The following is a 288,358-nucleotide window of genomic DNA, read 5'->3' on the forward strand; positions in this document are numbered from 1 at the left end:
ATAGCCACTGCCCTATCCATTGCTATATAGAGGGGGGCCTCAAACCTACCACCATGCACTTACTGGACGGGCACCTTAACCACTATGCTACAGCCACTGCTCTATCCATTGCTATATAGAGGGGGGGCCTCAAACCTACCACCATGCACTTACTGGACGGGCACCTTAACCACTATGCTACAGCCGCTGCCCTATCCATTGCTATATAGAGGGGGGGCCTCAAACCTACCACCATGCACTTACTGGACGGGCACCTTAACCACTATGCTATAGCCACTGCCCTATCCATTGCTATATAGAAGGGGCCCTCAAACCTACCACCATGCACTTACTGGACGGGCACCTTAACCACTATGCTACAGCCACTGCCCTATCCATTGCAATATAGAGGGGGGCCTCAAACCTACCACCATGCACTTACTGGATGGGCACCTTAACCACTATGCTACAGCCACTGCCCTATCCATTGCTATATAGAAGGGGCCCTCAAACCTGCCACCATGCACTTACTGGACGGGCACCTTAACCACTATGCTACAGCCACTGCCCTATCCATTGCTATATAGAGGGGGGGCCTCAAACCTACCACCATGTACTTACTGGACGGGCACCTTAACCACTATGCTATAGCCACTGCCCTATCCATTGCTATATAGAAGGGGCCCTCAAACCTACCACCATGCACTTACTGGACGGGCACCTTAACCACTATGCTACAGCCACTGCCCTATCCATTGCTATATAGAGGGGGGGCCTCAAACCTACCACCATGCACTTACTGGACGGGCACCTTAACCACTATGCTATAGCCACTGCCCTATCCATTGCTATATAGAAAGGGCCCTCAAACCTACCACCATGCACTTACTGGACGGGCACCTTAACCACTATGCTATAGCCACTGCCCTATCCATTGCTATATAGAAGGGGCCCTCAAACCTACCACCATGCACTTACTGGACGGGCACGTTAACCACTATGCTACAGCCACTGCCCTATCCATTGCTATATAGAGGGGGGGCCTCAAACCTACCACCATGCACTTACTGGATGGGCACCTTAACCACTATGCTACAGCCACTGCCCTATCCATTGCTATATAGAGGGGGGCCTCAAACCTACCACCATGCACTTACTGGACGGGCACCTTAACCACTATGCTATAGCCACTGCCCTATCCATTGCTATATAGAAGGGGCCCTCAAACCTACCACCATGCACTTACTGGACGGGCACCTTAACCACTATGCTACAGCCACAGCCCTATCCATTGCTATATAGAGGGGGGGCCTCAAACCTACCACCATGCACTTACTGGACGGGCACCTTAACCACTATGCTATAGCCACTGCCCTATCCATTGCTATATAGAAGGGGCCCTCAAACCTACCACCATGCACTTACTGGACGGGCACCTTAACCACTATGCTACAGCCACTGCCCTATCCATTGCTATATAGAGGGGGGCCTCAAACCTACCACCATGCACTTACTGGACGGGCACCTTAACCACTATGCTATAGCCACTGCCCTATCCATTGCTATATAGAAGGGGCCCTCAAACCTACCACCATGCACTTACTGGACGGGCACCTTAACCACTATGCTATAGCCACTGCCCTATCCATTGCTATATAGAAGGGGCCCTCAAACCTACCACCATGCACTTACTGGACGGGCACCTTAACCACTATGCTACAGCCACTGCCCTATCCATTGCTATATAGAGGGGGGGCCTCAAACCTACCACCATGCACTTACTGGACGGGCACCTTAACCACTATGCTATAGCCACTGCCCTATCCATTGCTATATAGAAGGGGCCCTCAAACCTACCACCATGCACTTACTGGACGGGCACCTTAACCACTATGCTACAGCCACTGCCCTATCCATTGCTATATAGAGGGGGGACCTCAAACCTACCACCATGCACTTACTGGACGGGCACCTTAACCACTATGCTATAGCCACTGCCCTATCCATTGCTATATAGAAGGGGCCCTCAAACCTACCACCATGCACTTACTGGACGGGCACCTTAACCACTATGCTACAGCCACTGCCCTATCCATTGCTATATAGAGGGGGGGCCTCAAACCTACCACCATGCACTTACTGGATGGGCACCTTAACCACTATGCTACAGCCACTGCCCTATCCATTGCTATATAGAGGGGGGGCCTCAAACCTACCACCATGCACTTACTGAACGGGCACCTTAACCACTATGCTATAGCCACTGCCCTATCCATTGCTATATAGAAGGGGCCCTCAAACCTACCACCATGCACTTACTGGACAGTCACCTTAACCACTATGCTACAGCCACTGCCCTATCCATTGCTATATAGAAGGGGGGCCTCAAACCTACCACCATGCACTTACTGGATGGGCACCTTAACCACTATGCTATAGCCACTGCCCTATCCATTGCTATATAGAAGGGGCCCTAAAACCTACCACCATGCACTTACTAGACGGGAACCTTAACCACTATGCTACAGCCACTGCCCTATCCATTGCTATATAGAGGGGGGGCCTCAAACCTACCACCATGCACTTACTGGACGGGCACCTTAACCACTATGCTATAGCCACTGCCCTATCCATTGCTATATAGAAGGGGCCCTCAAACCTACCACCATGCACTTACTGGACGGGCACCTTAACCACTATGCTATAGCCACTGCCCTATCCATTGCTATATAGAAGGGGCCCTCAAACCTACCACCATGCACTTACTGGACGGGCACCTTAACCACTATGCTACAGCCACTGCCCTATCCATTGCTATATAGAGAGGGGGCCTCAAACCTACCACCATGCACTTACTGGACGGGCACCTTAACCACTATGCTATAGCCACTGCCCTATCCATTGCTATATAGAGGGGGGGCCTCAAACCTACCACCATGCACTTACTGGACGGGCACCTTAACCACTATGCTATAGCCACTGCCCTATCCATTGCTATATAGAAGGGGCCCTCAAACCTACCACCATGTACTTACTGGACGGGCACCTTAACCACTATGCTACAGCCACTGCCCTATCCATTGCTATATAGAGGGGGGGCCTCAAACCTACCACCATGCACTTACTGGACGGGCACCTTAACCACTATGCTACAGCCGCTGCCCTATCCATTGCTATATAGAGGGGGGGTCTCAAACCTACCACCATGCACTTACTGGACGGGCACCTTAACCACTATGCTATAGCCACTGCCCTATCCATTGCTATATAGAAGGGGCCCTCAAACCTACCACCATGCACTTACTGGACGGGCACCTTAACCACTATGCTACAGCCACTGCCCTATCCATTGCTATATAGAGGGGGGCCTCAAACCTACCACCATGCACTTACTGGATGGGCACCTTAACCACTATGCTACAGCCACTGCCCTATCCATTGCTATATAGAGGGGGGGCCTCAAACCTACCACCAAGCACTTACTGGACGGGCACCTTAACCACTATGCTATAGCCACTGCCCTATCCATTGCTATATAGAAGGGGCCCTCAAACCTACCACCATGCACTTACTGGACGGTCACCTTAACCACTATGCTACAGCTACTGCCCTATCCATTGCTATATAGAGGGGGGCCTCAAACCTACCACCATGCACTTACTGGATGGGCACCTTAACCACTATGCTACAGCCACTGCCCTATCCATTGCTATATAGAGGGGGGGCCTCAAACCTACCACCAAGCACTTACTGGACGGGCACCTTAACCACTATGCTATAGCCACTGCCCTATCCATTGCTATATAGAAGGGGCCCTCAAACCTACCACCATGCACTTACTGGACGGGCACCTTAACCACTATGCTACAGCCACTGCCCTATCCATTGCTATATAGAGGGGGGGCCTCAAACCTACCACCATGTACTTACTGGACGGGAACCTTAACCACTATGCTATAGCCACTGCCCTATCCATTGCTATATAGAAGGGGCCCTCAAACCTACCACCATGCACTTACTGGACGGGCACCTTAACCACTATGCTACAGCCACTGCCCTATCCATTGCTTTATAGAGGGGGGGCCTCAAACCTACTACCATGCACTTACTGGACGGGCACCTTAACCACTATGCTATAGCCACTGCCCTATCTATTGCTATATAGAAGGGGCCCTCAAACCTACCACCATGCACTTACTGGACGGGCACCTTAACCACTATGCTACAGCCACTGCCCTATCCATTGCTATATAGAGGGGGGGCCTCAAACCTACCACCATGCACTTACTGGACGGGCACCTTAACCACTATGCTATAGCCACTGCCCTATCCATTGCTATATAGAAGGGGCCCTCAAACCTACCACCATGCACTTACTGGACGGGCACCTTAACCACTATGCTACAGCCACTGCCCTATCCATTGCTATATAGAGGGGGGCCTCAAACCTACCACCATGCACTTACTGGATGGTCACCTTAACCACTATGCTATAGCCACTGCCCTATCCATTGCTATATAGAAGGGGCCCTCAAACCTACCACCATGCACTTACTGGACGGGCACCTTAACCACTATGCTACAGCCACTGCCCTATCCATTGCTATATAGAGGGGGGGCCTCAAACCTACCACCATGCACTTACTGGATGGGCACCTTAACCACTATGCTACAGCCACTGCCCTATCCATTGCTATATAGAGGGGGGGCCTCAAACCTACCACCATGCACTTACTGGACGGGCACCTTAACCACTATGCTATAGCCACTGCCCTATCCATTGCTATATAGAAGGGGCCCTCAAACCTACCACCATGCACTTACTGGACGGGCACCTTAACCACTATGCTACAGCCACTGCCCTATTCATTGCTATATAGAGGGGGGGCCTCAAACCTACCACCATGCACTTACTGGACGGGCACCTTAACCACTATGCTATAGCCACTGCCCTATCCATTGCTATATAGAAGGGGCCCTCAAACCTACCACCATGCACTTACTGGACGGGCACCTTAACCACTATGCTACAGCCACTGCCCTATCCATTGCTATATAGAGGGGGGCCTCAAACCTACCACCATGCACTTACTGGACGGGCACCTTAACCACTATGCTATAGCCACTGCCCTATCCATTGCTATATAGAAGGGGCCCTCAAACCTACCACCATGCACTTACTGGACGGGCACCTTAACCACTATGCTACAGCCACTGCCCTATCCATTGCTATATAGAGGGGGGGCCTCAAACCTACCACCATGCACTTACTGGACGGGCACCTTAACCACTATGCTATAGCCACTGCCCTATCCATTGCTATATAGAAGGGGCCCTCAAACCTACCACCATGCACTTACTGGACAGGCACCTTAACCACTATGCTACAGCCACTGCCCTATCCATTTCTATATAGAAGGGGGGCCTCAAACCTACCACCATGCACTTACTGGACGGGCACCTTAACCACTATGCTATAGCCACTGCCCTATCCATTGCTATATAGAAGGGGCCCTCAAACCTACCACCATGCACTTACTGGACGGGCACCTTAACCACTATGCTATAGCCACTGCCCTATCCATTGCTATATAGAAGGGGCCCTCAAACCTACCACCATGCACTTACTGGACGGGCACCTTAACCACTATGCTACAGCCACTGCCCTATCCATTGCTATATAGAGGGGGGGCCTCAAACCTACCACCATGCACTTACTGGACGGGCACCTTAACCACTATGCTATAGCCACTGCCCTATCCATTGCTATATAGAGGGGGGCCCTCAAACCTACCACCATGCACTTACTGGACGGGAACCTTAACCACTATGCTACAGCCACTGCCCTATCCATTGCTATATAGAGGGGGGGCCTCAAACCTACCACCATGCACTTACTGGACGGGCACCTTAACCACTATGCTACAGCCGCTGCCCTATCCATTGCTATATAGAAGGGGCCCTCAAACCTACCACCATGCACTTACTGGACGCGCACCTTAACCACTATGCTATAGCCACTGCCCTATCCATTGCTATATAGAAGGGGCCCTCAAACCTACCACCATGCACTTACTGGACGGGCACCTTAACCACTATGCTACAGCCACTGCCTTATCCATTGCTATATAGAGAGGGGGCCTCAAACCTACCACCATGCACTTACTGGACGGGCACCTTAACCACTATGCTATAGCCACTGCCCTATCCATTGCTATATAGAGGGGGGGCCTCAAACCTACCACCATGCACTTACTGGACGGGCACCTTAACCACTATGCTACAGCCACTGCTCTATCCATTGCTATATAGAGGGGGGGCCTCAAACCTACCACCATGCACTTACTGGACGGGCACCTTAACCACTATGCTATAGCCACTGCCCTATCCATTGCTATATAGAAGGGGCCCTCAAACCTACCACCATGCACTTACTGGACGGGCACCTTAACCACTATGCTACAGCCACTGCCCTATCCATTGCTATATAGAGGGGGGGCCTCAAACCTACCACCATGCACTTACTGGACGGGCACCTTAACCACTATGCTATAGCCACTGCCCTATCCATTGCTATATAGAAGGGGCCCTCAAACCTACCACCATGCACTTACAGGACGGGCACCTTAACCACTATGCTACAGCCACTGCCCTATCCATTGCTATATAGAGGGGGGCCTCAAACCTACCACCATGCACTTACTGGATGGGCACCTTAACCACTATGCTACAGCCACTGCCCTATCCATTGCTATATAGAGGGGGGGCCTCAAACCTACCACCAAGCACTTACTGGACGGGCACCTTAACCATTATGCTATAGCCACTGCCCTATCCATTGCTATATAGAAGGGGCCCTCAAACCTACCACCATGCACTTACTGGATGGGCACCTTAACCACTATGCTACAGCCACTGCCCTATCCATTGCTATATAGAGGGGGGGCCTCAAACCTACCACCATGTACTTACTGGACGGGCACCTTAACCACTATGCTATAGCCACTGCCCTATCCATTGCTATATAGAAGGGGCCCTCAAACCTACCACCATGCACTTACTGGACGGGCACCTTAACCACTATGCTACAGCCACTGCCCTATCCATTGCTATATAGAGGGGGGGCCTCAAACCTACCACCATGCACTTACTGGACGGGCACCTTAACCACTATGCTATAGCCACTGCCCTATCCATTGCTATATAGAAAGAGCCCTCAAACCTACCACCATGCACTTACTGGACGGGCACCTTAACCACTATGCTATAGCCACTGCCCTATCCATTGCTATATAGAAGGGGCCCTCAAACCTACCACCATGCACTTACTGGACGGGCACCTTAACCACTATGCTACAGCCACTGCCCTATCCATTGCTATATAGAGGGGGGGCCTCAAACCTACCACCATGCACTTACTGGATGGGCACCTTAACCACTATGCTACAGCCACTGCCCAATCCATTGCTATATAGAGGGGGGCCTCAAACCTACCACCATGCACTTACTGGACGGGCACCTTAACCACTATGCTATAGCCACTGCTCTATCCATTGCTATATAGAAGGGGCCCTCAAACCTACCACCATGCACTTACTGGACGGGCACCTTAACCACTATGCTACAGCCACTGCCCTATCCATTGCTATATAGAGGGGGGGCCTCAAACCTACCACCATGCACTTACTGGACGGGCACCTTAACCACTATGCTATAGCCACTGCCCTATCCATTGCTATATAGAAGGGGCCCTCAAACCTACCACCATGCACTTACTAGACGGGAACCTTAACCACTATGCTACAGCCACTGCCCTATCCATTGCTATATAGAGGGGGGGCCTCAAACCTACCACCATGCACTTACTGGACGGGCACCTTAACCACTATGCTATAGCCACTGCCCTATCCATTGCTATATAGAAGGGGCCCTCAAACCTACCACCATGCACTTACTGGACGGGCACCTTAACCACTATGCTATAGCCACTGCCCTATCCATTGCTATATAGAAGGGGCCCTCAAACCTACCACCATGCACTTACTGGACGGGCACCTTAACCACTATGCTACAGCCACTGCCCTATCCATTGCTATATAGAGAGGGGGCCTCAAACCTACCACCATGCACTTACTGGACGGGCACCTTAACCACTATGCTATAGCCACTGCCCTATCCATTGCTATATAGAGGGGGGGCCTCAAACCTACCACCATGCACTTACTGGACGGGCACCTTAACCACTATGCTATAGCCACTGCCCTATCCATTGCTATATAGAAGGGGCCCTCAAACCTACCACCATGCACTTACTGGACGGGCACCTTAACCACTATGCTACAGCCACTGCCCTATCCATTGCTATATAGAGAGGGGGCCTCAAACCTACCACCATGCACTTACTGGACGGGCACCTTAACCACTATGCTATAGCCACTGCCCTATCCATTGCTATATAGAGGGGGGGCCTCAAACCTACCACCATGCACTTACTGGACGGGCACCTTAACCACTATGCTACAGCCACTGCTCTATCCATTGCTATATAGAGGGGGGGCCTCAAACCTACCACCATGCACTTACTGGACGGGCACCTTAACCACTATGCTACAGCCGCTGCCCTATCCATTGCTATATAGAGGGGGGGCCTCAAACCTACCACCATGCACTTACTGGACGGGCACCTTAACCACTATGCTATAGCCACTGCCCTATCCATTGCTATATAGAAGGGGCCCTCAAACCTACCACCATGCACTTACTGGACAGGCACCTTAACCACTATGCTACAGCCACTGCCCTATCCATTGCTATATAGAGGGGGGCCTCAAACCTACCACCATGCACTTACTGGATGGGCACCTTAACCACTATGCTACAGCCACTGCCCTATTCATTGCTATATAGAGGGGGGGCCTCAAACCTACCACCAAGCACTTACTGGACGGGCACCTTAACCACTATGCTATAGCCACTGCCCTATCCATTGCTATATAGAAGGGGCCCTCAAACCTACCACCATGCACTTACTGGACGGTCACCTTAACCACTATGCTACAGCTACTGCCCTATCCATTGCTATATAGAGGGGGGCCTCAAACCTACCACCATGCACTTACTGGATGGGCACCTTAACCACTATGCTACAGCCACTGCCCTATCCATTGCTATATAGAGGGGGGGCCTCAAACCTACCACCAAGCACTTACTGGACGGGCACCTTAACCACTATGCTATAGCCACTTCCCTATCCATTGCTATATAGAAGGGGCCCTCAAACCTACCACCATGCACTTACTGGACGGGCACCTTAACCACTATGCTACAGCCACTGCCCTATCCATTGCTATATAGAGGGGGGGCCTCAAACCTACCACCATGTACTTACTGGACGGGCACCTTAACCACTATGCTATAGCCACTGCCCTATCCATTGCTATATAGAAGGGGCCCTCAAACCTACCACCATGCACTTACTGGACGGGCACCTTAACCACTATGCTACAGCCACTGCCCTATCCATTGCTTTATAGAGGGGGGGCCTCAAACCTACCACCATGCACTTACTGGACGGGCACCTTAACCACTATGCTATAGCCACTGCCCTATCCATTGCTATATAGAAGGGGCCCTCAAACCTACCACCATGCACTTACTGGACGGGCACCTTAACCACTATGCTACAGCCACTGCCCTATCCATTGCTATATAGAGGGGGGGCCTCAAACCTACCACCAAGCACTTACTGGACGGGCACCTTAACCACTATGCTACAGCCACTGCCCTATCCATTGCTATATAGAGGGGGGGCCTCAAACCTACCACCATGCACTTACTGGATGGGCACCTTAACCACTATGCTACAGCCACTGCCCTATCCATTGCTATATAGAGGGGGGGCCTCAAACCTACCACCATGCACTTACTGGACGGGCATCTTAACCACTATGCTATAGCCACTGCCCTATCCATTGCTATATAGAAGGGGCCCTCAAACCTACCACCATGCACTTACTGGACGGGCACCTTAACCACTATGCTACAGCCACTGCCCTATCCATTGCTATATAGAGGGGGGGCCTCAAACCTACCACCATGCACTTACTGGACGGGCACCTTAACCACTATGCTATAGCCACTGCCCTATCCATTGCTATATAGAAGGGGCCCTCAAACCTACCACCATGCACTTACTGGACGGGCACCTTAACCACTATGCTACAGCCACTGCCCTATCCATTGCTATATAGAGGGGGGCCTCAAACCTACCACCATGCACTTACTGGACGGGCACCTTAACCACTATGCTATAGCCACTGCCCTATCCATTGCTATATAGAAGGGGCCCTCAAACCTACCACCATGCACTTACTGGACGGGCACCTTAACCACTATGCTACAGCCACTGCCCTATCCATTGCTATATAGAGGGGGGGCCTCAAACCTACCACCATGCACTTACTGGACGGGCACCTTAACCACTATGCTATAGCCACTGCCCTATCCATTGCTATATAGAAGGGGCCCTCAAACCTACCACCATGCACTTACTGGACAGGCACCTTAACCACTATGCTACAGCCACTGCCCTATCCATTTCTATATAGAAGGGGGGCCTCAAACCTACCACCATGCACTTACTGGACGGGCACCTTAACCACTATGCTATAGCCACTGCCCTATCCATTGCTATATAGAAGGGGCCCTCAAACCTACCACCATGCACTTACTGGACGGGCACCTTAACCACTATGCTATAGCCACTGCCCTATCCATTGCTATATAGAAGGGGCCCTCAAACCTACCACCATGCACTTACTGGACGGGCACCTTAACCACTATGCTACAGCCACTGCCCTATCCATTGCTATATAGAGGGGGGGCCTCAAACCTACCACCATGCACTTACTGGACGGGCACCTTAACCACTATGCTATAGCCACTGCCCTATCCATTGCTATATAGAGGGGGGCCCTCAAACCTACCACCATGCACTTACTGGACGGGAACCTTAACCACTATGCTACAGCCACTGCCCTATCCATTGCTATATAGAGGGGGGGCCTCAAACCTACCACCATGCACTTACTGGACGGGCACCTTAACCACTATGCTACAGCCGCTGCCCTATCCATTGCTATATAGAAGGGGCCCTCAAACCTACCACCATGCACTTACTGGACGCGCACCTTAACCACTATGCTATAGCCACTGCCCTATCCATTGCTATATAGAAGGGGCCCTCAAACCTACCACCATGCACTTACTGGACGGGCACCTTAACCACTATGCTACAGCCACTGCCTTATCCATTGCTATATAGAGAGGGGGCCTCAAACCTACCACCATGCACTTACTGGACGGGCACCTTAACCACTATGCTATAGCCACTGCCCTATCCATTGCTATATAGAGGGGGGGCCTCAAACCTACCACCATGCACTTACTGGACGGGCACCTTAACCACTATGCTACAGCCACTGCTCTATCCATTGCTATATAGAGGGGGGGCCTCAAACCTACCACCATACACTTACTGGACGGGCACCTTAACCACTATGCTATAGCCACTGCCCTATCCATTGCTATATAGAAGGGGCCCTCAAACCTACCACCATGCACTTACTGGACGGGCACCTTAACCACTATGCTACAGCCACTGCCCTATCCATTGCTATATAGAGGGGGGGCCTCAAACCTACCACCATGCACTTACTGGACGGGCACCTTAACCACTATGCTATAGCCACTGCCCTATCCATTGCTATATAGAAGGGGCCCTCAAACCTACCACCATGCACTTACTGGACGGGCACCTTAACCACTATGCTACAGCCACTGCCCTATCCATTGCTATATAGAGGGGGGCCTCAAACCTACCACCATGCACTTACTGGATGGGCACCTTAACCACTATGCTACAGCCACTGCCCTATCCATTGCTATATAGAGGGGGGGCCTCAAACCTACCACCAAGCACTTACTGGACGGGCACCTTAACCATTATGCTATAGCCACTGCCCTATCCATTGCTATATAGAAGGGGCCCTCAAACCTACCACCATGCACTTACTGGACGGGCACCTTAACCACTATGCTACAGCCACTGCCCTATCCATTGCTATATAGAGGGGGGGCCTCAAACCTACCACCATGCACTTACTGGACGGGCACCTTAACCACTATGCTATAGCCACTGCCCTATCCATTGCTATATAGAAGGGGCCCTCAAACCTACCACCATGCACTTACTAGACGGGAACCTTAACCACTATGCTACAGCCACTGCCCTATCCATTGCTATATAGAGGGGGGGCCTCAAACCTACCACCATGCACTTACTGGACGGGCACCTTAACCACTATGCTATAGCCACTGCCCTATCCATTGCTATATAGAAGGGGCCCTCAAACCTACCACCATGCACTTACTGGACGGGCACCTTAACCACTATGCTATAGCCACTGCCCTATCCATTGCTATATAGAAGGGGACCTCAAACCTACCACCATGCACTTACTGGACGGGCACCTTAACCACTATGCTACAGCCACTGCCCTATCCATTGCTATATAGAGAGGGGGCCTCAAACCTACCACCATGCACTTACTGGACGGGCACCTTAACCACTATGCTATAGCCACTGCCCTATCCATTGCTATATAGAGGGGGGGCCTCAAACCTACCACCATGCACTTACTGGACGGGCACCTTAACCACTATGCTATAGCCACTGCCCTATCCATTGCTATATAGAAGGGGCCCTCAAACCTACCACCATGCACTTACTGGACGGGCACCTTAACCACTATGCTATAGCCACTGCCCTATCCATTGCTATATAGAAGGGGCCCTCAAACCTACCACCATGCACTTACTGGACGGGCACCTTAACCACTATGCTACAGCCACTGCCCTATCCATTGCTATATAGAGAGGGGGCCTCAAACCTACCACCATGCACTTACTGGACGGGCACCTTAACCACTATGCTATAGCCACTGCCCTATCCATTGCTTTATAGAGGGGGGGCCTCAAACCTACCACCATGCACTTACTGGACGGGCACCTTAACCACTATGCTACAGCCACTGCTCTATCCATTGCTATATAGAGGGGGGGCCTCAAACCTACCACCATGCACTTACTGGACGGGCACCTTAACCACTATGCTACAGCCGCTGCCCTATCCATTGCTATATAGAGGGGGGGCCTCAAACCTACCACCATGCACTTACTGGACGGGCACCTTAACCACTATGCTATAGCCACTGCCCTATCCATTGCTATATAGAAGGGGCCCTCAAACCTACCACCATGCACTTACTGGACAGGCACCTTAACCACTATGCTACAGCCACTGCCCTATCCATTGCTATATAGAGGGGGGCCTCAAACCTACCACCATGCACTTACTGGATGGGCACCTTAACCACTATGCTACAGCCACTGCCCTATTCATTGCTATATAGAGGGGGGGCCTCAAACCTACCACCAAGCACTTACTGGACGGGCACCTTAACCACTATGCTATAGCCACTTCCCTATCCATTGCTATATAGAAGGGGCCCTCAAACCTACCACCATGCACTTACTGGACGGGCACCTTAACCACTATGCTACAGCCACTGCCCTATCCATTGCTATATAGAGGGGGGGCCTCAAACCTACCACCATGTACTTACTGGACGGGCACCTTAACCACTATGCTATAGCCACTGCCCTATCCATTGCTATATAGAAGGGGCCCTCAAACCTACCACCATGCACTTACTGGACGGGCACCTTAACCACTATGCTACAGCCACTGCCCTATCCATTGCTTTATAGAGGGGGGGCCTCAAACCTACCACCATGCACTTACTGGACGGGCACCTTAACCACTATGCTATAGCCACTGCCCTATCCATTGCTATATAGAAGGGGCCCTCAAACCTACCACCATGCACTTACTGGACGGGCACCTTAACCACTATGCTACTGCCACTGCCCTATCCATTGCTATATAGAGGGGGGGCCTCAAACCTACCACCAAGCACTTACTGGACGGGCACCTTAACCACTATGCTACAGCCACTGCCCTATCCATTGCTATATAGAGGGGGGGCCTCAAACCTACCACCATGCACTTACTGGATGGGCACCTTAACCACTATGCTACAGCCACTGCCCTATCCATTGCTATATAGAGGGGGGGCCTCAAACCTACCACCATGCACTTACTGGACGGGCATCTTAACCACTATGCTATAGCCACTGCCCTATCCATTGCTATATAGAGGGGGGGCCTCAAACCTACCACCATGCACTTACTGGATGGGCACCTTAACCACTATGCTACAGCCACTGCCCTATCCATTGCTATATAGAGGGGGGCCTCAAACCTACCACCATGCACTTACTGGACGGGCACCTTAACCACTATGCTATAGCCACTGCCCTATCCATTGCTATATAGAAGGGGCCCTCAAACCTACCACCATGCACTTACTGGACGGGCACCTTAACCACTATGCTACAGCCACTGCCCTATCCATTGCTATATAGAGGGGGGGCCTCAAACCTACCACCATGCACTTACTGGACGGGCACCTTAACCACTATGCTATAGCCACTGCCCTATCCATTGCTATATAGAAGGGGCCCTCAGACCTACCACCATGCACTTACTGGACGGGCACCTTAACCACTATGCTACAGCCACTGCCCTATCCATTGCTATATAGAGGGGGCCTCAAACCTACCACCATGCACTTACTGGACGGGCACCTTAACCACTATGCTATAGCCACTGCCCTATCCATTGCTATATAGAAGGGGCCCTCAAACCTACCACCATGCACTTACTGGACGGGCACCTTAACCACTATGCTATAGCCACTGCCCTATCCATTGCTATATAGAGGGGGGGCCTCAAACCTACCACCATGCACTTACTGGACGGGCACCTTAACCACTATGCTATAGCCACTGCCCTATCCATTGCTATATAGAAGGGGCCCTCAAACCTACCACCATGCACTTACTGGACGGGCACCTTAACCACTATGCTACAGCCACTGCCCTATCCATTGCTATATAGAGGGGGGGCCTCAAACCTACCACCATGCACTTACTGGATGGGCACCTTAACCACTATGCTACAGCCACTGCCCTATCCATTGCTATATAGAGGGGGGGCCTCAAACCTACCACCATGCACTTACTGGACGGGCACCTTAACCACTATGCTATAGCCACTGCCCTATCCATTGCTATATAGAAGGGGCCCTCAAACCTACCACCATGCACTTACTGGACGGGCACCTTAACCACTATGCTATAGCCACTGCCCTATCCATTGCTATATAGAAGGGGCCCTCAAACCTACCACCATGCACTTACTGGACGGGCACCTTAACCACTATGCTACAGCCACTGCCCTATCCATTGCTATATAGAGGGGGGGCCTCAAACCTACCACCATGCACTTACTGGACGGTCACCTTAACCACTATGCTATAGCCACTGCCCTATCCATTGCTATATAGAAGGGGCCCTCAAACCTACCACCATGCACTTACTGGACGGGCACCTTAACCACTATGCTACAGCCACTGCCCTATCCATTGCTATATAGAGGGGGGGCCTCAAACCTACCACCATGCACTTACTGGACGGTCATCTTAACCACTATGCTATAGCCACTGCCCTATCCATTGCTATATAGAAGGGGCCCTCAAACCTACCACCATGCACTTACTGGACGGGCACCTTAACCACTATGCTACAGCCACTGCCCTATCCATTGCTATATAGAGGGGGGGCCTCAAACCTACCACCATGCACTTACTGGACGGGCACCTTAACCACTATGCTATAGCCACTGCCCTATCCATTGCTATATAGAAGGGGCCCTCAAACCTACCACCATGCACTTACTGGACGGGCACCTTAACCACTATGCTACAGCCACTGCCCTATCCATTGCTATATAAAGGGGGGGCCTCAAACCTACCACCATGCACTTACTGGACGGGCACCTTAACCACTATGCTATAGCCACTGCCCTATCCATTGCTATATAGAAGGGGCCCTCAAACCTACTACTATGCACTTACTGGACGGGCACCTTAACCACTATGCTACAGCCACTGCCCTATCCATTGCTATATAGAAGGGGCCCTCAAACCTACCACCATGCACTTACTGGACGGGCACCTTAACCACTATGCTACAGCCACTGCCCTATCCATTGCTATATAGAGGGGGGCCTCAAACCTACCACCATGCACTTACTGGATGGGCACCTTAACCACTATGCTACAGCCACTGCCCTATCCATTGCTATATAGAGGGGGGGCCTCAAACCTACCACCAAGCACTTACTGGACGGGCACCTTAACCACTATGCTATAGCCACTGCCCTATCCATTGCTATATAGAAGGGGCCCTCAAACCTACCACCATGCACTTACTGGATGGGCACCTTAACCACTATGCTACAGCTACTGCCCTATCCATTGCTATATAGAGGGGGGGCCTCAAACCTACCACCATGTACTTACTGGACGGGCACCTTAACCACTATGCTATAGCCACTGCCCTATCCATTGCTATATAGAAAGGGCCCTCAAACCTACCACCATGCACTTACTGGACGAGCACCTTAACCACTATGCTATAGCCACTGCCCTATCCATTGCTATATAGAAGGGGCCCTCAAACCTACCACCATGCACTTACTGGACGGGCACCTTAACCACTATGCTACAGCCACTGCCCTATCCATTGCTATATAGAGGGGGGGCCTCAAACCTACCACCATGCACTTACTGGATGGGCACCTTAACCACTATGCTACAGCCACTGCCCTATCCATTGCTATATAGAGGGGGGCCTCAAACCTACCACCATGCACTTACTGGACGGGCACCTTAACCACTATGCTATAGCCACTGCCCTATCCATTGCTATATAGAAGGGGCCCTCAAACCTACCACCATGCACTTACTGGACGGGCACCTTAACCACTATGCTACAGCCACTGCCCTATCCATTGCTATATAGAGGGGGGGCCTCAAACCTACCACCATGCACTTACTGGACGGGCACCTTAACCACTATGCTATAGCCACTGCCCTATCCATTGCTATATAGAAGGGGCCCTCAAACCTACCACCATGCACTTACTGGACGGGCACCTTAACCACTATGCTATAGCCACTGCCCTATCCATTGCTATATAGAGGGGGGGCCTCAAACCTACCACCATGCACTTACTGGACGGGCACCTTAACCACTATGCTATAGCCACTGCCCTATCCATTGCTATATAGAGGGGGGGCCTCAAACCTACCACCATGCACTTACTGGATGGGCACCTTAACCACTATGCTACAGCCACTGCCCTATCCATTGCTATATAGAGGGGGGCCTCAAACCTACCACCATGCACTTACTGGATGGGCACCTTAACCACTATGCTACAGCCACTGCCCTATCCATTGCTATATAGAAGGGGCCCTCAAACCTACCACCATGCACTTACTGGACGGGCACCTTAACCACTATGCTACAGCCACTGCCCTATCCATTGCTATATAGAGGGGGGGCCTCAAACCTACCACCATGCACTTACTGGACGGGCACCTTAACCACTATGCTATAGCCACTGCCCTATCCATTGCTATATAGAAGGGGCCCTCAAACCTACCACCATGCACTTACTGGACGGGCACCTTAACCACTATGCTATAGCCACTGCCCTATCCATTGCTATATAGAGGGGGGGCCTCAAACCTACCACCATGCACTTACTGGACGGGCACCTTAACCACTATGCTATAGCCACTGCCCTATCCATTGCTATATAGAAGGGGCCCTCAAACCTACCACCATGCACTTACTGGACGGGCACCTTAACCACTATGCTACAGCCACTGCCCTATCCATTGCTATATAGAGGGGGGGCCTCAAACCTACCACCATGCACTTACTGGATGGGCACCTTAACCACTATGCTACAGCCACTGCCCTATCCATTGCTATATAGAGGGGGGGCCTCAAACCTACCACCATGCACTTACTGGACGGGCACCTTAACCACTATGCTATAGCCACTGCCCTATCCATTGCTATATAGAAGGGGCCCTCAAACCTACCACCATGCACTTACTGGACGGGCACCTGAACCACTATGCTACAGCCACTGCCCTATCCATTGCTATATAGAGGGGGGGCCTCAAACCTACCACCATGCACTTACTGGACGGGCACCTTAACCACTATGCTATAGCCACTGCCCTATCCATTGCTATATAGAAGGGGCCCTCAAACCTACTACCATGCACTTACTGGACGGGCACCTAAACCACTATGCTACAGCCACTGCCCTATCCATTGCTATATAGAAGGGTCCCTCAAACCTACCACCATGCACTTACTGGACGGGCACCTTAACCACTATGCTACAGCCACTGCCCTATCCATTGCTATATAGAGGGGGGCCTCAAACCTACCACCATGCACTTACTGGACGGGCACCTTAACCACTATGCTATAGCCACTGCCCTATCCATTGCTATATAGAAGGGGCCCTCAAACCTACCACCATGCACTTACTGGACCGGCACCTTAACCACTATGCTATAGCCACTGCCCTATTCATTGCTATATAGAAGGGGCCCTCAAACCTACCACCATGCACTTACTGGACGGGCACCTTAACCACTATGCTACAGCCACTGCCCTATCCATTGCTATATAGAGGGGGGGCCTCAAACCTACCACCATGCACTTACTGGACGGGCACCTTAACCACTATGCTATAGCCACTGCCCTATCCATTGCTATATAGAAGGGGCCCTCAAACCTACCACCATGCACTTACTGGACGGGCACCTTAACCACTATGCTACAGCCACTGCCCTATCCATTGCTATATAGAGGGGGGGCCTCAAACCTACCACCATGTACTTACTGGACGGGCACCTTAACCACTATGCTATAGCCACTGCCCTATCCATTGCTATATAGAAGGGGCCCTCAAACCTACCACCATGCACTTATTGGACGGGCACCTTAACCACAATGCTACAGCCACTGCCCTATCCATTGCTATATAGAGGGGGGGCCTCAAACCTACCACCATGCACTTACTGGATGGGCACCTTAACCACTATGCTACAGCCACTGCCCTATCCATTGCTATATAGAGGGGGGGCCTCAAACCTACCACCATGCACTTACTGGATGGGCACCTTAACCACTATGCTATAGCCACTGCCCTATCCATTGCTATATAGAAGGGGCCCTCAAACCTACCACCATGCACTTACTGGACGGGCACCTTAACCACTATGCTACAGCCACTGCCCTATCCATTGCTATATAGAGGGGGGGCCTCAAACCTACCACCATGCACTTACTGGACGGGCACCTTAACCACTATGCTATAGCCACTGCCCTATCCATTGCTATATAGAAGGGGCCCTCAAACCTACCACCATGCACTTACTGGACGGGCACCTTAACCACTATGCTACAGCCACTGCCCTATCCATTGCTATATAGAGGGGGGGCCTCAAACCTACCACCATGCATTTACTGGACGGGCACCTTAACCACTATGCTATAGCCACTGCCCTATCCATTGCTATATAGAAGGGGCCCTCAAACCTACCACCATGCACTTACTGGACGGGCACCTTAACCACTATGCTATAGCCACTGCCCTTTCCATTGCTATATAGAAGGGGCCCTCAAACCTACCACCATGCACTTACTGGACGGGCACCTTAACCACTATGCTACAGCCACTGCCCTATCCATTGCTATGTAGAGGGGGGGCCTCAAACCTACCACCATGCACTTACTGGACGGTCACCTTAACCACTATGCTATAGCCACTGCCCTATCCATTGCTATATAGAAGGGGCCCTCAAACCTACCACCATGCACTTACTGGACGGGCACCTTAACCACTATGCTACAGCCACTGCCCTATCCATTGCTATATAGAGGGGGGGCCTCAAACCTACCACCATGCACTTACTGGACGGGCACCTTAACCACTATGCTATAGCCACTGCCCTATCCATTGCTATATAGAAGGGGCCCTCAAACCTACCACCATGCACTTACTGGACGGGCACCTTAACCACTATGCTACAGCCACTGCCCTATCCATTGCTATATAGAGGGGGGGCCTCAAACCTACCACCATGTACTTACTGGACGGGCACCTTAACCACTATGCTATAGCCACTGCCCTATCCATTGCTATATAGAAGGGGCCCTCAAACCTACCACCATGCACTTATTGGACGGGCACCTTAACCACAATGCTACAGCCACTGCCCTATCCATTGCTATATAGAGGGGGGGCCTCAAACCTACCACCATGCACTTACTGGATGGGCACCTTAACCACTATGCTACAGCCACTGCCCTATCCATTGCTATATAGAGGGGGGGCCTCAAACCTACCACCATGCACTTACTGGATGGGCACCTTAACCACTATGCTATAGCCACTGCCCTATCCATTGCTATATAGAAGGGGCCCTCAAACCTACCACCATGCACTTACTGGACGGGCACCTTAACCACTATGCTACAGCCACTGCCCTATCCATTGCTATATAGAGGGGGGGCCTCAAACCTACCACCATGCACTTACTGGACGGGCACCTTAACCACTATGCTATAGCCACTGCCCTATCCATTGCTATATAGAAGGGGCCCTCAAACCTACCACCATGCACTTACTGGACGGGCACCTTAACCACTATGCTACAGCCACTGCCCTATCCATTGCTATATAGAGGGGGGGCCTCAAACCTACCACCATGCATTTACTGGACGGGCACCTTAACCACTATGCTATAGCCACTGCCCTATCCATTGCTATATAGAAGGGGCCCTCAAACCTACCACCATGCACTTACTGGACGGGCACCTTAACCACTATGCTATAGCCACTGCCCTTTCCATTGCTATATAGAAGGGGCCCTCAAACCTACCACCATGCACTTACTGGACGGGCACCTTAACCACTATGCTACAGCCACTGCCCTATCCATTGCTATGTAGAGGGGGGGCCTCAAACCTACCACCATGCACTTACTGGACGGTCACCTTAACCACTATGCTATAGCCACTGCCCTATCCATTGCTATATAGAAGGGGCCCTCAAACCTACCACCATGCACTTACTGGACGGGCACCTTAACCACTATGCTACAGCCACTGCCCTATCCATTGCTATATAGAGGGGGGGCCTCAAACCTACCACCATGCACTTACTGGACGGTCACCTTAACCACTATGCTATAGCCACTGCCCTATCCATTGCTATATAGAAGGGGCCCTCAAACCTACCACCATGCACTTACTGGACGGGCACCTTAACCACTATGCTACAGCCACTGCCCTATCCATTGCTATATAGAGGGGGGGCCTCAAACCTACCACCATGCACTTACTGGACGGGCACCTTAACCACTATGCTATAGCCACTGCCCTATCCATTGCTATATAGAAGGGGCCCTCAAACCTACCACCATGCACTTACTGGACGGGCACCTTAACCACTATGCTACAGCCACTGCCCTATCCATTGCTATATAGAGGGGGGGCCTCAAACCTACCACCATGCACTTACTGGATGGGCACCTTAACCACTATGCTACAGCTACTGCCCTATCCATTGCTATATAGAGGGGGGGCCTCAAACCTACCACCATGTACTTACTGGACGGGCACCTTAACCACTATGCTATAGCCACTGCCCTATCCATTGCTATATAGAAAGGGCCCTCAAACCTACCACCATGCACTTACTGGACGAGCACCTTAACCACTATGCTATAGCCACTGCCCTATCCATTGCTATATAGAAGGGGCCCTCAAACCTACCACCATGCACTTACTGGACGGGCACCTTAACCACTATGCTACAGCCACTGCCCTATCCATTGCTATATAGAGGGGGGGCCTCAAACCTACCACCATGCACTTACTGGATGGGCACCTTAACCACTATGCTACAGCCACTGCCCTATCCATTGCTATATAGAGGGGGGCCTCAAACCTACCACCATGCACTTACTGGACGGTCACCTTAACCACTATGCTATAGCCACTGCCCTATCCATTGCTATATAGAAGGGGCCCTCAAACCTACCACCATGCACTTACTGGACGGGCACCTTAACCACTATGCTACAGCCACTGCCCTATCCATTGCTATATAGAGGGGGGGCCTCAAACCTACCACCATGCACTTACTGGACGGGCACCTTAACCACTATGCTATAGCCACTGCCCTATCCATTGCTATATAGAAGGGGCCCTCAAACCTACCACCATGCACTTACTGGACGGGCACCTTAACCACTATGCTATAGCCACTGCCCTATCCATTGCTATATAGAGGGGGGGCCTCAAACCTACCACCATGCACTTACTGGACGGGCACCTTAACCACTATGCTATAGCCACTGCCCTATCCATTGCTATATAGAAGGGGCCCTCAAACCTACCACCATGCACTTACTGGACGGGCACCTTAACCACTATGCTACAGCCACTGCCCTATCCATTGCTATATAGAGGGGGGGCCTCAAACCTACCACCATGCACTTACTGGATGGGCACCTTAACCACTATGCTACAGCCACTGCCCTATCCATTGCTATATAGAGGGGGGGCCTCAAACCTACCACCATGCACTTACTGGACGGGCACCTTAACCACTATGCTATAGCCACTGCCCTATCCATTGCTATATAGAAGGGGCCCTCAAACCTACCACCATGCACTTACTGGACGGGCACCTGAACCACTATGCTACAGCCACTGCCCTATCCATTGCTATATAGAGGGGGGGCCTCAAACCTACCACCATGCACTTACTGGACGGGCACCTTAACCACTATGCTATAGCCACTGCCCTATCCATTGCTATATAGAAGGGGCCCTCAAACCTACTACCATGCACTTACTGGACGGGCACCTAAACCACTATGCTACAGCCACTGCCCTATCCATTGCTATATAGAAGGGTCCCTCAAACCTACCACCATGCACTTACTGGACGGGCACCTTAACCACTATGCTACAGCCACTGCCCTATCCATTGCTATATAGAGGGGGGGCCTCAAACCTACCACCATGCACTTACTGGACGGGCACCTTAACCACTATGCTATAGCCACTGCCCTATCCATTGCTATATAGAAGGGGCCCTCAAACCTACCACCATGCACTTACTGGACCGGCACCTTAACCACTATGCTATAGCCACTGCCCTATTCATTGCTATATAGAAGGGGCCCTCAAACCTACCACCATGCACTTACTGGACGGGCACCTTAACCACTATGCTACAGCCACTGCCCTATCCATTGCTATATAGAGGGGGGGCCTCAAACCTACCACCATGCACTTACTGGACGGGCACCTTAACCACTATGCTATAGCCACTGCCCTATCCATTGCTATATAGAAGGGGCCCTCAAACCTACCACCATGCACTTACTGGACGGGCACCTTAACCACTATGCTACAGCCACTGCCCTATCCATTGCTATATAGAGGGGGGGCCTCAAACCTACCACCATGTACTTACTGGACGGGCACCTTAACCACTATGCTATAGCCACTGCCCTATCCATTGCTATATAGAAGGGGCCCTCAAACCTACCACCATGCACTTATTGGACGGGCACCTTAACCACAATGCTACAGCCACTGCCCTATCCATTGCTATATAGAGGGGGGGCCTCAAACCTACCACCATGCACTTACTGGATGGGCACCTTAACCACTATGCTACAGCCACTGCCCTATCCATTGCTATATAGAGGGGGGGCCACAAACCTACCACCATGCACTTACTGGATGGGCACCTTAACCACTATGCTATAGCCACTGCCCTATCCATTGCTATATAGAAGGGGCCCTCAAACCTACCACCATGCACTTACTGGACGGGCACCTTAACCACTATGCTACAGCCACTGCCCTATCCATTGCTATATAGAGGGGGGGCCTCAAACCTACCACCATGCACTTACTGGACGGGCACCTTAACCACTATGCTATAGCCACTGCCCTATCCATTGCTATATAGAAGGGGCCCTCAAACCTACCACCATGCACTTACTGGACGGGCACCTTAACCACTATGCTACAGCCACTGCCCTATCCATTGCTATATAGAGGGGGGGCCTCAAACCTACCACCATGCATTTACTGGACGGGCACCTTAACCACTATGCTATAGCCACTGCCCTATCCATTGCTATATAGAAGGGGCCCTCAAACCTACCACCATGCACTTACTGGACGGGCACCTTAACCACTATGCTATAGCCACTGCCCTTTCCATTGCTATATAGAAGGGGCCCTCAAACCTACCACCATGCACTTACTGGACGGGCACCTTAACCACTATGCTACAGCCACTGCCCTATCCATTGCTATGTAGAGGGGGGCCTCAAACCTACCACCATGCACTTACTGGACGGTCACCTTAACCACAATGCTATAGCCACTGCCCTATCCATTGCTATATAGAAGGGGCCCTCAAACCTACCACCATGCACTTACTGGACGGGCACCTTAACCACTATGCTACAGCCACTGCCCTATCCATTGCTATATAGAGGGGGGGCCTCAAACCTACCACCATGCACTTACTGGACGGTCACCTTAACCACTATGCTATAGCCACTGCCCTATCCATTGCTATATAGAAGGGGCCCTCAAACCTACCACCATGCACTTACTGGACGGGCACCTTAACCACTATGCTACAGCCACTGCCCTATCCATTGCTATATAGAGGGGGGGCCTCAAACCTACCACCATGCACTTACTGGACGGGCACCTTAACCACTATGCTATAGCCACTGCCCTATCCATTGCTATATAGAAGGGGCCCTCAAACCTACCACCATGCACTTACTGGACGGGCACCTTAACCACTATGCTACAGCCACTGCCCTATCCATTGCTATATAGAGGGGGGGCCTCAAACCTACCACCATGCACTTACTGGATGGGCACCTTAACCACTATGCTACAGCTACTGCCCTATCCATTGCTATATAGAGGGGGGGCCTCAAACCTACCACCATGTACTTACTGGACGGGCACCTTAACCACTATGCTATAGCCACTGCCCTATCCATTGCTATATAGAAAGGGCCCTCAAACCTACCACCATGCACTTACTGGACGAGCACCTTAACCACTATGCTATAGCCACTGCCCTATCCATTGCTATATAGAAGGGGCCCTCAAACCTACCACCATGCACTTACTGGACGGGCACCTTAACCACTATGCTACAGCCACTGCCCTATCCATTGCTATATAGAGGGGGGGCCTCAAACCTACCACCATGCACTTACTGGATGGGCACCTTAACCACTATGCTACAGCCACTGCCCTATCCATTGCTATATAGAGGGGGGCCTCAAACCTACCACCATGCACTTACTGGACGGGCACCTTAACCACTATGCTATAGCCACTGCCCTATCCATTGCTATATAGAAGGGGCCCTCAAACCTACCACCATGCACTTACTGGACGGGCACCTTAACCACTATGCTACAGCCACTGCCCTATCCATTGCTATATAGAGGGGGGGCCTCAAACCTACCACCATGCACTTACTGGACGGGCACCTTAACCACTATGCTATAGCCACTGCCCTATCCATTGCTATATAGAAGGGGCCCTCAAACCTACCACCATGCACTTACTGGACGGGCACCTTAACCACTATGCTATAGCCACTGCCCTATCCATTGCTATATAGAGGGGGGGCCTCAAACCTACCACCATGCACTTACTGGACGGGCACCTTAACCACTATGCTATAGCCACTGCCCTATCCATTGCTATATAGAAGGGGCCCTCAAACCTACCACCATGCACTTACTGGACGGGCACCTTAACCACTATGCTACAGCCACTGCCCTATCCATTGCTATATAGAGGGGGGGCCTCAAACCTACCACCATGCACTTACTGGATGGGCACCTTAACCACTATGCTACAGCCACTGCCCTATCCATTGCTATATAGAGGGGGGGCCTCAAACCTACCACCATGCACTTACTGGACGGGCACCTTAACCACTATGCTATAGCCACTGCCCTATCCATTGCTATATAGAAGGGGCCCTCAAACCTACCACCATGCACTTACTGGACGGGCACCTGAACCACTATGCTACAGCCACTGCCCTATCCATTGCTATATAGAGGGGGGGCCTCAAACCTACCACCATGCACTTACTGGACGGGCACCTTAACCACTATGCTATAGCCACTGCCCTATCCATTGCTATATAGAAGGGGCCCTCAAACCTACTACCATGCACTTACTGGACGGGCACCTAAACCACTATGCTACAGCCACTGCCCTATCCATTGCTATATAGAAGGGTCCCTCAAACCTACCACCATGCACTTACTGGACGGGCACCTTAACCACTATGCTACAGCCACTGCCCTATCCATTGCTATATAGAGGGGGGGCCTCAAACCTACCACCATGCACTTACTGGACGGGCACCTTAACCACTATGCTATAGCCACTGCCCTATCCATTGCTATATAGAAGGGGCCCTCAAACCTACCACCATGCACTTACTGGACCGGCACCTTAACCACTATGCTATAGCCACTGCCCTATTCATTGCTATATAGAAGGGGCCCTCAAACCTACCACCATGCACTTACTGGACGGGCACCTTAACCACTATGCTACAGCCACTGCCCTATCCATTGCTATATAGAGGGGGGGCCTCAAACCTACCACCATGCACTTACTGGACGGGCACCTTAACCACTATGCTATAGCCACTGCCCTATCCATTGCTATATAGAAGGGGCCCTCAAACCTACCACCATGCACTTACTGGACGGGCACCTTAACCACTATGCTACAGCCACTGCCCTATCCATTGCTATATAGAGGGGGGGCCTCAAACCTACCACCATGTACTTACTGGACGGGCACCTTAACCACTATGCTATAGCCACTGCCCTATCCATTGCTATATAGAAGGGGCCCTCAAACCTACCACCATGCACTTATTGGACGGGCACCTTAACCACAATGCTACAGCCACTGCCCTATCCATTGCTATATAGAGGGGGGGCCTCAAACCTACCACCATGCACTTACTGGATGGGCACCTTAACCACTATGCTACAGCCACTGCCCTATCCATTGCTATATAGAGGGGGGGCCTCAAACCTACCACCATGCACTTACTGGATGGGCACCTTAACCACTATGCTATAGCCACTGCCCTATCCATTGCTATATAGAAGGGGCCCTCAAACCTACCACCATGCACTTACTGGACGGGCACCTTAACCACTATGCTACAGCCACTGCCCTATCCATTGCTATATAGAGGGGGGGCCTCAAACCTACCACCATGCACTTACTGGACGGGCACCTTAACCACTATGCTATAGCCACTGCCCTATCCATTGCTATATAGAAGGGGCCCTCAAACCTACCACCATGCACTTACTGGACGGGCACCTTAACCACTATGCTACAGCCACTGCCCTATCCATTGCTATATAGAGGGGGGGCCTCAAACCTACCACCATGCATTTACTGGACGGGCACCTTAACCACTATGCTATAGCCACTGCCCTATCCATTGCTATATAGAAGGGGCCCTCAAACCTACCACCATGCACTTACTGGACGGGCACCTTAACCACTATGCTATAGCCACTGCCCTTTCCATTGCTATATAGAAGGGGCCCTCAAACCTACCACCATGCACTTACTGGACGGGCACCTTAACCACTATGCTACAGCCACTGCCCTATCCATTGCTATGTAGAGGGGGGGCCTCAAACCTACCACCATGCACTTACTGGACGGTCACCTTAACCACTATGCTATAGCCACTGCCCTATCCATTGCTATATAGAAGGGGCCCTCAAACCTACCACCATGCACTTACTGGACGGGCACCTTAACCACTATGCTACAGCCACTGCCCTATCCTTGCTATATAGAGGGGGGGCCTCAAACCTACCACCATGCACTTACTGGACGGTCACCTTAACCACTATGCTATAGCCACTGCCCTATCCATTGCTATATAGAAGGGGCCCTCAAACCTACCACCATGCACTTACTGGACGGGCACCTTAACCACTATGCTACAGCCACTGCCCTATCCATTGCTATATAGAGGGGGGGCCTCAAACCTACCACCATGCACTTACTGGACGGGCACCTTAACCACTATGCTATAGCCACTGCCCTATCCATTGCTATATAGAAGGGGCCCTCAAACCTACCACCATGCACTTACTGGACGGGCACCTTAACCACTATGCTACAGCCACTGCCCTATCCATTGCTATATAGAGGGGGGGCCTCAAACCTACCACCATGCACTTACTGGACGGGCACCTTAACCACTATGCTATAGCCACTGCCCTATCCATTGCTATTTAGAAGGGGCCCTCAAACCTACTACTATGCACTTACTGGACGGGCACCTTAACCACTATGCTACAGCCACTGCCCTATCCATTGCTATATAGAAGGGGCCCTCAAACCTACCACCATGCACTTACTGGACGGGCACCTTAACCACTATGCTACAGCCACTGCCCTATCCATTGATATATATAGGGGGGGCCTCAAACCTACCACCATGCACTTACTGGACGGGCACCTTAACTACTATGCTATAGCCACTGCCCTATCCATTGCTATATAGAAGGGGCCCTCAAACCTACCACCATGCACTTACTGGACGGGCACCTTAACCACTATGCTACAGCCACTGCCCTATCCATTGCTATATAGAGGGGGGGCCTCAAACCTACCACCATGCGCTTACTGGACGGGCACCTTAACCACTATGCTATAGCCACTGCCCTATCCATTGCTATATAGAAGGGGCCCTCAAACCTACCACCATGCACTTACTGGATGGGCACCTTAACCACTATGCTACAGCCACTGCCCTATCCATTGCTATATAGAGGGGGGGCCTCAAACCTACCACCATGCACTTACTGAACGGGCACCTTAACCACTATGCTATAGCCACTGCCCTATCCATTGCTATATAGAAGGGGCCCTCAAACCTACCACCATGCACTTACTGGACGGGCACCTTAACCACTATGCTACAGCCACTGCCCTATCCATTGCTATATAGAGGGGGGGCCTCAAACCTACCACCATGCACTTACTGGACGGGCACCTTAACCACTATGCTATAGCCACTGCCCTTTCCATTGCTATATAGAAGGGGCCCTCAAACCTACCACCATGCACTTACTGGACGGGCACCTTAACCACTATGCTACAGCCACTGCCATATCCATTGCTATATAGAGGGGGGCCTCAAACCTACCACCATGCACTTACTGGACGGGCACCTTAACCACTATGCTACAGCCACTGCCCTATCCATTGCTATATAGAGGGAGGGCCTCAAACCTACCACCATGCACTTACTGGATGGGCACCTTAACCACTATGCTATAGCCACTGCCCTATCCATTGCTATATAAAAGGGGCCCTCAAACCTACCACCATGCACTTACTGGACGGGCACCTTAACCACTATGCTACAGCCACTGCCCTATCCATTGCTATATAGAGGGGGGGCCTCAAACCTACCACCATGCACTTACTGGACGGGCACCTTAACCACTATGCTATAGCCACTGCCCTATCCATTGCTATATAGAAGGGGCCCTCAAACCTACCACCATGCACGTACTGGACGGGCACCTTAACCACTATGCTACAGCCACTGCCCTATCCATTGCTATATAGAGGGGGAGCCTCAAACCTACCACCATGCACTTACTGGACGGGCACCTTAACCACTATGTTATAGCCACTGCCCTATCCATTGCTATATAGAAGGGGCCCTCAAACCTACCACCATGCACTTACTGGACGGGCACCTTAACCACTATGCTACAGCCACTGCCCTATCCATTGCTATATAGAGGGGGAGCCTCAAACCTACCACCATGCACTTACTGGACGGGCACCTTAACCACTATGCTACAGCCACTGCCCTATCCATTGCTATATAGAAGGGGCCCTCAAACCTACCACCATGCACTTACTGGACGGGCACCTTAACCACTATGCTACAGCCACAGCCCTATCCATTGCTATATAGAGGGGGGGCCTCAAACCTACCACCATGCACTTACTGGACGGGCACCTTAACCACTATGCTATAGCCACTGCCCTATCCATTGCTATATAGAAGGGGCCCTCAAACCTACCACCATGCACTTACTGGACGGGCACCTTAACCACTATGCTACAGCCACTGCCCTATCCATTGCTATATAGAGGGGGGGCCTCAAACCTACCACCATGCACTTACTGGACGGGCACCTTAACCACTATGCTATAGCCACTGCCCTATCCATTGCTATTTAGAAGGGGCCCTCAAACCTACTACTATGCACTTACTGGACGGGCACCTTAACCACTATGCTACAGCCACTGCCCTATCCATTGCTATATAGAAGGGGCCCTCAAACCTACCACCATGCACTTACTGGACGGGCACCTTAACCACTATGCTACAGCCACTGCCCTATCCATTGATATATATAGGGGGGGCCTCAAACCTACCACCATGCACTTACTGGACGGGCACCTTAACTACTATGCTATAGCCACTGCCCTATCCATTGCTATATAGAAGGGGCCCTCAAACCTACCACCATGCACTTACTGGACGGGCACCTTAACCACTATGCTACAGCCACTGCCCTATCCATTGCTATATAGAGGGGGGGCCTCAAACCTACCACCATGCGCTTACTGGACGGGCACCTTAACCACTATGCTATAGCCACTGCCCTATCCATTGCTATATAGAAGGGGCCCTCAAACCTACCACCATGCACTTACTGGACGGGCACCTTAACCACTATGCTACAGCCACTGCCCTATCCATTGCTATATAGAGGGGGGGCCTCAAACCTACCACCATGCACTTACTGAACGGGCACCTTAACCACTATGCTATAGCCACTGCCCTATCCATTGCTATATAGAAGGGGCCCTCAAACCTACCACCATGCACTTACTGGACGGGCACCTTAACCACTATGCTACAGCCACTGCCCTATCCATTGCTATATAGAGGGGGGGCCTCAAACCTACCACCATGCACTTACTGGACGGGCACCTTAACCACTATGCTATAGCCACTGCCCTTTCCATTGCTATATAGAAGGGGCCCTCAAACCTACCACCATGCACTTACTGGACGGGCACCTTAACCACTATGCTACAGCCACTGCCATATCCATTGCTATATAGAGGGGGGCCTCAAACCTACCACCATGCACTTACTGGACGGGCACCTTAACCACTATGCTACAGCCACTGCCCTATCCATTGCTATATAGAGGGAGGGCCTCAAACCTACCACCATGCACTTACTGGATGGGCACCTTAACCACTATGCTATAGCCACTGCCCTATCCATTGCTATATAGAAGGGGCCCTCAAACCTACCACCATGCACTTACTGGACGGGCACCTTAACCACTATGCTACAGCCACTGCCCTATCCATTGATATATAGAGGGGGGGCCTCAAACCTGCCACCATGCACTTACTGGACGTGCACCTTAACCACTATGCTACAGCCACTGCCCTATCCATTGCTATATATAGGGGGGGCCTCAAACCTACCACCATGCACTTACTGGACGGGCACCTTAACCACTATGCTATAGCCACTGCCCTATCCATTGCTATATAGAAGGGGCCCTCAAACCTACCACCATGCACTTACTGGACGGGCACCTTAACCACTATGCTACAGCCACTGCCCTATCCATTGCTATATAGAGGGGGGGCCTCAAACCTACCACCATGCACTTACTGGACGGGCACCTTAACCACTATGCTATAGCCACTGCCCTATCCATTGCTATATAGAAGGGGCCCTCAAACCTACCACCATGCACGTACTGGACGGGCACCTTAACCACTATGCTACAGCCACTGCCCTATCCATTGCTATATAGAGGGGGAGCCTCAAACCTACCACCATGCACTTACTGGACGGGCACCTTAACCACTATGTTATAGCCACTGCCCTATCCATTGCTATATAGAAGGGGCCCTCAAACCTACCACCATTCACTTACTGGACGGGCACCTTAACCACTATGCTACAGCCACTGCCCTATCCATTGCTATATAGAGGGGGAGCCTCAAACCTACCACCATGCACTTACTGGACGGGCACCTTAACCACTATGCTACAGCCACTGCCCTATCCATTGCTATATAGAAGGGGCCCTCAAACCTACCACCATGCACTTACTGGACGGGCACCTTAACCACTATGCTACAGCCACAGCCCTATCCATTGCTATATAGAGGGGGGGCCTCAAACCTACCACCATGCACTTACTGGACGGGCACCTTAACCACTATGCTATAGCCACTGCCCTATCCATTGCTATATAGAAGGGGCCCTCAAACCTACCACCATGCACTTACTGGACGGGCACCTTAACCACTATGCTATAGCCACTGCCCTATCCATTGCTATATAGAGGGGGGCCTCAAACCTACCACCATGCACTTACTGGATGGGCACCTTAACCACTATGCTACAGCCACTGCCCTATCCATTGCTATATAGAAGGGGCCCTCAAACCTACCACCATGCACTTACTGGACGGGCACCTTAACCACTATGCTACAGCCACTGCCCTATCCATTGCTATATAGAGGGGGGGCCTCAAACCTACCACCATGCACTTACTGGACGGGCACCTTAACCACTATGCTATAGCCACTGCCCTATCCATTGCTATATAGAAGGGGCCCTCAAACCTACCACCATGCACTTACTGGACGGGCACCTTAACCACTATGCTACAGCCACTGCCCTATCCATTGCTATATAGAGGGGGGGCCTCAAACCTACCACCATGTACTTACTGGACGGGCACCTTAACCACTATGCTATAGCCACTGCCCTATCCATTGCTATATAGAAGGGGCCCTCAAACCTACCACCATGCACTTACTGGACGGGCACCTTAACCACTATGCTACAGCCACTGCCCTATCCATTGCTATATAGAGGGGGGGCCTCAAACCTACCACCATGCACTTACTGGAGGGGCACCTTAACCACTATGCTACAGCCACTGCCCTATCCATTGCTATATAGAGGGGGGGCCTCAAACCTACCACCATGCACTTACTGGATGGGCACCTTAACCACTATGCTATAGCCACTGCCCTATCCATTGCTATATAGAAGGGGCCCTCAAACCTACCACCATGCACTTACTGGACGGGCACCTTAACCACTATGCTACAGCCACTGCCCTATCCATTGCTATATAGAGGGGGGGCCTCAAACCTACCACCATGCACTTACTGGACGGGCACCTTAACCACTATGCTATAGCCACTGCCCTATCCATTGCTATATAGAAGGGGCCCTCAAACCTACCACCATGCACTTACTGGACGGGCACCTTAACCACTATGCTACAGCCACTGCCCTATCCATTGCTATATAGAGGGGGGCCTCAAACCTACCACCATGCATTTACTGGACGGGCACCTTAACCACTATGCTATAGCCACTGCCCTATCCATTGCTATATAGAAGGGGCCCTCAAACCTACCACCATGCACTTACTGGACGGGCACCTTAACCACTATGCTATAGCCACTGCCCTATCCATTGCTATATAGAAGGGGCCCTCAAACCTACCACCATGCACTTACTGGACGGGCACCTTAATAACTATGCTACAGCCACTGCCCTATCCATTGCTATATAGAGGGGGAGCCTCAAACCTACCACCATGCACTTACTGGACGGGCACCTTAACCACTATGTTATAGCCACTGCCCTATCCATTGCTATATAGAAGGGGCCCTCAAACCTACCACCATTCACTTACTGGACGGGCACCTTAACCACTATGCTACAGCCACTGCCCTATCCATTGCTATATAGAGGGGGAGCCTCAAACCTACCACCATGCACTTACTGGACGGGCACCTTAACCACTATGCTACAGCCACTGCCCTATCCATTGCTATATAGAAGGGGCCCTCAAACCTACCACCATGCACTTACTGGACGGGCACCTTAACCACTATGCTACAGCCACAGCCCTATCCATTGCTATATAGAGGGGGGGCCTCAAACCTACCACCATGCACTTACTGGACGGGCACCTTAACCACTATGCTATAGCCACTGCCCTATCCATTGCTATATAGAAGGGGCCCTCAAACCTACCACCATGCACTTACTGGACGGGCACCTTAACCACTACGCTATAGCCACTGCCCTATCCATTGCTATATAGAGGGGGGCCTCAAACCTACCACCATGCACTTACTGGATGGGCACCTTAACCACTATGCTACAGCCACTGCCCTATCCATTGCTATATAGAAGGGGCCCTCAAACCTACCACCATGCACTTACTGGACGGGCACCTTAACCACTATGCTACAGCCACTGCCCTATCCATTGCTATATAGAGGGGGGGCCTCAAACCTACCACCATGCACTTACTGGACGGGCACCTTAACCACTATGCTATAGCCACTGCCCTATCCATTGCTATATAGAAGGGGCCCTCAAACCTACCACCATGCACTTACTGGACGGGCACCTTAACCACTATGCTACAGCCACTGCCCTATCCATTGCTATATAGAGGGGGGGCCTCAAACCTACCACCATGTACTTACTGGACGGGCACCTTAACCACTATGCTATAGCCACTGCCCTATCCATTGCTATATAGAAGGGGCCCTCAAACCTACCACCATGCACTTACTGGACGGGCACCTTAACCACTATGCTACAGCCACTGCCCTATCCATTGCTATATAGAGGGGGGGCCTCAAACCTACCACCATGCACTTACTGGAGGGGCACCTTAACCACTATGCTACAGCCACTGCCCTATCCATTGCTATATAGAGGGGGGGCCTCAAACCTACCACCATGCACTTACTGGATGGGCACCTTAACCACTATGCTATAGCCACTGCCCTATCCATTGCTATATAGAAGGGGCCCTCAAACCTACCACCATGCACTTACTGGACGGGCACCTTAACCACTATGCTACAGCCACTGCCCTATCCATTGCTATATAGAGGGGGGGCCTCAAACCTACCACCATGCACTTACTGGACGGGCACCTTAACCACTATGCTATAGCCACTGCCCTATCCATTGCTATATAGAAGGGGCCCTCAAACCTACCACCATGCACTTACTGGACGGGCACCTTAACCACTATGCTACAGCCACTGCCCTATCCATTGCTATATAGAGGGGGGGCCTCAAACCTACCACCATGCATTTACTGGACGGGCACCTTAACCACTATGCTATAGCCACTGCCCTATCCATTGCTATATAGAAGGGGCCCTCAAACCTACCACCATGCACTTACTGGACGGGCACCTTAACCACTATGCTATAGCCACTGCCCTATCCATTGCTATATAGAAGGGGCCCTCAAACCTACCACCATGCACTTACTGGACGGGCACCTTAATAACTATGCTACAGCCACTGCCCTATCCATTGCTATATAGAGGGGGGGCCTCAAACCTACCACCATGCACTTACTGGACGGTCACCTTAACCACTATGCTATAGCCACTGCCCTATCCATTGCTATATAGAAGGGGCCCTCAAACCTACCACCATGCACTTACTGGACGGGCACCTTAACCACTATGCTACAGCCACTGCCCTATCCATTGCTATATAGAGGGGGGGCCTCAAACCTACCACCATGCACTTACTGGACGGTCACCTTAACCACTATGCTATAGCCACTGCCCTATCCATTGCTATATAGAAGGGGCCCTCAAACCTACCACCATGCACTTACTGGACGGGCACCTTAACCACTATGCTACAGCCACTGCCCTATCCATTGCTATATAGAGGGGGGGCCTCAAACCTACCACCATGCACTTACTGGACGGGCACCTTAACCACTATGCTATAGCCACTGCCCTATCCATTGCTATATAGAAGGGGCCCTCAAACCTACCACCATGCACTTACTGGACGGGCACCTTAACCACTATGCTACAGCCACTGCCCTATCCATTGCTATATAAAGGGGGGGCCTCAAACCTACCACCATGCACTTACTGGACGGGCACCTTAACCACTATGCTATAGCCACTGCCCTATCCATTGCTATATAGAAGGGGCCCTCAAACCTACTACTATGCACTTACTGGACGGGCACCTTAACCACTATGCTACAGCCACTGCCCTATCCATTGCTATATAGAAGGGGCCCTCAAACCTACCACCATGCACTTACTGGACGGGCACCTTAACCACTATGCTACAGCCACTGCCCTATCCATTGCTATATAGAGGGGGGCCTCAAACCTACCACCATGCACTTACTGGATGGGCACCTTAACCACTATGCTACAGCCACTGCCCTATCCATTGCTATATAGAGGGGGGGCCTCAAACCTACCACCATGCACTTACTGGACGGGCACCTTAACCACTATGCTATAGCCACTGCCCTATCCATTGCTATATAGAAGGGGCCCTCAAACCTACCACCATGCACTTACTGGATGGGCACCTTAACCACTATGCTACAGCTACTGCCCTATCCATTGCTATATAGAGGGGGGCCTCAAACCTACCACCATGTACTTACTGTACGGGCACCTTAACCACTATGCTATAGCCACTGCCCTATCCATTGCTATATAGAAAGGGCCCTCAAACCTACCACCATGCACTTACTGGACGAGCACCTTAACCACTATGCTATAGCCACTGCCCTATCCATTGCTATATAGAAGGGGCCCTCAAACCTACCACCATGCACTTACTGGACGGGCACCTTAACCACTATGCTACAGCCACTGCCCTATCCATTGCTATATAGAGGGGGGGCCTCAAACCTACCACCATGCACTTACTGGACGGTCACCTTAACCACTATGCTATAGCCACTGCCCTATCCATTGCTATATAGAAGGGGCCCTCAAACCTACCACCATGCACTTACTGGACAGGCACCTTAACCACTATGCTACAGCCACTGCCCTATCCATTGCTATATAAAGGGGGGGCCTCAAACCTACCACCATGCACTTACTGGACGGGCACCTTAACCACTATGCTATAGCCACTGCCCTATCCATTGCTATATAGAAGGGGCCCTCAAACCTACTACTATGCACTTACTGGACGGGCACCTTAACCACTATGCTACAGCCACTGCCCTATCCATTGCTATATAGAAGGGGCCCTCAAACCTACCACCATGCACTTACTGGACGGGCACCTTAACCACTATGCTACAGCCACTGCCCTATCCATTGATATATAGAGGGGGGGCCTCAAACCTACCACCATGCACTTACTGGACGGGCACCTTAACCACTATGCTATAGCCACTGCCCTATCCATTGCTATATAGAAGGGGCCCTCAAACCTACCACCATGCACTTACTGGACGGGCACCTTAACCACTATGCTACAGCCACTGCCCTATCCATTGCTATATAGAGGGGGGGGCTCAAACCTACCACCATGCACTTACTGGACGGGCACCTTAACCACTATGCTATAGCCACTGCCCTATCCATTGCTATATAGAAGGGGCCCTCAAACCTACCACCATGCACTTACTGGACGGGCACCTTAACCACTATGCTACAGCCACTGCCCTATCCATTGCTATATAGAGGGGGGGCCTCAAACCTACCACCATGCACTTACTGGACGGGCACCTTAACCACTATGCTATAGCCACTGCCCTATCCATTGCTATATAGAAGGGGCCCTCAAACCTACCACCATGCACTTACTGGATGGGCACCTTAACCACTATGCTACAGCCACTGCCCTATGCATTGCTATATAGAGGGGGGGCCTCAAACCTACCACCATGCACTTACTGGATGGGCACCTTAACCACTATGCTACAGCCACTGCCCTATCCATTGCTATATAGAGGGGGGGCCTCAAACCTACCACCATGCACTTACTGGACGGGCACCTTAACCACTATGCTATAGCCACTGCCCTATCTATTGCTATATAGAAGGGGCCCTCAAACCTACCACCATGCACTTACTGGACGGGCACCTTAACCACTATGCTACAGCCGCTGCCCTATCCATTGCAATATAGAAGGGGCCCTCAAACCTACCACCATGCACTTACTGGACGGGCACCTTAACCACTATGCTATAGCCACTGCCCTAACCATTGCTATATAGAAGGGGCCCTCAAACCTACCACCATGCACTTACTGGACGGGCACCTTAACCACTATGCTACAGCCACTGCCCTATCCATTGCTATATAGAGGGGGGGCCTCAAACCTACCACCATGAACTTACTGGACGGGCACCTTAACCACTATGCTATAGCCACTGCCCTATCCATTGCTATATAGAAGGGGCCCTCAAACCTACCACCATGCACTTACTGGACGGGCACCTTAACCACTATGCTATAGCCACTGCCCTATCCATTGCTATATAGAAGGGGCCCTCAAACCTATCACCATGCACTTACTGGACGGGCACCTTAACCACTATGCTACAGCCACAGCCCTATCCATTGCTATATAGAGGGGGGGCCTCAAACCTACCACCATGCACTTACTGGACGGGCACCTTAACCACTATGCTATAGCCACTGCCCTATCCATTGCTATATAGAAGGGGCCCTCAAACCTACTACCATGCACTTACTGGATGGGCACCTTAACAACTATGCTACAGCCACTGTCCTATCCATTGCTATATAGAAGGGGCCCTCAAACCTACCACCATGCACTTACTGGACGGGCACCTTAACCACTATGCTACAGCCACTGCCCTATCCATTGCTATATAGAGGGGGGGCCTCAAACCTACCACCATGCACTTACTGGACGGGCACCTTAACCACTATGCTATAGCCACTGCCCTATCCATTGCTATATAGAAGGGGCCCTCAAACCTACCACCATGCACTTACTGGACGGGCACCTTAACCACTATGCTACAGCCACTGCCCTATCCATTGCTATATAGAGGGGGGGCCTCAAACCTACCACCATGCACTTACTGGATGGGCACCTTAACCACTATGCTATAGCCACTGCCCTATCCATTGCTATATAGAAGGGGCCCTCAAACCTACCACCATGCACTTACTGGACGGGCACCTTAACCACTATGCTACAGCCACTGCCCTATCCATTGCTATATAGAGGGGGGGCCTCAAACCTACCACCATGCACTTACTGGACGGGCACCTTAACCACTATGCTACAGCCACTGCCCTATCCATTGCTATATAGAAGGGGCCCTCAAACCTACCACCATGCACTTACTGGACGGGCACCTTAACCACTATGCTACAGCCACTGCCCTATCCATTGCTATATAGAGGGGGGGCATCAAACCTACCACCATGCACTTACTGGATGGGCACCTTAACCACTATGCTACAGCCACTGCCCTATCCATTGCTATATAGAGGGGGGGCCTCAAACCTACCACCATGCACTTACTGGACGGGCACCTTAACCACTATGCTATAGCCACTGCCCTATCCATTGCTATATAGAAGGGGCCCTCAAACCTACCACCATGCACTTACTGGACGGGCACCTTAACCACTATGCTACAGCCTCTGCCCTATCCATTGCTATATAGAGGGGGGGCCTCAAACCTACCACCATGCACTTACTGGACGGGCACCTTAACCACTATGCTATTGCCACTGCCCTATCCATTGCTATATAGAAGGGGCCCTCAAACCTACCACCATGCACTTACTGGACGGGCACCTTAACAACTATGCTATAGCCACTGCCCTATCCATTGCTATATAGAAGGGGCCCTCAAACCTACCACCATGCACTTACTGGATGGGCACCTTAACCACTATGCTACAGCCACTGCCCTATCCATTGCTATATAGAGGGGGGGCCTCAAACCTACCACCATGCACTTACTGGACGGGCACCTTAACCACTATGCTATAGCCACTGCCCTATCCATTGCTATATAGAGGGGGGCCTCAAACCTACCACCATGCACTTACTGGACGGCACCTTAACCACTATGCTATAGCCACTGCCCTATCCATTGCTATATAGAGGGGGGGCCTCAAACCTACCACCATGCACTTACTGGACGGGCACCTTAACCACTATGCTATAGCCACTGCCCTATCCATTGCTATATAGAGGGGGGGCCTCAAACCTACCACCATGCACTTACTGGACGGCACCTTAACCACTATGCTACAGCCGCTGCCCTATCCATTGCTATATAGAAGGGGCCCTCAAACCTACCACCATGCACTTACTGGACGGGCACCTTAACCACTATGCTATAGCCACTGCCCTATCCATTGCTATATAGAAGGGGCCCTCAAACCTACCACCATGCACTTACTGGACGGGCACCTTAACCACTATGCTACAGCCACTGCCCTATCCATTGCTATAGAGAGGGGGGGCCTCAAACCTACCACCATGCACTTACTGGACGGGCACCTTAACCACTATGCTATAGCCAATGCCCTATCCATTGCTATATAGAAGGGGCCCTCAAACCTACCACCATGCACTTACTGGACGGGCACCTTAACCACTATGCTACAGCCACTGCCCTATCCATTGCTATATAGAGGGGGGGCCTCAAACCTACCACCATGCACTTACTGGACGGGCACCTTAACCACTATGCTATAGCCACTGCCCTATCCATTGCTATATAGAAGGGGCCCTCAAACCTACCACCATGCACTTACTGGACGGGCACCTTAACCACTATGCTACAGCCACTGCCCTATCCATTGCTATATAGAGGGGGGGCCTCAAACCTACCACCATGCACTTACTGGATGGGCACCTTAACCACTATGCTACAGCCACTGCCCTATCCATTGCTATATGGAGGGGGGGTTCTCAAACCTACCACCATGCACTTACTGGACGGGCACCTTAACAACTATGCTATAGCCACTGCCCTATCCATTGCTATATAGAAGGGGCCCTCAAACCTACCACCATGCACTTACTGGATGGGCACCTTAACCACTATGCTACAGCCACTGCCCTATCCATTGCTATATAGAGGGGGGGCCTCAAACCTACCACCATGCACTTACTGGACGGGCACCTTAACCACTATGCTATAGCCACTGCCCTATCCATTGCTATATAGAGGGGGGCCTCAAACCTACCACCATGCACTTACTGGACGGCACCTTAACCACTATGCTATAGCCACTGCCCTATCCATTGCTATATAGAGGGGGGGCCTCAAACCTACCACCATGCACTTACTGGACGGGCACCTTAACCACTATGCTATAGCCACTGCCCTATCCATTGCTATATAGAGGGGGGGCCTCAAACCTACCACCATGCACTTACTGGACGGCACCTTAACCACTATGCTACAGCCGCTGCCCTATCCATTGCTATATAGAAGGGGCCCTCAAACCTACCACCATGCACTTACTGGACGGGCACCTTAACCACTATGCTATAGCCACTGCCCTATCCATTGCTATATAGAAGGGGCCCTCAAACCTACCACCATGCACTTACTGGACGGGCACCTTAACCACTATGCTACAGCCACTGCCCTATCCATTGCTATAGAGAGGGGGGGCCTCAAACCTACCACCATGCACTTACTGGACGGGCACCTTAACCACTATGCTATAGCCAATGCCCTATCCATTGCTATATAGAAGGGGCCCTCAAACCTACCACCATGCACTTACTGGACGGGCACCTTAACCACTATGCTACAGCCACTGCCCTATCCATTGCTATATAGAGGGGGGGCCTCAAACCTACCACCATGCACTTACTGGACGGGCACCTTAACCACTATGCTATAGCCACTGCCCTATCCATTGCTATATAGAAGGGGCCCTCAAACCTACCACCATGCACTTACTGGACGGGCACCTTAACCACTATGCTACAGCCACTGCCCTATCCATTGCTATATAGAGGGGGGGCCTCAAACCTACCACCATGCACTTACTGGATGGGCACCTTAACCACTATGCTACAGCCACTGCCCTATCCATTGCTATATGGAGGGGGGGTTCTCAAACCTACCACCATGCACTTACTGGACGGGCACCTTAACCACTATGCTACAGCCACTGCCCTATCCATTGCTATATAGAGGGGGGGCCTCAAACCTACCACCATGCACTTACTGGACGGGCACCTTAACCACTATGCTATAGCCACTGCCCTATCCATTGCTATATAGAAGGGGCCTTCAAACCTACTACCATGCACTTACTGGACGGGCAACTTAACCACTATGCTACAGCCACTGCCCTATCCATTGCTATATAGAAGGGGCCCTCAAACCTACCACCATGCACTTACTGGACGGGCACCTTAACCACTATGCTACAGCCACTGCCCTATCCATTGCTATATAGAGGGGGGGCCTCAAACCTACCACCATGCACTTACTGGACGGGCACCTTAACCACTATGCTATAGCCACTGCCCTATCCATTGCTATATAGAAGGGGCCCTCAAACCTACCACCATGCACTTACTGGACGGGCACCTTAACCACTATGCTACAGCCACTGCCCTATCCATTGCTATATAGAGGGGGGGCCTCAAACCTACCACCATGCACTTACTGGACGGACACCTTAACCACTATGCTATAGCCACTGCCCTATCCATTGCTATATAGAAGGGGCCCTCAAACCTACCACCATGCACTTACTGGACGGGCACCTTAACCACTATGCTACAGCCACTGCCCTATCCATTGCTATATAGAGGGGGGGCCCTCAAACCTACCACCATGCACTTACTGGACGGGCACCTTAACCACTATGCTATAGCCACTGCCCTATCCATTGCTATATAGAAGGGGCCCTCAAACCTACCACCATGCACTTACTGGACGGGCACCTTATCCACTATGCTATAGCCACTGCCCTATCCATTGCTATATAGAAGGGGCCCTCAAACCTACCACCATGCACTTACTGGACGGGCACCTTAACCACTATGCTATAGCCACTGCCCTATCCATTGCTATATAGAGGGGGGGCCTCAAACCTACCACCATGCACTTACTGGACGGGCACCTTAACCACTATGCTACAGCCACTGCCCTATCCATTGCTATATAGAGGGGGGGCCTCAAACCTACCACCATGCACTTACTGGACGGGCACCTTAACCACTATGCTATAGCCACTGCCCTATCCATTGCTATATAGAAGGGGCCCTCAAACCTACCACCATGCACTTACTGGACGGGCACCTTAACCACTATGCTACAGCCACTGCCCTATCCATTGCTATATAGAGGGGGGGCCTCAAACCTACCACCATGCACTTACTGGACGGACACCTTAACCACTATGCTATAGCCACTGCCCTATCCATTGCTATATAGAAGGGGCCCTCAAACCTACCACCATGCACTTACTGGACGGGCACCTTAACCACTATGCTACAGCCACTGCCCTATCCATTGCTATATAGAGGGGGGGCCTCAAACCTACCACCATGCACTTACTGGATGGGCACCTTAACCACTATGCTACAGCCACTGCCCTATCCATTGCTATATAGAGGGGGGGCCTCAAACCTACCACCATGCACTTACTGGACGGGCACCTTAACCACTATGCTACAGCCACTGCCCTATCCATTGCTATATAGAAGGGGCCCTCAAACCTACCACCATGCACTTACTGGACGAGCACCTTAACCACTATGCTACAGCCACTGCCCTATCCACTGCTATATAGAGGGGGGGCCTCAAACCTACCACTATGCACTTACTGGATGGGCACCTTAACCACTATGCTATAGCCACTGCCCTATCCATTGCTATATAGAAAGGGCCCTCAAACCTACCACCATGCACTTACTGGACGGGCACCTTAACCACTATGCTATAGCCACTGCCCTATCCATTGCTATATAGAAGGGGCCCTCAAACCTACCACCATGCACTTACTGGACAGGCACCTTAACCACTATGCTACAGCCACTGCCCTATCCATTGCTATATAGAAGGGGCCCTAAAACCTACCACCATGCACTTACTGGACGGGCACCTTAACCACTATGCTACAGCCACTGCCCTATCCATTGCTATATAGAGGGGGGGCCTCAAACCTACCACCATGCACTTACTGGACGGACACCTTAACCACTATGCTATAGCCACTGCCCTATCCATTGCTATATAGAAGGGGCCCTGAAACCTACCACCATGCACTTACTGGACGGGCACCTTAACCACTATGCTACAGCCACTGCCCTATCCATTGCTATAGAGAGGGGGGGCCTCAAACCTACCACCATGCACTTACTGGACGGGCACCTTAACCACTATGCTACAGCCACTGCCCTATCCATTGCTATATAGAAGGGGCCCTCAAACCTACCACCATGCACTTACTGGACGGGCGCCTTAACCACTATGCTACAGCCACTGCCCTATCCATTGCTATATAGAGGGGGGGCCTCAAACCTACCACCATGCACTTACTGGACGGGCACCTTAACCACTATGCTATAGCCACTTCCCTATCCATTGCTATATAGAAAGGGCCCTCAAACCTACCACCATGCACTTACTGGACGGGCACCTTAACCACTATGCTACAGCCACTGCCCTATCCATTGCTATATAGAGGGGGGGCCTCAAACCTACCACCATGCACTTACTGGATGGGCACCTTAACCACTATGCTACAGCCACTGCCCTATCCATTGCTATATGGAGGGGGGGTTCTCAAACCTACCACCATGCACTTACTGGACGGGCACCTTAACCACTATGCTACAGCCACTGCCCTATCCATTGCTATATAGAGGGGGGGCCTCAAACCTACCACCATGCACTTACTGGACGGGCACCTTAACCACTATGCTATAGCCACTGCCCTATCCATTGCTATATAGAAGGGGCCTTCAAACCTACTACCATGCACTTACTGGACGGGCACCTTAACCACTATGCTACAGCCACTGCCCTATCCATTGCTATATAGAAGGGGCCCTCAAACCTACCACCATGCACTTACTGGACGGGCACCTTAACCACTATGCTACAGCCACTGCCCTATCCATTGCTATATAGAGGGGGGGCCTCAAACCTACCACCATGCACTTACTGGACGGGCACCTTAAACACTATGCTATAGCCACTGCCCTATCCATTGCTATATAGAAGGGGCCCTCAAACCTACCACCATGCACTTACTGGACGGGCACCCTAACCACTATGCTACAGCCACTGCCCTATCCATTGCTATATAGAGGGGGGGCCTCAAACCTACCACCATGCACTTACTGGACGGGCACCTTAACCACTATGCTTTAGCCACTGCCCTATCCATTGCTATATAGAAGGGGCCCTCAAACCTACCACCATGCACTTACTGGACGGGCACCTTAACCACTATGCTATAGCCACTGCCCTATCCATTGCTATATAGAAGGGGCCCTCAAACCTACCACCATGCACTTACTGGACGGGCACCTTAACCACTATGCTATAGCCACTGCCCTATCCATTGCTATATAGAGGGGGGGCCTCAAACCTACCACCATGCACTTACTGGACGGGCACCTTAACCACTGTCATGGAAATTTTGTATTGTTGGTCGAACTTTAAATGTGTCATGTATTTGTGTTATTCATATGTCTCTCGTGTGGCTTAATTAAAGCTCTGAAGGCTGCAATTGGGCCATGCGCATGTACAATGTATGTATTACAGTACTCAGCTTGGTAATGGATGAGATGGCAGATCTGCGCTTATAGACCGGCGTGTATACCACCACGGCATTCCATGCGAATGCTGCTGTCAGTAGACCGTGGGCCTGTATCCACATATCAGCAGCATGGTACCACGTGGGCTTCATAACGCAATGCGCAAGCGGTGTGAACTCCACGTGTAGGCTTATGCATATCTTACAACCCATTACCAACTTGAAACTGTATCTGGGATGGATGTGTTTTAATAAAGATCGTATCGGGCCCATCCAGGTACAGACTGATATTTTTAGGGAGTGCTTGTGCAGAGAATTTTACATACCAATAGAAGCTAGTAGGACAGGAAATATGACCTCAGATGGCTCATAGGGGGGAAGGGGAGGAAGTCTGCTGACCTCAGAAGGTTCATGGGGGAGGACCAGTGATAGATAATAGCAAAGGCTATGCTCCAATTGGAATGTACATCCTCTGTATAAGCAATCCCCATTGTATTGTTCGGTGGGAGGGATTGACTTTATTCATGTGGGGGGCATGTGTGTATTCTTAATAAAACAGAGAGCTGAGCCTAAAATCGGCCCTTATGTGGATTGCAACCAGCCTTAGAGTGTCGTGTGATCATTCCAGGGTAACGGAGCTCCATCACCCACAAATTCAACAGAACCAAAGTATTTGGATGGGCAGGAATCGTGTAGTTTGGCTGCAGTCGTGGTAAGCGAGATTCGCACAGCTTTATGGGGGATTTCTGCGCATCCAACTGCGAGTACTCACGGTAAGGAGAAATTCGTTAAAGCGAATTTCCAAGACAGTTTGGCGAGCCTGGTGGATACTAACGCGTATTCTTGCGTAGCTAACCTAGAACGAGGGGGGAATGGCCATCATGAACTAGCAAAAAGTATGCCGGCACATTTCAGGTCTCTCTGCCATTAAGAGGATCGCTTTTTGCGTGTTCGTGTGGCTGATTTCGCTCTCTGTTAGCTAACAAGAAATACCGCTTAACAAGGACCTCGTTTTTTGTCCTAAACTCTTGATTTGTGGGTGAAAAGACGAGGGTTTGTCTCTGCTGAGAGCAGCAGGGGGGGTGGGTTTTGGTTGGCTGGATTTGGTCAAGTTTAAAAATCTTCCAACCAAAAATTAAACGGGTATATGTTTTAGTGGGTAAAAGTTGTTGCATAGTGTTAGGTAAGTATTTGTGGGCTGTAGGTACTGTGGTGATTGCTTTACCCCCCTCCACGTGAGGTAATTATTACAGTGCTGAAAGGCTTAGGTTAATTGTTAACTGTTGTAAGATCTCTGTGTGTATGTGATCTGTACAATGTTTTGTGGTATTACTGCTCCCAGCAAGCATGCAGCAGGGGGTCCTTTCTGTTACATGTGCATGTTAGTGTGATATGTTGGTGTTTTATGTCCGTTCTGTGATTGTGCCCAAATTGTGTTGTATGTGTGCTTCATATTGTTGTGTAATTGTCCAGTGTATGTTCTGTCCAAACGTCTGTTTTATGTAAGAGGCAATTTTGAGGCTAGAGGCTGCCGTGTGCTTCCCTGTGGGGGGCCATTCTAGCGTTACCATGTGCTTCCCTGTGGGGGGTCATTCTAGTATCTGCCATGTGCTCCTCTGTGGGGGGTCATTCTAGTATCTGCCATGTGCTCCTCTGTGGGGGGTCATTTTCTTGACTAAACCACATGGACTCCTTTTGTTTGGTGGCCATTTTGTTGGCTACCAAATGTGCAGCAATCTCTATGCAATGTGCATGAAGTTTCCTATATGCATTTGACCCATATTGTGTTTTTAATCCAAATTTTTTACAGTTTCATTTGTTTGCTTTTAGCTTTAAATTTGCGTATTGCCAGCCAATTTAAAGTGTATTAAGCGAGTTTTCCCTTCACGTGTTCCACATTTAATGAGCGCGGTGAAGTCTGGGTTTTTGCACATAGATTTCTTGTATAGTGATTATGTTTTTCTTGTGTTTTTCCTGTTAAAAGTAGTTCCTTATTGTAAAGCGGGTTTGTTTTAAGCTGCTGTGTCGCGTGTTTCACGTCCAGCAGACTTTTTGTGTAAACGGTTCTAGGTGGTTGCAGTAAAGATTGCGTGTATAACGTGGATCGTTTAGCGGTGCTGATAGGAGTGATTTTTGCGTCAGCAACAAGGTTACTTTTGGCGCAGTTTTTCGGTTTACCTCGGTGTAATTGTTTTACTGTGAAACGTCCCGTGTTTTTCATAAGGATCCACTTTGTCCTTTTTAACAGTTTTTCAGGTTGAAAAGAGTTTTTTTTTTCTGTGTGTATTAGGAAAGTTTTTTTCTTTACACAAATTTCCTAAAGGTCAGTTAGCAGGTTTCTGCCCAACCAGTGACCCCTAAGTAACATCCAAGAACCCCTCTTTTTGTTTTGACTTGTGTTAGCTACTGTGTGCAGGGAGAGAAAAGCCACTTTCATCATTGTGCGGTGTGGCCTGCCAAACACAGTGGGTGATGAGAACCACATAAATTACGCTGTGCGAGTGGGCGGTCCAGGGAAATCCTGGTCACCACAAACACTTCGGGTGGTCAGGATCACACAAATTGCGCTGTGGGAGTGGGAGGTGTGCTCTCAGTCTGACCGCCACTTGATGCGCTTCGGGTGATCGATAAGTATCACATAAATTACGCTGTGCTGGGAAAGTGGTGGAATCAGGCCTCTCGGTAGGATCCCACCGAGTGCTCCAGGGGGTAAACAGGTACCCGGACGCGGGATATATACCAGTGACTAGTCACGATGGGCAGTAGTCAGTCCATGAAGAGAGAGGGGGAACCAGCCCTCTTCAGGGTAAGGACAGCTGCACAACTGATGAAGGTGAGTTTGGGGGGGAAGTCTACAGAACCCCTCAAAAGGTGGAATAAATGGTCGAAGGGTACCAGATGGGAAATTCCCCGGGAAGGTACATTTGACGCATGGAGGTGGGAAAAATTCATCTCTGAATTTGGATCACGGATGCAGGCGTCAGAACTAGAGATCGCACAGCTATGGCTTCACAGGTCAATCCGATTAGGGAAGCAAGGCATACATAAACTGGTGTCTGTCCGGAAGAACCAGGTGATGTATACCTGGCCTCCAGAGGGAATAAAACAGGAGGATCCAGTGTCAGAGGTGGAAGAAGCTCTTTCAGGGCTGACTCTACTAAGGCAGGCAGGATCAGGGTCTGCTGGGGTCCCCCAACAACCAACAGTGGCTGAGATAAGTATAACTGCACCTGTCTCTTCTGTTAGTGACGTCACTCTTGACATACCTTCTGTGTCTTCTGTCTCTATGCCTCAGCCTCTGCCTCTACCTCTCCCTTCTCCCTGCTTCACCCCAGCTCCTTCTGTTTCCAACTATGAAGCCTACTCAACAACCGATTTGCAGACTATCTGTGAATCAAGGGGAATAGACACCCGGTTAAAAAACAGGGCGGATTGCATCAAAGCGCTACGAACCACTGATCAGACCCCTGCCCCCCAGCTATACCCTGATCTGAGGGACCTCAAACCTGAAGGTGCAGTAAGCGAGGTGGTTAATCTAAGCCCACCGATGATGCTGGGTCAGCCCTTGCACTCTTCCCGGACCGAGGCCTATCCAGTCAGGGTGCAGCAATTTGAAGGTCCTCCCAATGCACGGGGGGAACGGACTTTAGGGGAACGGGTAGTTTGGCATGTCCCCTTCACCCCGGCAGAGATCCGCACTATTCTGGCTGAGCTCCCGGACTATCGAGTCAATCCGAGAGGATTTGCTCGAATGTTTGGACAAAACCAGTTCAGCTATGGTATGAACGGGTCAGATTGTGCACAGATCCTAAGGGCAAAGGTGGGCATGGAAGTGGCCAGTACAGTGATTGCAGGGTGCTCTATAACCACGCATGAGGAGATGACTTCAGGGGGCAAAGAGTTCTGTACACAGCTAAAGGCAAAGCTTCCAGAAATGTATGGTGCTACCTCTACTACGGACATGATGAAGCTCACCCAGGGTCCTAATGAGGAAAGCGCCTGCTTCTGGCACCGTCTCAAGCAAACGGCACTGGATGCAGATCTGGAAGTTGGACCTGATGCTCCAACTGAAGGGGTAAAGGTGACCGCGACGCACATTCTGTTGCGGGCCAAATTTTTGGAAGGCATCAATATTAAAATTCGGGAAAGGCTGGTTCTGGCCCGACCCGAATATAATGAGATGTCTATCCCTGCTATCCTTTCCACTCTTGCGGCAATAGAGAGGGAAATGGATAGAAGAAAACAAGACAAGGCCAAAGTTCTTATGTCCCAGACCCCACACGAAAAACCAAGGGATCTGGGTCACAGGAAGGATAGGCCCCCACCCAGGTGCTTCCAGTGCCACCAAACGGGGCACATGAGGAGGAGCTGTCCCCAATTACCTAAAGGTCGGTGGCAGTTCATTCCTGATGAGTCCTCCGCCCCTATGACCACCATGGTAAGTAACTCCTATGAATTCTCATAGGAAGTTGACAAATCGGTGTCGGCCCAGATCCATCTTTTTCTAGAGGAATTAAAATATCCCCTCCCTTGCCTCACTGACACCGGTGCAGCAAGAACGGTCCTGCGAAAACAGGACATCCAAGGCAAGGTACCCCTCTCAGGGGAAAACCCTCCTAACCCCTACTAACCTCACTATCAAACGATGCACTATTCTTAACCCAGCTTCTCTTCTTCCTGTGTCGGAAGATGAGAAGGGGGGGGAGGACAGCAATGACAGTGCTGAATTTTGCAACACGACTAACAATACTAACACCTCTTCTGCTAACATGTCTTCTTTGTCCACTACTAATCTCTCTTCCAAAGGACACGACTGCATTTCTTTGGTGGAACTGGAGTCAGCGGCGACACACCCCGTATCACCCCGAGAGTAGCGGTAAGGTTGAACGTCTTCCGATACCCAAAAACCTTGGCCTGAGTGTCTCCCCATTGCCCTCTATTCCATCCGGAATGCCCCTCGGCAACCACATGGGCTGTCACCCTACGAGGTGTTGTTTGGGGGACCTCCCAAAACAGGGTTGTACTTTCCTCAACAGTTGTTGTCTTTGCATTCACAGCTTACAGGTTATGTGCAATCTCTGCAACGGGAGCTGCAGAAGATACACCATCGGGTTCGCGAATCGCTCCCCGATCCAAATACAATAACAGGTGTTCTTTCTATTGAGCCAGGTGATTGGGTCGTCCTAAAGAAACATCAAAGAACCGGACTCGAGCCACGGTTCACCGGACCATACCAAGTCCAGCTGACGACACCTACCTCACTCAAGCTCGAGGGACGAGACAACTGGGTGCACGCAAGCCACTGCAAGAAGCTTCTCAGCTACACCAGAGAATGAGGGGTGTCATTTTCCTTTTTCTTTTTGTTTGTATGTCTTACATGTGTGTGAACGGAGGAAAAGATGGCAGATACCCCAACCTTTTATTTAAAATGCACCTACGTTTAGCCAGAACCGCCAACAAAACCAACTGTTGGGTATGCTCTAAGCCCCCACCCAGTCATCACATGTCCGCAATGGCCGCTGTTCATGCCCTATATGACATCTGCGTCGGCATGAAAAAGCAAGGGACCCCTGGTCAGCCCCCACGTAGACATTTATCGGTAGAACTTAATGACACATTTTTAGCAGGTAACATCAGTTTCAGCACCAATATTAGCTCTAGCTCCTGTAGGGCCCTCGTCAGTCCATTATGGGTAACTGGGCAGCTAGGCAGCCCTCAGGTGTGCTTTAACATCAGCTTTGGCACAGGTAACAAGTTTGTTGGGACTACCACCTGCGAGGGAGGTATAACTGTCAATCTGACTAACCAGACTTCCTTTCTGAGTAACCACACTGACCGACCAGACCACGTGTGTTGGAAGGACGGATGTGATGTGCAGACTGAGGGAGCAATCCCCCAGTCTGTGCAACTGTTGCTCAGTGCCAGAGGCCGAACGAGGAACTCCTCCTGCTCTGCTCTGACAGGTCCATACTATTTTCTGTGTGGTTCGGCAGCCTATAGAACATTTCCCCAGAACGCGAAAGATTCGTGTGCCCTCATAAAGCTAGTCCCCGCATCCTATGTAGTGATGGACCATGAAGAGTTGATGGTCCACAAGAAGGTAAGGATGGCAGGGAGAGTTCGCAGGGAACTGTTCTCTGAGGGCGACCAGGCATGGGCTTGGTTCCCCTCATGGACAGGATGGGGAATAGAACTTATGAAGCGCCTGAACAATTTTTCTGTCATCGTGGATAGTATGTTTAACGAGACCGTAGAGGCTGTCAGAGAAATTGCCCAAGAACAACGGCAGATGGGAATTTTAGTGCTTCAGGAGAAGATGGCCCTTGATTACCTTTTAGCCGCCAAAGGGGGGTTCTGTGAGTTCATCGGAGAGGATTGTTGTACTTGGATAGAAGACACCGATGACAAGGTCCAGGCCCATATGGACAAAGTTAGTGAACTACAGGGAAAAGCTAGAGCTATAGCTAGTGAGGGTTGGAATCCGTTCAAGGGTTTGGGAGGATTGGGAGATTTCCTGTTCTCCATCGGATCTTGGTTGAAGGAAGATGCTTCTCTTTTTCATCTGCCTTTTATATGCCGCGGTGAGATGTTCCTGTTGCCTCATCGACCGTGTAAACCAAGCTCGGGCAGACGACCACATCTCCATGCCCGCTCCTGGGATCCCACTCCAACCACTGATCGGAGGAAGACCTCACCAACCATCCACCTTCTCTACAGATTACGTCCTGGCTTCCCTCTAATTTATCTCTCTGAAGACCACATTCTCCAAGACCTTCAAGCAAGCTTCAAGCCTCATCATGGTTTGTGTCTGCGATTTGGAAAACTGTCTGGGTCGAGACCAGCCTTGTGTGGCCCCGTCTGCAGGGGCAATTTGAGAATCTGTTGCTGGATCTCCCCAGACCACCGTGGGATCACAAGCTTTATTCATACCACAAGTCTGTTTGTGGATTTTGCAAGAGCCTTCCTGTAGTGAAGGTTCCAAAGCTCTTGAGGATCATCGCTTCAATCAAGCCTGTTTGCGTCGAGTCTGCGTCGGGTCTTGTTGTTTCAGGTACCCCGTGGAGCTTTATTCTCAGGGACAACTACAGGAACTCTTTGAAGTTTGAGACTACACCCATCAAGCTGAAGAAGATCAAGAAGGGACACGAGGAGAATATGATAAAACAGGAGGGAATGTCATGGAAATTTTGTATTGTTGGTCGAACTTTAAATGTGTCATGTATTTGTGTTATTCATATGTCTCTCGTGTGGCTTAATTAAAGCTCTGAAGGCTGCAATTGGGCCATGCGCATGTACAATGTATGTATTACAGTACTCAGCTTGGTAATGGATGAGATGGCAGATCTGCGCTTATAGACCGGCGTGTATACCACCACGGCATTCCATGCGAATGCTGCTGTCAGTAGACCGTGGGCCTGTATCCACATATCAGCAGCATGGTACCACGTGGGCTTCATAACGCAATGCGCAAGCGGTGTGAACTCCACGTGTAGGCTTATGCATATCTTACAACCCATTACCAACTTGAAACTGTATCTGGGATGGATGTGTTTTAATAAAGATCGTATCGGGCCCATCCAGGTACAGACTGATATTTTTAGGGAGTGCTTGTGCAGAGAATTTTACATACCAATAGAAGCTAGTAGGACAGGAAATATGACCTCAGATGGCTCATAGGGGGGAAGGGGAGGAAGTCTGCTGACCTCAGAAGGTTCATGGGGGAGGACCAGTGATAGATAATAGCAAAGGCTATGCTCCAATTGGAATGTACATCCTCTGTATAAGCAATCCCCATTGTATTGTTCGGTGGGAGGGATTGACTTTATTCATGTGGGGGGCATGTGTGTATTCTTAATAAAACAGAGAGCTGAGCCTAAAATCGGCCCTTATGTGGATTGCAACCAGCCTTAGAGTGTCGTGTGATCATTCCAGGGTAACGGAGCTCCATCACCCACAAATTCAACAGAACCAAAGTATTTGGATGGGCAGGAATCGTGTAGTTTGGCTGCAGTCGTGGTAAGCGAGATTCGCACAGCTTTATGGGGGATTTCTGCGCATCCAACTGCGAGTACTCACGGTAAGGAGAAATTCGTTAAAGCGAATTTCCAAGACACCACTATGCTACAGCCACTGCCCTATCCATTGCTATATAGAGGGGGGGCATCAAACCTACCACCATGCACTTACTGGACGGGCACCTTAACCACTATGCTATAGCCACTGCCCTATCCATTGCTATATAGAAGGGGCCCTCAAACCTACCACCATGCACTTACTGGACGGGCACCTTAACCACTATGCTACAGCCACTGCCCTATCCATTGCTATATAGAGGGGGGGCCTCAAACCTACCACCATGCACTTACTGGACGGACACCTTAACCACTATGCTATAGCCACTGCCCTATCCATTGCTATATAGAAGGGGCCCTCAAACCTACCACCATGCACTTACTGGACGGGCACCTTAACCACTATGCTACAGCCACTGCCCTATCCATTGCTATATAGAGGGGGGGCCTCAAACCTACCACCATGCACTTACTGGATGGGCACCTTAACCACTATGCTACAGCCACTGCCCTATCCATTGCTATATAGAGGGGGGGCCTCAAACCTACCACCATGCACTTACTGGACGGGCACCTTAACCACTATGCTATAGCCAGTGCCCTATCCATTGCTATATAGAAGGGGCCCTCAAACCTACCACCATGCACTTACTGGACAGGCACCTTAACCACTATGCTACAGCCACTGCCCTATCCATTGCTATATAGAGGGGGGGCCTCAAACCTACCACCATGCGCTTACTGGACGGGCACCTTAACCACTATGCTATAGCCACTGCCCTATCCATTGCTATATAGAAGGGGCCCTCAAACCTACCACCATGCACTTACTGGACGGGCACCTTAACCACTATGCTACAGCCACTGCCCTATCCATTGCTATATAGAGGGGGGGCCTCAAACCTACCACCATGCAATTACTGAACGGGCACCTTAACCACTATGCTATAGCCACTGCCCTATCCATTGCTATATGGAAGGGGCCCTCAAACCTACCACCATGCACTTACTGGACGGGCACCTTAACCACTATGCTACAGCCACTGCCCTATCCATTGCTATATAGAGGGGGGGCCTCAAACCTACCACCATGCACTTACTGGACGGGCACCTTAACCACTATGCTATAGCCACTGCCCTATCCATTGCTATATAGAAGGGGCCCTCAAACCTACCACCATGCACTTACTGGACGGGCACCTTAACCACTATGCTACAGCCACTGCCCTATCCATTGCTATATAGAAGGGGCCCTCAAACCTACCACCATGCACTTACTGGACGGGCACCTTAACCACTATGCTACAGCCACTGCCCTATCCATTGCTATATAGAGGGGGGGCCTCAAACCTACCACCATGCACTTACTGGATGGGCACCTTAACCACTATGCTACAGCCACTGTCCTATCCATTGCTATATAGAGGGGGGCCTCAAACCTACCACCATGCACTTACTGGATGGGCACCTTAACCACTATGCTATAGCCACTGCCCTATCCATTGCTATATAGAAGGGGCCCTCAAACCTACCACCATGCACTTACTGGACGGGCACCTTAACCACTATGCTACAGCCACTGCCCTATCCATTGCTATATAGAGGGGGGGGCCTCAAACCTACCACCATGCGCTTACTGGACGGGCACCTTAACCACTATGCTATAGCCACTGCCCTATCCATTGCTATATAGAAGGGGCCCTCAAACCTACCACCATGCACTTACTGGACGGGCACCTTAACCACTATGCTACAGCCACTGCCCTATCCATTGCTATATAGAGGGGGGGCCTCAAACCTACCACCATGCACTTACTGAACGGGCACCTTAACCACTATGCTATAGCCACTGCCCTATCCATTGCTATATAGAAGGGGCCCTCAAACCTACCACCATGCACTTACTGGACGGGCACCTTAACCACTATGCTACAGCCACTGCCCTATCCATTGCTATATAGAGGGGGGGCCTCAAACCTACCACCATGCACTTACTGGACGGGCACCTTAACCACTATGCTACAGCCACTGCCCTATCCATTGCTATATAGAGGGGGGGCCTCAAACCTACCACCATGCACTTACTGGACGGGCACCTTAACCACTATGCTATAGCCACTGCCCTATCCATTGCTATATAGAAGGGGCCCTCAAACCTACCACCATGCACTTACTGGACGGGCACCTTAACCACTATGCTACAGCCACTGCCCTATCCATTGCTATATAGAGGGGGGGCCTCAAACCTACCACCATGCGCTTACTGGACAGGCACCTTAACCACTATGCTATAGCCACTGCCCTATCCATTGCTATATAGAAGGGGCCCTCAAACCTACCACCATGCACTTACTGGACGGGCACCTTAACCACTATGCTACAGCCACTGCCCTATCCATTTCTATATAGAGGGGGGGCCTCAAACCTACCACCATGCCCTTACTGAACGGGCACCTTAACCACTATGCTATAGCCACTGCCCTATCCATTGCTATATAGAAGGGGCCCTCAAACCTACCACCATGCACTTACTGGACGGGCACCTTAACCACTATGCTACAGCCACTGCCCTATCCATTGCTATATAGAGGGGGGGCCTCAAACCTACCACCATGCACTTACTGGACGGGCACCTTAACCACTATGCTACAGCCACTGCCCTATCCATTGCTATATAGAGGGGGGGCCTCAAACCTACCACCATGCACTTACTGGACGGGCACCTTAACCACTATGCTATAGCCACTGCCCTATCCATTGCTATATAGAAGGGGCCCTCAAACCTACCACCATGCACTTACTGGACGGGCACCTTAACCACTATGCTACAGCCACTGCCCTATCCATTGCTATATAGAGGGGGGGCCTCAAACCTACCACCATGCGCTTACTGGACAGGCACCTTAACCACTATGCTATAGCCACTGCCCTATCCATTGCTATATAGAAGGGGCCCTCAAACCTACCACCATGCACTTACTGGACGGGCACCTTAACCACTATGCTACAGCCACTGCCCTATCCATTTCTATATAGAGGGGGGGCCTCAAACCTACCACCATGCCCTTACTGAACGGGCACCTTAACCACTATGCTATAGCCACTGCCCTATCCATTGCTATATGGAAGGGGCCCTCAAACCTACCACCATGCACTTACTGGACGGGCACCTTAACCACTATGCTACAGCCACTGCCCTATCCATTGCTATATAGAGGGGGGGCCTCAAACCTACCACCATGCACTTACTGGACGGGCACCTTAACCACTATGCTATAGCCACTGCCCTTTCCATTGCTATATAGAAGGGGCCCTCAAACCTACCACCATGCACTTACTGGACGGGCACCTTAACCACTATGCTACAGCCACTGCCCTATCCATTGCTATATAGAGGGGGGGCCTCAAACCTACCACCATGCACTTACTGGACGGGCACCTTAACCACTATGCTATAGCCACTGCCCTATCCATTGCTATATAGAAGGGGCCCTCAAACCTACCACCATGCACTTACTGGACGGGCACCTTAACCACTATGCTATAGCCACTGCCCTTTCCATTGCTATATAGAAGGGGCCTTCAAACCTACCACCATGCACTTACTGGACGGGCACCTTAACCACTATGCTACAGCCACTGCCCTATCCATTGCTATATAGAGGGGGGGCCTCAAACCTACCACCATGCACTTACTGGACGGGCACCTTAACCACTATGCTATAGCCACTGCCCTATCCATTGCTATATAGAAGGGGCCCTCAAACCTACCACCATGCACTTACTGGACGGGCACCTTAACCACTATGCTACAGCCACTGCCCTATCCATTGCTATATAGAGGGGGGGCCTCAAACCTACCACCATGCACTTACTGGATGGGCACCTTAACCACTATGCTACAGCCACTGCCCTATCCATTGCTATATAGAGGGGGGGCCTCAAACCTACCACCATGCACTTACTGGACGGGCACCTTAACCACTATGCTATAGCCACTGCCCTATCTATTGCTATATAGAAGGGGCCCTCAAACCTACCACCATGCACTTACTGGACGGGCACCTTAACCACTATGCTACAGCCGCTGCCCTATCCATTGCAATATAGAAGGGGCCCTCAAACCTACCACCATGCACTTACTGGACGGGCACCTTAACCACTATGCTATAGCCACTGCCCTAACCATTGCTATATAGAAGGGGCCCTCAAACCTACCACCATGCACTTACTGGACGGGCACCTTAACCACTATGCTACAGCCACTGCCCTATCCATTGCTATATAGAGGGGGGGCCTCAAACCTACCACCATGAACTTACTGGACGGGCACCTTAACCACTATGCTATAGCCACTGCCCTATCCATTGCTATATAGAAGGGGCCCTCAAACCTACCACCATGCACTTACTGGACGGGCACCTTAACCACTATGCTATAGCCACTGCCCTATCCATTGCTATATAGAAGGGGCCCTCAAACCTATCACCATGCACTTACTGGACGGGCACCTTAACCACTATGCTACAGCCACAGCCCTATCCATTGCTATATAGAGGGGGGGCCTCAAACCTACCACCATGCACTTACTGGACGGGCACCTTAACCACTATGCTATAGCCACTGCCCTATCCATTGCTATATAGAAGGGGCCCTCAAACCTACTACCATGCACTTACTGGATGGGCACCTTAACAACTATGCTACAGCCACTGCCCTATCCATTGCTATATAGAAGGGGCCCTCAAACCTACCACCATGCACTTACTGGACGGGCACCTTAACCACTATGCTACAGCCACTGCCCTATCCATTGCTATATAGAGGGGGGGCCTCAAACCTACCACCATGCACTTACTGGACGGGCACCTTAACCACTATGCTATAGCCACTGCCCTATCCATTGCTATATAGAAGGGGCCCTCAAACCTACCACCATGCACTTACTGGACGGGCACCTTAACCACTATGCTACAGCCACTGCCCTATCCATTGCTATATAGAGGGGGGGCCTCAAACCTACCACCATGCACTTACTGGATGGGCACCTTAACCACTATGCTATAGCCACTGCCCTATCCATTGCTATATAGAAGGGGCCCTCAAACCTACCACCATGCACTTACTGGACGGGCACCTTAACCACTATGCTACAGCCACTGCCCTATCCATTGCTATATAGAGGGGGGGCCTCAAACCTACCACCATGCACTTACTGGACGGGCACCTTAACCACTATGCTACAGCCACTGCCCTATCCATTGCTATATAGAAGGGGCCCTCAAACCTACCACCATGCACTTACTGGACGGGCACCTTAACCACTATGCTACAGCCACTGCCCTATCCATTGCTATATAGAGGGGGGGCATCAAACCTACCACCATGCACTTACTGGATGGGCACCTTAACCACTATGCTACAGCCACTGCCCTATCCATTGCTATATAGAGGGGGGGCCTCAAACCTACCACCATGCACTTACTGGACGGGCACCTTAACCACTATGCTATAGCCACTGCCCTATCCATTGCTATATAGAAGGGGCCCTCAAACCTACCACCATGCACTTACTGGACGGGCACCTTAACCACTATGCTACAGCCTCTGCCCTATCCATTGCTATATAGAGGGGGGGCCTCAAACCTACCACCATGCACTTACTGGACGGGCACCTTAACCACTATGCTATTGCCACTGCCCTATCCATTGCTATATAGAAGGGGCCCTCAAACCTACCACCATGCACTTACTGGACGGGCACCTTAACAACTATGCTATAGCCACTGCCCTATCCATTGCTATATAGAAGGGGCCCTCAAACCTACCACCATGCACTTACTGGATGGGCACCTTAACCACTATGCTACAGCCACTGCCCTATCCATTGCTATATAGAGGGGGGGCCTCAAACCTACCACCATGCACTTACTGGACGGGCACCTTAACCACTATGCTATAGCCACTGCCCTATCCATTGCTATATAGAGGGGGGCCTCAAACCTACCACCATGCACTTACTGGACGGCACCTTAACCACTATGCTATAGCCACTGCCCTATCCATTGCTATATAGAGGGGGGGCCTCAAACCTACCACCATGCACTTACTGGACGGGCACCTTAACCACTATGCTATAGCCACTGCCCTATCCATTGCTATATAGAGGGGGGGCCTCAAACCTACCACCATGCACTTACTGGACGGCACCTTAACCACTATGCTACAGCCGCTGCCCTATCCATTGCTATATAGAAGGGGCCCTCAAACCTACCACCATGCACTTACTGGACGGGCACCTTAACCACTATGCTATAGCCACTGCCCTATCCATTGCTATATAGAAGGGGCCCTCAAACCTACCACCATGCACTTACTGGACGGGCACCTTAACCACTATGCTATAGCCACTGCCCTATCCATTGCTATATAGAGGGGGGCCTCAAACCTACCACCATGCACTTACTGGACGGGCACCTTAACCACTATGCTACAGCCACTGCTCTATCCATTGCTATATAGAGGGGGGGCCTCAAACCTACCACCATGCACTTACTGGACGGGCACCTTAACCACTATGCTATAGCCACTGCCCTATCCATTGCTATATAGAAGGGGCCCTCAAACCTACCACCATGCACTTACTGGACGGGCACCTTAACCACTATGCTACAGCCACTGCCCTATCCATTGCTATATAGAGGGGGGGCCTCAAACCTACCACCATGCACTTACTGGACGGGCACCTTAACCACTATGCTATAGCCACTGCCCTATCCATTGCTATATAGAAGGGGCCCTCAAACCTACCACCAAGCACTTACTGGACGGGCACCTTAACCACTATGCTATAGCCACTGCCCTATCCATTGCTATATAGAAGGGGCCCTCAAACCTACCACCATGCACTTACTGGACGAGCACCTTAACCACTATGCTACAGCCACTGCCCTATCCACTGCTATATAGAGGGGGGGCCTCAAACCTACCACTATGCACTTACTGGATGGGCACCTTAACCACTATGCTATAGTCACTGCCCTATCCATTGCTATATAGAAAGGGCCCTCAAACCTACCACCATGCACTTACTGGACGGGCACCTTAACCACTATGCTATAGCCACTGCCCTATCCATTGCTATATAGAAGGGGCCCTCAAACCTACCACCATGCACTTACTGGACAGGCACCTTAACCACTATGCTACAGCCACTGCCCTATCCATTGCTATATAGAAGGGGCCCTCAAACCTACCACCATGCACTTACTGGACGGGCACCTTAACCACTATGCTACAGCCACTGCCCTATCCATTGCTATATAGAGGGGGGGCCTCAAACCTACCACCATGCACTTACTGGACGGACACCTTAACCACTATGCTATAGCCACTGCCCTATCCATTGCTATATAGAAGGGGCCCTCAAACCTACCACCATGCACTTACTGGACGGGCACCTTAACCACTATGCTACAGCCACTGCCCTATCCATTGCTATAGAGAGGGGGGGCCTCAAACCTACCACCATGCACTTACTGGACGGGCACCTTAACCACTATGCTATAGCCAATGCCCTATCCATTGCTATATAGAAGGGGCCCTCAAACCTACCACCATGCACTTACTGGACGGGCACCTTAACCACTATGCTACAGCCACTGCCCTATCCATTGCTATATAGAGGGGGGGCCTCAAACCTACCACCATGCACTTACTGGACGGGCACCTTAACCACTTTGCTATAGCCACTGCCCTATCCATTGCTATATAGAAGGGGCCCTCAAACCTACCACCATGCACTTACTGGACGGGCACCTTAACCACTATGCTACAGCCACTGCCCTATCCATTGCTATATAGAGGGGGGGCCTCAAACCTACCACCATGCACTTACTGGATGGGCACCTTAACCACTATGCTACAGCCACTGCCCTATCCATTGCTATATGGAGGGGGGGTTCTCAAACCTACCACCATGCACTTACTGGACGGGCACCTTAACCACTATGCTACAGCCACTGCCCTATCCATTGCTATATAGAGGGGGGGCCTCAAACCTACCACCATGCACTTACTGGACGGGCACCTTAACCACTATGCTATAGCCACTGCCCTATCCATTGCTATATAGAAGGGGCCTTCAAACCTACTACCATGCACTTACTGGACGGGCACCTTAACCACTATGCTACAGCCACTGCCCTATCCATTGCTATATAGAAGGGGCCCTCAAACCTACCACCATGCACTTACTGGATGGGCACCTTAACCACTATGCTACAGCCACTGCCCTATCCATTGCTATATAGAGGGGGGGCCTCAAACCTACCACCATGCACTTACTGGACGGGCACCTTAACCACTATGCTATAGCCACTGCCCTATCCATTGCTATATAGAAGGGGCCCTCAAACCTACCACCATGCACTTACTGGACGGGCACCTTAACCACTATGCTACAGCCACTGCCCTATCCATTGCTATATAGAGGGGGGGCCTCAAACCTACCACCATGCACTTACTGGACGGACACCTTAACCACTATGCTATAGCCACTGCCCTATCCATTGCTATATAGAAGGGGCCCTCAAACCTACCACCATGCACTTACTGGACGGGCACCTTAACCACTATGCTACAGCCACTGCCCTATCCATTGCTATATAGAGGGGGGGCCTCAAACCTACCACCATGCACTTACTGGACGGGCACCTTAACCACTATGCTATAGCCACTGCCCTATCCATTGCTATATAGAAGGGGCCCTCAAACCTACCACCATGCACTTACTGGACGGGCACCTTATCCACTATGCTATAGCCACTGCCCTATCCATTGCTATATAGAAGGGGCCCTCAAACCTACCACCATGCACTTACTGGACGGGCACCTTAACCACTATGCTATAGCCACTGCCCTATCCATTGCTATATAGAGGGGGGGCCTCAAACCTACCACCATGCACTTACTGGACGGGCACCTTAACCACTATGCTACAGCCACTGCCCTATCCATTGCTATATAGAGGGGGGGCCTCAAACCTACCACCATGCACTTACTGGACGGGCACCTTAACCACTATGCTATAGCCACTGCCCTATCCATTGCTATATAGAAGGGGCCCTCAAACCTACCACCATGCACTTACTGGACGGGCACCTTAACCACTATGCTACAGCCACTGCCCTATCCATTGCTATATAGAGGGGGGGCCTCAAACCTACCACCATGCACTTACTGGACGGTCACCTTAACCACTATGCTATAGCCACTGCCCTATCCATTGCTATATAGAAGGGGCCCTCAAACCTACCACCATGCACTTACTGGACGGGCACCTTAACCACTATGCTACAGCCACTGCCCTATCCATTGCTATATAGAGGGGGGGCCTCAAACCTACCACCATGCACTTACTGGATGGGCACCTTAACCACTATGCTACAGCCGCTGCCCTATCCATTGCAATATAGAAGGGGCCCTCAAACCTACCACCATGCACTTACTGGACGGGCACCTTAACCACTATGCTATAGCCACTGCCCTATCCATTGCTATATAGAAGGGGCCCTCAAACCTACCACCATGCACTTACTGGACGGGCACCTTAACCACTATGCTACAGCCACTGCCCTATCCATTGCTATATAGAGGGGGGGCCTCAAACCTACCACCATGAACTTACTGGACGGGCACCTTAACCACTATGCTATAGCCACTGCCCTATCCATTGCTATATAGAAGGGGCCCTCAAACCTACCACCATGCACTTACTGGATGGGCACCTTAACCACTATGCTATAGCCACTGCCCTATCCATTGCTATATAGAAGGGGCCCTCAAACCTACCACCATGCACTTACTGGACGGGCACCTTAACCACTATGCTACAGCCACAGCCCTATCCATTGCTACATAGAGGGGGGGCCTCAAACCTACCACCATGCACTTACTGGACGGGCACCTTAACCACTATGCTATAGCCACTGCCCTATCCATTGCTATATAGAAGGGGCCCTCAAACCTACTACCATGCACTTACTGGATGGGCACCTTAACAACTATGCTACAGCCACTGCCCTATCCATTGCTATATAGAAGGGGCCCTCAAACCTACCACCATGCACTTACTGGACGGGCACCTTAACCACTATGCTACAGCCACTGCCCTATCCATTGCTATATAGAGGGGGGCCTCAAACCTACCACCATGCACTTACTGGACGGGCACCTTAACCACTATGCTATAGCCACTGCCCTATCCATTGCTATATAGAAGGGGCCCTCAAACCTACCACCATGCACTTACTGGACGGGCACCTTAACCACTATGCTACAGCCACTGCCCTATCCATTGCTATATAGAGGGGGGGCATCAAACCTACCACCATGCACTTACTGGATGGGCACCTTAACCACTATGCTACAGCCACTGCCCTATCCATTGCTATATAGAGGGGGGCCTCAAACCTACCACCATGCACTTACTGGACGGGCACCTTAACCACTATGCTATAGCCACTGCCCTATCCATTGCTATATAGAAGGGGCCCTCAAACCTACCACCATGCACTTACTGGACGGGCACCTTAACCACTATGCTACAGCCTCTGCCCTATCCATTGCTATATAGAGGGGGGGCCTCAAACCTACCACCATGCACTTACTGGACGGGCACCTTAACCACTATGCTATTGCCACTGCCCTATCCATTGCTATATAGAAGGGGCCCTCAAACCTACCACCATGCACTTACTGGACGGGCACCTTAACCACTATGCTACAGCCACTGCCCTATCCATTGCTATATAGAGGGGAGGCCTCAAACCTACCACCATGCACTTACTGGACGGGCACCTTAACCACTATGCTATAGCCACTGCCCTATCCATTGCTATATAGAAGGGGCCCTCAAACCTACCACCATGCACTTACTGGACGGGCACCTTAACCACTATGCTACAGCCTCTGCCCTATCCATTGCTATATAGAGGGGGGGCCTCAAACCTACCACCATGCACTTACTGGACGGGCACCTTAACCACTATGCTATAGCCACTGCCCTATCCATTGCTATATAGAAGGGGCCCTCAAACCTACCACCATGCACTTACTGGACGGGCACCTTAACCACTATGCTATAGCCACTGCCCTATCCATTGCTATATAGAAGGGGCCCTCAAACCTACCACCATGCACTTACTGGACGGGCACCTTAACCACTATGCTACAGCCACAGCCCTATCCATTGCTATATAGAGGGGGGGCCTCAAACCTACCACCATGCACTTACTGGACGGGCACTTTAACCACTATGCTATAGCCACTGCCCTATCCATTGCTATATAGAAGGGGCCCTCAAACCTACTACCATGCACTTACTGGATGGGCACCTTAACAACTATGCTACAGCCACTGCCCTATCCATTGCTATATAGAAGGGGCCCTCAAACCTACCACCATGCACTTACTGGACGGGCACCTTAACCACTATGCTACAGCCACTGCCCTATCCATTGCTATATAGAGGGGGGCCTCAAACCTACCACCATGCACTTACTGGACGGGCACCTTAACTACTATGCTATAGCCACTGCCCTATCCATTGCTATATAGAAGGGGCCCTCAAACCTACCACCATGCACTTACTGGACGGGCACCTTAACCACTATGCTACAGCCACTGCCCTATCCATTGCTATATAGAGGGGGGGCCTCAAACCTACCACCATGCACTTACTGGATGGGCACCTTAACCACTATGCTATAGCCACTGCCCTATCCATTGCTATATAGAAGGGGCCCTCAAACCTACCACCATGCACTTACTGGACGGGCACCTTAACCACTATGCTACAGCCACTGCCCTATCCATTGCTATATAGAGGGGGGGCCTCAAACCTACCACCATGCACTTACTGGACGGGCACCTTAACCACTATGCTACAGCCACTGCCCTATCCATTGCTATATAGAAGGGGCCCTCAAACCTACCACCATGCACTTACTGGACGGGCACCTTAACCACTATGCTACAGCCACTGCCCTATCCATTGCTATATAGAGGGGGGGCATCAAACCTACCACCATGCACTTACTGGATGGGCACCTTAACCACTATGCTACAGCCACTGCCCTATCCATTGCTATATAGAGGGGGGCCTCAAACCTACCACCATGCACTTACTGGACGGGCACCTTAACCACTATGCTATAGCCACTGCCCTATCCATTGCTATATAGAAAGGCCCCTCAAACCTACCACCATGCACTTACTGGACGGGCACCTTAACCACTATGCTACAGCCACTGCCCTATCCATTGCTATATAGAGGGGGGGCCTCAAACCTACCACCATGCACTTACTGGACGGGCACCTTAACCACTATGCTACAGCCACTGCCCTATCCATTGCTATATAGAAGGGGCCCTCAAACCTACCACCATGCACTTACTGGACGGGCACCTTAACCACTATGCTACAGCCACTGCCCTATCCATTGCTATATAGAGGGGAGGCCTCAAACCTACCACCATGCACTTACTGGACGGGCACCTTAACCACTATGCTATAGCCACTGCCCTATCCATTGCTATATAGAAGGGGCCCTCAAACCTACCACCATGCACTTACTGGACGGGCACCTTAACCACTATGCTACAGCCACTGCCCTATCCATTGCTATATAGAGGGGGGGCCTCAAACCTACCACCATGCACTTACTGGACGGGCACCTTAACCACTATGCTATAGCCACTGCCCTATCCATTGCTATATAGAAGGGGCCCTCAAACCTACCACCATGCACTTACTGGACGGGCACCTTAACCACTATGCTACAGCCACTGCCCTATCCATTGCTATATAGAGAGGGGGCCTCAAACCTACCACCATGCACTTACTGGACGGGCACCTTAACCACTATGCTATAGCCACTGCCCTATCCATTGCTATATAGAAGGGGCCCTCAAACCTACCACCATGCACTTACTGGACGGGTACCTTAACCACTATGCTACAGCCACTGCCCTATCCATTGCTATATAGAGGGGGGGCCTCAAACCTACCACCATGCAGTTACTGGATGGGCACCTTAACCACTATGCTACAGCCACTGCCCTATCCATTGCTATATAGAAGGGGCCCTCAAACCTACCACCATGCACTTACTGGACGGGCACCTTAACCACTATACTACAGCCACTGCCCTATCCATTGCTATATAGAGGGGGGGCCTCAAACCTACCACCATGCACTTACTGAACGGGCACCTTAACCACTATGCTACAGCCACTGCCCTATCCATTGCTATATAGAGGGGGGGCCTCAAACCTACCACCATGCACTTACCGGACGGGCACCTTAACCACTATGCTACAGCCACTGCCCTATCCATTGCTATATAGAGGGGGGGCCTCAAACCTACCACCATGCACTTACTGGACGGGCACCTTAACCACTATGCTACAGCCACTGCCCTATCCATTGCTATATAGAGGGGGGGCCTCAAACCTACCACCATGCACTTACTGGACGGGCACCTTAACCACTATGCTATAGCCACTGCCCTATCCATTGCTATATAGAAGGGGCCCTCAAACCTACCACCATGCACTTCCTGGACGGGCACCTTAACCACTATGCTACAGCCACTGCCCTATCCATTGCTATATAGAGGGGGGGCCTCAAACCTACCACCATGCACTTACTGGACGGACACCTTAACCACTATGCTATAGCCACTGCCCTATCCATTGCTATATAGAAGGGGCCCTCAAACCTACCACCATGCACTTACTGGACGGGCACCTTAACCACTATGCTACAGCCACTGCCCTATCCATTGCTATATAGAGGGGGGGCCTCAAACCTACCACCATGCACTTACTGGATGGGCACCTTAACCACTATGCTACAGCCACTGCCCTATCCATTGCTATATAGAGGGGGGCCTCAAACCTACCAAAATGCACTTACTGGACGGGCACCTTAACCACTATGCTATAGCCACTGCCCTATCCATTGCTATATAGAAGGGGCCCTCAAACCTACCACCATGCACTTACTGGACGGGCACCTTAACCACTATGCTACAGCCACTGCCCTATCCATTGCTATATAGAGGGGGGCCTCAAACCTACCACCATGCGCTTACTGGACGGGCACCTTAACCACTATGCTATAGCCACTGCCCTATCCATTGCTATATAGAAGGGGCCCTCAAACCTACCACCATGCACTTACTGGACGGGCACCTTAACCACTATGCTACAGCCACTGCCCTATCCATTGCTATATAGAGGGGGGGCCTCAAACCTACCACCATGCACTTACTGAACGGGCACCTTAACCACTATGCTATAGCCACTGCCCTATCCATTGCTATATGGAAGGGGCCCTCAAACTTACCACCATACACTTACTGGACGGGCACCTTAACCACTATGCTACAGCCACTGCCCTATCCATTGCTATATAGAGGGGGGGCCTCAAACCTACCACCATGCACTTACTGGACGGGCACCTTAACCACTATGCTATAGCCACTGCCCTTTCCATTGCTATATAGAAGGGGCCCTCAAACCTACCACCATGCACTTACTGGACGGGCACCTTAACCACTATGCTACAGCCACTGCCCTATCCATTGCTATATAGAGGGGGGGCCTCAAACCTACCACCATGCACTTACTGAACGGGCACCTTAAACACTATGCTATAGCCACTGCCCTATCCATTGCTATATGGAAAGGGCCCTCAAACTTACCACCATACACTTACTGGACGGGCACCTTAACCACTATGCTACAGCCACTGCCCTATCCATTGCTATATAGAGGGGGGGCCTCAAACCTACCACCATGCACTTACTGGTCACCTTAACCACTATGCTATAGCCACTGCCCTTTCCATTGCTATATAGAAGGGGCCCTCAAACCTACCACCATGCACTTACTGGACGGGCACCTTAACCACTATGCTACAGCCACTGCCCTATCCATTGCTATATAGAGGGGGGGCCTCAAACCTACCACCATGCACTTACTGGACGGGCACCTTAACCACTATGCTATAGCCACTGCCCTATCCATTGCTATATAGAAGGGGCCCTCAAACCTACCACCATGCACTTACTGGACGGGCACCTTAACCACTATGCTATAGCCACTGCCCTATCCATTGCTATATAGAAGGGGCCCTCAAACCTACCACCATGCACTTACTGGACGGGCACCTTAACCACTATGCTACAGCCACTGCCCTATCCATTGCTATATAGAGGGGGGGCCTCAAACCTACCACCATGCACTTACTGGACGGGCACCTTAACCACTATGCTACAGCCACTGCCCTATCCATTGCTATTTAGAGGGGGGCCTCAAACCTACCACCATGCACTTACTGGACGGGCACCTTAACCACTATGCTATAGCCACTGCCCTATCCATTGCTATATAGAAGGGGCCCTCAAACCTACCACCATGCACTTACTGGATGGGCACCTTAACCACTATGCTACAGCCACTGCCCTATCCATTGCTATATAGAGGGGGGGCCTCAAACCTACCACCATGCACTTACTGGACGGGCACCTTAACCACTATGCTATAGCCACTGCCCTATCCATTGCTATATAGAAAGGCCCCTCAAACCTACCACCATGCACTTACTGGACGGGCACCTTAACCACTATGCTATAGCCTCTGCCCTATCCATTGCTATATAGAAGGGGCCCTCAAACCTACCACCATGCACTTACTGGACGGGCACCTTAACCACTATGCTACAGCCACTGCCCTATCCATTGCTATATAGAGGGGGGGCCTCAAACCTACCACCATGCACTTACTGGACGGTCACCTTAACCACTATGCTATAGCCACTGCCCTATCCATTGCTATATAGAAGGGGCCCTCAAACCTACCACCATGCACTTACTGGACGGGCACCTTAACCACTATGCTACAGCCACTGCCCTATCCATTGCTATATAGAGGGGGGGCCTCAAACCTACCACCATGCACTTACTGGACGGGCACCTTAACCACTATGCTATAGCCACTGCCCTATCCATTGCTATATAGAAGGGGCCCTCAAACCTACCACCATGCACTTACTGGACGGGCACCTTAACCACTATGCTACAGCCACTGCCCTATCCATTGCTATATAGAGGGGGGGCCTCAAACCTACCACCATGCACTTACTGGACGGGCACCTTAACCACTATGCTATAGCCACTGCCCTATCCATTGCTATATAGAAAGGCCCCTCAAACCTACCACCATGCACTTACTGGACGGGCACCTTAACCACTATGCTACAGCCACTGCCCTATCCATTGCTATATAGAGGGGGGGCCTCAAACCTACCACCATGCAGTTACTGGATGGGCACCTTAACCACTATGCTACAGCCACTGCCCTATCCATTGCTATATAGAGGGGGGGCCTCAAACCTACCACCATGCACTTACTGGACGGGCACCTTAACCATTATGCTATAGCCACTGCCCTATCCATTGCTATATAGAAGGGGGCCCTCAAACCTACCACCATGCACTTACTGGACGGGCACCTTAACCACTATGCTACAGCCACTGCCCTATCCATTGCTATATAGAGGGGGGGCCTCAAACCTACCACCATGCACTTACTGGACGGGCACCTTAACCACTATGCTACAGCCACTGCCCTATCCATTGCTATATAGAGGGGGGGCCTCAAACCTACCACCATGCACTTACTGGACGGGCACCTTAACCACTATGCTATAGCCACTGCCCTATCCATTGCTATATAGAAGGGGCCCTCAAACCTACTACCATGCACTTACTGGATGGGCACCTTAACCACTATGCTACAGCCACTGCCCTATCCATTGCTATATAGAAGGGGCCCTCAAACCTACCACCATGCACTTACTGGACGGGCACCTTAACCACTATGCTACAGCCACTGCCCTATCCATTGCTATATAGAGGGGGGGCCTCAAACCTACCACCATGCACTTACTGGACGGGCACCTTAACCACTATGCTATAGCCACTGCCCTATCCATTGCTATATAGAAGGGGCCCTCAAACCTACCACCATGCACTTACTGGATGGGCACCTTAACCACTATGCTACAGCCACTGCCCTATCCATTGCTATATAGAGGGGGGGCCTCAAACCTACCACCATGCACTTACTGGACGGGCACCTTAACCACTATGCTATAGCCACTGCCCTATCCATTGCTATATAGAAGGGGCCCTCAAACCTACCACCATGCACTTACTGGACGGGCACCTTAACCACTATGCTACAGCCACTGCCCTATCCATTGCTATATAGAGGGGGGGGCCTCAAACCTACCACCATGCACTTACTGGACGGGCACCTTAACCACTATGCTATAGCCACTGCCCTATCCATTGCTATATAGAGGGGGGGCCTCAAACCTACCACCATGCACTTACTGGATGGGCACCTTAACCACTATGCTACAGCCACTGCCCTATCCATTGCTATATAGAGGGGGGGCCTCAAACCTACCACCATGCACTTACTGGACGGGCACCTTAACCACTATGCTATAGCCACTGCCCTATCCATTGCTATATAGAAGGGGCCCTCAAAACCTACCACCATGCACTTACTGGACAGGCACCTTAACCACTATGCTACAGCCACTGCCCTATCCATTGCTATATAGAGGGGGGGCCTCAAACCTACCACCATGCACTTACTGGACGGGCACCTTAACCACTATGCTATAGCCACTGCCCTATCCATTGCTATATAGAAGGGGCCCTCAAACCTACCACCATGCACTTACTGGATGGGCACCTTAACCACTATGCTACAGCCACTGCCCCTATCCATTGCTATATAGAGGGGGGGCCTCAAACCTACCACCATGCACTTACTGGACGGGCACCTTAACCACTATGCTATAGCCACTGCCCTATCCATTGCTATATAGAAAGGCCCCTCAAACCTACCACCATGCACTTACTGGACGGGCACCTTAACCACTATGCTACAGCCACTGCCCTATCCATTGCTATATAGAGGGGGGCCTCAAACCTACCACCATGCACTTACTGGACGGGCACCTTAACCACTATGCTATAGCCACTGCCCTATCCATTGCTATATAGAAAGGCCCCTCAAACCTACCACCATGCACTTACTGGACGGGTACCTTAACCACTATGCTACAGCCACTGCCCTATCCATTGCTATATAGAGGGGGGGCCTCAAACCTACCACCATGCACTTACTGGACGGGCACCTTAACCACTATGCTATAGCCACTGCCCTATCCATTGCTATATAGAAAGGCCCCTCAAACCTACCACCATGCACTTACTGGACGGGCACCTTAACCACTATGCTACAGCCACTGCCCTATCCATTGCTATATAGAGGGGGGGCCTCAAACCTACCACCATGCACTTACTGGACGGGCACCTTAACCACTATGCTATAGCCACTGCCCTATCCATTGCTATATAGAAAGGCCCCTCAAACCTACCACCATGCACTTACTGGACGGGCACCTTAACCACTATGCTACAGCCACTGCCCTATCCATTGCTATATAGAGGGGGGGCCTCAAACCTACCACCATGCAGTTACTGGATGGGCACCTTAACCACTATGCTACAGCCACTGCCCTATCCATTGCTATATAGAGGGGGGGCCTCAAACCTACCACCATGCACTTACTGGACGGGCACCTTAACCATTATGCTATAGCCACTGCCCTATCCATTGCTATATAGAAGGGGCCCTCAAACCTACCACCATGCACTTACTGGACGGGCACCTTAACCACTATGCTACAGCCACTGCCCTATCCATTGCTATATAGAAGGGGCCCTCAAACCTACCACCATGCACTTACTGGACGGGCACCTTAACCACTATGCTACAGCCACTGCCCTATCCATTGCTATATAGAGGGGGGGCCTCAAACCTACCACCATGCACTTACTGGACGGGCACCTTAACCACTATGCTATAGCCACTGCCCTATCCATTGCTATATAGAAGGGGCCCTCAAACCTACCACCATGCACTTACTGGATGGGCACCTTAACCACTATGCTACAGCCACTGCCCTATCCATTGCTATATAGAGGGGGGGCCTCAAACCTACCACCATGCACTTACTGGACGGGCACCTTAACCACTATGCTATAGCCACTGCCCTATCCATTGCTATATAGAAGGGGCCCTCAAACCTACCACCATGCACTTACTGGACGGGCACCTTAACCACTATGCTACAGCCACTGCCCTATCCATTGCTATATAGAGGGGGGGCCTCAAACCTACCACCATGCACTTACTGGACGGGCACCTTAACCACTATGCTATAGCCACTGCCCTATCCATTGCTATATTGAAGGGGCCCTCAAAGCTACCACCATGCACTTACTGGACGGGCACCTTAACCACTATGCTACAGCCACTGCCCTATCCATTGCTATATAGAGGGGGGGCCTCAAACCTACCACCATGCACTTACTGGACGGTCACCTTAACCACTATGCTATAGCCACTGCCCTATCCATTGCTATATAGAAGGGGCCCTCAAACCTACCACCATGCACTTACTGGACGGGCACCTTAACCACTATGCTACAGCCACTGCCCTATCCATTGCTATATAGAGGGGGGGCCTCAAACCTACCACCATGCACTTACTGGATGGGCACCTTAACCACTATGCTACAGCCGCTGCCCTATCCATTGCAATATAGAAGGGGCCCTCAAACCTACCACCATGCACTTACTGGACGGGCACCTTAACCACTATGCTATAGCCACTGCCCTATCCATTGCTATATAGAAGGGGCCCTCAAACCTACCACCATGCACTTACTGGACGGGCACCTTAACCACTATGCTACAGCCACTGCCCTATCCATTGCTATATAGAGGGGGGGCCTCAAACCTACCACCATGAACTTACTGGACGGGCACCTTAACCACTATGCTATAGCCACTGCCCTATCCATTGCTATATAGAAGGGGCCCTCAAACCTACCACCATGCACTTACTGGATGGGCACCTTAACCACTATGCTATAGCCACTGCCCTATCCATTGCTATATAGAAGGGGCCCTCAAACCTACCACCATGCACTTACTGGACGGGCACCTTAACCACTATGCTACAGCCACAGCCCTATCCATTGCTACATAGAGGGGGGGCCTCAAACCTACCACCATGCACTTACTGGACGGGCACCTTAACCACTATGCTATAGCCACTGCCCTATCCATTGCTATATAGAAGGGGCCCTCAAACCTACTACCATGCACTTACTGGATGGGCACCTTAACAACTATGCTACAGCCACTGCCCTATCCATTGCTATATAGAAGGGGCCCTCAAACCTACCACCATGCACTTACTGGACGGGCACCTTAACCACTATGCTACAGCCACTGCCCTATCCATTGCTATATAGAGGGGGGCCTCAAACCTACCACCATGCACTTACTGGACGGGCACCTTAACCACTATGCTATAGCCACTGCCCTATCCATTGCTATATAGAAGGGGCCCTCAAACCTACCACCATGCACTTACTGGACGGGCACCTTAACCACTATGCTACAGCCACTGCCCTATCCATTGCTATATAGAGGGGGGGCATCAAACCTACCACCATGCACTTACTGGATGGGCACCTTAACCACTATGCTACAGCCACTGCCCTATCCATTGCTATATAGAGGGGGGCCTCAAACCTACCACCATGCACTTACTGGACGGGCACCTTAACCACTATGCTATAGCCACTGCCCTATCCATTGCTATATAGAAGGGGCCCTCAAACCTACCACCATGCACTTACTGGACGGGCACCTTAACCACTATGCTACAGCCTCTGCCCTATCCATTGCTATATAGAGGGGGGGCCTCAAACCTACCACCATGCACTTACTGGACGGGCACCTTAACCACTATGCTATTGCCACTGCCCTATCCATTGCTATATAGAAGGGGCCCTCAAACCTACCACCATGCACTTACTGGACGGGCACCTTAACCACTATGCTACAGCCACTGCCCTATCCATTGCTATATAGAGGGGAGGCCTCAAACCTACCACCATGCACTTACTGGACGGGCACCTTAACCACTATGCTATAGCCACTGCCCTATCCATTGCTATATAGAAGGGGCCCTCAAACCTACCACCATGCACTTACTGGACGGGCACCTTAACCACTATGCTACAGCCTCTGCCCTATCCATTGCTATATAGAGGGGGGGCCTCAAACCTACCACCATGCACTTACTGGACGGGCACCTTAACCACTATGCTATAGCCACTGCCCTATCCATTGCTATATAGAAGGGGCCCTCAAACCTACCACCATGCACTTACTGGACGGGCACCTTAACCACTATGCTATAGCCACTGCCCTATCCATTGCTATATAGAAGGGGCCCTCAAACCTACCACCATGCACTTACTGGACGGGCACCTTAACCACTATGCTACAGCCACAGCCCTATCCATTGCTATATAGAGGGGGGGCCTCAAACCTACCACCATGCACTTACTGGACGGGCACTTTAACCACTATGCTATAGCCACTGCCCTATCCATTGCTATATAGAAGGGGCCCTCAAACCTACTACCATGCACTTACTGGATGGGCACCTTAACAACTATGCTACAGCCACTGCCCTATCCATTGCTATATAGAAGGGGCCCTCAAACCTACCACCATGCACTTACTGGACGGGCACCTTAACCACTATGCTACAGCCACTGCCCTATCCATTGCTATATAGAGGGGGGCCTCAAACCTACCACCATGCACTTACTGGACGGGCACCTTAACTACTATGCTATAGCCACTGCCCTATCCATTGCTATATAGAAGGGGCCCTCAAACCTACCACCATGCACTTACTGGACGGGCACCTTAACCACTATGCTACAGCCACTGCCCTATCCATTGCTATATAGAGGGGGGGCCTCAAACCTACCACCATGCACTTACTGGATGGGCACCTTAACCACTATGCTATAGCCACTGCCCTATCCATTGCTATATAGAAGGGGCCCTCAAACCTACCACCATGCACTTACTGGACGGGCACCTTAACCACTATGCTACAGCCACTGCCCTATCCATTGCTATATAGAGGGGGGGCCTCAAACCTACCACCATGCACTTACTGGACGGGCACCTTAACCACTATGCTACAGCCACTGCCCTATCCATTGCTATATAGAAGGGGCCCTCAAACCTACCACCATGCACTTACTGGACGGGCACCTTAACCACTATGCTACAGCCACTGCCCTATCCATTGCTATATAGAGGGGGGGCATCAAACCTACCACCATGCACTTACTGGATGGGCACCTTAACCACTATGCTACAGCCACTGCCCTATCCATTGCTATATAGAGGGGGGCCTCAAACCTACCACCATGCACTTACTGGACGGGCACCTTAACCACTATGCTATAGCCACTGCCCTATCCATTGCTATATAGAAAGGCCCCTCAAACCTACCACCATGCACTTACTGGACGGGCACCTTAACCACTATGCTACAGCCACTGCCCTATCCATTGCTATATAGAGGGGGGGCCTCAAACCTACCACCATGCACTTACTGGACGGGCACCTTAACCACTATGCTACAGCCACTGCCCTATCCATTGCTATATAGAAGGGGCCCTCAAACCTACCACCATGCACTTACTGGACGGGCACCTTAACCACTATGCTACAGCCACTGCCCTATCCATTGCTATATAGAGGGGAGGCCTCAAACCTACCACCATGCACTTACTGGACGGGCACCTTAACCACTATGCTATAGCCACTGCCCTATCCATTGCTATATAGAAGGGGCCCTCAAACCTACCACCATGCACTTACTGGACGGGCACCTTAACCACTATGCTACAGCCACTGCCCTATCCATTGCTATATAGAGGGGGGGCCTCAAACCTACCACCATGCACTTACTGGACGGGCACCTTAACCACTATGCTATAGCCACTGCCCTATCCATTGCTATATAGAAGGGGCCCTCAAACCTACCACCATGCACTTACTGGACGGGCACCTTAACCACTATGCTACAGCCACTGCCCTATCCATTGCTATATAGAGAGGGGGCCTCAAACCTACCACCATGCACTTACTGGACGGGCACCTTAACCACTATGCTATAGCCACTGCCCTATCCATTGCTATATAGAAGGGGCCCTCAAACCTACCACCATGCACTTACTGGACGGGTACCTTAACCACTATGCTACAGCCACTGCCCTATCCATTGCTATATAGAGGGGGGGCCTCAAACCTACCACCATGCAGTTACTGGATGGGCACCTTAACCACTATGCTACAGCCACTGCCCTATCCATTGCTATATAGAAGGGGCCCTCAAACCTACCACCATGCACTTACTGGACGGGCACCTTAACCACTATACTACAGCCACTGCCCTATCCATTGCTATATAGAGGGGGGGCCTCAAACCTACCACCATGCACTTACTGAACGGGCACCTTAACCACTATGCTACAGCCACTGCCCTATCCATTGCTATATAGAGGGGGGGCCTCAAACCTACCACCATGCACTTACCGGACGGGCACCTTAACCACTATGCTACAGCCACTGCCCTATCCATTGCTATATAGAGGGGGGGCCTCAAACCTACCACCATGCACTTACTGGACGGGCACCTTAACCACTATGCTACAGCCACTGCCCTATCCATTGCTATATAGAGGGGGGGCCTCAAACCTACCACCATGCACTTACTGGACGGGCACCTTAACCACTATGCTATAGCCACTGCCCTATCCATTGCTATATAGAAGGGGCCCTCAAACCTACCACCATGCACTTCCTGGACGGGCACCTTAACCACTATGCTACAGCCACTGCCCTATCCATTGCTATATAGAGGGGGGGCCTCAAACCTACCACCATGCACTTACTGGACGGACACCTTAACCACTATGCTATAGCCACTGCCCTATCCATTGCTATATAGAAGGGGCCCTCAAACCTACCACCATGCACTTACTGGACGGGCACCTTAACCACTATGCTACAGCCACTGCCCTATCCATTGCTATATAGAGGGGGGGCCTCAAACCTACCACCATGCACTTACTGGATGGGCACCTTAACCACTATGCTACAGCCACTGCCCTATCCATTGCTATATAGAGGGGGGCCTCAAACCTACCAAAATGCACTTACTGGACGGGCACCTTAACCACTATGCTATAGCCACTGCCCTATCCATTGCTATATAGAAGGGGCCCTCAAACCTACCACCATGCACTTACTGGACGGGCACCTTAACCACTATGCTACAGCCACTGCCCTATCCATTGCTATATAGAGGGGGGCCTCAAACCTACCACCATGCGCTTACTGGACGGGCACCTTAACCACTATGCTATAGCCACTGCCCTATCCATTGCTATATAGAAGGGGCCCTCAAACCTACCACCATGCACTTACTGGACGGGCACCTTAACCACTATGCTACAGCCACTGCCCTATCCATTGCTATATAGAGGGGGGGCCTCAAACCTACCACCATGCACTTACTGAACGGGCACCTTAACCACTATGCTATAGCCACTGCCCTATCCATTGCTATATGGAAGGGGCCCTCAAACTTACCACCATACACTTACTGGACGGGCACCTTAACCACTATGCTACAGCCACTGCCCTATCCATTGCTATATAGAGGGGGGGCCTCAAACCTACCACCATGCACTTACTGGACGGGCACCTTAACCACTATGCTATAGCCACTGCCCTTTCCATTGCTATATAGAAGGGGCCCTCAAACCTACCACCATGCACTTACTGGACGGGCACCTTAACCACTATGCTACAGCCACTGCCCTATCCATTGCTATATAGAGGGGGGGCCTCAAACCTACCACCATGCACTTACTGAACGGGCACCTTAAACACTATGCTATAGCCACTGCCCTATCCATTGCTATATGGAAAGGGCCCTCAAACTTACCACCATACACTTACTGGACGGGCACCTTAACCACTATGCTACAGCCACTGCCCTATCCATTGCTATATAGAGGGGGGGCCTCAAACCTACCACCATGCACTTACTGGTCACCTTAACCACTATGCTATAGCCACTGCCCTTTCCATTGCTATATAGAAGGGGCCCTCAAACCTACCACCATGCACTTACTGGACGGGCACCTTAACCACTATGCTACAGCCACTGCCCTATCCATTGCTATATAGAGGGGGGGCCTCAAACCTACCACCATGCACTTACTGGACGGGCACCTTAACCACTATGCTATAGCCACTGCCCTATCCATTGCTATATAGAAGGGGCCCTCAAACCTACCACCATGCACTTACTGGACGGGCACCTTAACCACTATGCTATAGCCACTGCCCTATCCATTGCTATATAGAAGGGGCCCTCAAACCTACCACCATGCACTTACTGGACGGGCACCTTAACCACTATGCTACAGCCACTGCCCTATCCATTGCTATATAGAGGGGGGGCCTCAAACCTACCACCATGCACTTACTGGACGGGCACCTTAACCACTATGCTACAGCCACTGCCCTATCCATTGCTATTTAGAGGGGGGGCCTCAAACCTACCACCATGCACTTACTGGACGGGCACCTTAACCACTATGCTATAGCCACTGCCCTATCCATTGCTATATAGAAGGGGCCCTCAAACCTACCACCATGCACTTACTGGATGGGCACCTTAACCACTATGCTACAGCCACTGCCCTATCCATTGCTATATAGAGGGGGGGCCTCAAACCTACCACCATGCACTTACTGGACGGGCACCTTAACCACTATGCTATAGCCACTGCCCTATCCATTGCTATATAGAAAGGCCCCTCAAACCTACCACCATGCACTTACTGGACGGGCACCTTAACCACTATGCTATAGCCTCTGCCCTATCCATTGCTATATAGAAGGGGCCCTCAAACCTACCACCATGCACTTACTGGACGGGCACCTTAACCACTATGCTACAGCCACTGCCCTATCCATTGCTATATAGAGGGGGGGCCTCAAACCTACCACCATGCACTTACTGGACGGTCACCTTAACCACTATGCTATAGCCACTGCCCTATCCATTGCTATATAGAAGGGGCCCTCAAACCTACCACCATGCACTTACTGGACGGGCACCTTAACCACTATGCTACAGCCACTGCCCTATCCATTGCTATATAGAGGGGGGGCCTCAAACCTACCACCATGCACTTACTGGACGGGCACCTTAACCACTATGCTATAGCCACTGCCCTATCCATTGCTATATAGAAGGGGCCCTCAAACCTACCACCATGCACTTACTGGACGGGCACCTTAACCACTATGCTACAGCCACTGCCCTATCCATTGCTATATAGAGGGGGGGCCTCAAACCTACCACCATGCACTTACTGGACGGGCACCTTAACCACTATGCTATAGCCACTGCCCTATCCATTGCTATATAGAAAGGCCCCTCAAACCTACCACCATGCACTTACTGGACGGGCACCTTAACCACTATGCTACAGCCACTGCCCTATCCATTGCTATATAGAGGGGGGGCCTCAAACCTACCACCATGCAGTTACTGGATGGGCACCTTAACCACTATGCTACAGCCACTGCCCTATCCATTGCTATATAGAGGGGGGGCCTCAAACCTACCACCATGCACTTACTGGACGGGCACCTTAACCATTATGCTATAGCCACTGCCCTATCCATTGCTATATAGAAGGGGCCCTCAAACCTACCACCATGCACTTACTGGACGGGCACCTTAACCACTATGCTACAGCCACTGCCCTATCCATTGCTATATAGAGGGGGGGCCTCAAACCTACCACCATGCACTTACTGGACGGGCACCTTAACCACTATGCTACAGCCACTGCCCTATCCATTGCTATATAGAGGGGGGGCCTCAAACCTACCACCATGCACTTACTGGACGGGCACCTTAACCACTATGCTATAGCCACTGCCCTATCCATTGCTATATAGAAGGGGCCCTCAAACCTACTACCATGCACTTACTGGACGGGCACCTTAACCACTATGCTACAGCCACTGCCCTATCCATTGCTATATAGAAGGGGCCCTCAAACCTACCACCATGCACTTACTGGACGGGCACCTTAACCACTATGCTACAGCCACTGCCCTATCCATTGCTATATAGAGGGGGGGCCTCAAACCTACCACCATGCACTTACTGGACGGGCACCTTAACCACTATGCTATAGCCACTGCCCTATCCATTGCTATATAGAAGGGGCCCTCAAACCTACCACCATGCACTTACTGGATGGGCACCTTAACCACTATGCTACAGCCACTGCCCTATCCATTGCTATATAGAGGGGGGGCCTCAAACCTACCACCATGCACTTACTGGACGGGCACCTTAACCACTATGCTATAGCCACTGCCCTATCCATTGCTATATAGAAGGGGCCCTCAAACCTACCACCATGCACTTACTGGACGGGCACCTTAACCACTATGCTACAGCCACTGCCCTATCCATTGCTATATAGAGGGGGGGCCTCAAACCTACCACCATGCACTTACTGGACGGGCACCTTAACCACTATGCTATAGCCACTGCCCTATCCATTGCTATATAGAGGGGGGGCCTCAAACCTACCACCATGCACTTACTGGATGGGCACCTTAACCACTATGCTACAGCCACTGCCCTATCCATTGCTATATAGAGGGGGGGCCTCAAACCTACCACCATGCACTTACTGGACGGGCACCTTAACCACTATGCTATAGCCACTGCCCTATCCATTGCTATATAGAAGGGGCCCTCAAACCTACCACCATGCACTTACTGGACAGGCACCTTAACCACTATGCTACAGCCACTGCCCTATCCATTGCTATATAGAGGGGGGGCCTCAAACCTACCACCATGCACTTACTGGACGGGCACCTTAACCACTATGCTATAGCCACTGCCCTATCCATTGCTATATAGAAGGGGCCCTCAAACCTACCACCATGCACTTACTGGATGGGCACCTTAACCACTATGCTACAGCCACTGCCCTATCCATTGCTATATAGAGGGGGGGCCTCAAACCTACCACCATGCACTTACTGGACGGGCACCTTAACCACTATGCTATAGCCACTGCCCTATCCATTGCTATATAGAAAGGCCCCTCAAACCTACCACCATGCACTTACTGGACGGGCACCTTAACCACTATGCTACAGCCACTGCCCTATCCATTGCTATATAGAGGGGGGGCCTCAAACCTACCACCATGCACTTACTGGACGGGCACCTTAACCACTATGCTATAGCCACTGCCCTATCCATTGCTATATAGAAAGGCCCCTCAAACCTACCACCATGCACTTACTGGACGGGCACCTTAACCACTATGCTACAGCCACTGCCCTATCCATTGCTATATAGAGGGAGGGCCTCAAACCTACCACCATGCACTTACTGGACGGGCACCTTAACCACTATGCTATAGCCACTGCCCTATCCATTGCTATATAGAAAGGCCCCTCAAACCTACCACCATGCACTTACTGGACGGGCACCTTAACCACTATGCTACAGCCACTGCCCTATCCATTGCTATATAGAGGGGGGGCCTCAAACCTACCACCATGCACTTACTGGACGGGCACCTTAACCACTATGCTATAGCCACTGCCCTATCCATTGCTATATAGAAAGGCCCCTCAAACCTACCACCATGCACTTACTGGACGGGCACCTTAACCACTATGCTACAGCCACTGCCCTATCCATTGCTATATAGAAGGGGGGCCTCAAACCTACCACCATGCAGTTACTGGATGGGCACCTTAACCACTATGCTACAGCCACTGCCCTATCCATTGCTATATAGAGGGGGGCCTCAAACCTACCACCATGCACTTACTGGACGGGCACCTTAACCATTATGCTATAGCCACTGCCCTATCCATTGCTATATAGAAGGGGCCCTCAAACCTACCACCATGCACTTACTGGACGGGCACCTTAACCACTATGCTACAGCCACTGCCCTATCCATTGCTATATAGAAGGGGCCCTCAAACCTACCACCATGCACTTACTGGACGGGCACCTTAACCACTATGCTACAGCCACTGCCCTATCCATTGCTATATAGAGGGGGGGCCTCAAACCTACCACCATGCACTTACTGGACGGGCACCTTAACCACTATGCTATAGCCACTGCCCTATCCATTGCTATATAGAAGGGGCCCTCAAACCTACCACCATGCACTTACTGGATGGGCACCTTAACCACTATGCTACAGCCACTGCCCTATCCATTGCTATATAGAGGGGGGCCTCAAACCTACCACCATGCACTTACTGGACGGGCACCTTAACCACTATGCTATAGCCACTGCCCTATCCATTGCTATATAGAAGGGGCCCTCAAACCTACCACCATGCACTTACTGGACGGGCACCTTAACCACTATGCTACAGCCACTGCCCTATCCATTGCTATATAGAGGGGGGGCCTCAAACCTACCACCATGCACTTACTGGACGGGCACCTTAACCACTATGCTATAGCCACTGCCCTATCCATTGCTATATTGAAGGGGCCCTCAAAGCTACCACCATGCACTTACTGGACGGGCACCTTAACCACTATGCTACAGCCACTGCCCTATCCATTGCTATATAGAGGGGGGGCCTCAAACCTACCACCATGCACTTACTGGATGGGCACCTTAACCACTATGCTACAGCCACTGCCCTATCCATTGCTATATAGAGGGGGGGCCTCAAACCTACCACCATGCACTTACTGGACGGGCACCTTAACCACTATGCTATAGCCACTGCCCTATCCATTGCTATATAGAAGGGGCCCTCAAACCTACCACCATGCACTTACTGGACAGGCACCTTAAAAAATATGCTACAGCCACTGCCCTATCCATTGCTATATAGAGGGGGGGCCTCAAACCTACCACCATGCACTTACTGGACGGGCACCTTAACCACTATGCTATAGCCACTGCCCTATCCATTGCTATATAGAAGGGGCCCTCAAACCTACCACCATGCACTTACTGGATGGGCACCTTAACCACTATGCTACAGCCACTGCCCTATCCATTGCTATATAGAGGGGGGGCCTCAAACCTACCACCATGCACTTACTGGACGGGCACCTTAACCACTATGCTATAGCCACTGCCCTATCCATTGCTATATAGAAAGGCCCCTCAAACCTACCACCATGCACTTACTGGACGGGCACCTTAACCACTATGCTACAGCCACTGCCCTATCCATTGCTATATAGAGGGGGGGCCTCAAACCTACCACCATGCACTTACTGGACGGGCACCTTAACCACTATGCTATAGCCACTGCCCTATCCATTGCTATATAGAAGGGGCCCTCAAACCTACCACCATGCACTTACTGGACGGGCACCTTAACCACTATGCTACAGCCACTGCCCTATCCATTGCTATATAGAGGGGGGGCCTCAAACCTACCACCATGCACTTACTGGACGGGCACCTTAACCACTATGCTATAGCCACTGCCCTATCCATTGCTATATAGAAGGGGCCCTCAAACCTACCACCATGCACTTACTGGACGGGCACCTTAACCACTATGCTACAGCCACTGCCCTATCCATTGCTATATAGAGAGGGGGCCTCAAACCTACCACCATGCACTTACTGGACGGGCACCTTAACCACTATGCTATAGCCACTGCCCTATCCATTGCTATATAGAAGGGGCCCTCAAACCTACCACCATGCACTTACTGGACGGGTACCTTAACCACTATGCTACAGCCACTGCCCTATCCATTGCTATATAGAGGGGGGGCCTCAAACCTACCACCATGCAGTTACTGGATGGGCACCTTAACCACTATGCTACAGCCACTGCCCTATCCATTGCTATATAGAAGGGGCCCTCAAACCTACCACCATGCACTTACTGGACGGGCACCTTAACCACTATACTACAGCCACTGCCCTATCCATTGCTATATAGAGGGGGGGCCTCAAACCTACCACCATGCACTTACTGAACGGGCACCTTAACCACTATGCTACAGCCACTGCCCTATCCATTGCTATATAGAGGGGGGGCCTCAAACCTACCACCATGCACTTACCGGACGGGCACCTTAACCACTATGCTACAGCCACTGCCCTATCCATTGCTATATAGAGGGGGGGCCTCAAACCTACCACCATGCACTTACTGGACGGGCACCTTAACCACTATGCTACAGCCACTGCCCTATCCATTGCTATATAGAGGGGGGGCCTCAAACCTACCACCATGCACTTACTGGACGGGCACCTTAACCACTATGCTATAGCCACTGCCCTATCCATTGCTATATAGAAGGGGCCCTCAAACCTACCACCATGCACTTCCTGGACGGGCACCTTAACCACTATGCTACAGCCACTGCCCTATCCATTGCTATATAGAGGGGGGGCCTCAAACCTACCACCATGCACTTACTGGACGGACACCTTAACCACTATGCTATAGCCACTGCCCTATCCATTGCTATATAGAAGGGGCCCTCAAACCTACCACCATGCACTTACTGGACGGGCACCTTAACCACTATGCTACAGCCACTGCCCTATCCATTGCTATATAGAGGGGGGGCCTCAAACCTACCACCATGCACTTACTGGATGGGCACCTTAACCACTATGCTACAGCCACTGCCCTATCCATTGCTATATAGAGGGGGGCCTCAAACCTACCACCATGCACTTACTGGACGGGCACCTTAACCACTATGCTATAGCCACTGCCCTATCCATTGCTATATAGAAGGGGCCCTCAAACCTACCACCATGCACTTACTGGACGGGCACCTTAACCACTATGCTACAGCCACTGCCCTATCCATTGCTATATAGAGGGGGGCCTCAAACCTACCACCATGCGCTTACTGGACGGGCACCTTAACCACTATGCTATAGCCACTGCCCTATCCATTGCTATATAGAAGGGGCCCTCAAACCTACCACCATGCACTTACTGGACGGGCACCTTAACCACTATGCTACAGCCACTGCCCTATCCATTGCTATATAGAAGGGGGGCCTCAAACCTACCACCATGCACTTACTGAACGGGCACCTTAACCACTATGCTATAGCCACTGCCCTATCCATTGCTATATGGAAGGGGCCCTCAAACTTACCACCATACACTTACTGGACGGGCACCTTAACCACTATGCTACAGCCACTGCCCTATCCATTGCTATATAGAGGGGGGGCCTCAAACCTACCACCATGTACTTACTGGACGGGCACCTTAACCACTATGCTATAGCCACTGCCCTTTCCATTGCTATATAGAAGGGGCCCTCAAACCTACCACCATGCACTTACTGGACGGGCACCTTAACCACTATGCTACAGCCACTGCCCTATCCATTGCTATATAGAGGGGGGGCCTCAAACCTACCACCATGCACTTACTGAACGGGCACCTTAAACACTATGCTATAGCCACTGCCCTATCCATTGCTATATGGAAGGGGCCCCTCAAACTTACCACCATACACTTACTGGACGGGCCACCTTAACCACTATGCTACAGCCACTGCCCTATCCATTGCTATATAGAGGGGGGGCCTCAAACCTACCACCATGCACTTACTGGACGGGCACCTTAACCACTATGCTATAGCCACTGCCCTTTCCATTGCTATATAGAAGGGGCCCTCAAACCTACCACCATGCACTTACTGGACGGGCACCTTAACCACTATGCTACAGCCACTGCCCTATCCATTGCTATATAGAGGGGGGGCCTCAAACCTACCACCATGCACTTACTGGACGGGCACCTTAACCACTATGCTATAGCCACTGCCCTATCCATTGCTATATAGAAGGGGCCCTCAAACCTACCACCATGCACTTACTGGATGGGCACCTTAACCACTATGCTATAGCCACTGCCCTATCCATTGCTATATAGAAGGGGCCCTCAAACCTACCACCATGCACTTACTGGACGGGCACCTTAACCACTATGCTACAGCCACTGCCCTATCCATTGCTATATAGAGGGGGGGCCTCAAACCTACCACCATGCACTTACTGGACGGGCACCTTAACCACTATGCTACAGCCACTGCCCTATCCATTGCTATTTAGAGGGGGGGCCTCAAACCTACCACCATGCACTTACTGGACGGGCACCTTAACCACTATGCTATAGCCACTGCCCTATCCATTGCTATATAGAAGAGGCCCTCAAACCTACCACCATGCACTTACTGGATGGGCACCTTAACCACTATGCTACAGCCACTGCCCTATCCATTGCTATATAGAGGGGGGGCCTCAAACCTACCACCATGCACTTACTGGACGGGCACCTTAACCACTATGCTATAGCCACTGCCCTATCCATTGCTATATAGAAAGGCCCCTCAAACCTACCACCATGCACTTACTGGACGGGCACCTTAACCACTATGCTATAGCCTCTGCCCTATCCATTGCTATATAGAAGGGGCCCTCAAACCTACCACCATGCACTTACTGGACGGGCACCTTAACCACTATGCTACAGCCACTGCCCTATCCATTGCTATATAGAGGGGGGGCCTCAAACCTACCACCATGCACTTACTGGACGGTCACCTTAACCACTATGCTATAGCCACTGCCCTATCCATTGCTATATAGAAGGGGCCCTCAAACCTACCACCATGCACTTACTGGACGGGCACCTTAACCACTATGCTACAGCCACTGCCCTATCCATTGCTATATAGAGGGGGGGCCTCAAACCTACCACCATGCACTTACTGGACGGGCACCTTAACCACTATGCTATAGCCACTGCCCTATCCATTGCTATATAGAAGGGGCCCTCAAACCTACCACCATGCACTTACTGGACGGGCACCTTAACCACTATGCTACAGCCACTGCCCTATCCATTGCTATATAGAGGGGGGGCCTCAAACCTACCACCATGCACTTACTGGACGGGCACCTTAACCACTATGCTATAGCCACTGCCCTATCCATTGCTATATAGAAAGGCCCCTCAAACCTACCACCATGCACTTACTGGACGGGCACCTTAACCACTATGCTACAGCCACTGCCCTATCCATTGCTATATAGAGGGGGGGCCTCAAACCTACCACCATGCACTTACTGGATGGGCACCTTAACCACTATGCTACAGCCACTGCCCTATCCATTGCTATATAGAGGGGGGGCCTCAAACCTACCACCATGCACTTACTGGACGGGCACCTTAACCATTATGCTATAGCCACTGCCCTATCCATTGCTATATAGAAGGGACCCTCAAACCTACCACCATGCACTTACTGGACGGGCACCTTAACCACTATGCTACAGCCACTGCCCTATCCATTGCTATATAGAGGGGGGGCCTCAAACCTACCACCATGCACTTACTGGACGGGCACCTTAACCACTATGCTATAGCCACTGCCCTATCCATTGCTATATAGAAGGGGCCCTCAAACCTACTACCATGCACTTACTGGACGGGCACCTTAACCACTATGCTACAGCCACTGCCCTATCCATTGCTATATAGAAGGGGCCCTCAAACCTACCACCATGCACTTACTGGACGGGCACCTTAACCACTATGCTACAGCCACTGCCCTATCCATTGCTATATAGAGGGGGGGCCTCAAACCTACCACCATGCACTTACTGGACGGGCACCTTAACCACTATGCTATAGCCACTGCCCTATCCATTGCTATATAGAAGGGGCCCTCAAACCTACCACCATGCACTTACTGGATGGGCACCTTAACCACTATGCTACAGCCACTGCCCTATCCATTGCTATATAGAGGGGGGGCCTCAAACCTACCACCATGCACTTACTGGACGGGCACCTTAACCACTATGCTATAGCCACTGCCCTATCCATTGCTATATAGAAGGGGCCCTCAAACCTACCACCATGCACTTACTGGACGGGCACCTTAACCACTATGCTACAGCCACTGCCCTATCCATTGCTATATAGAGGGGGGGCCTCAAACCTACCACCATGCACTTACTGGACGGGCACCTTAACCACTATGCTATAGCCACTGCCCTATCCATTGCTATATAGAAGGGGCCCTCAAACCTACCACCATGCACTTACTGGACAGGCACCTTAACCACTATGCTACAGCCACTGCCCTATCCATTGCTATATAGAGGGGGGGCCTCAAACCTACCACCATGCACTTACTGGACGGGCACCTTAACCACTATGCTATAGCCACTGCCCTATCCATTGCTATATAGAAGGGGCCCTCAAACCTACCACCATGCACTTACTGGATGGGCACCTTAACCACTATGCTACAGCCACTGCCCTATCCATTGCTATATAGAGGGGGGGCCTCAAACCTACCACCATGCACTTACTGGACGGGCACCTTAACCACTATGCTATAGCCACTGCCCTATCCATTGCTATATAGAAAGGCCCCTCAAACCTACCACCATGCACTTACTGGACGGGCACCTTAACCACTATGCTACAGCCACTGCCCTATCCATTGCTATATAGAGGGGGGGCCTCAAACCTACCACCATGCACTTACTGGACGGGCACCTTAACCACTATGCTATAGCCACTGCCCTATCCATTGCTATATAGAAGGGGCCCTCAAACCTACCACCATGCACTTACTGGACGGGCACCTTAACCACTATGCTACAGCCACTGCCCTATCCATTGCTATATAGAGGGGGGGCCTCAAACCTACCACCATGCACTTACTGGACGGGCACCTTAACCACTATGCTATAGCCACTGCCCTATCCATTGCTATATAGAAGGGGCCCTCAAACCTACCACCATGCACTTACTGGACGGGTACCTTAACCACTATGCTACAGCCACTGCCCTATCCATTGCTATATAGAGGGGGGGCCTCAAACCTACCACCATGCAGTTACTGGATGGGCACCTTAACCACTATGCTACAGCCACTGCCCTATCCATTGCTATATAGAAGGGGCCCTCAAACCTACCACCATGCACTTACTGGACGGGCACCTTAACCACTATACTACAGCCACTGCCCTATCCATTGCTATATAGAGGGGGGCCTCAAACCTACCACCATGCACTTACTGAACGGGCACCTTAACCACTATGCTACAGCCACTGCCCTATCCATTGCTATATAGAGGGGGGGCCTCAAACCTACCACCATGCACTTACCGGACGGGCACCTTAACCACTATGCTACAGCCACTGCCCTATCCATTGCTATATAGAGGGGGGGCCTCAAACCTACCACCATGCACTTACTGGACGGGCACCTTAACCACTATGCTACAGCCACTGCCCTATCCATTGCTATATAGAGGGGGGGCCTCAAACCTACCACCATGCACTTACTGGACGGGCACCTTAACCACTATGCTATAGCCACTGCCCTATCCATTGCTATATAGAAGGGGCCCTCAAACCTACCACCATGCACTTACTGGACGGGCACCTTAACCACTATGCTACAGCCACTGCCCTATCCATTGCTATATAGAGGGGGGCCTCAAACCTACCACCATGCACTTACTGGACGGACACCTTAACCACTATGCTATAGCCACTGCCCTATCCATTGCTATATAGAAGGGGCCCTCAAACCTACCACCATGCACTTACTGGACGGGCACCTTAACCACTATGCTACAGCCACTGCCCTATCCATTGCTATATAGAGGGGGGGCCTCAAACCTACCACCATGCACTTACTGGATGGGCACCTTAACCACTATGCTACAGCCACTGCCCTATCCATTGCTATATAGAGGGGGGCCTCAAACCTACCACCATGCACTTAGTGGACGGGCACCTTAACCACTATGCTATAGCCACTGCCCTATCCATTGCTATATAGAAGGGGCCCTCAAACCTACCACCATGCACTTACTGGACGGGCACCTTAACCACTATGCTACAGCCACTGCCCTATCCATTGCTATATAGAGGGGGGCCTCAAACCTACCACCATGCGCTTACTGGACGGGCACCTTAACCACTATGCTATAGCCACTGCCCTATCCATTGCTATATAGAAGGGGCCCTCAAACCTACCACCATGCACTTACTGGACGGGCACCTTAACCACTATGCTACAGCCACTGCCCTATCCATTGCTATATAGAGGGGGGGCCTCAAACCTACCACCATGCACTTACTGAACGGGCACCTTAACCACTATGCTATAGCCACTGCCCTATCCATTGCTATATGGAAGGGGCCCTCAAACTTACCACCATACACTTACTGGACGGGCACCTTAACCACTATGCTACAGCCACTGCCCTATCCATTGCTATATAGAGGGGGGGCCTCAAACCTACCACCATGCACTTACTGGACGGGCACCTTAACCACTATGCTATAGCCACTGCCCTTTCCATTGCTATATAGAAGGGGCCCTCAAACCTACCACCATGCACTTACTGGACGGGCACCTTAACCACTATGCTACAGCCACTGCCCTATCCATTGCTATATAGAGGGGGGGCCTCAAACCTACCACCATGCACTTACTGAACGGGCACCTTAAACACTATGCTATAGCCACTGCCCTATCCATTGCTATATGGAAGGGGCCCTCAAACTTACCACCATACACTTACTGGACGGGCACCTTAACCACTATGCTACAGCCACTGCCCTATCCATTGCTATATAGAGGGGGGGCCTCAAACCTACCACCATGCACTTACTGGACGGGCACCTTAACCACTATGCTATAGCCACTGCCCTTTCCATTGCTATATAGAAGGGGCCCTCAAACCTACCACCATGCACTTACTGGACGGGCACCTTAACCACTATGCTACAGCCACTGCCCTATCCATTGCTATATAGAGGGGGGGCCTCAAACCTACCACCATGCACTTACTGGACGGGCACCTTAACCACTATGCTATAGCCACTGCCCTATCCATTGCTATATAGAAGGGGCCCTCAAACCTACCACCATGCACTTACTGGACGGGCACCTTAACCACTATGCTATAGCCACTGCCCTATCCATTGCTATATAGAAGGGGCCCTCAAACCTACCACCATGCACTTACTGGACGGGCACCTTAACCACTATGCTACAGCCACTGCCCTATCCATTGCTATATAGAGGGGGGGCCTCAAACCTACCACCATGCACTTACTGGACGGGCACCTTAACCACTATGCTACAGCCACTGCCCTATCCATTGATATATAGAGGGGGGGCCTCAAACCTACCACCATGCACTTACTGGACGGGCACCTTAACCACTATGCTATAGCCACTGCCCTATCCATTGCTATATAGAAGGGGCCCTCAAACCTACCACCATGCACTTACTGGACGGGCACCTTAACCACTATGCTACAGCCACTGCCCTATCCATTGCTATATAGAGGGGGGGCGTCAAACCTACCACCATGCACTTACTGGACGGACACCTTAACCACTATGCTATAGCCACTGCCCTATCCATTGCTATATAGAAGGGGCCCTCAAACCTACCACCATGCACTTACTGGACGGGCACCTTAACCACTATGCTACAGCCACTGCCCTATCCATTGCTATATAGAGGGGGGGCCTCAAACCTACCACCATGCACTTACTGGATGGGCCCCTTAACCACTATGCTACAGCCACTGCCCTATCCATTGCTATATAGAGGGGGGGCCTCAAACCTACCACCATGCACTTACTGGACGGGCACCTTAACCACTATGCTATAGCCACTGCCCTATCCATTGCTATATAGAAGGGGCCCTCAAACCTACCACCATGCACTTACTGGACGGGCACCTTAACCACTATGCTACAGCCACTGCCCTATCCATTGCTATATAGAGGGGGGGCCTCAAACCTACCACCATGCGCTTACTGGACGGGCACCTTAACCACTATGCTATAGCCACTGCCCTATCCATTGCTATATAGAAGGGGCCCTCAAACCTACCACCATGCACTTACTGGACGGGCACCTTAACCACTATGCTACAGCCATTGCCCTATCCATTGCTATACAGAGGGGGGGCCTCAAACCTACCACCATGCACTTACTGAACGGGCACCTTAACCACTATGCTATAGCCACTGCCCTATCCATTGCTATATGGAAAGGGCCCTCAAACCTACCACCATACACTTACAGGACGGGCACCTTAACCACTATGCTACAGCCACTGCCCTATCCATTGCTATATAGAGGGGGGGCCTCAAACCTACCACCATGCACTTACTGGACGGGCACCTTAACCACTATGCTATAGCCACTGCCCTTTCCATTGCTATATAGAAGGGGCCCTCAAACCTACCACCATGCACTTACTGGACGGGCACCTTAACCACTATGCTACAGCCACTGCCCTATCCATTGCTATATAGAGGGGGGGCCTCAAACCTACCACCATGCACTTACTGGACGGGCACCTTAACCACTATGCTATAGCCACTGCCCTATCCATTGCTATATAGAAGGGGCCCTCAAACCTACTACCATGCACTTACTGGACGGGCACCTTAACCACTATGCTACAGCCACTGCCCTATCCATTGCTATATAGAAGGGGCCCTCAAACCTACCACCATGCACTTACTGGACGGGCACCTTAACCACTATGCTATAGCCACTGCCCTATCCATTGCTATATAGAAGGGGCCCTCAAACCTACCACCATGCACTTACTGGACGGGCACCTTAACCACTATGCTACAGCCACTGCCCTATCCATTGCTATATAGAGGGGGGGCCTCAAACCTACCACCATGCACTTACTGGACGGGCACCTTAACCACTATGCTATAGCCACTGCCCTATCCATTGCTATATAGAAGGGGCCCTCAAACCTACCACCATGCACTTACTGGACGGGTACCTTAACCACTATGCTACAGCCACTGCCCTATCCATTGCTATATAGAGGGGGGGCCTCAAACCTACCACCATGCAGTTACTGGATGGGCACCTTAACCACTATGCTACAGCCACTGCCCTATCCATTGCTATATAGAAGGGGCCCTCAAACCTACCACCATGCACTTACTGGACGGGCACCTTAACCACTATACTACAGCCACTGCCCTATCCATTGCTATATAGAGGGGGGGCCTCAAACCTACCACCATGCACTTACTGAACGGGCACCTTAACCACTATGCTACAGCCACTGCCCTATCCATTGCTATATAGAGGGGGGGCCTCAAACCTACCACCATGCACTTACCGGACGGGCACCTTAACCACTATGCTACAGCCACTGCCCTATCCATTGCTATATAGAGGGGGGGCCTCAAACCTACCACCATGCACTTACTGGACGGGCACCTTAACCACTATGCTACAGCCACTGCCCTATCCATTGCTATATAGAGGGGGGGCCTCAAACCTACCACCATGCACTTACTGGACGGGCACCTTAACCACTATGCTATAGCCACTGCCCTATCCATTGCTATATAGAAGGGGCCCTCAAACCTACCACCATGCACTTACTGGACGGGCACCTTAACCACTATGCTACAGCCACTGCCCTATCCATTGCTATATAGAGGGGGGCCTCAAACCTACCACCATGCACTTACTGGACGGACACCTTAACCACTATGCTATAGCCACTGCCCTATCCATTGCTATATAGAAGGGGCCCTCAAACCTACCACCATGCACTTACTGGACGGGCACCTTAACCACTATGCTACAGCCACTGCCCTATCCATTGCTATATAGAGGGGGGGCCTCAAACCTACCACCATGCACTTACTGGATGGGCACCTTAACCACTATGCTACAGCCACTGCCCTATCCATTGCTATATAGAGGGGGGCCTCAAACCTACCACCATGCACTTAGTGGACGGGCACCTTAACCACTATGCTATAGCCACTGCCCTATCCATTGCTATATAGAAGGGGCCCTCAAACCTACCACCATGCACTTACTGGACGGGCACCTTAACCACTATGCTACAGCCACTGCCCTATCCATTGCTATATAGAGGGGGGCCTCAAACCTACCACCATGCGCTTACTGGACGGGCACCTTAACCACTATGCTATAGCCACTGCCCTATCCATTGCTATATAGAAGGGGCCCTCAAACCTACCACCATGCACTTACTGGACGGGCACCTTAACCACTATGCTACAGCCACTGCCCTATCCATTGCTATATAGAGGGGGGGCCTCAAACCTACCACCATGCACTTACTGAACGGGCACCTTAACCACTATGCTATAGCCACTGCCCTATCCATTGCTATATGGAAGGGGCCCTCAAACTTACCACCATACACTTACTGGACGGGCACCTTAACCACTATGCTACAGCCACTGCCCTATCCATTGCTATATAGAGGGGGGGCCTCAAACCTACCACCATGCACTTACTGGACGGGCACCTTAACCACTATGCTATAGCCACTGCCCTTTCCATTGCTATATAGAAGGGGCCCTCAAACCTACCACCATGCACTTACTGGACGGGCACCTTAACCACTATGCTACAGCCACTGCCCTATCCATTGCTATATAGAGGGGGGGCCTCAAACCTACCACCATGCACTTACTGAACGGGCACCTTAAACACTATGCTATAGCCACTGCCCTATCCATTGCTATATGGAAGGGGCCCTCAAACTTACCACCATACACTTACTGGACGGGCACCTTAACCACTATGCTACAGCCACTGCCCTATCCATTGCTATATAGAGGGGGGGCCTCAAACCTACCACCATGCACTTACTGGACGGGCACCTTAACCACTATGCTATAGCCACTGCCCTTTCCATTGCTATATAGAAGGGGCCCTCAAACCTACCACCATGCACTTACTGGACGGGCACCTTAACCACTATGCTACAGCCACTGCCCTATCCATTGCTATATAGAGGGGGGGCCTCAAACCTACCACCATGCACTTACTGGACGGGCACCTTAACCACTATGCTATAGCCACTGCCCTATCCATTGCTATATAGAAGGGGCCCTCAAACCTACCACCATGCACTTACTGGACGGGCACCTTAACCACTATGCTATAGCCACTGCCCTATCCATTGCTATATAGAAGGGGCCCTCAAACCTACCACCATGCACTTACTGGACGGGCACCTTAACCACTATGCTACAGCCACTGCCCTATCCATTGCTATATAGAGGGGGGGCCTCAAACCTACCACCATGCACTTACTGGACGGGCACCTTAACCACTATGCTACAGCCACTGCCCTATCCATTGATATATAGAGGGGGGGCCTCAAACCTACCACCATGCACTTACTGGACGGGCACCTTAACCACTATGCTATAGCCACTGCCCTATCCATTGCTATATAGAAGGGGCCCTCAAACCTACCACCATGCACTTACTGGACGGGCACCTTAACCACTATGCTACAGCCACTGCCCTATCCATTGCTATATAGAGGGGGGGCCTCAAACCTACCACCATGCACTTACTGGACGGACACCTTAACCACTATGCTATAGCCACTGCCCTATCCATTGCTATATAGAAGGGGCCCTCAAACCTACCACCATGCACTTACTGGACGGGCACCTTAACCACTATGCTACAGCCACTGCCCTATCCATTGCTATATAGAGGGGGGGCCTCAAACCTACCACCATGCACTTACTGGATGGGCCCCTTAACCACTATGCTACAGCCACTGCCCTATCCATTGCTATATAGAGGGGGGGCCTCAAACCTACCACCATGCACTTACTGGACGGGCACCTTAACCACTATGCTATAGCCACTGCCCTATCCATTGCTATATAGAAGGGGCCCTCAAACCTACCACCATGCACTTACTGGACGGGCACCTTAACCACTATGCTACAGCCACTGCCCTATCCATTGCTATATAGAGGGGGGGCCTCAAACCTACCACCATGCGCTTACTGGACGGGCACCTTAACCACTATGCTATAGCCACTGCCCTATCCATTGCTATATAGAAGGGGCCCTCAAACCTACCACCATGCACTTACTGGACGGGCACCTTAACCACTATGCTACAGCCATTGCCCTATCCATTGCTATACAGAGGGGGGGCCTCAAACCTACCACCATGCACTTACTGAACGGGCACCTTAACCACTATGCTATAGCCACTGCCCTATCCATTGCTATATGGAAAGGGCCCTCAAACCTACCACCATACACTTACTGGACGGGCACCTTAACCACTATGCTACAGCCACTGCCCTATCCATTGCTATATAGAGGGGGGGCCTCAAACCTACCACCATGCACTTACTGGACGGGCACCTTAACCACTATGCTATAGCCACTGCCCTTTCCATTGCTATATAGAAGGGGCCCTCAAACCTACCACCATGCACTTACTGGACGGGCACCTTAACCACTATGCTACAGCCACTGCCCTATCCATTGCTATATAGAGGGGGGGCCTCAAACCTACCACCATGCACTTACTGGACGGGCACCTTAACCACTATGCTATAGCCACTGCCCTATCCATTGCTATATAGAAGGGGCCCTCAAACCTACTACCATGCACTTACTGGACGGGCACCTTAACCACTATGCTACAGCCACTGCCCTATCCATTGCTATATAGAAGGGGCCCTCAAACCTACCACCATGCACTTACTGGACGGGCACCTTAACCACTATGCTACAGCCACTGCCCTATCCATTGCTATATAGAGGTGGGGCCTCAAACCTACCACCATGCACTTACTGGACGGGCACCTTAACCACTATGCTATAGCCACTGCCCTATCCATTGCTATATAGAAGGGGCCCTCAAACCTACCACCATGCACTTACTGGACGGGCACCTTAACCACTATGCTACAGCCACTGCCCTATCCATTGCTATATAGAGGGGGGGCCTCAAACCTACCACCATGCACTTACTGAACGGGCACCTTAACCACTATGCTATAGCCACTGCCCTATCCATTGCTATATAGAAGGGGCCCTCAAACCTACCACCATGCACTTACTGGACGGGCACCTTAACCACTATGCTACAGCCACTGCCCTATCCATTGCTATAGAGAAGGGGGTCTCAAACCTACCACCATGCACTTACTGGACGGGCACCTTAACCACTATGCTATAGCCACTGCCCTATCCATTGCTATATTGAAGGGGCCCTCAAACCTACCACCATGCACTTACTGGACGGGCACCTTAACCACTATGCTACAGCCACTGCCCTATCCATTGCTATATAGAGGGGGGGCCTCAACCCTACCACCATGCACTTACTGGACGGGCACCTTAACCACTATGCTACAGCCACTGCCCTATCCATTGCGATTTAGAGGGGGGGCCTCAAACCTACCACCATGCACTTACTGGACGGGCACCTTAACCACTATGCTATAGCCACTGCCCTATCCATTGCTATATAGAAGGGGCCCTCAAACCTACCACCATGCACTTACTGGATGGGCACCTTAACCACTATGCTACAGCCACTGCCCTATCCATTGCTATATAGAGGGGGGGCCTCAAACCTACCACCATGCACTTACTGGACGGGCACCTTAACCACTATGCTATAGCCACTGCCCTATCCATTGCTATATAGAAAGGCCCCTCAAACCTACCACCATGCACTTACTGGACGGGCACCTTAACCACTATGCTATAGCCTCTGCCCTATCCATTGCTATATAGAAGGGGCCCTCAAATCTACCACCATGCACTTACTGGACGGGCACCTTAACCACTATGCTACAGCCACTGCCCTATCCATTGCTATATAGAGGGGGGGCCTCAAACCTACCACCATGCACTTACTGGATGGGCACCTTAACCACTATGCTACAGCCACTGCCCTATCCATTGCTATATAGAGGGGGGGCCTCAAACCTACCACCATGCACTTACTGGACGGGCACCTTAACCACTATGCTATAGCCACTGCCCTATCCATTGCTATATAGAAGGGGCCCTCAAACCTACCACCATGCACTTACTGGACGGGCACCTTAACCACTATGCTACAGCCACTGCCCTATCCATTGCTATATAGAGGGGGGGCCTCAAACCTACCACCATGCGCTTACTGGACGGGCACCTTAACCACTATGCTATAGCCACTGCCCTATCCATTGCTATATAGAAGGGGCCCTCAAACCTACCACCATGCACTTACTGGACGGGCACCTTAACCACTATGCTACAGCCATTGCCCTATCCATTGCTATATAGAGGGAGGGCCTCAAACCTACCACCATGCACTTACTGAACGGGCACCTTAACCACTATGCTATAGCCACTGCCCTATCCATTGCTATATGGAAAGGGCCCTCAAACCTACCACCATACACTTACTGGACGGGCACCTTAACCACTATGCTACAGCCACTGCCCTATCCATTGCTATATAGAGGGGGGGCCTCAAACCTACCACCATGCACTTACTGGACGGGCACCTTAACCACTATGCTATAGCCACTGCCCTTTCCATTGCTATATAGAAGGGGCCCTCAAACCTACCACCATGCACTTACTGGACGGGCACCTTAACCACTATGCTACAGCCACTGCCCTATCCATTGCTATATAGAGGGGGGGCCTCAAACCTACCACCATGCACTTACTGGACGGGCACCTTAACCACTATGCTATAGCCACTGCCCTATCCATTGCTATATAGAAGGGGCCCTCAAACCTACTACCATGCACTTACTGGACGGGCACCTTAACCACTATGCTACAGCCACTGCCCTATCCATTGCTATATAGAAGGGGCCCTCAAACCTACCACCATGCACTTACTGGACGGGCACCTTAACCACTATGCTACAGCCACTGCCCTATCCATTGCTATATAGAGGTGGGGCCTCAAACCTACCACCATGCACTTACTGGACGGGCACCTTAACCACTATGCTATAGCCACTGCCCTATCCATTGCTATATAGAAGGGGCCCTCAAACCTACCACCATGCACTTACTGGACGGGCACCTTAACCACTATGCTACAGCCACTGCCCTATCCATTGCTATATAGAGGGGGGGCCTCAAACCTACCACCATGCACTTACTGAACGGGCACCTTAACCACTATGCTATAGCCACTGCCCTATCCATTGCTATATAGAAGGGGCCCTCAAACCTACCACCATGCACTTACTGGACGGGCACCTTAACCACTATGCTACAGCCACTGCCCTATCCATTGCTATAGAGAAGGGGGGCCTCAAACCTACCACCATGCACTTACTGGACGGGCACCTTAACCACTATGCTATAGCCACTGCCCTATCCATTGCTATATTGAAGGGGCCCTCAAACCTACCACCATGCACTTACTGGACGGGCACCTTAACCACTATGCTACAGCCACTGCCCTATCCATTGCTATATAGAGGGGGGGCCTCAACCCTACCACCATGCACTTACTGGACGGGCACCTTAACCACTATGCTACAGCCACTGCCCTATCCATTGCTATTTAGAGGGGGGGCCTCAAACCTACCACCATGCACTTACTGGACGGGCACCTTAACCACTATGCTATAGCCACTGCCCTATCCATTGCTATATAGAAGGGGCCCTCAAACCTACCACCATGCACTTACTGGATGGGCACCTTAACCACTATGCTACAGCCACTGCCCTATCCATTGCTATATAGAGGGGGGGCCTCAAACCTACCACCATGCACTTACTGGACGGGCACCTTAACCACTATGCTATAGCCACTGCCCTATCCATTGCTATATAGAAAGGCCCCTCAAACCTACCACCATGCACTTACTGGACGGGCACCTTAACCACTATGCTATAGCCTCTGCCCTATCCATTGCTATATAGAAGGGGCCCTCAAACCTACCACCATGCACTTACTGGACGGGCACCTTAACCACTATGCTACAGCCACTGCCCTATCCATTGCTATTTAGAGGGGGGGCCTCAAACCTACCACCATGCACTTACTGGACGGTCACCTTAACCACTATGCTATAGCCACTGCCCTATCCATTGCTATATAGAAGGGGCCCTCAAACCTACCACCATGCACTTACTGGACGGGCACCTTAACCACTATGCTACAGCCACTGCCCTATCCATTGCTATATAGAGGGGGGGCCTCAAACCTACCACCATGCACTTACTGGACGGGCACCTTAACCACTATGCTATAGCCACTGCCCTATCCATTGCTATATAGAAGGGGCCCTCAAACCTACCACCATGCACTTACTGGACGGGCACCTTAACCACTATGCTACAGCCACTGCCCTATCCATTGCTATATAGAGGGGGGGCCTCAAACCTACCACCATGCACTTACTGGACGGGCACCTTAACCACTATGCTATAGCCACTGCCCTATCCATTGCTATATAGAAGGGGCCCTCAAACCTACCACCATGCACTTACTGGACGGGCACCTTAACCACTATGCTACAGCCACTGCCCTATCCATTGCTATATAGAGGGGGGGCCTCAAACCTACCACCATGCACTTACTGGACGGGCACCTTAACCACTATGCTACAGCCACTGCCCTATCCATTGCTATTTAGAGGGGGGGCCTCAAACCTACCACCATGCACTTACTGGACGGGCACCTTAACCACTATGCTATAGCCACTGCCCTATCCATTGCTATATAGAAGGGGCCCTCAAACCTACCACCATGCACTTACTGGATGGGCACCTTAACCACTATGCTACAGCCACTGCCCTATCCATTGCTATATAGAGGGGGGGCCTCAAACCTACCACCATGCACTTACTGGACGGGCACCTTAACCACTATGCTATAGCCACTGCCCTATCCATTGCTATATAGAAAGGCCCCTCAAACCTACCACCATGCACTTACTGGACGGGCACCTTAACCACTATGCTATAGCCTCTGCCCTATCCATTGCTATATAGAAGGGGCCCTCAAACCTACCACCATGCACTTACTGGACGGGCACCTTAACCACTATGCTACAGCCACTGCCCTATCCATTGCTATATAGAGGGGGGGCCTCAAACCTACCACCATGCACTTACTGGACGGTCACCTTAACCACTATGCTATAGCCACTGCCCTATCCATTGCTATATAGAAGGGGCCCTCAAACCTACCACCATGCACTTACTGGACGGGCACCTTAACCACTATGCTACAGCCACTGCCCTATCCATTGCTATATAGAGGGGGGCCTCAAACCTACCACCATGCACTTACTGGACGGGCACCTTAACCACTATGCTATAGCCACTGCCCTATCCATTGCTATATAGAAGGGGCCCTCAAACCTACCACCATGCACTTACTGGACGGGCACCTTAACCACTATGCTACAGCCACTGCCCTATCCATTGCTATATAGAGGGGGGGCCTCAAACCTACCACCATGCACTTACTGGACGGGCACCTTAACCACTATGCTATAGCCACTGCCCTATCCATTGCTATATAGAAAGGCCCCTCAAACCTACCACCATGCACTTACTGGACGGGCACCTTAACCACTATGCTACAGCCACTGCCCTATCCATTGCTATATAGAGGGGGGGCCTCAAACCTACCACCATGCAGTTACTGGATGGGCACCTTAACCACTATGCTACAGCCACTGCCCTATCCATTGCTATATAGAGGGGGGGCCTCAAACCTACCACCATGCACTTACTGGACGGGCACCTTAACCATTATGCTATAGCCACTGCCCTATCCATTGCTATATAGAAGGGGCCCTCAAACCTACCACCATGCACTTACTGGACGGGCACCTTAACCACTATGCTACAGCCACTGCCCTATCCATTGCTATATAGAGGGGGGGCCTCAAACCTACCACCATGCACTTACTGGACGGGCACCTTAACCACTATGCTACAGCCACTGCCCTATCCATTGCTATATAGAGGGGGGGCCTCAAACCTACCACCATGCACTTACTGGACGGGCACCTTAACCACTATGCTATAGCCACTGCCCTATCCATTGCTATATAGAAGGGGCCCTCAAACCTACTACCATGCACTTACTGGACGGGCACCTTAACCACTATGCTACAGCCACTGCCCTATCCATTGCTATATAGAAGGGGCCCTCAAACCTACCACCATGCACTTACTGGACGGGCACCTTAACCACTATGCTACAGCCACTGCCCTATCCATTGCTATATAGAGGGGGGGCCTCAAACCTACCACCATGCACTTACTGGACGGGCACCTTAACCACTATGCTATAGCCACTGCCCTATCCATTGCTATATAGAAGGGGCCCTCAAACCTACCACCATGCACTTACTGGATGGGCACCTTAACCACTATGCTACAGCCACTGCCCTATCCATTGCTATATAGAGGGGGGGCCTCAAACCTACCACCATGCACTTACTGGACGGGCACCTTAACCACTATGCTATAGCCACTGCCCTATCCATTGCTATATAGAAGGGGCCCTCAAACCTACCACCATGCACTTACTGGACGGGCACCTTAACCACTATGCTACAGCCACTGCCCTATCCATTGCTATATAGAGGGGGGGCCTCAAACCTACCACCATGCACTTACTGGACGGGCACCTTAACCACTATGCTATAGCCACTGCCCTATCCATTGCTATATTGAAGGGGCCCTCAAAGCTACCACCATGCACTTACTGGACGGGCACCTTAACCACTATGCTACAGCCACTGCCCTATCCATTGCTATATAGAGGGGGGGCCTCAAACCTACCACCATGCACTTACTGGATGGGCACCTTAACCACTATGCTACAGCCACTGCCCTATCCATTGCTATATAGAGGGGGGGCCTCAAACCTACCACCATGCACTTACTGGACGGGCACCTTAACCACTATGCTATAGCCACTGCCCTATCCATTGCTATATAGAAGGGGCCCTCAAACCTACCACCATGCACTTACTGGACAGGCACCTTAACCACTATGCTACAGCCACTGCCCTATCCATTGCTATATAGAGGGGGGGCCTCAAACCTACCACCATGCACTTACTGGACGGGCACCTTAACCACTATGCTATAGCCACTGCCCTATCCATTGCTATATATAAGGGGCCCTCAAACCTACCACCATGCACTTACTGGATGGGCACCTTAACCACTATGCTACAGCCACTGCCCTATCCATTGCTATATAGAGGGGGGGCCTCAAACCTACCACCATGCACTTACTGGACGGGCACCTTAACCACTATGCTATAGCCACTGCCCTATCCATTGCTATATAGAAAGGCCGCTCAAACCTACCACCATGCACTTACTGGACGGGCACCTTAACCACTATGCTACAGCCACTGCCCTATCCATTGCTATATAGAGGGGGGGCCTCAAACCTACCACCATGCACTTACTGGACGGGCACCTTAACCACTATGCTATAGCCACTGCCCTATCCATTGCTATATAGAAGGGGCCCTCAAACCTACCACCATGCACTTACTGGACGGGCACCTTAACCACTATGCTACAGCCACTGCCCTATCCATTGCTATATAGAGGGGGGGCCTCAAACCTACCACCATGCACTTACTGGACGGGCACCTTAACCACTATGCTATAGCCACTGCCCTATCCATTGCTATATAGAAGGGGCCCTCAAACCTACCACCATGCACTTACTGGACGGGCACCTTAACCACTATGCTACAGCCACTGCCCTATCCATTGCTATATAGAGAGGGGGCCTCAAACCTACCACCATGCACTTACTGGACGGGCACCTTAACCACTATGCTATAGCCACTGCCCTATCCATTGCTATATAGAAGGGGCCCTCAAACCTACCACCATGCACTTACTGGACGGGTACCTTAACCACTATGCTACAGCCACTGCCCTATCCATTGCTATATAGAGGGGGGGCCTCAAACCTACCACCATGCAGTTACTGGATGGGCACCTTAACCACTATGCTACAGCCACTGCCCTATCCATTGCTATATAGAGGGGGGGCCTCAAACCTACCACCATGCACTTACTGGACGGGCACCTTAACCACTATGCTATAGCCACTGCCCTATCCATTGCTATATAGAAGGGGCCCTCAAACCTACCACCATGCACTTACTGGACGGGCACCTTAACCACTATGCTATAGCCACTGCCCTATCCATTGCTATATAGAGGGGGGGCCTCAAACCTACCACCATGCACTTACTGGACGGGCACCTTAACCACTATGCTACAGCCACTGCCCTATCCATTGCTATATAGAGGGGGGGCCTCAAACCTACCACCATGCACTTACTGGACGGGCACCTTAACCACTATGCTACAGCCACTGCCCTATCCATTGCTATATAGAGGGGGGGCCTCAAACCTACCACCATGCACTTACTGGACGGGCACCTTAACCACTATGCTACAGCCACTGCCCTATCCATTGCTATATAGAGGGGGGCCTCAAACCTACCACCATGCACTTACTGGACGGGCACCTTAACCACTATGCTATAGCCACTGCCCTATCCATTGCTATATAGAAGGGGCCCTCAAACCTACCACCATGCACTTACTGGACGGGCACCTTAACCACTATGCTACAGCCACTGCCCTATCCATTGCTATATAGAGGGGGGGCCTCAAACCTACCACCATGCACTTACTGGACGGGCACCTTAACCACTATGCTATAGCCACTGCCCTATCCATTGCTATATAGAAGGGGCCCTCAAACCTACCACCATGCACTTACTGGACGGGCACCTTAACCACTATGCTACAGCCACTGCCCTATCCATTGTTATATAGAGGGGGGGCCTCAAACCTACCACCATGCACTTACTGGATGGGCACCTTAACCACTATGCTATAGCCACTGCCCTATCCATTGCTATATAGAGGGGGGGCCTCAAAGCTACCACCATGCACTTACTGGACGGGCACCTTAACCACTATGCTATAGCCACTGCCCTATCCATTGCTATATAGAAGGGGCCCTCAAACCTACCACCATGCAATTACTGGACGGGCACCTTAACCACTATGCTACAGCCACTGCCCTATCCATTGCTATATAGAGGGGGGGCCTCAAACCTACCACCATGCACTTACTGGACGGGCACCTTAACCACTATGCTATAGCCACTGCCCTATCCATTGCTATATAGAAGGGGCCCTCAAACCTACCACCATGCACTTACTGGATGGGCACCTTAACCACTATGCTACAGCCACTGCCCTATCCATTGCTATATAGAGGGGGGGCCTCAAACCTACCACCATGCACTTACTGGACGGGCACCTTAACCACTATGCTATAGCCACTGCCCTATCCATTGCTATATAGAAAGGCCCCTCAAACCTACCACCATGCACTTACTGGACGGGCACCTTAACCACTATACTATAGCCTCTGCCCTATCCATTGCTAAATAGAAGGGGCCCTCAAACCTACCACCATGCACTTACTGGACGGGCACCTTAACCACTATGCTACAGCCACTGCCCTATCCATTGCTATATAGAGGGGGGGCCTCAAACCTACCACCATGCACTGACTGGACGGGCACCTTAACCACTATGCTATAGCCACTGCCCTATCCATTGCTATATAGAAGGGGCCCTCAAACCTACCACCATGCACTTACTGGACGGGCACCTTAACCACTATGCTACAGCCACTGCCCTATCCATTGCTATATAGAGGGGGGGCCTCAAACCTACCACCATGCACTTACTGGACGGGCACCTTAACCACTATGCTATAGCCACTGCCCTATCCATTGCTATATAGAAGGGGCCCTCAAACCTACCACCATGCACTTACTGGACGGGCACCTTAACCACTATGCTACAGCCACTGCCCTATCCATTGCTATATAGAGGGGGGGCCTCAAACCTACCACCATGCACTTACTGGACGGGCACCTTAACCAATATGGTAAAGCCACTGCCCTATCCATTGTTATATAGAGGGGGGGCCTCAAACCTACCACCATGCACTTACTGGATGGGCACCTTAACCACTATGCTATAGCCACTGCCCTATCCATTGCTATATAGAGGGGGTCCTCAAAGCTACCACCATGCACTTACTGGACGGGCACCTTAACCACTATGCTATAGCCACTGCCCTATCCATTGCTATATAGAAGGGGCCCTCAAACCTACCACCATGCAATTACTGGACGGGCACCTTAACCACTATGCTACAGCCACTGCCCTATCCATTGCTATATAGAGGGGGGGCCTCAAACCTACCACCATGCACTTACTGGACGGGCACCTTAACCACTATGCTATAGCCACTGCCCTATCCATTGCTATATAGAAGGGGACCTCAAACCTACCACCATGCACTTACTGGATGGGCACCTTAACCACTATGCTACAGCCACTGCCCTAACCATTGCTATATAGAGGGGGGGCCTCAAACCTACCACCATGCACTTACTGGACGGGCACCTTAACCACTATGCTATAGCCACTGCCCTATCCATTGCTATATAGAAAGGCCCCTCAAACCTACCACCATGCACTTACTGGACGGGCACCTTAACCACTATGCTATAGCCTCTGCCCTATCCATTGCTATATAGAAGGGGCCCTCAAACCTACCACCATGCACTTACTGGACGGGCACCTTAACCACTATGCTATAGCCACTGCCCTATCCATTGCTATATAGAAGGGGCCCTCAAACCTACCACCATGCACTTACTGGATGGGAACCTGAACCACTATGCTACAGCCACTGCCCTATCCATTGCTATATAGAGGGGGGGCCTCAAACCTACCACCATGCAGTTACTGGATGGGCACCTTAACCACTATGCTACAGCCACTGCCCTATCCATTGCTATATAGAGGGGGGGCCTCAAACCTACCACCATGCACTTACTGGACGGGCACCTTAACCACTATGCTATAGCCACTGCCCTATCCATTGCTATATATAAATGGCCCTCAAACCTACCACCATGCACTTACTGGACGGGCACCTTAACCACTATGCTACAGCCACTGCCCTATCCATTGCTATATAGAGGGGGGGCCTCAAACCTACCACCATGCACTTACTGGACGGGCACCTTAACCACTATGCTACAGCCACTGCCCTATCCATTGCTATATAGAGGGGGGGCCTCAAACCTACCACCATGCACTTACTGGACGGGCACCTTAACCACTATGCTATAGCCACTGCCCTATCCATTGCTATATAGAAGGGGCCCTCAAACCTTTTACCATGCACTTACTGGACGGGCACCTTAACCACTATGCTACAGCCACTGCCCTATCCATTGCTATATAGAAGGGGCCCTCAAACCTACCACCATGCACTTACTGGACGGGCACCTTAACCACTATGCTACAGCCACTGCCCTATCCATTGCTATATAGAAGGGGCCCTCAAACCTACCACCATGCACTTACTGGACGGGCACCTTAACCACTATGCTACAGCCACTGCCCTATCCATTGCTATATAGAGGGGGGGCCACAAACCTACCACCATGCACTTACTGGACGGGCACCTTAACCACTATGCTATAGCCACTGCCCTATCCATTGCTATATAGAAGGGGCCCTCAAACCTACCACCATGCACTTACTGGACGGGCACCTTAACCACTATGCTACAGCCACTGCCCTATCCATTGCTATATAGAGGGGGGGCCTCAAACCTACCACCATGCACTTACTGGACGGGCACCTTAACCACTATGCTATAGCCACTGCCCTATCCATTGCTATATTGAAGGGGCCCTCAAACCTACCACCATGCACTTACTGGACGGGCACCTTAACCACTATGCTACAGCCACTGCCCTATCCATTGCTATATAGAGGGGGGGCCTCAAACCTACCACCATGCACTTACTGGATGGGCACCTTAACCACTATGCTACAGCCACTGCCCTATCCATTGCTATATAGAGGGGGGGCCTCAAACCTACCACCATGCACTTACTGGACGGGCACCTTAACCACTATGCTATAGCCACTGCCCTATCCATTGCTATATAGAAGGGGCCCTCAAACCTACCACCATGCACTTACTGGACGGGCACCTTAACCACTATGCTACAGCCACTGCCCTATCCATTGCTATATAGAGGGGGGGCCTCAAACCTACCACCATGCACTTACTGGACGGGCACCTTTACCACTATGCTATAGCCACTGCCCTATCCATTGCTATATAGAAGGGGCCCTCAAACCTACCACCATGCAATTACTGGACGGGCACCTTAACCACTATGCTACAGCCACTGCCCTATCCATTGCTATTTAGAGGGGGGGCCTCAAACCTACCACCATGCACTTACTGGACGGGCACCTTAACCACTATGCTATAGCCACTGCCCTATCCATTGCTATATAGAAGGGGCCCTCAAACCTACCACCATGCACTTACTGGATGGGCACCTTAACCACTATGCTACAGCCACTGCCCTATCCATTGCTATATAGAGGGGGGGCCTCAAACCTACCACCATGCACTTACTGGACGGGCACCTTAACCACTATGCTATAGCCACTGCCCTATCCATTGCTATATAGAAAGGCCTCTCAAACCTACCACCATGCACTTACTGGACGGGCACCTTAACCACTATGCTATAGCCTCTGCCCTATCCATTGCTATATAGAAGGGGCCCTCAAACCTACCACCATGCACTTACTGGACGGGCACCTTAACCACTATGCTACAGCCACTGCCCTATCCATTGCTATATAGAGGGGGGGCCTCAAACCTACCACCATGCACTTACTGGACGGGCACCTTAACCACTATGCTATAGCCACTGCCCTATCCATTGCTATATAGAAGGGGCCCTCAAACCTACCACCATGCACTTACTGGACGGGCACCTTAACCACTATGCTACAGCCACTGCCCTATCCATTGCTATATAGAGGGGGGGCCTCAAACCTACCACCATGCACTTACTGGACGGGCACCTTAACCACTATGCTATAGCCACTGCCCTATCCATTGCTATATAGAAGGGGCCCTCAAACCTACCACCATGCACTTACTGGACGGGCACCTTAACCACTATGCTACAGCCACTGCCCTATCCATTGCTATATAGAGGGGGGGCCTCAAACCTACCACCATGCACTTACTGGACGGGCACCTTAACCACTATGCTATAGCCACTGCCCTATCCATTGCTATATAGAAAGGCCCCTCAAACCTACCACCATGCACTTACTGGACGGGCACCTTAACCACTATGCTACAGCCACTGCCCTATCCATTGCTATATAGAGGGGGGGCCTCAAACCTACCACCATGCAGTTACTGGATGGGCACCTTAACCACTATGCTACAGCCACTGCCCTATCCATTGCTATATAGAGGGGGGGCCTCAAACCTACCACCATGCACTTACTGGACGGGCACCTTAACCATTATGCTATAGCCACTGCCCTATCCATTGCTATATAGAAGGGGCCCTCAAACCTACCACCATGCACTTACTGGACGGGCACCTTAACCACTATGCTACAGCCACTGCCCTATCCATTGCTATATAGAGGGGGGGCCTCAAACCTACCACCATGCACTTACTGGACGGGCACCTTAACCACTATGCTACAGCCACTGCCCTATCCATTGCTATATAGAGGGGGGGCCTCAAACCTACCACCATGCACTTACTGGACGGGCACCTTAACCACTATGCTATAGCCACTGCCCTATCCATTGCTATATAGAAGGGGCCCTCAAACCTACTACCATGCACTTACTGGACGGGCACCTTAACCACTATGCTACAGCCACTGCCCTATCCATTGCTATATAGAAGGGGCCCTCAAACCTACCACCATGCACTTACTGGACGGGCACCTTAACCACTATGCTACAGCCACTGCCCTATCCATTGCTATATAGAGGGGGGGCCTCAAACCTACCACCATGCACTTACTGGACGGGCACCTTAACCACTATGCTATAGCCACTGCCCTATCCATTGCTATATAGAAGGGGCCCTCAAACCTACCACCATGCACTTACTGGATGGGCACCTTAACCACTATGCTACAGCCACTGCCCTATCCATTGCTATATAGAGGGGGGGCCTCAAACCTACCACCATGCACTTACTGGACGGGCACCTTAACCACTATGCTATAGCCACTGCCCTATCCATTGCTATATAGAAGGGGCCCTCAAACCTACCACCATGCACTTACTGGACGGGCACCTTAACCACTATGCTACAGCCACTGCCCTATCCATTGCTATATAGAGGGGGGGCCTCAAACCTACCACCATGCACTTACTGGACGGGCACCTTAACCACTATGCTATAGCCACTGCCCTATCCATTGCTATATTGAAGGGGCCCTCAAAGCTACCACCATGCACTTACTGGACGGGCACCTTAACCACTATGCTACAGCCACTGCCCTATCCATTGCTATATAGAGGGGGGGCCTCAAACCTACCACCATGCACTTACTGGATGGGCACCTTAACCACTATGCTACAGCCACTGCCCTATCCATTGCTATATAGAGGGGGGGCCTCAAACCTACCACCATGCACTTACTGGACGGGCACCTTAACCACTATGCTATAGCCACTGCCCTATCCATTGCTATATAGAAGGGGCCCTCAAACCTACCACCATGCACTTACTGGACAGGCACCTTAACCACTATGCTACAGCCACTGCCCTATCCATTGCTATATAGAGGGGGGGTGTCAAACCTACCACCATGCACTTACTGGACGGGCACCTTAACCACTATGCTATAGCCACTGCCCTATCCATTGCTATATAGAAGGGGCCCTCAAACCTACCACCATGCACTTACTGGATGGGCACCTTAACCACTATGCTACAGCCACTGCCCTATCCATTGCTATATAGAGGGGGGGCCTCAAACCTACCACCATGCACTTACTGGACGGGCACCTTAACCACTATGCTATAGCCACTGCCCTATCCATTGCTATATAGAAAGGCCCCTCAAACCTACCACCATGCACTTACTGGACGGGCACCTTAACCACTATGCTACAGCCACTGCCCTATCCATTGCTATATAGAGGGGGGGCCTCAAACCTACCACCATGCACTTACTGGACGGGCACCTTAACCACTATGCTATAGCCACTGCCCTATCCATTGCTATATAGAAGGGGCCCTCAAACCTACCACCATGCACTTACTGGACGGGCACCTTAACCACTATGCTACAGCCACTGCCCTATCCATTGCTATATAGAGGGGGGGCCTCAAACCTACCACCATGCACTTACTGGACGGGCACCTTAACCACTATGCTATAGCCACTGCCCTATCCATTGCTATATAGAAGGGGCCCTCAAACCTACCACCATGCACTTACTGGACGGGCACCTTAACCACTATGCTACAGCCACTGCCCTATCCATTGCTATATAGAGAGGGGGCCTCAAACCTACCACCATGCACTTACTGGACGGGCACCTTAACCACTATGCTATAGCCACTGCCCTATCCATTGCTATATAGAAGGGGCCCTCAAACCTACCACCATGCACTTACTGGACGGGTACCTTAACCACTATGCTACAGCCACTGCCCTATCCATTGCTATATAGAGGGGGGGCCTCAAACCTACCACCATGCAGTTACTGGATGGGCACCTTAACCACTATGCTACAGCCACTGCCCTATCCATTGCTATATAGAGGGGGGGCCTCAAACCTACCACCATGCACTTACTGGACGGGCACCTTAACCACTATGCTATAGCCACTGCCCTATCCATTGCTATATAGAAGGGGCCCTCAAACCTACCACCATGCACTTACTGGACGGGCACCTTAACCACTATGCTATAGCCACTGCCCTATCCATTGCTATATAGAGGGGGGGCCTCAAACCTACCACCATGCACTTACTGGACGGGCACCTTAACCACTATGCTACAGCCACTGCCCTATCCATTGCTATATAGAGGGGGGGCCTCAAACCTACCACCATGCACTTACTGGACGGGCACCTTAACCACTATGCTACAGCCACTGCCCTATCCATTGCTATATAGAGGGGGGGCCTCAAACCTACCACCATGCACTTACTGGACGGGCACCTTAACCACTATGCTACAGCCACTGCCCTATCCATTGCTATATAGAGGGGGGCCTCAAACCTACCACCATGCACTTACTGGACGGGCACCTTAACCACTATGCTATAGCCACTGCCCTATCCATTGCTATATAGAAGGGGCCCTCAAACCTACCACCATGCACTTACTGGACGGGCACCTTAACCACTATGCTACAGCCACTGCCCTATCCATTGCTATATAGAGGGGGGGCCTCAAACCTACCACCATGCACTTACTGGACGGGCACCTTAACCACTATGCTATAGCCACTGCCCTATCCATTGCTATATAGAAGGGGCCCTCAAACCTACCACCATGCACTTACTGGACGGGCACCTTAACCACTATGCTACAGCCACTGCCCTATCCATTGTTATATAGAGGGGGGGCCTCAAACCTACCACCATGCACTTACTGGATGGGCACCTTAACCACTATGCTATAGCCACTGCCCTATCCATTGCTATATAGAGGGGGGGCCTCAAAGCTACCACCATGCACTTACTGGACGGGCACCTTAACCACTATGCTATAGCCACTGCCCTATCCATTGCTATATAGAAGGGGCCCTCAAACCTACCACCATGCAATTACTGGACGGGCACCTTAACCACTATGCTACAGCCACTGCCCTATCCATTGCTATATAGAGGGGGGGCCTCAAACCTACCACCATGCACTTACTGGACGGGCACCTTAACCACTATGCTATAGCCACTGCCCTATCCATTGCTATATAGAAGGGGCCCTCAAACCTACCACCATGCACTTACTGGATGGGCACCTTAACCACTATGCTACAGCCACTGCCCTATCCATTGCTATATAGAGGGGGGGCCTCAAACCTACCACCATGCACTTACTGGACGGGCACCTTAACCACTATGCTATAGCCACTGCCCTATCCATTGCTATATAGAAAGGCCCCTCAAACCTACCACCATGCACTTACTGGACGGGCACCTTAACCACTATACTATAGCCTCTGCCCTATCCATTGCTAAATAGAAGGGGCCCTCAAACCTACCACCATGCACTTACTGGACGGGCACCTTAACCACTATGCTACAGCCACTGCCCTATCCATTGCTATATAGAGGGGGGGCCTCAAACCTACCACCATGCACTGACTGGACGGGCACCTTAACCACTATGCTATAGCCACTGCCCTATCCATTGCTATATAGAAGGGGCCCTCAAACCTACCACCATGCACTTACTGGACGGGCACCTTAACCACTATGCTACAGCCACTGCCCTATCCATTGCTATATAGAGGGGGGGCCTCAAACCTACCACCATGCACTTACTGGACGGGCACCTTAACCACTATGCTATAGCCACTGCCCTATCCATTGCTATATAGAAGGGGCCCTCAAACCTACCACCATGCACTTACTGGACGGGCACCTTAACCACTATGCTACAGCCACTGCCCTATCCATTGCTATATAGAGGGGGGGCCTCAAACCTACCACCATGCACTTACTGGACGGGCACCTTAACCAATATGGTAAAGCCACTGCCCTATCCATTGTTATATAGAGGGGGGGCCTCAAACCTACCACCATGCACTTACTGGATGGGCACCTTAACCACTATGCTATAGCCACTGCCCTATCCATTGCTATATAGAGGGGGTCCTCAAAGCTACCACCATGCACTTACTGGACGGGCACCTTAACCACTATGCTATAGCCACTGCCCTATCCATTGCTATATAGAAGGGGCCCTCAAACCTACCACCATGCAATTACTGGACGGGCACCTTAACCACTATGCTACAGCCACTGCCCTATCCATTGCTATATAGAGGGGGGGCCTCAAACCTACCACCATGCACTTACTGGACGGGCACCTTAACCACTATGCTATAGCCACTGCCCTATCCATTGCTATATAGAAGGGGACCTCAAACCTACCACCATGCACTTACTGGATGGGCACCTTAACCACTATGCTACAGCCACTGCCCTAACCATTGCTATATAGAGGGGGGGCCTCAAACCTACCACCATGCACTTACTGGACGGGCACCTTAACCACTATGCTATAGCCACTGCCCTATCCATTGCTATATAGAAAGGCCCCTCAAACCTACCACCATGCACTTACTGGACGGGCACCTTAACCACTATGCTATAGCCTCTGCCCTATCCATTGCTATATAGAAGGGGCCCTCAAACCTACCACCATGCACTTACTGGACGGGCACCTTAACCACTATGCTATAGCCACTGCCCTATCCATTGCTATATAGAAGGGGCCCTCAAACCTACCACCATGCACTTACTGGACCGGCACCTTAACCACTATGCTACAGCCACTGCCCTATCCATTGCTATATAGAGGGGGGGCCTCAAACCTACCACCATGCACTTACTGGACGGGCACGTTAACCACTATGCTATAGCCACTGCCCTATCCATTGCTATATTGAAGGGGCCCTCAAACCTACCACCATGCACTTACTGGACGGGCACCTTAACCACTATGCTACAGCCACTGCCCTATCCATTGCTATATAGAGGGGGGCCTCAAACCTACCACCATGCACTTACTGGATGGGCACCTTAACCACTATGCTACAGCCACTGCCCTATCCATTGCTATATAGAGGGGGGCCTCAAACCTACCACCATGCACTTACTGGACGGGCACCTTAACCACTATGCTATAGCCACTGCCCTATCCATTGCTATATAGAAGGGGCCCTCAAACCTACCACCATGCACTTACTGGACGGGCACCTTAACCACTATGCTACAGCCACTGCCCTATCCATTGCTATATAGAGGGGGAGCCTCAAACCTACCACCATGCACTTACTAGACGGGCACCTTAACCACTATGTTATAGCCACTGCCCTATCCATTGCTATATAGAAGGGGCCCTCAAACCTACTACCATGCACTTACTGGACGGGCACCTTACCCACTATGCTACAGCCACTGCCCTATCCATTGCTATATAGAGGGGGAGCCTCAAACCTACCACCATGCACTTACTAGACGGGCACCTTAACCACTATGTTATAGCCACTGCCCTATCCATTGCTATATAGAAGGGGCCCTCAAACCTACTACCATGCACTTACTGGACGGGCACCTTACCCACTATGCTACAGCCACTGCCCTATCCATTGCTATATAGAAGGGGCCCTCAAACCTTCCACCATGCACTTACTGGACGGGCACCTTAACCACTATGCTACAGCCACTGCCCTATCCATTGCTATATAGAGGGGGGGCCTCAAACCTACCACCATGCACTTACTGGACGGGCACCTTAACCACTATGCTATAGGCACTGCCCTATCCATTGCTATATAGAAGGGGCCCTCAAACCTACCACCATGCACTTACTGGACGGGCACCTTAACCACTATGCTATAGCCACTGCCCTATCCATTGCTATATAGAGGGGGGGCCTCAAACCTACCACCATGCACTTACTGGACGGGCACCTTAACCACTATGCTACAGCCACTGCCCTATCCATTGCTATATAGAGGGGGGGCCTCAAACCTACCACCATGCACTTATTGGACGGGCACCTTAACCACTATGCTATAGCCACTGCCCTATCCATTGCTATATAGAAGGGGCCCTCAAACCTACCACCATGCACTTACTGGACGGGCACCTTAACCACTATGCTACAGCCACTGCCCTATCCATTGCTATATAGAGGGGGGGCCTCAAACCTACCACCATGCACTTACTGGACGGGCACCTTAACCACTATGCTATAGCCACTGCCCTATCCATTGCTATATAGAAGGGGCCCTCAAACCTGCCACCATGCACTTACTGGACGGGCACCTTAACCACTATGCTACAGCCACTGCCCTATCCATTGCTATATAGAGGGGGAGCCTCAAACCTACCACCATGCACTTACTGGACGGGCACCTTAACCACTATGTTATAGCCACTGCCCTATCCATTGCTATATAGAAGGGGGCCTCAAATCTACCACCATGCACTTACTGGACGGGCACCTTAACCACTATGCTATAGCCACTGCCCTATCCATTGCTATATAGAAGGGGCCCTCAAACCTACCACCATGCACTTACTGGACGGGCACCTTAACCACTATGCTACAGCCACTGCCCTATCCATTGCTATATAGAGGGGGAGCCTCAAACCTACCACCATGCACTTACTAGACGGGCACCTTAACCACTATGTTATAGCCACTGCCCTATCCATTGCTATATAGAAGGGGCCCTCAAACCTACTACCATGCACTTACTGGACGGGCACCTTAACCACTATGCTACAGCCACTGCCCTATCCATTGCTATATAGAAGGGGCCCTCAAACCTTCCACCATGCACTTACTGGACGGGCACCTTAACCACTATGCTACAGCCACTGCCCTATCCATTGCTATATAGAGGGGGGGCCTCAAACCTACCACCATGCACTTACTGGACGGGCACCTTAACCACTATGCTATAGCCACTGCCCTATCCATTGCTATATAGAAGGGGCCCTCAAACCTACTACCATGCACTTACTGGACGGGCACCTTAACCACTATGCTACAGCCACTGCCCTATCCATTGCTATTTAGAAGGGGCCCTCAAACCTACCACCATGCACTTACTGGACGGACACCTTAACCACTATGCTACAGCCACTGCCCTATCCATTGCTATATAGAGGGGGGGCCTCAAACCTACCACCATGCACTTACTGGACGGGCACCTTAACCACTATGCTTTAGCCACTGCCCTATCCATTGCTATATAGAAGGGGCCCTCAAACCTACCACCATGCACTTAATGGACGGGCACCTTAACCACTATGCTACAGCCACTGCCCTATCCATTGCTATATAGAGGGGGGGCCTCAAACCTACCACCATGCACTTACTGGATGGGCACCTTAACCACTATGCTACAGCCACTGCCCTATCCATTGCTATATAGAGGGGGGGCCTCAAACCTACCACCATGCACTTACTGGACGGGCACCTTAACCACTATGCTATAGCCACTGCCCTATCCATTGCTATATAGAAGGGGCCCTCAAACCTACCACCATGCACTTACTGGACGGGCACCTTAACCACTATGCTACAGCCACTGCCCTATCCATTGCTATATAGAGGGGGGGCCTCAAACCTACCACCATGCACTTACTGGACGGGCACCTTAACCACTATGCTATAGCCACTGCCCTATCCATTGCTATATAGAAGGGGCCCTCAAACCTACCACCATGCACTTACTGGACGGGCACCTTAACCACTATGCTACAGCCACTGCCCTATCCATTGCTATATAGAGGGGGAGCCTCAAACCTACCACCATGCACTTACTAGACGGGCACCTTAACCACTATGTTATAGCCACTGCCCTATCCATTGCTATATAGAAGGGGCCCTCAAACCTACTACCATGCACTTACTGGACGGGCACCTTAACCACTATGCTACAGCCACTGCCCTATCCATTGCTATATAGAAGGGGCCCTCAAACCTTCCACCATGCACTTACTGGACGGGCACCTTAACCACTATGCTACAGCCACTGCCCTATCCATTGCTATATAGAGGGGGGGCCTCAAACCTACCACCATGCACTTACTGGATGGGCACCCTAACCACTATGCTATAGCCACTGCCCTATCCATTGCTATATAGAAGGGGCCCTCAAACCTACCACCATGCACTTACTGGACGGGCACCTTAACCACTATGCTACAGCCACTGCCCTATCCATTGCTATATAGAGGGGGGGCCTCAAACCTACCACCATGCACTTACTGGACGGGCACCTTAACCACTATGCTATAGCCACTGCCCTATCCATTGCTATATAGAAGGGGCCCTCAAACCTGCCACCATGCACTTACTGGACGGGCACCTTAACCACTATGCTACAGCCACTGCCCTATCCATTGCTATATAGAGGGGGAGCCTCAAACCTACCACCATGCACTTACTGGACGGGCACCTTAACCACTATGTTATAGCCACTGCCCTATCCATTGCTATATAGAAGGGGCCCTCAAACCTACTACCATGCACTTACTGGACGGGCACCTTAACCACTATGCTACAGCCACTGCCCTATCCATTGCTATTTAGAAGGGGCCCTCAAACCTACCACCATGCACTTACTGGACGGGCACCTTAACCACTATGCTACAGCCACTGCCCTATCCATTGCTATATAGAGGGGGGGCCTCAAACCTACCACCATGCACTTACTGGACGGGCACCTTAACCACTATGCTTTAGCCACTGCCCTATCCATTGCTATATAGAAGGGGCCCTCAAACCTACCACCATGCACTTAATGGACGGGCACCTTAACCACTATGCTACAGCCACTGCCCTATCCATTGCTATATAGAGGGGGGGCCTTAAACCTACCACCATGCACTTACTGGATGGGCACCTTAACCACTATGCTACAGCCACTGCCCTATCCATTGCTATATAGAGGGGGGGCCTCAAACCTACCACCATGCACTTACTGGACGGGCACCTTAACCACTATGCTATAGCCACTGCCCTATCCATTGCTATATAGAAGGGGCCCTCAAACCTACCACCATGCACTTACTGGACGGGCACCTTAACCACTATGCTACAGCCACTGCCCTATCCATTGCTATATAGAGGGGGGGCCTCAAACCTACCACCATGCACTTACTGGACGGGCACGTTAACCACTATGCTATAGCCACTGCCCTATCCATTGCTATATTGAAGGGGCCCTCAAACCTACCACCATGCACTTACTTGACGGGCACCTTAACCACTATGCTACAGCCACTGCCCTATCCATTGCTATATAGAGGGGGGCCTCAAACCTACCACCATGCACTTACTGGATGGGCACCTTAACCACTATGCTACAGCCACTGCCCTATCCATTGCTATATAGAGGGGGGCCTCAAACCTACCACCATGCACTTACTGGACGGGCACCTTAACCACTATGCTATAGCCACTGCCCTATCCATTGCTATATAGAAGGTGCCCTCAAACCTACCACCATGCACTTACTGGACGGGCACCTTAACCACTATGCTACAGCCACTGCCCTATCCATTGCTATATAGAGGGGGAGCCTCAAACCTACCACCATGCACTTACTAGACGGGCACCTTAACCACTATGTTATAGCCACTGCCCTATCCATTGCTATATAGAAGGGGCCCTCAAACCTACTACCATGCACTTACTGGACGGGCACCTTACCCACTATGCTACAGCCACTGCCCTATCCATTGCTATATAGAAGGGGCCCTCAAACCTTCCACCATGCACTTACTGGACGGGCACCTTAACCACTATGCTACAGCCACTGCCCTATCCATTGCTATATAGAGGGGGGGCCTCAAACCTACCACCATGCACTTACTGGACGGGCACCTTAACCACTATGCTATAGGCACTGCCCTATCCATTGCTATATAGAAGGGGCCCTCAAACCTACCACCATGCACTTACTGGACGGGCACCTTAACCACTATGCTATAGCCACTGCCCTATCCATTGCTATATAGAGGGGGGGCCTCAAACCTACCACCATGCACTTACTGGACGGGCACCTTAACCACTATGCTACAGCCACTGCCCTATCCATTGCTATATAGAGAGGGGGCCTCAAACCTACCACCATGCACTTACTGGACGGGCACCTTAACCACTATGCTATAGCCACTGCCCTATCCATTGCTATATAGAAGGGGCCCTCAAACCTACCACCATGCACTTATTGGACGGGCACCTTAACCACTATGCTACAGCCACTGCCCTATCCATTGCTATATAGAGGGGGGGCCTCAAACCTACCACCATGCACTTACTGGATGGGCACCTTAACCACTATGCTATAGCCACTGCCCTATCCATTGCTATATAGAAGGGGCCCTCAAACCTGCCACCATGCACTTACTGGACGGGCACCTTAACCACTATGCTACAGCCACTGCCCTATCCATTGCTATATAGAGGGGGAGCCTCAAACCTACCACCATGCACTTACTGGACGGGCACCTTAACCACTATGTTATAGCCACTGCCCTATCCATTGCTATATAGAAGGGGCCCTCAAACCTACTACCATGCACTTACTGGACGGGCACCTTAACCACTATGCTACAGCCACTGCCCTATCCATTGCTATTTAGAAGGGGCCCTCAAACCTACCACCATGCACTTACTGGACGGGCACCTTAACCACTATGCTACAGCCACTGCCCTATCCATTGCTATATAGAGGGGGGGCCTCAAACCTACCACCATGCACTTACTGGACGGGCACCTTAACCACTATGCTTTAGCCACTGCCCTATCCATTGCTATATAGAAGGGGCCCTCAAACCTACCACCATGCACTTAATGGACGGGCACCTTAACCACTATGCTACAGCCACTGCCCTATCCATTGCTATATAGAGGGGGGGCCTTAAACCTACCACCATGCACTTACTGGATGGGCACCTTAACCACTATGCTACAGCCACTGCCCTATCCATTGCTATATAGAGGGGGGGCCTCAAACCTACCACCATGCACTTACTGGACGGGCACCTTAACCACTATGCTATAGCCACTGCCCTATCCATTGCTATATAGAAGGGGCCCTCAAACCTACCACCATGCACTTACTGGATGGGCACCTTAACCACTATGCTACAGCCACTGCCCTATCCATTGCTATATAGAGGGGGGGCCTCAAACCTACCACCATGCACTTACTGGACGGGCACGTTAACCACTATGCTATAGCCACTGCCCTATCCATTGCTATATTGAAGGGGCCCTCAAACCTACCACCATGCACTTACTGGACGGGCACCTTAACCACTATGCTACAGCCACTGCCCTATCCATTGCTATATAGAGGGGGGCCTCAAACCTACCACCATGCACTTACTGGATGGGCACCTTAACCACTATGCTACAGCCACTGCCCTATCCATTGCTATATAGAGGGGGGCCTCAAACCTACCACCATGCACTTACTGGACGGGCACCTTAACCACTATGCTACAGCCACTGCCCTATCCATTGCTATATAGAGGGGGAGCCTCAAACCTACCACCATGCACTTACTAGACGGGCACCTTAACCACTATGTTATAGCCACTGCCCTATCCATTGCTATATAGAAGGGGCCCTCAAACCTACTACCATGCACTTACTGGACGGGCACCTTACCCACTATGCTACAGCCACTGCCCTATCCATTGCTATATAGAAGGGGCCCTCAAACCTTCCACCATGCACTTACTGGACGGGCACCTTAACCACTATGCTACAGCCACTGCCCTATCCATTGCTATATAGAGGGGGGGCCTCAAACCTACCACCATGCACTTACTGGACGGGCACCTTAACCACTATGCTATAGGCACTGCCCTATCCATTGCTATATAGAAGGGGCCCTCAAACCTACCACCATGCACTTACTGGACGGGCACCTTAACCACTATGCTACAGCCACTGCCCTATCCATTGCTATATAGAGGGGGGGCCTCAAACCTACCACCATGCACTTACTGGACGGGCACCTTAACCACTATGCTATAGCCACTGCCCTATCCATTGCTATATAGAAGGGGCCCTCAAACCTGCCACCATGCACTTACTGGACGGGCACCTTAACCACTATGCTACAGCCACTGCCCTATCCATTGCTATATAGAGGGGGAGCCTCAAACCTACCACCATGCACTTACTGGACGGGCACCTTAACCACTATGTTATAGCCACTGCCCTATCCATTGCTATATAGAAGGGGCCCTCAAACCTACTACCATGCACTTACTGGACGGGCACCTTAACCACTATGCTACAGCCACTGCCCTATCCATTGCTATTTAGAAGGGGCCCTCAAACCTACCACCATGCACTTACTGGACGGGCACCTTAACCACTATGCTACAGCCACTGCCCTATCCATTGCTATATAGAGGGGGGGCCTCAAACCTACCACCATGCACTTACTGGACGGGCACCTTAACCACTATGCTTTAGCCACTGCCCTATCCATTGCTATATAGAAGGGGCCCTCAAACCTACCACCATGCACTTAATGGACGGGCACCTTAACCACTATGCTACAGCCACTGCCCTATCCATTGCTATATAGAGGGGGGGCCTTAAACCTACCACCATGCACTTACTGGATGGGCACCTTAACCACTATGCTACAGCCACTGCCCTATCCATTGCTATATAGAGGGGGGGCCTCAAACCTACCACCATGCACTTACTGGACGGGCACCTTAACCACTATGCTATAGCCACTGCCCTATCCATTGCTATATAGAAGGGGCCCTCAAACCTACCACCATGCACTTACTGGATGGGCACCTTAACCACTATGCTACAGCCACTGCCCTATCCATTGCTATATAGAGGGGGGGCCTCAAACCTACCACCATGCACTTACTGGACGGGCACGTTAACCACTATGCTATAGCCACTGCCCTATCCATTGCTATATTGAAGGGGCCCTCAAACCTACCACCATGCACTTACTGGACGGGCACCTTAACCACTATGCTACAGCCACTGCCCTATCCATTGCTATATAGAGGGGGGCCTCAAACCTACCACCATGCACTTACTGGATGGGCACCTTAACCACTATGCTACAGCCACTGCCCTATCCATTGCTATATAGAGGGGGGCCTCAAACCTACCACCATGCACTTACTGGACGGGCACCTTAACCACTATGCTACAGCCACTGCCCTATCCATTGCTATATAGAGGGGGAGCCTCAAACCTACCACCATGCACTTACTAGACGGGCACCTTAACCACTATGTTATAGCCACTGCCCTATCCATTGCTATATAGAAGGGGCCCTCAAACCTACTACCATGCACTTACTGGACGGGCACCTTACCCACTATGCTACAGCCACTGCTCTATCCATTGCTATATAGAAGGGGCCCTCAAACCTTCCACCATGCACTTACTGGACGGGCACCTTAACCACTATGCTACAGCCACTGCCCTATCCATTGCTATATAGAGGGGGGGCCTCAAACCTACCACCATGCACTTACTGGACGGGCACCTTAACCACTATGCTATAGGCACTGCCCTATCCATTGCTATATAGAAGGGGCCCTCAAACCTACCACCATGCACTTACTGGACGGGCACCTTAACCACTATGCTACAGCCACTGCCCTATCCATTGCTATATAGAGGGGGGGCCTCAAACCTTCCACCATGCACTTACTGGACGGGCACCTTAACCACTATGCTACAGCCACTGCCCTATCCATTGCTATATAGAGGGGGGGCCTCAAACCTACCACCATGCACTTACTGGACGGGCACCTTAACCACTATGCTATAGCCACTGCCCTATCCATTGCTATATAGAAGGGGCCCTCAAACCTACCACCATGCACTTACTGGACGGGCACCTTAACCACTATGCTACAGCCACTGCCCTATCCATTGCTATATAGAGGGGGGGCCTCAAACCTACCACCATGCACTTACTGGACGGGCACCTTAACCACTATGCTATAGCCACTGCCCTATCCATTGCTATATAGAAGGGGCCCTCAAACCTGCCACCATGCACTTACTAGACGGGCACCTTAACCACTATGCTACAGCCACTGCCCTATCCATTGCTATATAGAGGGGGAGCCTCAAACCTACCACCATGCACTTACTGGACGGGCACCTTAACCACTATGTTATAGCCACTGCCCTATCCATTGCTATATAGAAGGGGGCCTCAAACCTACCACCATGCACTTACTGGACGGGCACCTTAACCACTATGCTATAGCCACTGCCCTATCCATTGCTATATAGAAGGGGCCCTCAAACCTACCACCATGCACTTACTGGACGGGCACCTTAACCACTATGCTACAGCCACTGCCCTATCCATTGCTATATAGAGGGGGGGCCTCAAACCTACCACCATGCACTTACTGGACGGGCACCTTAACCACTATGCTATAGCCACTGCCCTATCCATTGCTATATAGAAGGGGCCCTCAAACCTACCACCATGCACTTACTGGACGGGCACCTTAACCACTATGCTACAGCCACTGCCCTATCCATTGCTATATAGAGGGGGAGCCTCAAACCTACCACCATGCACTTACTAGACGGGCACCTTAACCACTATGTTATAGCCACTGCCCTATCCATTGCTATATAGAAGGGGCCCTCAAACCTACTACCATGCACTTACTGGACGGGCACCTTAACCACTATGCTACAGCCACTGCCCTATCCATTGCTATATAGAAGGGGCCCTCAAACCTTCCACCATGCACTTACTGGACGGGCACCTTAACCACTATGCTACAGCCACTGCCCTATCCATTGCTATATAGAGGGGGGGCCTCAAACCTACCACCATGCACTTACTGGATGGGCACCTTAACCACTATGCTATAGCCACTGCCCTATCCATTGCTATATAGAAGGGGCCCTCAAACCTACCACCATGCACTTACTGGACGGGCACCTTAACCACTATGCTACAGCCACTGCCCTATCCATTGCTATATAGAGGGGTGGCCTCAAACCTACCACCATGCACTTACTGGACGGGCACCTTAACCACTATGCTATAGCCACTGCCCTATCCATTGCTATATAGAAGGGGCCCTCAAACCTGCCACCATGCACTTACTGGACGGGCACCTTAACCACTATGCTACAGCCACTGCCCTATCCATTGCTATATAGAGGGGGAGCCTCAAACCTACCACCATGCACTTACTGGACGGGCACCTTAACCACTATGTTATAGCCACTGCCCTATCCATTGCTATATAGAAGGGGCCCTCAAACCTACCACCATGCACTTACTGGACGGGCACCTTAACCACTATGCTACAGCCACTGCCCTATCCATTGCTATATAGAGGGGGGCCTCAAACCTACCACCATGCACTTACTGGATGGGCACCTTAACCACTATGCTACAGCCACTGCCCTATCCATTGCTATATAGAGGGGGGCCTCAAACCTACCACCATGCACTTACTGGACGGGCACCTTAACCACTATGCTATAGCCACTGCCCTATCCATTGCTATATAGAAGGGGCCCTCAAACCTACCACCATGCACTTACTGGACGGGCACCTTAACCACTATGCTACAGCCACTGCCCTATCCATTGCTATATAGAGGGGGAGCCTCAAACCTACCACCATGCACTTACTAGACGGGCACCTTAACCACTATGTTATAGCCACTGCCCTATCCATTGCTATATAGAAGGGGCCCTCAAACCTACTACCATGCACTTACTGGACGGGCACCTTACCCACTATGCTACAGCCACTGCCCTATCCATTGCTATATAGAAGGGGCCCTCAAACCTTCCACCATGCACTTACTGGACGGGCACCTTAACCACTATGCTACAGCCACTGCCCTATCCATTGCTATATAGAGGGGGGGCCTCAAACCTACCACCATGCACTTACTGGACGGGCACCTTAACCACTATGCTATAGGCACTGCCCTATCCATTGCTATATAGAAGGGGCCCTCAAACCTACCACCATGCACTTACTGGACGGGCACCTTAACCACTATGCTATAGCCACTGCCCTATCCATTGCTATATAGAGGGGGGGCCTCAAACCTACCACCATGCACTTACTGGACGGGCACCTTAACCACTATGCTACAGCCACTGCCCTATCCATTGCTATATAGAGGGGGGACCTCAAACCTACCACCATGCACTTACTGGACGGGCACCTTAACCACTATGCTATAGCCACTGCCCTATCCATTGCTATATAGAAGGGGCCCTCAAACCTGCCACCATGCACTTACTGGATGGGCACCTTAACCACTATGCTACAGCCACTGCCCTATCCATTGCTATATAGAGGGGGAGCCTCAAACCTACCACCATGCACTTACTGGACGGGCACCTTAACCACTATGTTATAGCCACTGCCCTATCCATTGCTATATAGAAGGGGGCCTCAAACCTACCACCATGCACTTACTGGACGGGCACCTTAACCACTATGCTATAGCCACTGCCCTATCCATTGCTATATAGAAGGGGCCCTCAAACCTACCACCATGCACTTACTGGACGGGCACCTTAACCACTATGCTACAGCCACTGCCCTATCCATTGCTATATAGAGGGGGGGCCTCAAACCTACCACCATGCACTTACTGGACGGGCACCTTAACCACTATGCTATAGCCACTGCCCTATCCATTGCTATATAGAAGGGGCCCTCAAACCTACCACCATGCACTTACTGGACGGGCACCTTAACCACTATGCTACAGCCACTGCCCTATCCATTGCTATATAGAGGGGGAGCCTCAAACCTACCACCATGCACTTACTAGACGGGCACCTTAACCACTATGTTATAGCCACTGCCCTATCCATTGCTATATAGAAGGGGCCCTCAAACCTACTACCATGCACTTACTGGACGGGCACCTTAACCACTATGCTACAGCCACTGCCCTATCCATTGCTATATAGAAGGGGCCCTCAAACCTTCCACCATGCACTTACTGGACGGGCACCTTAACCACTATGCTACAGCCACTGCCCTTTCCATTGCTATATAGAGGGGGGGCCTCAAACCTACCACCATGCACTTACTGGATGGGCACCTTAACCACTATGCTATAGCCACTGCCCTATCCATTGCTATATAGAAGGGGCCCTCAAACCTACCACCATGCACTTACTGGACGGGCACCTTAACCACTATGCTACAGCCACTGCCCTATCCATTGCTATATAGAGGGGGGGCCTCAAACCTACCACCATGCACTTACTGGACGGGCACCTTAACCACTATGCTATAGCCACTGCCCTATCCATTGCTATATAGAAGGGGCCCTCAAACCTGCCACCATGCACTTACTGGACGGGCACCTTAACCACTATGCTACAGCCACTGCCCTATCCATTGCTATATAGAGGGGGAGCCTCAAACCTACCACCGTGCACTTTCTGGACGGGCACCTTAACCACTATGTTATAGCCACTGCCCTATCCATTGCTATATAGAAGGGGCCCTCAAACCTACTACCATGCACTTACTGGACGGGCACCTTAACCACTATGCTACAGCCACTGCCCTATCCATTGCTATTTAGAAGGGGCCCTCAAACCTACCACCATGCACTTACTGGACGGGCACCTTAACCACTATGCTACAGCCACTGCCCTATCCATTGCTATATAGAGGGGGGGCCTCAAACCTACCACCATGCACTTACTGGATGGGCACCTTAACCACTATGCTTTAGCCACTGCCCTATCCATTGCTATATAGAAGGGGCCCTCAAACCTACCACCATGCACTTAATGGACGGGCACCTTAACCACTATGCTACAGCCACTGCCCTATCCATTGCTATATAGAGGGGGGGCCTCAAACCTACCACCATGCACTTACTGGATGGGCACCTTAACCACTATGCTACAGCCACTGCCCTATCCATTGCTATATAGAGGGGGGGCCTCAAACCTACCACCATGCACTTACTGGACGGGCACCTTAACCACTATGCTATAGCCACTGCCCTATCCATTGCTATATAGAAGGGGCCCTCAAATCTACCACCATGCACTTACTGGACGGGCACCTTAACCACTATGCTACAGCCACTGCCCTATCCATTGCTATATAGAGGGGGGGCCTCAAACCTACCACCATGCACTTACTGGACGGGCACGTTAACCACTATGCTATAGCCACTGCCCTATCCATTGCTATATTGAAGGGGCCCTCAAACCTACCACCATGCACTTACTGGACGGGCACCTTAACCACTATGCTACAGCCACTGCCCTATCCATTGCTATATAGAAGGGGCCCTCAAACCTACCACCATGCACTTACTGGACGGGCACCTTAACCACTATGCTACAGCCACTGCCCTATCCATTGCTATATAGAGGGGGAGCCTCAAACCTACCACCATGCACTTACTAGACGGGCACCTTAACCACTATGTTATAGCCACTGCCCTATCCATTGCTATATAGAAGGGGCCCTCAAACCTACTACCATGCACTTACTGGACGGGCACCTTACCCACTATGCTACAGCCACTGCCCTATCCATTGCTATATAGAAGGGGCCCTCAAACCTTCCACCATGCACTTACTGGACGGGCACCTTAACCACTATGCTACAGCCACTGCCCTATCCATTGCTATATAGAGGGGGGGCCTCAAACCTACCACCATGCACTTACTGGACGGGCACCTTAACCACTATGCTATAGGCACTGCCCTATCCATTGCTATATAGAAGGGGCCCTCAAACCTACCACCATGCACTTACTGGACGGGCACCTTAACCACTATGCTATAGCCACTGCCCTATCCATTGCTATATAGAGGGGGGGCCTCAAACCTACCACCATGCACTTACTGGACGGGCACCTTAACCACTATGCTACAGCCACTGCCCTATCCATTGCTATATAGAGGGGGGGCCTCAAACCTACCACCATGCACTTACTGGACGGGCACCTTAACCACTATGCTATAGCCACTGCCCTATCCATTGCTATATAGAAGGGGCCCTCAAACCTACCACCATGCACTTACTGGACGGGCACCTTAACCACTATGCTACAGCCACTGCCCTATCCATTGCTATATAGAGGGGGGGCCTCAAACCTACCACCATGCACTTACTGGACGGGCACCTTAACCACTATGCTATAGCCACTGCCCTATCCATTGCTATATAGAAGGGGCCCTCAAACCTGCCACCATGCACTTACTGGACGGGCACCTTAACCACTATGCTACAGCCACTGCCCTATCCATTGCTATATAGAGGGGGAGCCTCAAACCTACCACCATGCACTTACTGGACGGGCACCTTAACCACTATGTTATAGCCACTGCCCTATCCATTGCTATATAGAAGGGGGCCTCAAACCTACCACCATGCACTTACTGGACGGGCACCTTAACCACTATGCTATAGCCACTGCCCTATCCATTGCTATATAGAAGGGGCCCTCAAACCTACCACCATGCACTTACTGGACGGGCACCTTAACCACTATGCTACAGCCACTGCCCTATCCATTGCTATATAGAGGGGGGGCCTCAAACCTACCACCATGCACTTACTGGACGGGCACCTTAACCACTATGCTATAGCCACTGCCCTATCCATTGCTATATAGAAGGGGCCCTCAAACCTACCACCATGCACTTACTGGACGGGCACCTTAACCACTATGCTATAGCCACTGCCCTATCCATTGCTATATAGAGGGGGAGCCTCAAACCTACCACCATGCACTTACTAGACGGGCACCTTAACCACTATGTTATAGCCACTGCCCTATCCATTGCTATATAGAAGGGGCCCTCAAACCTACTACCATGCACTTACTGGACGGGCACCTTAACCACTATGCTACAGCCACTGCCCTATCCATTGCTATATAGAAGGGGCCCTCAAACCTTCCACCATGCACTTACTGGACGGGCACCTTAACCACTATGCTACAGCCACTGCCCTATCCATTGCTATATAGAGGGGGGGGCCTCAAACCTACCACCATGCACTTACTGGATGGGCACCTTAACCACTATGCTATAGCCACTGCCCTATCCATTGCTATATAGAAGGGGCCCTCAAACCTACCACCATGCACTTACTGGACGGGCACCTTAACCACTATGCTACAGCCACTGCCCTATCCATTGCTATATAGAGGGGGGGCCTCAAACCTACCACCATGCACTTACTGGACGGGCACCTTAACCACTATGCTATAGCCACTGCCCTATCCATTGCTATATAGAAGGGGCCCTCAAACCTACCACCATGCACTTACTGGACGGGCACCTTAACCACTATGCTACAGCCACTGCCCTATCCATTGCTATATAGAGGGGGAGCCTCAAACCTACCACCATGCACTTACTAGACGGGCACCTTAACCACTATGTTATAGCCACTGCCCTATCCATTGCTATATAGAAGGGGCCCTCAAACCTACTACCATGCACTTACTGGACGGGCACCTTACCCACTATGCTACAGCCACTGCCCTATCCATTGCTATATAGAAGGGGCCCTCAAACCTTCCACCATGCACTTACTGGACGGGCACCTTAACCACTATGCTACAGCCACTGCCCTATCCATTGCTATATAGAGGGGGGGCCTCAAACCTACCACCATGCACTTACTGGACGGGCACCTTAACCACTATGCTATAGGCACTGCCCTATCCATTGCTATATAGAAGGGGCCCTCAAACCTACCACCATGCACTTACTGGACGGGCACCTTAACCACTATGCTATAGCCACTGCCCTATCCATTGCTATATAGAGGGGGGGCCTCAAACCTACCACCATGCACTTACTGGACGGGCACCTTAACCACTATGCTACAGCCACTGCCCTATCCATTGCTATATAGAGGGGGGGCCTCAAACCTACCACCATGCACTTACTGGACGGGCACCTTAACCACTATGCTATAGCCACTGCCCTATCCATTGCTATATAGAAGGGGCCCTCAAACCTACCACCATGCACTTACTGGACGGGCACCTTAACCACTATGCTACAGCCACTGCCCTATCCATTGCTATATAGAGGGGGGGCCTCAAACCTACCACCATGCACTTACTGGACGGGCACCTTAACCACTATGCTATAGCCACTGCCCTATCCATTGCTATATAGAAGGGGCCCTCAAACCTGCCACCATGCACTTACTGGACGGGCACCTTAACCACTATGCTACAGCCACTGCCCTATCCATTGCTATATAGAGGGGGAGCCTCAAACCTACCACCATGCACTTACTGGACGGGCACCTTAACCACTATGTTATAGCCACTGCCCTATCCATTGCTATATAGAAGGGGCCCTCAAACCTACTACCATGCACTTACTGGACGGGCACCTTACCCACTATGCTACAGCCACTGCCCTATCCATTGCTATATAGAAGGGGCCCTCAAACCTTCCACCATGCACTTACTGGACGGGCACCTTAACCACTATGCTACAGCCACTGCCCTATCCATTGCTATATAGAGGGGGGGCCTCAAACCTACCACCATGCACTTACTGGACGGGCACCTTAACCACTATGCTATAGGCACTGCCCTATCCATTGCTATATAGAAGGGGCCCTCAAACCTACCACCATGCACTTACTGGACGGGCACCTTAACCACTATGCTATAGCCACTGCCCTATCCATTGCTATATAGAGGGGGGGCCTCAAACCTACCACCATGCACTTACTGGACGGGCACCTTAACCACTATGCTACAGCCACTGCCCTATCCATTGCTATATAGAGGGGGGGCCTCAAACCTACCACCATGCACTTACTGGACGGGCACCTTAACCACTATGCTATAGCCACTGCCCTATCCATTGCTATATAGAAGGGGCCCTCAAACCTACCACCATGCACTTACTGGACGGGCACCTTAACCACTATGCTACAGCCACTGCCCTATCCATTGCTATATAGAGGGGGGGCCTCAAACCTACCACCATGCACTTACTGGACGGGCACCTTAACCACTATGCTATAGCCACTGCCCTATCCATTGCTATATAGAAGGGGCCCTCAAACCTGCCACCATGCACTTACTGGACGGGCACCTTAACCACTATGCTACAGCCACTGCCCTATCCATTGCTATATAGAGGGGGAGCCTCAAACCTACCACCATGCACTTACTGGACGGGCACCTTAACCACTATGTTATAGCCACTGCCCTATCCATTGCTATATAGAAGGGGGCCTCAAACCTACCACCATGCACTTACTGGACGGGCACCTTAACCACTATGCTATAGCCACTGCCCTATCCATTGCTATATAGAAGGGGCCCTCAAACCTACCACCATGCACTTACTGGACGGGCACCTTAACCACTATGCTACAGCCACTGCCCTATCCATTGCTATATAGAGGGGGGGCCTCAAACCTACCACCATGCACTTACTGGACGGGCACCTTAACCACTATGCTATAGCCACTGCCCTATCCATTGCTATATAGAAGGGGCCCTCAAACCTACCACCATGCACTTACTGGACGGGCACCTTAACCACTATGCTACAGCCACTGCCCTATCCATTGCTATATAGAGGGGGAGCCTCAAACCTACCACCATGCACTTACTAGACGGGCACCTTAACCACTATGTTATAGCCACTGCCCTATCCATAGCTATATAGAAGGGGCCCTCAAACCTACTACCATGCACTTACTGGACGGGCACCTTAACCACTATGCTACAGCCACTGCCCTATCCATTGCTATATAGAAGGGGCCCTCAAACCTTCCACCATGCACTTACTGGACGGGCACCTTAACCACTATGCTACAGCCACTGCCCTATCCATTGCTATATAGAGGGGGGGCCTCAAACCTACCACCATGCACTTACTGGATGGGCACCTTAACCACTATGCTATAGCCACTGCCCTATCCATTGCTATATAGAAGGGGCCCTCAAACCTACCACCATGCACTTACTGGACGGGCACCTTAACCACTATGCTACAGCCACTGCCCTATCCATTGCTATATAGAGGGGGGGCCTCAAACCTACCACCATGCACTTACTGGACGGGCACCTTAACCACTATGCTATAGCCACTGCCCTATCCATTGCTATATAGAAGGGGCCCTCAAACCTGCCACCATGCACTTACTGGACGGGCACCTTAACCACTATGCTACAGCCACTGCCCTATCCATTGCTATATAGAAGGGGCCCTCAAACCTACCACCATGCACTTACTGGACGGGCACCTTAACCACTATGCTATAGCCACTGCCCTATCTATTGCTATATAGAAGGGGCCCTCAAACCTACCACCATGCACTTACTGGACGGGCACCTTAACCACTATGCTACAGCCACTGCCCTATCCATTGCTATATAGAGGGGGGGCCTCAAACCTACCACCATGCACTTACTGGACGGGCACCTTAACCACTATGCTATAGCCACTGCCCTATCCATTGCTATATAGAAGGGGCCCTCAAACCTACCACCATGCACTTACTGGATGGGCACCTTAACCACTATGCTACAGCCACTGCCCTATCCATTGCTATATAGAGGGGGGGCCTCAAACCTACCACCATGCACTTACTGGACGGGCACCTTAACCACTATGCTATAGCCACTGCCCTATCCATTGCTATATAGAAAGGCCCCTCAAACCTACCACCATGCACTTACTGGACGGGCACCTTAACCACTATGCTACAGCCACTGCCCTATCCATTGCTATATAGAGGGGGGGCCTCAAACCTACCACCATGCACTTACTGGACGGGCACCTTAACCACTATGCTATAGCCACTGCCCTATCCATTGCTATATAGAAGGGGCCCTCAAACCTACCACCATGCACTTACTGGACGGGCACCTTAACCACGATGCTACAGCCACTGCCCTATCCATTGCTATATAGAGGGGGGGCCTCAAACCTACCACCATGCACTTACTGGACGGGCACCTTAACCACTATGCTATAGCCACTGCCCTATCCATTGCTATATAGAAGGGGCCCTCAAACCTACCACCATGCACTTACTGGACGGGCACCTTAACCACTATGCTACAGCCACTGCCCTATCCATTGCTATATAGAGGGGGGGCCTCAAACCTACCACCATGCACTTACTGGACGGGCACCTTAACCACTATGCTATAGCCACTGCCCTATCCATTGCTATATAGAAGGGGCCCTCAAACCTACCACCATGCACTTACTGGACGGGTACCTTAACCACTATGCTACAGCCACTGCCCTATCCATTGCTATATAGAGGGGGGGCCTCAAACCTACCACCATGCAGTTACTGGATGGGCACCTTAACCACTATGCTACAGCCACTGCCCTATCCATTGCTATATAGAGGGGGGGCCTCAAACCTACCACCATGCACTTACTGGACGGGCACCTTAACCACTATGCTATAGCCACTGCCCTATCCATTGCTATATAGAAGGGGCCCTCAAACCTACCACCATGCACTTACTGGACGGGCACCTTAACCACTATGCTATAGCCACTGCCCTATCCATTGCTATATAGAGGGGGGGCCTCAAACCTACCACCATGCACTTACTGGACGGGCACCTTAACCACTATGCTACAGCCACTGCCCTATCCATTGCTATATAGAGGGGGGGCCTCAAACCTACCACCATGCACTTACTGGACGGGCACCTTAACCACTATGCTATAGCCACTGCCCTATCCATTGCTATATAGAAGGGGCCCTCAAACCTACCACCATGCACTTACTGGACGGGCACCTTAACCACTATGCTACAGCCACTGCCCTATCCATTGCTATATAGAGGGGGGGCCTCAAACCTACCACCATGCACTTACTGGACGGGCACCTTAACCACTATGCTATAGCCACTGCCCTATCCATTGCTATATAGAAGGGGCCCTCAAACCTGCCACCATGCACTTACTGGACGGGCACCTTAACCACTATGCTACAGCCACTGCCCTATCCATTGCTATATAGAGGGGGAGCCTCAAACCTACCACCATGCACTTACTGGACGGGCACCTTAACCACTATGTTATAGCCACTGCCCTATCCATTGCTATATAGAAGGGGGCCTCAAACCTACCACCATGCACTTACTGGACGGGCACCTTAACCACTATGCTATAGCCACTGCCCTATCCATTGCTATATAGAAGGGGCCCTCAAACCTACCACCATGCACTTACTGGACGGGCACCTTAACCACTATGCTACAGCCACTGCCCTATCCATTGCTATATAGAGGGGGGGCCTCAAACCTACCACCATGCACTTACTGGACGGGCACCTTAACCACTATGCTATAGCCACTGCCCTATCCATTGCTATATAGAAGGGGCCCTCAAACCTACCACCATGCACTTACTGGACGGGCACCTTAACCACTATGCTATAGCCACTGCCCTATCCATTGCTATATAGAGGGGGAGCCTCAAACCTACCACCATGCACTTACTAGACGGGCACCTTAACCACTATGTTATAGCCACTGCCCTATCCATTGCTATATAGAAGGGGCCCTCAAACCTACTACCATGCACTTACTGGACGGGCACCTTAACCACTATGCTACAGCCACTGCCCTATCCATTGCTATATAGAAGGGGCCCTCAAACCTTCCACCATGCACTTACTGGACGGGCACCTTAACCACTATGCTACAGCCACTGCCCTATCCATTGCTATATAGAGGGGGGGGCCTCAAACCTACCACCATGCACTTACTGGATGGGCACCTTAACCACTATGCTATAGCCACTGCCCTATCCATTGCTATATAGAAGGGGCCCTCAAACCTACCACCATGCACTTACTGGACGGGCACCTTAACCACTATGCTACAGCCACTGCCCTATCCATTGCTATATAGAGGGGGGGCCTCAAACCTACCACCATGCACTTACTGGACGGGCACCTTAACCACTATGCTATAGCCACTGCCCTATCCATTGCTATATAGAAGGGGCCCTCAAACCTACCACCATGCACTTACTGGACGGGCACCTTAACCACTATGCTACAGCCACTGCCCTATCCATTGCTATATAGAGGGGGAGCCTCAAACCTACCACCATGCACTTACTAGACGGGCACCTTAACCACTATGTTATAGCCACTGCCCTATCCATTGCTATATAGAAGGGGCCCTCAAACCTACTACCATGCACTTACTGGACGGGCACCTTACCCACTATGCTACAGCCACTGCCCTATCCATTGCTATATAGAAGGGGCCCTCAAACCTTCCACCATGCACTTACTGGACGGGCACCTTAACCACTATGCTACAGCCACTGCCCTATCCATTGCTATATAGAGGGGGGGCCTCAAACCTACCACCATGCACTTACTGGACGGGCACCTTAACCACTATGCTATAGGCACTGCCCTATCCATTGCTATATAGAAGGGGCCCTCAAACCTACCACCATGCACTTACTGGACGGGCACCTTAACCACTATGCTATAGCCACTGCCCTATCCATTGCTATATAGAGGGGGGGCCTCAAACCTACCACCATGCACTTACTGGACGGGCACCTTAACCACTATGCTACAGCCACTGCCCTATCCATTGCTATATAGAGGGGGGGCCTCAAACCTACCACCATGCACTTCCTGGACGGGCACCTTAACCACTATGCTATAGCCACTGCCCTATCCATTGCTATATAGAAGGGGCCCTCAAACCTACCACCATGCACTTACTGGACGGGCACCTTAACCACTATGCTACAGCCACTGCCCTATCCATTGCTATATAGAGGGGGGGCCTCAAACCTACCACCATGCACTTACTGGACGGGCACCTTAACCACTATGCTATAGCCACTGCCCTATCCATTGCTATATAGAAGGGGCCCTCAAACCTGCCACCATGCACTTACTGGACGGGCACCTTAACCACTATGCTACAGCCACTGCCCTATCCATTGCTATATAGAGGGGGAGCCTCAAACCTACCACCATGCACTTACTGGACGGGCACCTTAACCACTATGTTATAGCCACTGCCCTATCCATTGCTATATAGAAGGGGCCCTCAAACCTACTACCATGCACTTACTGGACGGGCACCTTACCCACTATGCTACAGCCACTGCCCTATCCATTGCTATATAGAAGGGGCCCTCAAACCTTCCACCATGCACTTACTGGACGGGCACCTTAACCACTATGCTACAGCCACTGCCCTATCCATTGCTATATAGAGGGGGGGCCTCAAACCTACCACCATGCACTTACTGGACGGGCACCTTAACCACTATGCTATAGGCACTGCCCTATCCATTGCTATATAGAAGGGGCCCTCAAACCTACCACCATGCACTTACTGGACGGGCACCTTAACCACTATGCTATAGCCACTGCCCTATCCATTGCTATATAGAGGGGGGGCCTCAAACCTACCACCATGCACTTACTGGACGGGCACCTTAACCACTATGCTACAGCCACTGCCCTATCCATTGCTATATAGAGGGGGGGCCTCAAACCTACCACCATGCACTTACTGGACGGGCACCTTAACCACTATGCTATAGCCACTGCCCTATCCATTGCTATATAGAAGGGGCCCTCAAACCTACCACCATGCACTTACTGGACGGGCACCTTAACCACTATGCTACAGCCACTGCCCTATCCATTGCTATATAGAGGGGGGGCCTCAAACCTACCACCATGCACTTACTGGACGGGCACCTTAACCACTATGCTATAGCCACTGCCCTATCCATTGCTATATAGAAGGGGCCCTCAAACCTGCCACCATGCACTTACTGGACGGGCACCTTAACCACTATGCTACAGCCACTGCCCTATCCATTGCTATATAGAGGGGGAGCCTCAAACCTACCACCATGCACTTACTGGACGGGCACCTTAACCACTATGTTATAGCCACTGCCCTATCCATTGCTATATAGAAGGGGGCCTCAAACCTACCACCATGCACTTACTGGACGGGCACCTTAACCACTATGCTATAGCCACTGCCCTATCCATTGCTATATAGAAGGGGCCCTCAAACCTACCACCATGCACTTACTGGACGGGCACCTTAACCACTATGCTACAGCCACTGCCCTATCCATTGCTATATAGAGGGGGGGCCTCAAACCTACCACCATGCACTTACTGGACGGGCACCTTAACCACTATGCTATAGCCACTGCCCTATCCATTGCTATATAGAAGGGGCCCTCAAACCTACCACCATGCACTTACTGGACGGGCACCTTAACCACTATGCTACAGCCACTGCCCTATCCATTGCTATATAGAGGGGGAGCCTCAAACCTACCACCATGCACTTACTAGACGGGCACCTTAACCACTATGTTATAGCCACTGCCCTATCCATAGCTATATAGAAGGGGCCCTCAAACCTACTACCATGCACTTACTGGACGGGCACCTTAACCACTATGCTACAGCCACTGCCCTATCCATTGCTATATAGAAGGGGCCCTCAAACCTTCCACCATGCACTTACTGGACGGGCACCTTAACCACTATGCTACAGCCACTGCCCTATCCATTGCTATATAGAGGGGGGGCCTCAAACCTACCACCATGCACTTACTGGATGGGCACCTTAACCACTATGCTATAGCCACTGCCCTATCCATTGCTATATAGAAGGGGCCCTCAAACCTACCACCATGCACTTACTGGACGGGCACCTTAACCACTATGCTACAGCCACTGCCCTATCCATTGCTATATAGAGGGGGGGCCTCAAACCTACCACCATGCACTTACTGGACGGGCACCTTAACCACTATGCTATAGCCACTGCCCTATCCATTGCTATATAGAAGGGGCCCTCAAACCTGCCACCATGCACTTACTGGACGGGCACCTTAACCACTATGCTACAGCCACTGCCCTATCCATTGCTATATAGAAGGGGCCCTCAAACCTACCACCATGCACTTACTGGACGGGCACCTTAACCACTATGCTATAGCCACTGCCCTATCTATTGCTATATAGAAGGGGCCCTCAAACCTACCACCATGCACTTACTGGACGGGCACCTTAACCACTATGCTACAGCCACTGCCCTATCCATTGCTATATAGAGGGGGGGCCTCAAACCTACCACCATGCACTTACTGGACGGGCACCTTAACCACTATGCTATAGCCACTGCCCTATCCATTGCTATATAGAAGGGGCCCTCAAACCTACCACCATGCACTTACTGGATGGGCACCTTAACCACTATGCTACAGCCACTGCCCTATCCATTGCTATATAGAGGGGGGGCCTCAAACCTACCACCATGCACTTACTGGACGGGCACCTTAACCACTATGCTATAGCCACTGCCCTATCCATTGCTATATAGAAAGGCCCCTCAAACCTACCACCATGCACTTACTGGACGGGCACCTTAACCACTATGCTACAGCCACTGCCCTATCCATTGCTATATAGAGGGGGGGCCTCAAACCTACCACCATGCACTTACTGGACGGGCACCTTAACCACTATGCTATAGCCACTGCCCTATCCATTGCTATATAGAAGGGGCCCTCAAACCTACCACCATGCACTTACTGGACGGGCACCTTAACCACGATGCTACAGCCACTGCCCTATCCATTGCTATATAGAGGGGGGGCCTCAAACCTACCACCATGCACTTACTGGACGGGCACCTTAACCACTATGCTATAGCCACTGCCCTATCCATTGCTATATAGAAGGGGCCCTCAAACCTACCACCATGCACTTACTGGACGGGCACCTTAACCACTATGCTACAGCCACTGCCCTATCCATTGCTATATAGAGGGGGGGCCTCAAACCTACCACCATGCACTTACTGGACGGGCACCTTAACCACTATGCTATAGCCACTGCCCTATCCATTGCTATATAGAAGGGGCCCTCAAACCTACCACCATGCACTTACTGGACGGGTACCTTAACCACTATGCTACAGCCACTGCCCTATCCATTGCTATATAGAGGGGGGGCCTCAAACCTACCACCATGCAGTTACTGGATGGGCACCTTAACCACTATGCTACAGCCACTGCCCTATCCATTGCTATATAGAGGGGGGGCCTCAAACCTACCACCATGCACTTACTGGACGGGCACCTTAACCACTATGCTATAGCCACTGCCCTATCCATTGCTATATAGAAGGGGCCCTCAAACCTACCACCATGCACTTACTGGATGGGCACCTTAACCACTATGCTATAGCCACTGCCCTATCCATTGCTATATAGAGGGGGGGCCTCAAACCTACCACCATGCACTTACTGGACGGGCACCTTAACCACTATGCTACAGCCACTGCCCTATCCATTGCTATATAGAGGGGGGGCCTCAAACCTACCACCATGCACTTACTGGACGGGCACCTTAACCACTATGCTATAGCCACTGCCCTATCCATTGCTATATAGAAGGGGCCCTCAAACCTACCACCATGCACTTACTGGACGGGCACCTTAACCACTATGCTATAGCCACTGCCCTATCCATTGCTATATAGAGGGGGGGCCTCAAACCTACCACCATGCACTTACTGGACGGGCACCTTAACCACTATGCTACAGCCACTGCCCTATCCATTGCTATATAGAGGGGGGGCCTCAAACCTACCATCATGCACTTACTGGACGGGCACCTTAACCACTATGCTATTGCCACTGCCCTATCCTTTGCTATATAGAAGGGGCCCTCAAACCTACTACCATGCACTTACTGGATGGGCACCTTAACCACTATGCTACAGCCACTGCCCTATCCATTGCTATATAGAGGGGGGGCCTCAAACCTACCACCATGCACTTACTGGACGGGCACCTTAACCACTATGCTATAGCCACTGCCCTATCCATTGCTATATAGAAGGGGCCCTCAAACCTACCACCATGCACTTACTGGACGGGCACCTTAACCACTATGCTACAGCCACTGCCCTATCCATTGCTATATAGAGGGGGGGGCCTCAAACCTACCACCATGCACTTACTGGACGGGCACCTTAACCACTATGCTATAGCCACTGCCCTATCCATTGCTATATAGAAGGGGCCCTCAAACCTACCACCATGCACTTACTGGACGGGCACCTTAACCACTATGCTACAGCCACTGCCCTATCCATTGTTATATAGAGGGGGGGCCTCAAACCTACCACCATGCACTTACTGGATGGGCACCTTAACCACTATGCTATAGCCACTGCCCTATCCATTGCTATATAGAGGGGGGGCCTCAAAGCTACCACCATGCACTTACTGGACGGGCACCTTAACCACTATGCTATAGCCACTGCCCTATCCATTGCTATATAGAAGGGGCCCTCAAACCTACCACCATGCAATTACTGGACGGGCACCTTAACCACTATGCTACAGCCACTGCCCTATCCATTGCTATATAGAGGGGGGGCCTCAAACCTACCACCATGCACTTACTGGACGGGCACCTTAACCACTATGCTATAGCCACTGCCCTATCCATTGCTATATAGAAGGGGCCCTCAAACCTACCACCATGCACTTACTGGATGGGCACCTTAACCACTATGCTACAGCCACTGCCCTATCCATTGCTATATAGAGGGGGGGCCTCAAACCTACCACCATGCACTTACTGGACGGGCACCTTAACCACTATGCTATAGCCACTGCCCTATCCATTGCTATATAGAAAGGCCCCTCAAACCTACCACCATGCACTTACTGGACGGGCACCTTAACCACTATACTATAGCCTCTGCCCTATCCATTGCTAAATAGAAGGGGCCCTCAAACCTACCACCATGCACTTACTGGACGGGCACCTTAACCACTATGCTACAGCCACTGCCCTATCCATTGCTATATAGAAGGGGCCCTCAAACCTACCACCATGCACTTACTGGACGGGCACCTTAACCACTATGCTACAGCCACTGCCCTATCCATTGCTATATAGAGGGGGGGCCTCAAACCTACCACCATGCACTTACTGGACGGGCACCTTAACCACTATGCTATAGCCACTGCCCTATCCATTGCTATATAGAAGGGGCCCTCAAACCTACCACCATGCACTTACTGGATGGGCACCTTAACCACTATGCTACAGCCACTGCCCTATCCATTGCTATATAGAGGGGGGCCTCAAACCTACCACCATGCACTTACTGGACGGGCACCTTAACCACTATGCTATAGCCACTGCCCTATCCATTGCTATATAGAAAGGCCCCTCAAACCTACCACCATGCACTTACTGGACGGGCACCTTAACCACTATGCTATAGCCTCTGCCCTATCCATTGCTATATAGAAGGGGCCCTCAAACCTACCACCATGCACTTACTGGACGGGCACCTTAACCACTATGCTATAGCCACTGCCCTATCCATTGCTATATAGAAAGGCCCCTCAAACCTACCACCATGCACTTACTGGACGGGCACCTTAACCACTATGCTATAGCCTCTGCCCTATCCATTGCTATATAGAAGGGGCCCTCAAACCTACCACCATGCACTTACTGGACGGGCACCTTAACCACTATGCTATAGCCACTGCCCTATCCATTGCTATATAGAAGGGGCCCTCAAACCTACTACCATGCACTTACTGGACGGGCACCTTAACCACTATGCTACAGCCACTGCCCTATCCATTGCTATATAGAAGGGGCCCTCAAACCTACCACCATGCACTTACTGGACGGGCACCTTAACCACTATGCTACAGCCACTGCCCTATCCATTGCTATATAGAAGGGGCCCTCAAACCTACCACCATGCACTTACTGGACGGGCACCTTAACCACTATGCTATAGCCACTGCCCTATCTATTGCTATATAGAAGGGGCCCTCAAACCTACCACCATGCACTTACTGGACGGGCACCTTAACCACTATGCTACAGCCACTGCCCTATCCATTGCTATATAGAGGGGGGGCCTCAAACCTACCACCATGCACTTACTGGACGGGCACCTTAACCACTATGCTATAGCCACTGCCCTATCCATTGCTATATAGAAGGGGCCCTCAAACCTACCACCATGCACTTACTGGATGGGCACCTTAACCACTATGCTACAGCCACTGCCCTATCCATTGCTATATAGAGGGGGGGCCTCAAACCTACCACCATGCACTTACTGGACGGGCACCTTAACCACTATGCTATAGCCACTGCCCTATCCATTGCTATATAGAAAGGCCCCTCAAACCTACCACCATGCACTTACTGGACGGGCACCTTAACCACTATGCTACAGCCACTGCCCTATCCATTGCTATATAGAGGGGGGGCCTCAAACCTACCACCATGCACTTACTGGACGGGCACCTTAACCACTATGCTATAGCCACTGCCCTATCCATTGCTATATAGAAGGGGCCCTCAAACCTACCACCATGCACTTACTGGACGGGCACCTTAACCACTATGCTATAGCCACTGCCCTATCCATTGCTATATAGAGGGGGGGCCTCAAACCTACCACCATGCACTTACTGGACGGGCACCTTAACCACTATGCTATAGCCACTGCCCTATCCATTGCTATATAGAAGGGGCCCTCAAACCTACCACCATGCACTTACTGGACGGGCACCTTAACCACTATGCTACAGCCACTGCCCTATCCATTGCTATATAGAGGGGGGGCCTCAAACCTACCACCATGCACTTACTGGACGGGCACCTTAACCACTATGCTATAGCCACTGCCCTATCCATTGCTATATAGAAGGGGCCCTCAAACCTACCACCATGCACTTACTGGACGGGTACCTTAACCACTATGCTACAGCCACTGCCCTATCCATTGCTATATAGAGGGGGGGCCTCAAACCTACCACCATGCAGTTACTGGATGGGCACCTTAACCACTATGCTACAGCCACTGCCCTATCCATTGCTATATAGAGGGGGGGCCTCAAACCTACCACCATGCACTTACTGGACGGGCACCTTAACCACTATGCTATAGCCACTGCCCTATCCATTGCTATATAGAAGGGGCCCTCAAACCTACCACCATGCACTTACTGGACGGGCACCTTAACCACTATGCTATAGCCACTGCCCTATCCATTGCTATATAGAGGGGGGGCCTCAAACCTACCACCATGCACTTACTGGACGGGCACCTTAACCACTATGCTACAGCCACTGCCCTATCCATTGCTTTATAGAGGGGGGGCCTCAAACCTACCACCATGCACTTACTGGACGGGCACCTTAACCACTATGCTATAGCCACTGCCCTATCCTTTGCTATATAGAAGGGGCCCTCAAACCTACTACCATGCACTTACTGGACGGGCACCTTAACCACTATGCTACAGCCACTGCCCTATCCATTGCTATATAGAGGGGGGGCCTCAAACCTACCACCATGCACTTACTGGACGGGCACCTTAACCACTATGCTATAGCCACTGCCCTATCCATTGCTATATAGAAGGGCCCCTCAAACCTACCACCATGCACTTACTGGACGGGCACCTTAACCACTATGCTACAGCCACTGCCCTATCCATTGCTATATAGAGGGGGGGCCTCAAACCTACCACCATGCACTTACTGGACGGGCACCTTAACCACTATGCTATAGCCACTGCCCTATCCATTGTTATATAGAAGGGGCCCTCAAACCTACCACCATGCACTTACTGGACGGGCACCTTAACCACTATGCTACAGCCACTGCCCTATCCATTGTTATATAGAGGGGGGGCCTCAAACCTACCACCATGCACTTACTGGATGGGCACCTTAACCACTATGCTATAGCCACTGCCCTATCCATTGCTATATAGAGGGGGGGCCTCAAAGCTACCACCATGCACTTACTGGACGGGCACCTTAACCACTATGCTATAGCCACTGCCCTATCCATTGCTATATAGAAGGGGCCCTCAAACCTACCACCATGCAATTACTGGACGGGCACCTTAACCACTATGCTACAGCCACTGCCCTATCCATTGCTATATAGAGGGGGGGCCTCAAACCTACCACCATGCACTTACTGGACGGGCACCTTAACCACTATGCTATAGCCACTGCCCTATCCATTGCTATATAGAAGGGGCCCTCAAACCTACCACCATGCACTTACTGGATGGGCACCTTAACCACTATGCTACAGCCACTGCCCTATCCATTGCTATATAGAGGGGGGGCCTCAAACCTACCACCATGCACTTACTGGACGGGCACCTTAACCACTATGCTATAGCCACTGCCCTATCCATTGCTATATAGAAAGGCCCCTCAAACCTACCACCATGCACTTACTGGACGGGCACCTTAACCACTATACTATAGCCTCTGCCCTATCCATTGCTAAATAGAAGGGGCCCTCAAACCTACCACCATGCACTTACTGGACGGGCACCTTAACCACTATGCTACAGCCACTGCCCTATCCATTGCTATATAGAAGGGGCCCTCAAACCTACCACCATGCACTTACTGGACGGGCACCTTAACCACTATGCTACAGCCACTGCCCTATCCATTGCTATATAGAGGGGGGGCCTCAAACCTACCACCATGCACTTACTGGACGGGCACCTTAACCACTATGCTATAGCCACTGCCCTATCCATTGCTATATAGAAGGGGCCCTCAAACCTACCACCATGCACTTACTGGATGGGCACCTTAACCACTATGCTACAGCCACTGCCCTATCCATTGCTATATAGAGGGGGGCCTCAAACCTACCACCATGCACTTACTGGACGGGCACCTTAACCACTATGCTATAGCCACTGCCCTATCCATTGCTATATAGAAAGGCCCCTCAAACCTACCACCATGCACTTACTGGACGGGCACCTTAACCACTATGCTATAGCCTCTGCCCTATCCATTGCTATATAGAAGGGGCCCTCAAACCTACCACCATGCACTTACTGGACGGGCACCTTAACCACTATGCTACAGCCACTGCCCTATCCATTGCTATATAGAGGGGGGCCCTCAAACCTACCACCATGCACTTACTGGACGGGCACCTTAACCACTATGCTACAGCCACTGCCCTATCCATTGCTATATAGAGGGGGGGCCTCAAACCTTCCACCATGCACTTACTGGACGGGCACCTTAACCACTATGCTATAGCCACTGCCCTATCCATTGCTATATAGAAGGGGCCCTCAAACCTACCACCATGCACTTACTGGACGGGCACCTTAACCACTATGCTACAGCCACTGCCCTATCCATTGCTATATAGAGGGGGGGCCTCAAACCTACCACCATGCACTTACTGGATGGGCACCTTAACCAATATGGTAAAGCCACTGCCCTATCCATTGTTATATAGATGGGGGGCCTCAAACCTACCACCATGCACTTACTGGATGGGCACCTTAACCACTATGCTATAGCCACTGCCCTATCCATTGCTATATAGAGGGGGGGCCTCAAAGCTACCACCATGCACTTACTGGACGGGCACCTTAACCACTATGCTATAGCCACTGCCCTATCCATTGCTATATAGAAGGGGCCCTCAAACCTACCACCATGCAATTACTGGACGGGCACCTTAACCACTATGCTACAGCCACTGCCCTATCCATTGCTATATAGAGGGGGGGCCTCAAACCTACCACCATGCACTTACAGGACGGGCACCTTAACCACTATGCTATAGCCACTGCCCTATCCATTGCTATATAGAAGGGGCCCTCAAACCTACCACCATGCACTTACTGGATGGGCACCTTAACCACTATGCTACAGCCACTGCCCTATCCATTGCTATATAGAGGGGGGCCTCAAACCTACCACCATGCACTTACTGGACGGGCACCTTAACCACTATGCTATAGCCACTGCCCTATCCATTGCTATATAGAAAGGCCCCTCAAACCTACCACCATGCACTTACTGGACGGGCACCTTAACCACTATGCTATAGCCTCTGCCCTATCCATTGCTATATAGAAGGGGCCCTCAAACCTACCACCATGCACTTACTGGACGGGCACCTTAACCACTATGCTATAGCCACTGCCCTATCCATTGCTATATAGAAGGGGCCCTCAAACCTACCACCATGCACTTACTGGACGGGCACCTTAACCACTATGCTACATCCACTGCCCTATCCATTGCTATATAGAGGGGGGGTCTCAAACCTACCACCATGCACTGACTGGACGGGCACCTTAACCACTATGCTATAGCCACTGCCCTATCCATTGCTATATAGAAGGGGCCCTCAAACCTACCACCATGCACTTACTGGACGGGCACCTTAACCACTATGCTACAGCCACTGCCCTATCCATTGCTATATAGAGGGGGGGCCTCAAACCTACCACCATGCACTTACTGGACGGGCACCTTAACCACTATGCTATAGCCACTGCCATATCCATTGCTATATAGAAGGGGCCCTCAAACCTGCCACCATGCACTTACTGGACGGGCACCTTAACCACTATGCTACAGCCACTGCCCTATCCATTGCTATATAGAGGGGGAGCCTCAAACCTACCACCATGCACTTACTGGACGGGCACCTTAACCACTATGTTATAGCCACTGCCCTATCCATTGCTATATAGAAGGGGGCCTCAAACCTACCACCATGCACTTACTGGACGGGCACCTTAACCACTATGCTATAGCCACTGCCCTATCCATTGCTATATAGAAGGGGCCCTCAAACCTACCACCATGCACTTACTGGACGGGCACCTTAACCACTATGCTACAGCCACTGCCCTATCCATTGCTATATAGAGGGGGAGCCTCAAACCTACCACCATGCACTTACTAGACGGGCACCTTAACCACTATGTTATAGCCACTGCCCTATCCATTGCTATATAGAAGGGGCCCTCAAACCTACTACCATGCACTTACTGGACGGGCACCTTAACCACTATGCTACAGCCACTGCCCTATCCATTGCTAAATAGAAGGGGCCCTCAAACCTTCCACCATGCACTTACTGGACGGGCACCTTAACCACTATGCTACAGCCACTGCCCTATCCATTGCTATATAGAGGGGGGGCCTCAAACCTACCACCATGCACTTACTGGATGGGCACCTTAACCACTATGCTATAGCCACTGCCCGATCCATTGCTATATAGAAGGGGCCCTCAAACCTACCACCATGCACTTACTGGACGGGCACCTTAACCACTATGCTACAGCCACTGCCCTATCCATTGCTATATAGAGGGGGGGCCTCAAACCTACCACCATGCACTTACTGGACGGGCACCTTAACCACTATGCTATAGCCACTGCCCTATCCATTGCTATATAGAAGGGGGCCCTCAAACCTGCCACCATGCACTTACTGGACGGGCACCTTAACCACTATGCTACAGCCACTGCCCTATCCATTGCTATATAGAGGGGGAGCCTCAAACCTACCACCATGCACTTACTGGACGGGCACCTTAACCACTATGCTACAGCCACTGCCCTATCCATTGCTATTTAGAAGGGGCCCTCAAACCTACCACCATGCACTTACTGGACGGGCACCTTAACCACTATGCTACAGCCACTGCCCTATCCATTGCTATATAGAGGGGGGGCCTCAAACCTACCACCATGCACTTACTGGACGGGCACCTTAACCACTATGCTTTAGCCACTGCCCTATCCATTGCTAAATAGAAGGGGCCCTCAAACCTACCACCATGCACTTAATGGACGGGCACCTTAACCACTATGCTACAGCCACTGCCCTATCCATTGCTATATAGAGGGGGGGCCTCAAACCTACCACCATGCACTTACTGGATGGGCACCTTAACCACTATGCTACAGCCACTGCCCTATCCATTGCTATATAGAGGGGGGGCCTCAAACCTACCACCATGCACTTACTGGACGGGCACCTTAACCACTATGCTATAGCCACTGCCCTATCCATTGCTATATAGAAGGGGCCCTCAAACCTACCACCATGCACTTACTGGACCGGCACCTTAACCACTATGCTACAGCCACTGCCCTATCCATTGCTATATAGAGGGGGGGCCTCAAACCTACCACCATGCACTTACTGGACGGGCACCTTAACCACTATGCTATAGCCACTGCCCTATCCATTGCTATATTGAAGGGGCCCTCAAACCTACCACCATGTACTTACTGGACGGGCACCTTAACCACTATGCTACAGCCACTGCCCTATCCATTGCTATATAGAGGGGGGCCTCAAACCTACCACCATGCACTTACTGGATGGGCACCTTAACCACTATGCTACAGCCACTGCCCTATCCATTGCTATATAGAGGGGGGCCTCAAACCTACCACCATGCACTTACTGGACGGGCACCTTAACCACTATGCTATAGCCACTGCCCTATCCATTGCTATATAGAAGGGGCCCTCAAACCTACTACCATGCACTTACTGGACGGGCACCTTACCCACTATGCTACAGCCACTGCCCTATCCATTGCTATATAGAAGGGGCCCTCAAACCTACCACCATGCACTTACTGGACGGGCACCTTAACCACTATGCTATAGCCACTGCCCTATCCATTGCTATATAGAAGGGGCCCTCAAACCTACCACCATGCACTTACTGGACGGGCACCTTAACCACTATGCTACAGCCACTGCCCTATCCATTGCTATATAGAGGGGGGGCCTCAAACCTACCACCATGCACTTACTGGACGGGCACCTTAACCACTATGCTATAGCCACTGCCCTATCCATTGCTATATAGAAGGGGCCCTCAAACCTGCCACCATGCACTTACTGGACGGGCACCTTAACCACTATGCTACAGCCACTGCCCTATCCATTGCTATATAGAGGGGGAGCCTCAAACCTACCACCATGCACTTACTGGACGGGCACCTTAACCACTATGTTATAGCCACTGCCCTATCCATTGCTATATAGAAGGGGGCCTCAAATCTACCACCATGCACTTACTGGACGGGCACCTTAACCACTATGCTATAGCCACTGCCCTATCCATTGCTATATAGAAGGGGCCCTCAAACCTACCACCATGCACTTACTGGACGGGCACCTTAACCACTATGCTACAGCCACTGCCCTATCCATTGCTATATAGAGGGGGAGCCTCAAACCTACCACCATGCACTTACTAGACGGGCACCTTAACCACTATGTTATAGCCACTGCCCTATCCATTGCTATATAGAAGGGGCCCTCAAACCTACTACCATGCACTTACTGGACGGGCACCTTAACCACTATGCTACAGCCACTGCCCTATCCATTGCTATATAGAAGGGGCCCTCAAACCTTCCACCATGCACTTACTGGACGGGCACCTTAACCACTATGCTACAGCCACTGCCCTATCCATTGCTATATAGAGGGGGGGCCTCAAACCTACCACCATGCACTTACTGGACGGGCACCTTAACCACTATGCTATAGCCACTGCCCTATCCATTGCTATATAGAAGGGGCCCTCAAACCTACTACCATGCACTTACTGGACGGGCACCTTAACCACTATGCTACAGCCACTGCCCTATCCATTGCTATTTAGAAGGGGCCCTCAAACCTACCACCATGCACTTACTGGACGGACACCTTAACCACTATGCTACAGCCACTGCCCTATCCATTGCTATATAGAGGGGGGGCCTCAAACCTACCACCATGCACTTACTGGACGGGCACCTTAACCACTATGCTTTAGCCACTGCCCTATCCATTGCTATATAGAAGGGGCCCTCAAACCTACCACCATGCACTTAATGGACGGGCACCTTAACCACTATGCTACAGCCACTGCCCTATCCATTGCTATATAGAGGGGGGGCCTCAAACCTACCACCATGCACTTACTGGATGGGCACCTTAACCACTATGCTACAGCCACTGCCCTATCCATTGCTATATAGAGGGGGGGCCTCAAACCTACCACCATGCACTTACTGGACGGGCACCTTAACCACTATGCTATAGCCACTGCCCTATCCATTGCTATATAGAAGGGGCCCTCAAACCTACCACCATGCACTTACTGGACGGGCACCTTAACCACTATGCTACAGCCACTGCCCTATCCATTGCTATATAGAGGGGGGGCCTCAAACCTACCACCATGCACTTACTGGACGGGCACGTTAACCACTATGCTATAGCCACTGCCCTATCCATTGCTATATTGAAGGGGCCCTCAAACCTACCACCATGCACTTACTGGACGGGCACCTTAACCACTATGCTACAGCCACTGCCCTATCCATTGCTATATAGAGGGGGGCCTCAAACCTACCACCATGCACTTACTGGATGGGCACCTTAACCACTATGCTACAGCCACTGCCCTATCCATTGCTATATAGAGGGGGGCCTCAAACCTACCACCATGCACTTACTGGACGGGCACCTTAACCACTATGCTATAGCCACTGCCCTATCCATTGCTATATAGAAGGGGCCCTCAAACCTACCACCATGCACTTACTGGACGGGCACCTTAACCACTATGCTACAGCCACTGCCCTATCCATTGCTATATAGAGGGGGAGCCTCAAACCTACCACCATGCACTTACTAGACGGGCACCTTAACCACTATGTTATAGCCACTGCCCTATCCATTGCTATATAGAAGGGGCCCTCAAACCTACTACCATGCACTTACTGGACGGGCACCTTACCCACTATGCTACAGCCACTGCCCTATCCATTGCTATATAGAAGGGTCCCTCAAACCTTCCACCATGCACTTACTGGACGGGCACCTTAACCACTATGCTACAGCCACTGCCCTATCCATTGCTATATAGAGGGGGGGCCTCAAACCTACCACCATGCACTTACTGGACGGGCACCTTAACCACTATGCTATAGGCACTGCCCTATCCATTGCTATATAGAAGGGGCCCTCAAACCTACCACCATGCACTTACTGGACGGGCACCTTAACCACTATGCTATAGCCACTGCCCTATCCATTGCTATATAGAGGGGGGGCCTCAAACCTACCACCATGCACTTACTGGACGGGCACCTTAACCACTATGCTACAGCCACTGCCCTATCCATTGCTATATAGAGGGGGGGCCTCAAACCTACCACCATGCACTTACTGGACGGGCACCTTAACCACTATGCTATAGCCACTGCCCTATCCATTGCTATATAGAAGGGGCCCTCAAACCTACCACCATGCACTTACTGGACGGGCACCTTAACCACTATGCTACAGCCACTGCCCTATCCATTGCTATATAGAGGGGGGGCCTCAAACCTACCACCATGCACTTACTGGACGGGCACCTTAACCACTATGCTATAGCCACTGCCCTATCCATTGCTATATAGAAGGGGCCCTCAAACCTGCCACCATGCACTTACTGGACGGGCACCTTAACCACTATGCTACAGCCACTGCCCTATCCATTGCTATATAGAGGGGGAGCCTCAAACCTACCACCATGCACTTACTGGACGGGCACCTTAACCACTATGTTATAGCCACTGCCCTATCCATTGCTATATAGAAGGGGGCCTCAAACCTACCACCATGCACTTACTGGACGGGCACCTTAACCACTATGCTATAGCCACTGCCCTATCCATTGCTATATAGAAGGGGCCCTCAAACCTACCACCATGCACTTACTGGACGGGCACCTTAACCACTATGCTACAGCCACTGCCCTATCCATTGCTATATAGAGGGGGAGCCTCAAACCTACCACCATGCACTTACTAGACGGGCACCTTAACCACTATGTTATAGCCACTGCCCTATCCATTGCTATATAGAAGGGGCCCTCAAACCTACTACCATGCACTTACTGGACGGGCACCTTAACCACTATGCTACAGCCACTGCCCTATCCATTGCTATATAGAAGGGGCCCTCAAACCTTCCACCATGCACTTACTGGACGGGCACCTTAACCACTATGCTACAGCCACTGCCCTATCCATTGCTATATAGAGGGGGGGCCTCAAACCTACCACCATGCACTTACTGGATGGGCACCTTAACCACTATGCTATAGCCACTGCCCTATCCATTGCTATATAGAAGGGGCCCTCAAACCTACCACCATGCACTTACTGGACGGGCACCTTAACCACTATGCTACAGCCACTGCCCTATCCATTGCTATATAGAGGGGGGCCTCAAACCTACCACCATGCACTTACTGGACGGGCACCTTAACCACTATGCTATAGCCACTGCCCTATCCATTGCTATATAGAAGGGGCCCTCAAACCTGCCACCATGCACTTACTGGACGGGCACCTTAACCACTATGCTACAGCCACTGCCCTATCCATTGCTATATAGAGGGAGAGCCTCAAACCTACCACCATGCACTTACTGGACGGGCACCTTAACCACTATGTTATAGCCACTGCCCTATCCATTGCTATATAGAAGGGGCCCTCAAACCTACTACCATGCACTTACTGGACGGGCACCTTAACCACTATGCTACAGCCACTGCCCTATCCATTGCTATTTAGAAGGGGCCCTCAAACCTACCACCATGCACTTACTGGACGGGCACCTTAACCACTATGCTACAGCCACTGCCCTATCCATTGCTATATAGAGGGGGGGCCTCAAACCTACCACCATGCACTTACTGGACGGGCACCTTAACCACTATGCTTTAGCCACTGCCCTATCCATTGCTATATAGAAGGGGCCCGCAAACCTACCACCATGCACTTAATGGACGGGCACCTTAACCACTATGCTACAGCCACTGCCCTATCCATTGCTATATAGAGGGGGGGCCTTAAACCTAACACCATGCACTTACTGGATGGGCACCTTAACCACTATGCTACAGCCACTGCCCTATCCATTGCTATATAGAGGGGGGGCCTCAAACCTACCACCATGCACTTACTGGACGGGCACCTTAACCACTATGCTATAGCCACTGCCCTATCCATTGCTATATAGAAGGGGCCCTCAAACCTACCACCATGCACTTACTGGACGGGCACCTTAACCACTATGCTACAGCCACTGCCCTATCCATTGCTATATAGAGGGGGGGCCTCAAACCTACCACCATGCACTTACTGGACGGGCACGTTAACCACTATGCTATAGCCACTGCCCTATCCATTGCTATATTGAAGGGGCCCTCAAACCTACCACCATGCACTTACTGGACGGGCACCTTAACCACTATGCTACAGCCACTGCCCTATCCATTGCTATATAGAGGGGGGCCTCAAACCTACCACCATGCACTTACTGGATGGGCACCTTAACCACTATGCTACAGCCACTGCCCTATCCATTGCTATATAGAGGGGGGCCTCAAACCTACCACCATGCACTTACTGGACGGGCACCTTAACCACTATGCTATAGCCACTGCCCTATCCATTGCTATATAGAAGGTGCCCTCAAACCTACCACCATGCACTTACTGGACGGGCACCTTAACCACTATGCTACAGCCACTGCCCTATCCATTGCTATATAGAGGGGGAGCCTCAAACCTACCACCATGCACTTACTAGACGGGCACCTTAACCACTATGTTATAGCCACTGCCCTATCCATTGCTATATAGAAGGGGCCCTCAAACCTACTACCATGCACTTACTGGACGGGCACCTTACCCACTATGCTACAGCCACTGCCCTATCCATTGCTATATAGAAGGGGCCCTCAAACCTTCCACCATGCACTTACTGGACGGGCACCTTAACCACTATGCTACAGCCACTGCCCTATCCATTGCTATATAGAGGGGGGGCCTCAAACCTACCACCATGCACTTACTGGACGGGCACCTTAACCACTATGCTATAGGCACTGCCCTATCCATTGCTATATAGAAGGGGCCCTCAAACCTACCACCATGCACTTACTGGACGGGCACCTTAACCACTATGCTATAGCCACTGCCCTATCCATTGCTATATAGAGGGGGGGCCTCAAACCTACCACCATGCACTTACTGGACGGGCACCTTAACCACTATGCTACAGCCACTGCCCTATCCATTGCTATATAGAGAGGGGGCCTCAAACCTACCACCATGCACTTACTGGACGGGCACCTTAACCACTATGCTATAGCCACTGCCCTATCCATTGCTATATAGAAGGGGCCCTCAAACCTACCACCATGCACTTACTGGACGGGCACCTTAACCACTATGCTACAGCCACTGCCCTATCCATTGCTATATAGAGGGGGGGCCTCAAACCTACCACCATGCACTTACTGGACGGGCACCTTAACCACTATGCTATAGCCACTGCCCTATCCATTGCTATATAGAAGGGGCCCTCAAACCTGCCACCATGCACTTACTGGACGGGCACCTTAACCACTATGCTACAGCCACTGCCCTATCCATTGCTATATAGAGGGGGAGCCTCAAACCTACCACCATGCACTTACTGGACGGGCACCTTAACCACTATGTTATAGCCACTGCCCTATCCATTGCTATATAGAAGGGGCCCTCAAACCTACTACCATGCACTTACTGGACGGGCACCTTAACCACTATGCTACAGCCACTGCCCTATCCATTGCTATTTAGAAGGGGCCCTCAAACCTACCACCATGCACTTAATGGACGGGCACCTTAACCACTATGCTACAGCCACTGCCCTATCCATTGCTATATAGAGGGGGGGCCTTAAACCTACCACCATGCACTTACTGGATGGGCACCTTAACCACTATGCTACAGCCACTGCCCTATCCATTGCTATATAGAGGGGGGGCCTCAAACCTACCACCATGCACTTACTGGATGGGCACCTTAACCACTATGCTATAGCCACTGCCCTATCCATTGCTATATAGAAGGGGCCCTCAAACCTACCACCATGCACTTACTGGATGGGCACCTTAACCACTATGCTACAGCCACTGCCCTATCCATTGCTATATAGAGGGGGGGCCTCAAACCTACCACCATGCACTTACTGGACGGGCACGTTAACCACTATGCTATAGCCACTGCCCTATCCATTGCTATATTGAAGGGGCCCTCAAACCTACCACCATGCACTTACTGGACGGGCACCTTAACCACTATGCTACAGCCACTGCCCTATCCATTGCTATATAGAGGGGGGCCTCAAACCTACCACCATGCACTTACTGGATGGGCACCTTAACCACTATGCTACAGCCACTGCCCTATCCATTGCTATATAGAGGGGGGCCTCAAACCTACCACCATGCACTTACTGGACGGGCACCTTAACCACTATGCTATAGCCACTGCCCTATCCATTGCTATATAGAAGGTGCCCTCAAACCTACCACCATGCACTTACTGGACGGGCACCTTAACCACTATGCTACAGCCACTGCCCTATCCATTGCTATATAGAGGGGGAGCCTCAAACCTACCACCATGCACTTACTAGACGGGCACCTTAACCACTATGTTATAGCCACTGCCCTATCCATTGCTATATAGAAGGGGCCCTCAAACCTACTACCATGCACTTACTGGACGGGCACCTTACCCACTATGCTACAGCCACTGCCCTATCCATTGCTATATAGAAGGGGCCCTCAAACCTTCCACCATGCACTTACTGGACGGGCACCTTAACCACTATGCTACAGCCACTGCCCTATCCATTGCTATATAGAGGGGGGGCCTCAAACCTACCACCATGCACTTACTGGACGGGCACCTTAACCACTATGCTATAGGCACTGCCCTATCCATTGCTATATAGAAGGGGCCCTCAAACCTACCACCATGCACTTACTGGACGGGCACCTTAACCACTATGCTACAGCCACTGCCCTATCCATTGCTATATAGAGGGGGAGCCTCAAACCTACCACCATGCACTTACTAGACGGGCACCTTAACCACTATGTTATAGCCACTGCCCTATCCATTGCTATATAGAAGGGGCCCTCAAACCTACTACCATGCACTTACTGGACGGGCACCTTACCCACTATGCTACAGCCACTGCCCTATCCATTGCTATATAGAAGGGTCCCTCAAACCTTCCACCATGCACTTACTGGACGGGCACCTTAACCACTATGCTACAGCCACTGCCCTATCCATTGCTATATAGAGGGGGGGCCTCAAACCTACCACCATGCACTTACTGGACGGGCACCTTAACCACTATGCTATAGGCACTGCCCTATCCATTGCTATATAGAAGGGGCCCTCAAACCTACCACCATGCACTTACTGGACGGGCACCTTAACCACTATGCTATAGCCACTGCCCTATCCATTGCTATATAGAGGGGGGCCTCAAACCTACCACCATGCACTTACTGGACGAGCACCTTAACCACTATGCTACAGCCACTGCCCTATCCATTGCTATATAGAGGGGGGGCCTCAAACCTACCACCATGCACTTACTGGACGGGCACCTTAACCACTATGCTATAGCCACTGCCCTATCCATTGCTATATAGAAGGGGCCCTCAAACCTACCACCATGCACTTACTGGACGGGCACCTTAACCACTATGCTACAGCCACTGCCCTATCCATTTTTTATAGAGGGGGGGCCTCAAACCTACCACCATGCACTTACTGGACGGGCACCTTAACCACTATGCTATAGCCACTGCCCTATCCATTGCTATATAGAAGGGGCCCTCAAACCTGCCACCATGCACTTACTGGACGGGCACCTTAACCACTATGCTACAGCCACTGCCCTATCCATTGCTATATAGAGGGGGAGCCTCAAACCTACCACCATGCACTTACTGGACGGGCACCTTAACCACTATGTTATAGCCACTGCCCTATCCATTGCTATATAGAAGGGGGCCTCAAACCTACCACCATGCACTTACTGGACGGGCACCTTAACCACTATGCTATAGCCACTGCCCTATCCATTGCTATATAGAAGGGGCCCTCAAACCTACCACCATGCACTTACTGGACGGGCACCTTAACCACTATGCTACAGCCACTGCCCTATCCATTGCTATATAGAGGGGGAGCCTCAAACCTACCACCATGCACTTACTAGACGGGCACCTTAACCACTATGTTATAGCCACTGCCCTATCCATTGCTATATAGAAGGGGCCCTCAAACCTACTACCATGCACTTACTGGACGGGCACCTTAACCACTATGCTACAGCCACTGCCCTATCCATTGCTATATAGAAGGGGCCCTCAAACCTTCCACCATGCACTTACTGGACGGGCACCTTAACCACTATGCTACAGCCACTGCCCTATCCATTGCTATATAGAGGGGGGGCCTCAAACCTACCACCATGCACTTACTGGATGGGCACCTTAACCACTATGCTATAGCCACTGCCCTATCCATTGCTATATAGAAGGGGCCCTCAAACCTACCACCATGCACTTACTGGACGGGCACCTTAACCACTATGCTACAGCCACTGCCCTATCCATTGCTATATAGAGGGGGGGCCTCAAACCTACCACCATGCACTTACTGGACGGGCACCTTAACCACTATGCTATAGCCACTGCCCTATCCATTGCTATATAGAAGGGGCCCTCAAACCTGCCACCATGCACTTACTGGACGGGCACCTTAACCACTATGCTACAGCCACTGCCCTATCCATTGCTATATAGAGGGGGAGCCTCAAACCTACCACCATGCACTTACTGGACGGGCACCTTAACCACTATGTTATAGCCACTGCCCTATCCATTGCTATATAGAAGGGGCCCTCAAACCTACTACCATGCACTTACTGGACGGGCACCTTAACCACTATGCTACAGCCACTGCCCTATCCATTGCTATTTAGAAGGGGCCCTCAAACCTACCACCATGCACTTACTGGACGGGCACCTTAACCACTATGCTACAGCCACTGCCCTATCCATTGCTATATAGAGGGGGGGCCTCAAACCTACCACCATGCACTTACTGGACAGGCACCTTAACCACTATGCTTTAGCCACTGCCCTATCCATTGCTATATAGAAGGGGCCCTCAAACCTACCACCATGCACTTAATGGACGGGCACCTTAACCACTATGCTACAGCCACTGCCCTATCCATTGCTATATAGAGGGGGGGCCTTAAACCTACCACCATGCACTTACTGGATGGGCACCTTAACCACTATGCTACAGCCACTGCCCTATCCATTGCTATATAGAGGGGGGGCCTCAAACCTACCACCATGCACTTACTGGACGGGCACCTTAACCACTATGCTACAGCCACTGCCCTATCCATTGCTATATAGAGGGGGGGCCTCAAACCTACCACCATGCACTTACTGGACGGGCACCTTAACCACTATGCTATAGCCACTGCCCTATCCATTGCTATATAGAAGGGGCCCTCAAACCTACCACCATGCACTTACTGGACGGGCACCTTAACCACTATGCTACAGCCACTGCCCTATCCATTGCTATATAGAGGGGGGGCCTCAAACCTACCACCATGCACTTACTGGACGGGCACCTTAACCACTATGCTATAGCCACTGCCCTATCCATTGCTATATAGAAGGGGCCCTCAAACCTGCCACCATGCACTTACTGGACGGGCACCTTAACCACTATGCTACAGCCACTGCCCTATCCATTGCTATATAGAGGGGGAGCCTCAAACCTACCACCATGCACTTACTGGACGGGCACCTTAACCACTATGTTATAGCCACTGCCCTATCCATTGCTATATAGAAGGGGGCCTCAAACCTACCACCATGCACTTACTGGACGGGCACCTTAACCACTATGCTATAGCCACTGCCCTATCCATTGCTATATAGAAGGGGCCCTCAAACCTACCACCATGCACTTACTGGACGGGCACCTTAACCACTATGCTACAGCCACTGCCCTATCCATTGCTATATAGAGGGGGAGCCTCAAACCTACCACCATGCACTTACTAGACGGGCACCTTAACCACTATGTTATAGCCACTGCCCTATCCATTGCTATATAGAAGGGGCCCTCAAACCTACTACCATGCACTTACTGGACGGGCACCTTAACCACTATGCTACAGCCACTGCCCTATCCATTGCTATATAGAAGGGGCCCTCAAACCTTCCACCATGCACTTACTGGACGGGCACCTTAACCACTATGCTACAGCCACTGCCCTATCCATTGCTATATAGAGGGGGGCCTCAAACCTACCACCATGCACTTACTGGATGGGCACCTTAACCACTATGCTATAGCCACTGCCCTATCCATTGCTATATAGAAGGGGCCCTCAAACCTACCACCATGCACTTACTGGACGGGCACCTTAACCACTATGCTACAGCCACTGCCCTATCCATTGCTATATAGAGGGGGGGCCTCAAACCTACCACCATGCACTTACTGGACGGGCACCTTAACCACTATGCTATAGCCACTGCCCTATCCATTGCTATATAGAAGGGGCCCTCAAACCTGCCACCATGCACTTACTGGACGGGCACCTTAACCACTATGCTACAGCCACTGCCCTATCCATTGCTATATAGAGGGGGAGCCTCAAACCTACCACCATGCACTTACTGGACGGGCACCTTAACCACTATGTTATAGCCACTGCCCTATCCATTGCTATATAGAAGGGGCCCTCAAACCTACTACCATGCACTTACTGGACGGGCACCTTAACCACTATGCTACAGCCACTGCCCTATCCATTGCTATTTAGAAGGGGCCCTCAAACCTACCACCATGCACTTACGGGACGGGCACCTTAACCACTATGCTACAGCCACTGCCCTATCCATTGCTATATAGAGGGGGGGCCTCAAACCTACCACCATGCACTTACTGGACAGGCACCTTAACCACTATGCTTTAGCCACTGCCCTATCCATTGCTATATAGAAGGGGCCCTCAAACCTACCACCATGCACTTAATGGACGGGCACCTTAACCACTATGCTACAGCCACTGCCCTATCCATTGCTATATAGAGGGGGGGCCTTAAACCTACCACCATGCACTTACTGGATGGGCACCTTAACCACTATGCTACAGCCACTGCCCTATCCATTGCTATATAGAGGGGGGGCCTCAAACCTACCACCATGCACTTACTGGACGGGCACCTTAACCACTATGCTATAGCCACTGCCCTATCCATTGCTATATAGAAGGGGCCCTCAAACCTACCACCATGCACTTACTGGACGGGCACCTTAACCACTATGCTACAGCCACTGCCCTATCCATTGCTATATAGAGGGGGGGCCTCAAACCTACCACCATGCACTTACTGGACGGGCACGTTAACCACTATGCTATAGCCACTGCCCTATCCATTGCTATATTGAAGGGGCCCTCAAACCTACCACCATGCACTTACTGGACGGGCACCTTAACCACTATGCTACAGCCACTGCCCTATCCATTGCTATATAGAGGGGGGCCTCAAACCTACCACCATGCACTTACTGGATGGGCACCTTAACCACTATGCTACAGCCACTGCCCTATCCATTGCTATATAGAGGGGGGCCTCAAACCTACCACCATGCACTTACTGGACGGGCACCTTAACCACTATGCTATAGCCACTGCCCTATCCATTGCTATATAGAAGGTGCCCTCAAACCTACCACCATGCACTTACTGGACGGGCACCTTAACCACTATGCTACAGCCACTGCCCTATCCATTGCTATATAGAGGGGGAGCCTCAAACCTACCACCATGCACTTACTAGACGGGCACCTTAACCACTATGTTATAGCCACTGCCCTATCCATTGCTATATAGAAGGGGCCCTCAAACCTACTACCATGCACTTACTGGACGGGCACCTTACCCACTATGCTACAGCCACTGCCCTATCCATTGCTATATAGAAGGGGCCCTCAAACCTTCCACCATGCACTTACTGGACGGGCACCTTAACCACTATGCTACAGCCACTGCCCTATCCATTGCTATATAGAGGGGGGGCCTCAAACCTACCACCATGCACTTACTGGACGGGCACCTTAACCACTATGCTATAGGCACTGCCCTATCCATTGCTATATAGAAGGGGCCCTCAAACCTACCACCATGCACTTACTGGACGGGCACCTTAACCACTATGCTATAGCCACTGCCCTATCCATTGCTATATAGAGGGGGGGCCTCAAACCTACCACCATGCACTTACTGGACGGGCACCTTAACCACTATGCTACAGCCACTGCCCTATCCATTGCTATATAGAGAGGGGGCCTCAAACCTACCACCATGCACTTACTGGACGGGCACCTTAACCACTATGCTATAGCCACTGCCCTATCCATTGCTATATAGAAGGGGCCCTCAAACCTACCACCATGCACTTACTGGACGGGCACCTTAACCACTATGCTACAGCCACTGCCCTATCCATTGCTATATAGAGGGGGGGCCTCAAACCTACCACCATGCACTTACTGGACGGGCACCTTAACCACTATGCTATAGCCACTGCCCTATCCATTGCTATATAGAAGGGGCCCTCAAACCTGCCACCATGCACTTACTGGACGGGCACCTTAACCACTATGTTACAGCCACTGCCCTATCCATTGCTATATAGAGGGGGAGCCTCAAACCTACCACCATGCACTTACTGGACGGGCACCTTAACCACTATGTTATAGCCACTGCCCTATCCATTGCTATATAGAAGGGGCCCTCAAACCTACTACCATGCACTTACTGGACGGGCACCTTAACCACTATGCTACAGCCACTGCCCTATCCATTGCTATTTAGAAGGGGCCCTCAAACCTACCACCATGCACTTACTGGACGGGCACCTTAACCACTATGCTACAGCCACTGCCCTATCCATTGCTATATAGAGGGGGGGCCTCAAACCTACCACCATGCACTTACTGGACGGGCACCTTAACCACTATGCTTTAGCCACTGCCCTATCCATTGCTATATAGAAGGGGCCCTCAAACCTACCACCATGCACTTAATGGACGGGCACCTTAACCACTATGCTACAGCCACTGCCCTATCCATTGCTATATAGAGGGGGGGCCTTAAACCTACCACCATGCACTTACTGGATGGGCACCTTAACCACTATGCTACAGCCACTGCCCTATCCATTGCTATATAGAGGGGGGGCCTCAAACCTACCACCATGCACTTACTGGACGGGCACCTTAACCACTATGCTATAGCCACTGCCCTATCCATTGCTATATAGAAGGGGCCCTCAAACCTACCACCATGCACTTACTGGATGGGCACCTTAACCACTATGCTACAGCCACTGCCCTATCCATTGCTATATAGAGGGGGGGCCTCAAACCTACCACCATGCACTTACTGGACGGGCACGTTAACCACTATGCTATAGCCACTGCCCTATCCATTGCTATATTGAAGGGGCCCTCAAACCTACCACCATGCACTTACTGGACGGGCACCTTAACCACTATGCTACAGCCACTGCCCTATCCATTGCTATATAGAGGGGGGCCTCAAACCTACCACCATGCACTTACTGGATGGGCACCTTAACCACTATGCTACAGCCACTGCCCTATCCATTGCTATATAGAGGGGGGCCTCAAACCTACCACCATGCACTTACTGGACGGGCACCTTAACCACTATGCTATAGCCACTGCCCTATCCATTGCTATATAGAAGGTGCCCTCAAACCTACCACCATGCACTTACTGGACGGGCACCTTAACCACTATGCTACAGCCACTGCCCTATCCATTGCTATATAGAGGGGGAGCCTCAAACCTACCACCATGCACTTACTAGACGGGCACCTTAACCACTATGTTATAGCCACTGCCCTATCCATTGCTATATAGAAGGGGCCCTCAAACCTACTACCATGCACTTACTGGACGGGCACCTTACCCACTATGCTACAGCCACTGCCCTATCCATTGCTATATAGAAGGGGCCCTCAAACCTTCCACCATGCACTTACTGGACGGGCACCTTAACCACTATGCTACAGCCACTGCCCTATCCATTGCTATATAGAGGGGGGGCCTCAAACCTACCACCATGCACTTACTGGACGGGCACCTTAACCACTATGCTATAGGCACTGCCCTATCCATTGCTATATAGAAGGGGCCCTCAAACCTACCACCATGCACTTACTGGACGGGCACCTTAACCACTATGCTATAGCCACTGCCCTATCCATTGCTATATAGAGGGGGGGCCTCAAACCTACCACCATGCACTTACTGGACGGGCACCTTAACCACTATGCTACAGCCACTGCCCTATCCATTGCTATATAGAGGGGGGGCCTCAAACCTACCACCATGCACTTACTGGACGGGCACCTTAACCACTATGCTATAGCCACTGCCCTATCCATTGCTATATAGAAGGGGCCCTCAAACCTACCACCATGCACTTACTGGACGGGCACCTTAACCACTATGCTACAGCCACTGCCCTATCCATTGCTATATAGAGGGGGGGCCTCAAACCTACCACCATGCACTTACTGGACGGGCACCTTAACCACTATGCTATAGCCACTGCCCTATCCATTGCTATATAGAAGGGGCCCTCAAACCTGCCACCATGCACTTACTGGACGGGCACCTTAACCACTATGCTACAGCCACTGCCCTATCCATTGCTATATAGAGGGGGAGCCTCAAACCTACCACCATGCACTTACTGGACGGGCACCTTAACCACTATGTTATAGCCACTGCCCTATCCATTGCTATATAGAAGGGGGCCTCAAACCTACCACCATGCACTTACTGGACGGGCACCTTAACCACTATGCTATAGCCACTGCCCTATCCATTGCTATATAGAAGGGGCCCTCAAACCTACCACCATGCACTTACTGGACGGGCACCTTAACCACAATGCTACAGCCACTGCCCTATCCATTGCTATATAGAGGGGGGGCCTCAAACCTACCACCATGCACTTACTGGACGGGCACCTTAACCACTATGCTATAGCCACTGCCCTATCCATTGCTATATAGAAGGGGCCCTCAAACCTACCACCATGCACTTACTGGACGGGCACCTTAACCACTATGCTACAGCCACTGCCCTATCCATTGCTATATAGAGGGGGAGCCTCAAACCTACCACCATGCACTTACTAGACGGGCACCTTAACCACTATGTTATAGCCACTGCCCTATCCATTGCTATATAGAAGGGGCCCTCAAACCTACTACCATGCACTTACTGGACGGGCACCTTAACCACTATGCTACAGCCACTGCCCTATCCATTGCTATATAGAAGGGGCCCTCAAACCTTCCACCATGCACTTACTGGACGGGCACCTTAACCACTATGCTACAGCCACTGCCCTATCCATTGCTATATAGAGGGGGGGCCTCAAACCTACCACCATGCACTTACTGGATGGGCACCTTAACCACTATGCTATAGCCACTGCCCTATCCATTGCTATATAGAAGGGGCCCTCAAACCTACCACCATGCACTTACTGGACGGGCACCTTAACCACTATGCTACAGCCACTGCCCTATCCATTGCTATATAGAGGGGGGGCCTCAAACCTACCACCATGCACTTACTGGACGGGCACCTTAACCACTATGCTATAGCCACTGCCCTATCCATTGCTATATAGAAGGGGCCCTCAAACCTGCCACCATGCACTTACTGGACGGGCACCTTAACCACTATGCTACAGCCACTGCCCTATCCATTGCTATATAGAGGGGGAGCCTCAAACCTACCACCATGCACTTACTGGACGGGCACCTTAACCACTATGTTATAGCCACTGCCCTATCCATTGCTATATAGAAGGGGCCCTCAAACCTACCACCATGCACTTACTGGACGGGCACCTTAACCACTATGCTACAGCCACTGCCCTATCCATTGCTATATAGAGGGGGGCCTCAAACCTACCACCATGCACTTACTGGATGGGCACCTTAACCACTATGCTACAGCCACTGCCCTATCCATTGCTATATAGAGGGGGGCCTCAAACCTACCACCATGCACTTACTGGACGGGCACCTTAACCACTATGCTATAGCCACTGCCCTATCCATTGCTATATAGAAGGGGCCCTCAAACCTACCACCATGCACTTACTGGACGGGCACCTTAACCACTATGCTACAGCCACTGCCCTATCCATTGCTATATAGAGGGGGAGCCTCAAACCTACCACCATGCACTTACTAGACGGGCACCTTAACCACTATGTTATAGCCACTGCCCTATCCATTGCTATATAGAAGGGGCCCTCAAACCTACTACCATGCACTTACTGGACGGGCACCTTACCCACTATGCTACAGCCACTGCCCTATCCATTGCTATATAGAAGGGGCCCTCAAACCTTCCACCATGCACTTACTGGACGGGCACCTTAACCACTATGCTACAGCCACTGCCCTATCCATTGCTATATAGAGGGGGGGCCTCAAACCTACCACCATGCACTTACTGGACGGGCACCTTAACCACTATGCTATAGGCACTGCCCTATCCATTGCTATATAGAAGGGGCCCTCAAACCTACCACCATGCACTTACTGGACGGGCACCTTAACCACTATGCTATAGCCACTGCCCTATCCATTGCTATATAGAGGGGGGGCCTCAAACCTACCACCATGCACTTACTGGACGGGCACCTTAACCACTATGCTACAGCCACTGCCCTATCCATTGCTATATAGAGGGGGGACCTCAAACCTACCACCATGCACTTACTGGACGGGCACCTTAACCACTATGCTATAGCCACTGCCCTATCCATTGCTATATAGAAGGGGCCCTCAAACCTGCCACCATGCACTTACTGGACGGGCACCTTAACCACTATGCTACAGCCACTGCCCTATCCATTGCTATATAGAGGGGGAGCCTCAAACCTACCACCATGCACTTACTGGACGGGCACCTTAACCACTATGTTATAGCCACTGCCCTATCCATTGCTATATAGAAGGGGGCCTCAAACCTACCACCATGCACTTACTTGACGGGCACCTTAACCACTATGCTATAGCCACTGCCCTATCCATTGCTATATAGAAGGGGCCCTCAAACCTACCACCATGCACTTACTGGACGGGCACCTTAACCACTATGCTACAGCCACTGCCCTATCCATTGCTATATAGAGGGGGGGCCTCAAACCTACCACCATGCACTTACTGGACGGGCACCTTAACCACTATGCTATAGCCACTGCCCTATCCATTGCTATATAGAAGGGGCCCTCAAACCTACCACCATGCACTTACTGGACGGGCACCTTAACCACTATGCTACAGCCACTGCCCTATCCATTGCTATATAGAGGGGGAGCCTCAAACCTACCACCATGCACTTACTAGACGGGCACCTTAACCACTATGTTATAGCCACTGCCCTATCCATTGCTATATAGAAGGGGCCCTCAAACCTACTACCATGCACTTACTGGACGGGCACCTTAACCACTATGCTACAGCCACTGCCCTATCCATTGCTATATAGAAGGGGCCCTCAAACCTTCCACCATGCACTTACTGGACGGGCACCTTAACCACTATGCTACAGCCACTGCCCTATCCATTGCTATATAGAGGGGGGGCCTCAAAACCTACCACCATGCACTTACTGGATGGGCACCTTAACCACTATGCTATAGCCACTGCCCTATCCATTGCTATATAGAAGGGGCCCTCAAACCTACCACCATGCACTTACTGGACGGGCACCTTAACCACTATGCTACAGCCACTGCCCTATCCATTGCTATATAGAGGGGGGGCCTCAAACCTACCACCATGCACTTACTGGACGGGCACCTTAACCACTATGCTATAGCCACTGCCCTATCCATTGCTATATAGAAGGGGCCCTCAAACCTGCCACCATGCACTTACTGGACGGGCACCTTAACCACTATGCTACAGCCACTGCCCTATCCATTGCTATATAGAGGGGGAGCCTCAAACCTACCACCATGCACTTTCTGGACGGGCACCTTAACCACTATGTTATAGCCACTGCCCTATCCATTGCTATATAGAAGGGGCCCTCAAACCTACTACCATGCACTTACTGGACGGGCACCTTAACCACTATGCTACAGCCACTGCCCTATCCATTGCTATTTAGAAGGGGCCCTCAAACCTACCACCATGCACTTACTGGACGGGCACCTTAACCACTATGCTACAGCCACTGCCCTATCCATTGCTATATAGAGGGGGGGCCTCAAACCTACCACCATGCACTTACTGGATGGGCACCTTAACCACTATGCTTTAGCCACTGCCCTATCCATTGCTATATAGAAGGGGCCCTCAAACCTACCACCATGCACTTAATGGACGGGCACCTTAACCACTATGCTACAGCCACTGCCCTATCCATTGCTATATAGAGGGGGGGCCTCAAACCTACCACCATGCACTTACTGGATGGGCACCTTAACCACTATGCTACAGCCACTGCCCTATCCATTGCTATATAGAGGGGGGGCCTCAAACCTACCACCATGCACTTACTGGACGGGCACCTTAACCACTATGCTATAGCCACTGCCCTATCCATTGCTATATAGAAGGGGCCCTCAAATCTACCACCATGCACTTACTGGACGGGCACCTTAACCACTATGCTACAGCCACTGCCCTATCCATTGCTATATAGAGGGGGGGCCTCAAACCTACCACCATGCACTTACTGGACGGGCACGTTAACCACTATGCTATAGCCACTGCCCTATCCATTGCTATATTGAAGGGGCCCTCAAACCTACCACCATGCACTTACTGGACGGGCACCTTAACCACTATGCTACAGCCACTGCCCTATCCATTGCTATATAGAAGGGGCCCTCAAACCTACCACCATGCACTTACTGGACGGGCACCTTAACCACTATGCTACAGCCACTGCCCTATCCATTGCTATATAGAGGGGGAGCCTCAAACCTACCACCATGCACTTACTAGACGGGCACCTTAACCACTATGTTATAGCCACTGCCCTATCCATTGCTATATAGAATGGGCCCTCAAACCTACTACCATGCACTTACTGGACGGGCACCTTACCCACTATGCTACAGCCACTGCCCTATCCATTGCTATATAGAAGGGGCCCTCAAACCTTCCACCATGCACTTACTGGACGGGCACCTTAACCACTATGCTACAGCCACTGCCCTATCCATTGCTATATAGAGGGGGGGCCTCAAACCTACCACCATGCACTTAATGGACGGGCACCTTAACCACTATGCTATAGGCACTGCCCTATCCATTGCTATATAGAAGGGGCCCTCAAACCTACCACCATGCACTTACTGGACGGGCACCTTAACCACTATGCTATAGCCACTGCCCTATCCATTGCTATATAGAGGGGGGGCCTCAAACCTACCACCATGCACTTACTGGACGGGCACCTTAACCACTATGCTACAGCCACTGCCCTATCCATTGCTATATAGAGGGGGGGCCTCAAACCTACCACCATGCACTTACTGGACGGGCACCTTAACCACTATGCTATAGCCACTGCCCTATCCATTGCTATATAGAAGGGGCCCTCAAACCTACCACCATGCACTTACTGGACGGGCACCTTAACCACTATGCTACAGCCACTGCCCTATCCATTGCTATATAGAGGGGGGGCCTCAAACCTACCACCATGCACTTACTGGACGGGCACCTTAACCACTATGCTATAGCCACTGCCCTATCCATTGCTATATAGAAGGGGCCCTCAAACCTGCCACCATGCACTTACTGGACGGGCACCTTAACCACTATGCTACAGCCACTGCCCTATCCATTGCTATATAGAGGGGGAGCCTCAAACCTACCACCATGCACTTACTGGACGGGCACCTTAACCACTATGTTATAGCCACTGCCCTATCCATTGCTATATAGAAGGGGGCCTCAAACCTACCACCATGCACTTACTGGACGGGCACCTTAACCACTATGCTATAGCCACTGCCCTATCCATTGCTATATAGAAGGGGCCCTCAAACCTACCACCATGCACTTACTGGACGGGCACCTTAACCACTATGCTACAGCCACTGCCCTATCCATTGCTATATAGAGGGGGGGCCTCAAACCTACCACCATGCACTTACTGGACGGGCACCTTAACCACTATGCTATAGCCACTGCCCTATCCATTGCTATATAGAAGGGGCCCTCAAACCTACCACCATGCACTTACTGGACGGGCACCTTAACCACTATGCTATAGCCACTGCCCTATCCATTGCTATATAGAGGGGGAGCCTCAAACCTACCACCATGCACTTACTAGACGGGCACCTTAACCACTATGTTATAGCCACTGCCCTATCCATTGCTATATAGAAGGGGCCCTCAAACCTACTACCATGCACTTACTGGACGGGCACCTTAACCACTATGCTACAGCCACTGCCCTATCCATTGCTATATAGAAGGGGCCCTCAAACCTTCCACCATGCACTTACTGGACGGGCACCTTAACCACTATGCTACAGCCACTGATCTATCCATTGCTATATAGAGGGGGGGGCCTCAAACCTACCACCATGCACTTACTGGATGGGCACCTTAACCACTATGCTATAGCCACTGCCCTATCCATTGCTATATAGAAGGGGCCCTCAAACCTACCACCATGCACTTACTGGACGGGCACCTTAACCACTATGCTACAGCCACTGCCCTATCCATTGCTATATAGAGGGGGGGCCTCAAACCTACCACCATGCACTTACTTGACGGGCACCTTAACCACTATGCTATAGCCACTGCCCTATCCATTGCTATATAGAAGGGGCCCTCAAACCTACCACCATGCACTTACTGGACGGGCACCTTAACCACTATGCTACAGCCACTGCCCTATCCATTGCTATATAGAGGGGGAGCCTCAAACCTACCACCATGCACTTACTAGACGGGCACCTTAACCACTATGTTATAGCCACTGCCCTATCCATTGCTATATAGAAGGGGCCCTCAAACCTACTACCATGCACTTACTGGACGGGCACCTTACCCACTATGCTACAGCCACTGCCCTATCCATTGCTATATAGAAGGGGCCCTCAAACCTTCCACCATGCACTTACTGGACGGGCACCTTAACCACTATGCTACAGCCACTGCCCTATCCATTGCTATATAGAGGGGGGGCCTCAAACCTACCACCATGCACTTACTGGACGGGCACCTTAACCACTATGCTATAGGCACTGCCCTATCCATTGCTATATAGAAGGGGCCCTCAAACCTACCACCATGCACTTACTGGACGGGCACCTTAACCACTATGCTATAGCCACTGCCCTATCCATTGCTATATAGAGGGGGGGCCTCAAACCTACCACCATGCACTTACTGGACGGGCACCTTAACCACTATGCTACAGCCACTGCCCTATCCATTGCTATATAGAGGGGGGGCCTCAAACCTACCACCATGCACTTACTGAACGGGCACCTTAACCACTATGCTATAGCCACTGCCCTATCCATTGCTATATAGAAGGGGCCCTCAAACCTACCACCATGCACTTACTGGACGGGCACCTTAACCACTATGCTACAGCCACTGCCCTATCCATTGCTATATAGAGGGGGGGCCTCAAACCTACCACCATGCACTTACTGGACGGGCACCTTAACCACTATGCTATAGCCACTGCCCTATCCATTGCTATATAGAAGGGGCCCTCAAACCTGCCACCATGCACTTACTGGACGGGCACCTTAACCACTATGCTACAGCCACTGCCCTATCCATTGCTATATAGAGGGGGAGCCTCAAACCTACCACCATGCACTTACTGGACGGGCACCTTAACCACTATGTTATAGCCACTGCCCTATCCATTGCTATATAGAAGGGGCCCTTAAACCTACTACCATGCACTTACTGGACGGGCACCTTAACCACTATGCTACAGCCACTGCCCTATCCATTGCTATTTAGAAGGGGCCCTCAAACCTACCACCATGCACTTACTGGACGGGCACCTTAACCACTATGCTACAGCCACTGCCCTATCCATTGCTATATAGAGGGGGGGCCTCAAACCTACCACCATGCACTTACTGGACGGGCACCTTAACCACTATGCTTTAGCCACTGCCCTATCCATTGCTATATAGAAGGGGCCCTCAAACCTACCACCATGCACTTAATGGACGGGCACCTTAACCACTATGCTACAGCCACTGCCCTATCCATTGCTATATAGAGGGGGGGCCTTAAACCTACCACCATGCACTTACTGGATGGGCACCTTAACCACTATGCTACAGCCACTGCCCTATCCATTGCTATATAGAGGGGGGGCCTCAAACCTACCACCATGCACTTACTGGACGGGCACCTTAACCACTATGCTATAGCCACTGCCCTATCCATTGCTATATAGAAGGGGCCCTCAAACCTACCACCATGCACTTACTGGACGGGCACCTTAACCACTATGCTACAGCCACTGCCCTATCCATTGCTATATAGAGGGGGGGCCTCAAACCTACCACCATGCACTTACTGGACGGGCACGTTAACCACTATGCTATAGCCACTGCCCTATCCATTGCTATATTGAAGGGGCCCTCAAACCTACCACCATGCACTTACTGGACGGGCACCTTAACCACTATGCTACAGCCACTGCCCTATCCATTGCTATATAGAGGGGGGCCTCAAACCTACCACCATGCACTTACTGGATGGGCACCTTAACCACTATGCTACAGCCACTGCCCTATCCATTGCTATATAGAGGGGGGCCTCAAACCTACCACCATGCACTTACTGGACGGGCACCTTAACCACTATGCTATAGCCACTGCCCTATCCATTGCTATATAGAAGGTGCCCTCAAACCTACCACCATGCACTTACTGGACGGGCACCTTAACCACTATGCTACAGCCACTGCCCTATCCATTGCTATATAGAGGGGGAGCCTCAAACCTACCACCATGCACTTACTAGACGGGCACCTTAACCACTATGTTATAGCCACTGCCCTATCCATTGCTATATAGAAGGGGCCCTCAAACCTACTACCATGCACTTACTGGACGGGCACCTTACCCACTATGCTACAGCCACTGCCCTATCCATTGCTATATAGAAGGGGCCCTCAAACCTTCCACCATGCACTTACTGGACGGGCACCTTAACCACTATGCTACAGCCACTGCCCTATCCATTGCTATATAGAGGGGGGGCCTCAAACCTACCACCATGCACTTACTGGACGGGCACCTTAACCACTATGCTATAGGCACTGCCCTATCCATTGCTATATAGAAGGGGCCCTCAAACCTACCACCATGCACTTACTGGACGGGCACCTTAACCACTATGCTATAGCCACTGCCCTATCCATTGCTATATAGAGGGGGGGCCTCAAACCTACCACCATGCACTTACTGGACGGGCACCTTAACCACTATGCTACAGCCACTGCCCTATCCATTGCTATATAGAGAGGGGGCCTCAAACCTACCACCATGCACTTACTGGACGGGCACCTTAACCACTATGCTATAGCCACTGCCCTATCCATTGCTATATAGAAGGGGCCCTCAAACCTACCACCATGCACTTACTGGACGGGCACCTTAACCACTATGCTACAGCCACTGCCCTATCCATTGCTATATAGAGGGGGGGCCTCAAACCTACCACCATGCACTTACTGGACGGGCACCTTAACCACTATGCTATAGCCACTGCCCTATCCATTGCTATATAGAAGGGGCCCTCAAACCTGCCACCATGCACTTACTGGACGGGCACCTTAACCACTATGCTACAGCCACTGCCCTATCCATTGCTATATAGAGGGGGAGCCTCAAACCTACCACCATGCACTTACTGGACGGGCACCTTAACCACTATGTTATAGCCACTGCCCTATCCATTGCTATATAGAAGGGGCCCTCAAACCTACTACCATGCACTTACTGGACGGGCACCTTAACCACTATGCTACAGCCACTGCCCTATCCATTGCTATTTAGAAGGGGCCCTCAAACCTACCACCATGCACTTACTGGACGGGCACCTTAACCACTATGCTACAGCCACTGCCCTATCCATTGCTATATAGAGGGGGGGCCTCAAACCTACCACCATGCACTTACTGGACGGGCACCTTAACCACTATGCTTTAGCCACTGCCCTATCCATTGCTATATAGAAGGGGCCCTCAAACCTACCACCATGCACTTAATGGACGGGCACCTTAACCACTATGCTACAGCCACTGCCCTATCCATTGCTATATAGAGGGGGGGCCTTAAACCTACCACCATGCACTTACTGGATGGGCACCTTAACCACTATGCTACAGCCACTGCCCTATCCATTGCTATATAGAGGGGGGGCCTCAAACCTACCACCATGCACTTACTGGACGGGCACCTTAACCACTATGCTATAGCCACTGCCCTATCCATTGCTATATAGAAGGGGCCCTCAAACCTACCACCATGCACTTACTGGATGGGCACCTTAACCACTATGCTACAGCCACTGCCCTATCCATTGCTATATAGAGGGGGGGCCTCAAACCTACCACCATGCACTTACTGGACGGGCACGTTAACCACTATGCTATAGCCACTGCCCTATCCATTGCTATATTGAAGGGGCCCTCAAACCTACCACCATGCACTTACTGGACGGGCACCTTAACCACTATGCTACAGCCACTGCCCTATCCATTGCTATATAGAGGGGGGCCTCAAACCTACCACCATGCACTTACTGGATGGGCACCTTAACCACTATGCTACAGCCACTGCCCTATCCATTGCTATATAGAGGGGGGCCTCAAACCTACCACCATGCACTTACTGGACGGGCACCTTAACCACTATGCTATAGCCACTGCCCTATCCATTGCTATATAGAAGGGGCCCTCAAACCTACCACCATGCACTTACTGGACGGGCACCTTAACCACTATGCTACAGCCACTGCCCTATCCATTGCTATATAGAGGGGGAGCCTCAAACCTACCACCATGCACTTACTAGACGGGCACCTTAACCACTATGTTATAGCCACTGCCCTATCCATTGCTATATAGAAGGGGCCCTCAAACCTACTACCATGCACTTACTGGACGGGCACCTTAACCACTATGCTACAGCCACTGCCCTATCCATTGCTATATAGAAGGGGCCCTCAAACCTTCCACCATGCACTTACTGGACGGGCACCTTAACCACTATGCTACAGCCACTGCCCTATCCATTGCTATATAGAGGGGGGGCCTCAAACCTACCACCATGCACTTACTGGATGGGCACCTTAACCACTATGCTATAGCCACTGCCCTATCCATTGCTATATAGAAGGGGCCCTCAAACCTACCACCATGCACTTACTGGACGGGCACCTTAACCACTATGCTATAGCCACTGCCCTATCCATTGCTATATAGAGGGGGGGCCTCAAACCTACCACCATGCACTTACTGGACGGGCACCTTAACCACTATGCTATAGCCACTGCCCTATCCATTGCTATATAGAAGGGGCCCTCAAACCTACCACCATGCACTTACTGGACGGGCACCTTAACCACTATGCTACAGCCACTGCCCTATCCATTGCTATATAGAGGGGGGGCCTCAAACCTACCACCATGCACTTACTGGACGGGCACCTTAACCACTATGCTATAGCCACTGCCCTATCCATTGCTATATAGAAGGGGCCCTCAAACCTGCCACCATGCACTTACTGGACGGGCACCTTAACCACTATGCTACAGCCACTGCCCTATCCATTGCTATATAGAGGGGGAGCCTCAAACCTACCACCATGCACTTACTAGACGGGCACCTTAACCACTATGTTATAGCCACTGCCCTATCCATTACTATATAGAAGGGGCCCTCAAACCTACTACCATGCACTTACTGGACGGGCACCTTACCCACTATGCTACAGCCACTGCCCTATCCATTGCTATATAGAAGGGGCCCTCAAACCTTCCACCATGCACTTACTGGACGGGCACCTTAACCACTATGCTACAGCCACTGCCCTATCCATTGCTATATAGAGGGGGGGCCTCAAACCTACCACCATGCACTTACTGGACGGGCACCTTAACCACTATGCTATAGGCACTGCCCTATCCATTGCTATATAGAAGGGGCCCTCAAACCTACCACCATGCACTTACTGGACGGGCACCTTAACCACTATGCTACAGCCACTGCCCTATCCATTGCTATATAGAGGGGGGGCCTCAAACCTACCACCATGCAATTACTGGACGGGCACCTTAACCACTATGCTATAGCCACTGCCCTATCCATTGCTATATAGAAGGGGCCCTCAAACCTGCCACCATGCACTTACTGGACGGGCACCTTAACCACTATGCTACAGCCACTGCCCTATCCATTGCTATATAGAGGGGGAGCCTCAAACCTACCACCATGCACTTACTGGACGGGCACCTTAACCACTATGTTATAGCCACTGCCCTATCCATTGCTATATAGAAGGGGCCCTCAAACCTACCACCATGCACTTACTGGACGGGCACCTTAACCACTATGCTACAGCCACTGCCCTATCCATTGCTATATAGAGGGGGGCCTCAAACCTACCACCATGCACTTACTGGATGGGCACCTTAACCACTATGCTACAGCCACTGCCCTATCCATTGCTATATAGAGGGGGGCCTCAAACCTACCACCATGCACTTACTGGACGGGCACCTTAACCACTATGCTATAGCCACTGCCCTATCCATTGCTATATAGAAGGGGCCCTCAAACCTACCACCATGCACTTACTGGACGGGCACCTTAACCACTATGCTACAGCCACTGCCCTATCCATTGCTATATAGAGGGGGAGCCTCAAACCTACCACCATGCACTTACTAGACGGGCACCTTAACCACTATGTTATAGCCACTGCCCTATCCATTGCTATATAGAAGGGGCCCTCAAACCTACTACCATGCACTTACTGGACGGGCACCTTACCCACTATGCTACAGCCACTGCCCTATCCATTGCTATATAGAAGGGGCCCTCAAACCTTCCACCATGCACTTACTGGACGGGCACCTTAACCACTATGCTACAGCCACTGCCCTATCCATTGCTATATAGAGGGGGGGCCTCAAACCTACCACCATGCACTTACTGGACGGGCACCTTAACCACTATGCTATAGGCACTGCCCTATCCATTGCTATATAGAAGGGGCCCTCAAACCTACTACCATGCACTTACTGGACGGGCACCTTAACCACTATGCTACAGCCACTGCCCTATCCATTGCTATATAGAAGGGGCCCTCAAACCTTCCACCATGCACTTACTGGACGGGCACCTTAACCACTATGCTACAGCCACTGCCCTATCCATTGCTATATAGAGGGGGGGCCTCAAACCTACCACCATGCACTTACTGGATGGGCACCTTAACCACTATGCTATAGCCACTGCCCTATCCATTGCTATATAGAAGGGGCCCTCAAACCTACCACCATGCACTTACTGGACGGGCACCTTAACCACTATGCTACAGCCACTGCCCTATCCATTGCTATATAGAGGGGGGGCCTCAAACCTACCACCATGCACTTACTGGACGGGCACCTTAACCACTATGCTATAGCCACTGCCCTATCCATTGCTATATAGAAGGGGCCCTCAAACCTGCCACCATGCACTTACTGGACGGGCACCTTAACCACTATGCTACAGCCACTGCCCTATCCATTGCTATATAGAGGGGGAGCCTCAAACCTACCACCATGCACTTTCTGGACGGGCACCTTAACCACTATGTTATAGCCACTGCCCTATCCATTGCTATATAGAAGGGGCCCTCAAACCTACTACCATGCACTTACTGGACGGGCACCTTAACCACTATGCTACAGCCACTGCCCTATCCATTGCTATTTAGAAGGGGCCCTCAAACCTACCACCATGCACTTACTGGACGGGCACCTTAACCACTATGCTACAGCCACTGCCCTATCCATTGCTATATAGAGGGGGGGCCTCAAACCTACCACCATGCACTTACTGGATGGGCACCTTAACCACTATGCTTTAGCCACTGCCCTATCCATTGCTATATAGAAGGGGCCCTCAAACCTACCACCATGCACTTAATGGACGGGCACCTTAACCACTATGCTACAGCCACTGCCCTATCCATTGCTATATAGAGGGGGGGCCTCAAACCTACCACCATGCACTTACTGGATGGGCACCTTAACCACTATGCTACAGCCACTGCCCTATCCATTGCTATATAGAGGGGGGGCCTCAAACCTACCACCATGCACTTACTGGACGGGCACCTTAACCACTTTTCTATAGCCACTGCCCTATCCATTGCTATATAGAAGGGGCCCTCAAATCTACCACCATGCACTTACTGGACGGGCACCTTAACCACTATGCTACAGCCACTGCCCTATCCATTGCTATATAGAGGGGGGGCCTCAAACCTACCACCATGCACTTACTGGACGGGCACGTTAACCACTATGCTATAGCCACTGCCCTATCCATTGCTATATTGAAGGGGCCCTCAAACCTACCACCATGCACTTACTGGACGGGCACCTTAACCACTATGCTACAGCCACTGCCCTATCCATTGCTATATAGAAGGGGCCCTCAAACCTACCACCATGCACTTACTGGACGGGCACCTTAACCACTATGCTACAGCCACTGCCCTATCCATTGCTATATAGAGGGGGAGCCTCAAACCTACCACCATGCACTTACTAGACGGGCACCTTAACCACTATGTTATAGCCACTGCCCTATCCATTGCTATATAGAAGGGGCCCTCAAACCTACTACCATGCACTTACTGGACGGGCACCTTACCCACTATGCTACAGCCACTGCCCTATCCATTGCTATATAGAAGGGGCCCTCAAACCTTCCACCATGCACTTACTGGACGGGCACCTTAACCACTATGCTACAGCCACTGCCCTATCCATTGCTATATAGAGGGGGGGCCTCAAACCTACCACCATGCACTTACTGGACGGGCACCTTAACCACTATGCTATAGGCACTGCCCTATCCATTGCTATATAGAAGGGGCCCTCAAACCTACCACCATGCACTTACTGGACGGGCACCTTAACCACTATGCTATAGCCACTGCCCTATCCATTGCTATATAGAGGGGGGGCCTCAAACCTACCACCATGCACTTACTGGACGGGCACCTTAACCACTATGCTACAGCCACTGCCCTATCCATTGCTATATAGAGGGGGGGCCTCAAACCTACCACCATGCACTTACTGGACGGGCACCTTAACCACTATGCTATAGCCACTGCCCTATCCATTGCTATATAGAAGGGGCCCTCAAACCTACCACCATGCACTTACTGGACGGGCACCTTAACCACTATGCTACAGCCACTGCCCTATCCATTGCTATATAGAGGGGGGGCCTCAAACCTACCACCATGCACTTACTGGACGGGCACCTTAACCACTATGCTATAGCCACTGCCCTATCCATTGCTATATAGAAGGGGCCCTCAAACCTGCCACCATGCACTTACTGGACGGGCACCTTAACCACTATGCTACAGCCACTGCCCTATCCATTGCTATATAGAGGGGGAGCCTCAAACCTACCACCATGCACTTACTGGACGGGCACCTTAACCACTATGTTATAGCCACTGCCCTATCCATTGCTATATAGAAGGGGGCCTCAAACCTACCACCATGCACTTACTGGACGGGCACCTTAACCACTATGCTATAGCCACTGCCCTATCCATTGCTATATAGAAGGGGCCCTCAAACCTACCACCATGCACTTACTGGACGGGCACCTTAACCACTATGCTACAGCCACTGCCCTATCCATTGCTATATAGAGGGGGGGCCTCAAACCTACCACCATGCACTTACTGGACGGGCACCTTAACCACTATGCTATAGCCACTGCCCTATCCATTGCTATATAGAAGGGGCCCTCAAACCTACCACCATGCACTTACTGGACGGGCACCTTAACCACTATGCTATAGCCACTGCCCTATCCATTGCTATATAGAGGGGGAGCCTCAAACCTACCACCATGCACTTACTAGACGGGCACCTTAACCACTATGTTATAGCCACTGCCCTATCCATTGCTATATAGAAGGGGCCCTCAAACCTACTACCATGCACTTACTGGACGGGCACCTTAACCACTATGCTACAGCCACTGCCCTATCCATTGCTATATAGAAGGGGCCCTCAAACCTTCCACCATGCACTTACTGGACGGGCACCTTAACCACTATGCTACAGCCACTGATCTATCCATTGCTATATAGAGGGGGGGGCCTCAAACCTACCACCATGCACTTACTGGATGGGCACCTTAACCACTATGCTATAGCCACTGCCCTATCCATTGCTATATAGAAGGGGCCCTCAAACCTACCACCATGCACTTACTGGACGGGCACCTTAACCACTATGCTACAGCCACTGCCCTATCCATTGCTATATAGAGGGGGGGCCTCAAACCTACCACCATGCACTTACTTGACGGGCACCTTAACCACTATGCTATAGCCACTGCCCTATCCATTGCTATATAGAAGGGGCCCTCAAACCTACCACCATGCACTTACTGGACGGGCACCTTAACCACTATGCTACAGCCACTGCCCTATCCATTGCTATATAGAGGGGGAGCCTCAAACCTACCACCATGCACTTACTAGACGGGCACCTTAACCACTATGTTATAGCCACTGCCCTATCCATTGCTATATAGAAGGGGCCCTCAAACCTAATACCATGCACTTACTGGACGGGCACCTTACCCACTATGCTACAGCCACTGCCCTATCCATTGCTATATAGAAGGGGCCCTCAAACCTTCCACCATGCACTTACTGGACGGGCACCTTAACCACTATGCTACAGCCACTGCCCTATCCATTGCTATATAGAGGGGGGGCCTCAAACCTACCACCATGCACTTACTGGACGGGCACCTTAACCACTATGCTATAGGCACTGCCCTATCCATTGCTATATAGAAGGGGCCCTCAAACCAACCACCATGCACTTACTGGACGGGCACCTTAACCACTATGCTATAGCCACTGCCCTATCCATTGCTATATAGAGGGGGGGCCTCAAACCTACCACCATGCACTTACTGGACGGGCACCTTAACCACTATGCTACAGCCACTGCCCTATCCATTGCTATATAGAGGGGGGGCCTCAAACCTACCACCATGCACTTACTGGACGGGCACCTTAACCACTATGCTATAGCCACTGCCCTATCCATTGCTATATAGAAGGGGCCCTCAAACCTACCACCATGCACTTACTGGACGGGCACCTTAACCACTATGCTACAGCCACTGCCCTATCCATTGCTATATAGAGGGGGGGCCTCAAACCTACCACCATGCACTTACTGGACGGGCACCTTAACCACTATGCTATAGCCACTGCCCTATCCATTGCTATATAGAAGGGGCCCTCAAACCTGCCACCATGCACTTACTGGACGGGCACCTTAACCACTATGCTACAGCCACTGCCCTATCCATTGCTATATAGAGGGGGAGCCTCAAACCTACCACCATGCACTTACTGGACGGGCACCTTAACCACTATGTTATAGCCACTGCCCTATCCATTGCTATATAGAAGGGGCCCTCAAACCTACTACCATGCACTTACTGGACGGGCACCTTACCCACTATGCTACAGCCACTGCCCTATCCATTGCTATATAGAAGGGGCCCTCAAACCTTCCACCATGCACTTACTGGACGGGCACCTTAACCACTATGCTACAGCCACTGCCCTATCCATTGCTATATAGAGGGGGGGCCTCAAACCTACCACCATGCACTTACTGGACGGGCACCTTAACCACTATGCTATAGGCACTGCCCTATCCATTGCTATATAGAAGGGGCCCTCAAACCTACCACCATGCACTTACTGGACGGGCACCTTAACCACTATGCTATAGCCACTGCCCTATCCATTGCTATATAGAGGGGGGGCCTCAAACCTACCACCATGCACTTACTGGACGGGCACCTTAACCACTATGCTACAGCCACTGCCCTATCCATTGCTATATAGAGGGGGGGCCTCAAACCTACCACCATGCACTTACTGGACGGGCACCTTAACCACTATGCTATAGCCACTGCCCTATCCATTGCTATATAGAAGGGGCCCTCAAACCTACCACCATGCACTTACTGGACGGGCACCTTAACCACTATGCTACAGCCACTGCCCTATCCATTGCTATATAGAGGGGGGGCCTCAAACCTACCACCATGCACTTACTGGACGGGCACCTTAACCACTATGCTATAGCCACTGCCCTATCCATTGCTATATAGAAGGGGCCCTCAAACCTGCCACCATGCACTTACTGGACGGGCACCTTAACCACTATGCTACAGCCACTGCCCTATCCATTGCTATATAGAGGGGGAGCCTCAAACCTACCACCATGCACTTACTGGACGGGCACCTTAACCACTATGTTATAGCCACTGCCCTATCCATTGCTATATAGAAGGGGGCCTCAAACCTACCACCATGCACTTACTGGACGGGCACCTTAACCACTATGCTATAGCCACTGCCCTATCCATTGCTATATAGAAGGGGCCCTCAAACCTACCACCATGCACTTACTGGACGGGCACCTTAACCACTATGCTACAGCCACTGCCCTATCCATTGCTATATAGAGGGGGGGCCTCAAACCTACCACCATGCACTTACTGGACGGGCACCTTAACCACTATGCTATAGCCACTGCCCTATCCATTGCTATATAGAAGGGGCCCTCAAACCTACCACCATGCACTTACTGGACGGGCACCTTAACCACTATGCTACAGCCACTGCCCTATCCATTGCTATATAGAGGGGGAGCCTCAAACCTACCACCATGCACTTACTAGACGGGCACCTTAACCACTATGTTATAGCCACTGCCCTATCCATAGCTATATAGAAGGGGCCCTCAAACCTACTACCATGCACTTACTGGACGGGCACCTTAACCACTATGCTACAGCCACTGCCCTATCCATTGCTATATAGAAGGGGCCCTCAAACCTTCCACCATGCACTTACTGGACGGGCACCTTAACCACTATGCTACAGCCACTGCCCTATCCATTGCTATATAGAGGGGGGGCCTCAAACCTACCACCATGCACTTACTGGATGGGCACCTTAACCACTATGCTATAGCCACTGCCCTATCCATTGCTATATAGAAGGGGCCCTCAAACCTACCACCATGCACTTACTGGACGGGCACCTTAACCACTATGCTACAGCCACTGCCCTATCCATTGCTATATAGAGGGGGGGCCTCAAACCTACCACCATGCACTTACTGGACGGGCACCTTAACCACTATGCTATAGCCACTGCCCTATCCATTGCTATATAGAAGGGGCCCTCAAACCTGCCACCATGCACTTACTGGACGGGCACCTTAACCACTATGCTACAGCCACTGCCCTATCCATTGCTATATAGAGGGGGAGCCTCAAACCTACCACCATGCACTTACTGGACGGGCACCTTAACCACTATGTTATAGCCACTGCCCTATCCATTGCTATATAGAAGGGGCCCTCAAACCTACTACCATGCACTTACTGGACGGGCACCTTAACCACTATGCTACAGCCACTGCCCTATCCATTGCTATTTAGAAGGGGCCCTCAAACCTACCACCATGCACTTACTGGACGGGCACCTTATCCACTATGCTACAGCCACTGCCCTATCCATTGCTATATAGAGGGGGGGCCTCAAACCTACCACCATGCACTTACTGGACGGGCACCTTAACCACTATGCTTTAGCCACTGCCCTATCCATTGCTATATAGAAGGGGCCCTCAAACCTACCACCATGCACTTAATGGACGGGCACCTTAACCACTATGCTACAGCCACTGCCCTATCCATTGCTATATAGAGGGGGGGCCTCAAACCTACCACCATGCACTTACTGGATGGGCACCTTAACCACTATGCTACAGCCACTGCCCTATCCATTGCTATATAGAGGGGGGCCCTCAAACCTACCACCATGCACTTACTGGACGGGCACCTTAACCACTATGCTATAGCCACTGCCCTATCCATTGCTATATAGAAGGGGCCCTCAAACCTACCACCATGCACTTACTGGACGGGCACCTTAACCACTATGCTACAGCCACTGCCCTATCCATTGCTATATAGAGGGGGGGCCTCAAACCTACAACCATGCACTTACTGGACGGGCACGTTAACCACTATGCTATAGCCACTGCCCTATCCATTGCTATATTGAAGGGGCCCTCAAACCTACCACCATGCACTTACTGGACGGGCACCTTAACCACTATGCTACAGTCACTGCCCTATCCATTGCTATATAGAGGGGGGCCTCAAACCTACCACCATGCACTTACTGGATGGGCACCTTAACCACTATGCTACAGCCACTGCCCTATCCATTGCTATATAGAGGGGGGCCTCAAACCTACCACCATGCACTTACTGGACGGGCACCTTAACCACTATGCTATAGCCACTGCCCTATCCATTGCTATATAGAAGGGGCCCTCAAACCTACCACCATGCACTTACTGGACGGGCACCTTAACCACTATGCTACAGCCACTGCCCTATCCATTGCTATATAGAGGGGGAGCCTCAAACCTACCACCATGCACTTACTAGACGGGCACCTTAACCACTATGTTATAGCCACTGCCCTATCCATTGCTATATAGAAGGGGCCCTCAAACCTACTACCATGCACTTACTGGACGGGCACCTTACCCACAATGCTACAGCCACTGCCCTATCCATTGCTATATAGAGGGGGGCCCTCAAACCTTCCACCATGCACTTACTGGACGGGCACCTTAACCACTATGCTACAGCCACTGCCCTATCCATTGCTATATAGAGGGGGGGCCTCAAACCTACCACCATGCACTTACTGGATGGGCACCTTAACCACTATGCTATAGGCACTGCCCTATCCATTGCTATATAGAAGGGGCCCTCAAACCTACCACCATGCACTTACTGGACGGGCACCTTAACCACTATGCTATAGCCACTGCCCTATCCATTGCTATATAGAGGGGGGGCCTCAAACCTACCACCATGCACTTACTGGACGGGCACCTTAACCACTATGCTACAGCCACTGCCCTATCCATTGCTATATAGAGGGGGGGCCTCAAACCTACCACCATGCACTTACTGGACGGGCACCTTAACCACTATGCTATAGCCACTGCCCTATCCATTGCTATATAGAAGGGGCCCTCAAACCTACCACCATGCACTTACTGGACGGGCACCTTAACCACTATGCTACAGCCACTGCCCTATCCATTGCTATATAGAGGGGGGGCCTCAAACCTACCACCATGCACTTACTGGACGGGCACCTTAACCACTATGCTATAGCCACTGCCCTATCCATTGCTATATAGAAGGGGCCCTCAAACCTGCCACCATGCACTTACTGGACGGGCACCTTAACCACTATGCTACAGCCACTGCCCTATCCATTGCTATATAGAGGGGGAGCCTCAAACCTACCACCATGCACTTACTGGACGGGCACCTTAACCACTATGTTATAGCCACTGCCCTATCCATTGCTATATAGAAGGGGGCCTCAAACCTACCACCATGCACTTACTGGACGGGCACCTTAACCACTATGCTATAGCCACTGCCCTATCCATTGCTATATAGAAGGGGCCCTCAAACCTACCACCATGCACTTACTGGACGGGCACCTTAACCACTATGTTATAGCCACTGCCCTATCCATTGCTATATAGAAGGGGCCCTCAAACCTACTACCATGCACTTACTGGACGGGCACCTTAACCACTATGCTACAGCCACTGCCCTATCCATTGCTATATAGAAGGGGCCCTCAAACCTTCCACCATGCACTTACTGGACGGGCACCTTAACCACTATGCTACAGCCACTGCCCTATCCATTGCTATATAGAGGGGGGGCCTCAAACCTACCACCATGCACTTACTGGATGGGCACCTTAACCACTATGCTATAGCCACTGCCCTATCCATTGCTATATAGAAGGGGCCCTCAATCCTACCACCATGCACTTACTGGATGGGCACCTTAACCACTATGCTACAGCCACTGCCCTATCCATTGCTATATAGAGGGGGGGCCTCAAGCCTACCACCATGCACTTACTGGACGGGCACCTTAACCACTATGCTATAGCCACTGCCCTATCCATTGCTATATAGAAGGGGCCCTCAAACCTGCCACCATGCACTTACTGGACGGGCACCTTAACCACTATGCTACAGCCACTGCCCTATCCATTGCTATATAGAGGGGGAGCCTCAAACCTACCACCATGCACTTACTGGACGGGCACCTTAACCACTATGTTATAGCCACTGCCCTATCCATTGCTATATAGAAGGGGCCCTCAAACCTACTACCATGCACTTACTGGACGGGCACCTTAACCACTATGCTACAGCCACTGCCCTATCCATTGCTATTTAGAAGGGGCCCTCAAACCTACCACCATGCACTTACTGGACGGGCACCTTAACCACTATGCTACAGCCACTGCCCTATCCATTGCTATATAGAGGGGGGGCCTCAAACCTACCACCATGCACTTACTGGACGGGCACCTTAACCACTATGCTTTAGCCACTGCCCTATCCATTGCTATATAGAAGGGGCCCTCAAACCTTCCACCATGCACTTAATGGACGGGCACCTTAACCACTATGCTACAGCCACTGCCCTATCCATTGCTATATAGAGGGGGGGCCTCAAACCTACCACCATGCACTTACTGGATGGGCACCTTAACCACTATGCTACAGCCACTGCCCTATCCATTGCTATATAGAGGGGGGGCCTCAAACCTACCACCATGCACTTACTGGACGGGCACCTTAACCACTATGCTATAGCCACTGCCCTATCCATTGCTATATAGAAGGGGCCCTCAAACCTACCACCATGCACTTACTGGATGGGCACCTTAACCACTATGCTACAGCCACTGCCCTATCCATTGCTATATAGAGGGGGGGCCTCAAACCTACCACCATGCACTTACTGGACGGGCACGTTAACCACTATGCTATAGCCACTGCCCTATCCATTGCTATATTGAAGGGGCCCTCAAACCTACCACCATGCACTTACTGGACGGGCACCTTAACCACTATGCTACAGCCACTGCCCTATCCATTGCTATATAGAGGGGGGCCTCAAACCTACCACCATGCACTTACTGGATGGGCACCTTAACCACTATGCTACAGCCACTGCCCTATCCATTGCTATATAGAGGGGGGCCTCAAACCTACCACCATGCACTTACTGGACGGGCACCTTAACCACTATGCTATAGCCACTGCCCTATCCATTGCTATATAGAAGGGGCCCTCAAACCTACCACCATGCACTTACTGGACGGGCACCTTAACCACTATGCTACAGCCACTGCCCTATCTATTGCTATATAGAGGGGGAGCCTCAAACCTACCACCATGCACTTACTAGACGGGCACCTTAACCACTATGTTATAGCCACTGCCCTATCCATTGCTATATAGAAGGGGCCCTCAAACCTACTACCATGCACTTACTGGACGGGCACCTTACCCACTATGCTACAGCCACTGCCCTATCCATTGCTATATAGAAGGGGCCCTCAAACCTTCCACCATGCACTTACTGGACGGGCACCTTAACCACTATGCTACAGCCACTGCCCTATCCATTGCTATATAGAGGGGGGGCCTCAAACCTACCACCATGCACTTACTGGACGGGCACCTTAACCACTATGCTATAGGCACTGCCCTATCCATTGCTATATAGAAGGGGCCCTCAAACCTACCACCATGCACTTACTGAACGGGCACCTTAACCACTATGCTATAGCCACTGCCCTATCCATTGCTATATAGAGGGGGGGCCTCAAACCTACCACCATGCACTTACTGGACGGGAACCTTAACCACTATGCTACAGCCACTGCCCTATCCATTGCTATATAGAGGGGGGGCCTCAAACCTACCACCATGCACTTACTGGACGGGCACCTTAACCACTATGCTATAGCCACTGCCCTATCCATTGCTATATAGAAGGGGCCCTCAAACCTACCACCATGCACTTACTGGACGGGCACCTTAACCACTATGCTACAGCCACTGCCCTATCCATTGCTATATAGAGGGGGGGCCTCAAACCTACCACCATGCACTTACTGGACGGGCACCTTAACCACTATGCTATAGCCACTGCCCTATCCATTGCTATATAGAAGGGGCCCTCAAACCTGCCACCATGCACTTACTGGACGGGCACCTTAACCACTATGCTACAGCCACTGCCCTATCCATTGCTATATAGAGGGGGAGCCTCAAACCTACCACCATGCACTTACTGGACGGGCACCTTAACCACTATGTTATAGCCACTGCCCTATCCATTGCTATATAGAAGGGGCCCTCAAACCTACTACCATGCACTTACTGGACGGGCACCTTAACCACTATGCTATAGCCACTGCCCTATCCATTGCTATATAGAAGGGGCCCTCAAACCTACCACCATGCACTTACTGGACGGGCACCTTAACCACTATGCTACAGCCACTGCCCTATCCATTGCTATTTAGAAGGGGCCCTCAAACCTACCACCATGCACTTACTGGACGGGCACCTTAACCACTATGCTACAGCCACTGCCCTATCCATTGCTATATAGAGGGGGGGCCTCAAACCTACCACCATGCACTTACTGGACGGGCACCTTAACCACTATGCTATAGCCACTGCCCTATCCATTGCTATATAGAAGGGGCCCTCAAACCTACCACCATGCACTTACTGGACGGGCACCTTAACCACTATGCTACAGCCACTGCCCTATCTATTGCTATATAGAGGGGGAGCCTCAAACCTACCACCATGCACTTACTAGACGGGCACCTTAACCACTATGTTATAGCCACTGCCCTATCCATTGCTATATAGAAGGGGCCCTCAAACCTACTACCATGCACTTACTGGACGGGCACCTTACCCACTATGCTACAGCCACTGCCCTATCCATTGCTATATAGAAGGGGCCCTCAAACCTTCCACCATGCACTTACTGGACGGGCACCTTAACCACTATGCTACAGCCACTGCCCTATCCATTGCTATATAGAGGGGGGGCCTCAAACCTACCACCATGCACTTACTGGACGGGCACCTTAACCACTATGCTATAGGCACTGCCCTATCCATTGCTATATAGAAGGGGCCCTCAAACCTACCACCATGCACTTACTGAACGGGCACCTTAACCACTATGCTATAGCCACTGCCCTATCCATTGCTATATAGAGGGGGGGCCTCAAACCTACCACCATGCACTTACTGGACGGGCACCTTAACCACTATGCTACAGCCACTGCCCTATCCATTGCTATATAGAGGGGGCCCTCAAACCTACCACCATGCACTTACTGGACGGGCACCTTAACCACTATGCTACAGCCACTGCCCTATCCATTGCTATATAGAGGGGGGGCCTCAAACCTACCACCATGCACTTACTGGACGGGCACCTTAACCACTATGCTATAGCCACTGCCCTATCCATTGCTATATAGAAGGGGCCCTCAAACCTACCACCATGCACTTACTGGACGGGCACCTTAACCACTATGCTACAGCCACTGCCCTATCTATTGCTATATAGAGGGGGAGCCTCAAACCTACCACCATGCACTTACTAGACGGGCACCTTAACCACTATGTTATAGCCACTGCCCTATCCATTGCTATATAGAAGGGGCCCTCAAACCTACTACCATGCACTTACTGGACGGGCACCTTACCCACTATGCTACAGCCACTGCCCTATCCATTGCTATATAGAAGGGGCCCTCAAACCTTCCACCATGCACTTACTGGACGGGCACCTTAACCACTATGCTACAGCCACTGCCCTATCCATTGCTATATAGAGGGGGGGCCTCAAACCTACCACCATGCACTTACTGGATGGGCACCTTAACCACTATGCTATAGGAACTGCCCTATCCATTGCTATATAGAAGGGGCCCTCAAACCTACCACCATGCACTTACTGAACGGGCACCTTAACCACTATGCTATAGCCACTGCCCTATCCATTGCTATATAGAGGGGGGGCCTCAAACCTACCACCATGCACTTACTGGACGGGCACCTTAACCACTATGCTACAGCCACTGCCCTATCCATTGCTATATAGAGGGGGGGCCTCAAACCTACCACCATGCACTTACTGGACGGGCACCTTAACCACTATGCTATAGCCACTGCCCTATCCATTGCTATATAGAAGGGGCCCTCAAACCTACCACCATGCACTTACTGGACGGGCACCTTAACCACTATGCTACAGCCACTGCCCTATCCATTGCTATATAGAGGGGGGGCCTCAAACCTACCACCATGCACTTACTGGACGGGCACCTTAACCACTATGCTATAGCCACTGCCCTATCCATTGCTATATAGAAGGGGCCCTCAAACCTGCCACCATGCACTTACTGGACGGGCACCTTAACCACTATGCTACAGCCACTGACCTATCCATTGCTATATAGAGGGGGAGCCTCAAACCTACCACCATGCACTTACTGGACGGGCACCTTAACCACTATGTTATAGCCACTGCCCTATCCATTGCTATATAGAAGGGGCCCTCAAACCTACTACCATGCACTTACTGGACGGGCACCTTAACCACTATGCTATAGCCACTGCCCTATCCATTGCTATATAGAAGGGGCCCTCAAACCTACCACCATGCACTTACTGGACGGGCACCTTAACCACTATGCTACAGCCACTGCCCTATCCATTGCTATTTAGAAGGGGCCCTCAAACCTACCACCATGCACTTACTGGACGGGCACCTTAACCACTATGCTACAGCCACTGCCCTATCCATTGCTATATAGAGGGGGGGCCTCAAACCTACCACCATGCACTTACTGGACGGGCACCTTAACCACTATGCTTTAGCCACTGCCCTATCCATTGCTATATAGAAGGGGCCCTCAAACCTACCACCATGCACTTAATGGACGGGCACCTTAACCACTATGCTACAGCCACTGCCCTATCCATTGCTATATAGAGGGGGGGCCTCAAACCTACCACCATGCACTTACTGGATGGTGTCATGGAAATTTTGTATTGTTGGTCGAACTTTAAATGTGTCATATATTCGTGTTATTCATATGTCTCTCGTGTGGCTTAATTAAAGCTCTGAAGGCTGCAATTGGGCCATGCGCATGTACAATGTATGTATTACAGTACTCAGCTTGGTAATGGATGAGATGGCAGATCTGCGCTTATAGACCGGCGTGTATACCACCACAGCATTCCATGCGAATGCTGCTGTCAGTAGACCGTGGGCCTGTATCCACATATCAGCAGCATGGTACCACGTGGGCTTCATAACGCAATGCGCAAGCGGTGTGAACTCCACGTGTAGGCTTATGCATATCTTACAACCCATTACTAATCTGAACTGTACCTTGGATGGATGTGTTTTAATAAAGATCGTATCGGGCCCATCCAGGTACAGACTGATATTTTTAGGAGATGCTTGTGCAGAGAATTTTACATACCAATAGAAGCTAGTAGGACAGGAAATATGACCTCAGATGGCTCATAGGGGGGAAGGGGAGGAAGTCTGCTGACCTCAGAAGACTCATGGGGGAGGACCAGTGATAGATAATAGCAAAGGCTATGCTCCAATTGGAATGTACATCCTCTGTATAGGCAATCCCCATTGCATTGTTCGGTGGGAGGGGATTGACTTTATTCATGTGGGGGGCATGTGTGTATTTTTAATAAAACAGAGAGCTGGGTCTAAAATCAGCCCTTATGTGAGTTGCAACAGCATCCTGAGTGTCGTTTGATCATGCTAGGGTAACGGAGCTCCACCCCCACATTTCAACAGAACCAAAGTATTTGGATGGGCAGGAATCGTGTAATTTAGCTGCAGTCGTGGTAAGCGAGATTCGCACAGCTTTATGGGGGATTTCTGCACATCCAACTGCGAGTACTCACGGTAAGGAGAAATTCGTTAAAGCGAATTTCCAAGACAGTTTGGCGAGCCTGGTGGATACTAACGCGTATTCTTGCGTAGCTAACCAAGAACGAGGGGGGGAATGAACTATCGTGAACTAGCAAAAAGTATGCCGGCACATTTCAGGTCTCTCTGCCATTAAGAGGATCGCTTTTTGCGTGTTCGTGTGGCTGATTTCGCTCTCTGTTAGCTAACAAGAAATACCGCTTGGCAAGGACCTCATTTTTTGTCCTAAACTCTTGATTTGTGGGTGAAAGACAAGGGTTTGTCTCTGCTGAGAGCAGCAGGGGGGTGGGTTTGGTTGGCTGGATTTGGTCAAGTTTAAAAATCTTCCAACCAAAAATTAAACGGGTATATGTTTTAGTGGGTAAAAGTTGTTGCATAATGTTAGGTAAGTATTTGTGGGCTGTAGGTACTGTGGTAGTTGCTCTACCCCCCTCCACGTGAGGTAATTATTACAGTGCTGAAAGGCTTAGGTTAATTGTTAACTGTTGTAAGATCTGTGTTATGTGGTCTGTACAATGTTTTGTGGTACTACTGCTCCCAGCAAGCATGCAGCAGGGGGTCCTTTCTGTTACATGTGCATGTTAGTGTGATATGTTGGTGTTTTATGTCCGTTCTGTGATTGTGCCCAAATTGTGTTGTATGTGTACTTCATATTGTTGTGTAATTGTCCAGTGTATGTTCTGTCTAAAAGTCTGTTTTATGTAAGAGGCAATTTTGAGGCAATTTTGAGGCTAGAGTCTGCCGTGTGTTTCCCTGTGGGGGGCCATTCTAGTGTTACCATGTGCTTCCCTGTGGGGGGTCATTCTAGTATCTACCATGTGCTTCCCTGTGGGGGGTCATTCTAGTATCTACCATGTGCTTCCCTGTGGGGGGTCATTTTCTTGACTAAACCACATGGACTCCTTTTGTTTGGTGGCCATTTTGTTGGCTACCATATGTGCAGTAATCTCTATGCAATGTGCATGAAGTTTCCTATATGCATTTGACCCATATTGTGTTTTTAATCCAAATTTTTTACAGTTTCATTTGTTTGCTTTTAGCTTTAAATTTGCGTATTGCCAGCCAATTTAAAGTGTATTAAGCGAGTTTTCCCTTCACGTGTTCCACATTTAATGAGCGCGGTGTAGTCTGGGTTTTTGCACATAGATTTCTTGTATAGTGATTATGTTTTTCTTGTGTTTTTCCTGTTAAAAGTAGTTCCTTATTGTAAAGCGGGTTTGTTTTAAGCTGCTGTGTCGCGTGTTTCACGTCCAGCAGACTTTTTGTGTAAACGGTTCTAGGTGGTTGCAGTAAAGATTGCGTGTATAACGTGGATCGTTTAGCGGTGCTGATAGGAGTGATTTTTGCGTCAGCAACAAGGTTACTTTTGGCGCAGTTTTTCGGTTTACCTCTGTGTAATTGTTTTACTGTGAAACGTCCCGTGTTTTTCATAAGGATCCACTTTGTCCTTTTTAACAGTTTTTCAGGTTGAAAAGGGTTTTTCTGTGTGTATTAGGAAAGTTTTTTCTTTACACAAATTTCCTAAAGGTCAGTTAGTAGGTTTCTGCCCAACCAGTGACCCCGAAGTAACATCCAAGAACCCCTCTTTTTGTTTTGACTTGTGTTAGCTACTGTGTGCAGGGAGAGAAAAGCCACTTTCATCATTGTGCGGTGTGGCCTGCCAAACACAGTGGGTGATGAGAACCACATAAATTACGCTGTGGGAGTGGGCGGTCCAGGGAAGTAACACTTAGCCTGGTCACCACAAACACTTCGGGTGGTCAGGATCACACAAATTGCGCTGTGGGAGTGGGAGGTGTGCTCTCAGTCTGACCGCCACTTGATGCGCTTCGGGTGATCGATAAGTATCACATAAATTACGCTGTGCTGGGAAAGTGGTGGAATCAGGCCTCTCGGTAGGATCCCACCGAGTGCTCCAGGGGGTAAACAGGTACCCGGACGCGGGATATATTCCAGTGACTAGTCACGATGGGCAGTAGTCAGTCCATGAAGAGAGAGGGGGAAGCAGCCCTCTTCAGGGTAAGGACAGCTGCACAACTGATGAAGGTGAGTTTGGGGGGGAAGTCTACAGAACCCCTCAAAAGGTGGAATAAATGGTCGAAGGGTACCAGATGGGAAATTCCCCGGGAAGGTACATTTGACGCATGGAGGTGGGAAAAATTCATCTCTGAATTTGAACCACGAATGCAGGCGTCAGAACTAGAGATCGCACAGCTATGGCTTCACAGGTCAATCCGATTAGGGAAGCAGGGCATACATAAACTGGTGTCTGTCCGGAAGAACCAGGAGATGTATACCTGGCCTCCAGAGGGAATAAAACAGGAAGATCCGGTGTCAGAGGTGGAGGAAGCTCTTTCAGGGCTGACTCTACTAAGGCAGGCAGGATCAGGGTCTGCTGGGGTTCCCCAACAACCAACAGTGGCTGAGATAAGTATAACTGCACCTGTCTCTTCTGTTAGTGACGTCACTCTTGACATACCTTCTGTGTCTTCTGTCTCTATGCCTCAGCCTCTGCCTCTACCTCTCCCTTCTCCCTGCTTCACCCCAGCTCCTTCTGTTTCCAACTATGAAGCCTACTCAACAACCGATTTGCAGACTATCTGTGAATCAAGGGGAATAGACACCCGGTTAAAAAAACAGGGCGGATTGCATCAAAGCGCTACGAACCACTGATCAGACCCCTGCCCCCCAGCTATACCCTGATCTGAGGGACCTCAAACCTGAAGGTGCAGTAAGCGAGGTGGTTAATCTAAGCCCACCGATGAAGCTGGGCCAGCCCTTGCACTCTTCCCGGACCGAGGCCTATCCAGTCAGGGTGCAGCAATTTGAAGGTCCTCCCAATGCACGGGGGGAACGGACTTTAGGGGAACGGGTAGTTTGGCATGTCCCTTTCACCCCGGCAGAGATCCGCACTATTCTGGCTGAGCTCCCGGACTATCGAGTCAATCCGAGAGGATTTGTTCGAATGTTTGGACAAAACCAGTTCAGCTATGGTATGAGCGGGTCAGATTGTGCACAGATCCTACGGGCAAAGGTGGGCATGGAAGTGGCCAGTACAGTGATTGCAGGGTGCTCTATAACCACGCATGAGGAGATGACTTCAGGGGGCAAAGAGTTCTGTACACAGCTAAAGGCAAAGCTTCCAGAAATGTATGGTGCTACCTCTACTACGGACATGATGAAGCTCACCCAGGGTCCTAATGAGGAAAGCGCCTGCTTCTGGCGCCGTCTCAAGCAGACGGCACTGGATGCAGATCTGGAAGTTGGACCTGATGCTCCAACTGAAGGGGTAAAGGTGACCGCGACGCACATTCTGTTGCGGGCCAAATTTTTGGAAGGCATCAATATTAAAATTCGGGAAAGGCTGGTTCTGGCCCGACCCGAATATAATGAGATGTCTATCCCTGCTATCCTTTCCACTCTTGCGGCAATAGAGAGGGAAATGGATAGAAGAAAACAAGACAAGGCCAAAGTTCTTATGTCCCAGACCCCACACGAAAAACCAAGGGATCTGGGTCACAGGAAGGATAGGCCCCCACCCAGGTGCTTCCAGTGCCACCAAACGGGGCACATGAGGAGGAGCTGTCCCCAATTACCTAAAGGTCGGTGGCAGTTCATTCCTGATGAGTCCTCCGCCCCTATGACCACCATGGTAAGTAACTCCTATGAATTCTCATAGGAAGTTGACAAATCGGTGTCGGCCCAGATCCATCTTTTTCTAGAGGAATTAAAATATCCCCTCCCTTGCCTCACCGACACCAGTGCAGCAAGAACGGTCCTGCGAAAACAGGACATCCAAGGCAAGGTACCCCTCTCAGGGGAAAACCCTCCTAACCCCTACTAACCTCACTATCAAACGATGCACTATTCTTAACCCAGCTTCTCTTCTTCCTGTGTCGGAAGATGAGAAGGGGGGGGAGGACAACAATGACAGTGCTGAATTTTGCAACACGACTAACAATACTAACACCTCTTCTGCTAACATGTCTTCTTTGTCCACTACTAATCTCTCTTCCAAAGGACACGACTGCATCTCTTTGGTGGAACTGGAGTCAGCGGCGACACACCCCATATCACCCCGAGAGTAGCGGTAAGGTTGAACGTCTTCCGATACCCAAAAACCTTGGCCTGAGTGTCTCCCCATTGCCCCCTATTCCATCCGGAATGCCCCTCGGCAACCACATGGGCTGTCACCCTACGAGGCGTTGTTTGGGGGACCTCCCAAAACAGGGTTGTACTTTCCTCAACAGTTGTCGTCTTTGCATTCACAGCTTACAGGTTATGTGCAATCTCTGCAACGGGAGCTGCAGAAGATACACCATCGGGTTCGCGAATCGCTCCCCGATCCAAATACAATAACAGGTGTTCTTTCTATTGAGCCAGGTGATTGGGTCGTCCTAAAGAAACATCAAAGAACCGGACTCAAGCCACGGTTCACCGGACCATACCAAGTCCAGCTGACGACACCTACCTCACTCAAACTCGAGGGACGAGACAACTGGGTGCACGCAAGCCACTGCAAGAAGCTTTTCAGCTACACCAGAGAATGAGGGGTGTCATTTTCCTTTTTCTTTTTGTTTGTATGTCATACATGTGTGTGAACGGAGGAAAAGACGGCAGATACCCCAACCTTTTATTTAAAATGCACCTGCGTTTAGCCAGAACCGCCAACAAAACCAACTGTTGGGTATGCTCTAAGCCCCCACCCAGTCATCACATGTCCGCAATGGCCGCTGTTCATGCCCTATATGACATCCGCGTCGGCATGAAAAAGCAAGGGACCCCTGGTCAGCCCCCACGTAGACATTTGTCGGTAGAACTTAATGACACATTTTTAGCAGGTAACATCAGTTTCAGCACCAATATTAGCTCTAGCTCCTGTAGGACCCTCGTCAGTCCATTATGGGTAACTGGACAGATAGGCAGCCCTCAGGTGTGCTTTAACATCAGCTTTGGCACAGGTAACAAGTTTGTTGGGACTACCGCCTGCGAGGGAGGTATAACTGTCAATCTGACTAACCAGACTTCCTTTCTGAGTAACCACACTGACCGACCAAACCACGTGTGTTGGAAGTACGGATGTGATGTGCAGACTGAGGGAGCAATCCCCCAGTCTGTGCAACTGTTGCTCAGTGCCAGAGGCCGAACGAGGAACTCCTCCTGCTCTGCTCTGACAGGTCCATACTATTTTCTGTGTGGTTCGGCAGCCTATAGAACATTCCCCCAGAACGCGAAAGGTTCGTGTGCCCTCATAAAGCTAGTCCCCGCATCCTATGTAGTGATGGACCATGAAGAGTTGATGGTCCACAAGAAGGTAAGGATGGCAGGGAGAGTTCGCAGGGAACTGTTCTCTGAGGGCGACCAGGCATGGGCTTGGTTCCCCTCATGGACAGGATGGGGAATAGAACTTATGAAGCGCCTGAACAATTTTTCTGTCATCGTGGATAGTATGTTTAACGAGACCGTAGAGGCTGTCAGAGAAATTGCCCAAGAACAACGGCAGATGGGAATTTTAGTGCTTCAGGAGAAGATGGCCCTTGATTATCTTTTAGCCGCCAAAGGGGGGTTCTGTGAGTTCATCGGAGAGGATTGTTGTACTTGGATAGAAGACACCAATGACAAGGTCCAGGCCCATATGGACAAAGTTAGTGAACTACAGGGAAAAGCTAGAGTTATAGCTAGTGAGGGTTGGAATCCGTTCAAGGGTTTGGGAGGATTGGGAGATTTCCTGTTCTCCATCGGATTTTGGTTGAAGGAAGTGGGAGTGTATATCCTGATGCTTCTCTTTTTCATCTGCCTTTTATATGCCGCGGTGAGATGTTCCTGTTGTCTCATCGACCGTGTAAGCCAAGCTCGGGCAGACGACCACATCTCCATGCCCGCTCCGGGGATCCCACTCCAACCACTGATCGGGGGAAGACCTCACCAACCAACCACCTTCCCTACAGATTACGTCCTGGCTTCCCTCTAATTTATCTCTCTGAAGACCACATTCTCCAAGACCTTCAAGCAAGCTTCAAGCCTCATCATTGTTTGTGTCTGCGATTTGGAAAACTGTCTGGGTTGAGACCAGCCTTGTGTGGCCCCGTCTGCAGGGGCAATTTGAGAATCTATTGCTGGATCTCCCCAGACCACCGTGGGATCACAAGCTTTATTCATACCACAAGTCTGTTTGTGGTTTTTGCAAGAGCCTTCCTGTAGTGAAGGTTCCAACGCTCTTGAGGATCATCGCTTCAATCAAGCCTGTTTGCGTCGAGTCTGCGTCGGGTCTTGTTGTTTCAGGTACCCCGTGGAGCTTTATTCTCAGGGACAACTACAGGAACTCTATGAAGTTTGAGACTACACCCATCAAGCTGAAGAAGATCAAGAAGGGACACAAGGAGAATATGATAAAACAGGAGGGAATGTCATGGAAATTTTGTATTGTTGGTCGAACTTTAAATGTGTCATATATTCGTGTTATTCATATGTCTCTCGTGTGGCTTAATTAAAGCTCTGAAGGCTGCAATTGGGCCATGCGCATGTACAATGTATGTATTACAGTACTCAGCTTGGTAATGGATGAGATGGCAGATCTGCGCTTATAGACCGGCGTGTATACCACCACAGCATTCCATGCGAATGCTGCTGTCAGTAGACCGTGGGCCTGTATCCACATATCAGCAGCATGGTACCACGTGGGCTTCATAACGCAATGCGCAAGCGGTGTGAACTCCACGTGTAGGCTTATGCATATCTTACAACCCATTACTAATCTGAACTGTACCTTGGATGGATGTGTTTTAATAAAGATCGTATCGGGCCCATCCAGGTACAGACTGATATTTTTAGGAGATGCTTGTGCAGAGAATTTTACATACCAATAGAAGCTAGTAGGACAGGAAATATGACCTCAGATGGCTCATAGGGGGGAAGGGGAGGAAGTCTGCTGACCTCAGAAGACTCATGGGGGAGGACCAGTGATAGATAATAGCAAAGGCTATGCTCCAATTGGAATGTACATCCTCTGTATAGGTGTCATGGAAATTTTGTATTGTTGGTCGAACTTTAAATGTGTCATGTATTCGTGTTATTCATATGTCTCTCGTGTGGCTTAATTAAAGCTCTGAAGGCTGCAATTGGGCCATGCGCATGTACAATGTATGTATTACAGTACTCAGCTTGGTAATGGATGAGATGGCAGATCTGCGCTTATAGACCGGCGTGTATACCACCACGGCATTCCATGCGAATGCTGCTGTCAGTAGACCGTGGGCCTGTATCCGCATATCAGCAGCATGGTACCACGTGGGCTTCATAACGCAATGCGCAAGCGGTGTGAACTCCACGTGTAGGCTTATGCATATCTTACAACCCATTACCAACTTGAAACTGTATCTGGGATGGATGTGTTTTAATAAAGATCGTATCGGGCCCATCCAGGTACAGACTGATATTTTTAGGGAGTGCTTGTGCAGAGAATTTTGCATACCAATAGAAGCTAGTAGGACAGGAAATATGACCTCAGATGGCTCATAGGGGGGAAGGGGAGGAAGTCTGCTGACCTCAGAAGACTCATGGGGGAGGACCAGTGATAGATAATAGCAAAGGCTATGCTCCAATTGGAATGTATATCCTCTGTATAGGCAATCCCCATTGTATTGTTCGGTGGGAGGGATTGACTTTATTCATGTGGGGGGCATGTGTGTATTCTTAATAAAAACAGAGAGCTGAGCCTAAAGCCGGCCCTTATGTGAGTTGCAACCAGCCTTAGAGTGTCGTGTGATCATTCCAGGGTAACGGAGCTCCATCACCCACAAATTCAACAGAACCAAAGTATTTGGATGGGCAGGAATCGTGTAGTTTGGCTGCAGTCGTGGTAAGCGAGATTCGCACAGCTTTATGGGGGATTTCTGCGCATCCAACTGCGAGTACTCACGGTAAGGAGAAATTCGTTAAAGCGAATTTCCAAGACAGTTTGGCGAGCCTGGTGGATACTAACGCGTATTCTTGCGTAGCTAACCTAGAACGAGGGGGGAATGGCCATCATGAACTAGCAAAAAGTATGCCGGCACATTTCAGGTCTCTCTGCCATTAAGAGGATCGCTTTTTGCGTGTTCGTGTGGCTGATTTCGCTCTCTGTTAGCTAACAAGAAATACCGCTTAACAAGGACCTCATTTTTTGTCCTAAACTCTTGATTTGTGGGTGAAAGACAAGGGTTTGTCTCTGCGGAACGCAGCAGAGGGGGGGGTTTTGGTTGGCTGGATTTGGTCAAGTTTAAAAAATCTTCCAACCAAAAATTAAACGGGTATATGTTTTAGTGGGTAAAAGTTGTTGCATAGTGTTAGGTAAGTATTTGCGGGTTGTAGGTACTGTGGTGATTGCTTTACCCCCCTCCACGTGAGGTAATTATTACAGTGCTGAAAGGCTTAGGTTAATTGTTAACTGTTGTAAGATCTGTGTTATGTGGTCTGTACAATGTTTTGTGGTACCACTGCTCCCAGCAAGCATGCAGCAGGGGGTCCTTTTTGTTACATGTGCATGTTAGTGTGATATGTTGGTGTTTTATGTCCGTTCTGTGATTGTGCCCAAATTGTGTTGTATGTGTGCTTCATATTGTTGTGTAATTGTCCAGTGTATGTTCTGTCTAAAAGTCTGTTTTATGTAAGAGGCAATTTTGAGGCTAGAGTCTGCCGTGTGCTCCTCTGTGGGGGGTCATTCTAGTATCTGCCATGTGCTCCTCTGTGGGGGGTCATCTTCTTGACAAACCACATGGACTCCTTTTGTTTGGTGGCCATTTTGTTGGCTACCAAATGTGCAGTAATCTCTATGCAATGTGCATGAAGTTTCCTATATGCATTTGACCCATATTGTGTTTTTAATCCAAATTTTTTACAGTTTCATTTGTTTGCTTTTAGCTTTAAATTTGCGTATTGCCAGCCAATTTAAAGTGTATTAAGCGAGTTTTCCCTTCACGTGTTCCACATTTAATGAGCGCGGTGAAGTCTGGGTTTTTGCACATAGATTTCTTGTATAGTGATTATGTTTTTCTTGTGTTTTTCCTGTTAAAAGTAGTTCCTTATTGTAAAGCGGGTTTGTTTTAAGCTGCTGTGTCGCGTGTTTCACGTCCAGCAGACTTTTTGTGTAAACGGTTCTAGGTGGTTGCAGTAAAGATTGCGTGTATACCGTGGATCGTTTAGCGGTGCTGATAGGAGTGATTTTTGAGTCAGCAACAAGGTTACTTTTGGCGCAGTTTTTCGGTTTACCTCGGTGTAATTGTTTTACTGTGAAACGTCCCGTGTTTTTCATAAGGATCCACTTTGTCCTTTTTAACAGTTTTTCAGGTTGAAAAAGGGTTTTTCTGTGTGTATTAGGAAAGTTTTTTTCTTTACACAAATTTCCTAAAGGTCAGTTAGCAGGTTTCTGCCCAACCAGTGACCCCTAAGTAACATCCAAGAACCCCTCTTTTTGTTTTGACTTGTGTTAGCTACTGTGTGCAGGGAGAGAAAAGCCACTTTCATCATTGTGCGGTGTGGCCTGCCAAACACAGTGGGTGATGAGAACCACATAAATTACGCTGTGCGAGTGGGCGGTCCAGGTAAGTATAACACTTAGCCTGGTTACCACAAACACTTCGGGTGGTCAGGATCACACAAATTGCGCTGTGGGAGTGGGAGGTGTGCTCTCAGTCTGACCGCCACTTGATGCGCTTCGGGTGATCGATAAGTATCACATAAATTACGCTGTGCTGGGAAAGTGGTGGAATCAGGCCTCTCGGTAGGATCCCACCGAGTGCTCCAGGGGGTAAACAGGTACCCGGACGCGGGATATATACCAGTGACTAGTCACGATGGGCAGTAGTCAGTCCATGAAGAGAGAGGGGGAACCAGCCCTCTTCAGGGTAAGGACAGCTGCACAACTGATGAAGGTGAGTTTGGGGGGGAAGTCTACAGAACCCCTCAAAAGGTGGAATAAATGGTCGAAGGGTACCAGATGGGAAATTCCCCGGGAAGGTACATTTGACGCATGGAGGTGGGAAAAATTCATCTCTGAATTTGAACCACGGATGCAGGCGTCAGAACTAGAGATCGCACAGCTATGGCTTCACAGGTCAATCCGATTAGGGAAGCAGGGCATACATAAACTGGTGTCTGTCCGGAAGAACCAGGTGATGTATACCTGGCCTCCAGAGGGAATAAAACAGGAGGATCCAGTGTCAGAGGTGGAGGAAGCTCTTTCAGGGCTGACTCTACTAAGGCAGGCAGGATCAGGGTCTACTGGGGTCCCCCAACAACCAACAGTGGCTGAGATAAGTATAACTGCACCTGTCTCTTCTGTTAGTGACGTCACTCTTGACATACCTTCTGTGTCTTCTGTCTCTATGCCTCAGCCTCTGCCTCTACCTCTCCCTTCTCCCTGCTTCACCCCAGCTCCTTCTGTTTCCAACTATGAAGCCTACTCAACAACCGATTTGCAGACTATCTGTGAATCAAGGGGAATAGACACCCGGTTAAAAAACAGGGCGGATTGCATCAAAGCGCTACGAACCACTGATCAGACCCCTGCCCCCCAGCTATACCCTGATCTGAGGGACCTCAAACCTGAAGGTGCAGTAAGCGAGGTGGTTAATCTAAGCCCACCGATGATGCTGGGTCAGCCCTTGCACTCTTCCCGGACCGAGGCCTATCCAGTCAGGGTGCAGCAATTTGAAGGTCCTCCCAATGCACGGGGGGAACGGACTTTAGGGGAACGGGTAGTTTGGCATGTCCCCTTCACCCCGGCAGAGATCCGCACTATTCTGGCTGAGCTCCCGGACTATCGAGTCAATCCGAGAGGATTTGCTCGAATGTTTGGACAAAACCAGTTCAGCTATGGTATGAGCGGGTCAGATTGTGCACAGATCCTACGGGCAAAGGTGGGCATGGAAGTGGCCAGTACAGTGATTGCAGGGTGCTCTATAACCACGCATGAGGAGATGACTTCAGGGGGCAAAGAGTTCTGTACACAGCTAAAGGCAAAGCTTCCAGAAATGTATGGTGCTACCTCTACTACGGACATGATGAAGCTCACCCAGGGTCCTAATGAGGAAAGCGCCTGCTTCTGGCGCCGTCTCAAGCAGACGGTGTCTTGGAAATTCGCTTTAACGAATTTCTCCTTACCGTGAGTACTCGCAGTTGGATGTGCAGAAATCCCCCATAAAGCTGTACGAATCTCGCTTACCACGACTGCAGCCAAACTACACGATTCCTGCCCATCCAAATACTTTGGTTCTGTTGAATTTGTGGGTGATGGAGCTCCGTTACCCTGGAATGATCACACGACACTCTAGGGCTGGTTGCAATCCACATAAGGGCTGATTTTAGGCTCAGCTCTCTGTTTTATTAAGAATACACACATGCCCCCCACATGAATAAAGTCAATCCCTCCCACCGAACAATGCAATGGGGAGTACCTATACAGAGGATGTACATTCCAATTGGAGCATAGCCTTTGCTATTATCTATCACTGGTCCTCCCCCATGAGTCTTCTGAGGTCAGCAGACTTCCTCCCCTTCCCCCCTATGAGCCATCTGAGGTCATATTTCCTGTCCTACTAGCTTCTATTGGTATGTCCATTCTCTGCACAAGCACTCCCTAAAAATATCAGTCTGTACCTGGATGGGCCCGATACGATCTTTATTAAAACACATCCATCCGAGATACAGTTCAGATTGGTAATGGGTTGTAAGATATGCACAAGCCTACACGTGGAGTTCACACCGCTTGCGCATTGCGTTATGAAGCCCACGTGGTACCATGCTGCTGATATGTGGATACAGGCCCACGGTCCACTGACAGAGCATTCGCATGGAATGCCGTGGTGGTATACACGCCGGTCTATAAGCGCAGATCTGCCATCTCATCCATTACCAAGCTGAGTACTGTAATACATACATTGTACATGCGCATGGCCCAATTGCAGCCTTCAGAGCTTTAATTAAGCCACACGAGAGACATATGAATAACACGAATATATGACACATTTAAAGTTCGACCAACAATACAAAATTTCCATGACATTCCCTCCTGTTTTATCATATTCTCCTCGTGTCCCTTCTTGATCTTCTTCAGCTTGATGGGTGTAGTCTCAAACTTCAAAGAGTTCCTGTAGTTGTCCCTGAGAATAAAGCTCCACGGGGTACCTGAAATAACAAGACCCGACGCAGACTCGACGCAAACAGGCTTGATTGAAGCGATGATCCTCAAGAGCGTTGGAACCTTCATTACAGGAAGGCTCTTGCAAAAACCACAAACAGACTTGTGGTATGAATAAAGCTTGTGATCCCACGGTGGTCTGGGGAGATCCAGCAATAGATTCTCAAATTGCCCCTGCAGACGGGGCCACACAAGGCTGGTCTCGACCCAGACAGTTTTCCAAATCGCAGACACAAACAATGATGAGGCTTGAAGCTTGCTTGAAGGTCTTGGAGAATGTGGTCTTCAGAGAGATAAATTAGAGGGAAGCCAGGATGTAATCTGTAGAGAAGGTGGTTGGTTGGTGAGGTCTTCCCCCGATCAGTGGTTGGAGTGGGATCCCCGGAGCGGGCATGGAGATGTGGTCGTCTGCCCGAGCTTGGCTTACACGGTCGATGAGGCAACAGGAACATCTCACCGCGGCATATAAAAGGCAGATGAAAAAGAGAAGCATCAGGATATACACTCCCACTTCCTTCAACCAAGATCCGATGGAGAACAGGAAATCTCCCAATCCTCCCAAACCCTTGAACGGATTCCAACTCTCACTAGCTATAGCTCTAGCTTTTCCCTGTAGTTCACTAACTTTGTCCATATGGGCCTGGACCTTGTCATCGGTGTCTTCTATCCAAGTACAACAATCCTCTCCGATGAACTCACAGAACCCCCCTTTGGCAGCTAAAAGATAATCGAGGGCCATCTTCTCCTGAAGCACTAAAATTCCCATCTGCCGTTGTTCTTGGGCAATTTCTCTGACAGCCTCTACGGTCTCGTTAAACATACTATCCACGATGACAGAAAAATTGTTCAGGCGCTTCATAAGTTCTATTCCCCATCCTGTCCATGAGGGGAACCAAGCCCATGCCTGGTCGCCCTCAGAGAACAGCTCCCTGCAAACTCTCCCTGCCATCCTTACCTTCTTGTGGACCATCAACTCTTCATGGTCCATCACTACATAGGATGCGGGGACTAGCTTTATGAGGGCACACGAACCTTTCGCGTTCTGGGGAAATGTTCTATAGGCTGCCGAACCACACAGAAAATAGTATGGACCTGTCAGAGCAGAACAGGAGGAGTTCCTCGTTCGGCCTCTGGTACTGAGCAACAGTTGCACAGACTGGGGGATTGCTCCCTCAGTCTGCACATCACATCCGTCCTTCCAACACACGTGGTCTGGTCGGTCAGTGTGGTTACTCAGAAAGGAAGTCTGGTTAGTCAGATTGACAGTTATACCTCCCTCGCAGGTGGTAGTCCCAACAAACTTGTTACCTGTGCCAAAGCTGATGTTAAAGCACACCTGAGGGCTGCCTAGCTGTCCAGTTACCCATAATGGACTGACGAGGGTCCTACAGGAGCTAGAGCTAATATTGGTGCTGAAACTGATGTTATCTGCTAAAAATGTGTCATTAAGTTCTACCGATAAATGTCTACGTGGGGGCTGACCAGGGGTCCCTTGCTTTTTCATGCCGACGCGGATGTCATATAGGGCATGAACAGCGGCCATTGCGGACATGTGATGACTGGGTGGGGGCTTAGAGCATACCCAACAGTTGGTTTTGTTGGCGGTTCTGGCTAAACGCAGGTGCATTTTAAATAAAAGGTTGGGGTATCTGCCATCTTTTCCTCCGTTCACACACATGTAAGACATACAAACAAAAAGAAAAAGGAAAATGACACCCCTCATTCTCTGGTGTAGCTGAGAAGCTTCTTGCAGTGGCTTGCGTGCACCCAGTTGTCTCGTCCCTCGAGCTTGAGTGAGGTAGGTGTCGTCAGCTGGACTTGGTATGGTCCGGTGAACCGTGGCTCGAGTCCGGTTCTTTGATGTTTCTTTAGGACGACCCAATCACCTGGCTCAATAGAAAGAACACCTGTTATTGCATTTGGATCGGGGAGCGATTCGCGAACCCGATGGTGTATCTTCTGCAGCTCCCGTTGCAGAGATTGCACATAACCTGTAAGCTGTGAATGCAAAGACAACAACTGTTGAGGAAAGTACAACCCTGTTTTGGGAGGTCCCCCAAACAACACCTCGTAGGGTGACAGGCCATGTGGTTGCCGAGGGGCATTCCGGATGGAATAGGGGGCAATGGGGAGACATTCAGGCCAAGGTTTTTGGGTATCGGAAGACGTTCAACCTTACCGCTACTCTCGGGGTGATATGGGGTGTGTCGCCGTTGACTCCAGTTCCACCAAAGAAATACAGTCGTGTCCTTTGGAAGAGAGGTTAATAGTGGACAAAGAAGACATGTTAGCAGAAGAGGTGTTAGTATTGTTAGTCGTGTTGCAAAATTCAGCACTGTCATTGCTGTCCTCCCCCCCCTTCTCATCTTCCGACACAGGAAGAAGAGAAGCTGGGTTAAGAATAGTGCATCGTTTGATAGTGAGGTTAGTAGGGGTTAGGAGGGTTTTCCCCTGAGAGGGGTACCTTGCCTTGGATGTCCTGTTTTCGCAGGACCGTTCTTGCTGCACTGGTGTCGGTGAGGCAAGGGAGGGGATATTTTAATTCCTCTAGAAAAAGATGGATCTGGGCCGACACCGATTTGTCAACTTCCTATGAGAATTCATAGGAGTTACTTACCATGGTGGTCATAGGGGCGGGGGACTCATCAGGAATGAACTGCCACCGACCTTTAGGTAATTGGGGACAGCTCCTCCTCATGTGCCCCGTTTGGTGGCACTGGAAGCACCTGGGTGGGGGCCTATTCTTCCTGTGACCCAGATCCCTTGGTTTTTCGTGTGGGGTCTGGGACATAAGAACTTTGGCCTTGTCTTGTTTTCTTCTATCCATTTCCCTCTCTATTGCCGCAAGAGTGGAAAGGATAGCAGGGATAGACATCTCATTATATTCGGGTCGGGCCAGAACCAGCCTTTCCCGAATTTTAGTATCGATGCCTTCCAAAAATTTGGCCCGCAACAGAATGTGCGTCGCGGTCACCTTTACCCCTTCAGTTGGAGCATCAGGTCCAACTTCCAGATCCGCATCCAGTGCCGTCTGCTTGAGACGGCGCCAGAAGCAGGCGCTTTCCTCATTAGGACCCTGGGTGAGCTTCATCATGTCCGTAGTAGAGATAGCACCATACATTTCTGGAAGCTTTGCCTTTAGCTGTGTACAGAACTCTTTGCCCCCTGAAGTCATCTCCTCATGCGTGGTTATAGAGCACCCTGCAATCACTGTACTGGCCACTTCCATGCCCACCTTTGCCCGTAGGATCTGTGCACAATCTGACCCGCTCATACCATAGCTGAACTGGTTTTGTCCAAACATTCGAGCAAATCCTCTCGGATTGACTCGATAGTCCGGGAGCTCAGCCAGAATAGTGCGGATCTCTGCCGGGGTGAAGGGGACATGCCAAACTACCCGTTCCCCTAAAGTCCGTTCCCCCCGTGCATTGGGAGGACCTTCAAATTGCTGCACCCTGACTGGATAGGCCTCGGTCCGGGAAGAGTGCAAGGGCTGACCCAGCATCATCGGTGGGCTTAGATTAACCACCTCGCTTACTGCACCTTCAGGTTTGAGGTCCCTCAGATCAGGGTATAGCTGGGGGGCAGGGGTCTGATCAGTGGTTCGTAGCGCTTTGATGCAATCCGCCCTGTTTTTTAACCGGGTGTCTATTCCCCTTGATTCACAGATAGTCTGCAAATCGGTTGTTGAGTAGGCTTCATAGTTGGAAACAGAAGGAGCTGGGGTGAAGCAGGGAGAAGGGAGAGGTAGAGGCAGAGGCTGAGGCATAGAGACAGAAGACACAGAAGGTATGTCAAGAGTGACGTCACTAACAGAAGAGACAGGTGCAGTTATACTTATCTCAGCCACTGTTGGTTGTTGGGGAACCCCAGCAGACCCTGATCCTGCCTGCCTTAGTAGAGTCAGCCCTGAAAGAGCTTCCTCCACCTCTGACACTGGATCCTCCTGTTTTATTCCCTCTGGAGGCCAGGTATACATCACCTGGTTCTTCCGGACAGACACCAGTTTATGTATGCCCTGCTTCCCTAATCGGATTGACCTGTGAAGCCATAGCTGTGCGATCTCTAGTTCTGACGCCTGCATCCGTGGTTCAAATTCAGAGATGAATTTTTCCCACCTCCATGCGTCAAATGTACCTTCCCGGGGAATTTCCCATCTGGTACCCTTCGACCATTTATTCCACCTTTTGAGGGGTTCTGTAGACTTCCCCCCCAAACTCACCTTCATCAGTTGTGCAGCTGTCCTTACCCTGAAGAGGGCTGGTTCCCCCTCTCTCTTCATGGACTGACTACTGCCCATCGTGACTAGTCACTGGTATATATCCCGCGTCCGGGTACCTGTTTACCCCCTGGAGCACTCGGTGGGATCCTACCGAGAGGCCTGATTCCACCACTTTCCCAGCACAGCGTAATTTATGTGATACTTATCGATCACCCGAAGCGCATCAAGTGGCGGTCAGACTGAGAGCACACCTCCCACTCCCACAGCGCAATTTGTGTGATCCTGACCACCCGAAGTGTTTGTGGTAACCAGGATTTCCCTGGACCGCCCACTCACACAGCGTAATTTATGTGGTTCTCATCACCCACTGTGTTTGGCAGGCCACACCGCACAATGATGAAAGTGGCTTTTCTCTCCCTGCACACAGTAGCTAACACAAGTCAAAACAAAAAGAGGGGTTCTTGGATGTTACTTAGGGGTCACTGGTTGGGCAGAAACCTGCTAACTGACCTTTAGGAAATTTGTGTAAAAAGAAAAAAAACTTTCCTAATACACACAGAAAAACCCTTTTTCAACCTGAAAAACTGTTAAAAAGGACAAAGTGGATCCTTATGAAAAACACGGGACGTTTCACAGTAAAACAATTACACCGAGGTAAACCGAAAAACTGCGCCAAAAGTAACCTTGTTGCTGACTCAAAAATCACTCCTATCAGCACCGCTAAACGATCCACGTTATACACGCAATCTTTACTGCAACCACCTAGAACCGTTTACACAAAAAGTCTGCTGGACGTGAAACACGCGACACAGCAGCTTAAAACAAACCCGCTTTACAATAAGGAACTACTTTTAACAGGAAAAACACAAGAAAAACATAATCACTATACAAGAAATCTATGTGCAAAAACCCAGACTTCACCGCGCTCATTAAATGTGGAACACGTGAAGGGAAAACTCGCTTAATACACTTTAAATTGGCTGGCAATACGCAAATTTAAAGCTAAAAGCAAACAAATGAAACTGTAAAAAATTTGGATTAAAAAACACAATATGGGTCAAATGCATATAGGAAACTTCATGCACATTGCATAGAGATTACTGCACATTTGGTAGCCAACAAAATGGCCACCAAACAAAAGGAGTCCATGTGGTTTAGTCAAGAAAATGACCCCCCACAGAGGAGCACATGGCAGATACTAGAATGACCCCCCACAGAGGAGCACATGGCAGATACTAGAATGACCCCCCACAGAGGAGCACACGGCAGACTCTAGCCTCAAAATTGCCTCTTACATAAAACAGACTTTTAGACAGAACATACACTGGACAATTACACAACAATATGAAGTACACATACAACACAATTTGGGCACAATCACAGAACGGACATAAAACACCAACATATCACACTAACATGCACATGTAACAGAAAGGACCCCCTGCTGCATGCTTGCTGGGAGCAGTGGTACCACAAAACATTGTACAGACCACATAACACAGATCTTACAACAGTTAACAATTAACCTAAGCCTTTCAGCACTGTAATAATTACCTCACGTGGAGGGGGGTAAAGCAATCACCACAGTACCTACAACCCGCAAATACTTACCTAACACTATGCAACAACTTTTACCCACTAAAACATATACCCGTTTAATTTTTGGTTGGAAGATTTTTTAAACTTGACCAAATCCAGCCAACCAAAACCCCCCCCTCTGCTGCGTTCCGCAGAGACAAACCCTTGTCTTTCACCCACAAATCAAGAGTTTAGGACAAAAAATGAGGTCCTTGTTAAGCGGTATTTCTTGTTAGCTAACAGAGAGCGAAATCAGCCACACGAACACGCAAAAAGCGATCCTCTTAATGGCAGAGAGACCTGAAATGTGCCGGCATACTTTTTGCTAGTTCATGATGGCCATTCCCCCCTCGTTCTTGGTTAGCTACGCAAGAATACGCGTTAGTATCCACCAGGCTCGCCAAACTGTCTTGGAAATTCGCTTTAACGAATTTCTCCTTACCGTGAGTACTCGCAGTTGGATGTGCAGAAATCCCCCATAAAGCTGTACGAATCTCGCTTACCACGACTGCAGCCAAACTACACGATTCCTGCCCATCCAAATACTTTGGTTCTGTTGAATTTGTGGGTGATGGAGCTCCGTTACCCTGGAATGATCACACGACACTCTAGGGCTGGTTGCAATCCACATAAGGGCTGATTTTAGGCTCAGCTCTCTGTTTTATTAAGAATACACACATGCCCCCCACATGAATAAAGTCAATCCCTCCCACCGAACAATGCAATGGGGAGTACCTATACAGAGGATGTACATTCCAATTGGAGCATAGCCTTTGCTATTATCTATCACTGGTCCTCCCCCATGAGTCTTCTGAGGTAAGCAGACTTCCTCCCCTTCCCCCCTATGAGCCATCTGAGGTCATATTTCCTGTCCTACTAGCTTCTATTGGTATGTCCATTCTCTGCACAAGCACTCCCTAAAAATATCAGTCTGTACCTGGATGGGCCCGATACGATCTTTATTAAAACACATCCATCCGAGATACAGTTCAGATTGGTAATGGGTTGTAAGATATGCACAAGCCTACACGTGGAGTTCACACCGCTTGCGCATTGCGTTATGAAGCCCACGTGGTACCATGCTGCTGATATGTGGATACAGGCCCACGGTCCACTGACAGAGCATTCGCATGGAATGCCGTGGTGGTATACACGCCGGTCTATAAGCGCAGATCTGCCATCTCATCCATTACCAAGCTGAGTACTGTAATACATACATTGTACATGCGCATGGCCCAATTGCAGCCTTCAGAGCTTTAATTAAGCCACACGAGAGACATATGAATAACACGAATATATGACACATTTAAAGTTCGACCAACAATACAAAATTTCCATGACAACGGCACTGGATGCGGATCTGGAAGTTGGACCTGATGCTCCAACTGAAGGGGTAAAGGTGACCGCGACGCACATTCTGTTGCGGGCCAAATTTTTGGAAGGCATCGATACTAAAATTCGGGAAAGGCTGGTTCTGGCCCGACCCGAATATAATGAGATGTCTATCCCTGCTATCCTTTCCACTCTTGCGGCAATAGAGAGGGAAATGGATAGAAGAAAACAAGACAAGGCCAAAGTTCTTATGTCCCAGACCCCACACGAAAAACCAAGGGATCTGGGTCACAGGAAGGATAGGCCCCCACCCAGGTGCTTCCAGTGCCACCAAACGGGGCACATGAGGAGGAGCTGTCCCCAATTACCTAAAGGTCGGTGGCAGTTCATTCCTGATGAGTCCTCCGCCCCTATGACCACCATGGTAAGTAACTCCTATGAATTCTCATAGGAAGTTGACAAATCGGTGTCGGCCCAGATCCATCTTTTTCTAGAGGAATTAAAATATCCCCTCCCTTGCCTCACTGACACCGGTGCAGCAAGAACGGTCCTGCGAAAACAGGACATCCAAGGCAAGGTACCCCTCTCAGGGGAAAACCCTCCTAACCCCTACTAACCTCACTATCAAACGATGCACTATTCTTAACCCAGCTTCTCTTCTTCCTGTGTCGGAAGATGAGAAGGGGGGGAGGACAGAAATGACAGTGCTGAATTTTGCAACACGACTAACAATACTAACACCTCTTCTGCTAACATGTCTTCTTTGTCCACTACTAATCTCTCTTCCAAAGGACACGACTGCATTTCTTTGGTGGAACTGGAGTCAGCGGCGACACACCCCATATCACCCCGAGAGTAGCGGTAAGGTTGAACGTCTTCCGATACCCAAAAACCTTGGCCTGAGTGTCTCCCCATTGCCCCCTATTCCATCCGGAATGCCCCTCGGCAACCACATGGGCTGTCACCCTACGAGGTGTTGTTTGGGGGACCTCCCAAAACAGGGTTGTACTTTCCTCAACAGTTGTCGTCTTTGCATTCACAGCTTACAGGTTATGTGCAATCTCTGCAACGGGAGCTGCAGAAGATACACCATCGGGTTCGCGAATCGCTCCCCGATCCAAATACAATAACAGGTGTTCTTTCTATTGAGCCAGGTGATTGGGTCGTCCTAAAGAAACATCAAAGAACCGGACTCGAGCCACGGTTCACCGGACCATACCAAGTCCAGCTGACGACACCTACCTCACTCAAGCTCGAGGGACGAGACAACTGGGTGCACGCAAGCCACTGCAAGAAGCTTCTCAGCTACACCAGAGAATGAGGGGTGTCATTTTCCTTTTTCTTTTTGTTTGTATGTCATACATGTGTGTGAACGGAGGAAAAGACGGCAGATACCCCAACCTTTTATTTAAAATGCACCTGCGTTTAGCCAGAACCGCCAACAAAACCAACTGTTGGGTATGCTCAAAGCCCCCACCCAGTCATCACATGTCCGCAATGGCCGCTGTTCATGCCCTATATGACATCCGCGTCGGCATGAAAAAGCAAGGGACCCCTGGTCAGCCCCCACGTAGACATTTGTCGGTAGAACTTAATGACACATTTTTAGCAGGTAACATCAGTTTCAGCACCAATATTAGCTCTAGCTCCTGTAGGGCCCTCACCAGTCCATTATGGGTAACTGGGCAGCTAGGCAGCCCTCAGGTGTGCTTTAACATCAGCTTTGGCACAGGTAACAAGTTTGTTGGGATTACCACCTGCGAGGGAGGTATAACTGTCAATTTGACTAACCAGACTTCCTTTCTGAGTAACCACACTGACCGACCAGACCACGTGTGTTGGAAGGACGGATGTGATGTGCAGACTGAGGGAGCAATCCCCCAGTCTGTGCAACTGTTGCTCAGTACCAGAGGCCGAACGAGGAACTCCTCCTGTTCTGCTCTGACAGGTCCATACTATTTTCTGTGTGGTTCGGCAGCCTATAGAACATTCCCCCAGAACGCGAAAGGTTCGTGTGCCCTCATAAAGCTAGTCCCCGCATCCTATGTAGTGATGGACCATGAAGAGTTGATGGTCCACAAGAAGGTAAGGATGGCAGGGAGAGTTCGCAGGGAGCTGTTCTCTGAGGGCGACCAGGCATGGGCTTGGTTCCCCTCATGGACAGGATGGGGAATAGAACTTATGAAGCGCCTGAACAATTTTTCTGTCATCGTGGATAGTATGTTTAACGAGACCGTAGAGGCTGTCAGAGAAATTGCCCAAGAACAACGGCAGATGGGAATTTTAGTGCTTCAGGAGAAGATGGCCCTCGATTATCTTTTAGCCGCCAAAGGGGGGTTCTGTGAGTTCATCGGAGAGGATTGTTGTACTTGGATAGAAGACACCGATGACAAGGTCCATGCCCATATGGACAAAGTTAGTGAACTACAGGGAAAAGCTAGAGCTATAGCTAGTGAGGGTTGGAACCCGTTCAAGGGTTTGGGAGGATTGGGAGATTTCCTGTTCTCCATCGGATCTTGGTTGAAGGAAGTGGGAGTGTATATCCTGATGCTTCTCTTTTTCATCTGCCTTTTATATGCCGCGGTGAGATGTTCCTGTTACCTCATCGACCGTGTAAACCAAGCTCGGGCAGACGACCACATCTCCATGCCCGCTCCTGGGATCCCACTCCAACCACTGATCGGAGGAAGACCTCACCAACCATCCACCTTCTCTACAGATTACGTCCTGGCTTCCCTCTAATTTATCTCTCTGAAGACCACATTCTCCAAGACCTTCAAGCAAGCTTCAAGCCTCATCATGGTTTGTGTCTGCGATTTGGAAAACTGTCTGGGTCGAGACCAGCCTTGTGTGGCCCCGTCTGCAGGGGCAATTTGAGAATCTGTTGCTGGATCTCCCCAGACCACCGTGGGATCACAAGCTTTATTCATACCACAAGTCTGTTTATGGTTTTTGCAAGAGCCTTCCTGTAGTGAAGGTTCCAACGCTCTTGAGGATCATCGCTTCAATCAAGCCTGTTTGCGTCGAGTCTGCGTCGGGTCTTGTTGTTTCAGGTACCCCATGGAGCTTTATTCTCAGGGACAACTACAGGAACTCTTTGAAGTTTGAGACTACACCCATCAAGCTGAAGAAGATCAAGAAGGGACACGAGGAGAATATGATAAAACAGGAGGGAATGTCATGGAAATTTTGTATTGTTGGTCGAACTTTAAATGTGTCATGTATTCGTGTTATTCATATGTCTCTCGTGTGGCTTAATTAAAGCTCTGAAGGCTGCAATTGGGCCATGCGCATGTACAATGTATGTATTACAGTACTCAGCTTGGTAATGGATGAGATGGCAGATCTGCGCTTATAGACCGGCGTGTATACCACCACGGCATTCCATGCGAATGCTGCTGTCAGTAGACCGTGGGCCTGTATCCGCATATCAGCAGCATGGTACCACGTGGGCTTCATAACGCAATGCGCAAGCGGTGTGAACTCCACGTGTAGGCTTATGCATATCTTACAACCCATTACCAACTTGAAACTGTATCTGGGATGGATGTGTTTTAATAAAGATCGTATCGGGCCCATCCAGGTACAGACTGATATTTTTAGGGAGTGCTTGTGCAGAGAATTTTGCATACCAATAGAAGCTAGTAGGACAGGAAATATGACCTCAGATGGCTCATAGGGGGGAAGGGGAGGAAGTCTGCTGACCTCAGAAGACTCATGGGGGAGGACCAGTGATAGATAATAGCAAAGGCTATGCTCCAATTGGAATGTATATCCTCTGTATAGGCAATCCCCATTGTATTGTTCGGTGGGAGGGATTGACTTTATTCATGTGGGGGGCATGTGTGTATTCTTAATAAAAACAGAGAGCTGAGCCTAAAGCCGGCCCTTATGTGAGTTGCAACCAGCCTTAGAGTGTCGTGTGATCATTCCAGGGTAACGGAGCTCCATCACCCACAAATTCAACAGAACCAAAGTATTTGGATGGGCAGGAATCGTGTAGTTTGGCTGCAGTCGTGGTAAGCGAGATTCGCACAGCTTTATGGGGGATTTCTGCGCATCCAACTGCGAGTACTCACGGTAAGGAGAAATTCGTTAAAGCGAATTTCCAAGACATAGGCAATCCCCATTGCATTGTTCGGTGGGAGGGGATTGACTTTATTCATGTGGGGGGCATGTGTGTATTTTTAATAAAACAGAGAGCTGGGTCTAAAATCAGCCCTTATGTGAGTTGCAACAGCATCCTGAGTGTCGTTTGATCATTCTAGGGTAACGGAGCTCCACCCCCACATTTCAACAGAACCAAAGTATTTGGATGGGCAGGAATCGTGTAATTTAGCTGCAGTCGTGGTAAGCGAGATTCGCACAGCTTTATGGGGGATTTCTGCACATCCAACTGCGAGTACTCACGGTAAGGAGAAATTCGTTAAAGCGAATTTCCAAGACAATGGGCACCTTAACCACTATGCTACAGCCACTGCCCTATCCATTGCTATATAGAGGGGGGGCCTCAAACCTACCACCATGCACTTACTGGACGGGCACCTTAACCACTATGCTATAGCCACTGCCCTATCCATTGCTATATAGAAGGGGCCCTCAAACCTACCACCATGCACTTACTGGACGGGCACCTTAACCACTATGCTACAGCCACTGCCCTATCCATTGCTATATAGAGGGGGGGCCTCAAACCTACCACCATGCACTTACTGGACGGGCACCTTAACCACTATGCTATAGCCACTGCCCTATCCATTGCCATATAGAAGGGGCCCTCAAACCTACTACCATGCACTTACTGGACGGGCACCTTAACCACTATGCTACAGCCACTGCCCTATCCATTGCTATATAGAAGGGGCCCTCAAACCTACCACCATGCACTTACTGGACGGGCACCTTAACCACTATGCTACAGCCACTGCCCTATCCATTGCTATATAGAGGGGGGGCCTCAAACCTACCACCATGCACTTACTGGACGGGCACCTTAACCACTATGCTATAGCCACTGCCCTATCCATTGCTATATAGAAGGGGCCCTCAAACCTACCACCATGCACTTACTGGACGGGCACCTTAACCACTATGCTACAGCCACTGCCCTATCCATTGCTATATAGAGGGGGGCCTCAAACCTACCACCATGCACTTACTGGACGGGCACCTTAACCACTATGCTATAGCCACTGCCCTATCCATTGCTATATAGAAGGGGCCCTCAAACCTACCACCATGCACTTACTGGACGGGCACCTTAACCACTATGCTATAGCCACTGCCCTATCCATTGCTATATAGAAGGGGCCCTCAAACCTACCACCATGCACTTACTGGACGGGCACCTTAACCACTATGCTATAGCCTCTGCCCTATCCATTGCTATATAGAAGGGGCCCTCAAACCTACCACCATGCACTTACTGGACGGGCACCTTAACCACTATGCTATAGCCACTGCCCTATCCATTGCTATATAGAAGGGGCCCTCAAACCTACCACCATGCACTTACTGGACGGGCACCTTAACCACTATGCTACAGCCACTGCCCTATCCATTGCTATATAGAGGGGGGGCCTCAAACCTACCACCATGCACTTACTGGACGGGCACCTTAACCACTATGCTATAGCCACTGACCTATCCATTGCTATATAGAAGGGGCCCTCAAACCTACTACCATGCACTTACTGGACGGGCACCTTAACCACTATGCTACAGCCACTGCCCTATCCATTGCTATATAGAGGGGGGGCCTCAAACCTACCACCATGTACTTACTGGATGGGCACCTTAACCACTATGCTACAGCCACTGCCCTATCCATTGCTATATAGAGGGGGGGCCTCAAACCTACCACCATGCACTTACTGGACGGGCACCTTAACCACTATGCTATAGCCACTGCCCTATCCATTGCTATATAGAAGGGGCCCTCAAACCTACCACCATGCACTTACTGGACGGACACCTTAACCACTATGCTACAGCCACTGCCCTATCCATTGCTATATAGAGGGGGGGCCTCAAACCTACCACCATGCTCTTACTGGACGGGCACCTTAACCACTATGCTATAGCCACTGCCCTATCCATTGCTATATAGAAGGGGCCCTCAAACCTACTACCATGCACTTACTGGACGGGCACCTTAACCACTATGCTACAGCCACTGCCTTATCCATTGCTATATAGAAGGGGCCCTCAAACCTACCACCATGCACTTACTGGACGGGCACCTTAACCACTATGCTACAGCCACTGCCCTATCCATTGCTATATAGAAGGGGCCCTCAAACCTACCACCATGCACTTACTGGACGGGCACCTTAACCACTATGCTACAGCCACTGCCTTATCCATTGCTATATAGAAGGGGCCCTCAAACCTACCACCATGCACTTACTGGACGGGCACCTTAACCACTATGCTACAGCCACTGCCCTATCCATTGCTATATAGAAGGGGCCCTCAAACCTACCACCATGCACTTACTGGACGGGCACCTTAACCACTATGCTACAGCCACTGCCCTATCCATTGCTATATAGAGGGGGGGCCTCAAACCTACCACCATGCACTTACTGGATGGGCACCTTAACCACTATGCTATAGCCACTGCCCTATCCATTGCTATATAGAAAGGCCCCTCAAACCTACCACCATGCACTTACTGGACGGGCACCTTAACCACTATGCTATAGCCTCTGCCCTATCCATTGCTATATAGAAGGGGCCCTCAAACCTACCACCATGCACTTATTGGATGGGCACCTTAACCACTATGCTACAGCCACTGCCCTATCCATTGCTATATAGAGGGGGGCCTCAAACCTACCACCATGCACTTACTGGACGGGCACCTTAACCACTATGCTATAGCCACTGCCCTATCCATTGCTATATAGAAGGGGCCCTCAAACCTACCACCATGCACTTACTGGACGGGCACCTTAACCACTATGCTACAGCCACTGCCCTATCCATTGCTATATAGAGGGGGGGCCTTAAACCTACCACCATGCACTTACTGGATGGGCACCTTAACCACTATGCTATAGCCACTGCCCTATCCATTGCTATATAGAAAGGCCCCTCAAACCTACCACCATGCACTTACTGGACGGGCACCTTAACCACTATGCTATAGCCTCTGCCCTATCCATTGCTATATAGAAGGGGCCCTCAAACCTACCACCATGCACTTACTGGACGGGCACCTTAACCACTATGCTACAGCCACTGCCCTATCCATTGCTATATAGAGGGGGGCCTCAAACCTACCACCATGCACTTACTGGATGGGCACCTTAACCACTATGCTACAGCCACTGCCCTATCCATTGCTATATAGAAGGGGCCCTCAAACCTACTACCATGCACTTACTGGACGGGCACCTTAACCACTATGCTACAGCCACTGCCCTATCCATTGCTATATAGAGGGGGGGCCTCAAACCTACCACCATGCACTTACTGGACGGGCACCTTAACCACTATGCTATAGCCACTGACCTATCCATTGCTATATAGAAGGGGCCCTCAAACCTACTACCATGCACTTACTGGACGGGCACCTTAACCACTATGCTACAGCCACTGCCCTATCCATTGCTATATAGAAGGGGCCCTCAAACCTACCACCATGCACTTACTGGACGGGCACCTTAACCACTATGCTACAGCCACTGCCCTATCCATTGCTATATAGAGGGGGGGCCTCAAACCTACCACCATGCACTTACTGGATGGGCACCTTAACCACTATGCTATAGCCACTGCCCTATCCATTGCTATATAGAAGGGGCCCTCAAACCTACCACCATGCACTTACTGGACGGGCACCTTAACCACTATGCTACAGCCACTGCCCTATCCATTGCTATATAGAGGGGGGGCCTTAAACCTACCACCATGCACTTACTGGATGGGCACCTTAACCACTATGCTATAGCCACTGCCCTATCCATTGCTATATAGAAAGGCCCCTCAAACCTACCACCATGCACTTACTGGACGGGCACCTTAACCACTATGCTATAGCCTCTGCCCTATCCATTGCTATATAGAAGGGGCCCTCAAACCTACCACCATGCACTTACTGGACGGGCACCTTAACCACTATGCTACAGCCACTGCCCTATCCATTGCTATATAGAGGGGGGCCTCAAACCTACCACCATGCACTTACTGGATGGGCACCTTAACCACTATGCTACAGCCACTGCCCTATCCATTGCTATATAGAAGGGGCCCTCAAACCTACTACCATGCACTTACTGGACGGGCACCTTAACCACTATGCTACAGCCACTGCCCTATCCATTGCTATATAGAAGGGGCCCTCAAACCTACCACCATGCACTTACTGGACGGGCACCTTAACCACTATGCTACAGCCACTGCCCTATCCATTGCTATATAGAGGGGGGGCCTCAAACCTACCACCATGCACTTACTGGACATGCACCTTAACCACTATGCTATAGCCACTGCCCTATCCATTGCTATATAGAAGGGGCCCTCAAACCTACCACCATGCACTTACTGGACGGGCACCTTAACCACTATGCTACAGCCACTGCCCTATCCATTGCTATATAGAGGGGGGGCCTCAAACCTACCACCATGCACTTACTGGACGGGCACCTTAACCACTATGCTATAGCCACTGCCCTATCCATTGCTATATAGAAGGGGCCCTCAAACCTACCACCATGCACTTACTGGACGGGCACCTTAACCACTATGCTACAGCCACTGCCCTATCCATTGCTATATAGAGGGGGGGCCTCAAACCTACCACCATGCACTTACTGGACGGGCACCTTAACCACTATGCTATAGCCACTGCCCTATCCATTGCTATATTGAAGGGGCCCTCAAACCTACCACCATGCACTTACTGGACGGGCACCTTAACCACTATGCTACAGCCACTGCCCTATCCATTGCTATATAGAGGGGGGGCCTCAAACCTACCACCATGCACTTACTGGATGGGCACCTTAACCACTATGCTACAGCCACTGCCCTATCCATTGCTATATAGAGGGAGGGCCTCAAACCTACCACCATGCACTTACTGGACGGGCACCTTAACGACTATGCTATAGCCACTGCCCTATCCATTGCTATATAGAAGGGGCCCTCAAACCTACCACCATGCACTTACTGGACGGGCACCTTAACCACTATGCTACAGCCACTGCCCTATCCATTGCTATATAGAAGGGGGGCCTCAAACCTACCACCATGCACTTACTGGACGGGCACCTTAACCACTATGCTATAGCTACTGCCCTATTAATTGCTATATAGAAGGGGCCCTCAAACCTACCACCATGCACTTACTGGACGGGCACCTTAACCACTATGCTATAGCCACTGCCCTATCCATTGCTATATAGAAGGGGCCCTCAAACCTACCACCATGCACTTACTGGACGGGCACCTTAACCACTATGCTATAGCCTCTGCCCTATCCATTGCTAAATAGAAGGGGCCCTCAAACTTACCACCATGCACTTACTGGACGGGCACCTTAACCACTATGCTACAGCCACTGCCCTATCCATTGCTATATAGAGGGAGGGCCTCAAACCTACCACCATGCACTTACTGGACGGGCACCTTAACCACTATGCTATAGCCACTGCCCTATCCATTGCTATATAGAAGGGGCCCTCAAACCTACCACTATGCACTTACTGGATGGACACCTTAACCACTATGCTACAGCCACTGCCCTATCCATTGCTATATAGAGGGGGGGCCTCAAACCTACCACCATGCACTTACTGGACGGGCACCTTAACCACTATGCTATAGCCACTGACCTATCCATTGCTATATAGAGGGGGGGCCTCAAACCTACCACCATGCACTTACTGGACGGGCACCATAACCACTATGCTATAGCCACTGCCCTATCCATTGCTATATAGAAGGGGCCCTCAAACCTACTACCATGCACTTACTGGACGGGCACCTTAACCACTATGCTACAGCCACTGCCTTATCCATTGCTATATAGAAGGGGCCCTCAAACCTACCACCATGCACTTACTGGACGGGCACCTTATCCACTATGCTACAGCCACTGCCCTATCCATTGCTATATAGAAGGGGCCCTCAAACCTACCACCATGCACTTACTGAACGGGCACCTTAACCACTATGCTACAGCCACTGCCCTATCCATTGCTATATAGAGGGGGGGCCTCAAACCTACCACCATGCACTTACTGGATGGGCACCTTAACCACTATGCTACAGTCACTGCCCTATCCATTGCTATATAGAGGGGGGGCCTCAAACCTACCACCATGCACTTACTGGACGGGCACCTTAACCACTATGCTATAGCCACTGCCCTATCCATTGCTATATAGAAGGGGCCCTCAAACCTACCGCCATGCACTTACTGGACGGACACCTTAACCACTATGCTACAGCCACTGCCCTATCCATTGCTATATAGAAGGGGCCCTCAAACCTACCACCATGCACTTACTGGACGGGCACCTTAACCACTATGCTACAGCCACTGCCCTATCCATTGCTATATAGAGGGGGGGCCTCAAACCTACCACCATGCACTTACTGGATGGGCACCTTAACCACTATGCTACAACCACTGCCCTATCCATTGCTATATAGAGGGGGGGCCTCAAACCTACCACCATGCACTTACTGGACGGGCACCTTAACCACTATGCTATAGCCACTGCCCTATCCATTGCTATATAGAAGGGGCCCTCAAACCTACCACCATGCACTTACTGGACGGACACCTTAACCACTATGCTACAGCCACTGCCCTATCCATTGCTATATAGAGGGGGGGCCTCAAACCTACCACCATGCACTTACTGGACGGGCACCTTAACCACTATGCTATAGCCACTGCCCTATCCATTGCTATATAGAAGGGGCCCTCAAACCTAATACCATGCACTTACTGGACGGGCACCTTAACCACTATGCTACAGCCACTGCCCTATCCATTGCTATATAGAAGGGGCCCTCAAACCTACCACCATGCACTTACTGGACGGGCACCTTAACCTCTATGCTACAGCCACTGCCCTATCCATTGCTATATAGAGGGGGGGCCTCAAACCTACCACCATGCACTTACTGGACGGGCACCTTAACCACTATGCTATAGCCTCTGCCCTATCCATTGCTATATAGAAGGGGCCCTCAAACCTACCACCATGCACTTACTGGACGGGCACCTTAACCACTATGTTACAGCCACTGCCCTATCCATTGCTATATAGAGGGGGGGCCTCAAACCTACCACCATGCACTTACTGGACGGGCACCTTAACCACTATGCTATAGCCACTGCCCTATCCATTGCTATATAGAGGGGGGCCCTCAAACCTACCACCATGCACTTACTGGACGGACACCTTAACCACTATGCTACAGCCACTGCCCTATCCATTGCTATATAGAGGGGGGGCCTCAAACCTACCACCATGCACTTACTGGACGGGCACCTTAACCACTATGTTATAGCCACTGCCCTATCCATTGCTATATAGAAGGGGCCCTCAAACCTACTACCATGCACTTACTGGACGGGCACCTTAACCACTATGCTACAGCCACTGCCCTATCCATTGCTATATAGAAGGGGCCCTCAAACCTACCACCATGCACTTACTGGACGGGTACCTTAACCTCTATGCTACAGCCACTGCCCTATCCATTGCTATATAGAGGGGGGGCCTCAAACCTACCACCATGCACTTACTGGACGGGCACCTTAACCACTATGCTATAGCCTCTGCCCTATCCATTGCTATATAGAAGGGGCCCTCAAACCTACCACCATGCACTTACTGGACGGGCACCTTAACCACTATGCTACAGCCACTGCCCTATCCATTGCTATATAGAGGGGGGGCCTCAAACCTACCACCATGCACTTACTGGACGGGCACCTTAACCACTATGCTATAGCCACTGCCCTATCCATTGCTATATAGAAGGGGCCCTCAAACCTACCACCATGCACTTACTGGACGGGCACCTTAACCACTATGCTACAGCCACTGCCCTATCCATTGCTATATAGAGGGGGGGCCTCAAACCTACCACCATGCACTTACTGGATGGGCACCTTAACCACTATGCTACAGCCACTGCCCTATCCATTGCTATATAGAGGGGGGGCCTCAAACCTACCACCATGCACTTACTGGACGGGCACCTTAACCACTATGCTATAGCCACTGCCCTATCCATTGCTATATAGAAGGGGCCCTCAAACCTACCACCATGCACTTACTGGACGGGCACCTTAACCACTATGCTATAGCCACTGCCCAATCCATTGCTATATAGAAGGGGCCCTCAAACCTACCACCATGCACTTACTGGACGGGCACCTTAACCACTATGCTACAGCCACTGCCCTATCCATTGCTATATAGAGGGGGGCCCTCAAACCTACCACCATGCACTTACTGGACGGGCACCTTAACCACTATGCTATAGCCACTGACCTATCCATTGCTATATAGAAGGGGCCCTCAAACCTAATACCATGCACTTACTGGACGGGCACCTTAACCACTATGCTACAGCCACTGCCCTATCCATTGCTATATAGAGGGGGGGCCTCAAACCTACCACCATGCACTTACTGGATGGGCACCTTAACCACTATGCTACAGCCACTGCCCTATCCATTGCTATATAGAGGGGGGGCCTCAAACCTACCACCATGCACTTACTGGACGGGCACCTTAACCACTATGCTATAGCCACTGCCCTATCCATTGCTATATAGAAGGGGCCCTCAAACCTACCACCATGCACTTACTGGACGGACACCTTAACCACTATGCTACAGCCACTGCCCTATCCATTGCTATATAGAGGGGGGGCCTCAAACCTACCACCATGCACTTACTGGACGGGCACCTTAACCACTATGCTACAGCCACTGCCCTATCCATTGCTATATAGAAGGGGCCCTCAAACCTACCACCATGCACTTACTGGACGGGCACCTTAACCACTATGCTACAGCCACTGCCTTATCCATTGCTATATAGAAGGGGCCCTCAAACCTACCACCATGCACTTACTGGACGGGCACCTTAACCACTATGCTACAGCCACTGCCCTATCCATTGCTATATAGAGGGGGGGCCTCAAACCTACCACCATGCACTTACTGGATGGGCAGCTTAACCACTATGCTACAGCCACTGCCCTATCCATTGCTATATAGAGGGGGGGCCTCAAACCTACCACCATGCACTTACTGGACGGGCACCTTAACCACTATGCTATAGCCACTGCCCTATCCATTGCTATATAGAAGGGGCCCTCAAACCTACCACCATGCACTTACTGGACGGACACCTTAACCACTATGCTACAGCCACTGCCCTATCCATTGCTATATAGAGGGGGGCCCTCAAACCTACCACCATGCACTTACTGGACGGGCACCATAACCACTATGCTATAGCCACTGCCCTATCCATTGCTATATAGAAGGGGCCCTCAAACCTACTACCATGCACTTACTGGACGGGCACCTTAACCACTATGCTACAGCCACTGCCTTATCCATTGCTATATAGAAGGGGCCCTCAAACCTACCACCATGCACTTACTGGACGGGCACCTTAACCACTATGCTACAGCCACTGCCCTATCCATTGCTATATAGAAGGGGCCCTCAAACCTACCACCATGCACTTACTGGACGGGCACCTTAACCACTATGCTACAGCCACTGCCCTATCCATTGCTATATAGAGGGGGGGCCTCAAACCTACCACCATGCACTTACTGGATGGGCACCTTAACCACTATGCTACAGCCACTGCCCTATCCATTGCTATATAGAGGGGGGGCCTCAAACCTACCACCATGCACTTACTGGACGGGCACCTTAACCACTATGCTATAACCACTGCCCTATCCATTGCTATATAGAAGGGGCCCTCAAACCTACCACCATGCACTTACTGGACGGACACCTTAACCACTATGCTACAGCCACTGCCCTATCCATTGCTATATAGAAGGGGCCCTCAAACCTACCACCATGCACTTACTGGACGGGCACCTTAACCACTATGCTACAGCCACTGCCCTATCCATTGCTATATAGAGGGGGGGCCTCAAACCTACCACCATGCACTTACTGGATGGGCACCTTAACCACTATGCTACAGCCACTGCCCTATCCATTGCTATATAGAGGGGGGGCCTCAAACCTACCACCATGCACTTACTGGACGGGCACCTTAACCACTATGCTATAGCCACTGCCCTATCCATTGCTATATAGAAGGGGCCCTCAAACCTACCACCATGCACTTACTGGACGGGCACCTTAACCACTATGCTATAGCCACTGCCCAATCCATTGCTATATAGAAGGGGCCCTCAAACCTACCACCATGCACTTACTGGACGGGCACCTTAACCACTATGCTACAGCCACTGCCCTATCCATTGCTATATAGAGGGGGGCCCTCAAACCTACCACCATGCACTTACTGGACGGGCACCTTAACCACTATGCTATAGCCACTGACCTATCCATTGCTATATAGAAGGGGCCCTCAAACCTAATACCATGCACTTACTGGACGGGCACCTTAACCACTATGCTACAGCCACTGCCCTATCCATTGCTATATAGAGGGGGGGCCTCAAACCTACCACCATGCACTTACTGGATGGGCACCTTAACCACTATGCTACAGCCACTGCCCTATCCATTGCTATATAGAGGGGGGGCCTCAAACCTACCACCATGCACTTACTGGACGGGCACCTTAACCACTATGCTATAGCCACTGCCCTATCCATTGCTATATAGAAGGGGCCCTCAAACCTACCACCATGCACTTACTGGACGGACACCTTAACCACTATGCTACAGCCACTGCCCTATCCATTGCTATATAGAGGGGGGGCCTCAAACCTACCACCATGCACTTACTGGACGGGCACCTTAACCACTATGCTACAGCCACTGCCCTATCCATTGCTATATAGAAGGGGCCCTCAAACCTACCACCATGCACTTACTGGACGGGCACCTTAACCACTATGCTACAGCCACTGCCTTATCCATTGCTATATAGAAGGGGCCCTCAAACCTACCACCATGCACTTACTGGACGGGCACCTTAACCACTATGCTACAGCCACTGCCCTATCCATTGCTATATAGAGGGGGGGCCTCAAACCTACCACCATGCACTTACTGGATGGGCAGCTTAACCACTATGCTACAGCCACTGCCCTATCCATTGCTATATAGAGGGGGGGCCTCAAACCTACCACCATGCACTTACTGGACGGGCACCTTAACCACTATGCTATAGCCACTGCCCTATCCATTGCTATATAGAAGGGGCCCTCAAACCTACCACCATGCACTTACTGGACGGACACCTTAACCACTATGCTACAGCCACTGCCCTATCCATTGCTATATAGAGGGGGGCCCTCAAACCTACCACCATGCACTTACTGGACGGGCACCATAACCACTATGCTATAGCCACTGCCCTATCCATTGCTATATAGAAGGGGCCCTCAAACCTACTACCATGCACTTACTGGACGGGCACCTTAACCACTATGCTACAGCCACTGCCTTATCCATTGCTATATAGAAGGGGCCCTCAAACCTACCACCATGCACTTACTGGACGGGCACCTTAACCACTATGCTACAGCCACTGCCCTATCCATTGCTATATAGAAGGGGCCCTCAAACCTACCACCATGCACTTACTGGACGGGCACCTTAACCACTATGCTACAGCCACTGCCCTATCCATTGCTATATAGAGGGGGGGCCTCAAACCTACCACCATGCACTTACTGGATGGGCACCTTAACCACTATGCTACAGCCACTGCCCTATCCATTGCTATATAGAGGGGGGGCCTCAAACCTACCACCATGCACTTACTGGACGGGCACCTTAACCACTATGCTATAACCACTGCCCTATCCATTGCTATATAGAAGGGGCCCTCAAACCTACCACCATGCACTTACTGGACGGACACCTTAACCACTATGCTACAGCCACTGCCCTATCCATTGCTATATAGAAGGGGCCCTCAAACCTACCACCATGCACTTACTGGACGGGCACCTTAACCACTATGCTACAGCCACTGCCCTATCCATTGCTATATAGAGGGGGGGCCTCAAACCTACCACCATGCACTTACTGGATGGGCACCTTAACCACTATGCTACAGCCACTGCCCTATCCATTGCTATATAGAGGGGGGGCCTCAAACCTACCACCATGCACTTACTGGACGGGCACCTTAACCACTATGCTATAGCCACTGCCCTATCCATTGCTATATAGAAGGGGCCCTCAAACCTACCACCATGCACTTACTGGACGGACACCTTAACCACTATGCTACAGCCACTGCCCTATCCATTGCTATATAGAGGGGGGGCCTCAAACCTACCACCATGCACTTACTGGACGGGCACCTTAACCACTATGCTATAGCCACTGACCTATCCATTGCTATATAGAAGGGGCCCTCAAACCTACTACCATGCACTTACTGGACGGGCACCTTAACCACTATGCTACAGCCACTGCCCTATCCATTGCTATATAGAAGGGGCCCTCAAACCTACCACCATGCACTTACTGGACGGGTACCTTAACCTCTATGCTACAGCCACTGCCCTACCCATTGCTATATAGAGGGGGGGCCTCAAACCTACCACCATGCACTTACTGGACGGGCACCTTAACCACTATGCTATAGCCTCTGCCCTATCCATTGCTATATAGAAGGGGCCCTCAAACCTACCACCATTCACTTACTGGACGGGCACCTTAACCACTATGCTACAGCCACTGCCCTATCCATTGCTATATAGAGGGGGGGCCTCAAACCTACCACCATGCACTTACTGGACGGGCACCTTAACCACTATGCTATAGCCACTGCCCTATCCATTGCTATATAGAAGGGGCCCTCAAACCTACCACCATGCACTTACTGGATGGGCACCTTAACCACTATGCTACAGCCACTGCCCTATCCATTGCTATATAGAGGGGGGGCCTCAAACCTACCACCATGCACTTACTGGATGGGCACCTTAACCACTATGCTACAGCCACTGCCCTATCCATTGCTATATAGAGGGGGGGCCTCAAACCTACCACCATGCACTTACTGGACGGGCACCTTAACCACTATGCTATAGCCACTGCCCTATCCATTGCTATATAGAAGGGGCCCTCAAACCTACCACCATGCACTTACTGGACGGACACCTTAACCACTATGCTACAGCCACTGCCCTATCCATTGCTATATAGAGGGGGGGCCTCAAACCTACCACCATGCACTTACTGGACGGGCACCTTAACCACTATGCTACAGCCACTGCCCTATCCATTGCTATATAGAAGGGGCCCTCAAACCTACCACCATGCACTTACTGGACGGGCACCTTAACCACTATGCTACAGCCACTGCCTTATCCATTGCTATATAGAAGGGGCCCTCAAACCTACCACCATGCACTTACTGGACGGGCACCTTAACCACTATGCTACAGCCACTGCCCTATCCATTGCTATATAGAGGGGGGGCCTCAAACCTACCACCATGCACTTACTGGATGGGCAGCTTAACCACTATGCTACAGCCACTGCCCTATCCATTGCTATATAGAGGGGGGGCCTCAAACCTACCACCATGCACTTACTGGACGGGCACCTTAACCACTATGCTATAGCCACTGCCCTATCCATTGCTATTTAGAAGGGGCCCTCAAACCTACCACCATGCACTTACTGGACGGACACCTTAACCACTATGCTACAGCCACTGCCCTATCCATTGCTATATAGAGGGGGGCCCTCAAACCTACCACCATGCACTTACTGGACGGGCACCATAACCACTATGCTATAGCCACTGCCCTATCCATTGCTATATAGAAGGGGCCCTCAAACCTACTACCATGCACTTACTGGACGGGCACCTTAACCACTATGCTACAGCCACTGCCCTATCCATTGCTATATAGAAGGGGCCCTCAAACCTACCACCATGCACTTACTGGACGGGCACCTTAACCACTATGCTACAGCCACTGCCCTATCCATTGCTATATAGAGGGGGGGCCTCAAACCTACCACCATGCACTTACTGGATGGGCACCTTAACCACTATGCTACAGCCACTGCCCTATCCATTGCTATATAGAGGGGGGGCCTCAAACCTACCACCATGCACTTACTGGACGGGCACCTTAACCACTATGCTATAGCCACTGCCCTATCCATTGCTATATAGAAGGGGCCCTCAAACCTACCACCATGCACTTACTGGACGGACACCTTAACCACTATGCTACAGCCACTGCCCTATCCATTGCTATATAGAGGGGGGGCCTCAAACCTACCACCATGCACTTACTGGACGGGCACCTTAACCACTATGCTATAGCCACTGCCCTATCCATTGCTATATAGAAGGGGCCCTCAAACCTAATACCATGCACTTACTGGACGGGCACCTTAACCACTATGCTACAGCCACTGCCCTATCCATTGCTATATAGAAGGGGCCCTCAAACCTACCACCATGCACTTACTGGACGGGCACCTTAACCTCTATGCTACAGCCACTGCCCTATCCATTGCTATATAGAGGGGGGGCCTCAAACCTACCACCATGCACTTACTGGACGGGCACCTTAACCACTATGCTATAGCCTCTGCCCTATCCATTGCTATATAGAAGGGGCCCTCAAACCTACCACCATGCACTTACTGGACGGGCACCTTAACCACTATGTTACAGCCACTGCCCTATCCATTGCTATATAGAGGGGGGGCCTCAAACCTACCACCATGCACTTACTGGACGGGCACCTTAACCACTATGCTATAGCCACTGCCCTATCCATTGCTATATAGAGGGGGGCCCTCAAACCTACCACCATGCACTTACTGGACGGACACCTTAACCACTATGCTACAGCCACTGCCCTATCCATTGCTATATAGAGGGGGGGCCTCAAACCTACCACCATGCACTTACTGGACGGGCACCTTAACCACTATGTTATAGCCACTGCCCTATCCATTGCTATATAGAAGGGGCCCTCAAACCTACTACCATGCACTTACTGGACGGGCACCTTAACCACTATGCTACAGCCACTGCCCTATCCATTGCTATATAGAAGGGGCCCTCAAACCTACCACCATGCACTTACTGGACGGGTACCTTAACCTCTATGCTACAGCCACTGCCCTATCCATTGCTATATAGAGGGGGGGCCTCAAACCTACCACCATGCACTTACTGGACGGGCACCTTAACCACTATGCTATAGCCTCTGCCCTATCCATTGCTATATAGAAGGGGCCCTCAAACCTACCACCATGCACTTACTGGACGGGCACCTTAACCACTATGCTACAGCCACTGCCCTATCCATTGCTATATAGAGGGGGGGCCTCAAACCTACCACCATGCACTTACTGGACGGGCACCTTAACCACTATGCTATAGCCACTGCCCTATCCATTGCTATATAGAAGGGGCCCTCAAACCTACCACCATGCACTTACTGGACGGGCACCTTAACCACTATGCTACAGCCACTGCCCTATCCATTGCTATATAGAGGGGGGGCCTCAAACCTACCACCATGCACTTACTGGATGGGCACCTTAACCACTATGCTACAGCCACTGCCCTATCCATTGCTATATAGAGGGGGGGCCTCAAACCTACCACCATGCACTTACTGGACGGGCACCTTAACCACTATGCTATAGCCACTGCCCTATCCATTGCTATATAGAAGGGGCCCTCAAACCTACCACCATGCACTTACTGGACGGGCACCTTAACCACTATGCTATAGCCACTGCCCAATCCATTGCTATATAGAAGGGGCCCTCAAACCTACCACCATGCACTTACTGGACGGGCACCTTAACCACTATGCTACAGCCACTGCCCTATCCATTGCTATATAGAGGGGGGCCCTCAAACCTACCACCATGCACTTACTGGACGGGCACCTTAACCACTATGCTATAGCCACTGACCTATCCATTGCTATATAGAAGGGGCCCTCAAACCTAATACCATGCACTTACTGGACGGGCACCTTAACCACTATGCTACAGCCACTGCCCTATCCATTGCTATATAGAGGGGGGGCCTCAAACCTACCACCATGCACTTACTGGATGGGCACCTTAACCACTATGCTACAGCCACTGCCCTATCCATTGCTATATAGAGGGGGGGCCTCAAACCTACCACCATGCACTTACTGGACGGGCACCTTAACCACTATGCTATAGCCACTGCCCTATCCATTGCTATATAGAAGGGGCCCTCAAACCTACCACCATGCACTTACTGGACGGACACCTTAACCACTATGCTACAGCCACTGCCCTATCCATTGCTATATAGAGGGGGGGCCTCAAACCTACCACCATGCACTTACTGGACGGGCACCTTAACCACTATGCTACAGCCACTGCCCTATCCATTGCTATATAGAAGGGGCCCTCAAACCTACCACCATGCACTTACTGGACGGGCACCTTAACCACTATGCTACAGCCACTGCCTTATCCATTGCTATATAGAAGGGGCCCTCAAACCTACCACCATGCACTTACTGGACGGGCACCTTAACCACTATGCTACAGCCACTGCCCTATCCATTGCTATATAGAGGGGGGGCCTCAAACCTACCACCATGCACTTACTGGATGGGCAGCTTAACCACTATGCTACAGCCACTGCCCTATCCATTGCTATATAGAGGGGGGGCCTCAAACCTACCACCATGCACTTACTGGACGGGCACCTTAACCACTATGCTATAGCCACTGCCCTATCCATTGCTATATAGAAGGGGCCCTCAAACCTACCACCATGCACTTACTGGACGGACACCTTAACCACTATGCTACAGCCACTGCCCTATCCATTGCTATATAGAGGGGGGCCCTCAAACCTACCACCATGCACTTACTGGACGGGCACCATAACCACTATGCTATAGCCACTGCCCTATCCATTGCTATATAGAAGGGGCCCTCAAACCTACTACCATGCACTTACTGGACGGGCACCTTAACCACTATGCTACAGCCACTGCCTTATCCATTGCTATATAGAAGGGGCCCTCAAACCTACCACCATGCACTTACTGGACGGGCACCTTAACCACTATGCTACAGCCACTGCCCTATCCATTGCTATATAGAAGGGGCCCTCAAACCTACCACCATGCACTTACTGGACGGGCACCTTAACCACTATGCTACAGCCACTGCCCTATCCATTGCTATATAGAGGGGGGGCCTCAAACCTACCACCATGCACTTACTGGATGGGCACCTTAACCACTATGCTACAGCCACTGCCCTATCCATTGCTATATAGAGGGGGGCCTCAAACCTACCACCATGCACTTACTGGACGGGCACCTTAACCACTATGCTATAACCACTGCCCTATCCATTGCTATATAGAAGGGGCCCTCAAACCTACCACCATGCACTTACTGGACGGACACCTTAACCACTATGCTACAGCCACTGCCCTATCCATTGCTATATAGAAGGGGCCCTCAAACCTACCACCATGCACTTACTGGACGGGCACCTTAACCACTATGCTACAGCCACTGCCCTATCCATTGCTATATAGAGGGGGGGCCTCAAACCTACCACCATGCACTTACTGGATGGGCACCTTAACCACTATGCTACAGCCACTGCCCTATCCATTGCTATATAGAGGGGGGGCCTCAAACCTACCACCATGCACTTACTGGACGGGCACCTTAACCACTATGCTATAGCCACTGCCCTATCCATTGCTATATAGAAGGGGCCCTCAAACCTACCACCATGCACTTACTGGACGGGCACCTTAACCACTATGCTATAGCCACTGCCCAATCCATTGCTATATAGAAGGGGCCCTCAAACCTACCACCATGCACTTACTGGACGGGCACCTTAACCACTATGCTACAGCCACTGCCCTATCCATTGCTATATAGAGGGGGGCCCTCAAACCTACCACCATGCACTTACTGGACGGGCACCTTAACCACTATGCTATAGCCACTGACCTATCCATTGCTATATAGAAGGGGCCCTCAAACCTAATACCATGCACTTACTGGACGGGCACCTTAACCACTATGCTACAGCCACTGCCCTATCCATTGCTATATAGAGGGGGGGCCTCAAACCTACCACCATGCACTTACTGGATGGGCACCTTAACCACTATGCTACAGCCACTGCCCTATCCATTGCTATATAGAGGGGGGGCCTCAAACCTACCACCATGCACTTACTGGACGGGCACCTTAACCACTATGCTATAGCCACTGCCCTATCCATTGCTATATAGAAGGGGCCCTCAAACCTACCACCATGCACTTACTGGACGGACACCTTAACCACTATGCTACAGCCACTGCCCTATCCATTGCTATATAGAGGGGGGGCCTCAAACCTACCACCATGCACTTACTGGACGGGCACCTTAACCACTATGCTACAGCCACTGCCCTATCCATTGCTATATAGAAGGGGCCCTCAAACCTACCACCATGCACTTACTGGACGGGCACCTTAACCACTATGCTACAGCCACTGCCTTATCCATTGCTATATAGAAGGGGCCCTCAAACCTACCACCATGCACTTACTGGACGGGCACCTTAACCACTATGCTACAGCCACTGCCCTATCCATTGCTATATAGAGGGGGGGCCTCAAACCTACCACCATGCACTTACTGGATGGGCAGCTTAACCACTATGCTACAGCCACTGCCCTATCCATTGCTATATAGAGGGGGGGCCTCAAACCTACCACCATGCACTTACTGGACGGGCACCTTAACCAATATGCTATAGCCACTGCCCTATCCATTGCTATATAGAAGGGGCCCTCAAACCTACCACCATGCACTTACTGGACGGACACCTTAACCACTATGCTACAGCCACTGCCCTATCCATTGCTATATAGAGGGGGGCCCTCAAACCTACCACCATGCACTTACTGGACGGGCACCATAACCACTATGCTATAGCCACTGCCCTATCCATTGCTATATAGAAGGGGCCCTCAAACCTACTACCATGCACTTACTGGACGGGCACCTTAACCACTATGCTACAGCCACTGCCTTATCCATTGCTATATAGAAGGGGCCCTCAAACCTACCACCATGCACTTACTGGACGGGCACCTTAACCACTATGCTACAGCCACTGCCCTATCCATTGCTATATAGAAGGGGCCCTCAAACCTACCACCATGCACTTACTGGACGGGCACCTTAACCACTATGCTACAGCCACTGCCCTATCCATTGCTATATAGAGGGGGGGCCTCAAACCTACCACCATGCACTTACTGGATGGGCACCTTAACCACTATGCTACAGCCACTGCCCTATCCATTGCTATATAGAGGGGGGGCCTCAAACCTACCACCATGCACTTACTGGACGGGCACCTTAACCACTATGCTATAACCACTGCCCTATCCATTGCTATATAGAAGGGGCCCTCAAACCTACCACCATGCACTTACTGGACGGACACCTTAACCACTATGCTACAGCCACTGCCCTATCCATTGCTATATAGAAGGGGCCCTCAAACCTACCACCATGCACTTACTGGACGGGCACCTTAACCACTATGCTACAGCCACTGCCCTATCCATTGCTATATAGAGGGGGGGCCTCAAACCTACCACCATGCACTTACTGGATGGGCACCTTAACCACTATGCTACAGCCACTGCCCTATCCATTGCTATATAGAGGGGGGGCCTCAAACCTACCACCATGCACTTACTGGACGGGCACCTTAACCACTATGCTATAGCCACTGCCCTATCCATTGCTATATAGAAGGGGCCCTCAAACCTACCACCATGCACTTACTGGACGGACACCTTAACCACTATGCTACAGCCACTGCCCTATCCATTGCTATATAGAGGGGGGGCCTCAAACCTACCACCATGCACTTACTGGACGGGCACCTTAACCACTATGCTATAGCCACTGACCTATCCATTGCTATATAGAAGGGGCCCTCAAACCTACTACCATGCACTTACTGGACGGGCACCTTAACCACTATGCTACAGCCACTGCCCTATCCATTGCTATATAGAAGGGGCCCTCAAACCTACCACCATGCACTTACTGGACGGGTACCTTAACCTCTATGCTACAGCCACTGCCCTACCCATTGCTATATAGAGGGGGGGCCTCAAACCTACCACCATGCACTTACTGGACGGGCACCTTAACCACTATGCTATAGCCTCTGCCCTATCCATTGCTATATAGAAGGGGCCCTCAAACCTACCACCATGCACTTACTGGACGGGCACCTTAACCACTATGCTACAGCCACTGCCCTATCCATTGCTATATAGAGGGGGGGCCTCAAACCTACCACCATGCACTTACTGGACGGGCACCTTAACCACTATGCTATAACCACTGCCCTATCCATTGCTATATAGAAGGGGCCCTCAAACCTACCACCATGCACTTACTGGACGGACACCTTAACCACTATGCTACAGCCACTGCCCTATCCATTGCTATATAGAAGGGGCCCTCAAACCTACCACCATGCACTTACTGGACGGGCACCTTAACCACTATGCTACAGCCACTGCCCTATCCATTGCTATATAGAGGGGGGGCCTCAAACCTACCACCATGCACTTACTGGATGGGCACCTTAACCACTATGCTACAGCCACTGCCCTATCCATTGCTATATAGAGGGGGGGCCTCAAACCTACCACCATGCACTTACTGGACGGGCACCTTAACCACTATGCTATAGCCACTGCCCTATCCATTGCTATATAGAAGGGGCCCTCAAACCTACCACCATGCACTTACTGGACGGACACCTTAACCACTATGCTACAGCCACTGCCCTATCCATTGCTATATAGAGGGGGGGCCTCAAACCTACCACCATGCACTTACTGGACGGGCACCTTAACCACTATGCTATAGCCACTGACCTATCCATTGCTATATAGAAGGGGCCCTCAAACCTACTACCATGCACTTACTGGACGGGCACCTTAACCACTATGCTACAGCCACTGCCCTATCCATTGCTATATAGAAGGGGCCCTCAAACCTACCACCATGCACTTACTGGACGGGTACCTTAACCTCTATGCTACAGCCACTGCCCTACCCATTGCTATATAGAGGGGGGGCCTCAAACCTACCACCATGCACTTACTGGACGGGCACCTTAACCACTATGCTATAGCCTCTGCCCTATCCATTGCTATATAGAAGGGGCCCTCAAACCTACCACCATGCACTTACTGGACGGGCACCTTAACCACTATGCTACAGCCACTGCCCTATCCATTGCTATATAGAGGGGGGGCCTCAAACCTACCACCATGCACTTACTGGACGGGCACCTTAACCACTATGCTATAGCCACTGCCCTATCCATTGCTATATAGAAGGGGCCCTCAAACCTACCACCATGCACTTACTGGATGGGCACCTTAACCACTATGCTACAGCCACTGCCCTATCCATTGCTATATAGAGGGGGGGCCTCAAACCTACCACCATGCACTTACTGGATGGGCACCTTAACCACTATGCTACAGCCACTGCCCTATCCATTGCTATATAGAGGGGGGGCCTCAAACCTACCACCATGCACTTACTGGACGGGCACCTTAACCACTATGCTATAGCCACTGCCCTATCCATTGCTATATAGAAGGGGCCCTCAAACCTACCACCATGCACTTACTGGACGGACACCTTAACCACTATGCTACAGCCACTGCCCTATCCATTGCTATATAGAGGGGGGGCCTCAAACCTACCACCATGCACTTACTGGACGGGCACCTTAACCACTATGCTACAGCCACTGCCCTATCCATTGCTATATAGAAGGGGCCCTCAAACCTACCACCATGCACTTACTGGACGGGCACCTTAACCACTATGCTACAGCCACTGCCTTATCCATTGCTATATAGAAGGGGCCCTCAAACCTACCACCATGCACTTACTGGACGGGCACCTTAACCACTATGCTACAGCCACTGCCCTATCCATTGCTATATAGAGGGGGGGCCTCAAACCTACCACCATGCACTTACTGGATGGGCAGCTTAACCACTATGCTACAGCCACTGCCCTATCCATTGCTATATAGAGGGGGGGCCTCAAACCTACCACCATGCACTTACTGGACGGGCACCTTAACCACTATGCTATAGCCACTGCCCTATCCATTGCTATTTAGAAGGGGCCCTCAAACCTACCACCATGCACTTACTGGACGGACACCTTAACCACTATGCTACAGCCACTGCCCTATCCATTGCTATATAGAGGGGGGCCCTCAAACCTACCACCATGCACTTACTGGACGGGCACCATAACCACTATGCTATAGCCACTGCCCTATCCATTGCTATATAGAAGGGGCCCTCAAACCTACTACCATGCACTTACTGGACGGGCACCTTAACCACTATGCTACAGCCACTGCCCTATCCATTGCTATATAGAAGGGGCCCTCAAACCTACCACCATGCACTTACTGGACGGGCACCTTAACCACTATGCTACAGCCACTGCCCTATCCATTGCTATATAGAGGGGGGGCCTCAAACCTACCACCATGCACTTACTGGATGGGCACCTTAACCACTATGCTACAGCCACTGCCCTATCCATTGCTATATAGAGGGGGGGCCTCAAACCTACCACCATGCACTTACTGGACGGGCACCTTAACCACTATGCTATAACCACTGCCCTATCCATTGCTATATAGAAGGGGCCCTCAAACCTACCACCATGCACTTACTGGACGGACACCTTAACCACTATGCTACAGCCACTGCCCTATCCATTGCTATATAGAAGGGGCCCTCAAACCTACCACCATGCACTTACTGGACGGGCACCTTAACCACTATGCTACAGCCACTGCCCTATCCATTGCTATATAGAGGGGGGGCCTCAAACCTACCACCATGCACTTACTGGATGGGCACCTTAACCACTATGCTACAGCCACTGCCCTATCCATTGCTATATAGAGGGGGGGCCTCAAACCTACCACCATGCACTTACTGGACGGGCACCTTAACCACTATGCTATAGCCACTGCCCTATCCATTGCTATATAGAAGGGGCCCTCAAACCTACCACCATGCACTTACTGGACGGACACCTTAACCACTATGCTACAGCCACTGCCCTATCCATTGCTATATAGAGGGGGGGCCTCAAACCTACCACCATGCACTTACTGGATGGGCACCTTAACCACTATGCTATAGCCACTGCCCTATCCATTGCTATATAGAAGGGGCCCTCAAACCTAATACCATGCACTTACTGGACGGGCACCTTAACCACTATGCTACAGCCACTGCCCTATCCATTGCTATATAGAAGGGGCCCTCAAACCTACCACCATGCACTTACTGGACGGGCACCTTAACCTCTATGCTACAGCCACTGCCCTATCCATTGCTATATAGAGGGGGGGCCTCAAACCTACCACCATGCACTTACTGGATGGGCACCTTAACCACTATGCTACAGCCACTGCCCTATCCATTGCTATATAGAGGGGGGGCCTCAAACCTACCACCATGCACTTACTGGACGGGCACCTTAACCACTATGCTATAGCCACTGACCTATCCATTGCTATATAGAAGGGGCCCTCAAACCTAATACCATGCACTTACTGGACGGGCACCTTAACCACTATGCTACAGCCACTGCCCTATCCATTGCTATATAGAGGGGGGGCCTCAAACCTACCACCATGCACTTACTGGATGGGCACCTTAACCACTATGCTACAGCCACTGCCCTATCCATTGCTATATAGAGGGGGGGCCTCAAACCTACCACCATGCACTTACTGGACGGGCACCTTAACCACTATGCTATAGCCACTGCCCTATCCATTGCTATATAGAAGGGGCCCTCAAACCTACCACCATGCACTTACTGGACGGACACCTTAACCACTATGCTACAGCCACTGCCCTATCCATTGCTATATAGAGGGGGGGCCTCAAACCTACCACCATGCACTTACTGGACGGGCACCTTAACCACTATGCTACAGCCACTGCCCTATCCATTGCTATATAGAAGGGGCCCTCAAACCTACCACCATGCACTTACTGGACGGGCACCTTAACCACTATGCTACAGCCACTGCCTTATCCATTGCTATATAGAAGGGGCCCTCAAACCTACCACCATGCACTTACTGGACGGGCACCTTAACCACTATGCTACAGCCACTGCCCTATCCATTGCTATATAGAGGGGGGGCCTCAAACCTACCACCATGCACTTACTGGATGGGCAGCTTAACCACTATGCTACAGCCACTGCCCTATCCATTGCTATATAGAGGGGGGGCCTCAAACCTACCACCATGCACTTACTGGACGGGCACCTTAACCACTATGCTATAGCCACTGCCCTATCCATTGCTATATAGAAGGGGCCCTCAAACCTACCACCATGCACTTACTGGACGGACACCTTAACCACTATGCTACAGCCACTGCCCTATCCATTGCTATATAGAGGGGGGCCCTCAAACCTACCACCATGCACTTACTGGACGGGCACCATAACCACTATGCTATAGCCACTGCCCTATCCATTGCTATATAGAAGGGGCCCTCAAACCTACTACCATGCACTTACTGGACGGGCACCTTAACCACTATGCTACAGCCACTGCCTTATCCATTGCTATATAGAAGGGGCCCTCAAACCTACCACCATGCACTTACTGGACGGGCACCTTAACCACTATGCTACAGCCACTGCCCTATCCATTGCTATATAGAAGGGGCCCTCAAACCTACCACCATGCACTTACTGGACGGGCACCTTAACCACTATGCTACAGCCACTGCCCTATCCATTGCTATATAGAGGGGGGGCCTCAAACCTACCACCATGCACTTACTGGATGGGCACCTTAACCACTATGCTACAGCCACTGCCCTATCCATTGCTATATAGAGGGGGGGCCTCAAACCTACCACCATGCACTTACTGGACGGGCACCTTAACCACTATGCTATAACCACTGCCCTATCCATTGCTATATAGAAGGGGCCCTCAAACCTACCACCATGCACTTACTGGACGGACACCTTAACCACTATGCTACAGCCACTGCCCTATCCATTGCTATATAGAAGGGGCCCTCAAACCTACCACCATGCACTTACTGGACGGGCACCTTAACCACTATGCTACAGCCACTGCCCTATCCATTGCTATATAGAGGGGGGGCCTCAAACCTACCACCATGCACTTACTGGATGGGCACCTTAACCACTATGCTACAGCCACTGCCCTATCCATTGCTATATAGAGGGGGGGCCTCAAACCTACCACCATGCACTTACTGGACGGGCACCTTAACCACTATGCTATAGCCACTGCCCTATCCATTGCTATATAGAAGGGGCCCTCAAACCTACCACCATGCACTTACTGGACGGACACCTTAACCACTATGCTACAGCCACTGCCCTATCCATTGCTATATAGAGGGGGGGCCTCAAACCTACCACCATGCACTTACTGGACGGGCACCTTAACCACTATGCTATAGCCACTGACCTATCCATTGCTATATAGAAGGGGCCCTCAAACCTACTACCATGCACTTACTGGACGGGCACCTTAACCACTATGCTACAGCCACTGCCCTATCCATTGCTATATAGAAGGGGCCCTCAAACCTACCACCATGCACTTACTGGACGGGTACCTTAACCTCTATGCTACAGCCACTGCCCTACCCATTGCTATATAGAGGGGGGGCCTCAAACCTACCACCATGCACTTACTGGACGGGCACCTTAACCACTATGCTATAGCCTCTGCCCTATCCATTGCTATATAGAAGGGGCCCTCAAACCTACCACCATGCACTTACTGGACGGGCACCTTAACCACTATGCTACAGCCACTGCCCTATCCATTGCTATATAGAGGGGGGGCCTCAAACCTACCACCATGCACTTACTGGACGGGCACCTTAACCACTATGCTATAGCCACTGCCCTATCCATTGCTATATAGAAGGGGCCCTCAAACCTACCACCATGCACTTACTGGATGGGCACCTTAACCACTATGCTACAGCCACTGCCCTATCCATTGCTATATAGAGGGGGGGCCTCAAACCTACCACCATGCACTTACTGGATGGGCACCTTAACCACTATGCTACAGCCACTGCCCTATCCATTGCTATATAGAGGGGGGGCCTCAAACCTACCACCATGCACTTACTGGACGGGCACCTTAACCACTATGCTATAGCCACTGCCCTATCCATTGCTATATAGAAGGGGCCCTCAAACCTACCACCATGCACTTACTGGACGGACACCTTAACCACTATGCTACAGCCACTGCCCTATCCATTGCTATATAGAGGGGGGGCCTCAAACCTACCACCATGCACTTACTGGACGGGCACCTTAACCACTATGCTACAGCCACTGCCCTATCCATTGCTATATAGAAGGGGCCCTCAAACCTACCACCATGCACTTACTGGACGGGCACCTTAACCACTATGCTACAGCCACTGCCTTATCCATTGCTATATAGAAGGGGCCCTCAAACCTACCACCATGCACTTACTGGACGGGCACCTTAACCACTATGCTACAGCCACTGCCCTATCCATTGCTATATAGAGGGGGGGCCTCAAACCTACCACCATGCACTTACTGGATGGGCAGCTTAACCACTATGCTACAGCCACTGCCCTATCCATTGCTATATAGAGGGGGGGCCTCAAACCTACCACCATGCACTTACTGGACGGGCACCTTAACCACTATGCTATAGCCACTGCCCTATCCATTGCTATTTAGAAGGGGCCCTCAAACCTACCACCATGCACTTACTGGACGGACACCTTAACCACTATGCTACAGCCACTGCCCTATCCATTGCTATATAGAGGGGGGCCCTCAAACCTACCACCATGCACTTACTGGACGGGCACCATAACCACTATGCTATAGCCACTGCCCTATCCATTGCTATATAGAAGGGGCCCTCAAACCTACTACCATGCACTTACTGGACGGGCACCTTAACCACTATGCTACAGCCACTGCCCTATCCATTGCTATATAGAAGGGGCCCTCAAACCTACCACCATGCACTTACTGGACGGGCACCTTAACCACTATGCTACAGCCACTGCCCTATCCATTGCTATATAGAGGGGGGGCCTCAAACCTACCACCATGCACTTACTGGATGGGCACCTTAACCACTATGCTACAGCCACTGCCCTATCCATTGCTATATAGAGGGGGGGCCTCAAACCTACCACCATGCACTTACTGGACGGGCACCTTAACCACTATGCTATAACCACTGCCCTATCCATTGCTATATAGAAGGGGCCCTCAAACCTACCACCATGCACTTACTGGACGGACACCTTAACCACTATGCTACAGCCACTGCCCTATCCATTGCTATATAGAAGGGGCCCTCAAACCTACCACCATGCACTTACTGGACGGGCACCTTAACCACTATGCTACAGCCACTGCCCTATCCATTGCTATATAGAGGGGGGGCCTCAAACCTACCACCATGCACTTACTGGATGGGCACCTTAACCACTATGCTACAGCCACTGCCCTATCCATTGCTATATAGAGGGGGGGCCTCAAACCTACCACCATGCACTTACTGGACGGGCACCTTAACCACTATGCTATAGCCACTGCCCTATCCATTGCTATATAGAAGGGGCCCTCAAACCTACCACCATGCACTTACTGGACGGACACCTTAACCACTATGCTACAGCCACTGCCCTATCCATTGCTATATAGAGGGGGGGCCTCAAACCTACCACCATGCACTTACTGGATGGGCACCTTAACCACTATGCTATAGCCACTGCCCTATCCATTGCTATATAGAAGGGGCCCTCAAACCTAATACCATGCACTTACTGGACGGGCACCTTAACCACTATGCTACAGCCACTGCCCTATCCATTGCTATATAGAAGGGGCCCTCAAACCTACCACCATGCACTTACTGGACGGGCACCTTAACCTCTATGCTACAGCCACTGCCCTATCCATTGCTATATAGAGGGGGGGCCTCAAACCTACCACCATGCACTTACTGGATGGGCACCTTAACCACTATGCTACAGCCACTGCCCTATCCATTGCTATATAGAGGGGGGGCCTCAAACCTACCACCATGCACTTACTGGACGGGCACCTTAACCACTATGCTATAGCCACTGCCCTATCCATTGCTATATAGAAGGGGCCCTCAAACCTACCACCATGCACTTACTGGACGGGCACCTTAACCACTATGCTATAGCCACTGCCCTATCCATTGCTATATAGAAGGGGCCCTCAAACCTACCACCATGCACTTACTGGACGGGCACCTTAACCACTATGCTACAGCCACTGCCCTATCCATTGCTATATAGAGGGGGGCCCTCAAACCTACCACCATGCACTTACTGGACGGGCACCTTAACCACTATGCTATAGCCACTGACCTATCCATTGCTATATAGAAGGGGCCCTCAAACCTACTACCATGCACTTACTGGACGGGCACCTTAACCACTATGCTACAGCCACTGCCCTATCCATTGCTATATAGAGGGGGGGCCTCAAACCTACCACCATGCACTTACTGGATGGGCACCTTAACCACTATGCTACAGCCACTGCCCTATCCATTGCTATATAGAGGGGGGGCCTCAAACCTACCACCATGCACTTACTGGACGGGCACCTTAACCACTATGCTATAGCCACTGCCCTATCCATTGCTATATAGAAGGGGCCCTCAAACCTACCACCATGCACTTACTGGACGGACACCTTAACCACTATGCTACAGCCACTGCCCTATCCATTGCTATATAGAGGGGGGGCCTCAAACCTACCACCATGCACTTACTGGACGGGCACCTTAACCACTATGCTACAGCCACTGCCCTATCCATTGCTATATAGAAGGGGCCCTCAAACCTACCACCATGCACTTACTGGACGGGCACCTTAACCACTATGCTACAGCCACTGCCTTATCCATTGCTATATAGAAGGGGCCCTCAAACCTACCACCATGCACTTACTGGACGGGCACCTTAACCACTATGCTACAGCCACTGCCCTATCCATTGCTATATAGAAGGGGCCTCAAACCTACCACCATGCACTTACTGGACGGGCACCTTAACCACTATGCTACAGCCACTGCCCTATCCATTGCTATATAGAGGGGGGGCCTCAAACCTACCACCATGCACTTACTGGATGGGCACCTTAACCACTATGCTATAGCCACTGCCCTATCCATTGCTATATAGAAAGGCCCCTCAAACCTACCACCATGCACTTACTGGACGGGCACCTTAACCACTATGCTATAGCCTCTGCCCTATCCATTGCTATATAGAAGGGGCCCTCAAACCTACCACCATGCACTTACTGGATGGGCACCTTAACCACTATGCTATAGCCACTGCCCTATCCATTGCCATATAGAGGGGGGGCCTCAAACCTACCACCATGCACTTACTGGACGGGCACCTTAACCACTATGCTATAGCCACTGCCCTATCCATTACTATATAGAAGGGGCCCTCAAACCTACCACCATGCACTTACTGGACGGGCACCTTAACCACTATGCTACAGCCACTGCCCTATCCATTGCTATATAGAGGGGGGCCTCAAACCTACCACCATGCACTTACTGGATGGGCACCTTAACCACTATGCTATAGCCACTGCCCTATCCATTGCTATATAGAAAGGCCCCTCAAACCTACCACCATGCACTTACTGGACGGGCACCTTAACCACTATGCTACAGCCACTGCCCTATCCATTGCTATATAGAGGGGGGGCCTCAAACCTACCACCATGCACTTACTGGACGGGCACCTTAACCACTATGCTATAGCCACTGCCCTATCCATTGCTATATAGAAGGGGCCCTCAAACCTGCCACCATGCACTTACTGGACGGGCACCTTAACCACTATGCTACAGCCACTGCCCTATCCATTGCTATATAGAGGGGGAGCCTCAAACCTACCACCATGCACTTACTGGACGGGCATCTTAACCACTATGTTATAGCCACTGCCCTATCCATTGCTATATAGAAGGGGCCCTCAAACCTACTACCATGCACTTACTGGACGGGCACCTTAACCACTATGCTATAGCCACTGCCCTATCCATTGCTATATAGAAGGGGCCCTCAAACCTACCACCATGCACTTACTGGACGGGCACCTTAACCACTATGCTACAGCCACTGCCCTATCCATTGCTATTTAGAAGGGGCCCTCAAACCTACCACCATGCACTTACTGGACGGGCACCTTAACCACTATGCTACAGCCACTGCCCTATCCATTGCTATATAGAGGGGGGCCTCAAACCTACCACCATGCACTTACTGGACGGGCACCTTAACCACTATGCTTTAGCCACTGCCCTATCCATTGCTATATAGAAGGGGCCCTCAAACCTACCACCATGCACTTAATGGACGGGCACCTTAACCACTATGCTACAGCCACTGCCCTATCCATTGCTATATAGAGGGGGGGCCTCAAACCTACCACCATGCACTTACTGGATGGTGTCATGGAAATTTTGTATTGTTGGTCGAACTTTAAATGTGTCATATATTCGTGTTATTCATATGTCTCTCGTGTGGCTTAATTAAAGCTCTGAAGGCTGCAATTGGGCCATGCGCATGTACAATGTATGTATTACAGTACTCAGCTTGGTAATGGATGAGATGGCAGATCTGCGCTTATAGACCGGCGTGTATACCACCACAGCATTCCATGCGAATGCTGCTGTCAGTAGACCGTGGGCCTGTATCCACATATCAGCAGCATGGTACCACGTGGGCTTCATAACGCAATGCGCAAGCGGTGTGAACTCCACGTGTAGGCTTATGCATATCTTACAACCCATTACTAATCTGAACTGTACCTTGGATGGATGTGTTTTAATAAAGATCGTATCGGGCCCATCCAGGTACAGACTGATATTTTTAGGAGATGCTTGTGCAGAGAATTTTGCATACCAATAGAAGCTAGTAGGACAGGAAATATGACCTCAGATGGCTCATAGGGGGGAAGGGGAGGAAGTCTGCTGACCTCAGAAGACTCATGGGGGAGGACCAGTGATAGATAATAGCAAAGGCTATGCTCCAATTGGAATGTACATCCTCTGTATAGGCAATCCCCATTGCATTGTTCGGTGGGAGGGGATTGACTTTATTCATGTGGGGGGCATGTGTGTATTTTTAATAAAACAGAGAGCTGGGTCTAAAATCAGCCCTTATGTGAGTTGCAACAGCATCCTGAGTGTCGTTTGATCATTCTAGGGTAACGGAGCTCCACCCCCACATTTCAACAGAACCAAAGTATTTGGATGGGCAGGAATCGTGTAATTTAGCTGCAGTCGTGGTAAGCGAGATTCGCACAGCTTTATGGGGGATTTCTGCACATCCAACTGCGAGTACTCACGGTAAGGAGAAATTCGTTAAAGCGAATTTCCAAGACAGTTTGGCGAGCCTGGTGGATACTAACGCGTATTCTTGCGTAGCTAACCAAGAACGAGGGGGGGAATGAACTATCGTGAACTAGCAAAAAGTATGCCGGCACATTTCAGGTCTCTCTGCCATTAAGAGGATCGCTTTTTGCGTGTTCGTGTGGCTGATTTTGCTCTCTGTTAGCTAACAAGAAATACCGCTTGGCAAGGACCTCATTTTTTGTCCTAAACTCTTGATTTGTGGGTGAAAGACAAGGGTTTGTCTCTGCTGAGAGCAGCAGGGGGGTGGGTTTGGTTGGCTGGATTTGGTCAAGTTTAAAAATCTTCCAAACAAAAATTAAACGGGTATATGTTTTAGTGGGTAAAAGTTGTTGCATAGTGTTAGGTAAGTATTTGTGGGCTGTAGGTACTGTGGTAGTTGCTCTACCCCCCTCCACGTGAGGTAATTATTACAGTGCTGAAAGGCTTAGGTTAATTGTTAACTGTTGTAAGATCTGTGTTATGTGGTCTGTACAATGTTTTGTGGTACTACTGCTCCCAGCAAGCATGCAGCAGGGGGTCCTTTCTGTTACATGTGCATGTTAGTGTGATATGTTGGTGTTTTATGTCCGTTCTGTGATTGTGCCCAAATTGTGTTGTATGTGTACTTCATATTGTTGTGTAATTGTCCAGTGTATGTTCTGTCTAAAAGTCTGTTTTATGTAAGAGGCAATTTTGAGGCAATTTTGAGGCTAGAGTCTGCCGTGTGTTTCCCTGTGGGGGGCCATTCTAGTGTTACCATGTGCTTCCCTGTGGGGGGTCATTCTAGTATCTACCATGTGCTTCCCTGTGGGGGGTCATTCTAGTATCTACCATGTGCTTCCCTGTGGGGGGTCATTTTCTTGACTAAACCACATGGACTCCTTTTGTTTGGTGGCCATTTTGTTGGCTACCATATGTGCAGTAATCTCTATGCATGGTGCATGAAGTTTCCTATATGCATTTGACCCATATTGTGTTTTTAATCCAAATTTTTTACAGTTTCATTTGTTTGCTTTTAGCTTTAAATTTGCGTATTGCCAGCCAATTTAAAGTGTATTAAGCGAGTTTTCCCTTCACGTGTTCCACATTTAATGAGCGCGGAGTAGTCTGGGTTTTTGCACATAGATTTCTTGTATAGTGATTATGTTTTTCTTGTGTTTTTCCTGTTAAAAGTAGTTCCTTATTGTAAAGCGGGTTTGTTTTAAGCTGCTGTGTCGCGTGTTTCACGTCCAGCAGACTTTTTGTGTAAACGGTTCTAGGTGGTTGCAGTAAAGATTGCGTGTATAACGTGGATCGTTTAGCGGTGCTGATAGGAGTGATTTTTGCGTCAGCAACAAGGTTACTTTTGGCGCAGTTTTTCGGTTTACCTCTGTGTAATTGTTTTACTGTGAAACGTCCCGTGTTTTTCATAAGGATCCACTTTGTCCTTTTTAACAGTTTTTCAGGTTGAAAAGGGTTTTTCTGTGTGTATTAGGAAAGTTTTTTCTTTACACAAATTTCCTAAAGGTCAGTTAGTAGGTTTTTGCCCAACCAGTGACCCCGAAGTAACATCCAAGAACCCCTCTTTTTGTTTTGACTTGTGTTAGCTACTGTGTGCAGGGAGAGAAAAGCCACTTTCATCATTGTGCGGTGTGGCCTGCCAAACACAGTGGGTGATGAGAACCACATAAATTACGCTGTGGGAGTGGGCGGTCCAGGGAAGTAACACTTAGCCTGGTCACCACAAACACTTCGGGTGGTCAGGATCACACAAATTGCGCTGTGGGAGTGGGAGGTGTGCTCTCAGTCTGACCGCCACTTGATGCGCTTCGGGTGATCGATAAGTATCACATAAATTACGCTGTGCTGGGAAAGTGGTGGAATCAGGCCTCTCGGTAGGATCCCACCGAGTGCTCCAGGGGGTAAACAGGTACCCGGACGCGGGATATATTCCAGTGACTAGTCACGATGGGCAGTAGTCAGTCCATGAAGAGAGAGGGGGAAGCAGCCCTCTTCAGGGTAAGGACAGCTGCACAACTGATGAAGGTGAGTTTGGGGGGGAAGTCTACAGAACCCCTCAAAAGGTGGAATAAATGGTCGAAGGGTACCAGATGGGAAATTCCCCGGGAAGGTACATTTGACGCATGGAGGTGGGAAAAATTCATCTCTGAATTTGAACCACGAATGCAGGCGTCAGAACTAGAGATCGCACAGCTATGGCTTCACAGGTCAATCCGATTAGGGAAGCAGGGCATACATAAACTGGTGTCTGTCCGGAAGAACCAGGTGATGTATACCTGGCCTCCAGAGGGAATAAAACAGGAAGATCCGGTGTCAGAGGTGGAGGAAGCTCTTTCAGGGCTGACTCTACTAAGGCAGGCAGGATCAGGGTCTGCTGGGGTTCCCCAACAACCAACAGTGGCTGAGATAAGTATAACTGCACCTGTCTCTTCTGTTAGTGACGTCACTCTTGACATACCTTCTGTGTCTTCTGTCTCTATGCCTCAGCCTCTGCCTCTACCTCTCCCTTCTCCCTGCTTCACCCCAGCTCCTTCTGTTTCCAACTATGAAGCCTACTCAACAACCGATTTGCAGACTATCTGTGAATCAAGGGGAATAGACACCCGGTTAAAAAAACAGGGCGGATTGCATCAAAGCGCTACGAACCACTGATCAGACCCCTGCCCCCCAGCTATACCCTGATCTGAGGGACCTCAAACCTGAAGGTGCAGTAAGCGAGGTGGTTAATCTAAGCCCACCGATGAAGCTGGGCCAGCCCTTGCACTCTTCCCGGACCGAGGCCTATCCAGTCAGGGTGCAGCAATTTGAAGGTCCTCCCAATGCACGGGGGGAACGGACTTTAGGGGAACGGGTAGTTTGGCATGTCCCTTTCACCCCGGCAGAGATCCGCACTATTCTGGCTGAGCTCCCGGACTATCGAGTCAATCCGAGAGGATTTGTTCGAATGTTTGGACAAAACCAGTTCAGCTATGGTATGAGCGGGTCAGATTGTGCACAGATCCTACGGGCAAAGGTGGGCATGGAAGTGGCCAGTACAGTGATTGCAGGGTGCTCTATAACCACGCATGAGGAGATGACTTCAGGGGGCAAAGAGTTCTGTACACAGCTAAAGGCAAAGCTTCCAGAAATGTATGGTGCTACCTCTACTACGGACATGATGAAGCTCACCCAGGGTCCTAATGAGGAAAGCGCCTGCTTCTGGCGCCGTCTCAAGCAGACGGCACTGGATGCAGATCTGGAAGTTGGACCTGATGCTCCAACTGAAGGGGTAAAGGTGACCGCGACGCACATTCTGTTGCGGGCCAAATTTTTGGAAGGCATCAATATTAAAATTCGGGAAAGGCTGGTTCTGGCCCGACCCGAATATAATGAGATGTCTATCCCTGCTATCCTTTCCACTCTTGCGGCAATAGAGAGGGAAATGGATAGAAGAAAACAAGACAAGGCCAAAGTTCTTATGTCCCAGACCCCACACGAAAAACCAAGGGATCTGGGTCACAGGAAGGATAGGCCCCCACCCAGGTGCTTCCAGTGCCACCAAACGGGGCACATGAGGAGGAGCTGTCCCCAATTACCTAAAGGTCGGTGGCAGTTCATTCCTGATGAGTCCTCCGCCCCTATGACCACCATGGTAAGTAACTCCTATGAATTCTCATAGGAAGTTGACAAATCGGTGTCGGCCCAGATCCATCTTTTTCTAGAGGAATTAAAATATCCCCTCCCTTGCCTCACCGACACCAGTGCAGCAAGAACGGTCCTGCGAAAACAGGACATCCAAGGCAAGGTACCCCTCTCAGGGGAAAACCCTCCTAACCCCTACTAACCTCACTATCAAACGATGCACTATTCTTAACCCAGCTTCTCTTCTTCCTGTGTCGGAAGATGAGAAGGGGGGGGAGGACAACAATGACAGTGCTGAATTTTGCAACACGACTAACAATACTAACACCTCTTCTGCTAACATGTCTTCTTTGTCCACTACTAATCTCTCTTCCAAAGGACACGACTGCATCTCTTTGGTGGAACTGGAGTCAGCGGCGACACACCCCATATCACCCCGAGAGTAGCAGTAAGGTTGAACGTCTTCCGATACCCAAAAACCTTGGCCTGAGTGTCTCCCCATTGCCCCCTATTCCATCCGGAATGCCCCTCGGCAACCACATGGGCTGTCACCCTACGAGGTGTTGTTTGGGGGACCTCCCAAAACAGGGTTGTACTTTCCTCAACAGTTGTCGTCTTTGCATTCACAGCTTACAGGTTATGTGCAATCTCTGCAACGGGAGCTGCAGAAGATACACCATCGGGTTCGCGAATCGCTCCCCGATCCAAATACAATAACAGGTGTTCTTTCTATTGAGCCAGGTGATTGGGTCGTCCTAAAGAAACATCAAAGAACCGGACTCGAGCCACGGTTCACCGGACCATACCAAGTCCAGCTGACGACACCTACCTCACTCAAACTCGAGGGACGAGACAACTGGGTGCACGCAAGCCACTGCAAGAAGCTTTTCAGCTACACCAGAGAATGAGGGGTGTCATTTTCCTTTTTCTTTTTGTTTGTATGTCATACATGTGTGTGAACGGAGGAAAAGACGGCAGATACCCCAACCTTTTATTTAAAATGCACCTGCGTTTAGCCAGAACCGCCAACAAAACCAACTGTTGGGTATGCTCTAAGCCCCCACCCAGTCATCACATGTCCGCAATGGCCGCTGTTCATGCCCTATATGACATCCGCGTCGGCATGAAAAAGCAAGGGACCCCTGGTCAGCCCCCACGTAGACATTTGTCGGTAGAACTTAATGACACATTTTTAGCAGGTAACATCAGTTTCAGCACCAATATTAGCTCTAGCTCCTGTAGGACCCTCGTCAGTCCATTATGGGTAACTGGACAGATAGGCAGCCCTCAGGTGTGCTTTAACATCAGCTTTGGCACAGGTAACAAGTTTGTTGGGACTACCACCTGCGAGGGAGGTATAACTGTCAATCTGACTAACCAGACTTCCTTTCTGAGTAACCACACTGACCGACCAAACCACGTGTGTTGGAAGGACGGATGTGATGTGCAGACTGAGGGAGCAATCCCCCAGTCTGTGCAACTGTTGCTCAGTGCCAGAGGCCGAACGAGGAACTCCTCCTGCTCTGCTCTGACAGGTCCATACTATTTTCTGTGTGGTTCGGCAGCCTATAGAACATTCCCCCAGAACGCGAAAGGTTCGTGTGCCCTCATAAAGCTAGTCCCCGCATCCTATGTAGTGATGGACCATGAAGAGTTGATGGTCCACAAGAAGGTAAGGATGGCAGGGAGAGTTCGCAGGGAACTGTTCTCTGAGGGCGACCAGGCATGGGCTTGGTTCCCCTCATGGACAGGATGGGGAATAGAACTTATGAAGCGCCTGAACAATTTTTCTGTCATCGTGGATAGTATGTTTAACGAGACCGTAGAGGCTGTCAGAGAAATTGCCCAAGAACAACGGCAGATGGGAATTTTCGTGCTTCAGGAGAAGATGGCCCTTGATTATCTTTTAGCCGCCAAAGGGGGGTTCTGTGAGTTCATCGGAGAGGATTGTTGTACTTGGATAGAAGACACCGATGACAAGGTCCAGGCCCATATGGACAAAGTTAGTGAACTACAGGGAAAAGCTAGAGCTATAGCTAGTGAGGGTTGGAATCCGTTCAAGGGTTTGGGAGGATTGGGAGATTTCCTGTTCTCCATCGGATTTTGGTTGAAGGAAGTGGGAGTGTATATCCTGATGCTTCTCTTTTTCATCTGCCTTTTATATGCCGCGGTGAGATGTTCCTGTTGTCTCATCGACCGTGTAAGCCAAGCTCGGGCAGACGACCACATCTCCATGCCCGCTCCGGGGATCCCACTCCAACCACTGATCGGGGGAAGACCTCACCAACCAACCACCTTCCCTACAGATTACGTCCTGGCTTCCCTCTAATTTATCTCTCTGAAGACCACATTCTCCAAGACCTTCAAGCAAGCTTCAAGCCTCATCATTGTTTGTGTCTGCGATTTGGAAAACTGTCTGGGTCGAGACCAGCCTTGTGTGGCCCCGTCTGCAGGGGCAATTTGAGAATCTATTGCTGGATCTCCCCAGACCACCGTGGGATCACAAGCTTTATTCATACCACAAGTCTGTTTGTGGTTTTTGCAAGAGCCTTCCTGTAGTGAAGGTTCCAACGCTCTTGAGGATCATCGCTTCAATCAAGCCTGTTTGCGTCGAGTCTGCGTCGGGTCTTGTTGTTTCAGGTACCCCGTGGAGCTTTATTCTCAGGGACAACTACAGGAACTCTATGAAGTTTGAGACTACACCCATCAAGCTGAAGAAGATCAAGAAGGGACACAAGGAGAATATGATAAAACAGGAGGGAATGTCATGGAAATTTTGTATTGTTGGTCGAACTTTAAATGTGTCATATATTCGTGTTATTCATATGTCTCTCGTGTGGCTTAATTAAAGCTCTGAAGGCTGCAATTGGGCCATGCGCATGTACAATGTATGTATTACAGTACTCAGCTTGGTAATGGATGAGATGGCAGATCTGCGCTTATAGACCGGCGTGTATACCACCACAGCATTCCATGCGAATGCTGCTGTCAGTAGACCGTGGGCCTGTATCCACATATCAGCAGCATGGTACCACGTGGGCTTCATAACGCAATGCGCAAGCGGTGTGAACTCCACGTGTAGGCTTATGCATATCTTACAACCCATTACTAATCTGAACTGTACCTTGGATGGATGTGTTTTAATAAAGATCGTATCGGGCCCATCCAGGTACAGACTGATATTTTTAGGAGATGCTTGTGCAGAGAATTTTACATACCAATAGAAGCTAGTAGGACAGGAAATATGACCTCAGATGGCTCATAGGGGGGAAGGGGAGGAAGTCTGCTGACCTCAGAAGACTCATGGGGGAGGACCAGTGATAGATAATAGCAAAGGCTATGCTCCAATTGGAATGTACATCCTCTGTATAGGCAATCCCCATTGCATTGTTCGGTGGGAGGGGATTGACTTTATTCATGTGGGGGGCATGTGTGTATTTTTAATAAAACAGAGAGCTGGGTCTAAAATCAGCCCTTATGTGAGTTGCAACAGCATCCTGAGTGTCGTTTGATCATTCTAGGGTAACGGAGCTCCACCCCCACATTTCAACAGAACCAAAGTATTTGGATGGGCAGGAATCGTGTAATTTAGCTGCAGTCGTGGTAAGCGAGATTCGCACAGCTTTATGGGGGATTTCTGCACATCCAACTGCGAGTACTCACGGTAAGGAGAAATTCGTTAAAGCGAATTTCCAAGACAATGGGCACCTTAACCACTATGCTACAGCCACTGCCCTATCCATTGCTATATAGAGGGGGGGCCTCAAACCTACCACCATGCACTTACTGGACGGGCACCTTAACCACTATGCTATAGCCACTGCCCTATCCATTGCTATATAGAAGGGGCCCTCAAACCTACCACCATGCACTTACTGGACGGGCACCTTAACCACTATGCTACAGCCACTGCCCTATCCATTGCTATATAGAGGGGGGGGCCTCAAACCTACCACCATGCACTTACTGGACGGGCACCTTAACCACTATGCTATAGCCACTGCCCTATCCATTGCTATATAGAAGGGGCCCTCAAACCTACTACCATGCACTTACTGGACGGGCACCTTAACCACTATGCTACAGCCACTGCCCTATCCATTGCTATATAGAAGGGGCCCTCAAACCTACCACCATGCACTTACTGGACGGGCACCTTAACCACCATGCTACAGCCACTGCCCTATCCATTGCTATATAGAGGGGGGGCCTCAAACCTACCACCATGCACTTACTGGACGGGCACCTTAACCACTATGCTATAGCCACTGCCCTATCCATTGCTATATAGAAGGGGCCCTCAAACCTACCACCATGCACTTACTGGACGGGCACCTTAACCACTATGCTACAGCCACTGCCCTATCCATTGCTATATAGAGGGGGGCCTCAAACCTACCACCATGCACTTACTGGACGGGCACCTTAACCACTATGCTATAGCCACTGCCCTATCCATTGCTATATAGAAGGGGCCCTCAAACCTACCACCATGCACTTACTGGACGGGCACCTTAACCACTATGCTATAGCCACTGCCCTATCCATTGCTATATAGAAGGGGCCCTCAAACCTACCACCATGCACTTACTGGACGGGCACCTTAACCACTATGCTATAGCCTCTGCCCTATCCATTGCTATATAGAAGGGGCCCTCAAACCTACCACCATGCACTTACTGGACGGGCACCTTAACCACTATGCTATAGCCACTGCCCTATCCATTGCTATATAGAAGGGGCCCTCAAACCTACCACCATGCACTTACTGGACGGGCACCTTAACCACTATGCTACAGCCACTGCCCTATCCATTGCTATATAGAGGGGGGGCCTCAAACCTACCACCATGCACTTACTGGACGGGCACCTTAACCACTATGCTATAGCCACTGACCTATCCATTGCTATATAGAAGGGGCCCTCAAACCTACTACCATGCACTTACTGGACGGGCACCTTAACCACTATGCTACAGCCACTGCCCTATCCATTGCTATATAGAGGGGGGGGCCTCAAACCTACCACCATGCACTTACTGGATGGGCACCTTAACCACTATGCTACAGCCACTGCCCTATCCATTGCTATATAGAGGGGGGGCCTCAAACCTACCACCATGCACTTACTGGACGGGCACCTTAACCACTATGCTATAGCCACTGCCCTATCCATTGCTATATAGAAGGGGCCCTCAAACCTACCACCATGCACTTACTGGACGGGCACCTTAACCACTATGCTACAGCCACTGCCTTATCCATTGCTATATAGAAGGGGCCCTCAAACCTACCACCAAGCACTTACTGGACGGGCACCTTAACCACTATGCTACAGCCACTGCCCTATCCATTGCTATATAGAAGGGGCCCTCAAACCTACCACCATGCACTTACTGGACGGGCACCTTAACCACTATGCTACAGCCACTGCCCTATCCATTGCTATATAGAGGGGGGGCCTCAAACCTACCACCATGCACTTACTGGATGGGCACCTTAACCACTATGCTATAGCCACTGCCCTATCCATTGCTATATAGAAAGGCCCCTCAAACCTACCACCATGCACTTACTGGACGGGCACCTTAACCACTATGCTATAGCCTCTGCCCTATCCATTGCTATATAGAAGGGGCCCTCAAACCTACCACCATGCACTTATTGGATGGGCACCTTAACCACTATGCTACAGCCACTGCCCTATCCATTGCTATATAGAGGGGGGGCCTCAAACCTACCACCATGCACTTACTGGACGGGCACCTTAACCACTATGCTATAGCCACTGCAATATCCATTGCTATATAGAAGGGGCCCTCAAACCTACCACCATGCACTTACTGGACAGGCACCTTAACCACTATGCTACAGCCACTGCCCTATCCATTGCTATATAGAGGGGGGGCCTTAAACCTACCACCATGCACTTACTGGATGGGCACCTTAACCACTATGCTATAGCCACTGCCCTATCCATTGCTATATAGAAAGGCCCCTCAAACCTACCACCATGCACTTACTGGACGGGCACCTTAACCACTATGCTATAGCCTCTGCCCTATCCATTGCTATATAGAAGGGGCCCTCAAACCTACCACCATGCACTTACTGGACGGGCACCTTAACCACTATGCTACAGCCACTGCCCTATCCATTGCTATATAGAGGGGGGCCTCAAACCTACCACCATGCACTTACTGGATGGGCACCTTAACCACTATGCTACAGCCACTGCCCTATCCATTGCTATATAGAAGGGGCCCTCAAACCTACTACCATGCACTTACTGGACGGGCACCTTAACCACTATGCTACAGCCACTGCCCTATCCATTGCTATATAGAGGGGGGGCCTCAAACCTACCACCATGCACTTACTGGACGGGCACCTTAACCACTATGCTATAGCCACTGACCTATCCATTGCTATATAGAAGGGGCCCTCAAACCTACTACCATGCACTTACTGGACGGGCACCTTAACCACTATGCTACAGCCACTGCCCTATCCATTGCTATATAGAAGGGGCCCTCAAACCTACCACCATGCACTTACTGGACGGGCACCTTAACCACTATGCTACAGCCACTGCCCTATCCATTGCTATATAGAGGGGGGGCCTCAAACCTACCACCATGCACTTACTGGACGGGCACCTTAACCACTATGCTATAGCCACTGCCCTATCCATTGCTATATAGAAGGGGCCCTCAAACCTACCACCATGCACTTACTGGACGGGCACCTTAACCACTATGCTACAGCCACTGCCCTATCCATTGCTATATAGAGGGGGGGCCTTAAACCTACCACCATGCACTTACTGGATGGGCACCTTAACCACTATGCTATAGCCACTGCCCTATCCATTGCTATATAGAAAGGCCCCTCAAACCTACCACCATGCACTTACTGGACGGGCACCTTAACCACTATGCTATAGCCTCTGCCCTATCCATTGCTATATAGAAGGGGCCCTCAAACCTACCACCATGCACTTACTGGACGGGCACCTTAACCACTATGCTACAGCCACTGCCCTATCCATTGCTATATAGAGGGGGGCCTCAAACCTACCACCATGCACTTACTGGATGGGCACCTTAACCACTATGCTACAGCCACTGCCCTATCCATTGCTATATAGAAGGGGCCCTCAAACCTACTACCATGCACTTACTGGACGGGCACCTTAACCACTATGCTACAGCCACTGCCCTATCCATTGCTATATAGAGGGGGGGCCTCAAACCTACCACCATGCACTTACTGGACGGGCACCTTAACCACTATGCTATAGCCACTGACCTATCCATTGCTATATAGAAGGGGCCCTCAAACCTACTACCATGCACTTACTGGACGGGCACCTTAACCACTATGCTACAGCCACTGCCCTATCCATTGCTATATAGAAGGGGCCCTCAAACCTACCACCATGCACTTACTGGACGGGCACCTTAACCACTATGCTACAGCCACTGCCCTATCCATTGCTATATAGAGGGGGGGCCTCAAACCTACCACCATGCACTTACTGGACATGCACCTTAACCACTATGCTATAGCCACTGCCCTATCCATTGCTATATAGAAGGGGCCCTCAAACCTACCACCATGCACTTACTGGACGGGCACCTTAACCACTATGCTACAGCCACTGCCCTATCCATTGCTATATAGAAGGGGCCCTCAAACCTACCACCATGCACTTACTGGACGGGCACCTTAACCACTATGCTACAGCCACTGCCCTATCCATTGCTATATAGAGGGGGGGCCTCAAACCTACCACCATGCACTTACTGGATGGGCACCTTAACCACTATGCTATAGCCACTGCCCTATCCATTGCTATATAGAAAGGCCCCTCAAACCTACCACCATGCACTTACTGGACGGGCACCTTAACCACTATGCTATAGCCTCTGCCCTATCCATTGCTATATAGAAGGGGCCCTCAAACCTACCACCATGCACTTATTGGATGGGCACCTTAACCACTATGCTACAGCCACTGCCCTATCCATTGCTATATAGAGGGGGGGCCTCAAACCTACCACCATGCACTTACTGGACGGGCACCTTAACCACTATGCTATAGCCACTGCAATATCCATTGCTATATAGAAGGGGCCCTCAAACCTACCACCATGCACTTACTGGACGGGCACCTTAACCACTATGCTACAGCCACTGCCCTATCCATTGCTATATAGAGGGGGGGCCTTAAACCTACCACCATGCACTTACTGGATGGGCACCTTAACCACTATGCTATAGCCACTGCCCTATCCATTGCTATATAGAAAGGCCCCTCAAACCTACCACCATGCACTTACTGGACGGGCACCTTAACCACTATGCTATAGCCTCTGCCCTATCCATTGCTATATAGAAGGGGCCCTCAAACCTACCACCATGCACTTACTGGACGGGCACCTTAACCACTATGCTACAGCCACTGCCCTATCCATTGCTATATAGAGGGGGGCCTCAAACCTACCACCATGCACTTACTGGATGGGCACCTTAACCACTATGCTACAGCCACTGCCCTATCCATTGCTATATAGAGGGGGGGCCTCAAACCTACCACCATGCACTTACTGGACATGCACCTTAACCACTATGCTATAGCCACTGCCCTATCCATTGCTATATAGAAGGGGCCCTCAAACCTACCACCATGCACTTACTGGACGGGCACCTTAACCACTATGCTACAGCCACTGCCCTATCCATTGCTATATAGAGGGGGGGCCTCAAACCTACCACCATGCACTTACTGGACGGGCACCTTAACCACTATGCTATAGCCACTGCCCTATCCATTGCTATATAGAAGGGGCCCTCAAACCTACCACCATGCACTTACTGGACTGGCACCTTAACCACTATGCTACAGCCACTGCCCTATCCATTGCTATATAGAGGGAGGGCCTCAAACCTACCACCATGCACTTACTGGACGGGCACCTTAACCACTATGCTATAGCCACTGCCCTATCCATTGCTATATTGAAGGGGCCCTCAAACCTACCACCATGCACTTACTGGACGGGCACCTTAACCACTATGCTACAGCCACTGCCCTATCCATTGCTATATAGAGGGGGGCCTCAAACCTACCACCATGCACTTACTGGATGGGCACCTTAACCACTATGCTACAGCCACTGCCCTATCCATTGCTATATAGAGGGAGGGCCTCAAACCTACCACCATGCACTTACTGGACGGGCACCTTAACGACTATGCTATAGCCACTGCCCTATCCATTGCTATATAGAAGGGGCCCTCAAACCTACCACCATGCACTTACTGGACGGGCACCTTAACCACTATGCTACAGCCACTGCCCTATCCATTGCTATATAGAGGGGGGGCCTCAAACCTACCACCATGCACTTACTGGACGGGCACCTTAACCACTATGCTATAGCTACTGCCCTATTATTTGCTATATAGAAGGGGCCCTCAAACCTACCACCATGCACTTACTGGACGGGCACCTTAACCACTATGCTATAGCCACTGCCCTATCCATTGCTATATAGAAGGGGCCCTCAAACCTACCACCATGCACTTACTGGACGGGCACCTTAACCACTATGCTATAGCCTCTGCCCTATCCATTGCTAAATAGAAGGGGCCCTCAAACCTACCACCATGCACTTACTGGACGGGCACCTTAACCACTATGCTACAGCCACTGCCCTATCCATTGCTATATAGAGGGAGGGCCTCAAACCTACCACCATGCACTTACTGGACGGGCACCTTAACCACTATGCTATAGCCACTGCCCTATCCATTGCTATATAGAAGGGGCCCTCAAACCTACCACCATGCACTTACTGGACGGACACCTTAACCACTATGCTACAGCCACTGCCCTATCCATTGCTATATAGAGGGGGGGCCTCAAACCTACCACCATGCACTTACTGGACGGGCACCTTAACCACTATGCTATAGCCACTGACCTATCCATTGCTATATAGAAGGGGCCCTCAAACCTACTACCATGCACTTACTGGACGGGCACCTTAACCACTATGCTACAGCCACTGCCCTATCCATTGCTATATAGAGGGGGGGCCTCAAACCTACCACCATGCACTTACTGGATGGGCAGCTTAACCACTATGCTACAGCCACTGCCCTATCCATTGCTATATAGAGGGGGGGCCTCAAACCTACCACCATGCACTTACTGGACGGGCACCTTAACCACTATGCTATAGCCACTGCCCTATCCATTGCTATATAGAAGGGGCCCTCAAACCTACCACCATGCACTTACTGGATGGACACCTTAACCACTATGCTACAGCCACTGCCCTATCCATTGCTATATAGAGGGGGGCCCTCAAACCTACCACCATGCACTTACTGGACGGGCACCATAACCACTATGCTATAGCCACTGCCCTATCCATTGCTATATAGAAGGGGCCCTCAAACCTACTACCATGCACTTACTGGACGGGCACCTTAACCACTATGCTACAGCCACTGTATTATCCATTGCTATATAGAAGGGGCCCTCAAACCTACCACCATGCACTTACTGGACGGGCACCTTAACCACTATGCTACAGCCACTGCCCTATCCATTGCTATATAGAAGGGGCCCTCAAACCTACCACCATGCACTTACTGGACGGGCACCTTAACCACTATGCTACAGCCACTGCCCTATCCATTGCTATATAGAGGGGGGGCCTCAAACCTACCACCATGCACTTACTGGATGGGCACCTTAACCACTATGCTACAGTCACTGCCCTATCCATTGCTATATAGAGGGGGGGCCTCAAACCTACCACCATGCACTTACTGGACGGGCACCTTAACCACTATGCTATAGCCACTGCCCTATCCATTGCTATATAGAAGGGGCCCTCAAACCTACCACCATGCACTTACTGAACGGACACCTTAACCACTATGCTACAGCCACTGCCCTATCCATTGCTATATAGAAGGGGCCCTCAAACCTACCACCATGCACTTACTGGACGGGCACCTTAACCTCTATGCTACAGCCACTGCCCTATCCATTGCTATATAGAGGGGGGGCCTCAAACCTACCACCATGCACTTACTGGACGGGCACCTTAACCACTATGCTATAGCCTCTGCCCTATCCATTGCTATATAGAAGGGGCCCTCAAACCTACCACCATGCACTTACTGCACGGGCACCTTAACCACTATGCTACAGCCACTGCCCTATCCATTGCTATATAGAGGGGGGGCCTCAAACCTACCACCATGCACTTACTGGACGGGCACCTTAACCACTATGCTATAGCCACTGCCCTATCCATTGCTATATAGAATGGGCCCTCAAACCTACTACCATGCACTTACTGGACGGGCACCTTAACCACTATGCTACAGCCACTGCCCTATCCATTGCTATATAGAGGGGGGGCCTCAAACCTACCACCATGCACTTACTGGACGGGCACCTTAACCACTATGCTATAGCCACTGCCCTATCCATTGCTATATAGAAGGGGCCCTCAAACCTACCACCATGCACTTACTGGACGGGCACCTTAACCACTATGCTACAGCCACTGCCCTATCCATTGCTATATAGAGGGGGGGCCTCAAACCTACCACCATGCACTTACTGGACGGGCACCTTAACCACTATGCTACAGCCACTGCCCTATCCATTGCTATATAGAGGGGGGCCCTCAAACCTACCACCATGCACTTACTGGACGGGCACCTTAACCACTATGCTATAGCCACTGACCTATCCATTGCTATATAGAAGGGGCCCTCAAACCTAATACCATGCACTTACTGGACGGGCACCTTAACCACTATGCTACAGCCACTGCCCTATCCATTGCTATATAGAGGGGGGGCCTCAAACCTACCACCATGCACTTACTGGATGGGCACCTTAACCACTATGCTACAGCCACTGCCCTATCCATTGCTATATAGAGGGGGGGCCTCAAACCTACCACCATGCACTTACTGGACGGGCACCTTAACCACTATGCTATAGCCACTGCCCTATCCATTGCTATATAGAAGGGGCCCTCAAACCTACCACCATGCACTTACTGGACGGACACCTTAACCACTATGCTACAGCCACTGCCCTATCCATTGCTATATAGAGGGGGGGCCTCAAACCTACCACCATGCACTTACTGGACGGGCACCTTAACCACTATGCTACAGCCACTGCCCTATCCATTGCTATATAGAAGGGGCCCTCAAACCTACCACCATGCACTTACTGGACGGGCACCTTAACCACTATGCTACAGCCACTGCCTTATCCATTGCTATATAGAAGGGGCCCTCAAACCTACCACCATGCACTTACTGGACGGGCACCTTAACCACTATGCTACAGCCACTGCCCTATCCATTGCTATATAGAGGGGGGGCCTCAAACCTACCACCATGCACTTACTGGATGGGCAGCTTAACCACTATGCTACAGCCACTGCCCTATCCATTGCTATATAGAAGGGGCCCTCAAACCTACCACCATGCACTTACTGGACGGGCACCTTAACCACTATGCTACAGCCACTGCCCTATCCATTGCTATATAGAGGGGGGGCCTCAAACCTACCACCATGCACTTACTGGATGGGCACCTTAACCACTATGCTACAGCCACTGCCCTATCCATTGCTATATAGAGGGGGGGCCTCAAACCTACCACCATGCACTTACTGGACGGGCACCTTAACCACTATGCTATAACCACTGCCCTATCCATTGCTATATAGAAGGGGCCCTCAAACCTACCACCATGCACTTACTGGACGGACACCTTAACCACTATGCTACAGCCACTGCCCTATCCATTGCTATATAGAAGGGGCCCTCAAACCTACCACCATGCACTTACTGGACGGGCACCTTAACCACTATGCTACAGCCACTGCCCTATCCATTGCTATATAGAGGGGGGGCCTCAAACCTACCACCATGCACTTACTGGATGGGCACCTTAACCACTATGCTACAGCCACTGCCCTATCCATTGCTATATAGAGGGGGGGCCTCAAACCTACCACCATGCACTTACTGGACGGGCACCTTAACCACTATGCTATAGCCACTGCCCTATCCATTGCTATATAGAAGGGGCCCTCAAACCTACCACCATGCACTTACTGGACGGACACCTTAACCACTATGCTACAGCCACTGCCCTATCCATTGCTATATAGAGGGGGGGCCTCAAACCTACCACCATGCACTTACTGGACGGGCACCTTAACCACTATGCTATAGCCACTGCCCTATCCATTGCTATATAGAAGGGGCCCTCAAACCTACTACCATGCACTTACTGGACGGGCACCTTAACCACTATGCTACAGCCACTGCCCTATCCATTGCTATATAGAAGGGGCCCTCAAACCTACCACCATGCACTTACTGGACGGGTACCTTAACCTCTATGCTACAGCCACTGCCCTATCCATTGCTATATAGAGGGGGGGCCTCAAACCTACCACCATGCACTTACTGGACGGGCACCTTAACCACTATGCTATAGCCTCTGCCCTATCCATTGCTATATAGAAGGGGCCCTCAAACCTACCACCATGCACTTACTGGACGGGCACCTTAACCACTATGCTACAGCCACTGCCCTATCCATTGCTATATAGAGGGGGGGCCTCAAACCTACCACCATGCACTTACTGGACGGGCACCTTAACCACTATGCTATAGCCACTGCCCTATCCATTGCTATATAGAAGGGGCCCTCAAACCTACCACCATGCACTTACTGGACGGGCACCTTAACCACTATGCTACAGCCACTGCCCTATCCATTGCTATATAGAGGGGGGGCCTCAAACCTACCACCATGCACTTACTGGATGGGCACCTTAACCACTATGCTACAGCCACTGCCCTATCCATTGCTATATAGAGGGGGGGCCTCAAACCTACCACCATGCACTTACTGGATGGGCACCTTAACCACTATGCTACAGCCACTGCCCTATCCATTGCTATATAGAGGGGGGGCCTCAAACCTACCACCATGCACTTACTGGACGGGCACCTTAACCACTATGCTATAGCCACTGCCCTATCCATTGCTATATAGAAGGGGCCCTCAAACCTACCACCATGCACTTACTGGACGGACACCTTAACCACTATGCTACAGCCACTGCCCTATCCATTGCTATATAGAGGGGGGCCCTCAAACCTACCACCATGCACTTACTGGACGGGCACCATAACCACTATGCTATAGCCACTGCCCTATCCATTGCTATATAGAAGGGGCCCTCAAACCTACTACCATGCACTTACTGGACGGGCACCTTAACCACTATGCTACAGCCACTGCCTTATCCATTGCTATATAGAAGGGGCCCTCAAACCTACCACCATGCACTTACTGGACGGGCACCTTAACCACTATGCTACAGCCACTGCCCTATCCATTGCTATATAGAAGGGGCCCTCAAACCTACCACCATGCACTTACTGGACGGGCACCTTAACCACTATGCTACAGCCACTGCCCTATCCATTGCTATATAGAGGGGGGGCCTCAAACCTACCACCATGCACTTACTGGATGGGCACCTTAACCACTATGCTACAGCCACTGCCCTATCCATTGCTATATAGAGGGGGGGCCTCAAACCTACCACCATGCACTTACTGGACGGGCACCTTAACCACTATGCTATAACCACTGCCCTATCCATTGCTATATAGAAGGGGCCCTCAAACCTACCACCATGCACTTACTGGACGGACACCTTAACCACTATGCTACAGCCACTGCCCTATCCATTGCTATATAGAAGGGGCCCTCAAACCTACCACCATGCACTTACTGGACGGGCACCTTAACCTCTATGCTACAGCCACTGCCCTATCCATTGCTATATAGAGGGGGGGCCTCAAACCTACCACCATGCACTTACTGGATGGGCACCTTAACCACTATGCTACAGCCACTGCCCTATCCATTGCTATATAGAGGGGGGGCCTCAAACCTACCACCATGCACTTACTGGACGGGCACCTTAACCACTATGCTATAGCCACTGCCCTATCCATTGCTATATAGAAGGGGCCCTCAAACCTACCACCATGCACTTACTGGACGGGCACCTTAACCACTATGCTATAGCCACTGCCCTATCCATTGCTATATAGAAGGGGCCCTCAAACCTACCACCATGCACTTACTGGACGGGCACCTTAACCACTATGCTACAGCCACTGCCCTATCCATTGCTATATAGAGGGGGGCCCTCAAACCTACCACCATGCACTTACTGGACGGGCACCTTAACCACTATGCTATAGCCACTGACCTATCCATTGCTATATAGAAGGGGCCCTCAAACCTACTACCATGCACTTACTGGACGGGCACCTTAACCACTATGCTACAGCCACTGCCCTATCCATTGCTATATAGAGGGGGGCCCTCAAACCTACCACCATGCACTTACTGGACGGGCACCATAACCACTATGCTATAGCCACTGCCCTATCCATTGCTATATAGAAGGGGCCCTCAAACCTACTACCATGCACTTACTGGACGGGCACCTTAACCACTATGCTACAGCCACTGCCTTATCCATTGCTATATAGAAGGGGCCCTCAAACCTACCACCATGCACTTACTGGACGGGCACCTTAACCACTATGCTACAGCCACTGCCCTATCCATTGCTATATAGAAGGGGCCCTCAAACCTACCACCATGCACTTACTGGACGGGCACCTTAACCACTATGCTACAGCCACTGCCCTATCCATTGCTATATAGAGGGGGGGCCTCAAACCTACCACCATGCACTTACTGGATGGGCACCTTAACCACTATGCTACAGTCACTGCCCTATCCATTGCTATATAGAGGGGGGGCCTCAAACCTACCACCATGCACTTACTGGACGGGCACCTTAACCACTATGCTATAGCCACTGCCCTATCCATTGCTATATAGAAGGGGCCCTCAAACCTACCACCATGCACTTACTGAACGGACACCTTAACCACTATGCTACAGCCACTGCCCTATCCATTGCTATATAGAAGGGGCCCTCAAACCTACCACCATGCACTTACTGGACGGGCACCTTAACCACTATGCTACAGCCACTGCCCTATCCATTGCTATATAGAGGGGGGGCCTCAAACCTACCATCATGCACTTACTGGATGGGCACCTTAACCACTATGCTACAGCCACTGCCCTATCCATTGCTATATAGAGGGGGGGCCTCAAACCTACCACCATGCACTTACTGGACGGGCACCTTAACCACTATGCTATAGCCACTGCCCTATCCATTGCTATATAGAAGGGGCCCTCAAACCTACCACCATGCACTTACTGGACGGACACCTTAACCACTATGCTACAGCCACTGCCCTATCCATTGCTATATAGAGGGAGGGCCTCAAACCTACCACCATGCACTTACTGGACGGGCACCTTAACCACTATGCTATAGCCACTGCCCTATCCATTGCTATATAGAAGGGGCCCTCAAACCTAATACCATGCACTTACTGGACGGGCACCTTAACCACTATGCTACAGCCACTGCCCTATCCATTGCTATATAGAAGGGGCCCTCAAACCTACCACCATGCACTTACTGGACGGGCACCTTAACCTCTATGCTACAGCCACTGCCCTATCCATTGCTATATAGAGGGGGGGCCTCAAACCTACCACCATGCACTTACTGGACGGGCACCTTAACCACTATGCTATAGCCTCTGCCCTATCCATTGCTATATAGAAGGGGCCCTCAAACCTACCACCATGCAATTACTGCACGGGCACCTTAACCACTATGCTACAGCCACTGCCCTATCCATTGCTATATAGAGGGGGGGCCTCAAACCTACCACCATGCACTTACTGGACGGGCACCTTAACCACTATGCTATAGCCACTGCCCTATCCATTGCTATATAGAAGGGGCCCTCAAACCTACTACCATGCACTTACTGGACGGGCACCTTAACCACTATGCTACAGCCACTGCCCTATCCATTGCTATATAGAAGGGGCCCTCAAACCTACCACCATGCACTTACTGGACGGGTACCTTAACCTCTATGCTACAGCCACTGCCCTATCCATTGCTATATAGAGGGGGGGCCTCAAACCTACCACCATGCACTTACTGGACGGGCACCTTAACCACTATGCTATAGCCTCTGCCCTATCCATTGCTATATAGAAGGGGCCCTCAAACCTACCACCATGCACTTACTGGACGGGCACCTTAACCACTATGCTACAGCCACTGCCCTATCCATTGCTATATAGAGGGGGGGCCTCAAACCTACCACCATGCACTTACTGGACGGGCACCTTAACCACTATGCTATAGCCACTGCCCTATCCATTGCTATATAGAAGGGGCCCTCAAACCTACCACCATGCACTTACTGGACGGGCACCTTAACCACTATGCTACAGCCACTGCCCTATCCATTGCTATATAGAGGGGGGGCCTCAAACCTACCACCATGCACTTACTGGACGGGCACCTTAACCACTATGCTACAGCCACTGCCCTATCCATTGCTATATAGAGGGGGGCCCTCAAACCTACCACCATGCACTTACTGGACGGGCACCTTAACCACTATGCTATAGCCACTGACCTATCCATTGCTATATAGAAGGGGCCCTCAAACCTAATACCATGCACTTACTGGACGGGCACCTTAACCACTATGCTACAGCCACTGCCCTATCCATTGCTATATAGAGGGGGGGCCTCAAACCTACCACCATGCACTTACTGGATGGGCACCTTAACCACTATGCTACAGCCACTGCCCTATCCATTGCTATATAGAGGGGGGGCCTCAAACCTACCACCATGCACTTACTGGACGGGCACCTTAACCACTATGCTATAGCCACTGCCCTATCCATTGCTATATAGAAGGGGCCCTCAAACCTACCACCATGCACTTACTGGACGGACACCTTAACCACTATGCTACAGCCACTGCCCTATCCATTGCTATATAGAGGGGGGGCCTCAAACCTACCACCATGCACTTACTGGACGGGCACCTTAACCACTATGCTACAGCCACTGCCCTATCCATTGCTATATAGAAGGGGCCCTCAAACCTACCACCATGCACTTACTGGACGGACACCTTAACCACTATGCTACAGCCACTGCCCTATCCATTGCTATATAGAGGGGGGCCCTCAAACCTACCACCATGCACTTACTGGACGGGCACCATAACCACTATGCTATAGCCACTGCCCTATCCATTGCTATATAGAAGGGGCCCTCAAACCTACCACCATGCACTTACTGGACGGGCACCTTAACCACTATGCTACAGCCACTGCCCTATCCATTGCTATATAGAGGGGGGGCCTCAAACCTACCACCATGCACTTACTGGACGGGCACCTTAACCACTATGCTACAGCCACTGCCCTATCCATTGCTATATAGAAGGGGCCCTCAAACCTACCACCATGCACTTACTGGACGGACACCTTAACCACTATGCTACAGCCACTGCCCTATCCATTGCTATATAGAGGGGGGCCCTCAAACCTACCACCATGCACTTACTGGACGGGCACCATAACCACTATGCTATAGCCACTGCCCTATCCATTGCTATATAGAAGGGGCCCTCAAACCTACTACCATGCACTTACTGGACGGGCACCTTAACCACTATGCTACAGCCACTGCCTTATCCATTGCTATATAGAAGGGGCCCTCAAACCTACCACCATGCACTTACTGGACGGGCACCTTAACCACTATGCTACAGCCACTGCCCTATCCATTGCTATATAGAAGGGGCCCTCAAACCTACCACCATGCACTTACTGGACGGGCACCTTAACCACTATGCTACAGCCACTGCCCTATCCATAGCTATATAGAGGGGGGGCCTCAAACCTACCACCATGCACTTACTGGACGGGCACCTTAACCACTATGCTACAGCCACTGCCCTATCCATTGCTATATAGAAGGGGCCCTCAAACCTACCACCATGCACTTACTGGACGGACACCTTAACCACTATGCTACAGCCACTGCCCTATCCATTGCTATATAGAGGGGGGCCCTCAAACCTACCACCATGCACTTACTGGACGGGCACCATAACCACTATGCTATAGCCACTGCCCTATCCATTGCTATATAGAAGGGGCCCTCAAACCTACTACCATGCACTTACTGGACGGGCACCTTAACCACTATGCTACAGCCACTGCCTTATCCATTGCTATATAGAAGGGGCCCTCAAACCTACCACCATGCACTTACTGGACGGGCACCTTAACCACTATGCTACAGCCACTGCCCTATCCATTGCTATATAGAAGGGGCCCTCAAACCTACCACCATGCACTTACTGGACGGGCACCTTAACCACTATGCTACAGCCACTGCCCTATCCATTGCTATATAGAGGGGGGGGCCTCAAACCTACCACCATGCACTTACTGGATGGGCACCTTAACCACTATGCTACAGCCACTGCCCTATCCATTGCTATATAGAGGGGGGGCCTCAAACCTACCACCATGCACTTACTGGATGGGCACCTTAACCACTATGCTATAACCACTGCCCTATCCATTGCTATATAGAAGGGGCCCTCAAACCTACCACCATGCACTTACTGGACGGACACCTTAACCACTATGCTACAGCCACTGCCCTATCCATTGCTATATAGAAGGGGCCCTCAAACCTACCACCATGCACTTACTGGACGGGCACCTTAACCACTATGCTACAGCCACTGCCCTATCCATTGCTATATAGAGGGGGGGCCTCAAACCTACCACCATGCACTTACTGGATGGGCACCTTAACCACTATGCTACAGCCACTGCCCTATCCATTGCTATATAGAGGGGGGGCCTCAAACCTACCACCATGCACTTACTGGACGGGCACCTTAACCACTATGCTATAGCCACTGCCCTATCCATTGCTATATAGAAGGGGCCCTCAAACCTACCACCATGCACTTACTGGACGGACACCTTAACCACTATGCTACAGCCACTGCCCTATCCATTGCTATATAGAGGGGGGGCCTCAAACCTACCACCATGCACTTACTGGACGGGCACCTTAACCACTATGCTATAGCCACTGCCCTATCCATTGCTATATAGAAGGGGCCCTCAAACCTACTACCATGCACTTACTGGACGGGCACCTTAACCACTATGCTACAGCCACTGCCCTATCCATTGCTATATAGAAGGGGCCCTCAAACCTACCACCATGCACTTACTGGACGGGTACCTTAACCTCTATGCTACAGCCACTGCCCTATCCATTGCTATATAGAGGGGGGGCCTCAAACCTACCACCATGCACTTACTGGACGGGCACCTTAACCACTATGCTACAGCCACTGCCCTATCCATTGCTATATAGAGGGGGGGCCTCAAACCTACCACCATGCACTTACTGGACGGGCACCTTAACCACTATGCTACAGCCACTGCCCTATCCATTGCTATATAGAAGGGGCCCTCAAACCTACCACCATGCACTTACTGGACGGACACCTTAACCACTATGCTACAGCCACTGCCCTATCCATTGCTATATAGAGGGGGGCCCTCAAACCTACCACCATGCACTTACTGGATGGGCACCATAACCACTATGCTATAGCCACTGCCCTATCCATTGCTATATAGAAGGGGCCCTCAAACCTACTACCATGCACTTACTGGACGGGCACCTTAACCACTATGCTACAGCCACTGCCTTATCCATTGCTATATAGAAGGGGCCCTCAAACCTACCACCATGCACTTACTGGACGGGCACCTTAACCACTATGCTACAGCCACTGCCCTATCCATTGCTATATAGAAGGGGCCCTCAAACCTACCACCATGCACTTACTGGACGGGCACCTTAACCACTATGCTACAGCCACTGCCCTATCCATTGCTATATAGAGGGGGGGCCTCAAACCTACCACCATGCACTTACTGGACGGGCACCTTAACCACTATGCTACAGCCACTGCCCTATCCATTGCTATATAGAAGGGGCCCTCAAACCTACCACCATGCACTTACTGGACGGACACCTTAACCACTATGCTACAGCCACTGCCCTATCCATTGCTATATAGAGGGGGGCCCCCAAACCTACCACCATGCACTTACTGGACGGGCACCATAACCACTATGCTATAGCCACTGCCCTATCCATTGCTATATAGAAGGGGCCCTCAAACCTACTACCATGCACTTACTGGACGGGCACCTTAACCACTATGCTACAGCCACTGCCTTATCCATTGCTATATAGAAGGGGCCCTCAAACCTACCACCATGCACTTACTGGACGGGCACCTTAACCACTATGCTACAGCCACTGCCCTATCCATTGCTATATAGAAGGGGCCCTCAAACCTACCACCATGCACTTACTGGACGGGCACCTTAACCACTATGCTACAGCCACTGCCCTATCCATTGCTATATAGAGGGGGGGCCTCAAACCTACCACCATGCACTTACTGGATGGGCACCTTAACCACTATGCTACAGCCACTGCCCTATCCATTGCTATATAGAGGGGGGGCCTCAAACCTACCACCATGCACTTACTGGATGGGCAGCTTAACCACTATGCTATAACCACTGCCCTATCCATTGCTATATAGAAGGGGCCCTCAAACCTACCACCATGCACTTACTGGACGGACACCTTAACCACTATGCTACAGCCACTGCCCTATCCATTGCTATATAGAAGGGGCCCTCAAACCTACCACCATGCACTTACTGGACGGGCACCTTAACCACTATGCTACAGCCACTGCCCTATCCATTGCTATATAGAGGGGGGGCCTCAAACCTACCACCATGCACTTACTGGATGGGCACCTTAACCACTATGCTACAGCCACTGCCCTATCCATTGCTATATAGAGGGGGGGCCTCAAACCTACCACCATGCACTTACTGGACGGGCACCTTAACCACTATGCTATAGCCACTGCCCTATCCATTGCTATATAGAAGGGGCCCTCAAACCTACCACCATGCACTTACTGGACGGACACCTTAACCACTATGCTACAGCCACTGCCCTATCCATTGCTATATAGAGGGGGGGCCTCAAACCTACCACCATGCACTTACTGGACGGGCACCTTAACCACTATGCTATAGCCACTGCCCTATCCATTGCTATATAGAAGGGGCCCTCAAACCTACTACCATGCACTTACTGGACGGGCACCTTAACCACTATGCTACAGCCACTGCCCTATCCATTGCTATATAGAAGGGGCCCTCAAACCTACCACCATGCACTTACTGGACGGGTACCTTAACCTCTATGCTACAGCCACTGCCCTATCCATTGCTATATAGAGGGGGGGCCTCAAACCTACCACCATGCACTTACTGGACGGGCACCTTAACCACTATGCTATAGCCTCTGCCCTATCCATTGCTATATAGAAGGGGCCCTCAAACCTACCACCATGCACTTACTGGACGGGCACCTTAACCACTATGCTACAGCCACTGCCCTATCCATTGCTATATAGAGGGGGGGCCTCAAACCTACCACCATGCACTTACTGGACGGGCACCTTAACCACTATGCTATAGCCACTGCCCTATCCATTGCTATATAGAAGGGGCCCTCAAACCTACCACCATGCACTTACTGGACGGGCACCTTAACCACTATGCTACAGCCACTGCCCTATCCATTGCTATATAGAGGGGGGGCCTCAAACCTACCACCATGCACTTACTGGATGGGCACCTTAACCACTATGCTACAGCCACTGCCCTATCCATTGCTATATAGAGGGGGGGCCTCAAACCTACCACCATGCACTTACTGGATGGGCACCTTAACCACTATGCTACAGCCACTGCCCTATCCATTGCTATATAGAGGGGGGGCCTCAAACCTACCACCATGCACTTACTGGATGGGCACCTTAACCACTATGCTATAGCCACTGCCCTATCCATTGCTATATAGAAGGGGCCCTCAAACCTACCACCATGCACTTACTGGACGGACACCTTAACCACTATGCTACAGCCACTGCCCTATCCATTGCTATATAGAGGGGGGCCCTCAAACCTACCACCATGCACTTACTGGACGGGCACCATAACCACTATGCTATAGCCACTGCCCTATCCATTGCTATATAGAAGGGGCCCTCAAACCTACTACCATGCACTTACTGGACGGGCACCTTAACCACTATGCTACAGCCACTGCCTTATCCATTGCTATATAGAAGGGGCCCTCAAACCTACCACCATGCACTTACTGGACGGGCACCTTAACCACTATGCTACAGCCACTGCCCTATCCATTGCTATATAGAAGGGGCCCTCAAACCTACCACCATGCACTTACTGGACGGGCACCTTAACCACTATGCTACAGCCACTGCCCTATCCATTGCTATATAGAGGGGGGGCCTCAAACCTACCACCATGCACTTACTGGATGGGCACCTTAACCACTATGCTACAGCCACTGCCCTATCCATTGCTATATAGAGGGGGGGCCTCAAACCTACCACCATGCACTTACTGGACGGGCACCTTAACCACTATGCTATAACCACTGCCCTATCCATTGCTATATAGAAGGGGCCCTCAAACCTACCACCATGCACTTACTGGACGGACACCTTAACCACTATGCTACAGCCACTGCCCTATCCATTGCTATATAGAAGGGGCCCTCAAACCTACCACCATGCACTTACTGGATGGGCACCTTAACCACTATGCTACAGCCACTGCCCTATCCATTGCTATATAGAGGGGGGGCCTCAAACCTACCAACATGCACTTACTGGATGGGCACCTTAACCACTATGCTACAGCCACTGCCCTATCCATTGCTATATAGAGGGGGGGCCTCAAACCTACCACCATGCACTTACTGGACGGGCACCTTAACCACTATGCTATAGCCACTGCCCTATCCATTGCTATATAGAAGGGGCCCTCAAACCTACCACCATGCACTTACTGGACGGACACCTTAACCACTATGCTACAGCCACTGCCCTATCCATTGCTATATAGAGGGGGGGCCTCAAACCTACCACCATGCACTTACTGGATGGGCACCTTAACCACGATGCTATAGCCACTGCCCTATCCATTGCTATATAGAAGGGGCCCTCAAACCTAATACCATGCACTTACTGGATGGGCACCTTAACCACTATGCTACAGCCACTGCCCTATCCATTGCTATATAGAGGGGGGGCCTCAAACCTACCACCATGCACTTACTGGACGGGCACCTTAACCACTATGCTATAGCCACTGCCCTATCCATTGCTATATAGAAGGGGCCCTCAAACCTACCACCATGCACTTACTGGACGGGCACCTTAACCACTATGCTATAGCCACTGCCCTATCCATTGCTATATAGAAGGGGCCCTCAAACCTACCACCATGCACTTACTGGACGGGCACCTTAACCACTATGCTACAGCCACTGCCCTATCCATTGCTATATAGAGGGGGGCCCTCAAACCTACCACCATGCACTTACTGGACGGGCACCTTAACCACTATGCTATAGCCACTGACCTATCCATTGCTATATAGAAGGGGCCCTCAAACCTACTACCATGCACTTACTGGACGGTCACCTTAACCACTATGCTACAGCCACTGCCCTATCCATTGCTATATAGAGGGGGGGCCTCAAACCTACCACCATGCACTTACTGGATGGGCACCTTAACCACTATGCTACAGCCACTGCCCTATCCATTGCTATATAGAGGGGGGGCCTCAAACCTACCACCATGCACTTACTGGACGGGCACCTTAACCACTATGCTATAGCCACTGCCCTATCCATTGCTATATAGAAGGGGCCCTCAAACCTACCACCATGCACTTACTGGACGGACACCTTAACCACTATGCTATAGCCTCTGCCCTATCCATTGCTATATAGAAGGGGCCCTCAAACCTACCACCATGCACTTACTGGATGGGCACCTTAACCACTATGCTATAGCCACTGCCCTATCCATTGCCATATAGAGGGGGGGCCTCAAACCTACCACCATGCACTTACTGGTCGGGCACCTTAACCACTATGCTATAGCCACTGCCCTATCCATTGCTATATAGAAGGGGCCCTCAAACCTACCACCATGCACTTACTGGACGGGCACCTTAACCACTATGCTACAGCCACTGCCCTATCCATTGCTATATAGAAGGGGCCCTCAAACCTACCACCATGCACTTACTGGACGGGCACCTTAACCACTATGCTATAGCCACTGCCCTATCCATTGCTATATAGAAGGGGCCCTCAAACCTACCACCATGCACTTACTGGACGGGCACCTTAACCACTATGCTATAGCCTCTGCCCTATCCATTGCTATATAGAAGGGGCCCTCAAACCTACCACCATGCACTTACTGGACGGGCACCTTAACCACTATGCTATAGCCACTGCCCTATCCATTGCTATATAGAGGGAGGACCTCAAACCTACCACCATGCACTTACTGGACGGGCACCTTAACCACTATGCTATAGCCACTGCCCTATCCATTGCTATATAGAAGGGGCCCTCAAACCTACCACCATGCACTTACTGGACGGCACCTTAACCACTATGCTACAGCCACTGCCCTATCCATTGCTATATAGAGGGGGGGCCTCAAACCTACCACCATGCACTTACTGGACGGGCACCTTAACCACTATGCTATAGCCACTGACCTATCCATTGCTATATAGAAGGGGCCCTCAAACCTACTACCATGCACTTACTGGACGGGCACCTTAACCACTATGCTACAGCCACTGCCCTATCCATTGCTATATAGAGGGGGGGCCTCAAACCTACCACCATGCACTTACTGGATGGGCACCTTAACCACTATGCTACAGCCACTGCCCTATCCATTGCTATATTGAGGGGGGGCCTCAAACCTACCACCATGCACTTACTGGACGGGCACCTTAACCACTATGCTATAGCCACTGCCCTATCCATTGCTATATAGAAGGGGCCCTCAAACCTACCACCATGCACTTACTGGACGGACACCTTAACCACTATGCTACAGCCACTGCCCTATCCATTGCTATATAGAGGGGGGGCCTCAAACCTACCACCATGCACTTACTGGACGGGCACCTTAACCACTATGCTATAGCCACTGCCCTATCCATTGCTATATAGAAGGTGTCATGGAAATTTTGTATTGTTGGTCGAACTTTAAATGTGTCATATATTCGTGTTATTCATATGTCTCTCGTGTGGCTTAATTAAAGCTCTGAAGGCTGCAATTGGGCCATGCGCATGTACAATGTATGTATTACAGTACTCAGCTTGGTAATGGATGAGATGGCAGATCTGCGCTTATAGACCGGCGTGTATACCACCACGGCATTCCATGCGAATGCTGCTGGCAGTAGACCGTGGGCCTGTATCCACATATCAGCAGCATGGTACCACGTGGGCTTCATAACGCAATGCGCAAGCGGTGTGAACTCCACGTGTAGGCTTATGCATATCTTACAACCCATTACTAATCTGAACTGTATCTGGGATGGATGTGTTTTAATAAAGATCGTATCGGGCCCATCCAGGTACAGACTGATATTTTTAGGGAGATGCTTGTGCAGAGAATTTTGCATACCAATAGAAGCTAGTAGGACAGGAAATATGACCTCAGATGGCTCATAGGGGGGAAGGGGAGGAAGTCTGCTGACCTCAGAAGACTCATGGGGGAGGACCAGTGATAGATAATAGCAAAGGCTATGCTCCAATTGGAATGTACATCCTCTGTATAGGCAATCCCCATTGTATTGTTCGGTGGGAGGGATTGACTTTATTCATGTGGGGGGCATGTGTGTATTCTTAATAAAACAGAGAGCTGAGCCTAAAGCCGGCCCTTATGTGAGTTGCAACCAGCCTTAGAGTGTCGTGTGATCATTCTAGGGTAACGGAGCTCCAATCACCCACAAATTCAACAGAACCAAAGTATTTGGATGGGCAGGAATCGTGTAGTTTGGCTGCAGTCGTGGTAAGCGAGATTCGCACAGCTTTATGGGGGATTTCTGCGCATCCAACTGCGAGTACTCACGGTAAGGAAAAATTTGTTAAAGCGAATTTCCAAGACAGTTTGGCGAGCCTGGTGGATACTAACGCGTATTATTGCTTAGCTAACAAAGAACGGGGGGGAAATGAACTATCATGAACTAGCAAAAAGTATGCCGGCACATTTCAGGTCTCTCTGCCATTAAGAGGATTGCTTTTTGCGTGTTCGTGTGGCTGATTTCGCTCTCTGTTAGCTAACAAGAAATACCGCTTAACAAGGACCTCGTTTTTTGTCCTAAACTCTTGATTTGTGGGTGAAAGACAAGGGTTTGTCTCTGCGGAGAGCAGCAGAGGGGTGGGTTTTGGTTGGCTGGATTTGGTCAAGTTTAAAAATCTTCCAACCAAAAATTAAACGGGTATATGTTTTAGTGGGTAAAAGTTGTTGCATAGTGTTAGGTAAGTATTTGTGGGCTGTAGGTACTGTGGTGATTGCTCTACCCCCCTCCACGTGAGGTAATTATTACAGTGCTGAAAGGCTTAGGTTAATTGTTAACTGTTGTAAGATCTGTGTTATGTGGTCTGTACAATGTTTTGTGGTACTACTGCTCCCAGCAAGCATGCAGCAGGGGGTCCTTTCTGTTACATGTGCATGTTAGTGTGATATGTTGGTGTTTTATGTCCGTTCTGTGATTGTGCCCAAATTGTGTTGTATGTGTACTTCATATTGTTGTGTAATTGTCCAGTGTATGTTCTGTCTAAAAGTCTGTTTTATGTAAGAGGCAATTTTGAGGCTAGAGTCTACCATGTGCTCCCCTGTGGGGGGTCATTTTCTTGACTAAACCACATGGACTCCTTTTGTTTGGTGGCCATTTTGTTGGCTACCATATGTGCAGTAATCTCTATGCAATGTGTATGCAGTTTTCTATATGCATTTGACCCATATTGTGTTTTTAATCCAAATTTTTTACAGTTTCATTTGTTTGCTTTTAGCTTTAAATTTGCGTATTGCCAGCCAATTTAAAGTGTATTAAGCGAGTTTTCCCCTCACGTGTTCCACATTTAATGAGCGCGGTGTAGTCTGGGTTTTTGCACATAGATTTCTTGTATAGTGATTATGTTTTTCTTGTGTTTTTCCTGTTAAAAGTAGTTCCTTATTGTAAAGCGGGTTTGTTTTAAGCTGCTGTGTCGCGTGTTTCACGTCCAGCAGACTTTTTGTGTAAACGGTTCTAGGTGGTTGCAGTAAAGATTGCGTGTATAACGTGGATCATTTAGCGGTGCTGATAGGAGTGATTTTTGCGTCAGCAACAAGGTTACTTTTGGCGCAGTTTTTCGGTTTACCTCTGTGTAATTGTTTTACTGTGAAACGTCCCGTGTTTTTCATAAGGATCCACTTTGTCCTTTTTAACAGTTTTTCAGGTTGAAAAAGGGTTTTTCTGTGTGTATTAGGAAAGTTTTTTTCTTTACACAAATTTCCTAAAGGTCAGTTAGCAGGTTTCTGCCCAACCAGTGACCCCTAAGTAACATCCAAGAACCCCTCTTTTTGTTTTGACTTGTGTTAGCTACTGTGTGCAGGGAGAGAAAAGCCACTTTCATCATTGTGCGGTGTGGCCTGCCAAACACAGTGGGTGATGAGAACCACATAAATTACGCTGTGTGAGTGGGCGGTCCAGGGAAGTCCTGGTTACCACAAACACTTCGGGTGGTCAGGATCACACAAATTGCGCTGTGGGAGTGGGAGGTGTGCTCTCAGTCTGACCGCCACTTGATGCGCTTCGGGTGATCGATAAGTATCACATAAATTACGCTGTGCTGGGAAAGTGGTGGAATCAGGCCTCTCGGTAGGATCCCACCGAGTGCTCCAGGGGGTAAACAGGTACCCGGACGCGGGATATATACCAGTGACTAGTCACGATGGGCAGTAGTCAGTCCATGAAGAGAGAGGGGGAACCAGCCCTCTTCAGGGTAAGGACAGCTGCACAACTGATGAAGGTGAGTTTGGGGGGGAAGTCTACAGAACCCCTCAAAAGGTGGAATAAATGGTCGAAGGGTACCAGATGGGAAATTCCCCGGGAAGGTACATTTGACGCATGGAGGTGGGAAAAATTCATCTCTGAATTTGGACCACGGATGCAGGCGTCAGAACTAGAGATCGCACAGCTATGGCTTCACAGGTCAATCCGATTAGGGAAGCAAGGCATACATAAACTGGTGTCTGTCCGGAAGAACCAGGTGATGTATACCTGGCCTCCAGAGGGAATAAAACAGGAAGATCCGGTGTCAGAGGTGGAGGAAGCTCTTTCAGGGCTGACTCTACTAAGGCAGGCAGGATCAGGGTCTGCTGGGGTTCCCCAACAACCAACAGTGGCTGAGAGAAGTATAACTGCACCTGTCTCTTCTGTTAGTGACGTCACTCTTGACATACCTTCTGTGTCTTCTGTCTCTATGCCTCAGCCTCTGCCTCTACCTCTCCCTTCTCCCTGCTTCACCCCAGCTCCTTCTGTTTCCAACTATGAAGCCTACTCAACAACCGATTTGCAGACTATCTGTGAATCAAGGGGAATAGATACCCGGTTAAAAAACAGGGCGGATTGCATCAAAGCGCTACGAACCACTGATCAGACCCCTGCCCCCCAGCTATACCCTGATCTGAGGGACCTCAAACCTGAAGGTGCAGTAAGCGAGGTGGTTAATCTAAGCCCACCGATGAAGCTGGGCCAGCCCTTGCACTCTTCCCGGACCGAGGCCTATCCAGTCAGGGTGCAGCAATTTGAAGGTCCTCCCAATGCACGGGGGGAACGGACTTTAGGGGAACGGGTAGTTTGGCATGTCCCCTTCACCCCGGCAGAGATCCGCACTATTCTGGCTGAGCTCCCGGACTATCGAGTCAATCCGAGAGGATTTGCTCGAATGTTTGGACAAAACCAGTTCAGCTATGGTATGAGCGGGTCAGATTGTGCACAGATCCTACGGGCAAAGGTGGGCATGGAAGTGGCCAGTACAGTGATTGCAGGGTGCTCTATAACCACGCATGAGGAGATGACTTCAGGGGGCAAAGAGTTCTGTACACAGCTAAAGGCAAAGCTTCCAGAAATGTATGGTGCTACCTCTACTACGGACATGATGAAGCTCACCCAGGGTCCTAATGAGGAAAGCGCCTGCTTCTGGCGCCGTCTCAAGCAGACGGCACTGGATGCGGATCTGGAAGTTGGACCTGATGCTCCAACTGAAGGGGTAAAGGTGACCGCGACGCACATTCTGTTGCGGGCCAAATTTTTGGAAGGCATCGATACTAAAATTCGGGAAAGGCTGGTTCTGGCCCGACCCGAATATAATGAGATGTCTATCCCTGCTATCCTTTCCACTCTTGCGGCAATAGAGAGGGAAATAGAAAGAAGAAAACAGGACAAGGCCAAAGTTCTTATGTCCCAGACCCCACAGGAAAAACCAAGGGATCTGGGTCACAGGAAGGATAGGCCCCCACCCAGGTGCTTCCAGTGCCACCAAACGGGGCACATGAGGAGGAGCTGTCCCCAATTACCTAAAGGTCGGTGGCAGTTCATTCCTGATGAGTCCTCCGCCCCTATGACCACCATGGTAAGTAACTCCTATGAATTCTCATAGGAAGTTGACAAATCGGTGTCGGCCCAGATCCATCTTTTTCTAGAGGAATTAAAATATCCCCTCCCTTGCCTCACTGACACCGGTGCAGCAAGAACGGTCCTGCGAAAACAGGACATCCAAGGCAAGGTACCCCTCTCAGGGGAAAGCCCTCCTAACCCCTACTAACCTCACTATCAAACGATGCACTATTCTTAACCCAGCTTCTCTTCTTCCTGTGTCGGAAGATGAGAAGGGGGGGGAGGACAGCAATGACAGTGCTGAATTTTGCAACACGACTAACAATACTAACACCTCTTCTGCTAACATGTCTTCTTTGTCCACTACTAATCTCTCTTCCAAAGGACACGACTGCATTTCTTTGGTGGAACTGGAGTCAGCGGCGACACACCCCATATCACCCCGAGAGTAGCGGTAAGGTTGAACGTCTTCCGATACCCAAAAACCTTGGCCTGAGTGTCTCCCCATTGCCCTCTATTCCATCCGGAATGCCCCTCGGCAACCACATGGGCTGTCACCCTACGAGGTGTTGTTTGGGGGACCTCCCAAAACAGGGTTGTACTTTCCTCAACAGTTGTTGTCTTTGCATTCACAGCTTACAGGTTATGTGCAATCTCTGCAACGGGAGCTGCAGAAGATACACCATCGGGTTCGCGAATCGCTCCCCGATCCAAATACAATAACAGGTGTTCTTTCTATTGAGCCAGGTGATTGGGTCGTCCTAAAGAAACATCAAAGAACCGGACTCGAGCCACGGTTCACCGGACCATACCAAGTCCAGCTGACGACACCTACCTCACTCAAGCTCGAGGGACGAGACAACTGGGTGCACGCAAGCCACTGCAAGAAGCTTCTCAGCTACACCAGAGAATGAGGGGTGTCATTTTCCTTTTTCTTTTTGTTTGTATGTCTTACATGTGTGTGAACGGAGGAAAAGATGGCAGATACCCCAACCTTTTATTTAAAATGCACCTACGTTTAGCCAGAACCGCCAACAAAACCAACTGTTGGGTATGCTAAGCCCCCACCCAGTCATCACATGTCCGCAATGGCCGCTGTTCATGCCCTATATGACATCCGCGTCGGCATGAAAAAGCAAGGGACCCCTGGTCAGCCCCCACGTAGACATTTATCGGTAGAACTTAATGACACATTTTTAGCAGGTAACATCAGTTTCAGCACCAATATTAGCTCTAGCTCCTGTAGGGCCCTCACCAGTCCATTATGGGTAACTGGGCAGCTAGGCAGCCCTCAGGTGTGCTTTAACATCAGCTTTGGCACAGGTAACAAGTTTGTTGGGACTACCACCTGTGAGGGAGGTATAACTGTCAATCTGACTAACCAGACTTCCCTTCTGAGTAACCACACTGACCGACCAGTCCACGTGTGTTGGAAGGACGGATGTGATGTGCAGACTGAGGGAGCAATCCCCCAGTCTGTGCAACTGTTGCTCAGTGCCAGAGGCCGAACGAGGAACTCTTCCTGCTCTGCTCTGACAGGTCCATACTATTTTCTGTGTGGTTCGGCAACCTATAGAACATTCCCCCAGAACGCGAAAGGTTCGTGTGCCCTCATAAAGCTAGTCCCCGCATCCTATGTAGTGATGGACCATGAAGAGTTGATGGTCCACAAGAAGGTAAGGATGGCAGGGAGAGTTCGCAGGGAACTGTTCTCTAAGGGCGACCAGGCATGGGCTTGGTTCCCCTCATGGACAGGATGGGGAATAGAACTTATGAAGCGCCTGAACAATTTTTCTGTCATCGTGGATAGTATGTTTAACGAGACCGTAGAGGCTGTCAGAGAAATTGCCCAAGAACAACGGCAGATGGGAATTTTAGTGCTTCAGGAGAAGATGGCCCTTGATTATCTTTTAGCCGCCAAAGGGGGGTTCTGTGAGTTCATCGGAGAGGATTGTTGTACTTGGATAGAAGACACCGATGACAAGGTCCAGGCCCATATGGACAAAGTTAGTGAACTACAGGGAAAAGCTAGAGCTATAGCTAGTGAGGGTTGGAATCCGTTCAAGGGTTTGGGAGGATTGGGAGATTTCCTGTTCTCCATCGGATCTTGGTTGAAGGAAGTGGGAGTGTATATCCTGATGCTTCTCTTTTTCATCTGCCTTTTATATGCCGCGGTGAGATGTTCCTGTTGCCTCATCGACCGTGTAAGCCAAGCTCGGGCAGACGACCACATCTCCATGCCCGCTCCGGGGATCCCACTCCAACCACTGATCGGGGGAAGACCTCACCAACCAACCACCTTCTCTACAGATTACGTCCTGGCTTCCCTCTAATTTATCTCTCTGAAGACCACATTCTCCAAGACCTTCAAGCAAGCTTCAAGCCTCATCATTGTTTGTGTCTGCGATTTGGAAAACTGTCTGGGTCGAGACCAGCCTTGTGTGGCCCCGTCTGCAGGGGCAATTTGAGAATCTATTGCTGGATCTCCCCAGACCACCGTGGGATCACAAGCTTTATTCATACCACAAGTCTGTTTGTGGTTTTTGCAAGAGCCTTCCTGTAGTGAAGGTTCCAACGCTCTTGAGGATCATCGCTTCAATCAAGCCTGTTTGCGTCGAGTCTGCGTCGGGTCTTGTTGTTTCAGGTACCCCGTGGAGCTTTATTCTCAGGGACAACTACAGGAACTCTTTGAAGTTTGAGACTACACCCATCAAGCTGAAGAAGATCAAGAAGGGACACGAGGAGAATATGATAAAACAGGAGGGAATGTCATGGAAATTTTGTATTGTTGGTCGAACTTTAAATGTGTCATATATTCGTGTTATTCATATGTCTCTCGTGTGGCTTAATTAAAGCTCTGAAGGCTGCAATTGGGCCATGCGCATGTACAATGTATGTATTACAGTACTCAGCTTGGTAATGGATGAGATGGCAGATCTGCGCTTATAGACCGGCGTGTATACCACCACGGCATTCCATGCGAATGCTGCTGGCAGTAGACCGTGGGCCTGTATCCACATATCAGCAGCATGGTACCACGTGGGCTTCATAACGCAATGCGCAAGCGGTGTGATCTCCACGTGTAGGCTTGTGCATATCTTACAACCCATTACTAATCTGAACTGTATCTGGGATGGATGTGTTTTAATAAAGATCGTATCGGGCCCATCCAGGTACAGACTGATATTTTTAGGGAGATGCTTGTGCAGAGAATTTTGCATACCAATAGAAGCTAGTAGGACAGGAAATATGACCTCAGATGGCTCATAGGGGGGAAGGGGAGGAAGTCTGCTGACCTCAGAAGACTCATGGGGGAGGACCAGTGATAGATAATAGCAAAGGCTATGCTCCAATTGGAATGTACATCCTCTGTATAGGCAATCCCCATTGTATTGTTCGGTGGGAGGGATTGACTTTATTCATGTGGGGGGCATGTGTGTATTCTTAATAAAACAGAGAGCTGAGCCTAAAGCCGGCCCTTATGTGAGTTGCAACCAGCCTTAGAGTGTCGTGTGATCATTCTAGGGTAACGGAGCTCCAATCACCCACAAATTCAACAGAACCAAAGTATTTGGATGGGCAGGAATCGTGTAGTTTGGCTGCAGTCGTGGTAAGCGAGATTCGCACAGCTTTATGGGGGATTTCTGCGCATCCAACTGCGAGTACTCACGGTAAGGAAAAATTCGTTAAAGCGAATTTCCAAGACAAAGGGGCCCTCAAACCTACTACCATGCACTTACTGGACGGGCACCTTAACCACTATGTTACAGCCACTGCCCTATCCATTGCTATATAGAGGGGGGGCCTCAAACCTACCACCATGCACTTACTGGATGGGCACCTTAACCACTATGCTACAGCCACTGCCCTATCCATTGCTATATAGAGGGGGGGCCTCAAACCTACCACCATGCACTTACTGGACGGGCACCTTAACCACTATGCTATAGCCACTGCCCTATCCATTGCTATATAGAAGGGGCCCTCAAACCTACCACCATGCACTTACTGGACGGACACCTTAACCACTATGCTACAGCCACTGCCCTATCCATTGCTATATAGAAGGGGCCCTCAAACCTACCACCATGCACTTACTGGACGGGCACCTTAACCACTATGCTACAGCCACTGCCCTATCCATTGCTATATAGAGGGGGGCCTCAAACCTACCACCATGCACTTACTGGATGGGCACCTTAACCACTATGCTACAGCCACTGCCCTATCCATTGCTATATAGAGGGGGGGCCTCAAACCTACCACCATGCACTTACTGGACGGGCACCTTAACCACTATGCTATAGCCACTGCCCTATCCATTGCTATATAGAAGGGGCCCTCAAACCTACCACCATGCACTTACTGGACGGGCACCTTAACCACTATGCTATAGCCACTGCCCTATCCATTGCTATATAGAAGGGGCCCTCAAACCTACTACCATGCACTTACTGGACGGGCACCTTAACCACTATGCTACAGCCACTGCCCTATCCATTGCTATATAGAAGGGGCCCTCAAACCTACCACCATGCACTTACTGGACGGGCACCTTAACCTCTATGCTACAGCCACTGCCCTATCCATTGCTATATAGAGGGGGGGGCCTCAAACCTACCACCATGCACTTACTGGACGGGCACCTTAACCACTATGCTATAGCCTCTGCCCTATCCATTGCTATATAGAAGGGGCCCTCAAACCTACCACCATGCACTTACTGGACGGGCACCTTAACCACTATGCTACAGCCACTGCCCTATCCATTGCTATATAGAGGGGGGGCCTCAAACCTACCACCATGCACTTACTGGACGGGCACCTTAACCACTATGCTATAGCCACTGCCCTATCCATTGCTATATAGAAGGGGCCCTCAAACCTACCACCATGCACTTACTGGACGGGCACCTTAACCACTATGCTACAGCCACTGCCCTATCCATTGCTATATAGAGGGGGGGCCTCAAACCTACCACCATGCACTTACTGGATGGGCACCTTAACCACTATGCTACAGCCACTGCCCTATCCATTGCTATATAGAGGGGGGGCCTCAAACCTACCACCATGCACTTACTGGACGGGCACCTTAACCACTATGCTATAGCCACTGCCCTATCCATTGCTATATAGAAGGGGCCCTCAAACCTACCACCATGCACTTACTGGACGGCACCTTAACCACTATGCTATAGCCTCTGCCCTATCCATTGCTATATAGAAGGGGCCCTCAAACCTACCACCATGCACTTACTGGACGGGCACCTTAACCACTATGCTATAGCCACTGCCCTATCCATTGCTATATAGAAGGGGCCCTCAAACCTACCACCATGCACTTACTGGACGGGCACCTTAACCACTATGCTACAGCCACTGCCCTATCCATTGCTATATAGAGGGGGGGCCTCAAACCTACCACCATGCACTTACTGGACGGGCACCTTAACCACTATGCTATAGCCACTGCCCTATCCATTGCTATATAGAAGGGGCCCTCAAACCTACCACCATGCACTTACTGGACGGACACCTTAACCACTATGCTACAGCCACTGCCCTATCCATTGCTATATAGAGGGGGGGCCTCAAACCTACCACCATGCACTTACTGGACGGGCACCTTAACCACTATGCTATAGCCACTGCACTATCCATTGCTATATAGAAGGGGCCCTCAAACCTACTACCATGCACTTACTGGACGGGCACCTTAACCACTATGCTACAGCCACTGCCCTATCCATTGCTATATAGAAGGGGCCCTCAAACCTACCACCATGCACTTACTGGACGGGCACCTTAACCTCTATGCTACAGCCACTGCCCTATCCATTGCTATATAGAGGGGGGGCCTCAAACCTACCACCATGCACTTACTGGACGGGCACCTTAACCACTATGCTATAGCCTCTGCCCTATCCATTGCTATATAGAAGGGGCCCTCAAACCTACCACCATGCACTTACTGGACGGGCACCTTAACCACTA

This window comes from Staurois parvus, unplaced genomic scaffold, assembly GCF_062004578.1.
Source record: "Staurois parvus isolate SC_StPar_1 unplaced genomic scaffold, SC_StPar_1.0 ptg001352l, whole genome shotgun sequence".
NCBI classification, from domain to species: domain Eukaryota; kingdom Metazoa; phylum Chordata; class Amphibia; order Anura; family Ranidae; genus Staurois; species Staurois parvus.